We start from the raw sequence: 235000 nt of genomic DNA on the forward strand, positions 1-235000 counted from the left end.
ATTTTGAACAGGCTGAATATTTTGAAGTTCGAACGGTTTGAATCGGATGAAAAATGTGGGAATTGTGGAAATATCCCATTCATTTCAATGGGAATTTCATGGAAATTTCGGGAAAAGCGGGGAATTTATTGGAAAATTTTAAGAGACTTGAATGTTCTGAATGAGTTGAAATGGTTTGTGTTGGAATTTTTCATAATCGGTTTTATAATCTGGTGCGCCCTATGGTCCGGAAAATACGGTACATCGGTTTTCATAATCCATAACTTTCTTAATATTTATAACAGGAAATGATACCTGTGTCACTGGAATCATCTTTATAAGACCTGTCCTGGTTTCATGTAAATAAATACATTTTTTGTGCAATTTTACACACACACACCCAGAGGTGGGTAGAGTAGCCAGAAATTGTACTCAGATAAGAGTACTGTTACTTTAGAGATGTATTACTCAAGTAAAATTAAGGAGTAGTCACCCAAATATTTACTTGAGTAAAAGTAAAAAGTATGTTGTGAAAAAACTACTCAAGTACTGAGTAACTGATGAGTAACATACACACTCATATCATATATATATATATATATATATATATATATATATATATATATATATATATATACATACATTGATATATACAGTATATAATTTATATTTATTTATTTTGCTGTTTTTGTTTACATGTTAAAGGTGTTTTAATGAATATACATGCATGTTTAACATATAGATTCCTTTCTTTCATGATGACTAGAATATAAGTTGGTGTATTACCTGATTCTGATGACTTGCGTTGATTGTAATCAGACAGTAGTGATGATAACGTCCACGTTTTCAAATGGAGGAGAAGAAAAGTTCCTCCTTTCTGTCTAATACCACATGAAAGTGGTGGGTTTTTGGCATCTTATTTGTCCAGCTTCCATATTCGTTTTTATACACTTTACAAGAAATATATTGGCGGCAAACTCCGTAGCTTGCTAGCTTGTTTGCGCTGGCTTTCGGAGACTCTTGTTTTGAAAGCGCAGGCGCGATGGAGCGGCACTTTTATTGTGAAGACAGGAATGTCCTCATGTGCGGTCAGTCTTTAGGCTTTTGACGGGATGTACGGTTGAAATAAAAAAGTATCTTTTTTCCTTCACACTTTTGATTGATTGATTTAAACTTTTATTAGTAGATTGCACAGTACAGTACATATTCCGTACAATTGACCACTAAATGGTAACACCCCAATAAGTTTTTCAACTTGTTTAAGTCGGGTCATGTGACCGCCTGGTTCTGTTTGATTGGTCCAACATCACCAGTGACTGCATCTGATTGGTGGAACGAAGTGAAACGTCACCAGTAAGGCAGGCACTTTGAAGGTCTGTCCGACAGACCAAAACAAACAAAGCGTGCATTAACAGATCGATAAAAATTAGTAGCGAGTAGCGAGCTGAATGTAGATAAAAGTAGCGGAGTAAAAGTAGCGTTCCTTCTCTATAAATATACTTAAGTAAAAGTAAAAGTATGTTGCATTAAAACTACTCTTAGAAGTACAATTTATCCCAAAAGTTACTCAAGTAGATGTAACGGAGTAAATGTAGCGCGTTACTACCCACCTCTGCACACACCTACTCAAAAGGGACAACTACTGATAGCCCCATGACCACGAACACCACCTCTCTCACACACACACTTACATGTGGTAGATCTCCTCCTGAGACAGCACAGAGTTGTGTGTAAAATAAGGCTTGGGCCCGCAACACGCGCACACGCACGCCGAGCCAGGAGGCCCGGCCACGACACCGGGAGGCATCGCTGCTCCTTCGGCCGGGACAGGAGGCTCCAAAAAACCCCAAAATACCTCCTTGTGTGCTGAATTAAAAAAAAAAGATCAATAGACGTAAAAATCAACAGATGGGACGTCCTGGGCTGCACTCGGGGGTGTTCAGTGTCATGTGGCGCAGCTCTAGATGCGTTTGATTTGGCTGGCGGCGTGCTCAGCTAATGTAGGTGCGAGCTCCGAGGGGCGGGGACGGACACACTTTGAGGGTGCATGAGGGGCGGTTAGTGCTGCGCACAGGGGGAGGATGGGGAGGGGCTTCCATAATGACATCCAAAAAATATGACATGCAAAAGTTAGTATTTCAAAACGTCTCAAAATGCCAAACTTGACCAGGTTTCCATGACAACGAGGCCGGCCACCAGTCACAGGGCCGTCACATTTGAGGGTTGTGCAAGAGACACCTGACGCCTGGCCACAACAACAACAGCAGCAGCAGCAGTTAAGTAAAGGTTGAGAAATCTGCGTGAGGAAGAGGACGCCACACTTGGCTGTTGATCCCTGCTAGGTTTCCAATTATGGGATGGAGGGTTAGTGTGTCGTCCTCACATGACAACAATGTCAACAACAACTGTGACGTTTTGCTGCCTGGTAACAGATGTGTGTGGTTTTTTTTTAAGGGTTAGCTCATGGGTGTCAAACTCTGGCCCGCGGGCCAAATTTGGCCCGCCATGTAATTTCACTTGGCCCTTGAGGCGATATCAAATAAACACTAGAGCTGGCCCGCCGATTATATACAGCGGCAGTGCCGCGGTACACCGCATTCACCGCCAATTCTCATACTTGCCAACCCTCCCGGGAGTGTCCCAAATTTCAGTGCCTCTCCCAAAAATCGTCACGTCCCCTTTTACTCCAGTCCAACGAGTGCTGGCCCAGTCATATAATGTGTGCAGCTTTGGCACGCACACACACACGTGAATGCAATGCACACTTGATCTTCAGCGATACAGGTTACAATGAGGGTGCCCGTATAAAAAAACTTTAACACTGTTAGAAATATATACGCCACACTGTGAACCCACACCAAACAAGAATGACAAACACATTTCGGGAGAACATCCGCACCGTAACACAACATAAACACAACAGAACAAATACCCAGAACCCTTTGCAGCACTAACTCTTCCGTGACGCTACAAGGTGTGTGTGTGGGGGGGTTTGGTGGTTGCGGGGGTGTATATTGTAGCCCGGAAGAGTTAGGGCTGCAAGGGATTCTGTGTATTTGTACTGTTGTGTTTATGTTGTGTTACGGTACGGATGTTCTCCCAAAATGTGTTTGTCATTCTTGTTAGGTGTGGATTCACAGTGTGGCGTATATTTCTAACAATGTCAAAGTTGCTTATACGGCCACCCTCAGTGTAAACTGTATCACCGTTGATCAAGTATGCGTTGCATTCGCGTATGTGTTCGTCATACTTGCCAACCCTCCCGGATTTTCCGGGAGACTCCCGAAATTCAGCGCCTCTCCCGAAAACCTCCCGGGACAAATTTTCTCCCGAAAATCTCCCGAAATTCAGGCGGAGCTGGAGGCCACGCCCCCTCCAGCTCCATGCGGACCTGAGTCCGCTTTCCCACAATATAAAGAACGTCTACAGTAAAGCAGTCCGTCTGCCGTAAACAGCAATGTTGTGACACTCTTAAACAGGACAATACTGCCATCTAGTGCATTTGATGAAAGCACTTTTGTGCGTGCCACACAGCAATGCATAATCAGAGAGGGTGTTCAGCATGGTTAGAAAGATAGTAACAGAGAATAGAACAAGGATGGACAATTCAACCATTAACTCAACAATGAGTAGATGAGTGTTATGTGTGTGTATATGTGTAAATAAATGAACACTGAAATTCAAGTACCGTATTTTCCGCACTATAAGGCGCACCTAAAAACCACAATTTTTCTCAAAAGCTGACAGTGCGCCTAATAACCCGGTGCGCTTTATTACGATTCATTTTCATAAAGTTTCGGTCTCGCAACTTCGGTAAACAGCCGCCATCTTTTTTCCCGGTAGAACAGGAAGCGCTTCTTCTTCTACGCAAGCAACCGCCAAGGAAAGCACCCGCCCCCATAGAACAGGAAGCGCTTCACCCGCCCCCATAGAACAGGAAGCGCTTCACCCGCCCCCGGAAGAAGAAGAAAAAACGCGCGGATATCACCGTACGTTTCATTTCCTGTTTACATCTGTAAAGACCACAAAATGGCTCCTACTAAACGATCCGGGTCATAAAAAGACGCAATCTCTCCATCCGCACACGGATTACTACCGTATTTCACAGCAACTGAACCGCACTGTGGAACGGGAGCACGTACGGTGAATATTCGCTCCACAGGGAATGAGAAGTCATCCTTCACTGTGGTTCTAGCTTGCCATGCTAACTTCCACTCATGGTGATATTCAAAAGGAAGACCTTGCCAAAAGAGACCTTTCCAGCCGGCGTCATCATAAAAGCTAACTCGAAGGGATGGATGGATGAAGAAAAGATGAGCGAGTGGTTAAGGGAAGTTTACGCGAAGCGGCCGGGTGGCTTTTTTCACGCTGCTCCGTCCATGTTGATATATGACTCTATGCGCGCCCACATCACAGATGGTGTCAAAAAACAAGTGAAGCACACAAATACAACACTCGCCGTCATTCCGGGTGGATTAACCAAAGAACTCCAACCGCTGGATATTGGTGTCAACAGGGCATTCAAATCACGACTGCGAACTGCGTGGGAAAAATGGATGACCGAAGGCGAACACACCTTCACTAAGACGGGCAGACAACGCCGGACAACATACGCCAACATCTGCCAGTGGATTGTAAATGCCTGGGCAGATATTTCTGTCACAACTGTGGTCCGAGCTTTCCGGAAGGCAGGATTCACAGAACTGCTGCACAACAACAGCGACACTGAATCCGATGATTTCGAAGAGACGGAGCCCGCCATTTTGGAAGCCACGCTAGCGCAACTTTTCAATTCGGACACCGAAGACGAAGAATTCGAAGGATTTACCGGTACGAATGAAGAATAACTTCAGAAAGTGAGCGCTATGTTTATTTTGTGTGTTGTGTGTTGTGACATTAACGTTCGAGCAACATTACCGGTATGTTGCTATTGCTCTACACCATTTTGAATTTTACTATGTTTGTGATTGCACATTTGTACATTTTGGGACAGAGTTGTTAGAACGCTGGTTTTCAATATATTATTAAAGTTTGACTGAACTATCTGACTGTTTTTTTGACATTCACTTTAGCGCAGCGTTTTTTTGACATTCACTTTAGCGCAGCGTAGGCGCGGCTTTTAGTCCGGGGCGGCTTATTGGTGGACAAAATTATGAAATATGTAATTCATAGAAGGTGCGGCTAATAATCCGGTGCGCCTTATAGTGCGGAAAATACGGTATTTCTTTTATTTATATATTTATTTATATATATATATATATATATATATATATATATATATATATATATATATATATATATAGCTAGAATTCACTGAAAGTCAATTATTTCTTATATATCCATCCATCCATCCATTTTCTACCGCTTATTCCCTTCGGGGTCGCAGGGATATATATATATATATATATATATATATATATATATATATATATATGAAATACTTGACTTGGTGAATTCTAGCTGTAAATATACTCTTCCCCTCTTAACCACGCCCCCAACCACGCCCCCGCCCCAACCACGCCCCCCGCACCCACCCCCCACCCCCCAACTTTCGAAATTGGAGGTCTCAAGGTTGGCAAGTATGGTGTTCGTACAGAAGCCGCTCATATCTTGTGACTGGACCGGCACGTTGTTAGAAAGGATGAAAAGCGGACGCGACGACAGCTCGTAGAGGACGTTAAAAGCAGTGCTTGTAAGGCACGCCCCCAAGACTGTGGAATACGAGATATAATGACTGATGAACACCATCGTTCGATAATGAAGGTTGCCTCAGCTCAAAGCCTGAGCCTCGACATTAATGAACTAGCATCCAAGAAAAGATGCCATGTATCTGGCTTGGGCACATCAGATTAGATCAGTGTGTTGCAAACTGAGCAGTTTAAAGTCCAGAATGGTTGGTTTATTCATTATTTTATTTTCAAATTTATGAGCCTGTGGAAAAAGTTCATGTTGACATTTACCTCAGAAGGCTGCAAATAGAAAAGAGGCATTCAATTTTTATTTAAATTGTATTTGATATGCCATTGATATTTTTTAATTATTATTATTATTTAAAACTCGATTTTGCATGTCACTATAAAGTTATATAAGCCTTGCTTGTTCAATATTTAATGCAAAACTTGTTTGGGTCCCTATCAAAAAGGTTAATTTGTTCAACCTTGGCCTGCGGTTTTGTTCAATTTTAAATTTTGGCCCACTCTGTATTTGAGTTTGACACCCCTGGGGTAGCTTGTCTTGCTCACACCATGATTAAATTTATAATAACTACTGTCTTTCCTTCCTCCCGCCTTTGTCTTGAACTTTTATTTGTCTAGGTAAGGCGATTGAGAACAGATTCTCATTAAAGCAAAATAAAAGCCACAGGAAGGTCAAGTTATTTGAATTAGGGATTTTCCCGTCTGGGTTTTATGCTATTGGTTCCAATACCAATCGTCCATGAGTGAGATTGGCCGATGTCTATCACATGTATTAAATATACATTTTTCTATTTATTTATAGTGGGGGCTAGGGCTGGGCGATATATCGATATACTTGATATATTGCAGGTTTGTCTCTGTGCGATTTAGAAAATGACTATTGTCATTGTAGTTTTCAAATTGTGATGACTTTTGTTAACCTTATATTTGACCTATTGTTTCATGTAGTATTTTGGAATGAATTAAAAATAATCCTCATCATTGTTACATAATGAAACGGTTTATTCGAGTATACGTTCTCACGCAGTTGCTTTTAGCTGCGGGCATTACACTACAGGCCTTTCTCACTCTTTGTTGTCTCTACTTCTCACTGAAACATAAAACAAGCGCACCCTTTTTTCTGGCGACTACTCCTTCCACATTTTTCAACCCACTTCAACCGTTCCACCGTCAAATCATCCCTCTTAATCAGAAACTGGAAAAATTCCCGGTTTTCCCGAAATTCCGTAATACCATTTGTCAATTAAAAATGTTACTACTTCAACATTTCTCGACCGATTTGAAAAATTCCAACACCAACCATTTACAACATTCAAATTTTTTAGCATTTTCAAAAAAAAATCTCGCTTTTCCCGAAATTACCTAATACCATTTACTACTTCCACATTTCTTGCCCAATGTAAACAATTCCAACACAACCATTTAGGACATTCATGCTCCTAATCATTTAAAAAAAAATTCCAGGAAGTTTCGATTGAAATGAATGGGACATTTTTCCAAGTTGCACAATTCCCACATTTTTCAACCTATCCAAACCATTCCAACATCAACATATTCCTCTTATCCTAGACCAGGGGTGCTCACACTTTTTCTGCAGGCGAGCTACTTTTCAATTGATCAAGTCGTGGGGATCTACCTCATTCATATATATAATTTATATTTACTTATTTATGAAATATATGTTTTTGTTAACAAGTTAAAGGTGTTTAATGATAATACAAGCATGTTTAACACATAGTTAATATTGTTAAAAAATTAAAGGTGTTTAATGATAATACAAGAATGTTTAATACATATAGTTAATATTGTTAACAAGTTAAAGGTGTTTAATGATAATACAAGCATGTTTAACACATAGTTAATATTGTTAGAAAATTAAAGGTGTTTAATGATAATACAAGAATGTTTAATACATATAGTTAATATTGTTAACAAGTTAAAGGTGTTTAATGATAATGCAAGCATGTTTAACACATATAGTTAATATTGTTAAAAAAATTAAAGGTGTTTAATGATAATACAAGCATGTTTAATACATATAGTTAATATTGTTAACAAGTTAAAGGTGTTTAATGATAATACAAGCATGTTTAACACATAGTTAATATTGTTAAAAAATTAAAGGTGTTTAATGATAATACAAGAATGTTTAATACATATAGTTAATATTGTTAACAACTTAAAGGTGTTTAAAGATAATATAAGCATGTTTAACACATATAGTTAATATTGTTAATAAGTTAAAGGTGTTTAAAGATAATACAAGCATGTTTAACACATATAGATTCCTTTCTTTCATGAAGACAAGAATATAAGTTGGTGTATTACCTGATTCTAATGACTTGCATTGATAGGAATCAGACAGTGGTGCTGATAATGTCCGCATTTTCGAATGGAGGAGAAAAAAAGTCCTCCTTTCTGTCCAATACCACATGAAAGTGGTTGGTTTTTGGCATCTTATTTGTCCAGCTTCCGTACTCCTTTGTATACACTTTACAAGAAATACATTGTCGGCAAACTCCGTAGCTTGCTAGCGTGTGCACGCCAGCTTTCTGAGACTCTTATTTTGTTAGCGCAACTGTGCAACTGTGCAGTCGGTCTTTGGAGTTTTGACGACAGGTACGGCGCCAGTCTGTTGAAATAAAAGTGTTTCTCGCCTTCCAGTCGGTAATTTTAATGAGCTGGCAGCAGCCAGCGTCATCTCAGAAGACCCTCGGGTGCCGTGAATGTCAATCAAGTGACGAAAGTGACGTCATAGTGAAGGTTTATGATCGCTCATTTTTAGGACTATTTTTTTAATGCCTGGCTGGTGATCGACTGACACACCCTCCGAGATCGACTGGTAGCTCGCGATCGACGTAATGAGCACCCCTGTCCTAGACATTCAAACGAACACTTTTCCAAGTTCCAAACCAAATTCCGGCTTTCCTGGAAATTCTAACTCTTCAACATTCAAATCATTCCAGCGTTTAAACAATTTCAACATTCAAACCATTTCTACATTCACCCTACATTCCATCAGAGGTGGGTAGAGTAGCCAGAATTTGTACTCAAGTAAGAGTACTGTTACTTTAGAGATTTAATACTCAAGTAAAAGTAAGGAGTAGTCACCCAAATATTTACTTGAGTAAAAGTAAAAAGTATGCTGTGAAAAAACTACTCAAGTACTGAGTAACTAATGAGTAACATACACACACATATAATATATATATATATATATATATATATATATATATATATATATATATATATGTATACATACATTGATATATACAGTATATAATTAATATTTATTTATTTTGCCGTTTTTGTTTACATGTTAAAGGTGTTTTAATGAATATACATGCATGTTTAACACATATAGATTCCTTTCTTTCATGAAGACAAGAATATAAGTTGGTGTACTACCTGATTCTGATGACTTGCATTGATTGGAATCAGACAGTAGTGATGATAACGTCCACATTTTCGAATGGAAGAGAAAAAAAAGTATTCCTTTCTGTCTAATACCACATGAAAGTGGTTGGTTTTTGGCATCTTATTTGTCCAGCTTCCATATTCGTTTTTATACACTTTACAAGATAATACCACATGAAAGTGGTTGGTTTTTGGCATCTTATTTGTCCAGCTTCCATATTCGTTTTTATACACTTTACAAGAAATACATTGGCGGCAAACTCCGTAGCTTGCTAGCTTGTTTGCGCTGGCTTTCGGAGACTCTTATTTTGAAAGCGCAGGCGCGATGGAGCAGCACTTTTATTGTGAAGACAGGAACTGTGCAGTCAGTCTTTAGGCTTTTGACGGGAAGTACGGTTGAAATAAAAAAAGGGTCTTTTTTCCTTCACATTTTTGATTGATTGATTGGAACTTTTATTAGTAGATTGCACAGTACAGTACATATTCCGTACAATTGACCACTAAATGGTAAGACCCCAATAAGTTTTTCAACTTGTTTAAGTCAGGTCATGTGACCGCCTGGCTCTGTTTGATTGGTCCAACGTCATCAGTGACTGCATCTGATTGGTGGAACGGAGTGAACGTCACCAGTGACTGTATTTGTTGAAACGCAGGCACTATGAAGGTCTGTCTGACAAACCAAAACAAACAAAGCGTGCATTAACAGATCGATAAAAATTAGTAGCGAGTAGCGAGCTGAATGTAGATAAAAGTAGCGGAGTAAAAGTAGCGTTTCTTCTCTATAAATATACTCAAGCAAAAGTATGTTGCATTAAAACTACTCTTAGAAGTACAATTTATCCCAAATGTTACTCAAGTAGATGTAACGGAGTAAGTGTAGCGCGTTACTACCCACCTCTGCATTCCATTAGCATTTCAGTTCAGCGTCAGCCTTTCAACATTCAAACCATTGCAACAATCAAACTATTCTTATATTCATACTACATTCTGTCAGCATTTCAGTTCAACTTCAGCATTGGAGCATTCACACGCAATTCCTTCAGTGATTGCCTCTTCTAGTTTCAGGTTAATAACTGTTTACTTTCTGCTATAACTCTATTCAATATCTACACTTCACTAAACTGTCTATGTTCTCCATCAATCATGATGCATCCACTAATACATTATCTATTCCGCAATCAATTGCCCGTCATTAATACTCATAGACCGCTAAAGTGCTTTCCACTGTCATGTGAAGATATCATTGAGATGTACAGTCTGTTGTAAACATAACGTGTTTACATCTTTAGTGACACGCAATCACTTGAGTGTGTGCACATGCTCGGTGTATGGATTTCACTGCCAGCTGCACAAATACAGACCACCTCTCATTTCCCCACACACACACACTTAGGGAGGGTCTACAAACCTGACCCACATTCCCAGCAGGGACGCTCCCACAGGCCCTGCTGCCCTCTTAAGGACACTCACAGAATGACACGCTTTCTGAACCGCTCACAAAAAGCAAAAGAGTGTAAGTGCAGCTTAGGTGTGTGTGTGTGTGCGTGTGTGAGAAATCAGTAGGAGAGGATTTGTGGACAGCAAACAGCAGTGAATGCGTGTGTAGTGTAACAGGATGAGCAGGATTCAAACTGGGCTGGAGTGCCTGAGGCTGAGAGAAACACAAGCACAGGGACGCTCTTGTCTTTTTTTTTTGTCAGGGAAAAAAAAAAAAGGTACAAGAAGCGTGCCAGGAGACCCTGACCATCAGGCCAGTGTTGATTTTGCGGACTAATAATTCCCATCAACAACAACTTTTTGTGCGTACGCTGTTTTTTTTAGTTGTTTTTTTTAGTAGGAAATCCACGCAACTCTTAATACATAAACCCTGGTCTACCAGAGAATAAGAAGACCCAGCAAGAGGGATCAGTGTTTTTTTTTTTGTGTTTTTTTAAATGGCAATATATCGAGCAACTTTTTCCGGGCACATTGGACTCAGAGTGTGCTGGTACAAACGGCTAATAGAAAAACAAATCTCTTATTTTGATTGCTGTGTCCAATGAATTGCGGTAAAAGGACAGGAAGCCGTTGTTTAGTGTACGGTAGTTTTTGTATTAGTCTTTCTTTAGACCAGGGGTCACCAACCTTTTTGAAACCAAAAGCTACTTCTTGGGTACTGATTAATGCGAAGGGTTACCAGTTTGATACACACTTAAATAAATTGTCAGAAATAGCCAATTTGCTCAATTTACCTTTAACTCTATGTTATTATTAATAATTAATGATATTTATCTTTGTGGAAACACTGATCATCTTAATGATTTCTCACAATAAATATATATAGAAACAGATAAATATCAATATGCAACACTTTATTTTTATATTTTCTCTAAGTGCACATTTTTCAAATTGAACATTTTCAAATGATCACTTCTAAGACAGTCTTTTAACTGGCTAGCCACTAAAATTTAACAAATCATGAATTACTTTGCACCATGTTTGTACAAATAATAACTCATGTAAAATACAAAAGTCAGTCAAAGTTGTTAGAATATATAACAAATTGGACCAAGCTATATTTCTAACAAAGACAAATGATTATTTCTTCTAGATTTTCCAGAACAAAAATTGTAAAATAAATTCAAAAGACTTTGAAATAAGATTTAAATTTGACTCTACAGATTTTCTAGATTTGCCAGAATAGTTTTTTTGAATTTTAATCATAATAAGTTTGAAGAAATATTCTTCGTCGAAAAAAACAGAAGCTAAAATGAAGAATTAAATTAAAATGTATTTATTATTCTTTACAATAAAAAAATTTTTTTTACTTGAACATTGATTTAAATTGTCAGGAAAGAAGAGGAAGGAATTTAAAAGGTAAAAAGGTATATGTGTTTAAAAATCCTAAAATCATTTTTAAGGTTGTAATTTTTCTCTAAAATTGTCTTTCTGAAAGTTATAAGAAACAAAGTAAAAAAATTAATGAATTTATTTAAACAAGTGAAGACCAAGTCTTTAAAATATTTTCTTGGATTTTCAAATTCTATTTGAGTTTTGTCTCTCTTAGAATTAAAAATGTCGAGCAAAGCGAGACCAGCTTGCTAGTAAATAAATACAATTTAAAAAAATAGAGGCAGCTCACTGGTAAGTGCTGCTATTTGAGCTATTTTTAGAACGGGCGACTCATCTGGTCCTTACGGGCGACCTGGTGCCCGCGGGTACCGCGTTGGTGACCCCTGCTTTAGACTATTATTAATCTTCTTGATCATTTTGTTTGTTTTTGTTATCGTCAACGACCTATTGTCCGGGCAGCACGGGAGTTAGTGTATGTCCCTAACGATACGAAAGTCCTGGGTTTCTGTGTGGAGTTTGCATGTTTTGTACCCCGCCTACCACCCGAATGCAGCTGAGATAGGCTCCAGCACCCCCCCGCAACCCCGAAAGGGACAAGCGGTAGAAAATGGATGGATGGAACCTATATTCCCCTGACGAAAATAAGATGATAATGAATAAAAACAAAATGCGTGTAGACTAAAAAGGTGACAAAATGTATGGTCGAGGAATAAAAACGAGACTGAAATGTTGACAGAAACGAAAACAAATCATATTTAATTTTGTCTCGTAAATGGGGTGGACAAGTTGGGAATCACAACTCTTTTACAGCGTACATACAAAAGAGGTGTGGAGTTAGTAATAGTAGTAGTAGGCCCTGACTTATTTGGAGTTTTTGGCTGTTTTCCTGTGTGTAGTGTTTTAGTTCTTGTCTTGTGCTCCTATTTTGGTGGCTTTTTCTCTTTTTTTGGAGTTTTCCTGTAGCAGTTTCATGTCTTCCTTTGACCGATATTTCCCGCATCTACTTTGTTTTAGCAATCAAGGATATTTCAGTTGTTTTTATCCTTCTTTGTGGGGACATTGTTAATTGTCATTTCATGTTCGGATGCACATTGTGGACGCCGTCTTTGCTCCACAGTAAGTCTTTGCTGTCGTCCAGCATTCTGTTTTTGTTGACTTTGTAGCCAGTTCAGTTTTAGTTTCGTTCTACATAGCCTTCCCTAAGCTTCAATGCCTTTTCTTAGGGGCACTCACCTTTTGTTTATTTCTTGTTAAAGCATTAGACACCTTTTTACCTGCATGCTGCCTCCCGCTGTTTCCGACATCTACTAAGCAATTAGCTAGCGGCTGCCACCTACTGATATGGAAGAGTATTACACGGTTACTCTGCCGAGCTCTAGATAGCGCCGACACTCAACAACAACACATCATTTGCAGACTATAATTACTGGTTTGCAAAAAATATTTTTAACCCAAATAGGTGAAATAAGATAATCTCCCACGGCACACCAGACTGTATCTCACAGCACACTAGTGTGCACAGTGGTTGAAAAACACTGGTCTACATGACTTATAAGGATTTTTCTTTGTTGTAAGACAGTGGTTTAATTTATTATTGTGGTACACGTCACTTCTGCTGGAGGTTTTTCCCCCAGTGGAGGTGTCTTGCCTAAAGCTTCCAAAATAACCCACTATTACTTCTCACAACTTTAGTATGGAGTGATAGCCTAGTGGCAATCACTCCCACACGCTCTCACGTTCACACCTTTTACACTCGTTTTACGGAAGTTTCAGTTCTCGTGGACTCAGCCGTCCTTCTGTGGCCTCTTCTGTTTTGGAATTTTCGGTTTTTACGTGGACTCTGCGGTCCTTAATTTGGCTTATTTTCGGTGTTGAATTTTACGGAAGTTTCGGTTTTCGTGGATTCCGCTGTCCTTCTGATTCTTAGGCCTTTTTACCTGTTAGCGCAGTGGTTCTTAACCTTGTTGGAGGTACCGAACCCCACCGGTTTCATATGCGCATTCACTGAACCCTTCTTTAATGAAAAATAAAATGTTTTTTTTTTTCAAATTCAAGAAAAAGTCATATGTTTTTTTACTGGTGCACAAAATGAACCGTGCATGAACATAACCTTGTTTAAAGAACAAAACCAACACAGTGCATGAACTCACAACAAATTACACACCTTACCATGAATTGATTAACGTGGACCCCGACTTAAACAAGTTGAAAAACTTATTCGGGTGTTACCATTTAGTGGTCAATTGTACGGAATATGTACTGTACTGTGTCCTTTGCAGTCTACTTGTAAAAGTTTCAATCTATCAATCAAACAACCTGCAAATCAGATGGAAAATTAGAGGGAACATTGTTTGGGGGTATCCATAATACGCCGATAGGGAGAAGTTTTTATTTACACGATAAGTCGGATGTGTCTTGGCCTCCGTGGCGGAAGCTCCGCCGAACTCCTGAGGCCGACTCACCGAACCCCTAGGGTTCGATCGAACCCAGGTTAAGAACCACTGTGTTAGAGCCTAAGATTCACAGGGATTGTCTATGCGTCGATGTGTATTTGCCTTTTCCGGTTCTCCCGCGCTCACTAACAAATTGTGATGAAGGCATTCATCGTAACGGTTTCACAACACACAAACTTTTTGTGTGTTTGCCAGAGACGTATCATAAAAAAAAATAGAAAAATGCCCGTAAGATACTTATTGGCAATAAAAATGACTAACAACATCATTTCTAACTGTGATCACATGTTACTTTTGCATTATGCTAATGTTTTACAGGTAGCCTAAATAAAGGTCCTTTTTAAATAAACTTAAAACAAGGCCTTATTTTTGTATTATTTTAGTCGACTAAAATTACTGTAGTTTCAGCTGACGAGAATGTGTAATTATGTTAACGACAACTCAATCAATTTAGATGACTAAAAGTAGACTGAAAATAAAATAAATTTTCATAAAAAAAGACAACAAAATTAAAAATTGCCGTCAAAATTAACACTGCACAGTCCGTCTTTGTTTCAGGGCATCAAACGCCAACATTGCGCCACATTACACATTGTTGTATTACATATTTCTGTCAAGTCTTACCTGCGAGGTTGAGAGCGTCGATCCTCCTCCCCACTGCCAGACTCCTGTGGGAGGAAAAGAACGACTTCATTAGTGGACGACACTTTATACATGGACAGTTATTGCCGTTACAGTTCGCTATTTTACGATTAGATTTAGCACAACAAGTAAACATCGTGTACGATACGTTGACATAAATCTTTGTGATTTTTTTTAATTTTTTTAATGTAATTTAACAAGAAATCTGTGAAAAAAAACAATGATTAAAAAAAGCAAAAAGGCAAAGGGTAACATTAATAACTTGAATACCAATTAAGTGCTAACGTCTCCGAAGGTTTTCTCAGCTTGCCGATATACTTGTGGCGGTGGGGGCGTGGTCAATGTGACGGCATCATATAATTTGCATAAATTGGCTAAGGTGCATATATTTTCTTTGAAAAAGGCTAAAAAAAAATGGTGCCTACATTTAAAAACAATTCCGTGTTATTAGTAATAAAATACAACACAGACGGTATACTAGTGGCGGCTGCTGGTCTTTCAAGTAGAGGAAGCTCATTTTTTAGCTACTCTCTAAACACGGATACAATCTCCCAATTGGCCCTAGTGTGTGAATGTTGTATCTGCGATTAGGTGTCGACTTGTCCAGGGTGTACCCGGCCTTCCGCCCGAGTAGAAAAAAAACGGATGGATAACAAAAAATATAAAGATGCTGGATTTTACAAAGAAAACGTCACTTACAGGATTGTAAGATTTTCCATATCAACACAGACCAACGGAATGAAAGTTGAAAAAAATTCGGATTCGCTCGTTTTACTGTCAATCAACAAAGGGATTCGGTCTAAGACAGATCATCCAATCATCACGCGAAAGCCCAACTCAGCCGAGGCCGAGCCCACTTGTCATTCACTTTTAGGGATGCTTGGCGTCCGATGGGCGGGACAAAGCCGAGCATTCATCCAATGACGGTCTAGTTTGGCTGGAGGGGAACAACCCACTCTAAGCTCCGAAAAAACAAGAAGAAAGTTGCGTCAGCTGTCGCTAAAGTCGAGGATTCTGAACAAAAGTTGAACATATTCTAGCACATATTTAGTCAATGAAATGTAAACACAAAAGTATTTTTTTTTATTTTAGGAAAAGCTGAGCTTGCCTTTACCATGAATTGATTAACGTGGACCCCAACTTAAACAAGTTGAAAAACGTATTCGGGTGTTACCATTTAGTGGTCAATTGTACGGAATATGTACTGTACTGTGCAATCGACGAATAAAAGTTTCAATCAATCAAAATGCCTTGCAGTCTTACAGTGACCGCCACTGATCTCAATCAAACAATCAATCAATCAATCAATCAATCAAAGCTTATTAATCTAGCCCTTAATCACAGGCGCCTCGAATTGAAGGTCTGCACAAACCACAATGACATCACTGGTGTGAACCACATCTCCAAGCTAACAGCCTCTGGCATGTTCTATAACAGGGCAATATTTTCACATCGCACAGCTTGCACACAGGTATATTAAAGCACGTCCACATCGCAGACATACTGCCTTCAAAAATTAGAAGTCACAAAAGTGACTTGTTGCGAAGTCCCCAAGGATCCAAAAGGCAAAGAACACAAAACGAGGATACACAAGAGTTCAGAGTTCCTGCAACCAGCAACCGCAACAGTGGCGCAATCTTGAATTTTTTTTTTTACAGTATAACAATATCAACACAACTGTTAAGAAAGTGAATTTTATGCAATTGTTTGATCAATTGGCAGCACGGTGGCAGAGGGGTTAGTGCGTCTGCCTCACAATACAAAGGTCCTGAGTAGTCTTGGGTTCAATCCCGGGCTCGGGATCTTTCTGTGTGGAGTTTGCATGTTCTCCCCGTGACTGCGTGGGTTCCCTCCGGGTACTTCGGCTTCCTCCCACCTCCAAAGACATGCACCTGGGGATAGGTTGATTGGCAACACTAAATTGGCCCTAGTGTGTGAATGTGAGTGTGAATGTTGTCTGTCTATCTGTGTTGGCCCTGCAATAAGGTGGCGACTTGTCCAGGATATACCCTGCCTTCCGCCCGATTGTAGCTGAGATAGGCTCCAGCGCCCCCGCGACCCCAAAAGGGAATAAGCGGTAGAAAATGGATGGATGGATGGATGTTTGATCAAAACAATGTCAGTAGTACACTGGCAGAACTTTACTAAGCACTTATTTCTTCTGTTTCAAGTTAGCTTAGCGGTTAGCTTAGCTATTCGCATGCCTGCTCCTGGCTTGCTCTCTTGTTCAGCCTCCTCTTCCAGTGATAATGTTACATGATAATGATACTTGAAATATTAATAAAGAAATTTAAAAAATGAAATTAAACAATGGATGTCCGCTAACTGTTTGCAACTCAACGCCAAGAAAACGGAAATGCTGATTATCGGTCCTGCTAGACACCGACATCTATTTAATAATACCACCTTAACATTTGACAACCAAACAATTACACAAGGCGACTCGGTAAAGAATCTGGGTATTATCTTCCACCCAACTCTCTCCTTTGAGTCACACATTAAGAGTGTTACTAAAACGGCCTTCTTTCATCTCCGTAATATCGCTAAAATTCGTTCCATTTTGTCCACTTAGCCATGCTGAGATCATTATTCATGCGTTCTTTACGTCTTGTCTCGATTACTTTTTCGGGTCTCCCTATGTCTAGCATTAAAAGATTACAATTGGTACAAAATGCGGCTGCTAGACTTTTGACAAGAACAAGAAAGTTTGATCATATTACGCCTATACTGGCTCACCTGCACTGGCTTCCTGTGCACTTAAGATGTGACTTTAAGGTTTTACTACTTACGTATAAAATACTACACGGTCTAGCTCCGTCCTATCTTGCTGATTGTATTGTACCATATGTCCCGGCAAGAAATCTGCGTTCAAATAACTCCGGCTTATTAGTGATTCCCAGAGCCCCAAAAAAGTCTGCGGGCTATAGAGCGTTTTCTATTCAGGCTCCAGTACTATGGAATGCCCTCCCGGTAACAATTAGAGATGCTACCTCAGTAGAAGCATTTAAGTCCCATCTTAAAACTCATTTGTATACTCTAGCCTTTGAATAGACCCCCTTTTTAGACCAGTTGATCTGCCGTTTCTTTTCTTTTCTCCTCTGCCCCCCTCTCCCTTGTGGAGGGGGAGTAACACAGTACATGTGGCCATGGATGAAGTGCTGGCTGTCCAGATTTGGGACACGGGGTGGACCGCTCGCCTGTGCATCGGTTGGGGACATCTCTGCGCTGCTGACCTGTCCCCGCTCGGGATGGTCTGGCCCCACTATGGACTGGACTCTCACTATTATGTTAGATCCACTATGGACTGGACTTTCACAATATTATACTAGACCCACTCGACGTCCATTGCATCCGGTCTCCCCTAGAGGGGGTGGGGGGGTCACCCACATCTGCGGTCCTCTCCAAGGTTTCTCATAGTCATTCACATCGAAGTCCCACTGGGTTGTGAGTTTTTCCTTGCCCTTATGTGGGCTCTGAACCGAGGATGTCGTTGTGGCTTGTGCAGCCCTTTGAGACATTTGTGATTTAGGGCTATATAAATAAATATTGATTGATAAAGGCAGTTTATTTGCCACAATGCGGGTGGTCATTATTAACTTAATGGAGCGGCTCCACACTGTGTATGGAGATACACATGTCGCTGCTAGACTGTCAACCAGGGGACTAAAAATAATCACAATATTCCCCAGAGGAGATGGCCGTTTGTGATCGGAACTAATTGGCGATGGCAATCACATACATATCGTCCGATACTGATTGGTGGCGAATCAATCGGCACATCCCTAGTTATTGTGTACATTTGATTTTGTTTTGATCATACAATTGTATATAATAATAATAAATAATAATGGATTAGATTTATATAGCGCTTTTCTAGACACTCAAAGCGCTTCACAGAGAAGTGAGAACCCATCATTAATTCACACCTGGTGGTGGTAAGCTACTTTCATAGCCACAGCTGCCCTGGGGTTGACTGACGGAAGCGTGGCTGCCAGTTTGCGCCTACGGCCCCTCCGACCACCACCAATCATTCATCATTCATTCACCGGTGTGAGCGGCACCGGGGGCAAGGGTGAAGTGTCCTGCCCAAGGACACAATGGCAGCAATTTGGATGGTAAGAGGCGGGGAGCGAACCTGCAACCCTCAGGTTTCTGGCACGGCTGCTCTACCCACTACGCCATACCGCCCCAAATAATAAAAGAGAATAAGAAACTAGCGTAAGTATTGTGTTGATGTCGTTACACTGTCAATAGCACTCATTCTAAAAAGTTGTGTGCATCTTACTTATGTCATCACAACTTCCTGTTTCGGCAGTGCTGTTTTGGTATCAAAGTCCTTCGGTGGCCAATGTTGTGGTGCATCACTAGTCAATAGTGCGTAAACAATAGGCCAGGGGTGCTCATTACGTCGATCGCGAGCTACCGGTCGATCGCGGAGGATGTGTCGGTCGATCGCGGAGGATGTGTCAGTCGATCACCAGCCAGGCATTAAAAAAATAGTCCTAAAAATGAGTGATCGTAAATCTTCACTATGACGTCACTTTCGTCACTTGATTGACATTCACGGCACCCGAGGGTCTTCTGAGATGACGCTGGCTGCTGCCAGCTCATTAAAATTACCGACTGGAAGGCGAGAAACACTTTATTTCAACAGACTCTGGCGCCGTACCTGTCGTCAAAACTCCAAAGACCGACTGCACAGTTGCGCTAACAAAATAAGAGTCTCAGAAAGCTGGCGTGCACAAGCTAGCAAGCTACGGAGTTTGCCGACAATGTATTTCTTCTAAAGTGTATACAAAGGAGTACGGAAGCTGGACAGATAAGATGCCAAAAACCAACCACTTTCATGTGGTATTGGACAGAAAGGATGACTTTTTTTCTCCTCCATTCGAAAATGCGGACGTTATCAGCACTACTGTCTGATTACAATCAATGCAAGTCATCAGAATCAGGTAATACACCAACTTATATTCTTGTCTTCATGAAAGAAAGGAATCTATATGTGTCAAACATGCTTGTATTATCTTTAACCACCTTTAAGTTGTTAACAATATTAACTATATGTGTTAAACATGCTTGTATTATCTTTAAACACCTTTAAGTTGTTAACAATATTAACTACATGTGTTAAACATGCTTGCATTATCTTTAAACACCTTTAACTTATTAACAATATTAACTATGTGTTAAACATGCTTGTATTATCATTAAACACCTTTAACTTGTTAACAATATTAACTATACGTGTTAAACATGCTTGCATTATCTTTAAACACCTTTAACTTGTTAACAATATTAACTATATGTATTAAACATGCTTGCATTATCATTAAACACCTTTAACTTGTTAACAAAAACATATATTTCATAAATAAGTAAATATAAATTATATATATGAATGAGGTAGATCCCCACAACTTGATCAATTGAAAAGTAGCTCGCCTGCAGAAAAAGTGTGAGCACCCCTGCAATAGGCCGTATATATCTCCATTCATACAATGTATTACCTACATTTGTTTTTACGCAAGACCCTTATTTGTAAGGCGTGGCGGCTTTTATTTTGCCGTGGCGCCATGCCACGATCAATTACATGTCGGGGAAACCCTGGTCTGAGCGTACCTGTTTGGGTTTGGTTTGGGACCGTTTACAAAACTAAAAAGATCAAAATGGCAAGCTTTTACTTGCCCAGGGTGGGGAAACTGATTATTTATAGTTAAATGACACACATTATACCCCGTGTTATTTCGCAACAGAGCAGATTGTTTACGCTGAACTCCGTGATCATATGACTTTCCGTGAAACTACTTAAGAATTATTACATTAGCTGACCAAAGCTGGTGGTTCAGTAAACTGAGTAGTGAGTTTCTGTCGTTACACAACAACACACGCCACGAGCACAGTTCCACTTGCGTGTACTCGATGTTGTTTTGTAGTCCAGGTGTGTGCGTGTGACAATCAGACACACACACACACACACACGCCAATAACAGCCAATCAGAGAATAGGAACGCCTTGTGATGTAATGTTTACTACTGTAGGCTTGGAGTCCACGTTGCCTTGGCGACAACTGGAAAACAATCACTAGCATAGCGAACAGAGAGTTAATTTTGCATGTATGGAAATGTCAGCAGACTTTGACACACTTTATGAAAATGCGGCACTCGGGCTGAACTCACAGGCTGAGACTTGTGCGTGTTTGTGTGTGCTATGTCTCCAAACAGCCACATAATAGAATCGAAACAACAACAAAATGGGTAGGGCAGGTTCACTGCGAGTTAAAGTAAAGACAGGAGAGGGACAAAAATTAGCCTGCAGACGTCTCAAGAGACATCCTGCACACATCACATCTAGCAGGAAATGAGTGTGTGCGATGCATTTAGTTTGTATGTACGCACACACACACGGGGTAACTTTAGAACATGTCTAACAGGACAAACAATTTCTTGACACAATCTGCGCCCTTTTGTCACCACCGTCACTCATCACTCAGAGCCGACGTTACCACGACGCCTCAGCTCACAGAACCTGTTTGATGTTGACTTCCTCTGCACACGCGTGTCGTTTTGTCACCAAGTCTAGCTGGAAAATAGCCTCAAGGCAACATCAGTTGGCGCCCAGTTGGACTTCTTTAATGTAATTTAAAGCAGATTTAGGGTTGACCATATGGGTGCAACGATTAATCAATGAGAAAAAACTGATAAAAACGGAATAAATCCGAAGCGGATGGAATACGCGGACATATTTTCAGCACATTCGCGGAAACAGAGCGCACATGAGAGCGGTGGCGCATGCCGGCGAACACCGGGGTTTTAGTTTCCTTTATTTATTCAAGTTTCTTATCAAAGCACTAGGAGTGTAACGGTACACAAAAATGTCGGTTCGGTACGTACCTCGGTTTAGAGGTCACGGTTCGGTTCATTTTCGGTACAGTAAGAAAACAACAAAATATACATTTTTTTGGTTATTTATTTACCAAATTTGTAAACAATGGCATAACATACATATACACACAGGGTCCATTGCCAGGGTTAATGTGGTCAACATATATAAAATAAAAACTAAATAAGATAAGGCTCAGAATGGTTTCTTAACAAAACCTTTCTAGAGGGGGGGGGGGGTTACCCACATATGCGGTCCTCTCCAAGGTTTCTCATAGTCATTCACATCGACGTCCCACTGGGGTGAGTTTTTCCTTGCCCTTATGTGGGCTCTGTACCGAGGATGTCGTTGTGGCTTGTGCAGCCCTTTGAGACACTTGTGATTTAGGGCTATATAAATAAACATTGATTGATTGATTGATATATAACGTGCTGTTTTTGATTGATTGATTGAAACTTTTATTAGTAGATTGCACAGTACAGTACATATTCCGTACAATTGACCACTAAACGGTAACACCCCAATAAGTTTTTCAACTTCTTTAAGTCGGGGTCCACGTTAATCAACATTAAACTGCCTCAAGTTGTTGCTCGGATTAAATAAAATGACAAAACTTTTCTTCTACATATAAAAAGTGCAACATTAAACAGTTTCAAGTCAACTCAGCCTCAGATCCCCCCCCCACCCCCCCCCAGCCTGGCTAACTTGGCAGTAAGAGGATATATGGGCTCATTGTTCTTCCACCATAGAAGTGGGTCAAAATCTAGTTTTAAATGCAATATAAAAACATTTGTTATTGCTTTAGCCCTGCCTGACTCGCCGAGGAGAGGCTGCTTGAATTCGGTGGTGACACTTCAAATGGGTTGACATGTTTGACGTGTTGTCAGCAGCATACCTGCTGCTGCGGAACAATGTCGGCAAACCTCCGTCCTCCATTGTTGTATCGCACCAAAGTGTTCCCAAACGGGAGATCTTAACGAGGCAGGAGGGTCTTCCAGCTCTGGCTTTTATATGTTGTCGTAGCCCGGTCGTTGCTAGCATGCCGTGTGTTGTGCCTTGGTGTGCATTGTTTACACAACGTGCGGTACGCTACTTAATATGTCCGTGTGGAAACTTGTTCGGTACACCTCCGAACCGAACCGGAACCCCCGTACCGAAACGGTTCAATACAAATTAGAGATGCGCGGATAGGCAATTATTTCATCCGCAACCGCATAACAAAAGTCGTCAACCATCCGCCATCCACCCGAATTAACATTTAATCAACACCGCACCCGCCCGTTGTTATATATCTAATATAGACGATGCAAGGCATTAGTGAGGTTATAAAGCTTTTGACTGTTAAAGAAAGGCGACTGATCCAATGCAGCAATCATCTGGGAGCCGCGCTGAGCGCACCTCCAAGCGCGTGGAGGTGCGATGTCCCTCGCACCCGGGCTCGCGCCCGAGGCTTCAGCGCGCACCGCGGCGCCCATCCTACTCGTCGCGGCCTAGCCCTAGCGGCTCTCGCTGCCGGCGACGGCCGGGTATGGGCCCGACGCTCCAGCGCCATCCATTTTCAGGGCTAGTTGATTCGGCAGGTGGGTTGTTACACACTCCTTAGCGGGTTCCGACTTCCATGGCCACCGTCCTGCTGTCTATATCAACCAACACCTTTTCTGGGGTCTGATGAGCGTCGGCATCGGGCGCCTTAACCCGGCGTTCGGTTCATCCCGCAGCGCCAGTTCTGCTTGCCCCACCCCTTTCGTGAGCGCACTGCGCGCGGAGTGACCCCTGTTACGCGCCCCCCGGCAACGGGGGTGGCGGGCAGGTAAGCTGCTTACCTGCTGCGCGTGACGCCGGCCGCGGCGTCACCAGCAGATGACATGGCACCCCAAACCATCACTGATGGTGGAAACTTTACACTAGACTTCAGGCAACGTGGATCCTGTGCCTCTCCTGTCTTCCTCCAGACTCTGGGACCTCGATTTCCAAAGGAAATGCAAAATTTGCATGGTTGGGTGATGGTTTGGGGTGCCATGTCATCTGCTGGTGTCGGTCCACTCTGTTTCCTGAGATCCAGGGTCAACGCAGCCGTCTACCAGCAAGTTTTAGAGCACTTCATGCTTCCTGCTGCTGACCTGCTCTATGGAGATGGAGATTTCAAGTTCCAACAGGACTTGGCGCCTGCACACAGCGCAAAATCTACTCCTGCCTGGTTTACGGACCATGGTATTTCTGTTCTAAATTGGCCCGCCAACTCCCCTGACCTTAGCCCCATAGAAAATCTGTGGGGTATTGTGAAAAGGAAGATGCAGAATGCCAGACCCAAAAACGCAGAAGAGTTGAAGGCCACTATCAGAGCAACCTGGGCTCTCATAACACCTGAGCAGTGCCAGAAACTCATCGACTCCATGCCACGCCGCATTAACGCAGTAATTGAGGCAAAAGGAGCTCCAACCAAGTATTGAGTTTTGTACATGCTCATATTTTTCATTTTCATACTTTTCAGTTGGCCAACATTTCTAAAAATCCCTTTTTTGTATTAGCCTTAAGTAATATTCTAATTTTGTGACACACGGAATTTTGGATTTTCATTTGTTGCCACTTCAAATCATCAAAATTAAATGAAATAAACATTTGAATGCATCAGTCTGTGTGCAATGAATAAATATAATGTACAAGTTACACCTTTTGAATGCAATTACTGAAATAAATCAAGTTTTTCAAAATATTCTAATTTACTGGCTTTTACCTGTATATATATTTCCGAATTGGTTTAACTGCCACCCGCCTGAATCTATTTAAAATCTAATTTTTTTTTATTTCAACCGCCCGACCCGACCCGCGGATAAAATCAAAAAATTTTTTATTTCAACCGCCCGAACCGCGGATAATCCGCGGACTCCGCGGTTGTGTCCGCAAACCGCGCATCTCTAATACAAATACACGTACCGTTACACCCCTACAAAGCACGCATGTTACAAGTACAATTCCAATGTTGATGATGTCCATTTATTGAAAAAAAAAAAGAACAGAATGAAGGTTATGGCATTTTTCCTGAAATACGCATTGGGACAATATAGTGTGTTTTATCTGATTACTTGATTAAACAGACACATTAATCAAGTGATTACACGTTTCCTAAAATAATCGATAGCCGCAGCCCTACTTATTACTAAATTTGAAAGGTGCCAAAAGCAATCCAATGTAGGTAAGTAGGTGTCAGGCTATTTAAAGACAGGGTTGACAGCTTAGCTCTGCTGTGTAATTGGTGACAAAGACAATTTTTACAAGTGTAATATCTAATCATTGAGTAATTTCATTTTCGGAACATGCAGAGGGTTGAAGAATGAGGCGTGTGCCGAAACTGGCCCCGAGGGCAGCACTTTGGACACCTGCGGTTTACAGCGAACACGCACGGAGATGCTGACACTCCTCTACTATGAATACAACAGCAATAGCTTGGCGTATTTGAACATGCAAACGTTGACTGAAGTACATCTTTACGGTTACACAATTCAGTCTGGCAGGGATTAGGAAGCAGGAAGAAGAAACGCAACACAATGCCCCCGGGGTTCGGGATTTGAATGCAGTTGAGTTTCCAAACCTGAACAAATCAAAATGATCCACAACTGTCAAAACCCTCAATCATAATGTCCTCACACTAAGTCTCAAGCTTTTATTATGAGTTTATCTCCAGGAAGCTAAAAGACACTGGCGCTAATGCAGATGTAAAGATTGCATGATTATAAATAGAGATGTCCGATAATATCGGACTGCCGATATTATCGGACGATAAATGCTTTAAAATGTAATATCGCCGCTGTGCGGAGTGGTACACGGACTTGGGAGAAGTACAGAGCGCCAATAAACCATAAAGGCACTGCCTTTGAGTGCTGGCTCAATCACATAATATCAGAATCAGAATTGTTTTATTGCCATTGTTTGAGAACAGGTTCACAAACTAGGAATTTTTCTTGGTGCAATCGTGCAACGTAAAACACATATAACACAGATTTGGTAATAACAAGAGCTGTAACTGAGCTATCAGATCTTGTTATCGACTTAGAAGGAATTCAAAGGAGCTACTGTTAGGAGTTATTGTTCATGTGCCTGATGGCCGAGGGGAAAAAACTGTCCACGGCTTTTCACACACACACAAGTGAATGCAAATCATACTTGGTCAACAGCCATACAGGTCACACTGAGGGTGGCCGTATAAACAACTTTAACACTGTTACAAATATGCGCCACACTGTGAACCCACACCAAACAAGAATGACAAACACATATCGGGAGAACATCCGCACCGTAACACAACAGAACAAATACCCAGAACCCCTTGCAGCAGTAACTCTTCCAGGACGCTACAATATACACCCCCCTCTCAGGGAGAGCATGTCCCAAATTCCAAGCTGCTGTTTTGAGGCAGGTTAAAAAAAAGAATGCACTTTGTGACTTCAATAATAAATATGGCAGTGCCATGTTGGCATTTTTTTCCCATAACTTGAGTTGATTTATTTTGGAAAACCTTGTTACATTGTTTAATGCATCTAGCGGGGCATCACAACGAAATTAGGCATCGGTTGATATCGGAATCGGTAATTAAGAGTTGGACAATATCGGCAAAAAAGCCATTATCGGACATCTCTAATTATAAAGTAAGTGTTGAGTTGAGTTGAGTTTGAGTTTATTTGGAACATGCATGCATAAAACATGATACATCACACTTTCCAGTTTCTCTATTCAACATGTTCGAAAAGGAGTAGGAAGAAGCAGAGCTTATTTAATCCTACCCCTTTTCCTTTACGTAGCAGTTGCAAAAACTTTTGTTCACTTCCTGTTCTCAATTTATTCACAATAACCTACTCAGTGGCCTAGTGGTTAGAGTGTCCGCCCTGAGATCGGTAGGTTGTGAGTTCAAACCCCGTCCGAGTCATACCAAAGACTATAAAAATGGGACCCAATACCTCCCTGCTTGGCACTCAGCTTCAAGGGTTGGAATTGGGGGTTAAATCACCAAAAATGATTCCCGGGCGCGGCCACCGCTGCTGCTCACTGCTCCTCTCACCTCCCAGGGGGTGATCAAGGCTGATGGGTCAAATGCAGAGAATAATTTCGCCACACCTAGTGTGTGTGTGACAATCATTGGTACTTTAACTTAATACTCCATAAGTAATAACAATAAAAATGAATGAATAAATAATAATTGGTAAAGTTATATTTCATATGGTGAGATGAGTAAGATTATTTTGAAAATGAATGGATGGATGAGAAAAATTCAGAATGTTTATCATGGTTCTTCTTCTTTGTACTTTGTAAACACTTTAAGTTTGAAAAGTTTCTTGAAGTGGATCATATTAGTACAATGTTTGATTTCTTTGCTTAATCCATTCCATAATTTAATCCCACATACTGATATACTGAAGGTCTTAAGTGTTGCACGTGTGTACAAATGTTTTAAATTACATTTTTCTCTAAGATTATATTTCTCCTCTTTTGTTGAGAAGAATTGTTGTATATTCTTGGGTAGCATGTTATATAGTTTGCTTTGTGTAAAATTTTAGCTGTTTGCAAATTCACTATGTCGTGGAATTGCAGTATTTTTGATTCAATAAATAAAGGGTCCGTATGTTCTCTATATCCAAAATGACGTATTATTCTAACGGATCTTTTTTGTAACACCGTTAATGAACGAAGTGTACTTTTGTAGTTGTTTCCCCATATTTCTGCACACTGGTAACACTGGCGAGCAGTAGAGAATATGGAGCTATTTTTGGTCTAGAACAACGGTTCTTAACCTTGTTGGAGGTACCGAACCCCACCAGTTTCATATGTGCATCCACCGAACCGTTCTTTAGTGCAGTGTTTTTCAACCACTGTGCCGCGGTGAGATACAGTCTGGTGTGCCGTGGGAGATTATCTAATTTCACCGATTTGGGGTAAAAAATATTATTTGCAAACCAGTAATCATAGTCTGTAAATGATGTGTTGTTGTTGAGTGTCGGTGCTGTCTAGAGCTCGGCAGAGTAACCGTGTAATACTCTTCCATATCAGTAGGTGGCAGCAGGTAGCTTATTGCTTTGTAGATGTCGGAAACAGCGGGAGGCAGTGTGCAGGTAAAAGGGTGTCTAATGCTTAAACCAAAAATAAACAAAAGGTGAGTGCCCCTAAGAAAAGGCATTGAAGCTTAGCGAAGGCTATGCAGAATGAAACTAAAACTGAACTGGCTACAAAGTAAACAAAAACAGAATGCTGGACAACAGCAAAGACTTACTGTGGAGCAAAGATGGCGTCCACAATGTACATCCGAACATGACATGACAATCGACAATGTCCCCACAAAGAAGGATAAAAACAAAGTAGATGCGGGAAATATCGCTCAAAGGAAGACTTGAAACTGCTACAGGAAAATACCAAAAAAAAGAGAAAAAGCCACCAAAATTGGAGCGCAAGACAAGAACTAAAACACTACACACAGGAAAACAGCAAAAAAGTCCAAATAAGTCACGGCGTGATGTGACAGGTGGTGACAGTACACCTACTTTGAGACAAGAGCCATATTGATGCATGGTCGGTTATGGTTTGAATTCATATCCAAAAATTGCGACGACTTTTTACTGTCAACTGAGTTTCGTTGTTTAGTGATTTCTGCTGGTGGTGTGCCTCCGGATTTTGTCAACACAAAAAATGTGCCTTCGCTTAAAAAAGGTTGAAAATCACTGCTTTAGTGAAAAATATATATACATATATTTTTTTTTTCAAATTCAAGACAAAGTTACATGTTTTTTTTAGTGGTGCACAAAATGAACCGTGCATGAACATCACCTTGTTCAAAGAACAAAACCAACACAGTGCATGAACTCACAACAAATTACACACCTGCAAATCAGATGGAAAATTAGAGGGAACATTGTTTGGGGGTATCCATAACATGCCGATAGGGAGACGTTTTTATTTACACGATGAGTCGGGTGTGTCGTGGGCTACGCCGAACCCCTGAGGCAGACTAACCGAATCCCTAGGGTTCGATTGAACCCAGGTTAAGAACCACTGGTCTAGAACATGTTTCGCTTTATTCGTTATTGACGTGTTTCTTGCTACTTTATGTTGTATATTTTTTTTACGTGAGGTTTCCAGTTCAAATCATCATCAATCATTATACCTAGAAATTTGGTTTCATTTACTCTTTCAATTTCTATTCCGTCAATTAGTATTTGTGTGTGACTTTCTCTTCTACTGTGGCCAAATAGCACTATTTTAGTTTTACTGAGATTCAAAGATAGTCTGTTTTTGTCAAACCATCTTTTTCTTTCTTTCTTTCTTTAGTTTATTTCGAACATGAACACACTTACAGTATAATACATCACACAATTTCATATCATTTCACTTTACATCATGTCCGAAAAGGAGTAGGAAGAAGCAAAGCTTATTTAATCCTACCCCTTTCCCACTTCAGAGCGTTTACAAATATATAGAATCATTTACTGACCTTTTTATATACGGTAATAAAATAACATCTGTGAATTAGTATACACAACAGTTTTGTAATATGTAATTAATTAATTCAGTCATTATCAACATACTGAGATGGAGAATATCTCATTTTCAATAAGGTTGAAAGTATTTCTCATAATTCTTCTTCTTTGTACTTTGTAAGGACTAGAGATGCGCGGTTTGCGGGCACAACCGCGGAGTCCGCGGATTATCCGCGGATTGGGCGGATGAAATAAAAAAAAATTAGATTTTATCCGCGGGTCGGGTCGGGCGGTTGAAATAAAAAAAAAAAGATTTTAAATAGATTCAGGCGGGTGGCAGTTAAACCAATTCGGAAATATATATACATAGTTAAATGTTGTTACCCACATACACACCTGCTGCATATGCCACAACAGAAGAAAAAAAAAAAAAGAGATGGACACTTTTACGGAGCGGAGAAGGGACGCCTCGCCGGGGTCTGGGACCGAGGCCCCTTCCCCCGAGAGGGCCCCACCGGGAGCCGTAGCTGAGGCGATCCGCGAGAAGGGCCCGACGCACGTCCAGGGTCACCACCGCGCCCACCGCACCGACACCCCGCCTCGTCCGCCTTCGCCGCGGCTGGCGTCACGCGCAGCAGGTAAGCAGCTTACCTGCCCGCCACCCCCGTGGCCGGGGGCTCGTAACAGGGGTCACTCCGCGCGCTCCGCCCGCGCAGCTTACCTGCCCGCCACCCCTGTTGCCGGGGGCGCGTAACAGGGGTCACTCCGCGCGCAGTGCGCTCACGAAAGGGGTGGGGCTCACCCTGGTTGATATAGACAGCAGGACGGTGGCCATGGAAGTCGGAACCCGCTAAGGAGTGTGTAACAACCCACCTGCCGAATCAACTAGCCCTGAAAATGGATGGCGCTGGAGCGTCGGGCCCATACCCGGCCGTCGCCGGCAGCGAGACGCGCTTGGAGGTGCGCTCAGCGCGGCTCCCATATGATTGCGCACTGGTGTGCGTCTGGGTCGTGACAGCGTGGCTCGCGAATGTCTGTGCTGCATTGGATCAGTCTCCTTTCTTTAACAGGCAAAAGCTTTATAACCTCACTAATGCCTTGCATCGTCTATATTAGATATATAACAACGGGCGGGTGCGGTTCTGATCAAATGTTACATCGGGTGGATGGCGGATGGTTGACGACTTTCTGATGCGGTGGCGGATGAAATAATTGCCTATCCGCGCATCTCTAGTAAGCACTATTATTTTGAACAACCTCTTAAACTGGATCATATCAGTACATTGTTTAACTTCTTTACTTAATCCATTCCATAATTTAACATTTTATTTTTGTTGATTTCTTCTGTTGTTATTTGCATTAGCTTGTTTGTTTGTTGTTTTGCAGAAATGAGCAAAGATGAGGAACAAACACCTGACATGCTCCCCCCCCTTTATTTTGCGTGCACGCGCTCTCACGCGCGCTCACGCGCCGAAGAGGAACAGGAAGTGTGTGTCTGACATGCAACAATAAAACAACAAACAGGCGAGAAAACTCCCCAAACACCTACAACAATAAAAGACATGTTTTCTCACATTATAAGACAAAGTAAGTGTAATTTTTTTGGTCCTGTCAAGGCGGTTACATCGACCGGAAGTGCGCGAAAAGTTCCTCCCAGAGCCACAAAAAGCGTATTATCATCAAAACACGCAGCTAATGCCGTGATTTGTCCACGCAAACTTGCAACGGAAGCGCTAAATATTATCCGCTAGGCTAATAAAACACCCAATTGACGATGTACTCGGCGGGGCGCATGCGCAGGAGCACAAAGGCGAGCCAATTTATGACAGTGCAGTCACACAAAACACACGGACAAGAACCGGAAACGAGAAAGAAAGCGGCGAGGCTGACATGTAACGTGTAACATTTAACACGCCGGTAACGAGAGGAGGGAGGCCGGATGGAGGGCTGGCTCTTACCGACACGCAGGGGCTGGAGGTGGTGCTGGGGGTCGGTGAACGCTGTACGGTAACCAGCGCCATTCAGCGACCGGGACTCGGACACGTGAAGAGAGGCGGCGAGACGGGCATAGTGCTGGAGCGGAGGGCGACGGTGTGGGGCTAGGAGCCGGTGTGCGCGCTCTCATTGCCGCCGCGGCTTCTCCATGGTGGACCGCTGCTTCACTACTGCTTCACTACCGACTTCCCCCTGTCCTCCCCCCTCCTCGGCCTCTCCCGCGCATGCGCACGCAAACGGCCATGCAAAAGTGGGTTAACTGTTTGGGTGCCGGGCGTCAACAAAACGACTCATAGTGCACCTGCAAAGTGTAAATAAACAGTAAATATCGCTCTTCTAGATTGTTATTGTCGCATCTGTGACCTTTTCATTAGGTACGCCTGCAAAATGCAGTACTATTTAACCACATGATCAAGAGGTATCGGCTTGTTGACATTAGCAGTGGCTGTTCATCTATTACCAAAAAAGAATAATTTCAGTTATTTAAGTGAAAATAGTTTTTTGTTTAAGCCAGTAGCAGAGCAGGAGATTGTGACACAGTTAATGAGGTTAGGATTAAAAGTCACTCACAGGTCCCCACTGATCTAATGACTTAAAACACAGTTACATCATACATTGTTACTTTTCATTCTGATATTACTACGAGCATTTGACAGTGAAGTAGATATATATATATATATATATATATATATATATATATATATATATATATATATATATATATATATATATATATATATATATATATATATATATATATATATATATAGCTAATGTATATATATATATATATATATATATATATATATATATATATAGCTAATGTATATATATATATATATATATATATATATATATATATAGCTAATGTATATATATATAAGTATATATATATATATATACATATATATGTATAAACACATACATATATATACATACATACATATATATATATATATGTATATATATTTATTATTATTTTTATATATATATATATATATATATATATATATATATATGTATGTATATATATATATATATATAGGGCTTCACGGTGGGAGAGGGGTTAGTGCAACTGCCTCACAATACGAAGGTCCTGAGTAGTCTTGGGTTCAATCCCGGGCTCGGGATCTTTCTGTGTGGAGTTTGCATGTCCTCCCCGTGACTGCGTGGGTTCCCTCCGGGTACTCCGGCTTCCTCCCACCTCCAAAGACATGCACCTGGGGATAAGTTGATTGGCAGCACTAAATTGGCCCTAGTGTGTGGATGTGAGTGTGAATGTTGTCTGTCTATCTGTGTTGGCCCTGCGATGAGGTGGCGACTTGTCCAGGGTGTACCCCGCCTTCCGCCCGATTGTAGCTGAGATAGGCTCCAGCGCCCCCCGCGACCCCAAAGGGAATAAGCGGTAGAAAATGGATGGATGGATGGATGGATGGTATATATATATATATATATATATATATTTGAGGTTTCTGTGGTCGACCGTTTTAAGAAGGGACTAAAAACTCAACTTTTCAGCACAGCTTTTATCTAATTTCTCTGCCTTCTTGTTTTTAAATGCACTGCTTGCCTGTCTGTTTTATCCAGTGCTTTCATGTTTTTATTTCTATTTTATCTACGTTTTATCTAGTGGTTATCTAGTGTTTTTATTTCTATTTTAATTTTCTATTATATATTCTAACTTTTTATTTTAATTTGTTACCCTTTTTATACTTTGTAGAACTTTGAGATTTTAACAAATGTAAAGTGCGTCACAAATGCATTTCATTATTATTTATTATTATTATACAGTGGTTAATACCGGGGTAGAGCAGAATATACGTTAGGTCAGAAAAAACACAGAGGCTATATATATATATATATATATATATATATATATATATATATATATATATATATATATATATATATATATATATATATATATATATATATATGTATATGTATGTATGTATATATATATATATATATATATATATATATATATATATATATATATATATATATATATATATATATATATACATACATACATACATACATACATACATATATATATAGCCTCTGTGTTATATGTATATATATGTATATGTATATATATATATACATGTATATGTATATGTGTGTATATATATATATATATATATATATATATATATATATATATATATATATATATATATATACACATACATACATACATATATATATAGCCTCTGTGTTATATGTATATATATGTATATGTATATATATATACATGTATATGTATATGTATATGTATATATATATATATATATATATATATATATATATATATATATATATATATATATATATATAAATAAATATATGTATATATATGTATGTATATATGTGAGTGTGTGTGTGTGTGTTAAACATATATATATACGTGTGTGTGTGTTTTTTAAACACATATATAGACATAAACACACGTACACACACACACATATATATATATATATATATATATATATATATATATAATATATATATATATATGTATATATGTGTGTATATTTATGTATGTATATATATAAATATATATAAAAGTATGTGTGCTTAAAAACAACACAATTTTGCCAATCAATCCGTCGTCATGGTTGCAGTTTCTGTTGGTGGATAATCAATCGCACTTTCGCTACACTTTAAACAAACCCGTGTCAGAACAACAACTAAAAACATGTCGAATTGTGTTAATGATTATTTATTTTTGTATGTTTTGCCTTAATTCTCCGTCTTAAAGCAGGGATATAACTTTTTTTCGACGTAATCAAATAGTGTGACGAATCTGCCGGGAGCGTTCACTTGTACCACAGGCAAACAAAAATGGCGGTCCCAGGGAAACAGTAAGTGGCTAACACGCTGAAAGCTTTCTGAATCGTTTTTAGAAACATTGACAAATACTTGGCTTAATGCAGGGAGGCTTGTTAGTTATGATGTTATCAAAATAGCAGCGGTGTGACATATTCGAACACTTTGTAAAAGTGGCGGTTTGTTGGTTGCTAGCTAACAAGCTAGCGATGTTCGAGCTAGACTGTTCTCCTTCTGCTCGTTATAAGCTCCAAAATATCTCAACCACATGAAATGTAAAGTCATTTTCACCAACGTGTGGTTATTGGATTTTAAACAAAAACAATGCTTGAACTTTTTTGTTCCCACAATCGTCAGCAAAACAAGTAACGAACCCTTCAACACGTTGCAATGGCGTATAATGAGCGTGGAGTAATGTAACGGTTGCTGTAACGAGTTACTTTTTTTCCACAGGTACGGGCTGATCTTGCCTCAGAAGAAAATACTGATCAAGGCAAAGAGCCTGCAGAAACATTGTGTGTTTGGCGATGACTCCGATGATGAGGTGAATCAAGGACACTTTCAGTAAACCAATGCATGTGTTGATGTGATTATTCTGCAAATAATAACACTTGTATTTATTTAGACGTCTGTCGGTGAGAGTCTGCAAAAAGAAGCAGCCAAGAAAAAGACGATGAGGCAGGTAAGAGGAAAATGTACTCGGTGTCTGCTTTCGTTACAGTAAAGTGTTTGTGATTGACATGAGAGATTACCGATATGTTTTTTTCAGCGCCCATACCGATTATCAGTAGTTAAGGGGGTTCCATCCATCCATTTTCTACCGCGGGGGGTGTGCTGGCGCCTATCTCAGCTGATCTACCGATATTCTTTTGCAGTAAAAGTTAGCTTTATTTATACTCAACATACGCATACTCAACTTTATAGCAGCTTATGGTTTCCTTGTGAGGAACCCTGACATTTTGCGAAAATTTAAATAAAATAATTCTGGGCTCTTTCACGTGGCTTAAAGTTAAGACTTTTTTCAAGCTGGTCGACATAATTTCTTACTGGATGTTACAGAAAGTACGAGAATGTGTGAGCTGCTGCCTGGTCTTCTTTACCTATGTAGCAAGTAGAGATGTCCGATAATATAGAACTGACGATATTATCTGCCGATAAATGCTTTAAAATGTAATATCGGAAATTATCGGTATCCCTTTCAAAAAGTAAAATTGATGACTTGTTAAAACGCCGCTGTACGGAGTGGTACACGGATGTAGGGAGAAGTACAGAGCGCCAATAAGCCTTAAAGGCATTGCCTTCACATAATATCTACAGCTTTTCACACACACAAGTGAATGCCATGCATACTTGGTCAACAGCCATACAGGTCACACTGAGGGTGGCCGTATGAACAACTTTAACACTGTTACAAATATGCGGCACACTGTGAACCCACACCAAACAAGAATGACAAACACATTTCGGGAGAACATCCGCACTGTAACACAACATAAACACAACAGAACAAATACCCAGAACCCCTTGCAGCACTAACTCTTCCGGGACGCTACAATATACATCCCCTGCTAAAACCCCGCGCCCCCCAACCCCACCCACCTCAACCTCCTCATGCTCTCGCTGAGAGCATGTCCCAAATTCCAAGCTGCTGTTTTGAGGCATGTTAAAAAAAATAATGCGCTTTGTGACTTCAATAATAAATATGGCAGTGCCATGTTGGCATTTTTTTTACATAACTTGAGTTGATTTATTTTGGAAAACCTTGTTACATTGTTTAATGCATCCAGCGGGGCATCACAACAAAATTAGGCATAATAATGTGTTAATTCCACGACTGTATATATCGGTATCGGTTGATATCGGAATCGGTAATTAAGAGTTGGACAATATCGGAATATCGGATATGGGCAAAAAAGCCAGTATCGGACTTCTCTAATAATAAGTCTACTATTTGTCAAGATATTTACACTTAAAGTTTGGATTTTTTTCAGAGATATCTTTTCTGTCATCTTCACGTGCATCCGTTTCTGTCGCGTTTTTTGATTGAATCACGGAAATTAAAACTCTGCGCGCTCCTTTTAATGAGCCATCCGAGGCTTGTCGAGCGACTCGATCTCTGCAGTAGCGAAAACAAACAAAACGGGATCGTGAAAACGCCAGGGAAGAAGGACAAAAACTGGATTGACGTTTTGACATGTTTTGACACCCCAGCCAGCACTGCAAGGGGAAGAGTGAGCAGACCTGGGAAGAATTCTGACAAGAACTCAAACTAGATATCAAAACATATTTGGGGATAATTATTGGCGATAAGAGTATTTTTTTCTTAAATTAGTTTTTAAAATATAAACTTTTTTCATGCCAGGCAAACGAGCTGATGCTTTAGCAGTGGTTATTATTATCTACTTCATTCATTTTCTTTTTTGTAATACTAAATACTGATACCATATGTTTATATTTTGCAGGGGTGTCAAAAATATCGATTTTCGAAGGAATCGCAATTATTATTTCTAACAATTATTAATCAATTCAAAAAAATCTAAAATCTATTTTTAATCTTTCCTGTCCAGCCAATCAGGCAACTCATATTGTTAATGTAGATGATCACATCTGCTGTACAGATTTACTTTAGAAAAGAGAAGTGTGGGATACTTCTCTTGTTGCCTTATTTGTATTTGACTTTATTAAATGTTCGGGTAGAATTTTATTAAAGTTAAAGTACCACTGATAGTCAGACACACACGAGGTGTGGTGAAATTACCCTCTGCATTCGACCCATCCCCTTGTTCCACCCCCTTGGAGGTGAGTGGAGCAGTGAGCAGCAGCGGTGACCGCGCTCGGGAATCAAAACAAATAATTAAACAAACCCAGTTTTTTTCAGAGTAATATAGAAACTTATTACAGCTGTTTATTTGTTTTATGGAGGAACGTAGTTAATAGAGGTGGGGGAAATAATCGTTTTGTAGATGGATCGCAATTCGGACATGGACGATTATAAAAATCGATTAGTAAACGTCGATAATCGATTTATTTATTATATATAAAGTTATGCAGACCCATATAAAATTTGGCTGACTGCAGTGAGCCACCTCTCAGAGAGGTCCGACCAGCTCTTTTATTTTAGGGCTCTAGTGTTGCACACATTTCCATTAATTTAATAAGTGTGGGAATTATTTCAACAGTTTCTTATTACAAATGCACTGTTTTTTTAAAGTTGCAAGTGATAAACGCTTTTTAGTGAAACAAAGACAAATGTAAAACTGCATCAATACTGTATTTTCTGGACCATAGGGCGCACCGGATGAGTGAATTATATTTATATAGCACTTTTCTCTAGTGACTCAAAGCGCTTTTACATAGTGAAACCCAATATCTAAGTTACATTCAAACCAGTGTGGGTGGCACTGGGAGCAGGTGGGTAAAGTGTCTTCTTGCCCAAGGACACAACGGCAGTGACTAAGATGGCGGAAGCGGGGATCGAACCTGCAACCCTCAAGTTGCTGGCACGGCCACTCTACCAACCAAGCTATGCTGCCCGTTATAAGGCGCACTGCCGATGAGCTGGTCTATTCAGGTCTTTTTCGTAGAAAAGGCGCACCGGATTATAAGGCACATTAAAGGGGTCATATCATTATTTTTTTTCTAAATTTAAAATATTTCCTTGTGGTCTACATAACATGTAATGGTGGTTATTTGGTCAAAATGTTGCATAGATTATGTTTTACAGACAAGCCGCTTTCTGACAGTCGCTTCAGGATGCGCCGTTTTGTGGGCGGTCTTATTTACGTGGCTCACCTTCGGCAGCTTCTTCTCCCCGTCATCTTTGTTGTAGCGGTGTAGCGTGCAAGGACGGAAGTTGAAAAAGTGTCAAAAGATGGAGCTAACGGTTTTAATGACATTCAGACTTTACTTAAATCAACAACGGAGCAATATCTCCTCATCCGTGGCTCACTATTGCAACAACGCCGGAAATGTGTCCCGTGAAAAACCGCCCGACCGGAACTCTCTAATAACTAAAGTTCCTCGGGTGAATTATGTGAACTCACTACACAGGTGGTTTTTAGAGCTTCCATAGCGAGATATAAATTAGAACTTTACGCTACTTTATATTAGAAATGGCAACAGCAGAGGGTGAATGTCCCATAACAAGAAGATAGTGAAAAAGAAGTAATCGGCACGGACTACAGTGGCGGACGTGCGCACATTTTCAGGACTTATGCAGATCTCAAATACACGTCAGCAGGTACCAGAAGGTAAGAAAAGTTGGTTTTGCATAATATTGTGAAAGAAAACACCAGATAATATGTCTGCTAATGGGTGCCATTTTGCGGTCCTTATAGACACACCATAGTAATACTTGTATCTCTGACTACGGTAGCCGTAATGGGCCGACAATCCATCAAGCGGTGCGGCTTCAAAGTCATACTAAAACATTTTGACAGATTTTTGAGTGCCTTGTGTAATGTTCTTTATTTTCAATGGGACTGTGGAGGTCTTGCTCCTCCGGGTTCTTCGGACCACCAACCACGGACATGACAGCTGCGTTCAGGGTTTTGAACAATGTTTTATTTTTCAATAAATTGTCCTTGGTGTGCTTTTCAGCCACGTTCAAGTCTTTCTCGCTCTCGCTCACGCTCGTGCTCGTTCTCCACCATCAACAACCACCCCTCTCCTTCCCGACTGCTGCCTTTAACAGAGCGACAGGTGATCAGACAAACACTCTCAGCTGGGTCATCTACGCACCTGTCGCTGATCTCGAAGCCGGTCCTGGCACACCCCGCTTCGCTGCAGGTCCGCAGGCCACGCCCCCCTCCACAGGGACATTTCAAGTTTTGGTGTTGTTTACTCGCGTCATATTGCAGTTTACACATATCTCTTATGTGTGACTACCATCTACTAATCACACTTATCGTTACACCATGTACCAAATAAAATTGCTTCGGGGTCGGTAAGCACAACCAGAATTATTCCGTACATTAGGCGCGCCGGGTTATAAGGCGCACCGTCGATTCTTGAGAAAATGAAAGGATTTTAAGTGCGCCTTATACTCCGAAAAATACGGTATGCATAAATTAAAGACGCATCAATAATCGATTTCTAATAGAGTCGTAGCTTAATCGAAAGCGTGAGCTGCCAAAAGATTTCCACCTTTGGTAGTTAATTATAGAACTGGCACCCGATGTTGTTAAAAAGAGGGGAATTTTGAATCAAGAATTGTTTTGATTTGAATTGTTGCCCCCAAGAATTGAATTGTGCAGTGCCCAAAGATTCACAGCCCTAATATATTGTTTCTGCTGGTGTATTTTTTAAAAAGGCCGATATACGTCAACATGCCAATAATCAGTGGCTCTCTAGTTGACTTCCTGGTGACACCCTGTGTGTGTTTTTGCAGACTCAGCTGGAGATGACGAAGGCCCTGGAGCAGGACAGCACGGTGTACGACTACGACGCCGTGTACGATAACATCCAACAGCAGAGGCTGGACAACAGCAAGAAAGTCCTGTCGGGAGTTGAGAAGCGGGTAACGTCCTTGCTGAACCCAAGCCTGTCAGAATGAAGGCCGCCCTTCCTACTCCTGTTTGTTCTGGTGTCCGTGCAGCCAAAGTACATCCACCAGCTCATGAAGGCGGTAGAGAACCGTAAGAAGGAGCAGGAGCGCAGGGACGAGAGAAAGATCCAGAAGGAGCGCGAGGCGGAGGGCGAGCAGTTTGCCGACAAGGAGGCGTACGTGACCACGGCCTACAAGCTGAAGCTGCAGGAGCAGAAGGAGGAGGCGGAGCGCGAGAAGAGACAGGCCGCCATCGAAGGTGAGAAAATGTGACGAGTAGACTAGAAATGTATGCGGTCAGGCATCTGTATGGACACCTGTGAGCTTCTAGCAGGGGGTCCAATATGGCGTCACATTAGTGCCAAAAATCCGAGCGCATAAAAACTGTTATCGCGCGCTGATTCTCCACTTTTTGCGCGCGCGACACCATTTTGCACGCGCGTGGTGCCTTTTTGCGCGCGCGTGGTGCCTTTTTGCGCGCGTGGTGCCTTTTTGCGCGCGTGGTGCCTTTTTGCGCGCGCGGTGCCTTTCTGTGCGCTTTCTGTGTACTCCTGGCATCTCTCCTCGCGCTGTCATGTTTCTTTTTGGCACTTTGGGGGCGGGTATGCTTAGACGGACCCTTTTTTCTGATTGGCTGTGAGCATTTTTCAAATGACCAATGATTCTCCAGCGTAGCAACGTTGTAGCCATCTTACCTCAGACATCTAGCCTCAATCATTACATTGATGTCAATGGTACATGTACTAATTAAATTACCATAACTTGCTCGATTTTCGACCAATTTACAAACGGTTTGCCTTGTTACAAATCTTATTACATGTAGATATGACATAGGATGCTGTACCTGTTGAAATTACCTCTTTCGCTTTAAAAAAAATATGACTTAATTGTGCAACATAGTTGTGTAGGGTCAGTGTTAGTCAGTTCTCTGATTATTTTAAACTGTTTCAGAATACATTATTAAAAGCTATTTTTAACATTTAAAAAACAAAATTCAAAGATTATTTCATTAATTTTATGGCTGAATCAAAAGAAATTCCATAAATTAGAAAACAAATGTTCAAGAAGTGAAAATATAAAATAATGTTATGGTTGGATGTTATTGCTGGTGGACCAGTTCTGGCTGAAAGATGTGATTATGGTGTTTGTTGTCTTATTATTTATTTGGGTCACATTTTGTATTACCCTGTATTGTGTTTATGTGGTATGAAATAACCTTCATCAGCGCGCAACATTTTTTTATCCACGTCTTCCTCCGTAAATCTTGATACATATTGACGATGACCCGCCCTGCTATACTTCTGATTGGCTCTGAGCATTTTTCAGCATTTTTCGCCTGACCAATCAGAAAGAAGGGGCCGTCTAAGCATACCCGCCCCCAAAGTGCCAAAAAGAAACATGACAGCGCGAGGAGAGATGCCAGGAGTACACAGAGAGCGCGCAGAAAGGCGTCGCGTGCGCGCAAAAAGGCACCACGCGCGCGCAAAATGGTGTCGCGCGCGCACAAAGTGGAGAATCAGCGCGCGATAACAGTTTTTATGCGCTCGGATTTTTGGCACTAATGTGACGCCATAGTCCAAACCTTTGCCAACGAGGGCCGTATAAAAAAAATTTATACATTTTGTACTTTAAAGATATTATAACCAGTACAATATAGTAGGGCTGGACAACGAGTTGACTTTTAATTTTGAATATGGCTTCTCACGATTATTAAAATAAAACAATTAATGTGCATGCAAAGTCCGGATCTTGTGACGGTGAAACAGACGAGGAGCGAATGAGTGAAAAAAAGAGCATGTGTACTAGAAGTTTGGGATGTCGCCATAGTTGCTATTTTTTATTTGACACAGCGCTGGTAGGGTCCTTGAGGGTGCATGGGAGTTTGCCCAACCAGTCTACATGTGTTTTGTGGACTTGGAGAAGGCATTCGACCGTGTCCCTCGGGAAGTCCTGTGGGGAGTGCTCAGAGAGTATGGGGTATCGGACTGTCTGATTGTGGCAGTCCGCTCCCTGTATGATCAGTGCTAGAGCTTGGTCCGCATTGCCAGCTGTAAGTCGGACACGTTTCCAGTGAGGGTTGGACTCCGCCAAGGCTGCCCTTTGTCACCGATTCTGTTCATAACCTTTATGGACAGAATTTCTAGGCGCAGTCAAGGCGTTGAGGGGATCCGGTTTGGTGGATGCAGGATTAGGTCTCCGCTTTTTGCAGATGATGTGGTCCTGATGGCTTCATCTGGCCAGGATCTTCAGCTCTCACTGGATCGGTTCGCAGCCGAGTGTGAAGCGACTGGGATGAGAATCAGCACCTCCAAGTCCGAGTCCATGGTCCTCGCCCGGAAAAGGGTGGAGTGCCATCTCCGGGTTGGGGAGGAGATCTTGCCCCAAGTGGAGGAGTTCAAGTACCTCGGAGTCTTGTTCACGAGTGAGGGAAGAGTGGATCGTGAGATCGACAGGCGGATCGGTGCGGCGTCTTCAGTAATGCGGACGCTGTATCGATCCGTTGTGGTGAAGAAGGAGCTGAGCCGGAAGGCAAAGCTCTCAATTTACCGGTCGATCTACAAGGACAAGATCACGGGTACAAGCGGCCGAAATGAGTTTCCTCCGCCGGGTGGCGGGGCTCTCCCTTAGAGATAGGGTGAGAAGCTCTGCCATCCGGGAGGAGCTCAAAGTAAAGCCGCTGCTCCTCCACATCGAGAGGAGCCAGATGGGGTGGTTCGGGCATCTGGTCAGGATGCCACCCGAACGCCTCCCTAGGGAGGTGTTTAGGGCACGTCCGACCGGTAGGAGGCCGCGGGGAAGACCCAGGACACGTTGGGAAGACTATGTCTCCCGGCTGGCCTGCGAACGCCTCGGGGTCCCACAGGAAGAGCTGGACGAAGTGGCTGAGGAGAGGGAAGTCTGGGCTTCCCTGCTTAGGCTGCTGCCCCCGCAACCCGACCTCGGATAAGCGGAAGAAGATGGATGGATGGAACAGCGCTGGTACGGCTAATCAATAATCACTAAACTCAACAAAGAAGTAAGGCATAAGATATGTGCAGTTAACCACGGACGGCGTAACATAATTGCCCAATAAAATGGAATCCGCCAAAAAAAACGCATATTATCGGACATCTCTACTTGATACATGTCGAATTCTGTTAGTATTTAAGTTTGTTTTGCACATTTCAGCAAAATTGCCTATTCTATTTTTTTTGGTTAATGTTGTAATCCCGGATGTCTTTAGAAAGTTTCGACACCCGTGTTGGAGCAAATCAATTACAACTAACATGTTTGTTCTTTAGCTGCTTTGGACGTGAGGAAACAAAAAGACCTGAGCGGCTTCTACCGCCACCTCCTGAACCAGACTGTAGGCGAAGAGGCCATCCCCGATCGCTCGGCCAACAAGTACGTGTTGTTGGGTCACCACAGGTGTGCACCGGGTGTTGTTACTGATGCTTCGTTTGTGTCGGCCATCAGAAGTCAAAGCCCGGCCGATATCAAGGTTGAGGAAGCGTCACAAGCGAGTGGCGATAACACGCCGAGTCCAGGAAGCGGCGGCGAGGACGCCCGCGAAGAGAAACACGGATTCAACAAGCCTTCCAAACGCCATTACAGACACCGCTCGCTTTCGTCGGGCAGCGACGACGAGAGAGAGAGGGACCGGCGCAAGAAGAGAGAGCGCGAGAAGGACGAGCGACGCGGCCGGAGAAGAGATGAGGACAGAGATGGCCGCCGCAGCCACACCAGCAGGCGGGACTCCGAGCGGGAAGAGCGACGTAAGGAAGGGAGCAGCAGAGAGCGAGAGGGGGAGAGGAAGGAGAGGAAGAATTCAGAGAAAGACGAGAGGAAAGAGAAAGGAGAGAGGAAGACGAAGGAGGATGAGAAAGAAAGAAAGGAGAATGAGAAGGAAAGAAAGCAGGATGAGAAGGAAAGAAAGGAGGATGAGAAGGAAAGAAAGGAGAATGAGAAGGAAAGAAAGGAGGATGAGAAGGAAAGAAAGGAGGATGAGAAGGAAAGAAAGGAGAATGAGAAGGAAAGAAAGGAGGATGAGAAGGAAAGAAAGGAGAATGAGAAGGAAATAAAGGAGGATGAGGAGGAAAGAAAGGAGGATGAGGAGGAAAGAAAGGAGGGTGAGGAGGAAAGAAAGGAGGATGCAGACAAGAAAGAAGAGGAGAAGGTGAGCAAGTTTGCCAAACGATCCAATGATCAAACACTGAGCTCGGCCAGAGATCGCTACCTGGCTCGACAGATGGCTCGCTCCGTCTCCAAGAGTTACATCGAGCGCGAGGAAGACTGACGGCCTGAAGGTGTGCACACCCCCCTTAGCTAAATCATGTAAATACCTCCAAATAAACTTGTATTCTCGCTGACTATTTGTAGTCTTTAGTGTGGAGGCTTGGTGTCCAAAGTGCAGGCTGGAGGACATCTTGTCTCACTGACTGAGAATAAGCCAATGGTGTCATTTTGCTTTCAAACATAAGCTGTTTGGTCTAAGTCAGGGGTGCTCATTACGTCGATCGCGAGCTACCGGTCGATCGCGGAGGGTGTGTCAGTCGATCACCAGCCAGGCATTAAAAAAAATAGTCCTAAAAATGAGCGATCATAAATCTTCACTATGACGTCACTTTTGTCACTTGATTGACATTCACGGCACCCGAGGGTCTTCTGAGATGACGCTGGCTGCTGCCAGCTCATTAAAATTACCGACTGGAAGGCGAGAAACACTTTATTTCAACAGACTCTGGCGCCGTACCTGTCGTCAAAACTCCAAAGACTGACTGCACAGTTGCACAGTTGCGTTAACAAAATAGGAGTCTCAGAAAGCTGGCGTGAACAAGCTAGCAAGCTACGGAGTTTGCCGACAATGTATTTCTTGTAAAGTGTATACAAAGGAGTACGGACGCTGGACAAATAAGATGCCAAAAACCAACCACTTTCATGTGGTATTGGACAGAAAGGAGGACTTTTTTTCTCCTCCATTCGAAAATGCGGACCTTATCAGCACCACTGCATAATCAATGCAAGTCATCAGAATCAGGTAATACACCAACTTATATTCTTGTCTTCATGAAAGAAAGGAATCTATGTGTTAAACATGCTTGTATTATCTTTAAACACCTTTTACTTGTTAACAATATTAACTATGTGTTAAACATGCTTGTATTATCTTTAAACACCTTTTACTTGTTAACAATATTAACTATATGTGTTAAACATGCTTGTATTATCTTTAAACACCTTTAACTTGTTAACAATATTAACTATATGTGTTAAACATGCTTGTATTATCTTTAAACACCTTTATTTTTTTTAACAATATTAACTATATGAATTAAACATGCTTTCATTATCTTTAAACACCTTTAACTTGTTAACAAAAACATATATTTCATAAATAAGTAAATATAAATTATATATATGAATGAGGTAGATCCCCACGACTTGATCCATTGAAAAGTAGCTCGCCTGCAGAAAAAGTGTGAGCACCCCTGGTCTAAGTGTATAAAGTGCTGTCCTTCGTTGCAGGTTCAAGCTATGGCTCCATCTAGTGTCATAATTGAGTCAATGCAGGCATCAAAGAGAAACCTTTTGGCCCCCTGGGGGACAAATATGCAATCACCTTTATTTAAATTGCTATTGACAAGTTGACATTTATCTGCACAACACTGAGCCGCTTATTTATTCCAAGATGGTGCCACTGTAGTGGCTGCCTTTGTATTTTTGTTTCCCTCATTTGTGACCGTCGCCTTTTGGTTCGGGACTGCACAAGAGGGTGGCACTTCCGTGACTTCTGCCTCGGGGGTGAGGGACCTTGAGGACATGTTTGCACCAGACTAGCTGCTGGCTCTCCACCACACCAGAGTCCACGCAGAGACTGGAGGAGATGTAGAGTAAGACGATTCTGAGCGCTCATTGACCATGAGTTAGTGGGCAGCCTAAGACATAGTTAGCTCTTGTGGAGAATGCATATATTTTTAAGAGTTCTTTCTTTATTCACAGTCATGTTTAAAGCAGCTAATATTTTCCCATGTGTCCTCTTTTTGCTTGTATCTCCTGTCCGCAAGTAAACTCTCTGCTTTACCTTGAAGGGGTTGGAATGTGGGAGTATAGCATACTCCCTTTTTACCTTATCAGTATTAGAACAAAGAGGCTGTATTTCTTTCTGGGCAGGGTGGGGGCTGTTTTCGTATTCAATAAGTTGTCTCTTCCAGTTTGATTTTCAGACCGCTTCTAGATGCCGCTATTAACAGACTGTAGGACTGGTCTCCTAAAGCTTTAGTAAAACTTGATAATATTCCTATTCTGTCTTGATGGTCCTCCTTACTCTGCATATGTGTCATCTGAAAGAACTCGGGATTGACCAGTGACTTGTATTCCCTGAGAGGAAGACTGGTCAGACGCAACAATTTCTAGGTTGCTTTGTTGGGTCAGATCTGTGCACACTAGCATGAATTGTTTGTACTTTGACAACACTGAAGTGGCAGCTGGTTGCAACAGCTCTGCTTTTCATTTTATGTCCTTTAGTAGTCCGGCTTCCTCCCGCCTCCAAAGACATGCACCTGGGGATAGGTTGATTGGCAACACTAAATTGGCCCTAGTGAGTGTGAATGTTGTCTGTGTTGGCCTTGCGATGAGGTGTCGACTTGTCCAGGATGTACCCCGCCTACTGCCCAAATGCAGCTGAGATAGGCTCCAGCACCCCCCACGACCCCGAAAGGGACAAGCGGTAGAAAATTGATGGATAATATTTCCACATGTACACTTCTAGAATCTACATTGAAACCATGTTTGAGATTGTGGGATTCGGTCCAACCTATTCTTTATTCACGTTGCGTACAAATTTTTATCCCGTGCTGTGGTGCACATCTGTTCTACTTGGTATAAGTGGTTGCTTGTTTCGGCATTTGTTTTTATACGGCCCTCGTTGGCAAAGGTTTGGACCCCCTTGTGCTAGAAGCTCACAGGTGTCAGTACAGATGCCTGACCGCATACATTTCTAGTCTACTCGTCACATTTTCTCACCTTCGATGGCGGCCTGTCTCTTCTCGCGCTCCACCTCAAAAAACGGAATGGAATTTTACAGTTTTTTACTGAATGGGACACCCAAAATCATACTTGCCAACCTTGAGACCTCCGATTTCGGGAGGTGGGGGGCGTGGTCGGGGTGGGGCGGGGGGCGGGGTTGGGGGCGTGGTTAAGATATATATATAAGAAATACTTGACTTTCAGTGAATTCTAGCTATATATATATATATATATATATATATATATATATATATATATATATATATATATATATATATATATTATTACATATATATATATAAATAAATAAAAGAAATACTTGAATTTCAGTGTTCATTTATTTACACCTATACACACACATAACACTCATCTACTCATTGTTGAGTTAAGGGTTGAATTGTCCATCCTTGTTCTATTCTCTGTCACTATTTCAGAACACACACATTATACAAATATACATTATAAAATCAATAAGAAAACGGGAGCTCTAATTTGGGAGTCTAAATTAGGATCAGAAGTTCCTATATAAACATTGCGCACTCACGTCGCCTTTTTGTATTGATTACTGCAGCTGTGCACTGGATTCATTCACAAATACAAACTACAACTCACAAACACTTTAGAGTTAGGCTCCACCATCAGAATGTGTACTTAAACTTATAAAGATCACATGGATATTATTCAGTGAGTTGATTCACCAAAACTAACCTGTTATACAGGAGGAAAAAGCACACAGGACGTTTCAATTGTTCACAGACTGGTCGCGCTCATCAGAATGACAAGACACTTCCGGTTTGCAGGTGATAGCATTCAATTGGGAAGAAACGCCCTACTGACCAATGTGAATACTGATAAATGTGTAATGACAGCTCCAAAAACGAATTCAAACCACAAAATAAAATAAATAAATCAACACAAAAATGTGACACATTATGGGTGGGTCACATATGCATGTACAGTAGATGGCAGTATTGTCCTGTTTAAAAGTGTCACAACATTGCTGTTTACGGCAGATGAACTGCTTTACAGTAGACGAAAACTTGACTGCTGTTGTTGTGTGTTGTTGCCACGCTGGGAGGACGTTAATGAAACTGCCTAACAATAAACCCACATAAGAAACCAAGAACTTGCCCTCCATCATTAGCTGTTTATATTGTGGGAAAGCGGACGTGAGAACAGGCTGTCAACACGTCACTCAGGTCCGCATGGAGCTAGAGGGGGCGTGGCCTCCAGCTCCGCCTGAATTTCGGGAGATTTTCGGGAGAAAATTTGTCCCGGGAGGTTTTCGGGAGAGCCGCTGAATTTCGGGAGTCTCCCGGAAAATCCGGGAGGGTTGGCAAGTATGCCCAAAATGTACATTAAAATAAAGAAAGTGTGATTTACAATATTAACTATGAGCAATAAAACACTGAATATTAACAACATATGAACATTGCTCCTCTTTTACTTCTCAGACCAGCTCCTGGATAGTTGTGTATCTTTTACAATCAAGCAAAACACAACAAAAATGTAACAAACAAACAAATTATAAGTAATAAACACCTACAATATGATATATTATCACTTTAATGCAGAACTTTGTTGTAAAAATCTGCTTCCGCATCTGTTTCTGACATGCGTTTCGGGCTGGCTGCTTTGAAAACAAGCCCCGCCCACTCTGGTTTGTTCCTGGTCTGAGCTGCTGTGACGTAGATTACCGTAATAACTCGTAAAACACCCAAAAGTGCAGATTTCAACCATTGAAATACTTTCTAGAGTTCAAGACTTAGTCATTTAAAAACTGCACTGCACATCATAATGGCGGTGACAGTTTTGATGTTAAAGGTCTGACAAAATGATGAAGAATGTCCGGTAGGCCGGATTTGAAAATCTTAACGGGCCGTATTTTGCCCAGGACTGGACTACTTCATACCAGACCGCTCGCGCCTTACCTGCTGACCAAGCACGTTTTCCCCACAGAGATGTCGCCCACGACGATGACTTTGGCCACGTTGAAGCTGCAAAGCCAGACAAGTTCAGTCCGTGGCGTCCCAGAACCGCGTGACCCCGTTCGACCCCTCGACCTCACCTGACGGCGTCCTCCCTGCGGTGGTGGCAGGCGGCCGTCACGTCGGGGTGGAAGACGTCTTCGGTGTGCAGCGCCGCTCTGGGACTGAAGCACTGCCGTCAGCGCGGGGGAAAGAAGATTGAGCAACACGTCGGTCACCACGGCGCCGGCTGCGGGCCTCACCTTGGGGAGGTGAGTGATGATCCTGTCGCTCTTCGCCGGAGGCACCATGGAGGCACTTGGTGCAGGAGCTTTTTCTTCAACATCAAATAAAGTCACATTCATTCTTCACTTACATCAATGACGTCAAAGTCACATGTTTATAGTATGAAAATATAAACAGGACATTCAAAAGCAGAACACGTGAGCACAACAACATCATTTGCATTAATAAACGTATCAAAAAGCTTACATGAAGGTGCAGGCTGCCTTTAAAAGACGTCAAATTAATCCAGATGAGATGAGTTGCTTCAGTGTCTGTCGACAAGACAAAAGCAGAGCAACTGAGAGAGAAAAAATGAAGACAGCAGACTTTTTTCCCCCCTCGTAATTAACTTTACCTTGTGGGAGGCAGCGAGGAAACAGCGCCCCTCTGTGGCTGCAAGGAGAACAGCGGCACGATAGTGTTTATTTTAACCGCTTGAAATGCTATTACGTTGCCATTTTTTAAATTCAATAATGTCAACTCATTAGTATTATTACGATTATAGTTCATATTTAATACTTAAATAGGATTAAAATTTAAATACTTGTGTTCGAAGTACAAAATACAGTACACGCAAATACATCCCATGTAATCTTTTTATTTACCTCTTTGTAATTATAACTATTTTTTTTATTTTTTTTTATTGTAACTAGTCTTCAAAATTATTTTCTGCGTAAATTTACGTCACAGTTCAATCTTTTTAAAATGACTTCCTTTGTGGTTCGCTCACACGCCGGGACGGTAGGAGGCGACAAAACCCCAAAATGGATGATTTGGTTGGTGACGCCCCCTCTGACGTCATGTTCACGCGACACAAGCTATAAATACCCAACAACCGGCGTTTTTCTTTCTTTCAGCTCCTGCTCTGCTTTCAAGCGGTCGCATTCGAATTCTCTCTTCTAAAAGACCTCGTTTTTTGTTGGTAACTGCTAAACGACATGTTAGTCCCACGCTACAATTCCATGTTGGAGTTAAACGGTCAAGTTTGGTGTCGAAATGTGAACAATATTGTGGCTACAATGGAAGCTTGGCGACCAGCAGCCACGTGGACTCAAGCAAGGCGCACGTGCCAGAATTGTAAGTTACACTTCTCGTAATATTATGTTTACTAATATACTTCTTATTATCGTACATGTACATCTAAAAAATAAATCTTAAAAATAGAATTCACGAATTTAGACTAAATATTTACTATTGAGAGCGTGAAACAGTTAACGAAATAGCAGTCGATAATTTGCAGGTCATGATGTATTCGAGATTACTTGAATCTGAATCGCGATTCTAAACCATTCAGAATTTGCAAAAACATCTTATAAAGTAAGATTTTTTTTTAAATATAGTTTTAGGATATAACTAAGCAACAAGAAGGGTATTTTCAAATTGGTTTTGGACGTGTTGTAGTTATATCAAATACATTGCGAGAATAGTGTTTAATCGATCGAGTCGAATTGTTTGATCGAGACTTTTATTAGTAGTTTGCACAGTACATTATCCGTACAATTGACCACTAAATGGCAACACCCGAATAAGCTTTTCAACTTAAAGTCGGGGTCCACGTTAATTCATAGTAACCCTAAGAATGGATCAAATCGTCCAGTGCCTAGAGCAGACCCGGGCGCCACATCCGGCCCGTAAAGCTTTTCGATCCGGCCCGCCGGACATTCCCAAATACTTTTAGATCTTTTAAGCTGGAAACTGTAGCTACCATTATGATGTGCAGTGATGTTTCCTAATGACCGTAAGTCTTGAACTATACTAAGTATTTCAATGGTTGGAATCTGCGCTTTTGGATGATATACCAGTTACTATGGTAATCTAATTACTATGGTAATCTACGTCACAGTAGCTCAGGCGAGGCACCAACCAGTGTGGGCGGGGAGCGTTTCCACAGCCGCGGAAGGAGATTTTTGCAACAAAGTTCTAAAGCTTAGTGATATATCAGATTGTAGGTGTTTTTTTTTTTTTACCCTTCACGTTCATATTTCACTGTTTGTTGCGTTTCACTTGATTGTAAAATATGTCGATCGAAAGGGGGTGTGACGTTCATATTTTGTCAATATTCAATGTTTTATCGTTCATAGAAAAAAAATATTCTATTACGTTTTTTAAGGCGGTCTGTCATAACGTTTTTAGCACTCAATCAGACATTATTGTGAAGTTTTGTATTAGTGTTCCTAAAAATAGATATACCGGCCCCCAGACACATTTTTTTTCTCTAAATGTGGCCCCCGAATCAAAAATAATTGCCCTGGCCTAAAGTCACACCCCTAAAATCTATAAAACTGTTCAATAGTTGAATCAAAGTTGGTCAAAAATATTGGGATGTAAATCAAACTTAAGTTAAAACATTTTATTCAAAGCTGTAGGGTCAGGGGCTGTGGCTCCTCCTCTTCTATGAAGATTAACTCGTTTTAATCGCTCATTTTGTCACTTGTGCGTCTTTAAAGGTCAAATGTGAATGTTCTGTTGAGCTAGCTTAATTGCTTTCCATAGTTAATGCTCAAAAGTCGCATCCTGAATAAAGTAATTTTGTGTGCAGCACTCGGCCAGGACGCCATTGAAGCTGAAGATTGGAGGTCATGAGACACGGCGTTTGGGACGTGACATAAATGGTGAGTTGTGATTTATTAGAAGTGAAAGTGTGAAAGATGTCAAGGATGAAAAGTGTGAATAGGAAGTGCCGTCTGATGCGACAACTGACGAGGTTTCTTGATCACGTGTCTGAGTCGCCGTGGCAACCGTTCTCTTCGCCGCTCTCGCACGCTTTCTCCTGAGGTGTCCCGCCTTGTGTTCCTCACAGGTTTGGAGGTGTGCTGCTCAAGTTTCCAGAGCCTGGTCCATGATGGTGAGGTTCTGACCCAGCTGGGAGCACACTGAGGTAACTTGAGAGCTCTTCAAACCGGAAAATTTTATTTTTATTGTGCTGATGAAATCTAAACTGAAATAGCTGGAATTACCGTCAGATTGTTCAGTGGTGATCTTTGGTTTTCTGAACTTTGACCATGTAACGTTTAAAACTATGTACGTCTGAGTGGAATATTCACTTTTTATTTTATTTGAAGGTTTCATGAAGACCTGTCATCTTCTACATGTTCATTGAAATGCTGCATGTAAGTTTTTCAACATTTAATTTACTCTTTGAGCAATGACTGCTTCAAATAAATAAAACGGCCCACATGGCAGCTTGATATTCAAGTCAACTTTGCAACTGTTAATTCACCTGTGTGCTCTTTTTATTTGATTTAAAATGGCATTGTGCTGTTAAAGTTAGCTTTTAGAAAACCCTGACTTAAAGCTTCTGTCTTGACCAGGTTTAAGATTGTCCACTGAGGGCTTCAGAGGTGGAACGTGACCAAAGTCTGGGCTTCCCTACAGAAAGGATGGATGGCTTCAGGATGACCTTTCATGTTAGTCAGGTGAATGTCAGCAGAGATGTCACTGTCTCTTTTGTGTGCTGATGAAATCTAAACTGAAAAAGCTGGAATTACCGTCAGATTGTTCAGTGGTGATCTTTGGTTTTCTGAACTTTGACCATGTAACGTTTAAAACTATGCACATCTGAGTGGAATATTCACTTTTTTATTTCATTTTAAGGTTTCCTAAAGACCTGCCATCTTCTACACGTTCATTGAAATGATGCATGTAAGTTTTTTTTAACATTTAATGTTTGCATTTGTACCAAATATGTCAAAATTGGTCATTTTTAGGGCCCGCATGGCCCATTGCATAAGGACTCCCACAGGGAGTCCTTATGCAATGGGACATAAGGACCTATTGAATTTGTAAGGTTTTATTATTCTTTATTATTCTTCCGCACCCACAAAAAACTGTAATTTGACCCACTTAACATGCTTCAAAACTCACCATATTTTACCCACACATCAGGACCTGCGAAAATTGCCTTTTAAAAAAAAACCGAACCACAAAACTCAAAATTGCGCTCTAGTGCCCCCTAGGGAAAAAAAAAAACTAGACTGCCTGTAACTCCCACTAGGAAGGTCGGAGAGACAAGAAAAAAAAACCTATGTAGGTCTGACTTACACCTACCTTTCATAATTGTACATCCTCGGGCAAAAATCAACAGAAGTTGGCAATTCCCCCTTCAAGACAAAAAAGTACTAAACAGTCACTTTTGCCTCTTTGAGTTGTAATTTGACCCCCTTAACATGCTTCAAAACTCACCAAACTGAACGCACACATCAGGACTGGCAAAAATTGCGATCTAATAAAAAAACCTAACCCCAAATTTAAAAATTGCGCTCTAGAGCAATTTTTGAATAAAACTGAGAAAAAACTGCTCCTCGGAAGAAAAAAAATGACAAAACTGCCTGTAACTCCCACTGGGAATGTCGGAGAGACATGAAACAAAAACCTCTATGTAGGTCTCACTTAGACCTAAATTTCATAAATTGACAACCCCCAGCAAAAATCAACAGGAAGTTTGCTATTCCCCCTTCAAAACAAATTTTTTGTAAAAACCGGTCACCTTCCTTCAAAAACTATCTCCTCTGAGCGCGTTTGTCGTTTCGGCTTCAAACTAACACAGGAGAGAGATTAAACCCTTGTGTATAAAATAACAGAACAGAGTTTTAATACCTGCTCCGGTTTTGATTTTATGACCCTTCAAAGACCCGCTGCGCTGATGCTGCTGCGCTGCTGTTTTTTTAAGATGGCTGCTTAAAAGCAGGAAGCACCAACGTGCCCACACAATGCAGACAAGGTAGGTACACTAGACAAAAGTCTTGGGACACTTCTGACTAAAAGTAGACAAAAGTATTGGGACACTTAGGACTAGCACCTGCCAAATACGCGGGCCCGACCAATGCTGCTTGCAGCTTTAATTATTCATGTTCCTGTGATTAAATTAAGTCGTGATATCTTATAAATCTTATCTTTTTGTGTCCGGTTCAAGTACTGATGACATCTATTAAAGCATGGAATCATGCAGAGACAGAGTTAATTGAGGAAATGAGCAATGACTACTTGAAATAAAAAAAAAACCAGCCTACATGGCAGCTTCGTTATTAAAGTCATCTTAGTGGCGGTTAGTCGTTCTATTCACCTGTATGCTCTTGTTTCTTTAAATAGTATTGGTATGTGCTGACTTAAAGCTTCTGTCTTGACCAGGTCTAAGATTGTCCACTGAGGGCTTCAGAGGTGGAACGTGACCAAAGTCTGGGCTTCCCTACCGAAAGGATGGATGGCTTCAGGATGACCTTTCATGTTAGTCAGGTGAATGTCAGCAGAGATGTCACTGTCTCTTTTGTGTGCTGATGAAATCTAAACTGAAAAAGCTGGAATTACCGTCAGATTGTTCAGTGGTGATCTTTGGTTTTCTGAACTTTGACCATGTAACGTTTAAAACTATGCACATCTGAGTGGAATATTCACTTTTTTATTTCATTTTAAGGTTTCCTAAAGACCTGCCATCTTCTACATGTTCATTGAAATGATGCATGTAAGTTTTTTTTAACATTTAATGTTTGCATTTGTACCAAATATGTCAAAATTGGTCATTTTTAGGGCCCGCATGGCCCATTGCATAAGGACTCCCACAGGGAGTCCTTATGCAATGGGACATAAGGACCTATTGAATTTGTAAGGTTTTATTCTTTATTATTCTTCCGCACCCACAAAAAACTGTAATTTGACCCACTTACCATGCTTCAAAACTCACCATATTTTACCCACACATCAGGACCTGCGAAAATTGCCTTTTTAAAAAAAACCGAACCACAAAACTCAAAATTGCGCTCTAGCGCCCCCTAGGGGAAAAAAAACTAGACTGCCTGTAACTCCCACTAGGAAGGTTGGAGAGACATGAAACAAAAACCTCTATGTAGGTCTGACTTACACCTACCTTTCATAATTGTATATCCTCGGGCAAAAATCAACAGGAAGTTGGCAATTCCCCCTTCAAGACAAAAAAGTACTAACAACAGTCACTTTTGCCTCTTTGAGTTGTAATTTGACCCCCTTAACATGCTTCAAAACTCACCAAACTGAACGCACACATCAGGACTGGCAAAAATTGCGATCTAATAAAAAAACCTAACCCCAAATTTAAAAATTGTGCTCTAGAGCAATTTTTGAATAAAACGGAGAAAAAACTGCTCCTCGGAAGAAAAAAATGACAAAACTGCCTGTAACTCCCACCGGGAAGGTCAGAGAGACATGAAACAAAAACCTCTATGTAGGTCTCACTTAGACCTACATTTCATAAATTGACAACCCCCAGCAAAAATCAACAGGAAGTTTGCTATTCCCCCTTCAAAACAAATTTTTTGTAAAAACCGGTCATCTTTCTTCAAACATTATCTCCTCTGAGCGCGTTTGTCGTTTCGGCTTCAAACTAACACAGGAGAGAGATTAAACCCTTGTGTATAAAATAACAGAACAGAGTTTTAATACCTGCTCCGGTTTTGATTTTATGACCCTTCAAAGACCCGCTGCGCTGCTGTTTTTTTAAGATGGCTGCTTAAAAGCAGGAAGCACCAACGTGCCCACACAATGCAGACAAGGTAGGTACACTAGACAAAAGTCTTAAGACACTTCCGACTAAAAGTAGACAAAAGTATTGGGACACTTAGGACTAGCACCTGCCAAATACGCGGGCCCGACCAATGCTGTTTGCAGCTTTAATTATTCATGTTCCTGTGATTAAATTAAGTCGTGATATCTTATAAATCTTATCTTTTTGTGTCCGGTTCAAATACTGATGACATCTATTAAAGCATGGAATCATGCAGAGACAGAGTTAATTGAGGAAAGACGTTATTTGGGCTGTACTCTAGTTACAGATCCAAACTTCCCTCTAAAGTCTAGCCCGCGTGCTTCCTCTATTTATTTGGGAGGTCCCTGGTTACATCACTGAAGCTGTCGCTGAGGGAAAGGGGTTCATCTCGACAGCTCCAGTTAGACACAATATGTGATTATACAAGAAATGCAAATGTGTTGACGCTGGTGATATCGCCTTGTCTCTGCTCTGTCTGCGTCACGGCGGTGTTCGGCCTTGGCAGTTCTTATTTTTATTCAGTTTTAGTCTCTTGATTAACTTAGTTTTTGTTTAAATCTGTTTATGGCAAAACATTAAACATGCATGCGGTGTTTTTCCCCGCAAACTTGAATATTTCAAAGGGTCAATTAATAATTTATTAACACTTTTTTTGCAGTATAGCTTTATTTAAAAAAAAAAAACAGTATACTAAAATTATTGGATTTTAAAGCATCCCACTCCTAAAAATGTTATGTCACCGTTTAAGATAAACTTCAGACCTATTCTCTATTAAGCTTTTGTTATGTCATTTGTCAGGCTTTTTTTTTTGTGCCAAACACACAAAACATGTAATATTTTCCCAAAGATGTATTTCAATGTTTAAATAGGTCAATAATTCACAACAATTGATTTGAATTGCCTTTTTTGAGCAATGACTACTTGAAATAAAAAAACATGGCAGCTTCGTTATTAAAGTCATCTTAGTGGCGGTTAGTCGTTCTATTCACCTGTATGCTCTTGTTTCTTTAAATAGTATTGGTATGTGCTGACTTAAAGCTTCTGTCTTGACCAGGTCTAAGATTTTCCACTGAGGGCTTCAGAGGTGGAACGTGACCAAAGTCTGGGCTTCCCTACAGAAAGGATGGATGGCTTCAGGATGACCTTTCATGTTAGTCAGGTGAATGTCAGCAGAGATGTCACTGTCTCTTTTGTGTGCTGATGAAATCTAAACTGAAAAAGCTGGAATTACCGTCAGATTGTTCAGTGGTGATCTTTGGTTTTCTGAACACCAACTAAATGTGCTGAAAGTATCTTTGGATCGGGAGATGACTTTAACCTGGAATGTTTTCTTGCAGGATGTGGAACATGGTCGACCTTTTGATGAGGAAGGAAATGATTCAAGGAGCAGCTTTTTTGTGTATAAATGTTTCAAATGAATTAAACAACTTTTAATTTACCACTGCCCTTTGTAACTTGCCTGTGTATCATAACATCTTAAAGGGGAACATTATCACCAGACCTATGTAAGCGTCAATATATACCTTGATGTTGCAGAAAAAAGACCATATATTTTTTTTAACCGATTTCCGAACTCTAAATGGGTGAATTTTGGCAAATAAAACTCCTTTCTATTTGCTCTCGGAGCGATGACGTCATGTTGTGAAGCAATCCGCCATTTTCTCACTTTTGTCGGAGGGTGTAACAACACGAACAGGGACGGATTCAAGTTGCACCAGTGGCCCAAAGATGCCAAAGTGGCAAGAAATTGGACGAAATTTGTTCAAAATACGAGGGTGTGGGGAAAGCCGACGAAATGGTCAGTCGTTTGTTCCGCACACTTTACTGACGAAAGCTATGCTACGACAGAGACGGCAAGAATGTGTGGATATCCTGCGACACTCAAAGCAGATGCATTTCCAACGATAAAGTCAAAGAAATCTGCCGCCAGACCCCCATTGAATCTGCCGGAGTGTGTGAGCTATTCAGGGACAAAGGACCTCGGTAGCACGGCAAGCAATGGCGGCAGTTTGTTCCCGCAGATGAGCGAGCTAAACCCCTGGATGTCTTGGCTCACACCGTCCCTTATGCCACCGAAGATGATCAAGAGAAGAATATCGACCCTAGCTTCCCTGGCCTGCTGACAACAACTCCAAAACTGGACAGATCAGCTTTCAGGAAAAGAGAGTGGATGAGGGTATGTCTACAGAATATATTAATTGATGAAAACTTTATTCATTACTCGCGGTTTTACACAAATTATTATACATAAACTGTTCACCAATAATTTAGCTTAAAAACATTTGTTTTCAATCATTCGAGTTAGGGTTAGGTATTATTATACCGGCCGCCTCTTTGAGCTGCAATTTGACCCAGTTAACATGCTTCAAAACTCACCATATTTGACGCACACGTCAGGACCTGCGAAAATTGCCTTCTGATAAAAAAACCAAACTCCAAAAATAAAAATTGCGCTCTAGCGCCCCCTAGGGAAAAAAAAAACTAGACTGCCTGTAACTCCCACTAGGAAGGTCGGAGAGACATGAAACAAAAACCTCTATGTAGGTCTGACTTACACCTACCTTTCATAAATTGACAACCCCCAGCAAAAATCAACAGGAAGTTTGCTATTCCCCCTTCAAAACAAATTTAGTCCAAAGTGTCCCAATACTTTTGTCCAGTTTTAGTGCTAAGTGTCCCAATACTTTTGTCCAGTGTAGGTGTCCCAATACTTTTGTCCAGTGGTAGTCCTAAGTGTCCCAATACTTTTGTCCAGTCTTAGTCCTAATTGTCCCAATACTTTTGTCCCGTGGTAGTCCGAAGTTTCCCAATACTATTGTCCAGTTGTAGTCCTAAGTGTCCCAATACATTTGTCAAGTTGTAGTCGTAAGTGTCCTCACATTCCTATTTTCAAATATGAGTAAACAATACTAAACATGTTTAATTATTTTCATAAATTTATATCCTATTTTGGCGAAAAGAATGAAATGTTTACATTTGGTATTTTGTTATATTTATAACTAAACTTGTAGGCAATTAGGCATACACATTAAAACTGTGAATTGTTATTAGTGGTTATGCGTTTTACAATTAATGCTACTTTCTGATAGCATATATCATGTAATAGTCTTAACTTTTAAATATATGTTGTATAATAATACATCTTGGCCAACCTGTTACACCACTGATAATTTTTTTTACCCCATATATACAATATCTGACTAATAGTAATGATAGAATGATTTCAAATATGAAAGGAAATTTTATTTTAGAGCAATCTGCTTATTACCAAAACCTAGGCAAATTTTGAGAATGACCCGTATTGTGTAAGAAGCTACAAAAGGAAAATGCATGCTGCTGAAGTAATGTGGTAATACTGTAAATAAAGTGTAGATAATAACACTGATCAATGTGAGATGAACACAAGATGTAAATATTAGTGACTAAATACTGTTGGGACTGAACCATATACAGTAGAGATGCGCGGATAGGCAATTATTTCATCCGCAACCGCATCAGAAAGTCGTCAACCATCCGCCATCCACCCGATGTAACATTTGATCAGAACCGCATCCGCCCGCACCCGCCCGTTGTTATATATCTAATATAGACGATGCAAGGCATTAGTGAGGCATACCTGCCAACTACTCCGGTTTTCCTGTAATTCGTACGGTTTTCATCAACCTATACCGGGTTACGGTTGCAGTGATAAAAAATACGGTTTTTCATTAATTAAAAAAAAAAAAAGGGTGAAAACTACGTGAATTGCACCTTGTGCAGACAAGATTTTTCGATCGGACACGGAGGAATTAGCGATGTAAAAGACCACGTTGGGACAAAAAAACACAAGTCTAATGCCGTTGCTAGCGATACAAGTGGAATACTTTCAACGTTTTTCGTCGCCCAAACAGATTCTTTGGATGTGATAAGTGCCGAAGTTTTATTTACGGAGGCAATAATTGAGCATGGACTTCCAATCGCACTGGCTGATCACATGGGACAGTTAAATGTTTGTAATGCAACCTTTAAAAATCATTACGCGGTGATCGCGGTCCCAAAAATAAACTTTTCTTGCATGATAATGTCCAGAAAAATTCGCTTTATATTACTATAGAGTCCTTTTAACGAATGAGTTTGATGGTTTATCACAAACCTTAAATGAAATAAGTCCTTTGTTCTCCTGCACCATGCATGCACTTTGGCCTTGCTTCGTGTTTGGTGCGCAATCCTGTCGGCTGTATTTCACAGCACGTCTTTGACAACTTGAAGTGGCATAAAACATTTAAAACAAAGGGGTTATAGGAACAATCACTTTCAGTGTTTTATGCCACTTCAAGTTGTCAAAGACGGTATGCTGGTGCCCGACTGCCACAAGTGGAACAAACATTTGAAACAAAGGGGTTATAGGAACAATCACTTTCAGGGTTTTATGCCACTTCAAGTAAACTTATCATAAAGTTACCATATCATTTTTGCAGTATGATCAATCTGATAGAATAAATTTGGATTTTAGCCACAAAAAGGTAATGACACCAATGTTATCTATTGGAATTGTTGAGTACTGTTATACTGTTAAAAGTGTTTATACTATTTATGCTTTCAAGTCCAAGTTGAAGAAATCTTGTTAAATGTTGACAGCATAACTACCAAAATACAGAAGTATGTCCTTAATATTTTTGCAGTGCTATTTCTGTTGAAAAGTTCAAATGATTACATTAGAGATGTGATGTGCCACTTTTCAAGTGTCTGATGGCTTAAATTAATTTTCATTAATTTTTCATATTTTGAATTCTTTTGAAAGGCTTACAAAAAAACTACATTTGAATTGTAATTCCATGCTATTGACAGGACTATTAATTTTAATGAAGTTAGCTTACCATGTTTACAGTATGATCATTGTGATAGAAATGTGAATTTTAGGGAAAATCACCGATACTGTTGGGAGAGAAAAACTAGCTAATTTGAATCTTTTTGAAAAAATTAGCTAGTTTTTCTCTTCTTTTTGTCGTTGAATTTTGAATTTTAAAGAGTGTTATTTTTTAAAATGTTATTTTAATTTTTTTCGTGTTTTCTCCTCTTTTAAACCGTTCAATTAAGTGTTTTTTTTCATCATTTATTCTCTACAAAAAACCTTCCGTAAAAGGAAAAAAAAATGTACGACGGAATGACAGCCAGAAATACCCATTTTTTTATATATATAAATGTATTTATTTAGCTATTCTTGACGCCTCATCAACCCATCACTACATAGTCGTAAAAAGTGATGAGGAAGCAGACACGGTGGACAAGGTGACGGAGAAATGGACGACGCTGAAGATGAAGAGGTCTTAACTGATGGATCTCCACAGGATGTAGTTCAAGTACCGTAGTAGATGTCCATCAAGGTGCAGTAACGTTGACAGGAACATTTTCAGTTTGTTCAAGTTCAAATTATATTTTCTCTCTGGCCTCACGGATGTTTACATTGATTGATAATGTTTGTTGTTACAATCGTAGTTAAGAATTAAAGTAGCATGTTTTATTATCAATTTGTTTTTCATGCGTACGTAATTGTTGAATGACCCCCCTTGTAAAAATAGTGTCATGTTATAATTGCCTTTAGTAAGTGTGCCACACGCTCACTATGACAGTAATCCCATGTAACTTCTTTCAGTGATAAACTTCTGGGAGAGACTGGATATGTTTAGCCAGACGGGGCTGCGGAGCAAATTTTGAGCACTGGGGACAAACTTCATGATGTCCTGGCTGGATCAACATATCTGCAAGGACTGAACTGGAGTTAGTGGGCAGCCTAAGACGCAGTTAGCTCTTTGCTGGGTCAGGATCCGTGCACAATATTGACATGTACTTTTGACACCGCTGGTTGCATCAGCTCTTTTAAGTGCATGTCCTTTGATATTTCCACATGTAGAATTAAAGTGTACCTTAATTATTCAAAGCATGTAATATGTACATTTTTGTATTATGCAAATTTTAATGGATAAACAAAGCACCTTCCATAAAATGTAAATTAACTTAAACAGCATTTAGGCTCCTACACCCACTCTTGGAGAAACTGAGCATGCAATGAAGGCTTTGAGATGTCAATTAAAAGTTGTTTAATTCATTTGAAACATTTATACACAAAAAAGCAGCTCCTTGAATCATTTCCTTCCTCATCAAAAGGCCGACCATGTTCCACATCCTGCAAGAAAACATTCCATGTTAAAGTCATCTCCCGATCCAAAGATACTTTCAGCACATTTAGTTGGTGTTCAGAAAACCAAAGATCACCACTGAACAATCTGACGGTAATTCCAGCTTTTTCAGTTTAGATTTCATCAGCACACAAAAGAGACAGTGACATCTCTGCTGACATTCACCTGACTAACATGAAAGGTCATCCTGAAGCCATCCATCCTTTCTGGAGGGAAGCCCAGACTTTGGTCACGTTCCACCTCTGAAGCCCTCAGTGGACAATCTTAGACCTGGTCAAGACAGAAGCTTTAAGTCAGCACATACCAATACTATTTAAAGAAACAAGAGCATACAGGTGAATAGAACGACTAACCGCCACTAAGATGACTTTAATAACGAAGCTGCCATGTTTTTTTTATTTCAAGTAGTCATTGCTCAAAAAGGTAATTCAAATCAATGTTGTGAATTATTGACCTATTTAAACTTTGAAATACATATTTGGGAAAATATTACATGTTTTGTGTGTTTGGCACAAAAAAAAATGCCGGACAAATGACATAACAAAAGCTTAATAGACAATAGGTCTGAAGTTTATCTTAAACGGTGACATAACATTTTTAGGAGTGGGACGCTTTAAAATCCAATAATTTTAGTATACGGTTTTTTTTTTTTTAAATAAAGCTTTACTGCAAAAAAAGTGTTAATAAATTATTAATTGACCCTTTGAAATATTCAAGTTTGCGGGGAAAAACACCGCATGCATGTTTAATGTTTTGCCATAAACAGATTTAAAGTTTAAGTTAATCAAGAGACTAAAACTGAATAAAAATAAGAATGTTTATTTAAAATACAAAAGGTAAGTGGTTAAGTCTTACTTGGGTGTCCTTACTTTTTCCCAGCCCACAATAGTAAAGTATGCGGCCACCATTTTGATATTTTTCAAAACCGATAATTGTTTACCTTTTGTATTTTATACATGAAAATGTAAATAAACATTCTTATTTTTGTTCAGTTTTAGTCTCTTGATTAACTTAGTTTTTGTTTAAATCTGTTTATGGCAAAACATTAAACATGCATGCGGTGTTTTTCCCCGCAAACTTGAATATTTCAAAGGGTCAATTAATAATTTATTAACACTTTTTTTGCAGTATAGCTTTATTTAAAAAAAAAAACGTATACTAAAATTATTGGATTTTAAAGCGTCCCACTCCTAAAAATGTTATCACCGTTTAAGAAACTTCAGACCTATAGTCTATTAAGCTTTTGTTATGTCATTTGTCAGGCTTTTTTTTTTGTGCCAAACACACAAAACATGTAATATTTTCCCAAAGATGTATTTCAATGTTTAAATAGGTCAATAATTCACAACAATTGATTTGAATTACCTTTTTGAGCAAGGACTACCGTATTTTCCGCACTATAAGGCGCACCGGATTATTAGCCGCACCTTCAATGAATTACATATTTCATAACTTTGTCCACCAATAAGCCGCCCCGGATTATAAGCCGCGCCTACGCTGCGCTAAAGGGAATGTCAAAAAAACAGTCAGATAGTTCAGTCAAACTTTAATAATATATTGAAAACCAGCGTTCTAACAACTCTGTCCCAAAATGTACGCAAATGTGCAATCACAAACATAGTAAAATTCAAAATGGTGTAGAGCAATAGCAACATAATGTTGCTCGAACGTTAATGTCACAACACACAAAATAAACATAGCGCTCACCTTCTGAAGTTATTCTTCATTCGTAAATCCTTCGAATTCTTCGTCTTCGGTGTCCGAATTGAAAAGTTGCGCAAGCGTGGGATCCAAAATGGCCGGTTCCGTCTCGTCGAAGTCATTGGAGTCAGTGTCGCTGTTGTTGTCCAGTAGTTCTGTGAATCCTGCCTTCCGGAAAGCTCGGACCACAGTTGTGACCGAAATATCTGCCCAGGCATTTACGATCCACTGGCAAATGTTGGCGTATGTCGTCCGGCGCTATCTGCCCGTCTTAGTGAAGGTGTGTTCGCCTTCGGAGCTGTGTGAAAAAAGCCACCCGGCCTCTTCGCGTAAACTTCCCTTAACCACTCGCTCATCTTTTCTTCATCCATCCATCCCTTCGAGTTAGCTTTTATGATGACGCCGGCTGGAAAGGTCTCTTTTGGCAAGGTCTTCCTTTTGAATATCACCATGGGTGGAAGTTTCTGGCCATTAGCATGGCAAGCTAGAACCACAGTGAAGGATGACTTCTCATTCCCTGTGGTGCGAATATTCACCGTACGTGCTCCCGTTGTATCCACAGTGCGGTTCACAGGAATATCAGTTGCTGAGAAATAGTAATCCGTGTGCGGATGGAGAGATTGCGTCTTTTCATGAACCGGATCCCGGTCGCTTAGTAGGAGCCATTTTGTGGTCTTTACAGATGTAAACACACAAAGGAAATGAAACGTACGGTGATATCCGCGCGCTTTTTCTTCTTCTACGCGGGCGGGTGGTTGCTTACAGTAGAAGAAGAAACGCTTCCTGTTCTATGGGGGCGGGTGCTTACCTTGGCGGTTGCTTGCGTAGAAGAAGCGCTTCCTGTTCTACCGGGAAAAAAGATGGCGGCTGTTTACCGAAGTTGCGAGATCGAAACTATGAAAATGAATCGTAATATTAATCCATATATAAAGCGCACCGGGTTAAAAGCCGCACTGTCAGCTTTTGAGTAAATTTGTGGTTTTTAGGTGCGGCTAATAGTGCGGAAAATACGGCATATATTTTTTTAACCGATTTCCGAACTCTAAATGGGTGAATTTTGGCGAATAAAACTCCTTTCTATTTGCTCTCGGAGCGATGACGTCACGTTGTGAAGCAATCCGCCATTTTCTCACTTTTGTCGGAGGGTGTAACAACACGAACAGGGACGGATTCAAGTTGCACCAGTGGCCCAAAGATGCGAAAGTGGCAAGAAATTGGACGAAATTTGTTCAAAATACGAGGCTGTGGGGAAAGCCGACGAAATGGTCAGTCGTTTGTTCCGCACACTTTACCGACGAAAGCTATGCTACGACAGAGATGGCAAGAATGTGTGGATATCCTGCGACACTCAAAGCAGATGCATTTCCAACGATAGTCAAAGAAATCTGCCGCCAGACCCCCATTGAATCTGCCGGAGTGTGTGCGCTATTCAGGGACAAAGGACCTCTGTAGCACGGCAAGCAATGGCGGCAGTTTGTTCCCGCAGACGAGCGAGCTAAACCCCCTGGATGTCTTGGCTCACACCGTCCCTTATGCCACTGAAGATGATCGAGAAGAATATCGACCCTAGCTTCCCTGGCCTGCTGACATTAACTCCAAAACTGGACAGATCAGCTTTCAGGAAAAGAGTGGATGAGGGTATGTCTACAGAATATATTAATTGATGAAAACTGTATTCATTACTCGCGGTTTTACACAAATTATTATACATAAACTGTTCACCAATAATTTAGCTTAAAAACATTTGTTTTCTATCATTCGAGTTAGGGTTAGGTATTATACCGGCCGCCTCTTTGAGCTGCAATTTGACCCACTTAACATGCTTCAAAACTCACCATATTTGACGCACACGTCAGGACCTGCGAAAATTGCCTTCTGATAAAAAAAACCAAACCCCAAAAATAAAAATTGCGCTCTAGCGCCCCCTAGGGGAAAAAAAAAACTAGCCTGCCTGTAACTCCCACTAGGAAGGTCGGAGAGACATGAAACAAAAACCTCTATGTAGGTCTGACTTACACCTACCTTTCATAATTGTACATTCTCGGGCTAAAATCAACAGGAAGTTGGCAATTCCCCCTTCAAGACAAAAAAGTACTAAAAACAGACACTTTTGCCTCTTTGAGCTGTAATTTGACCCCTTTAACATGCTTCAAAACTCACCAAACTGAACGCACACATCAGGACTGCCAAAAAGTGTGATCTAATAAAAAAAACCTAACCCCAAATCTCAAAATTGTGCTCTAGCGCAACTTTTTAATAAAACGCACAAAAAACTGCTCCTCGGATGAAAAAACTGACAACTGCCTGTAACTCCCACTGGGAAGGTCGGAGAGACATGAAACAAAAACCTCTATGTAGGTCTCACTAAGACCTACATTTCATAAATTGACAACCCCCAGCAAAAATCAACAGGAAGTTTGCTATTCCCCCTTCAAAACACATTTTTTGTAAAAACCGGTCACCTTCCTTCAAAAACTATCTCCTCTGAGCGCGTTTGTCGTTTCGGCTTCAAACTAACACAGGAGAGAGATTAAACCCTTGTGTATAAAATAACAGAACAGCTTTTTAATACCTGCTCCGGTTTTGATTTTATGACCCTTCAAAGACCTGCTGCGCTGCTGTTTTTTTAAGATGGCTGCTTAAAAGTTCATAGTTGTTAGTAATTATCTTATCAGACAGTGTTAAGCCGCTGAAATCCGAGTCTGAATCCGAGCTAATGTCGCTATACCTTGCTGTTTGTTTGTATTGGCATCACTATGTGACGTCACAGGAAAATGGACGGGTGTATATAACGATGGTTAAAATCAGGCACTTTGAAGCTTTTTTTAGGGATATTGCGTGATGGGTACATTTTTGAAAAAAACTTTGAAAAATAAAATAAGCCACTGGGAACTGATTTTTAATGGTTTTAACCATTCTGAAATTGTGATAATGTTCCCTTTAACATTCTCAAAGTCTTCATTTCATGCTCAGTTTCTCCAAGAGTTGGGTGTAGGAGTGAGGAAGGAAATGATTCAAGAAGCAGCTTTTTTTGTGCATACTGTATTTCCTTGAAATGCCGCCGGGCAGGGCCGGCCCGTGGTATAGGCCGTATAGGCAAATGCTAAGGGCGCCGTCCATCAGGGGGCGCCACGCCAGTGCCACAAATGTTGGAGAAAAAAAAGAAAAAAAAAAGTTGGTACTATTATTTCTAAATACAAAAAATAATCCCACGTTTATTAAAATGCAAAGTAAAGCCTATTTAATAGAAATATTATTTGTTACAACATTACGCGCCCCCCTCCTCCCCCCGCACGGTGCGCCCCCTCCCTTCCTGTATCATGACTCTTTTTGGACGTCACCACATCAAAAAATCAACACAAGATGTCAAAACGGCCAAAACTGTCAGGTGCCCAGGGAAGAAAAAAGAGAAAAGAAGAGGAGGAGAAACGAGAAAAAGACAGAGGTAGCAGGTAGGTAACGTTAGCCTACATGAAATTATTTGTCTGTTACAGAATGTGATAGTAACCTGGCTTTTTAGCATTAAGCTAATGTTACATGATTCGGCAATTGCTAATCAATAAATAGCTAGTTCTGTTTTAACGTTGGGTTAATATTGTGGAGGGGGCTAAATTGTTATGGAAAATAATAATGTAACGTTAGGTAATTACAGTACTCCCACCTTACATTCCTCAGGGACATTTGTATTAGATCTTTTAAGCAGGTGTTTTTTGTTTACATTGTTATTGCCTTCTGGTTAGCTAATGTTTGCCCTGCAGGTAATAGTCACTTTTCCACCCCTTTATATATTAGGTAAGTAAAAAAAAAAAAAAAAAGGTCAAAGACAAAGCTATTCGGTTTCTTGTGAGTATATACACTTCACTGCCGATGTGGCGGGGCGCCACCTAAAATCTTGCCTAGGGCGCCAGATTGGTTAGGGCCTGGCCTGCCGCCGGGTATATAGGGCAGGGCCGACATCCGGGCAACTGAGCTACATACGGGTTCTTCGAGCCATAGCAACCTGACTGGCGTTGAAAACAAACCGTCGCCATTACTCTTTAACCTGTCGACCTGCGCTGATTAAACCCGTCATTCTGCCTCCAAAATGCCAAAAAACTGTGTTTTTGGTTGTGCAAACCACAACTGGAAACAGGGAAAACAAAGGTCGTGGCGCAGTGGGAGAGTGGCCGTGCGCGACCTGAGGGTCCCTGGTTCAATCCCCACCTAGTACCAACCTCGTCATGTCCGTTGTGTCCTGAGCAAGACACTTCACCCTTGCTCCTGATGGGTGGTGGTTAGCGCCTTGCATGGCAGCTCCCTCCATCAGTGTGTGAATGTGTGTGTGAATGGGTAAATGTGGAAGTAGTGTCAAAGCGCTTTGAGTACCTTGAAGGTAGAAAAGCGCTATACAAGTACAACCCATTTATTTATTTATTTATTTTGTTCTGCCAAAGCGTGCTAAAAGCCCACAGAGACGAGACGAATGGCTCGCAGCTTTACACCGGGAAAACGAGGACGGTTCTCACTGGAGTCCCCCAAAATCCCGGGTCGTGTGTTCGGATCACTTCGTTTCTGGTAAATATAAGGAACAAAAATCCACCTTCTTAACCACAACTTGGCTATACCGTCCATGCTAATGTTGAACCCGTTGAATTTTTACTGAATAACGTTCGACAGCTGAAGTTGTTGTTGTTGCACAACAATAACATACGGTATAAAGGCTATTTTCGAAAACCGGTTGGGTTTTTAAAAACCAATAAACCCTATAATTTTCATGTTGCCATTTAAACAACTTTTCAAGACAGTCGTAAAATGCTGTCTGCAAGTCTCCTTTGTTGTAATCAAACATTACTTGCAGTTGTAGCCCTCAAATCTCTCAATATTTTTTCTGCCAAAGCGTGCTAAAAGCCCCACAGAGACGAGACAAATGGCTCGCAGCTTTACACCGGGAAAACGAGGACGGTTCTCACTGGAGTCCCCCAAAATCCCGGGTCGTGTGTTCGGATCACTTCGTTTCTGGTAAATATAAGGAACAAAAATCCACCTTCTTAACCACAACTTGGCTATACCATCTGACGGAAGGCGGTAAGGGCAGTCGTTTAATCCAACTACAGAACATTTTAACTCGTATCTTAACCTAGCCTCACTGGAAAGACTATTTACATAATCATACGCCATTTAGAACAGTTTAAAATGCCGTGAAACCTCGTTAAATGCCTTTTCTGTCAATGCTGTGTTCGCTGTGAGCTGGTTTGTTTTCAACGAATTCAATATGGCGACCGATTGCTAGGGGATTGGCAGGCGGAAGTGACGTAGGTCCGCCCTCGCCTATAGTATGCGCATGCCTCGATTTACGTGCCTACTACGTTTTTAGCATTACCCGGCAGCTCGCGGTTATGCAAATGTTCGTTCAGCGTATTTTTTGCACTGGTATACAGTACAAAACGAGTGACACTTCACCTTTTCAAAATGGAGGACGCTAATTTCAATCATATAAAATCGCATAAAGGGAAGAAGATGCTAAAAAGAACACCAAGGAGGGAACTGCTCGAAAGTTTGGAGTAGATGCTTGCAGAATAAGAGATTGGTGTACAGGCATGTGATTTTTCCGTCTAAAGTCGGAATTCCGTCTTTTTTAATCTCGGGGAAAAAAATATTATCTCCCGTTTTTCCGTTTTTTTCCCCCGACCCTAAATCAAGATTCGAGACGTAGTTTATATTACGCCGTAGTTGATTGGTCGATATGTTCCTTGTGACCAATCAGGACATCTGTTATGAATGATGACGTTAATAACGGTTATTACCGCCATTTTCCATATGTAAACGATGTCGGTTCACGAGAGAAGGGACGCTTTACGAGTAAAAGAAACTGATAAACATGTCAAAAATAAGTTTCGATGGGACTGGATGGAAAGGGAAATCACTGATACTGTTGGGAAGAAGGAAGTTACGAATTTGTTCGGCGATTTTATTCGGAAAATCGATCGTCCCGGTGTTGTACCGAAATCTGCTACCCATCGGAATTTGTAACTCCAGGGGGCGATGTTCCCATGATGTTTGTTTGATGGTTAAACGGCAAGCCCAAAGAGGAGGAGAAGAAGAACGCTTGCGTAAATGGCCTAAACTATCCTGCTGAAACGTCAGTTGTCAGAATTTCAGCATTAATAATAACAATGGACTCATACTATAATGAAAGTAAGTCATTGATTTCCAGAATATGTGTAATTTATTAATACTGAAATTCTGACAACTGACGTTTCAGCATTAAGGATAGTTTACGCCATTTACGCAAGCGTTCTTCTTCTCCTCCTCTTTGGGCTTGCCGTTTAACCATCAAACAAACGCCGTGGGAACATCGCCCCCCGGAGTTACAAATTCCGATGGGTAACAGATTTCGGTACAACACCTGTAAGGTTTTGTGCACGTGGTGTCATGATAATATTGACTATGGATCACGAGGTTTCAAGGCTTTGGAAGTACATGCGAAACGCCAAAAACATATGAAACAACTTGAAGCAAGGAAAACGAACTTTTCACTAGCTGGTACTTTTGGATGTCAACCAAAAGTGAGCAAACCTTACGGACTTCGTCCTTTGTTTACATCGACAACTGCCGTAGACGTCGAGAGGAAAGATCCACCCAAACAACCCACTTCAGTTGCAGACAGGGTTGTTAATAATGAGGTAAGCTAAAAAAATATTTGCTTTGCGAAATACGCATGTTTGTTTTAAATATTAACCAATTATTGCTTTGCGAAATGTAAATGGGTTTTTCTAAAACTAAAAAGCCACGTGAAAATATATTATGAAATGACAGAAAGCTGCAAGCAGCGTTGGTCGGGCCCGCGTATTTGGCAGGTGCTAGTCCAAAGTGTCCCAATACTTTTGTCCAGTTTTAGTGCTAAGTGTCCCAATACTTTTGTCAAGTTGTAGTCCTAAGTGTCCCAATACTTTTGTCCAGTGTAGGTGTCCCAATACTTTTGTCCAGTGATAGTCCGAAGTGTCCCAATACTTTTGTCAAGTTGTAGTCCTAAGTGTCCCAATACTTTTGTCCAGTGTAAGTGTCCCAATACTTTTGTCCAGTGGTAGTCCTAAGTGTCCCAATACTTTTGTCCAGTCTTAGTCCTAATTGTCCCAATACTTTTGTCCCGTGGTAGTCCGAAGTTTCCCAATACTTACGTCATGTTTTAGTCCTAAGTGTCCCAATACTTTTGTCAAGTTGTAATCCTAAGTGTCCCAATACTTTTGTCCAGTTGTAGTCCTAAGTGTCCCAATACATTTGTTTAGTGGTAGTCCGAAGTGTCCCAATACTTTTGTCAAGTTGTAGTCCTAAGTGTCCCAATACTTTTGTCCAGTGTAGGTGTCCCAATACTTTTGTCCAGTGGTAGTCCTAAGTGTCCCAATACTTTTGTCAAGTTGTAGTCCTAAGTGTCCCAATACATTTGTTTAGTGGTAGTCCGAAGTGTCCCAATACTTTTGTCCAGTTTTAGTGCCAAGTGTCCCAACACTTTTGTCAAGTTGTAGTCCTAAGTGTCCCAATACTTTTGTCCAGTGTAGGTGTCCCAATACTTTTGTTTAGTGGTAGTCCGAAGTGTCCCAATACTTTTGTCCAGTTTTAGTGCCAAGTGTCCCAACACTTTTGTCAAGTTGTAGTCCTAAGTGTCCCAATACTTTTGTCCAGTGTAGGTGTCCCAATACTTTTGTCCAGTGGTAGTCCTAAGTGTCCCAATACTTTTGTCCAGTTGTAGTCCTAAGTGTCCCAATACATTTGTTTAGTGGTAGTCCGAAGTGTCCCAATACTTTTGTCCAGTGGTAGTACTAAGTGTCCCAATACTTTTGTCCAGTTGTAGTCCTAAGTGTCCCAATACATTTGTTTAGTGGTAGTCCGAAGTGTCCCAATACTTTTGTCCAGTGGTAGTACTAAGTGTCCCAATACTTTTGTCCAGTGGTAGTACTAAGTGTCCCAATACTTTTGTCCAGTTGTAGTCCTAAGTGTCCCAATACATTTGTTTAGTGGTAGTCCGAAGTGTCCCAATACTTTTGTCAAGTTGTAGTCCTAAGTGTCCCAATACTTTTGTCCAGTGTAAGTGTCCCAATACTTTTGTCCAGTGGTAGTACTAAGTGTCCCAATACTTTTGTCCAGTGGTAGTACTAAGTGTCCCAATACTTTTGTCCAGTTGTAGTCCTAAGTGTCCCAATACATTTGTTTAGTGGTAGTCCGAAGTGTCCCAATACTTTTGTCAAGTTGTAGTCCTAAGTGTCCCAATACTTTTGTCCAGTGTAAGTGTCCCAATACTTTTGTCCAGTCTTAGTCTTAAGTGTCCCAATACTTTTGTCCCGTGGTAGTCCGAAGTTTCCCAATACTTATGTCAAGTTTTAGTCCTAAGTGTCCCAATACTTTTGTCAAGTTGTAATCCTAAGTGCCCAATACTTTTGTCCAGTTGTAGTCCTAAGTGTCCCAATACATTTGTTTAGTGGTAGTCCGAAGTGTCCCAATACTTTTGTCAAGTTGTAGTCCTAAGTGTCCCAATACTTTTGTCCAGTGTAAGTGTCCCAATACTTTTGTCCAGTGGTAGTCCTAAGTTTCCCAATACTTTTGTCCAGTCTTAGTCCTAATTGTCCCAATACTTTTGTCCCGTGGTAGTCCGAAGTTTCCCAATACTTATGTCAAGTTTTAGTCCTAAGTGTCCCAATACTTTTGTCCAGTGGTAGTACTAAGTGTCCCAATACTTTTGTCCAGTGGTAGTACTAAGTGTCCCAATACTTTTGTCCAGTTGTAGTCCTAAGTGTCCCAATACATTTGTTTAGTGGTAGTCCGAAGTGTCCCAATACTTTTGTCAAGTTGTAGTCCTAAGTGTCCCAATACTTTTGTCCAGTGTAAGTGTCCCAATACTTTTGTCCAGTGGTAGTACTAAGTGTCCCAATACTTTTGTCCAGTGGTAGTACTAAGTGTCCCAATACTTTTGTCCAGTTGTAGTCCTAAGTGTCCTAATACATTTGTTTAGTGGTAGTCCGAAGTGTCCCAATACTTTTGTCAAGTTGTAGTCCTAAGTGTCCCAATACTTTTGTCCAGTGTAAGTGTCCCAATACTTTTGTCCAGTCTTAGTCTTAAGTGTCCCAATACTTTTGTCCCGTGGTAGTCCGAAGTTTCCCAATACTTATGTCAAGTTTTAGTCCTAAGTGTCCCAATACTTTTGTCAAGTTGTAATCCTAAGTGCCCAATACTTTTGTCCAGTTGTAGTCCTAAGTGTCCCAATACATTTGTTTAGTGGTAGTCCGAAGTGTCCCAATATTCACTGTTGAGAGCGTGAACCAGTTAACGAAGTAGGAGTCGATAATGTTCAGGTCATGTATTTGGGATACATGACATACATTACAAGCGAAATCGAGATTACTTGATTCTGAATCGCGATTCTAAACCATTCAGAATTTGCAAAAACCTATTTTAAAGTAAGATTTAAATTCTAAATAGAATTTTAGGACATAAGGGTATTTTCAAACTGGTTTTGGACGTGTTGTAGTTATATTAGATACATTGCGAGAATAGTGTTGAATCGATTCTGAGTCGAATCGTCACCCCAAGAATGGATCAAATTGTCGAGTACCTAGAGCAGGGGTCTGCAACCCAAAATGGTGAAAGAGCCATATTGGACCAAAAATACTAAAGCAAATCCGTCTGGAGCCGCAAAAAACTAAAAGCCTTATTACATACAGATAGTGTGTCATGAGATATAAATTGAATTAAGAGGACTTAAAAGAAACTAAATGCCCTCAAATATACCTAAAAAATGAGGCATAATGATGCAATATGTACATAGAGCTAGTCTAAATACCGTATTTTCCGCACCATAAGGCGCCCTGGGTTAAAAGCCGCGCCTTCAATGAACGGCATATTTCAAAACTTTGTCCACCTATAAGCCGCCCCGTGTTGTAAGCCGCATCTAACTGCGCTAAAGGAATGTCAAAAAAACAGTCAGGTCAGTCAAACTTTAATAATATATTAAAAACCAGCGTTCTAACAACTCTGTTCACTCCCAAAATGTACGCAAATGTGCAATCACAAACATACGTATATCAACATGGACAGAGCTGCGTGAAAAAAGCCACCCGGCCTCTTCGCGTAAACTTAAACTTACCTTAACCACTTGCTCATCTTTTCTTCATCCATCCATCCCTTCGAGTTAGCTTTTATGATGACGCCGGCTGGAAAGGTCTCTTTTGGCAAGGTCTTCCTTTTGAATATCACCATGGGTGGAAGTTAGCATGGCAAGCTAGAACCACAGTGAAGGATGACTTCTCATTCCCTGTGGTGCGAATATTCACCGTACGTGCTCCCGTTCCACAGTGCAGTTCACAGGAATATCAGTTGCTGTGAAATACGGTAGTAATCCGTGTGCGGATGGAGAGATTGCGTCTTTTCATGAACCGGATCCTTGTCGCTTAGTAGGAGCCATTTTGTGGTCTTTACAGATGTAAACAGGAAATGAAACGTACGGTGATATCCGCGCGTTTTTTCTTCTTCTTCCGGGGGCGGGTGGTTGCTTACAGTAGAAGAAGAAGCGCTTCCTGTTCTATGGGGGCGGGTGCTTACCTTGGCGGTTGCTTGCGTAGAAGAAGAAGCGCTTCCTGTTCTACCGGGAAAAAAGATGGCGGCTGTTTACCTAAGTTGCGAGATCGAAACTTTATGAAAATTAATCTTATTTATCCATATATAAAGCGCACCGGGTTAAAAGCCGCACTGTCAGCTTTTGAGTAAATTTGTGGTTTTTAGGTGCGGCTAATGGTGCGGAAAATACGGTAACTCGATTTTACATGTCACTATAAAGTTATATAAGCCTTGCTTGTTCAATACTTGATGCAAAACTTGTTTGGGTCCCTATCAAAAAGCTTAATTTGTTCAACCTTGGCCCGTGGCTTTGTTCAGTTTTAAATTTTGGCCCACTCTGTATTTGAGTGTGACACCCCTGGCCTAGAGTCACACCCCTAAAATCTATTAAACTGTTCAGTAGATGAATCAAAGCTGGTCAAAAATATTGGGATGTAAATCAAACTTAAGTTAACATTTTATTCAAAGCTGTAGGGTCAGGGGCTGTGGCTCCTCCTCTTCTATGACAATTATCAATCAATGTTTATTTATATAGCCCTAAATCACAAGTGTCTCAAAGGGCTGCACAAGCCACGACATCCTCGGTACAAAGCCCACATAAGGGCAAGGAAAAACTCACCCCAGTGGGACGTCGATGTGAATGACTATGAGAAACCTTGGAGAGGACCGCATATGTGGGTAACCCCCCTCTAGGGGAGACTGAATGCAATGGATGTCGAGTGGGTCTGACATAATATTGTGAGAGTCCAGTCCATAGTGGATCCAACATAATAGTAAGAGTCCAGTCCATAGTGGGGCTTTAAATTAACTCGTTTTAATCCCTCATTTTGTCACTTGTGCGTCTTTAAAGGTCAAATGTGAATGTTCTGTTGAGCTAGCTTAGCACATAATTGCTTTCCATAGTTAATGCTCAAAAGTCGCATCCTGAATAAAGTAATTTTGTGTGCAGCACTCGGCCAGGACGCCATTGAAGCTGAAGATTGGAGGTCATGAGACACGGCGTTTGGGACGTGACATAAATGGTGAGTTGTGATTTATTAGAAGTGAGTGTGAAAGATGTCAAGGATGAAAAGTGTGAATAGGAAGTGCCGTCTGATGCGACAACTGACGAGGTTTCTTGATCACGTATCTGAGTCGCCGTGGCAACCGTTCTCTTCGCTGCTCTCGCACGCTTTCTCCTGAGGTGTCCCGCCTTGTGTTCCTCACAGGTTTGGAGGTGTGCTGCTCAAGTTTCCAGAGCCTGGTCCATGATGGTGAGGTTCTGACCCAGCTGGGAGCACACTGAGGTAACTTGAGAGCTCTTCAAACCGGAGAATTTAATTTTTTATTGTGCTGATGAAATCTAAACTGAAAAAGCTGGAATTACCGTCAGATTGTTCAGTGGTGATCTTTGGTTTTCTGAACTTTGACCATGTAACGTTTAAAACTATGCACGCCTGAGTGGAATATTCACTTTTTATTTTATTTGAAGGTTTCATGAAGACCTGCCATCTTCTACACGTTCATTGAAATGCTGCATGTAAGTTTTTCAACATTTAATTTACTCTTTGAGCAATGACTGCTTCAAATAAATAAAACGGCCCACATGGCAGCTTGATATTCAAGTCAACTTTGCAACTGTTAATTCACCTGTGTGCTCTTTTTATTTGATTTAAAATGGCATTGTGCTGTTAAAGTTAGCTTTTAGAAAACCCTGACTTAAAGCTTCTGTCTTGACCAGGTCTAAGATTGTCCACTGAGGGCTTCGGAGGTGGAACGTGACCAAAGTCTGGGCTTCCCTACAGAAAGGATGGATGGCTTCAGGATGACCTTTCATGTTAGTCAGGTGAATGTCAGCAGAGATGTCACTGTCTCTTTTGTGTGCTGATGAAATCTAAACTGAAAAAGCTGGAATTACCGTCAGATTGTTCAGTGGTGATCTTTGGTTTTCTGAACTTTGACCATGTAACGTTTAAAACTATGTACGTCTGAGTGGAATATTCACTTTTTATTTTATTTGAAGGTTTCATGAAGACCTGCCATCTTCTACACGTTCATTGAAATGATGCATGTAAGTTTTTCAACATTTAATTTACTCTTTGAGCTAGTGGTGGGTTGATGAGGCGTCATGAAGCGTCTCGACACATTGATAAACTGTATTGATACTGTGTCACTAAATACTGACATCTGCTGGACATTAAAAATCCCTACAGGCAACCTATGGACCGACTCAACTGACACTGATTTTATGACCTAGTACCGTATTTTCCGCACTATAAGGCGCACCGGATTATTAGCCGCACCTTCTATGAATTACATATTTCATAATTTTGTCCACCAATAAGCCGCCCCGGACTATAAGCCGCGCCTACGCTGCGCTAAAGTGAATGTCAAAAAAACAGTCAGATAGTTCAGTCAAACTTTAATAATATATTGAAAACCAGCGTTCTAACAACTCTGTCCCAAAATGTACGCAAATGTGCAATCACAAACATAGTAAAATTCAAAATGGTGTAGAGCAATAAATAGCAACATAATGTTGCTCGAACGTTAATGTCACAACACACAAAATAAACATAGCGCTCACCTTCTGAAGTTATTCTTCATTCGTAAATCCTTCGAATTCTTCGTCTTCGGTGTCCGAATTGAAAAGTTGCGCAAGCGTGGGATCCAAAAATGGCCGGCTCCGCCTCGTCGAAGTCATCGGATTCAGTGTCGCTGTTGTTGTGCAGCAGTTCTGTGAATCCTGCCTTCTGGAAAGCTCGGACCACAGTTGTGACCGAAATATCTGCCCAGGCATTTACGATCCACTGGCAGATGTTGGCGTATGTCGACCGGCGCTATCTGCCCGTCTTAGTGAAGGTGTGTTCGCCTTCGGAGCTGTGTGAAAAAAGCCACCCGGCCTCTTCGCGTAAACTTCCCTTAACCACTCGCTCATCTTTTCTTCATCCATCCATCCCTTCGAGTTAGCTTTTATGATGACGCCGGCTGGAAAGGTCTCTTTTGGCAAGGTCTTCCTTTTGAATATCACCATGAGTGGAAGTTAGCATGGCAAGCTAGAACCACAGTGAAGGATGACTTCATTCCCTGTGGTGCGAATATTCACCGTACGTGCTCCCGTTCCACAGTGCAGTTCACAGGAATATCAGTTGCTGTGAAATACGGTAGTAATCCGTGTGCGGATGGAGAGATTGCGTCTTTTTATGAACCGGATCCTTGTCGCGTAGTAGGAGCCATTTTGTGGTCTTTACAGATGTAAACAGGAAATGAAACGTACGGTGATATCCGCGCGTTTTTTCTTCTTCTTCCGGGGGCGGGTGAAGCGCTTCCTGTTCTATGGGGGCGGGTGCTTTCCTTGGCGGTTGCTTGCGTAGAAGAAGAAGCGCTTCCTGTTCTACCGGGAAAAAAGATGGCGGCTGTTTACCGAAGTTGCGAGACCGAAACTTTATGAAAATGAATCGTAATAAAGCGCACCGGGTTATTAGGCGCACTGTCAGCTTTTGAGAAAAATTGTGGTTTTTAGGTGCGCCTTATAGTGCGGAAAATACGGTACAGTGGTTCTCAACCTTTTTCCAGTGATGTAACCCCTGTGAACATTTTTTTAATTCAAGTACCCCATAATCAGAGCAAAGCATTTTTGGTTGATAAAGAAGCACTAGGTCATCAGTTTCTGATTTATTCAATTGTATAACAGTGCAAAATATTGCTCATATGTAGTAGTCTTTCTTGAACTATTTGGAAAAAAAGATATACAAATAACTAAAAATTTGTTGAAAAATAAACAAGTGATTCAATTATAAATAAATTAAACATCAATATTTATGGAACATGTCCACAAAAAAATCTAGCTGTGAACACTGAATATTGCATTGTTGCATTTCTTTTCAGTTCTTTTTGACAGACATTTTAGTGAGAAATCTGAGCTTGTGCTTCACTGAGTTTATGAACTTACATTCATATTTTGTTGAAGTATTATTCAATAAATATATTTATAAAAGGTTTTTGAATTGTTGCTATTTTTAAAACATTTAAAAAAAAAAATCACGTACCCCCATTTGAGAACCACTAAATTCATTTAGGATTATTTCATAACTTCATTTAAATAAAAATATCTATCTTTTTTAGATAGTCAATAAATAATGTGAACATGTATCAAATTTAAGAGAACGTGTTGTGAATGAGGATGCTTGTGGACTTGGAAATTTTTATTATATTTTTTACACATTTTTATTAAAAAAAGTTTTTCCAACGTATTCAATTTTAGACGCTTTCTCTTAGTTATTATTTGTCCGGCTGTAGAAAAGAGCCGCTCACAGGGCACAGAGGAGGCGTCAGTGTGACACAGTTCGCGTATCGGTCACGTGACTTTCTAAAAGCGGTACGCGCACCGACACAGGGTTTTGCTCTATGAGCTCGATGCATCGGTGTTGCCAGACCCATCACTACTTTGAACAATGACTGCTTCAAATAAATAAAACGGCCTACATGGCAGCTTGATATTCAAGTCAACTTTGCAACTGTTAATTCACCTGTATGCTCTTTATTTATTTATTTTAAATAGAATTGTGCTGTTAAAGTTAGCTTTTAGAAAACCCTGACTTAAAGCTTCTGTCTTGACCAGGTTTAAGATTGTCCACTGAGGGCTTCAGAGGTGGAACGTGACCAAAGTCTGGGCTTCCCTACAGAAAGGATGGATGGCTTCAGGATGACCTTTCATGTTAGTCAGGTGAATGTCAGCAGAGATGTCACTGTCTCTTTTGTGTGCTGATGAAATCTAAACTGAAAAAGCTGGAATTACCGTCAGATTGTTCAGTGGTGATCTTTGGTTTTCTGAACTTTGACCATGTAACGTTTAAAACTATGTACGTCTGAGTGGAATATTCACTTTTTATTTTATTTGAAGGTTTCATGAAGACCTGCCATCTTCTACACGTTCATTGAAATGATGCATGTAAGTTTTTTTCAACATTTAATGTTTGCATTTGTACCAAATATGTCAAAATTGGTCATTTTTATTCATGTTCCTGTGATTAAATTAAGTCGTGATATCTTATAAATCTTATCTTTTTGTGTCCGGTTCAAGTACTGATGACATCTATTAAATAAAGCATGGAATCATGCAGACAGAGTTAATTGAGGAAAGACGTTATTTGGGCTGTACTCTAGTTACAGATCCAAACTTCCCTCTAAAGTCCAGCCCGCGTGCTTCCTCTATTTATTTGGGAGGTCCCTGGTTACATCACTGAAGCTGTCGCTGAGGGAAAGGGGTTAATCTCGACAGCTCCAGTTAGACACAATATGTGATTATACAAGAAATGCAAATGTGTTGACGCTGGTGATATCGCCTTGTCTCTGCTCTGTCTGCGTCACGGCGGTGTTCGGATTTGGCAGTGAGCAGGTCATTCCTGGACACAAACACTGATACCAGACTGGCTTGCAAGCTTTGCACAGACAAAGAAAAATACCACTTCAGCACAATTGACAATAATTATAGCAACGTGATAATATATACATAATTATTCTAACATTTTGTTAAAGTGGTTAAGTCTTACTTGGGTGTCCTTACTTTTTCCCAGCCCACAATAGTAAAGTATGCGGCCACCATTTTGATATTTTTCAAAACCGATAAATGTTTACCTTTTGTATTTTATACATGAAAATGTAAATAAACATTCTTATTTTTGTTCAGTTTTAGTCTCTTGGTTAACTTAGTTTTTGTTTAAATCTGTTTATGGCAAAACATTAAACATGCATGCGGTGTTTTTCCCCGCAAACTTGAATATTTCAAAGGGTCAATTAATAATTTATTAACACTTTTTTTGCAGTATAGCTTTATTTAAAAAAAAAAAAACGTATACTAAAATTATTGGATTTTAAAGCGTCCCACTCCTAAAAAATGTTATCACCGTTTAAGATAAACTTCAGACCTATAGTCTATTAAGCTTTTGTTATGTCATTTGTCAGGCTTTTTTTTTTGTGCCAAACACACAAAATATGTAATATTTTCCCAAAGATGTATTTCAATGTTTAAATAGGTCAATAATTCACAACAATTGATTTGAATTACCTTTTTGAGCAATGACTACTTGAAATAAAAAAACATGGCAGCTTTGTTATTAAAGTCATCTTAGTGGCGGTTAGTCGTTATATTCACATGTATGCTCTTGTTTCTTTAAATAGTATTGGTATGTGCTGACTTAAAGCTTCTGTCTTGACCAGGTCTAAGATTGTCCACTGAGGGCTTCAGAGGTGGAACGTGACCAAAGTCTGGGCTTCCCTACAGAAAGGATGGATGGCTTCAGGATGACCTTTCGTGTTAGTCAGGTGAATGTCAGCAGAGATGTCACTGTCTCTTTTGTGTGCTGATGAAATCTAAACTGAAAAAGCTGGAATTACCGTCAGATTGTTCAGTGGTGATCTTTGGTTTTCTGAACACCAACTAAATGTGCTGAAAGTCTCTTTGGATCGGGAGATGACTTTAACCTGGAATGTTTTCTTGCAGGATGTGGAACATGGTCGGCCTTTTGATGAGGAAGGAAATGATTCAAGGAGCAGCTTTTTTGTGTATAAATGTTTCAAATAAATTAAACAACTTTTAATTTACCACTGCCCTTTGTAACTTGCCTGTGTATCATAACATCTTAAAGGGGAACATTATCACCAGACCTATGTAAGCGTCAATATATACCTTGATGTTGCAGAAAAAAGACCACCGTATTTTCCGCACCATAAGGCGCCCTGGGTTAAAAGCCGCGCCTTCAATGAACGGCATATTTCAAAATTTTGTCCACCTATAAGCCGCCCGGTGTTGTAAGCCGCATCTAACTGCGCTAAAGGAATGTCAAAAAAACAGTCAGGTCAGTCAAACTTTAATAATAATAAAAAACCAGCGTTCTAACAACTCTGTTCACTCCCAAAATGTACGCAAATGTGCAATCACAAACATACGTATATCAACATGGACAGAGCTGCGTGAAAAAAGCCACCCGGCCTCTTTGCGTAAACTTAAACTTACCTTAACCACTCGCTCATCTTTTCTTCATCCATCCCTTCGAGTTAGCTTTTATGATGACGCCGGCTGGAAAGGTCTCTTTTGGCAAGGTCTTCCTTTTGAATATCACCATGGGTGGAAGTTTCTGGCCATTAGCATGGCAAGCTAGAACCACAGTGAAGGATGACTTCTCATTCCCTGTGGTGCGAATATTCACCGTACGTGCTCCCGTTGTATCCACAGTGCGGTTCACAGGAATATCAGTTGCTGTGAAATAGTAATCCGTGTGCGGATGGAGAGATTGCGTCTTTTCATGAACCGGATCCCGGTCGCTTAGTAGGAGCCATTTTGTGGTCTTTACAGATGTAAACACACAAAGGAAATGAAACGTACGGTGATATCCGCGCGCTTTTTCTTCTACGCGGGCGGGTGGTTGCTTACAGTAGAAGAAGCGCTTCCTGTTCTATGGGGGCGGGTGCTTACCTTGGCGGTTGCTTGCGTAGAAGAAGCGCTTCCTGTTCTACCGGGAAAAAAGATGGCGGCTGTTTACCGAAGTTGCGAGATCGAAACTTTATGAAAATGAATCGTAATATTAATCCATATATAAAGCGCACCGGGTTAAAAGCCGCACTGTCAGCTTTTGAGTAAATTTGTGGTTTTTAGGTGCGGCTAATAGTGCGGAAAATACGGCATATATTTTTTTAACCGATTTCCGAACTCTAAATGGGTGAATTTTGGCGAATAAAACTCCTTTCTATTTGCTCTCATAGCTATGACGTCACGTGAAGCAATCCGCCATTTTCTCACTTTTGTCGGAGGGTGTAACAACACGAACAGGGACGGATTCAAGTTGCACCAGTGGCCCAAAGATGCGAAAGTGGCAAGAAATTGGACGAAATTTGTTCAAAATACGAGGCTGTGGGGAAAGCCGACGAAATGGTCAGTCGTTTGTTCCGCACACTTTACCGACGAAAGCTATGCTACGACAGAGATGGCAAGAATGTGTGGATATCCTGCGACACTCAAAGCAGATGCATTTCCAACGATAAAGTCAAAGAAATCTGCCGCCAGACCCCCATTGAATCCGCCGGAGTGTGTGAGCTATTCAGGGACAAAGGACCTCTGTAGCACGGCAAGCAATGGCGGCAGTTTGTTCCCGCAGACGAGCGAGCTAAACCCCCTGGATGTCTTGGCTCACACCGTCCCTTATGCCACCGAAGATGATCAAGAGAAGAATATCGACCCTAGCTTCCCTGGCCTGCTGACATTAACTCCAAAACTGGACAGATCAGCTTTCAGGAAAAGAGTGGATGAGGGTATGTCTACAGAATATATTAATTGATGGAAACTGTATTCATTACTCGCGGTTTTACGCAAATTATTATACATAAACTGTTCACCAATAATTTAGCTTAAAAACATTTGTTTTCTATCATTCGAGTTAGGGTTAGGTATTATACCGGCCGCCTCTTTGAGCTGCAATTTGACCCACTTAACATGCTTCAAAACTCACCATATTTGACGCACACGTCAGGACCTGCGAAAATTGCCTTCTGATAAAAAAAAAAACCAAACCCCAAAAATAAAAATTGCGCTCTAGCGCCCCCTAGAAAAAAAAAAAATAACTAGACTGCCTGTAACTCCCACTAGGAAGGTCGGAGAGACATGAAACAAAAACCTCTATGTAGGTCTGACTTACACCTACCTTTCATAATTGTACATTCTCGGGCTAAAATCAACAGGAAGTTGGCAATTCCCCCTTCAAGACAAAAAAGTACTAAAAACAGACACTTTTGCCTCTGGGCTGTAATTTGACCCCTTTAACATGCTTAAAAACTCACCAAACTGAACAAACACATCAGGACTGCCAAAAAGTGTGATCTAATAAAAAAACCTAACCCCAAATCTCAAAATTGTGCTCTAGCGCAATTTTTTAATAAAACGCACAAAAAACTGCTCCTCGGATGAAAAAACTGACAAAACTGCCTGTAACTCCCACTGGGAAGGTCGGAGAGACATGAAACAAAAACCTCTATGTAGGTCTCACTTAGACCGACATTTCATAAATTGACAACCCCCAGCAAAAATCAACAGGGAGTTTGCTATTCCCCCTTCAAAACAAATTTTTTGTAAAAACCGGTCACCTTCCTTCAAAAACTGTCTCCTCTGAGCGCGTTTGTCGTTTCGGCTTCAAACTAACACAGGAGAGAGATTAAACCCTTGTGTATAAAATACCAGAACAGATTTTTAATACCTGCTCCGGTTTTGATTTTATGACCCTTCAAAGACCTGCTGCGCTGCTGTTTTTTTAAGATGGCTGCTTAAAAGTTCATAGTTGTTAGTAATTATCTTATCAGTGTTAAACCGCTGAAATCCGAGTCTGAATCCGAGCTAATGTCGCTATACCTTGCTGTTTGTTTGTATTGGCATCACTGTGTGACGTCACAGGAAAATGGACGGGTGTATATAACGATGGTTAAAATCAGGCACTTTGAAGCTTTTTTTTAGGGATATTGCGTGATGGGTAAATTTTTGAAAAAAACTTTGAAAAATAAAATAAGCCACTGGGAACTGATTTTTAATGGTTTTAACCCTTCTGAAATTCCCCTTTAACATTCTCAAAGTCTTCATTTCATGCTCAGTTTCTCCAAGAGTTGGGTGTAGGAGTGAGGAAGGAAATGATTCAAGAAGCAGCTTTTTTTGTGCATACTGTATTTCCTTGAAATGCCGCCGGGTATATAGTAGTGATGGGTCCGGCAACACCGATGCGTCGAGCTCATAGAGCAAAACCCTGTGTCGGTGCGCGTACCGCTTTTAGAAAGTCACGTGACCGATCATGAGCTGTTTTGGTCACGTGACCGATACGCCAACTGTGTCGCACTGATGCCTCCTCTGTGCCCTGTGAGCGTGTCTTTTCTACAGCCGGAGAAATAATAACTAAGAAGAGAAATCGTCTGAAATGTAATACGTCGGAAAAACTTTTTTTTTTATTTTTTAATAAAAATGTGTAAAAAAATAAAATTAAAAAGATTCCCAGTCCACAATCATCCACAACACGTTCTCTTAGATTTCCATGTTATGATACATGTTCACATTATTTATTGACTGTATCTAAAAAAGATAAAAGTATATTTTTTATTTAAATGAAGATATGAAATAATCCTAAATGAAATACAATGACTTGGTTTATATTATTGTATATACTAGGGCAGGGGTCACCAACGCGGTGCCCGCGGGCACCAGAACGCCCGTAAGCACCAGATGAGTTGCCCGCTTGCCTGTTCTAAAAATAGCTCAAATAGCAGCACTTACCAGTGAGCTGCCTTTATTTTTTAAATTTTATTTATTTACTGGCAAGCTGGTCTCGCTTTGCTCGACATTTTTAATTCTAAAAGAGACAAAACTCAAATAGAATTTGAAAATCCAAGAAAATATTTTAAAGACTTGGTCTTCACTTGGAATAAGCGGTAGAAAATGGATGGATGGATGGATGGATGGGTCTTCACTTGTTTAAATAAATTCATTTATTTTTTACTTTGCTTCTTATTACTTTTAGAAATACAATTTTAGAGAAAAAATACAACCTTAAAAATGATTTTAGGATTTTTAAACAAATATACCTTTTTACCTTTTAAATTTCTTCCTCTTCTTTCCTGACAATTTAAATCAATGTTCAAGTAATTTTTTAAATTTTTTTATTGTAAAGAATAATAAATATTTTAGCTTCTGTTTTTTCGACGAAGAATATTTGTGAAATATTTCTTCAAACTTACTATGATTAAAATTCAAAAAAATTATCCTGGCAAATCTAGAAAATCTGTAGAATCCAATTTAAATCTTATTTCAAAGTATTTTGAATTTCTTTTAAAATTTTTGTTCTGGAAAATCTAGAAGAAATACTGATTTGTCTTTGTTAGAAATATAGCTTGGTCAAATTTGTTATATATTCTAACAAAGTGCAGATTGGATTTTAACCAATTTAAAACATGTCATCAAAATTCTCAAATGTATCTTAATCAGGTCAAATTACTAATGATGTTCCATAAATTCTTTTTTTAATTTTTTCAAAAAGATTCAAATTAGCTAGTTTTTCTCTTCTTTTTGTCGGTTGAATTTTGAATTTTAAAGAGTCGAAATTGAAGATAAACTATGTTTCAAAATGTTATTTTAATTTTTTTCGTGTTTTCTCCTCTTTTAAACCGTTCAATTAAGTGTTTTTTTTCATCATTTATTCTCTACAAAAAACCTTCCGTAAAAGGAAAAAAAAATGTACGACGGAATGACAGCCAGAAATACCCATTTTTTTTATATATATAAATTTATTTATTTAGCTATTCTTGTTTAAATCACACTTACGTGTAACTTACAAATGACAATATATTTATTTATTTAAGTGTGTATCAAACTGGTAGCCCTTCGCATTAATCAGTACCCAAGAAGTAGTTTTTGGTTTCAAAAAGGTTGGTGACCCCTGTACTAGGTCATAAAATCAGTGTCAGTTGAGTCGGTCCATAGGTTGCCTGTAGGGATTTTTAATGTCCAGCAGATGTCAGTATTTAGTGACACAGTATCGACACAGTATCAATACAGTTTTGCAATGTGTCGAAACGCTTCATGACGCCTCATCAACCCATCACTACATAGTCGTAAAAAGTGATGAGGAAGCAGACACGATGGACAAGGTGACGGAGAAATGGACGACGCTGAAGATGAAGAGGTCTTAACTGATGGATCTCCACAGGATGTAGTACAAGTACCGTAGTAGATGTCCATCAAGGTGCAGTAACGTTGACAGGAACATTTTCAGTTTGTTCAAGTTCAAATGATATTTTCTCTCTGGCCTCACGGATGTTTACATTGATTGATAATGTTTGTTGTTACAATCGTAGTTAAGAATTAAAGTAGCATGTTTTATTATCAATTTGTTTTTCATGCGTACGTAATTGTTGAATGACCCCCCCTTGTAAAAATAGTGTCATGTTATAATTGCCTTTAGTAAGTGTGCCACACGCTCACTATGACAGTAATCCCATGTAACTTCTTTCAGTGATAAACTTCTGGGAGAGACTGGATATGTTTAGCCAGACGGGGCTGCGGAGCAAATTTTGAGCACTGGGGACAAACTTCATGATGTCCTGGCTGGATCAACATATCTGCAAGGACTGAACCGGAGTTAGTGGGCAGCCTAAGACGCAGTTAGCTCTTTGCTGGGTCAGGATCCGTGCACAATATTGACATGTACTTTTGACACCGCTGGTTGCATCAGCTCTTTTAAGTGCATGTCCTTTGATATTTCCACATGTAGAATTAAAGTGTACCTTAATTATTCAAAGCATGTAATATGTACATTTTTGTATTATGCAAATAGTCCCATTTTAATGGATAAACAAAGCACCTTCCATAAAATGTAAATTAACTTAAACAGCATTTAGGCTCCTACACCCACTCTTGGAGAAACTGAGCATGCAATGAAGGCTTTAAGATGTCAATTAAAAGTTGTTTAATTCATTTGAAACATTTATACACAAAAAAGCAGCTCCTTGAATCATTTCCTTCCTCATCATGTTCCACATCCTGCAAGAAAACATTCCAGGTTAAAGTCATCTCCCGATCCAAAGATACTTTCAGCACATTTAGTTGGTGTTCAGAAAACCAAAGATCACCACTGAACAATCTGACGGTAATTCCAGCTTTTTCAGTTTAGATTTCATCAGCACACAAAAGAGACGGAGATAATGTTTGAAGAAAGGTGACCGGTTTTTACAAAAAATTTGTTTTGAAGGGGGAATAGCAAACTTCCTGTTGATTTTTGCTGGGGGTTGTCAATTTATGAAATGTAGGTCTAAGTGAGACCTACATAGAGGTTTTTGTTTCATGTCTCTCCGACATTCCCGGTGGGAGTTACAGGCAGTTTTGTCATTTTTTTTCTTCCGAGGAGCAGTTTTTTCTCAGTTTTATTAAAAAATTGCTCTAGAGCGCAATTTTTAAATTTGGGGTTAGTTTTTTTTATTAGATCGCAATTTTTGCCAGTCCTGATGTGTGCGTTCAGTTTGGTGAGTTTTGAAGCATGTTAAGGGGGTCAAATTACAACTCAAAGAGGCAAAAGTGACTGTTTTTAGTACTTTTTTGTCTTGAAGGGGGAATTGCCAACTTCCTGTTGATTTTTGCCCGAGGATGTACAATTATGAAAGGTAGGTGTAAGTCAGACCTACATAGGTTTTTTTTTCTTGTCTCTCCGACCTTCCTAGTGGGAGTTACAGGCAGTCTAGTTTTTTTTTTTTCCCTAGGGGGCGCTAGAGCGCAATTTTGAGTTTTGTGGTTCGGTTTTTTTTTAAAAGGCAATTTTCGCAGGTCCTGATGTGTGGGTAAAATATGGTGAGTTTTGAAGCATGTTAAGTGGGTCAAATTACAGTTTTTTGTGGGTGCGGAAGAATAATAAAGAATAATAAAACCTTACAAATTCAATAGGTCCTTATGTCCCATTGCATAAGGACTCCCAGAGGGAGTCCTTATGCAATGGGCCATGCGGGCCTTAAAAATGACCAATTTTGACATATTTGGTACAAATGCAAACATTAAATGTTGAAAAAAACTTACATGCATCATTTCAATGAACGTGTAGAAGATGGCAGGTCTTTAGGAAACCTTAAAATGAAATAAAAAAAGTTAATATTCCACTCAGATGTGCATAGTTTTAAACGTTACATGGTCAAAGTTCAGAAAACCAAAGATCACCACTGAACAATCTGACGGTAATTCCAGCTTTTTCAGTTTAGATTTCATCAGCACACAAAAGAGACAGTGACATCTCTGCTGACATTCACCTGACTAACATGAAAGGTCATCCTGAAGCCATCCATCCTTTCTGTAGGGAAGCCCAGACTTTGGTCACGTTCCACCCCTTAGACCTGGTCAAGACAGAAGCTTTAAGTCAGGGTTTTCTAAAAGCTAACTTTAACAGCACAATTCTATTTAAAAAAAATAAATAAAGAGCATACAGGTGAATTAACAGTTGCAAAGTTGACTTGAATATCAAGCTGCCATGTGGGCCGTTTTATTTATTTGAAGCAGTCATTGCTCAAAGTAGTGATGGGTCTGGCAACACCGATGTCGAGCTCATAGAGCAAAACCCTGTGTCGGTGCGCGTACCGCTTTTAGAAAGTCACGTGACCGATACGCGAACTGTGTCACACTGACGCCTCCTCTGTGCCCTGTGAGCGGCTCTTTTCTACAGCCGGAGAAATAATAACTAAGAAGAGAAAGCGTCTACAATTGAATACGTTGGAAAAACTTTTAATAAAAATGTGTAAAAAATATAATAAAATTTTCCAAGTCCACAAGCATCCTCATTGACAACACGTTCTCTTAAATTTGATACATGTTCACATTATTTATTGACTATCTAAAAAAGATAAAGATATTTTTATTTAAATGAAGTTATGAAATAATCCTAAATGAATTTATATTATTGTATATACTAGGTCAGTGGTTCTCAAATGGGGGTACGTGATTTTTTTTTTTTTAAATGTTTTAAAAATAGCAACAATTCAAAAACCTTTTATAAATATATTTATTGAATAATACTTCAACAAAATATGAATGTAAGTTCATAAACTCAGTGAAGCACAAGCTCAGATTTCTCACTAAAATGTCTGTCAAAAAGAACTGAAAAGAAATGCAACAATGCAATATTCAGTGTTCACAGCTAGATTTTTTTTGTGGACATGTTCCATAAATATTGATGTTAATTTATTTATAATTGAATCACTTGTTTATTTTTCAACAAGTTTTTAGTTATTTGTATATCTTTTTTTCCAAATAATTCAAGAAAGACCACTACATATGAGCAATATTTTGCACTGTTATACAATTGAATAAATCAAACTGATGACATAGTGCTTCTTTATCAACCAAAAATGCTTTGCTCTGATTATGGGGTACTTGAATTAAAAAAAATGTTCACAGGGGTTACATCACTGGAAAAAGGTTGAGAACCACTGTACTAGGTCATAAAATCAGTGTCAGTTGAGTCGGTCCATAGGTTGCCTGTAGGGATTTTTAATGTCCAGCAGATGTCAGTATTTATCGACACAGTATCAATACAGTTTATCAATGTGTCGAGACGCTTCATGACGCCTCATCAACCCACCACTAGCTCAAAGAGTAAATTAAATGTTGAAAAACTTACATGCATCATTTCAATGAACGTGTAGAAGATGGCAGGTCTTCATGAAACCTTCAAATCAAATAAAAAGTGAATATTCCACTCAGATGTACATAGTTTTAAACGTTACATGGTCAAAGTTCAGAAAACCAAAGATCACCACTGAACAATCTGACGGTAATTCCAGCTTTTTCAGTTTAGATTTCATCAGCACACAAAAGAGACAGTGACATCTCTGCTGACATTCACCTGACTAACATGAAAGGTCATCCTGAAGCCATCCATCCTTTCGGTAGGGAAGCCCAGACTTTGGTCACGTTCCACCTCTGAAGCCCTCAGTGGACAATCTTAAACCTGGTCAAGACAGAAGCTTTAAGTCAGGGTTTTCTAAAAGCTAACTTTAACAGCACAATGCCATTTTAAATCAAATAAAAAGAGCACACAGGTGAATTAACAGTTGCAAAGTTGACTTGAATATCAAGCTGCCATGTGGGCCGTTTTATTTTATTTATTTGAAGCAGTCATTGCTCAAAGAGTAAATTAAATGTTGAAAAACTTACATGCATCATTTCAATGAACGTGTAGAAGATGGCAGGTCTTCATGAAACCTTCAAATGAAATAAAAAGTGAATATTCCACTCAGACGTACATAGTTTTAAACGTTACATGGTCAAAGTTCAGAAAACCAAAGATCACCACTGAACAATCTGACGGTAATTCCAGCTATTTCAGTTTAGATTTCATCAGCACAATAAAAATAACATTCTCAGGTTTGAAGAGCTCTCAAGTTACCTCAGTCTGCTCCCAGCTGGGTCAGAACCTCACCATCATGGACCAGGCTCTGGAAACTTGAGCAGCACACCTCCAAACCTGTGAGGAACACAAGGCGGGACACCTCAGGAGAAAGCGTGCGAGAGCGGCGAAGAGAACGGTTGCCATGGCGACTCAGACACGTGACCAAGAAACCTCGTCAGTTGTCGCATCAGACGGCACTTCCTATTCACACTTTTCATCCTTGACATCTTTCACACTTTCACTTCTAATAAATCACAACTCACCATTTATGTCACGTCCCAAACGCCGTGTCTCATGACCTCCAATCTTCAGCTGCAATGGCGTCCTGGCCGAGTGCTGCACACAAAATTACTTTATTCAGGATGCGACTTTTGAGCATTAACTATGGAAAGCAATTATGTGCTAAGCTAGCTCAACAGAACATTCACATTTGACCTTTAAAGACGCACAAGTGACAAAATGAGGGATTAAAACGAGTTACCGTATTTTCCGCACTATTAGCCGCACCTAAAAACCACAAATTTACTCAAAAGCTGACAGTGCGGCTTTTAACCCGGTGCGCTTTATATATGGATAAATATTAAGATTCATTTTCATAAAGTTTCGATCTCGCAACTTCGGTAAACAGCCGCCATCTTTTTTCCCGGTAGAACAGGAAGCGCTTCTTCTTCTACGCAAGCAACCGCCAAGGTAAGCACCCGCCCCCATAGAACAGGAAGCGCTTCTTCTTCTACTGTAAGCAACCACCCGCCCGCGTAGAAGAAGAAAAGGAGCGCGTATTTCACCGTACGTTTCATTTCCTTTGTGTGTTTACATCTGTAAAGACCACAAAATGGCTCCTACTAAGCGTCAGGGATCCGGTTCATGAAAAGACGCAATCTCTCCATCCACACACGGATTACTATTTCACAGCAACTGATATTCCTGTGAACCGCACTGTGGATACAACGGGAGCACGTACGGTGAATATTCGCACCACAGGGAATGAGAAGTCATCCTTCACTGTGGTTCTAGCTTGCCATGCTAATGGCCAGAAACTTCCGCCCATGGTGATATTCAAAAGGAAGACCTTGCCAAAAGAGACCTTTCCAGCCGGCGTCATCATAAAAGCTAACTCGAAGGGATGGATGAAGAAAAGATGAGCGAGTGGTTAAGGTAAGTTTAAGTTTACGCGAAGAGGCCGGGTGGCTTTTTTCACGCAGCTCTGTCCATGTTGATATACGTATGTTTGTGATTGCACATTTGCGTACATTTTGGGAGTGAACAGAGTTGTTAGAACGCTGGTTTTTAATATATTGTTAAAGTTTGACTGACCTATCTGACTGTTTTTTTGACATTCCTTTAGCGCAGTTAGATGCGGCTTACAACACCGGGCGGCTTATAGGTGGACAAAGTTTTGAAATATGCCGCTCATTGAAGGCGCGGCTTTTAACCCAGGGCGCCTTATGGTGCGGAAAATATGGTAATTTAAAGCCCCAGTATGGACTGGACTCTTACTATTATGTTGGATCCACTATGGACTGGACTCTCACAATATTATGTCAGACCCACTCGACATCCATTGCATTCGGTCTCCCCTAGAGGGGGGTTACCCACATATTCGGTCCTCTCCAAGGTTTCTCATAGTCATTCACATCGACGTCCCACTGGGGTGAGTTTTTCCTTGCCCTTATGTGGGCTTTGTACCGAGGATGTCGTTGTGGCTTGTGCAGCCCTTTGAGACACTTGTGATTTAGGGCTATATAAATAAACATTGATTGATAATTGTCATAGAAGAGGAGCCACAGCCTCTGACCCTACAGCTTTGAATAAAATGTTATAACTTAAGTTTGATTTACATCCCAATATTTTTGACCAGCTTTGATTCAACTACTGAACAGTTAATAGATTTTAGGGGTGTCACACTCAAATACAGAGTGGGCCAAAATTTAAAACTGAACAAAGCCGCGGGCCAAGGTTGAACAAATTAAGCTTTTTGATAGGGACCCAAACAAGTTTTGCATTAAATATTGAACAAGCAAGGCTTATATAACTTTATAGTGACATACAAAATAGTTACCGTATTTTCCGCACTATTAGCCGCACCTAAAAACCACAAATTTACTCAAAAGCTGACAGTGCGGCTTATAACCCGGTGCGCTTTATATATGGATTAATATTAAGATTCATTTTCATAAAGTTTCGGTCTCGCAACTACGGTAAACAGCCGCCATCTTTTTTCCCCGTAGAAGAGGAAGTGCTTCTTCTACGCAAGCAACCGCCAAGGTAAGCACCCGCCCCCATAGAACAGGAAGCGCTTCTTCTACTGTAAGCAACCACCCGCCCGCGTAGAAGAAGAAGAAGCGCGCGGATATTACGTTTCATTTCCTTTGTGTGTTTACATCTGTAAAGACCACAAAATGGCTCCTACTAAGCGACAGGTTTCTGGTTCATGAAAAGACGCAATCTCTCCATCCGCGCACACGGACTACTATTTCACAGCAACTGCCTAAAGACTTTCAAGAAAAGCTGGCTACTTTCCGTGCATATTGTAAAAACAAGATAGCTGAAAAAAAGATCCGGCCAGAGAACATTATCAACATGGACGAGGTTCCACCGACTTTTGATATTCCTGTGACCCGCACTGTGGATACAACGGGAGCACGTACGGTGAATATTCGCACCACAGGGAATGAGAAGTCATCCTTCACTGTGGTTCTAGCTTGCCATGCTAATGGCCAGAAACTTCCACCCATGGTGATATTCAAAAGGAAGACCTTGCCAAAAGAGACCTTTCCAGCCGGCGTCATCATAAAAGCTAACTCGAAGGGATGGATGGATGAAGAAAAGATGAGCGAGTGGTTAAGGGAAGTTTACGCGAAGAGGCCGGGTGGCTTTTTTCACGCAGCTCCGTCCATGTTGATATACGACTCCATGCGCGCCCACATCACGCTGGTTTTTAATATATTATTAAAGTTTGACTGACCTATCTGACTGTTTTTTTGACATTCCTTTAGCGTAGTTAGATGCGGCTTATAACACGGGGCGGCTTATAGGTGGACAAAGTTTTGAAATATGCCGTTCATTGAAGGCGCGGCTTATAACCCAGGGTGGCTTATGGTGCGGAAAATACGGTAAGTTTGATTTACATCCCAATATTTTTGACCAGCTTTGAAAAGTTTGATTCAACTATTGAAGAGTGTTATAGATTTTAGGGGTGTGACTCTCGGCACTCGACGATTTGATACATTCTTGGGGTGACGATTCGACACTGTTCTCGCAATGTATCTAATATAACTACAACACGTCCAAAACCAGTTTGAAAATACCCTTATGTCCTAAAATTCTATTTAGAAATTAAATATTACTTTAAAATAGGTTTTTGCAAATTCTGAATGGTTTAGAATCGCGATTCAGAATCAAGTAATCTCGATTTCGCTTGTAATACATGACCTGAACAATATCGACTCCTACTTCGTTAACTGGTTCACGCTCTCAACAGTGAATATTTAGTCTAAATTCATGAAATCTATATTTTAGATGTACATGTACGATAATAAGAAGTATATTAGTAAACATAATATTACGAGAAGTGTAACTTACAATTCTGGCACGTGCGCCTTGCTTGAGTCCACGTGGCTGCTGGTCGCCAAGCTTCCATTGTAGCCACAATATTGTTCACATTTCGACACCAAACTTGACCGTTTAACTCCAACATGGAATTGTAGCGTGGGACTAACATGTCGTTTAGCAGTTACCAACAAAAAAATGAGGTCTTTTAGAAGAGAGAATTCGAGTGAGACCGCTTGAAAGCAGAGCAGGAGCTGAAAGAAAGAAAAACGCCGGATGTTGGGTATTTATAGCTTGTGTCGCGTGAACATGACGTCAGAGGGGGCGTCACCAACCAAATCATCCATTTTGGGGTTTTGTCGCCTCCTACCGTCCCGGCGTGTGAGCGAACCACAAAGGAAGTCATTTTAAAAGATTGAACTGTGACGTAAATTTTTGAAGAGTAGTTACAATAAAAAAAAAAAAAAAAAAAAAGAGTAGTTATAATTACGAAGAGGTAAATCAAAAGATTACATGGGATGTATTTGTGTGTACTGTATTTTGTACTTCGAACACAAGTATTTAAATTGTAATCCTATTTAAGCATACTTGCCAACCTTGAGACCTCCGATTTCGGACGGTGGGGGGTGGGGGGAGGGGGCGTGTTTGGGGGTGGGGCGGGGCGTGGTTGATATATATATATATATATATATATATATATATATATATATATATGTCTTAATAAGGTTATCCAAAAAATAGTGCTCGATACCGTAGTAGAGCGCAATATATGTATGTGTGGGGAAAAAAATCACAAGACTATTTCATCAGAGATGAAATAGTCTTGTGATTTTTTTTCCCACACATACATATATATATATATATATATATATATATATATATATATATAGCTAGAATTCACTGAAAGTCAAGTATTTCTTATATATATATATATATATATATATATATATATATATATATATATATACTGAAAGTCAAGTATTTCTTATATATATATATATATATATATATATATATATATATATATATATATATATATATATATATATATATATATATATATATATATATATAAGAAATACTTGACTTTCAGTGAATTCTAGCTATATATATATATATATATATATATATATATATATATATATATATATGTATGTGTGGGAAAAAAAATCACAAGACTATTTCATCTCTGATGAAATAGTCTTGTGATTTTTTTTTCCCCACACATACATATATTGCGCTCTACTACGGTATCGAGCACTATTTTTTGGATAACCTTATTAAGACATATATATATATATATATATATATATATATATATATATATATATATATATATATATATATATATATATATATATATATAAACACCTCCCTAGGGAGGTGTTTAGGGCACGTCCGACCGGTAGGAGGCCGCGGGGAAGACCAAGGACACGTTGGGAAGACTATGTCTCCCGGCTGGCCTGGGAACGCCTCGGGGTTCCACAGGAAGAGCTGGACGAAGTGGCTGGGGAGAGGGAAGTCTGGGCTTCCCTGCTTAGGTTGCTGCCCCCGCAACCCGACCTCGGATAAGCGGAAGAAGATGGATGGATGGATGGATGGATGGATATATATATATATATATATATATATATATATATATATATATAAAAGAAATACTTGAATTTCAGTGTTCATTTATTTATATATACATATACATATACACACACATAACACTCATCTACTCATTGTTGAGTTAAGGGTTGAATTGTCCATCCTTGTTCTATTCTCTGTCACTATTTCAGAACACACACATTATACAAATATACATTATAAAATCAATAAGAAAACGGGAGCTCTAATTTGGGAGTCTGAATTAGGATCAGAAGTTCCTATATAAACATTGCGCACTCACGTCGCCTTTTTGTATTGATTACTGCAGCTGTGCACTGGATTCATTCACAAATACAAACTACAACTCACAAACACTTTAGAGTTAGGCTCCACCATCAGAATGTGTACTTACCGTAAACCTATAAAGATAACATGGATATTATTCAGTGAGTTGATTCACCAAAACTAACCTGTTATACAGGAGGAAAAAGCACACAGGACGTTTCAATTGTTCACAGACTGGTCGCGCTCATCAGAATGACAAGAGACTTCCGGTCTGCAGGTGATAGCATTCAATTGGGAAGAAACGCCCTACTGCCCCCTACTGACCAATGTGAATACTGATAAATGTGTAATGACAGCTCCAAAAACGAATTCAAACCACAATATAAAATAAATAAATCAACACAAAAATGTGACACATTATGGGTGGGTCACATATGCATGTACAGTAGATGGCAGTATTGTCCTGTTTAAAAGTGTCACAACATCGCTGTTTACGGCAGACGAACTGCTTTACGGTAGACGAAAACTTGACTGCTGTTGTTGTGTGTTGTTACCGCGCTGGGAGGACGTTAATGAAACTGCCTAACAATAAACCCACATAAGAAACCAAGAACTCGCCCTCCATCATTAGCTGTTTATATTGTGGGAAAGCGGACGTGTGAACAGGCTGTCAACACGTCACTCAGGTCCGCATGGAGCTGGAGGGGGCGTGGCCTCCAGCTCCGCTTGAATTTCGGGAGAAAATTTGTCCCGGGAGGTTTTCGGGAGAGGCGCTGAATTTCGGGAGTCTCCCGGAAAATCCGGGAGGGTTGGCAAGTATGTATTTAAGTATTAAATATGAACTATAATCGTAATAATACTAATGAGTTGACATGATTGAATTTAAAAAATGGCATCGTAATAGCATTTCAAGCGGTTAAAATAAACACTATCGTGCTGCTGTTCTCTTTGCAGCCACAGAGGGGCGCTGTTTCCTCGCTGCCTCCCACAAGGTAAAGTTAATTATGAGGGGGGGAAAAAAGTCTGCTGACTTCATTTTTTCTCTCTCAGTTGCTCTGCTTTTGTCTTGTCGACAGACACTGAAGCAACTCATCTCATCTGGATTAATTTGACGTCTTTTAAAGGCAGCCTGCACCTTCATGTAAGCTTTTTGATACGTTTATTAATGCAAATTATGTTGTTCTGCTTTTGAATGTCCTGTTTATATTTTCATACTATAAACATGTGACTTTGACGTCATTGAAGTAAGTGAAGAATGAATGTGACTTTATTTGATGTTGAAGAAAAAGCTCCTGCACCAAGTGCCTCCATGGTGCCTCCGGCGAAGAGCGACAGGATCATCACTCACCTCCCCAAGGTGAGGCCCGCAGCCGGCGCCGTGGTGACCGACGTGTTGCTCAATCTTCTTTTTTCCCCCGCGCTGACGGCAGTGCTTCAGTCCCAGAGCGGCGCTGCACACCGAAGACGTCTTCCACCCCGACGTGACGGCCGCCTGCCACCACCGCAGGGAGGATGCCGTCAGGTGAGGTCGAGAGGTCGAACGGGGTCAGGCGGTTCTGGAACGCCACGGACTGAACTTGTCTGGCTTTGCAGCTTCAACGTGGCCAAAGTCATCGTCGTGGGCGACGTCTCTGTGGGGAAAACGTGCTTGGTCAGCAGGTAAGGTGCGAGCGGTCTGGTATGAAGTAGTCCAGTCCTGGGCAAAATGCAATCCATTAAGATTTTCAAATCCGGCCCACCGGACATTCTACATCATTTTGTCAGACCTTTAACATCAAAACTGTCACCGCCATTATGATGTGCAGTGCAGTTTTTAAATGACTGTAAGTCTTGAACTATAGAAAGTATTTCAATGGTTGAAATCTGCACTTTTGGGTGTTTTACAAGTTATGACGGTAATCTACGTCACAGCAGCTCAGACCAGGAACAAACCAGAGTGGGCGGGGCTTGTTTTCAGAGTAGCCAGCCCGAAACGCGTGTGTCAGAAACAGATGCGGAAGCAGATTTTTACAACAAAGTTCTGCATTAAAGGGGAACATTATCACAATTTCAGAAGGGTTAAAGCCATTAAAAATCAGTTCCCAGTGGCTTATTTTATTTTTCGAAGTTTTTTTTCAAAATTTTACCCATCACGCAATATCCCTAAAAAAAGCTTCAAAGTGCCTGATTTTAACCATCGTTATATACACCCGTCCATTTTCTTGTGACGTCACATAGTGAAGCCAACACAAGCAAACATGGCGCATACACTCTTAGAAATAAAAGTGCTAAGTAGAACCATATAAGGTTCTTCGGCTCGTCCTCATAGGAGAACCCTTTTTGGCTCCAGGTAGAACCTTTTTATAAAGGTTCCACCTGGAACCCTTTTGGAGGGTTCTACCTATAACTGTGTGTGTAAGGTTCCACCAAGAACCCCCCATGAGAGGTTCTACAAAGAACCCACGCAGGGAGTTCCACTAAGAACCCTTTCATGTTTCAAGGGTTTCATCTAGAACCCACACAGGGAGTTCCACTAAGAACCCTTTCGTATTTCAAGGGTTTCATTTAGAACCCACACAGGGAGTTCCACTAAGAACCCTTTTGTATTTCAAGACTTTCATCTAGAACCCACGCAGGGAGTTCCACTAAGAACCCTTTCGTATTTCAAGGGTTTCATCTAGAACCCACACAGGGAGTTCCACTAAGAACCCTTTCGTTTGTCAAGGGTTTCATCTAGAACCCATGCAGGGAGTTCCACTAAGAACCCTTTCATGTTTCAAGGGTTTCACCTAGAACCCACACGGGAGTTCCACAAAGAACTCTTTCATGTTTCAAGGGTTTCATCTAGACCTGACACAGGGGGTTCTAAAAACATCCCTTTTCAAAGGTTTTCACCGATAACCGTCTTGTCTTCTGAGGGTTCTATAAAGAACCATATTGTATTCTACAGATCAGTTTAGTTCATATTATATTGTGGTCATTTATCATGTTGACATTGAACAAACATTCAAAACATTTTAATGAGAAAAACATTTATTTAAAGATAGGCACCATTATTGGCAAATGTTATCAGGAAGTATGTCCCTGGTGACACAGGATCTTACCCATGCTTTCAACAATCCCTGAAGAACTCTTTCTTCCAAAAACGGTTCTCTGGATCAAAATAGTTCTTACTGGAACCCTTAGTGTTAGTGAGAACCCTTTTAAAACCAATTATTCAGAAAAGGGGTTTTAAAGGGTTCTCTGGATCAAAATGGTTCTTACTGGAACCATTAGCGTTACCAAGAACCCTTGAAAAACCCTTTCTTCGGGAAAGGGTTTTTCAGAAGCAAATGGTTCCAGTTAGAACCTCAGCCCTTGTAGAAGAACCCTTTTAGAACCCTTATTTCTAAGAGTGTAGAACAGCAAGCTATAGCGACATTAGCTCGGATTCAGACTCGGATTTCAGCGGCTTAAGCGATTCAACAGATTACGCATGTATTGAAACGGATGGTTGTAGTGTGGAGGCAGGTAGCGAAAACGAAATTGAAGAAGAAACTGAAGCTATTGAGCCATATCGGTTTGAACCGTATGCAAGCGAAACCGACGAAAACGACACGACAGCCAGCGACACGGGAGAAAGCGAGGACGAATTCGGCGATCGCCTTCTAACCAACGATTGGTATGTGTTTGTTTGGCATTAAAGGAAACTAACAACTATGAACTAGGTTTACAGCATATGAAATACATTTGGCAACAACATGCACTTTGAGAGTGCAGACAGCCCAATTTTCATTAATTAATATATTCTGTAGACATACCCTCATCCGCTCTCTTTTCCTGAAAGCTGATCTGTCCAGTTGATGTCAGCAGGCCAGGGAAGCTAGGGTCGATATTCTTCTCTTGATCATCTTCGGTGGCATAAGGGACGGTGTGAGCCAAGACATCCAGGGGGTTTAGCTCGCTCGTCTGCGGGAACAAACTGCCGCCATCCCTTGCCGTGCTACCGAGGTCCTTTGTCCCTGAATTGCTCACACACTCCGGCAGATTCAATGGGGGTCTGGCGGCAGATTTCTTTGACTTTATCGTTGGAAATGCATCTGCTTTGAGTGTCGCAGGATATCCACACATTCTTGCCATCTCTGTCGTAGCATAGCTTTCGTCGGCAAAGTGTGCGGAACAAACGTCCAATTTCTTGCCACTTTCGCATCTTTGGGCCACTGTTGCAACTTGAATCCGTCGCTGTTCGTGTTGTTACACCCTCCGACAACACACCGACGAGGCATGATGTCTCCAAGGTACGGAAAACAGTCGAAAAAACGGAAAATAACAGCTGATTTGACTCTGTGTTTGAGAAAATGGCGGATTGCTTCCCGATGTGACGTCATCGCTCCGAGAGCGAATACTAGAAAGGCGTTTAATTCGCCAAAATTCACCCATTTAGAGTTCGGAAATCGGTTAAAAAAATATATGGTCTTTTTTCTGCAACATCAAGGTATATATTGACGCTTACATAGGTCTGGTGATAATGTTCACCTTTAAAGTGATAATATATCATATTGTAGGTGTTTATTACTTATAATTTGTTTGTTTGTTACATTTTTGTTGTGTTACGCTTGATTGTAAAAGATACACAACCATCCAGGAGCGGGTCTGAGAAGTAAAAGAGGAGCAATGTTCATATGTTGTTAATATTCAGTGTTTTATTGCTCATAGATAATATTGTAAATCCCACTTTCTTGGGTGTCCCATTCAGTAAAAAAGTGTAAAATCCCATTCCGTTTTTGAAATGGTCTGTCATATTGTTTTTAGAATTCTATCGGACATTGTGACTTTTTCTATTACCGTATTTTTCGGAGTATAAGTCGCACCGGCCGAAAATGTATAATAAAGAAAGAAAAAAAAAACATATATAAGTCGCATTTTTGGGGAAATTTATTTGATAAAAGCCAACACCAAGAATAGACATTTGAAAGGCAATTTAAAATAAATAAAGAATAGTGAACAACAGGCTGAATAAGTGTACGTTATATGAGGCATAAATAACCAACTGGTATGTTAACGTAACATATTATGGTAAGAGTCATTCAAATAACTATAACATATAGAACATTCTAAACGTTTACCAAACAATCTGTCACTCCTAATCGCTAAATCCCATGAAATCTTATACGTCTAGTCTCTTACGTGAATGAGCTAAATAATATTATTTGATATTTTACGATAATGTGTTAATAATTTCACACATAAGTCGCTCCTGAGTATAAGTTGAGTATAAGGAAACTATGAAAAAAACTGCGACTTATAGTCCGAAAAATACGTTAAAAAAAAGGGGACACAAACCCACAGCAAATTTTTACAGCTAAATGTGTATACATCATTTATACATTGGCCCCTCCCAGAAACGTTTTTCTCTCTCTCAATGTGCAAGACTGCAAAGACAAGATATTTAATGTTCCAACTGAGAAACTTAATTTTTTTGGCAAATAATCATTAACTTAGAATTTAATGTCAGCAACACATTGCAAAAAACATGGCAGAGGGGCATTCTTACCACTGTGTTACATGGCCTTTCCTTTTAACAACACTCAGTAAACGTTTGGGAACTGAGGAGACACATTTTTGAAGCTTCTCAGGTGGAATTCTTTCCCATTCTTGCTTGATGTACAGCTTAAGTTGTTCAACAGTCCGGGGGTCTCCGTTGTGGTATTTTAGGCTTCATAATGCGCCACACATTTTCAATGGGAGACAGGTCTGGACTACAGGCAGGCCAGTCTAGTACCCGCACTCTTTTACTATGAAGCCACGCTGTTGTAACACGTGGCTTGGCGTAACTTGTTGAAATAAGCAGGGGCGTCCATGATATCGTTGCTTGGATGGCAACACATGTTGCTCCAAAACCTGTATGTACCTTTCAGCATTAATGGCGCCTCCACAGATGTGTAAGTTACCCATGTCTTGGGCACTAATACACCCCCATACCATCACAGATGCTGGCTTCTCAACTTTGCGCCTATAACAATCCGGATGGTTCTTTTCCTCTTTGGTCCGGAGGACACGACGTCCACAGTTTTCAAAAACAATTTGAAATGTGGACTCGTCAGACCACAGAACACTTTTCCACTTTGCATCAGTCCATCTTAGATGAGCTCGGGCCCAGCGAAGCCGGCGGCGTTTCTGGGTGTTGTTGATAAATGGCTTTGGCTTTGCATAGGAGAGTTTTAACTTGCACTTACAGATGTAGCGACCAACTGTAGTTACTGACAGTGGTTTTCTGAAGTGTTCCTGAGCCCATGTGGTGATATCCTTTACACACTGATGTCGCTTTTTGATGCAGTACCACCTGAGGGATCGAAGGTCCGTAATATCATCACTTACGTGCAGTGATTTTTCCAGATTCTCTGAACCTTTTGATGATATTACGGACCGTAGATGGTGAAATCCCTAAATTCCTTGCAATAGCTTGTTGAGAAATGTTGTTCTTAATCAATTTGCTCACACATTTGTTGACAAAGTGGTGACCCTCGCCCCATCCTTGTTTGTGAATGAATGACTGAGCATTTCATGGAAGCTGCTTTTATACCCAATGATGGCACCCACCTGTTTCCAATTAGCTTGTTCATCTGTGGGATGTTCCAAATAAGTGTTTGATGAGCATTCCTCAGCGTTCTCAGTCTTTTTTGCCACTTGTGACAGCTTTTTTGAAACTCCAAATGAGCTAATATTTGCAAAAAATAAAGTTTTCCAGTGTGAACATTAAATATCTTGTCTTTGCAGTCCATTCAATTAAATATAAGTTGAAAAAGATTTGCAAATCATTGTATTCTGTTTTTATTTACCATTTACACAACGTGCCGACTTCACTGGTGTTGGGGTTTGTAAGAAAATACACATGTTGTGTTAATCAAGCACTGAAAGCAATGTTTTTAAATATGAAACCCTGCGAGTAAGAACTGCAGAGTGTTTCTACGTTTGTGTCAAACACACCAAAAGTCTGCAGATGGAAATGATCAGACATGTTGCCGTGACGATGTGCATCATCCATGTTCCTGGCAGGTTCTGCAGCGGTGCCTTCAGCAGGGACTACAAGGCCACCATCGGCGTGGACTTCCAGATGGAACGCTTCCAGGTGCTCGGCGTCCCCTTCAATCTGCAGCTGTGAGTATGACGTCGTCGTCTCCACAGAGAGGCGGTGCTGAGGGACGCCTCAGATTGTGTCACCTGTCACATGATGGATTGGAAAGTGTTGCAGGTGGGACACAGCAGGTCAGGAGCGCTTCAAGTGCATCGCCTCCACCTACTACAGAGGAGCTCAGGGTGACATTGTGTCTCTTCTTTGTGTTGTCTCTCTTCTTTGTGTTGTCTCTCTTCTTTGTGTTGTGTCTCTTCTTTGAGTTGTGTTTCTTCTTTGTGTTGTCTCTCTTCTTTGTGTTGTCTCTCTCTTCTTTGTGTTGTGTCTCTTCTTTGTGTTGTCGCTCTTCTTTGTGTTGTCTCTCTTCTTTGTGTTGTGTCTCTTCTTTGTGTTGTCTCTCTTCTTTGTGTTGTCTCTCTTCTTTGTGTTGTCTCTCTCTTCTTTGTGTTGTTTCTCTTCTTTGTGTTGTGTCTCTTCTTTGTGTTGTCTCTCTTCTTTGTGTTGTCTCTCTTCTTTGTGTTGTCTCTCTTCTTTGTGTTGTGTCTCTTCTTTGTGTTGTGTCTCTTCTTTGTGTTGTCTCTCTTCTTTGTGTTGTCTCTCTCTTCTTTGTGTTGTCTCTCTTCTTTGTGTTGTCTCTCTTCTTTGTGTTGTGTCTCTTCTTTGTGTTGTCTCTCTTCTTTGTGTTGTCTCTCTGTGTTGTGTCTCTTCTTTGTGTTGTCTCTCTTCTTTGTGTTGTCGCTCTCTTCTTTGTGTTGTCTCTCTTCTTTGTGTTGTCTCTCTTCTCTGTGTTGTGTTTCTTCTTTGTGTTGTGTCTCTTCTTTGTGTTGTGTCTCTTCTTTGTGTTGTGTCCTCAATTGTGTCTTCTTTGTGTTGTGTCCTTAAATGTGTGTCTTCTTTGTGTTGTGTCCTTAAATGTCTCTACTTTGTGTTGTGTCCTTAAATGTCTCTTCTTTGTGTTGTGTCCTTAAATGTCTCTTCTTTGTGTTGTGTCCTTAAATGGGTCTCTTCTTTGTGTTGTGTTCTTAAATGTGTCTTCTTTTTGTTGTGTCCTTAAATGGGTCTCTTCTTTGTGTTGTGTTCTTAAATGTGTCTTCTTTGTGTTGTGTCCTTAAATGGGTCTCTTCTTTGTGTTGTGTTCTTAAATGTGTCTTCTTTGTGTTGTGTCCTTAAATGTCTCTTCTTTGTGTTGTGCCCTTAAATGGGTCTTTTCTTTGTGTTGTGTTCTTTAAATGTGTCTTCTTTGTGTTGTGTCCTTAAATGGGCCTCTTCTTTGTGTTGTGTCCTTAAATGGGCCTCTTCTTTGTGTTGTGTCCTTAAATGTGTCTTCTTTGTGTTGTGTCCTTAAATGTGTCTTCTTTGTGTTGTGTCCTTAAATGGGTCTCTTCTTTGTGTTGTGTTCTTAAAAGTCTCTTCTTTGTGTTGTGTTCTTAAATGTCTCTTCTTTGTGTTGTGTCCTTAAATGTGTCTTCTTTGTGTTGTGTCCTTAAATGTGTCTTCTTTGTGTTGTGTCCTTAAATAGGTCTCTTCTTTCTGTTGTGTTCTTAAATGTGTCTTCTTTGTGTTGTGTCCTTAAATGTCTCTTCTTTGTGTTGTGTCCTTAAATGTGTCTTCTTTGTGTTGTGTCCTTAAATGGGTCTCTTCTCTGTGTTGTGTTCTTAAATGTGTCTTCTTTGTGTTGTGTTCTTAATTGTCTCTTCTATGTGTTGTGTTCTTAATTGTCTCTTCTTTGTGTTGTGTTTTTCATTGTCTCTTCTTTGTGTTGTGTCCTTAAAAGTGTCTCTTCTTTGTTTTGTGTCCTTAAATGTGTGTCTTTTTTGTGTTGTGTTCTTAAATGTCTCTTCTTTGTGTTGTGTTCTTAATTGTCTCTTCTTTGTGTTGTGTTCTTAATTGTCTCTTCTTTGTGTTGTGTTCTTAATTGAATCTTCTTTGTGTTGTTTTTCATTGTCTTCTTTGTGTTGTGTTCCTAAAAGTGTCTCTTCTTTATGTTGTGTCCTCAATTGTCTCCTCTTTGTGTTGTGTCCTTAAAAGTGTCTCTTCTTTATGTTGTGTCCTCAATTGTCTCCTCTTTGTGTTGCGTCCTAAAAGTGCCTCTTCTTTGTGTTGTGTCCTTAAATGTCTCTTCTTTGTGTTGTGTCCTTAAATGTGTCTTCTTTGTGTTGTGTCCTTAAATGGGTCTCTTCTCTGTGTTGTGTTCTTAAATGTGTCTTCTTTGTGTTGTGTTCTTAATTGTCTCTTCTATGTGTTGTGTTCTTAATTGTCTCTTCTTTGTGTTGTGTTTTTCATTGTCTCTTCTTTGTGTTGTGTCCTTAAAAGTGTCTCTTCTTTGTTTTGTGTCCTTAAATGTGTGTCTTTTTTGTGTTGTGTTCTTAAATGTCTCTTCTTTGTGTTGTGTTCTTAATTGTCTCTTCTTTGTGTTGTGTTCTTAATTGTCTCTTCTTTGTGTTGTGTTCTTAATTGAATCTTCTTTGTGTTGTTTTTCATTGTCTTCTTTGTGTTGTGTTCCTAAAAGTGTCTCTTCTTTATGTTGTGTCCTCAATTGTCTCCTCTTTGTGTTGTGTCCTTAAAAGTGTCTCTTCTTTATGTTGTGTCCTCAATTGTCTCCTCTTTGTGTTGCGTCCTAAAAGTGCCTCTTCTTTGTGTTGTGTCCTCAAAGTGTCTCTTCTTTGTGTTGTGTCCCGCAGCCATCATTGTGGTGTTCGACCTGGGCAGGGCCAGCTCATTAATCCACGCCAGGTAAGATTCATTTTGTCCTTTGTTGTCTCAGCACTTTAGTTCACAACAGGGACGTCTTTTGACAACCTTGCCCATCAACATGTTACAATGGTTGACCCTGTGCTTCAGGGGTGTCCAAAGTGCGGCCCGTACCTCATTTTTTAATTGTTAGCATCCTTATTATAGTATATAAAGCTATATTTAGTATATACATTTTTTTAAGTTAATACTGTCGGTATACACCTCAGTCATGTTTTGGTACTTGATGCAAGCTAACATTAGCACGCTAGCATTTTAAACACATTTTTCAGGTACAGGCCTTTAAGAGTTATATATTTTGGTACTTAACGCACGTTACAGTTAGCATTTTAACAAAAGCATGCTGGCATTAAAAAAACCAACTAATTTAGCAGCTATACACCTGAGTGTCATACCGTATTTTACTAATGCTAACTGTAAGCATGCTATTGTCAGAATGCTAGCATAGTTCTGTCAGCATGCTAGCTTTTATTTTTTATTTTAGCTCATTTTGCTAATTGACGCTATCTGGCCAGTGTGCTAACTGTCAGCATTTCTGTTCGGTTTTGGCTCTTCAACATTCTACGGAGCCCCTAAAGGGACATGGGGGAGAAAAAAAAATTTATATTTATTTTTATTTTTTTAGACATGTATCTCGTGCACACGAGAAACTTTTTATAAAATTATACAAAAAAAAAATAATTTTATAATTTTTTTTTAGACATGTATCTCGTGCGCACAAGAAACATGTCTAAAAAAAAAAAATCTAAATTTTTTTTATTTTGTTTTATTACTTTATATAAAGTTTCTCGTGCGCACGAGATACATGTCTAAAAAAAAAAAAATTATACAATTTTTTTATTTTATTTTTATAACTTTATAAAGTTTCTCGTGCGCACGAGATACATGTCTAAAAAAAAATAATTATACCATTTTTTAATTTTTTTTTTATAACTTTATAAAAAGTTTCTCGTGCGCACGAGATACATGTGTAAAAAAAAAATTATACAATTTTTTTATTTTTTTTTATAACTTTATAAAAAGTTTCTCGTGCGCACGAGATACATGTCTAAAAAAAATAAAATTATACCATTTTTTTATTTTCTTTTTATAACTTTATAAAAAGTTTCTCATGCGCACGAGATACATGTCTAAAAAAAAAAAATTATGAATTTTTTTTTATAACTTTATAAAATGTCTATTAAAAAAAAAAAAAAAAAAAAAAAAAAAAGATTAGAAATGTTTTTTCTCCCCCCATGTCCTTTTAGGGGCTCTGTAGCATTCACACCAAATTTCTAGCAATATTTCATTTTAGAGTTATTTGAAAAAAAAAAAAAATTTTGTACAGTTTTGAATGTAAAAACTACCAAAATGGCCCCATATCCTTTGATTTGTCAGCCCGTGGCCCTCAGTGGAAATTGTTTGATGCAATATTAGAATAGTGAAAAGAGTTAACGACCACATGTTGTTGGCGTAGGCAGTGGCTGGAAGACGCCATGAAGGAGAACGACCCGTCCAGCGTACTCCTCTTCCTCGTGGGCACCAAGAAGGACCTCGGCGTGGGTGAAAATGATGCAAAAAAAAACAAACACAAAATACATTATTTCACCTTTGGAGTTTGACTGATTCTGTGACACAACTTGGAAAAAGTCGTATTGTGAAATTAATTATTCTCAGTTGAATCCATGCCTGTCCACCAAAACTTCACAATTTAAAGCCCCACTTAATATCTTTTCAGTTTTGGTTGATTTTGGCGGCGCCAGTGGTCAAGAGCGGTAGTGTTTTTCTTGAAGGATGACCACATTTCCGCGTATAGCGTCGTAAAATCGTCAGAAACTACGACATATAATACGTACGTACAAGCAGATACGACAGTACTTTTAAATGTTGTCGTGTCGGTGTGGAGCTGTCAAGCTGGTGCCTATTTATTGCTACTGTACAAATTTCCAATAGCGAACATTAGCATTTGATCTGAGCATTGAAAAGTACTTACTAGTCCAGCATGAACAGAGCCCAGGCAGCATCATCTGAAAATCCCTCCCCATCTTTAAGATCACGCCAGCGAGTGTAAGCCAAGGCAATGTTGATCCTTGACTGTCCTTTTATCCGGGTAGCCTCCCTTTTTCTTATTTTTGTATCCTCAGACAAAACTTTTCGGATTTTGTTTTGTTGTTTTGCAGCTTTTGCCACGATAGCAGTGACGTATGCCGTAAAGCACTTTTGTAGTTTTTTTTTGTGTGTGGCGGGGTTCCTGCCACCCTCCTCAAAGTCGCTAAGTGCCAGTGAAAGCGATACAGACCCCCTCGGGCCATGTATCGTCCCAAAAGTTATGAAAATATTTTATGATGGTAGTGCTGCTTTAACATGTAACATGCCTTTTAAAAAGAAAAACTAACTTTTAGATATGAAATATTTTATGAAAAATACACTACAATGTGATACAAACAACTACAGAAGTTTTATGAAGTAAAGTTAAAGTACCAATGATTGTCACACACACACTAGGTGTGGTGAAATTTTGTCCTCTGCATTTAACCCATCCCCTTGTTCACCCCCTGGGAGGTGAAGGGAGTAGTGGGCAGCAGCGAGGGCCGCGCCCGGGAATCATTTTTGGTGATTTAACCCCCAATTCCAACCCTTGATGCTGAGTGCTAAGCAGGGAGGTAATGGGTCCCATTTTTATAGTCTTTGGTATGACTCGGCCGGGGTTGGAACTCACAACCTACCGATCTCAGGGCGGACACTCTAACCACTAAGCAGGCTAGTGTATTAATAATATGCAGCATTTAATAGATTGACTTACTTTTTATTTATTCAGATTTTCTAAATTGATTCTTAATTTTCGAGAATCAATTTAAAATAATATATATATATATATATATATGTTAGGATATCATTTTAACGTCAGCAGTGCTTCACTCGAACTGCTTCACCAAGTTAAAAACCACATGCTCATTACCTATCAGCTAAAGCTAAAGTTTAGCAAATGCTAACGTGTGAGAACGGATGTTTCGGTCGGCTCTTACGGGTCTGGACTACAGGCAGGCCAGTCTAGTACCCGCACTCTTTTACTATGAAGCCACGTTGATGTAACACGTGGCTTGGCATTGTCTTGCTGAAATAAGCAGGGGCGTCCATGGTAACGTTGCTTGGATGACAACATATGTTGCTCCAAAACCTGTATGTACCTTTCAGCATTAATCGTGCCTTCACAGATGTGTAAGTTACCCATGTCTTGGGCACTAATACACCCCCATACCATCACAGATGCTGGCTTTTCAACTTTGCGCCTATAACCATCCGGATGGTTCTTTTCCTCTTTGGTCCCGAGGACACAACGTCCACAGTTTCCAAAAACAATTTGAAATGTGGACTCGTCAGACTACAGAACACTTTTCCACTTTGTATCAGTCCATCCTAGATGAGCTCAGGCCCAGCGAAGCCGACAGCGTTTCTGGGTGTTGTTGATAAACGGTTTTCGCCTTGCATAGGAGAATTTTAACTTGCACTTACAGATGTAGCGACCAACTGTAGTTACTGACAGTGGGTTTCTGAAGTGTTCCTGAGCCCATGTGGTGATATCCTTTACACACTGAAGTCGCTTGTTGATGCAGTACAGCCTGAGGGATCGAAGGTCAAGGGCTTAGCTGCTTACGTGCAGTGATTTCTCCAGATTCTCTGAAGCCTTTGATGATATTACGGACCGTAGATGGTGAAATCCCTAAATTGCTGGTTGAGAAAGTTTTTTCCTAAACTGTTCAACAATTTGTTCACGCATTTGTTGACAAAGTGGTGACCCTCGCCCCATCCTTGTTTGTGAATGACTGAGCATTTCATGGAATCTACTTTTATACCCAATCATGGCACCCACCTGTTCCCAATTAGCCTGCACACCTGTGGGATGTTCCAAATAAGTGTTTGATGAGCATTCTTAAACTTTATCAGTATTTATTACCACCTTTCCCAACTTCTTTGTCACGTGTTGCTGGCATCAAATTCTAAAGTTAATGATTATTTGCAAAAAAAAAAAAGTTTATCAGTTTGAACATCAAATATGTTGTCTTTGTAGCATATTCAACTGAATATGGGTTGAAAATGATTTGCAAATCATTGTATTCCGTTTATATTTACATCTAACACAATTTCCCAACTCATGGAAACGGGGTTTATATTATTTGGTTTAATAATTATAATACAACTTTTTCAAAACAAGTTACAGGTTAGAAAACCTCCTTCGGGTTGCATGGAGATAGATGTTTTTAGGCTATGTAAAAATTGACTCGTAAAAAAAAAAAAAAGAAAATTGTAAATCGATTTTTGAAAATTAGGAATCGATTTAGAATTGAAGTGAATATAATTCAGACGATAAAGAATCGCGATACGGATGTAATTTGATTTTTTGGTGCCCTTCTATGTCGTGCCCGTCTGCTGCCTTGATACGATCCAATTTTCCTGGGGTGAAGATTCGATTCAGAATCAATTCAACACGATTTTCGCAATGTATTATTTGGTATAATAATTATAATAAAACATTTTCAAAACAAGTTACAGGTTAGGAAAAAAATATTCTGGTTGCATGGAGAACATCTTTATAAAATTTGACTTGCAAAAAATTTAAAAAATTTAAATTTGTGAATCGATTTTTGAAAATTAGGAATAGATTCAGAATCAGGATGAATAAGAATAGCAATTCAGCTGTGAATCGATATTTTGGTGCCCTTCTAGGTCGTGCCCGTCTCCTGCCTTGATACGATCCAATTTCGACTCCTGGCATGACGATTCGAGTCAGAATCGCTTCAAATCAATTCTCGTAATGTAGCATTTCTTAAAAACAGGTTACAGCTTAGAAAAGCGCCTTCTGGATCAATGAAAGTGACCTAAAAACGTATTTTCAAAAACTGAATCAAAATTGTGAATACATTTTTTGAAAATTATGAATCCATTTTAGAATCAAGATAAATAAGAATCGCGATTCGGATGAGAATTGATTCTCGCAATGTATAATTTGGTGTAATAGTTATATTGAAACAGGTGGGAAAAGAGCCTTCCGGTTGCTTGGAGATGGCCTAAAAACATCTTTATAAAAATTGACTTAGGTATATCGATTTTTGAAAGTTAGGAATCGATTCAGGATCGAGATGACTAAGAATAATAATATTTTTTGGTGCACCTCTATGTCGTGCCCGTCTGCTGCCTTGATTCCATCCGGTTTCGATTCCTGGTGTGACGATTCGATTCAGAGTCGATTCTCGCATTGTAGTATTTCTTCAAAACATGTTACTGCATAGAAAAGCGCATTCTGGATCAATAAGTGACCTAAAAACTTATTTTTCAAAATAGACTCAAGATTGTAAATCAATTTTTGAAAATTATGAATCCATTTAAAATCAAGATAAATAAGAATCGCGATTCAGATGAGAATTGATTCTTGCAATGTGTAATTTGGTGAAATGAGTTATATTGAAACGTTTTCAAAGCAGGTTGGAAAAGATGCTTCTGGTTGCTTGGAGATGGCCTAAAAACATCTTTATAAAAATGTACTTGTAAAAAAAAATAAAAAATTGTAAATCCATCCATCCATCCATTTTCTACCGCTTGTCCCGTTCGGGGTCGCGGGGGTACTGGAGCCTATCTCAGCTGCATTCGGGCGGAAGGCGGGGAAATCGATTTTTGAAAGTTAGGAATCGATTCAGGATCGAGATGACTAAGAATAGTAATAATATTTTTTTGGTGCACCTCTATGTCGTGTCCGTTTGCTGCCTTGATTCCATCCCATTTCGATTCATGGTGTGATGATTCGATTCAGAATCGATTCTCGCAGTGTAGTATTTCTTCAAAACATGCACCTTCTAGATCAATGAAAGTGACTTAAAAACGTTTTTTTTCAAAATGGACTCAAAATTGTAAAACGATTTTTAAAATTATGAATCCATTTAGAATCAAGATGAATAAGAATTGCGATTCAGATGAGAATTGATTCTCGCAATGTGTAATTTGGTGTAATAGTTATATTGAAACGTTTTCAAAGCAGGTTGGAAAAGATGCTTCTGGTTGCTTGGAGATGGCCTAAAAACATCTTTATAAAAATGTACTTGTAAAAAAAAATAAAAAATTGTAAATCCATCCATCCATTCATTTTCTACCGCTTGTCCCGTTTGGGGTCGCGGGGGTGCTGGAGCCCATCTCAGCTGCGTTCGGGCGGAAGGCGGGGAAATATATTTTTGAAAGTTAGGAATCGATTCAGGATCGAGATGAATAAGAATAGTAATAATATTTTTTTGGTGCACCTCTATGTCGTGCCCGTCTGCTGCCTTGATTCCATCCCATTTCGATTCATGGTGTGACGATTCCATTCAGAATCGATTCTCGCAGTGTAGTATTTCTTCAAAACATGCGCCTTCTGGATCAATGAAAGTGACTTAAAAAAGTTTTTTTTTCAAAATGGACTCAAAATTGTAAAACGATTTTTAAAATTATGAATCCATTTAGAATCAAGATAAATAAAAATCGCGATTCGGATGAGAATTGATTCTCGCAATGTGTAATTTGGTGTAATAGTCATATTGAAACACTTTCAAAGCAAGTTGGAAAAGATCCTTTTGGTTGCTTGGAGATGGCCTAAAAACATCTTTTAAAAAATTGACTTGTAAAAAAAAAAAAAGTGTAAATCAATTTTTGAAAGTTAGGAATCGATTCAGGATCGAGATGACTAAGAATAGTAATAATATTTTTTTGGTGCACCTCTATGTCGTGCCCGTCTGCTGCCTTGATTCCATCCCATTTCGATTCCTGGTGTGACGATTCCATTCAGAGTCGATTCTCGCAGTGTAGTATTTCTTCAAAACATGTTACAGCTTAGAAAAGCGCCTTCTGGATCAATAAAAGTGACCTAAAAACTTATTTTTCAAAATAGACTCAAGATTGTAAATCGATTTTTGAAAATTATGAATCCATTTAAAATCAAGACAAATAAGAATCGCGATTCGGCTGAGAATTGATTCTAGCAATGTGTAATTTGGTGTAATAGTTATATTGAAACGTTTTCAAAACAGGTGGGAGAATATCCTTCTGGATGCTTGGAGATGGCCTAAAAACATCTTTATAAAATTTGACTTGTAAAAAAAAAAAAAAATTGTAAATCCATCCATCCATTTTCTACCGCTTGTCCCGTTTGGGGTCGCGGGGGTGCTGGAGCCTATCTCAGCTGCATTCGGGCGGAAGGCGGGGAAATATATTTTTGAAAGTTAGGAATCGATTCAGGATCGAGATGACTAAGAATAGTAATAATATTTTTTTGGTGCACCTCTATGTCGTGCCCGTTTGCTGCCTTGATTCCATCCCATTTCGATTCCTGGTGTGACGATTCCATTCAGAATCCATTCTCGCAGTGTAGTATTTCTTCAAAACATGCGCCTTCTGGATCAATGAAAGTGACTTAAAAACGTTTTTTTTTCAAAATAGACTCAAAATTGTAAAACGATTTTTTAAATTATGAATCCATTTAGAATCAAGATGAATAAGAATCGCGATTCGGATGAGAATTGATTCTCGCAATGTGTAATTTGGTGTAATAGTCATATTGAAACACTTTCAAAGCAAGTTGGAAAAGATCCTTCTGGTTGCTTGGAGATGGCCTAAAAACATCTTTTAAAAAATTGACTTGTAAAAAAAAAAAAAGTGTAAATCGATTTTTGAACGTTAGGAATCGATTCAGGATCGAGATGACTAAGAATAGTAATAATATTTTTTTGGTGCACCTCTATGTCGTGCCCGTCTGCTGCCTTGATTCCATCCCATTTCGATTCCTGGTGTGACGATTCCATTCAGAATCCATTCTCGCAGTGTAGTATTTCTTCAAAACATGCGCCTTCTGGATCAATGAAAGTGACTTAAAAACGTTTTTTTTTCAAAATAGACTCAAAATTGTAAAACGATTTTTTAAATTATGAATCCATTTAGAATCAAGATGAATAAGAATCGCGATTCGGATGAGAATTGATTCTCGCAATGTGTAATTTGGTGTAATAGTCATATTGAAACACTTTCAAAGCAAGTTGGAAAAGATCCTTCTGGTTGCTTGGAGATGGCCTAAAAACATCTTTTAAAAAATTGACTTGTAAAAAAAAAAAAGTGTAAATCGATTTTTGAAAGTTAGGAATCGATTCAGGATCGAGATGACTAAGAATAGTAATAATATTTTTTTGGTGCACCTCTATGTCGTGCCCGTCTGCTGCCTTGATTCCATCCCATTTCGATTCCTGGTGTGACGATTCCATTCAGAGTCGATTCTCGCAGTGTAGTATTTCTTCAAAACATGTTACAGCTTAGAAAAGCGCCTTCTGGATCAATAAAAGTGACCTAAAAACTTATTTTTCAAAATAGACTCAAGATTGTAAATCGATTTTTGAAAATTATGAATCCATTTAAAATCAAGACAAATAAGAATCGCGATTCGGCTGAGAATTGATTCTAGCAATGTGTAATTTGGTGTAATAATTATATTGAAACGTTTTCAAAACAGGTGGGAGAATATCCTTCTGGTTGCTTGGAGATGGCCTAAAAACATCTTTATAAAATTTGACTTGTAAAAAAAAAAAAAAATTGTAAATCCATCCATCCATTTTCTACCGCTTGTCCCGTTTGGGGTCGCGGGGGTGCTGGAGCCCATCTCAGCTGCGTTCGGGCGGAAGGCGGGGAAATATATTTTTGAAAGTTAGGAATCGATTCAGGATCGAGATGAATAAGAATAGTAATAATATTTTTTTGGTGCACCTCTATGTCGTGCCGTTTGCTGCCTTGAATCCATCCGATTTCGATTCATGGTGTGACGATTCCATTCAGAATCGATTCTCGCAGTGTAGTATTTCTTCAAAACATGCGCCTTCTGGATCAATGAAAGTGACTTAAAAAAATTGACTCAAAATTGTAAAACAATTTTTAAAATTATGAATCCATTTAGAATCAAAATAAATAAGAATCGCGATTCGGATGAGAATTGATTCTCGCGATGTGTAATTTGGTGTAATAGTCATATTGAAACATTTTCAAAGCAGGTTGGAAAAGATGCTTCTGGTTGCTTGGAGATGGCCTAAAAACATCTTTAAAAAAATTGACTTGTAAAAAAAAAAAAAAAAAAATGTAAATCCATCCATCCATCCATTTTCTACTGCTTGTCCCGTTCGGGGTCGCGGGGGTACTGGAGCCTATCTCAACTGCATTCGGGCGGAAGGCGGGGAAATAGATTTTTGAAAGTTAGGAATCGATTCAGGATCGAGATGACTAAGAATAGTAATAATATTTTTTTGGTGCACCTCTATGTCGTGCCCGTCTGCTGCCTTGATTCCATCCGATTTCGATTCATGGTGTGACGATTCGATTCAGAATCGATTCTCGCAGTGTAGTATTTCTTAAAAACATGTTACAGCATAGAAAAGCGCATTCTGGATCAATAAAAGTGACCTAAAAACGTATTTTTCAAAATAGACTCAAGATTGTAAATGGATTTTTTTTAAATTATGAATCCATTTTAGAATCAAGATAAATAATCGCGATTCAGATGAGAATTGATTCTCGCAATGTATAATTTGGTGTAATAGTTATATTGAAACGCTTTCAAAACAGGTGGGAAAAGATCCTTCTGGTTGCTTGGAGATGGCCTAAAAACATCTTTATAAAAATTGACTCGTAAAAAAACAAATTGTAAATTCATCCATCCATTTTCTACCGCTTGTCCCGTTCGGGGTCGCGGGGGTACTGGAGCCTATCTCAGCTGCGTTCGGGCGGAAGGCGGGGAAATATATTTTTGAAAGTTAGGAATCGATTCAGGATCGAGATGACTAAGAATAGTAATAATATTTTTTTGGTGCACCTCTATGTCGTGCCCGTTTGCTGCCTTGATTCCATCCCATTTCGATTCCTGGTGTGACGATTACATTCAGAATCCATTCTCGCAGTGTAGTATTTCTTCAAAACATGCGCCTTCTGGATCAATGAAAGTGACTTAAAAACGTTTTTTTTCAAAATGGACTCAAAATTGTAAAACGATTTTTAAAATTATGAATCCATTTAGAATCAAGATGAATAAGAATTGCGATTCAGATGAGAATTGATTCTCGCAATGTGTAATTTGGTCTAATAGTTATATTGAAACGTTTTCAAAGCAGGTTGGAAAAGATGCTTCTGGTTGCTTGGAGATGGCCTAAAAACATCTTTATAAAAATGTACTTGTAAAAAAAAATAAAAAATTGTAAATCCATCCATCCATTCATTTTCTACCGCTTGTCCCGTTTGGGGTCGCGGGGGTGCTGGAGCGTATCTCAGCTGCATTCGGGCGGAAGGCGGGGAAATATATTTTTGAAAGTTAGGAATCGATTCAGGATCGAGATGAATAAGAATAGTAATAATATTTTTTTGGTGCACCTCTATGTCGTGCCCGTCTGCTGCCTTGATTCCATCCCATTTCGATTCATGGTGTGACGATTCCATTCAGAATCGATTCTCGCAGTGTAGTATTTCTTCAAAACATGCGCCTTCTGGATCAATGAAAGTGACTTAAAAACGTTTTTTTTCAAAATGGACTCAAAATTGTAAAACGATTTTTAAAATTATGAATCCATTTAGAATCAAGATAAATAAGAATCGCGATTCGGATGAGAATTGATTCTCGCAATGTGTAATTTGGTGTAATAGTCATATTGAAACATTTTCAAAGCAGGTTGGAAAAGACGCTTCTGGTTGCTTGGAGATGGCCTAGAAACATCTCTATAAAAATTGACTGGTAAAAAAACAACAACTGTAAATCGATTTTTGAAAGTTAGAAATCGATTCAGGATCGAGATGACTAAGAATAGTAATAATATTTTTTTGGTGCACCTCTATGTCGTGCCCGTTTGCTGCCTTGATTCCATCCCATTTCGATTCCTGGTGTGACGATTCCATTCAGAATCGATTCTCGCAGTGTAGTATTTCTTAAAAACATGTTACAGCATAGAAAAGCGTATTCTGGATCAATAAAAGTGACCTAAAAACGTATTTTTCAAAATAGACTCAAGATTGTAAATTGATTTTTTTTACATTATGAATCCATTTTAGAATCAAGATAAATAATTGCGATTCGGATGAGAATTGATTGTCGCAATGTGTAATTTGGTGTAATAATTATATTGAAACGCTTTCAAAACAGGTGGGAAAAGATCCTTCTGGTTGCTTGGAGATGGCCTAAAAAAACTATTTTTTAAATCAAATTTGACTCTTAAAAAAAAAAAAAAACATATATATATACTGTATATATATATATATATATATATATACAGTACAGGCCAAAAGTTTGGACACCGTCTCATTTCAATGCGTTTTCTGTATTTTCATGACTATTTACATTGTCGATTGTCACTGAAGGCATCCAAACTATGATACCTGTGAAGTGAAAACCATATCAGGTGACTACCTCTTGAAGCTCATCGAGAGAATGCCAAGAGTGTGCAAAGCAGTAATCAGAGCAAAGGGTGGCTATTTTGAAGAAACTAGAATATAAAACGTGTTTTCCGTTATTTCCCCTGTTTTTGTTAAGTACATAACTCCACATGTGTTCATTCATAGTTTTGATGCCTTCAGTGACAATCTACAATGTAAATAGTCATGAAAATAAAGAAAACGCATTGAATGAGAAGGTGTGTCCAAACTTTTGGCCTGTACTGTATATTCTATTTGGAATCGGGATGAATTACCCATTGTAGCGCTGACAAAAGGTCTTGTTTTGTGGTCAGTCTCCTGAGCAGCTGGCTGACGTGGAAGAAGAAGCCATCAGACTCTCAGAGGAAATCAGGGCGGAGTTCTGGGCGGTTTCTGCAAAGTCAGGTGTGACATTAACAGGACAGCAAAAAAAAAAAAGAAGCTGTTAATTGATCATTTTGTTATGTCAGGTGACGGCGTGAGAGACTTCTTCCTGCGCGTGGCCGCTTTGACCTTTGAGGCCGACATGCTGTCGGAGCTGGAGAGACGCGGCTCACAGAACGCAGACGACATCATCAGTGAGTCTCCGGTGGCGCTCGTCGGCACTGTTACTGCGTCAGACTGACAGGCGTGTTTGTCCTGTTAGGGATCAGCGGCGGCAAAGACGAGGAGCGCCGGTCTGCCGGGAGGAAGGCCAACTGCTGCTGACCACAGAGGAAAGGGGACGAGCGTCATGGCCGCCGACAATTTGTGTGTAAATTAGACGACAATAAACCCAAAATGGAAGTTTTCTGCCCCGACTGGATTGTTGACTTCCTGCCGCCGAGTCATGTGTCTCGGCGCGACTAATCCCGTGACCTCATGACTGCCGCGTCATGTGGGGACGGGGGAAAAAAAGGAGGAATTGTTTGAGCGCCGAGGACAAAAGAGTCTCTTGTCGTCGAATGAAAGGGAAATGAACCTCGACAAATTCAACACTTTTATTAAAGAGGCGGTCCAACCTTGTCCCGTTGTGACGGCGAGCGTTGCTATGGCGACGGTAATATACAGCTCACACGCGCGGGGGTGGGGGGGGGGGCGCCTTGTCACGTGGCGTCGATACACGAACTGGCAATCGGAGGTTCAAACAGGAAGTCATGCGTGACACTACAGCGGCGGAGACGAGACCGTCCAGCATGTCGGTGAGCGTGCACGGCGGGCGCTTTGAGACAAACAAAAAAAAACAAACGTGTCTTTGATTGGTTCCGTAAAAAAGTCCAGGTGTGGCCCCGCCCCCTCGCACAGCAAATTAAAAAGGGATTGACAGCTCGCCTGACATGCAGGTCCATATTTAGACGTCCCACTTCCTGTTTGAGAATACTGCTGTGACCGGATGATAAAATGTTTGGGCGGGGAGGTGGAGGTGGTGTCCTATCGATCCATCTCGTCGAGGAGGGGCGTGGCGTCTCCGGCGATGGACATGGGCGTGCTCTCGATCATGGGGCTCGGCGACGGGCGCGGCGTCATCCTCTGACTTTTCTTACGCCCCTCGGCCTCCTTCTCTTTCAGCCACTGCTCGGCCATCTTGCCCCAATCCACCGCCGTGGAGCTGCTGCCGCTGCTGCTGGGCCTGAGGGGAGGACAGAGAGCGGGGTGTTGGTGCCATCTGGTGGACAGAAGAGGAGGTCGTCATGTCGGCTTGCACTTACTTAGGCGGCGGCGTGGGCTGCTGCTGCGGCGTCCGCCCTCGGGAGGACACGGTGGACGAGGGCGTGCTGGAGGCGTGGCCGTGCTGGCTGCTGTGGGCGTGGTGGTTGTGGTGCGACGTGTGGCCGGCGTGGGCGTGCGTCGACTGCGGCGTGGAGCCCGGGTACTGCGGCGTGCCGAGGGCCTGCTGGCTGGGCGTGGTGTACGAGTAGCTGGGCGTCATCATGGGCGTGGCAATCGGCTGCTGGGGCGTGGCGAACACCTGCGAGGGAGGAAATAGTTGACAGCAGGTGTGACTAAACCAGTGTTTTTCAACCACTGTGCCGCGACACACTAGTGTGCCGTGAGATACAGTCTGGTGTGCCGTGGGAGATTGTCTGACTTCAGGGGCGTCACAAGCTTTTAAGGACAGGGGGGCTTAGCCCCCAGGAGAGCGAACGTAGCGCACGAGCACAAAACTTCACAAACGACTAACAAAGAATTAGAAATTATTAATTGTTATTATTATTATTTAAAAAATGCACGGGACGAAATTAAATGCTCCCCGGGACGATGGCTTTTAACCAGAGGTGGGTAGAGTAGCCAGAAATTGTACTCAAGTAAGAGTACTGTTACTTTAAAGATGTATTACTCAAGTAAAAGTAAGGAGTAGTCACCCAAATATTTACTTGAGTAAAAGTAAAAAGTATGTTGTGAAAAAACTACTCAAGTACTGAGTAACTGATGAGTAACATACACACTCATATTATATATATATATATATATATATATATATATATATATATATATATATATATATATATATATATATATATATACTGTATATATATATATATATATATATACATACATACATACATATACATTGATATATACAGTATATCATTTATATGTATTTATTTTGCTGTTTTTGTTTACATGTTAAAGGTGTTTTAATGAATATACATGCATGTTTAACATATAGATTCCTTTCTTTCATGAAGACAAGAATATAAATTGATGTATTACCTGATTCTGATGACTTGCGTTGATTGTAATCAGACAGTAGTGATGGTAACGTCCACGTTTTCAAATGGAGGAGAAGAGAAGTTCCTCCTTTCTGTCTAATACCACATGAAAGTGGTGGGTTTTTGGCATCTTATTTGTCCAGCTTCCATATTCGTTTTTATACACTTTACAAGAAATATATTGGCGTCAAACTCCGTAGCTTGCTGGCTTGTTTACGCTGGCTTTCGGAGACTCTTATTTTGAAAGCGCAGGCGCGATGGAGCGGCACTTTTATTGTGAAGACAGGAACGTCCTCATGTGCGATCAGTCTTTAGGCTTTTGACGGCATGTACGGTTGAAATAAAGTATCTTTTTTCCTTCACACTTTTGATTGATTGATTGGAACATTTATTAGTCGATTGCACAGTGAAGTACACATTCCGTACAATTGACTACTAAATGGTAACACCCCAATAAGTTTTTCCACTTGTTTAAGTCAGGTCATGTGACCACCTGGCTCTGTTTGATTGGTCCAACGTCACCAGTGACTGCATCTGATTGGTGGAACGAAGTGAAACGTCACCAGTAAGGCAGGCACTTTGAAGGTCTGTCTGACAGACCAAAACAAACAAAGCGTGCATTAACAGATCGATAAAAATTAGTAGCGAGTAGCGAGCTGAATGTAGATAAAAGTAGCGGAGTAAAAGTAGCGGAGTAAAAGTAGCGTTCCTTCTCTATAAATATACTTAAGTAAAAGTAAAAGTATGTTGCATTAAAACTACTCTTAGAAGTACAATTTATCCCAAAAGTTACTCAAGTAGATGTAACGGAGTAAATGTAGCGCGTTACTACCCACCTCTGCTTTTAACCATTTTTTTTCTTCTTCTTTTTATGTATTTATTCATTTTACATGTTATATTAAATGTCTTGGTTTTTCCTCCCTCTGAAAATCGTATGAAATGTTTAACAAGCCATCCTATAATAATACAACAGCTATTAATGTAAAAATACAATAAAACAAATATATTTAATGATGTTTTTTTCATTATTTTAACATTAGGCTAGTGTATATTACTTTATATAGATTCTACAAGAGTGATGTGGGCATTTTCTATATGAACAAGTCCAAGGACCGCAAACAAGGTCGCAGAGAAATTGCGGACTGGATTTTGAGTGATGTGGGCATTTTCTATATGAACAAGTGGAATGGATTGGATACCGACACACTAAAGGGGCTCTCTACCTTAAAGTACCAATGATTGTCACACACACACACTAGGAGTGGTGAAATTTGTCCTCTGCATTTGACCCATCCCCTTGTTCACCCCCTGGGAGCAGTGGGCAGCAGCGGTGCCGCGCCCGGGAATAATTTTTGGTGATTTACGCTATGAAGTGAGGGGAAACTGAGTGAATAATGACAGGTTATATGATTAATTTATTTAAACTCATATTCGGGCCACTTTATAATGAATATGTCGGCATGTATTTGTAAAAAAATAATAATAATAAAAAAAAATATATATATATATACCGTATTTTCCGCACTATTAGCCGCACCTAAAAACCACAAATTTACTCAAAAGCTGACAGTGCGGCTTTTAACCCGGTGCGCTTTATATATGGATTAATATTACGATTCATTTTCATAAAGTTTCGATCTCGCAACTACGGTAAACAGCCGCCATCTTTTTTCCCGGTAGAACAGGAAGCGCTTCTTCTTCTACGCAAGCAACCGCCAAGGTAAGCACCCGCCCCCATAGAACAGGAAGCGCTTCTTCTTCTACTGTAAGCAACCACCCGCCCGCGTAGAAGAAGAAAAAGCGCGCGGATATTACCGTACCGGTACGTTTCATTTCCTTTGTGTGTTTACATCTGTAAAGACCACAAAATGGCTCCTACTAAGCGTCAGGGATCCGGTTCATGAAAAGACGCAATCTCTCCATCCGCACACGGATTACTATTTCACAGCAACTGATATTCCTGTGAACCGCACTGTGGATACAACGGGAGCACGTACGGTGAATATTCGCACCACAGGGAATGAGAAGTCATCCTTCACTGTGGTTCTAGCTTGCCATGCTAATGGCCAGAAACTTCCACCCATGGTGATATTCAAAAGGAAGACCTTGCCAAAAGAGACCTTTCCAGCCGGCGTCATCATAAAAGCTAACTCGAAGGGATGGATGAAGAAAAGATGAGGGAGTGGTTAAGGTAAGTTTAAGTTTAAGTTTACGCGAAGAGGCCGGGTGGCTTTTTTCACGCAGCTCTGTCCATGTTGATATACGACTCTGTGCGCGCCCACATCACGCTGGTTTTAATATATTATTAAAGTTTGACTGACCTATTTGACTGTTTTTTTGACATTCCTTTAGCGCAGTTAGATGCGGCTTACAACACAGGGCGGCTTATAGGTGGACAAAGTTTTGAAATATGCCGTTCATTGAAGGCGCGGCTTATAACCCAGGGCGCCTTATGGTGCGGAAAATACGGTATATATATATATATATATATATAAAACACCAAATTATTTAGGGGGGCTTAATAATATTTTAGGGGGGCTTGAGCCCCCCTAATATAGGCCTAACAAGGCCAATGTCTGACTTCACCAATTTGGGTGAAAAATATTTTTTGCAAACCAGTAATTGTAGTCTGCAAATGATGTGTTGCTGTTGAGTGTCGGTGTTGTCTAGATCTCGGCAGAGTAAGCGTGTAATACTCTTCCATATCAGTAGGTGGCAACCGGTGCTAATTGCTTTGTAGATGTCGGAAACAGCGGGAGGCATAGTGCAGGTAAAATTGTGTCTAATGCTTAAACCAAAAATAAACAAAAGGTGAGTGCCCCTAAGAAAAGGCATAGAAGCTTAGGGAAGGCTATGTAGAATGAAACTAAAACTGAACTGGTTACAAAGTAAACAAAAACAGAATGCTGGACGACAGCAAAGACTTACGGCGGAGCAAAGACGGCGTCCAGAATGTGCATCCGAACGAGACGTGACAATTAGAATTCATAACTTGATACTTGAAAAATGCTAACTGTTAGCATGTTAACAATAGCATTCTAGCAAACTAACTTTCTTTTTTTTGCCGATTTTGCATCTTAACACCCAAGAGTTATATAATTTGGTACTTTTTTAGCCAATTTTACAGCCGACCCCTTCAGACTCATAACTTGATACTTGATAAATGCTAACTGTTAGCATGTTAAAAGTAGCATTCTAGCAAGCTAATTTTCTTTTTTTGTTGCTGATTTTGCATCTTAACACCTAAGAGTCATATAAATTGTCACTTTTTAGCCAATTTTACAGCCGACCCCCTCAGAATTCATAACTTGATACTTGACAAAAGCTAACTGTTAGCATGTTAACAATAGCATTCTAGCAAGCTAACTTTCCTTTTTTTTTGCCGATTTTGCATCTTAACACCTAAGAGTCATATAATTTGGTACTTTTTAGCCAATTTTACATCTGACCCCCTCAGAATTCACAACTTGATACTTGATACATGTTAACTGTTAGCATGCTAACTTTAGCATTTTAGCAAACTAACTTTAGCATGCTAACCTTTTTTTGTGTGCCTATTTTGCATCATATAATTTTGTACTTCTTAGCCCATTTTACAGCCGACCCCTTCAGACTCATAACTTGATACTTGACAAATGCTAACTGTTAGCATGTTAAAAATAGCATTCTAGCAAGCTAACTTTCTTTTTTGTTTTTGCCGATTTTGCATCTTAACACCGAAGAGTCATATAAATTGTCACTTTTTAGCCAATTTTACAGCCGACCCCCTCAGAATTCATAACTTGATACTTGACAAATGCTAACTGTTAGCATGTTAACAATAGCATTCTAGCAAGCTAACTTTCCTTTTTTTTTTGCCGATTTTGCATCTTAACACCTAAGAGTCATATAATTTGGTACTTTTTAGCCAATTTTACATCTGACCCCCTCAGAATTCACAACATGATACTTGATACATGTTAACCGTTAGCATGCTAACTTTAGCATTTTAGCAAACTAACTTTAGCATGCTAACCTTTTTTTGTGTGCCTATTTTGCATCATATAATTTTGTACTTCTTAGCCCATTTTACAGCCGACCCCTTCAGACTCATAACTTGATACTTGACAAATGCTAACTGTTTGCATGTTAACAATAGCATTCGAGCAAACTAACTTTCTTTTTTTTGCCAATTTTGCATCTTAACACCTAAGAGTCATATTATTTGGTACTTTTTTAGCCAATTTTACAGCCGACCCCTTCAGACTCATAACTTGATACTTGACAAATGCTAACTATTAGCATGTTAAAAATAGCATTCTAGCAAGCTAACTTTCTTTTCTGTTTTTGCCGATTTTGCATCTTAACACCTAAGAGTCATATAATTTGGTACTTTTTAGCCAATTTTACAGCCGACCCTCTCAGAATTCATAACTTGATACTTGACACATGCTAACTGTTAGCATGCTAACGTTAGCATTCTAGCAAGCTAACTTTTTTTTTTTTTTTTGCTGATTTTGCATCCAAACACCTAAAAGTCATATACTTTGGTACTTGACACATGCTAACTGTTAACATGCTAACTTTTTAAACTGATTTTACATGTGTATACTTTATAGTCACGTGACTTCTGTTAGCAATGGCAAATGGCCACATTTTGGACTAAACCAACCGCGTTCAAGTGCACTCACGTGATAGGCCGAGGAGCTCCCGCCGCCGCCCGTGCTGCCGCCGCTGTAGCCGTACTGGCTGGAGCCCCACTGCGCCGGCGTGGCGTTGGGGTTCTGACCCTGGCCGGTGACGGCGGCGATGGCGTTGAACATCTGCGAGGTCATGTTGCGGGGGAGGGCGTTGACGGCTCGTGTCAGGTCTGAGGGGAGGAGAGAGACGCCGCCGGTCAGACGGGGCAGTTCGCCCAAAAGAAAGACAAGGACGGCGGCACCTGACCTGCGATGTTGATGTTGGCGGGCGTCGCGTTCAGAGATGCGGGCGTACGCGTACGGGTGCTGCTGCTGTTGGTGGGCGTAATGCCTGTGGACGGTGGAGACCAGCGTCAACACGTTTAAAGTCATCGGCGCAAACAAATCAACACAAAGTGCGCCCTCTGCTGGTTGCTGCCAACTATCATTTGCTCGACATACCCTCGTGGTTACAAAGTCAAAGAAACTTGAATAATAGACGGCGAAGATGATGGTATATGATGGGTTGGGGGTCCTACCGGGCACAGGCTCCTGGTAGTGGTCCTTGAACCAGCGGAACAAGCCGTTGACTGTGGGAAAGACCTGTGAGCGATACCTGAAGCCATCAGGTGTGATGGTCACGTACTCCACCCTGTCATCATGCAAGAAAACACCATCACCATGTGTGAGGTGTACATCAAATAAAGGTTGCTCCCATTTTTCTTCTTCTTCTAATACATTGAATCTTATTTCATCTGCTCACCATTATTTGTATTTTTGTTTTTCAAATGTATGCTATATTTATGATTAAGATGTTAATCATATATAAAAATATATGGTACCGTATTTTCCGCACTATTAGCCGCACCTAAAAACCACAAATTTACTCAAAAGCTGACAGTGCGGCTTATAACCCGGTGCGCTTTATATATGGATTAATATTAAGATTAATTTTCATAAAGTTTCGGTCTCGCAACTACGGTAAACAGCCGCCATCTTTTTTCCCCGTAGAAGAGGAAGTGCTTCTTCTTCTACGCAAGCAACCGCCAAGGTAAGCACCCGCCCCCATAGAACAGGAAGCGCTTCTTCTTCTACTGTAAGCAACCACCCGCCCGCGTAGAAGAAGAAGAAGCGCGCGGATATTACGTTTCATTTCCTTTGTGTGTTTACATCTGTAAAGACCACAAAATGGCTCCTACTAAGCGACAGGTTTCCGGTTCATGAAAAGACGCAATCTCTCCATCCGCACACGGACTACTATTTCACAGCAACTGCCTAAAGACTTTCAAGAAAAGCTGGCTACTTTCCGTGCATATTGTAAAAACAAGATAGCTGAAAAAAAGATCCGGCCAGAGAACATTATCAACATGGACGAGGTTCCACTGACTTTTGATATTCCTGTGAACCGCACTGTGGATACAACGGGAGCACGTACGGTGAATATTCGCACCACAGGGAATGAGAAGTCATCCTTCACTGTGGTTCTAGCTTGCCATGCTAATGGCCAGAAACTTCCACCCATGGTGATATTCAAAAGGAAGACCTTGCCAAAAGAGACCTTTCCAGCCGGCGTCATCATAAAAGCTAACTCGAAGGGATGGATGGATGAAGAAAAGATGAGCGAGTGGTTAAGGTAAGTTTACGCGAAGAGGCCGGGTGGCTTTTTTCACGCAGCTCCGTCCATGTTGATATACGACTCCATGCGCGCCCACATCACGCTGGTTTTTAATATATTATTAAAGTTTGACTGACCTATCTGACTGTTTTTTTGACATTCCTTTAGCGCAGTTAGATGCGGCTTATAACACGGGGCGGCTTATAGGTGGACAAAGTTTTGAAATATGCCGTTCATTGAAGGCGCGGCTTATAACCCAGGGCGCCTTATGGTGCGGAAAATACGGTAATACAATATATGCAGTACACACCTTCTCATTTCAATGCGTTTTCTTCATTTTCATGACTGTTTTCATTGTAGATTGTGACTAAAGGCATCAAAACTATGACACCTGTGAAGTGGAAACCATTTCAGGGGACTACCTCTTGAAGCTCATCGAGAGAATGCCAAGAGTGCGCAAAACAGTAATCAGAGCAAAGGGTGGCTATTTTGAAGAAACTAGAATACAAAACATGTTTTCAGTTATTTCACTTTTTCTTCGTAAGTACATAAAACTCCACATGTTCCATTCATAGTTTTGATGCCTTCAGTGACAATCTACAATGTAAATAGTCATGAAAATAAAGAAAACGCATTGAATGAGAAGGTGTGTTCAAACTTTTGGCCTGTACTGTATATGTGACACACTCTAATGTGTGGTCACATTTAGTAATGTTTTTGATATTTGTATGCAAATGTCCATCCATCCATCCATTTTCTACCGCTTGTCCCTTTTGCGGTCGCGGGGGGTTGCTGGAGCCTATCTCAGCTGCATTTGGGCAGAAGGGTGTATAATTTTTCAAAACAGTCATGGTGGAAGTTCTATCTCCATTTCGCCACTAGGGGAGCATTTTTTTAATTAAGACCAGAATCGCGATTATTTTAAATTCCTTTTCTAAATGTATTCATAATATTCAAAATCAATAAAAAAAAAATCTATTTTTAAAAATAGGCTCTCTGTGCACCTATACTTCACTTTTGTAACCTGTTTTATCATCATTTTTATACTAAAATGGTGGAACGTCACCTGCAAAGAGAAAGACATGTTCTTCTTGAGACCACTGGTGTACAAGATGAATAAAACATGTTTACTGCCTCACAAGAAACATAATATTGCTTCCTTTGTGCTGTAAATCGTATTTTATGGAGGTTAGTGTCTTTATTATGAAAACATTTTTTTGACATTGAATTTATGTACCGTGATGAGATGGCGACCTGTCCAGGGTGTACCCCGCCTTCCGCCCGAATGCAGCTGAGATAGGTTCCAGCACCCCCCGCGACCCCAAAAGGGACAAGCGGTAGAAAATGGATGGATGGGTGGAATTTATGTACCGGTAACGGAATTTTTTGGATTAAAATTTTGTGAACTGAATTTTGTTTACATTAAATTATGCTGACATTTTCATTTAAAAAATCAGTGTATAAAAATTCAGTGTTTTAAAAATAAGTGTAAAATAATAGTGTATAAAAAAATCAGTGTAAAAAAATTCAGTGTATAAACATTGACTGTAAAAAAAAAATCAGTGTATAAAAATTCAGCGTAAAAACATTGTGAAAAAAATTCAGTACAAACATTGAATGTAAAACAATTCAGTGTAAAAATTCAGTGTATAAAAATTCGAAGTAAAAACATTGTGTAAAAAAAATTCAGTGTATAAGAATTGACTGTAAAAAAAAATTCAGAGTGTAAAAATTCAGTGTAAAAATAATAGTGTAAAAAAATTCAGTGTATAAACAGTAAGTGGAAAAAAAAATTCAGAGTGTAGAAATTCAGTGTATAAAAATTGTGTAAAACAATTCAGTGTAAAAACGTGTAAAAAAAATCAGTGTATAAACATTGACTGTAAAAAAAATTCAAAGTGTAAAAATTCAGCGTAAAAACATTGTGAAAAAATTCAGTGTATAAACATTGACTGTAAAAAAAATTCAGTGTATAAAAATTCAGCGTAAAAACATTGTGAAAAAAATTCAGTGTATAAACATTAACTGTAAAACAATTCAGTGTAAAAACATTGAGTGTAAAAAAAATTCAGTGTATAAACATTGACTGTAAAAAAAATTCTGAGTGTAAAAATTCAGTGTAAAAATAATAGTGTAAAAAAATTCAGTGTACGTATAAACATTAAGTGAAAAAAATTCAGAGTGTAAAAACATTGTGTAAACATATTCAGTGTAAAAACAATGTGAAAAAAATTCAGTGTAAAAACATTGTGTAAAAAAATTCAGTGTAAAAACATTATGAAAAAAATTCACTGTATAAACATTGACTGTAAAAAAAATTCAGAGTGTAAAAAATCATTGTATAAAAATTCTGCGTAAAAATAATTCAGTGTATAAAAATTCAGGGTAAAAAAATTCAGCATATAAACATTGAGTGTAAAAAAAATTCAGAGTGAAAAAATATAGTGTATACAAATTCAGCATAAGAACATTGAGTGTAAAAAAAATTCTGTGTGTAAAAATTCAGTGTAAAAAAACTGTAGTGTATAAAATTTCACTGTTCACAAAATTCAGTTACATAAATTCAGTGTCAAAAAAAAAGCTTTCGTAATAAAGACACAAATTAACCTCCATAGTATTTTGACAAATCTGTTTCTCCGTTGGCGCAACCAGAAGTACTCTTGCCTTCTGGGTCTTGTAGTTCTTTTCTCTCACATTACAATGTGGGCTTACTGTAATAAAACTACAAAATATCGGCACCTGTCCTGACGTCTATATCTTACTGGTTGATTCCGGCTCCCTTATTAGTAAAGATGACTCCCATCTCATAGGATTCCATAAAAAAATGCCAGCCTGTGCCGTGAATGCTAAGAAGCTCACCGTGGTTTTCCACGAGGCTGATAGCCCAGCAGGAACTTTCCAGGTAGAGCTTTGCAAGCAGACACAAAGTAAGGAATGAAGGCTGGCTTCTCCCTCTTGGTTCTGGTCAGCAGCTCCTCCATTTTCTGTCAGAAGAACAACAAATAGAAACTTAGATCTAGGGCCAAGCGATATGGCAAAACAAATGTTTTATTTTATTTTTTTAATTAAAGTCGGATTGTCCCGTGCAGAATTATATCGAGTAATTGCATCCCTGCTGTTCACTACTGCGGCATCTTGTCACAGACATTTCCACCATGCTCGATCGAGGCAATAATAAATGCTAACAGCTGACAACTTTCATTTTGTTCATATGATTGTGTTTATGAGAGGTGCAACATTACAAGTAACCCACGCTATGGTCTGTACCTCGGTTTTAATTCTTTTTCTGCACATTTTGTGTGTAAAGAGAACAACTTTTAATGGTCTCAAAGGTCTTGTTTTTATTTTGCTTGTCATCACAAACTTCATTCTGTAGTAAACAAAGTATCAGTGATGTGATCTTATATTTAATTAAAATACATTAAAATGCAGCTTGAATTTGAGGTACTGTAAAAGAACGTGTAGCAACACATAAAACAGATTATTTCAAGAACAACATTTTTTCATTCACAAACTAAAAAATTATTTGAACAAAAAGTGCCTGCAGAATTTTTTAGTACATGTTATATCGGAGGAGTTTCATTAGAGCAATCACGTAAACAAAAAGTCTGATTAAAAAATATTTAAATATAAAAATGTATTTGATTAAATTAGTGGTTGTGTTTATTCTCCCAGTCGGGACTATTACAGTAGTTCAGTCACAAAGACATTCTGTAAGTGCCTGCGAGTCCGCATTCAAGGCAGGATTACTGCACACGCCGCAAGGTGAACTCAAGCAGTCAGTGAGAATAAAGCAGTGGTGCCAAAGGTAAGGCCCGAGGGCCGGATCAGGCCCGCGAACAGATTTTATCCGGCCCGTGGGATGAGTTTACTAAGTATAAAAATTAACCTGAAATTTTTTAATGAAAGAAACAGCTGATCTAAATGGGTCCACTGGATGTCGCAATAGCAATTCTTTGTATCCTTGTAGATGATGCTACATACAGTATTTTTCGGACTATAAGTCGCAGTTTTTTTTTCATAGTTTGGTGCGACTTATACTCAGGAGCGTCTTATGTGTGAAATTATTAACACATTACCGTAAAATATCAAATAATATTATTTAGCTCATTCACGTAAGAGACTAGACGTATAAGATTTCATGGGATTTAGCGATTAGGAGTGACAGATTGTTTGGTAAACGTATAGCATGTTCTATATGTTATAGTTATTTGAATGACTCTTACCATAATATGTTACGTTAACATACCAGGCACGTTCTCAGTTGGTTATTTATGCGTCATATAACGTACACTTATTCAGCCTGTTCACTATTCTTTATTTATTTTAAATTGCCTTTCAAATGTCTGTTCTTGGTGTTGGGTTTTATTAAATAAATTTCCCCAAAAAATGCGACTTATACTCCAGTGCGACTTATATATGTTTTTTTCCTTCTTTATTATGCATTTTCGGCCGGTGCGACTTATACTCCGGTGCGACTTATACTCCGAAAAATACAGTAAGTGTAAAAAGCCCCAACATTATGATTTGTACCATTTAAGAATGTGCTTGTTCTATTTTTAAACAAAGAAAATAATCTGAAGTTGTCTTTATTTTTACATTATCGTGCCATGATTTTACCAGTCCGGCCGACTTGGGAGTAGATTTTTTTCTATGTGGCACCCCTGGACTAAAGTCTGTCACTAAAGTTGCTGCTCCTTCTAAATGTTATGTTTCAACTTCTATGCTAATGTTGGCCATATTTCTTTATTTTGTTTTTCTGGCCTGCACTTACGGCTGTGTAAGGGAGAAAAGGTACAACGCTAATTGGACATTAACTACGTCGTGACGAGCCAGACTTTCGCGACGGTGGACAGGGATTGTTCGAATGCACTCACACGAACACAAACACACTCACATGCACAGACACACGGAGGATCACGGCTAATAAAGGCAGATTTTTCCATGCATGTTTGAGCAGGGTAATACTGCATATGCCAACAGTTGATTACCGGTACCTTGATCAAACTCAAAATGATCGCGATCAACGATCACGATCATATAATGACCCAACCCTACTTAGATCTTTCTTTGTTTTCCTTTCTAGCTTTTTATAAGGAGAATAAACAAGAATTGGAAAGGGAGAACTTACATCCTTGGCTCCTGCGTTGCAGTCTTGAAAGTACTTGTGGCCCAGCAGGTCGCGAGCGAAGGCGGCCATTGGCTGGATGAAGCGAGCTGTGATCTCATCCAGGTCTTCAAACTCCTGCACCATGGAGTTAGTTATCAATAACATTCTATGGAAGTGTAATTGTAGCAAAATTATTTGCAAACGTGTATTTCAATGTGTGGGTGTACGAATGTGTGTGTCTGTATATCAATGTGTGTAATCAGATCTGTGTGTGTGCGCGCGTATTTTGATCAGCGTGTGTGTAAAAAAAATGTGTGTGTGTGTGAAGCAGGGACTCCCTATAGGCTTGTCTTTTTACACGTGACTTTTGCGACACTTTTGCCGTGTCCGTGTTGTCTGCACAGCGATTTGAACGTGAAAACCAATAAACGCGATCATTTCGGCCTCTTTGTCATTACATGATCACTTATTTGAATACAAAAATACTTCTGACCACTAAATTACTGCTAAAACATGAACTTTTATTTACAGCAAGTGATGAAAAGTCCATTGGGCCCCATTCAGCAATAAGTTCCTAACTTTTCCTCTTATCTTTCTTCCTCAGTGATTTCCTAAGAGGAGTCCATTCAAATTCATGACGTATTCTTAAACGACCAAATTGTTCCCACCTGCTGTTCTTAAGTTGCTGAATGCCAAATGGTTAGCGCGTGCGTGTCTATCATAATTTGCATATAAACACGCCCTTATTTCCCCAATATGCATATGTTGACACTAGAGATGCGCGGATAGGCAATTATTTCATCCGCAACCGCATCAGAAAGTCGTCAACCATCCGCCATCCACCCGATGTAACATTTGATCAGAACCGCACCCGCCCGCACCCGCCCGTTGTTATATATCTAATATAGACGATGCAAGGCATTAGTGAGGTTATAAAGCTTTTGCCTGTTAAAGAAAGGAGACTGATCCAATGCAGCACAGACATTCGCGTGCCACGCTGTCACGACTCAAACGCACACCAGTGCGCAATCATATGGGAGCCGCGCTGAGCGCGCCTCCAAGCGCATCTCGCTGCCGGCGACGGCCGGGTATGGGCCCGACGCTCCAGCGCCATCCATTTTCAGGGCTAGTTGATTCGGCAGGTGGGTTGTTACACACTCCTTAGCGGGTTCCGACTTCCATGGCCACCGTCCTGCTGTCTATATCAACCAGGGTGAGCCCCACCCCTTTCGTGAGCGCACTGCGCGCGGAGTGACCCCTGTTCCGCGCCCCCGGCAACAGGGGTGGCGGGCAGGTAAGCTGCGCGGGCGGAGCGCGCGGAGTGACCCCTGTTACAAGCCCCCGGCCACGGGGATGGCGGGCAGGTAAGCTGCTTACCTGCTGCGCGTGACGCCGGCCGCGGCGAAGGCGGACGAGGCGGGGTGTCGGTGCGGTGGGCGCGGTGGTGACCCTGGACGTGCGTCGGGCCCTTCTCGCGGATCGCCTCAGCTACGGCTCCCGGTGGGGCCCTCTCGGGGGAAGGGGCCTCGGCCCCGGACCCCGGCGAGGCGTCCCTTCTCCGCTCCGTAAAAGTGTCCATCTCTTTTTTTTTTTTTCTTCTGTTGTGGCATATGCAGCAGGTGCCTGCTCGTTTGTATATATATTTCCGAATTGGTTTAACTGCCACCTGCCTGAATCTATTTAAAATCTAATTTTTTTTTATTTCAACCGCCCGACCCGACCCGACCCGCGGATAAAATTTTTTTTTTTTTAATTTCATCCGCCCGATCTGCGGATAATCTGCGGACTCTGCGGTTGTGCCCGCAAACCGTGCATCTCTAGTTGACACCCTTAATTCCGTAATTTGCATAGGTAAACGCCCTTAATTCCCCATATAAGCGCACAATTCCAGCGGAAAAGCCGAACATCAAACACACGGAGAAAACACAAACACATTACAGAAGACAAATTCGTATTATCCCGCGGGGGAAATACATAATGTCAAAACGTAAGTTTAAGAAAGGGGGGAATGCTGAGGTAGCCTAAAGCGTTCAAAAAAAATATTCGTCACTTCGGGCAAATAGGTCTACATGGTCGTGAAATATGCGCTCCCTCCCCAGAGCACGATCTGCGGCATCTTGCAGTAGCAGCAAAAGCATTGCCATTGTGTGAGTTGAGCTTTGGGTTATGACCGAAAGGACAAGATCACGGGTACAAGCGGCCGAAATGAGTTTCCTCCGCCGGGTGGCGGGGCTCTCCCTTAGAGATAGGGTGAGAAGCTCTGTCATCCGGGGGGAGCTCAAAGTAAAGCCGCTGCTCCTCCACATCGAGAGGAGCCAGATGAGGTGGTTCGGGCATCTGGTCAGGATGCCACCCGAACGCCTCCCTAGGGAGGTGTTTAGGGCACGTCCGACTGGTAGGAGGCCGCGGGGAAGACCCAGGACACGTTGGGAAGACTATGTCTCCCGGCTGGCCTGGGAACGCCTCGGGGTCCCACAGGAAGAGCTGGACGAAGTGGCTGGGGAGAGGGAAGTCTGGGCTTCCCTGCTTAGGCTGCTGCCCCCGCGACCCGGCCTCGGATAAGCGGAAGAAGATGGATGGATGGAGTTGCAACAGGGTGTGAGAGGCCTGTTGGTCTTTTAAAGAGAATCACTAAATCAACACTCCGGTAATTGATGATTGTGTGTGTGTGTGCGCGCGTTAGGGATGCCCCGATCCAAAATTTGGATCGGATCGGCCGCCGATATTTGCCAAAAAATGCGTATCGGCAAGGCATGGGAAAATGCCGATCCAGATTCAGTTTAAAAAAAAAACTCCGGTCCGTGTTTTCCAACGCACCGATTTAAATAATACATTCCACTTTTCTGCTGCTCCCTAATTTCCGTTCCGCATTTTCCAGCACACCTTCAACACAGCCACAGGTCTGTGGATTCTCACGCAGTTGCTTTTAGCTGCTGGCATTACACGACAGGCTCTTCTCACTCTTTCCTGTGTCTCCCTCTCACAGACAGCAAGCGCACCTTCTTACACACGTCACATACTGTCACGTCATACGTCACATACGTATACGCCCTCTCCCAGCAGAGAGGTAGCAGCATGGCTAACGTTAGCTGTGATGCTAGCGCAGCCGTGTGACCAACGTTCCCTCTAAGGTGCGCGCATGTGCAATTACGCACTGCTCAAGTGTCCTCTGCGCATAGCAATTATATGCCACGCACAAAATCTAATAAAAAAATAAACGCATAACAATTTTCGACACACGGACACGACAGAGAAAACAGTTTTCGTCATCATTGTTCAAATATTGTGACGTCTGTCGAGACGCTTATCTCCATTCGGTGCCACACGTCCACACCATCAAAATGCCGAGGCAAACATTTCCACATCAACACCGTATGAAAAAATTAGTGATTTTTTTAGTTGTGATTTCCTTCTCTGCATGAAAGTTTAAAAGTAGCATATATTAATGCAGTATGAAGAAGAATGTTTTAATGTAGACATGCAAGCCTTGAAAGAAAATTTTGAAAATCAAGACTACATTTCCTGCAAATGGGTGCATTTCTACCCTATATTTTAAATTTAGATTTATTCTCATATCAAACTCTTTTGGCTGTCTTTTTGACACTTACATCCGGTGCCCCCCTCCACACCCTGGATTATAAATAATGTAAATAATTCAATGTGATTATCTTGTGTGATGACTGTATTATGATGATAGTATATATCTGTATCATGAATCAATTTAAGTGGACCCCGACTTAAACAAGTTGAAAAACTTATTTGGGTGTTACCATTTAGTGGTCAATTGTACGGAATATGTACTTCACTGTGCAACCTACTAATAAAAGTCTCAATCAATCAATCAAAACACATAGAATCATCATACTGCTGTGATTATATGCATCAAGTGTTCATTCAAGGCTAAGGCAAAATATCGAGATATATATCGTGTATCGCAATATGACCTTAAAATATCGCAATATTAAAAAAAGGCCATATCGCCCAGCCCTAGTTCAATGATGCCATTTCTGTTTGTCATGTATAATTTTGTCTATTTTGTGTTTATCTTTGAATAAACAGGTCAGTTTCTTGTTACCAACCATTGTGTATTATTCAAACTCCCCTAATTCAGATGGCTAGTTGTTATCAAGAGTACTAAAACCCTTTTCAACATGATTCTGACAACTAAGTAGGCTAAATAACTTTAAACTTTAATACATGCTCGGATAGGCCAGTATCGGTATCGGTCGGTATCGGATCGGAAGTGCAAAAACAATATCGGTATCGGATCCGAAGTGCAAAAACCTGGATCGGGACATCCCTAGGGCGCGTGCACGCACATAGTATTTTGAAATGTCTATATATTGCTCATTTTGCTATATGTCTGTCTGTCTGTCTATCTATCTCTATATATATCTATAGCTATCTATCTATGTATCTATATCTATCTATCTATCTATCTTTGATCTTAATTTACCATTAGACAATAGAAGTAAGGGAACTTGTCACACTTAAGGACAAATAGGCCACCCTAAAAGTGCTGTGGAGTACTGGAATACAAAAATCTCCTTAAAAACTACGTAAGCGGGCCTAAGAACAAAATGTGTTCTTAAGAACGGTTGTTGAATGGGGCCCATTGTTCTTGGCTTCAACAGCAATACGAGGGTGAGTGGCTGCAAATTGCAGACTAGTGGTGAGTATAAGGAAAGACAAGGGAGACAACTCTTTTTACACGTTCAAATCGCTGTACAGACAACTTGTACACGGTAGAAGTGTGGCAAAGTCACATGTAGAAAGGCAGCTATAGGGAGTTCCTGCTTCACACGTCTAAATACACACGCTGATCGAAATACGGACAGACAGTTATTTTTTACACACAGACAAATCATAATACAGACAAACAAAACACACACACACACACACACACACACACACACACACACACACACATCTGATTACACACAGAGTGGTATACTGACACACATTAGTACACACACCGTGAATTGGATTACACACAAACAGATTGAGATACATGTTTGCAAATAATTTTGCTACAGTAATACTTCCAAAACATTCAGTAAATGATGGAATCATGAAAGCGAGCAGCGTACCTCATTGCTGATCCACAGCGTGTGTCCCAAGCTGAAGGCGTTCTCTTTGCCTTCTTCTCTCACATCCACGTGCTGGTAGATGCCATCAGCCACCTGGCAGACATCACACGCCATGGAAAGTGTCAAACACAGCTTTTGAGACCACCAGCGGGCGTCCTTCTTACCTTCCACGTGACGGTGAGGTGATTCTCTCCCTTGCTGCTGGGTCTGATGATCAGGTCCCCCTGGTCCAAGGTCTCCATCATCTTCTCAGCCTGGTTGAAGCTGATGTTGTGGAAGTTGGGGTGGGCGATGACACGCTTGATGTACGCTGCAGAGAGAAGGCACAGAGCCGCGTCAGCAAAAATAAAAAGTAAAAAAAGGAGGCGTCTTTGCGGGACTGACGTGTCCGCTGCTGCTTCTTCTTCAGCTCCTCCTCCTGTTTGTGGTCTTCGGACTCGGCGTCAAAGTCGTAGTAGGTGTCTTTGGGCAGTTTCCACTCGTTGGCCTTGTCCGACAGGTCCGAGGTGCGACACGTGAGGTCCACGCTGAACTTCTCGATGTCGATCTTCATGATGCGGCAGTGAACCGTCATGCCCACCTGAGGGAGGAGACGCGGTGAAGCCGAGCGGGAGGAGCGGCAAAGCAGGCAGACAGCAAAGAGGACAACACCTCACCTTCACCCTCTCCTCAGGATGTTTCACCACTTTGTCACTCAGGAACTTGGTGGGAATGAAACCCTGCACGCCGTTGTCCAACCTACTCCGCACGCCGATGGCCTGGCCGGGACAGGAGCCGCTGTCAAAGTGGTTCCACACCTGTAGGTGGCAAAGATGGGAGGAGACGTCAGACCGCTGGTGATGTCATAAAGACAGGTGAGACGCGGGAGAGAGGCCGCCTGGTACCTCGCTGAGCTCGGGGAAATTGTCCTGCTGGCAGAAGGGACATTGCCACAGGCCCGTAGTGTCGTTACGGATGGCCTGGTCGTAGCTCTCCCCCTGGGGGCGGCGGTGAGCGATGCCGGTCACCACGCTGGTTATCAGCTTGCCTGGACGTGGAAGGAGGGAAAAAACATGACGTCACATGACAATACGCGACGTCATGTAACATTACGCGACATCGTCTGACGTCATTTGACACCATGTAGAATGATGACATTCCATGATGTCACATGAGATCAGGTGATGTCACGTGACATCACATGATGCCATATGTGACATCATGTGAGGCCACGTGATGTCATTTAATGTCACGTGACGCCACTTGGTGTCATATGATGACATTACGTGGTGTCATTTGATGACATTACGTGGTGTCATATGATGACGCCACCTCGTGTCATATGATGCCGCCACCTGGTGTCATGATGACGCCACCTGGTGTCATATGACGACGCCAACTGGTGTCATCATATGACGACGCCACCTGGTGTCATATGACGACGCCAACTGGTGTCATCATAGGACGACGCCACCTGGTGTCATATGACGACGCCACCTGGTGTCATATGACGACGCCACATGGTGTCATATGACGACGCCACATGGTGTCATATGACGACGCCACCTGGTGTCATCATAGGACGACGCCACCTGGTGTCATATGACGACGCCACCTGGTGTCATATGACGACGCCACCTGGTGTCATATGACGCCGCCACATGGTGTCATATGACGCCGCCACATGGTGTCATATGACGATGCCACATGGTGTCATATGATGACGCCACATGGCGTCATATGACGACGCCACCTGGTGTCATATGACGACGCCACCTGGTGTCATATGACGACGCCACCTGGTGTCATATGACAACGCCACCTGGTGTCATATGATGACGCCACCTGGTGTCATATGATGACATTACGTGGTGTCATATGATGACGCCACCTGGTGTCATATGACGACGCCACCTGGTGTCATATGACGACGCCACCTGGTGTCGTATGATGACGCCACCTGGTGTCATATGATGACATTACGTGGTGTCATATGATGACGCCACCTGGTGTCATATGACGACGCCACCTGGTGTCATATGACGACGCCACCTGGTGTCATATGACGACGCCACCTGGTGTCATATGACGACGCCACCTGGTGTCATATGACGACGCCACCTGGTGTCATATGACGACGCCACCTGGTGTCATATGACGACGCCACCTGGTGTCATATGATGACATTACATGGTGTCATATGATGACGCCACCTGGTGTCATATGACGACGCCACCTGGTGTCATATGACGACGCCACCTGGTGTCATATGATGACGCCACCTGGTGTCATATGATGACATTACGTGGTGTCATATGATGACGCCACCTGGTGTCATATGACGACGCCACCTGGTGTCATATGACGACGCCACCTGGTGTCATATGACGACGCCACCTGGTGTCATATGATGACGCCACCTGGTGTCATATGATGACATTACGTGGTGTCATATGATGACGCCACCTGGTGTCATATGACGACGCCACCTGGTGTCATATGACGACGCCACCTGGTGTCATATGACGACGCCACCTGGTGTCATATGACGACGCCACCTGGTGTCATATGACGACGCCACCTGGTGTCATATGATGACGCCACCTGGTGTCATATGATGACATTACGTGGTGTCATATGACGACGCCACCTGGTGTCATATGACGACGCCACCTGGTGTCATATGACGACGCCACCTGGCGTCATATGACGACGCCACCTGGCGTCATATGACGACGCCACCTGGTGTCATATGACGACGCCACCTGGTGTCATATGACGACGCCACCTGGTGTCATATGACGACGCCACCTGGTGTCATATGACGACGCCACTTGGCGTCATATGACGACGCCACTTGGCGTCATATGACGACGCCACATGGCGTCATATGACGACGCCACCTGGTGTCATATGACGACGCCACCTGGTGTCATATGACGACGCCGCCTGGTGTCATATGACGACGCCACCTGGTGTCATATGATGACGCCACCTGGTGTCATATGACGACGCCGCCTGGTGTCATATGATGACGCCGCCTGGTGTCATATGACGACGCCGCCTGGTGTCATATGACGACGCCACCTGGTGTCATATGACGACGCCGCCTGGTGTCATATGACGACGCCACCTGGTGTCATATGACGACGCCACCTGGTGTCATATGACGACGCCACCTGGTGTCATATGACGACGCCACCTGGTGTCATATGACGACGCCACCTGGTGTCATATGACGACGCCACCTGGTGTCATATGACGACGCCACCTGGTGTCATATGATGACGCCGCCTGGTGTCATATGACGACGCCGCCTGGTGTCATATGATGACGCCGCCTGGTGTCATATGACGACGCCGCCTGGTGTCATATGACGACGCCACCTGGTGTCATATGACGACGCCACCTGGTGTCATATGATGACGCCGCCTGGTGTCATATGACGACGCCGCCTGGTGTCATATGATGACGCCGCCTGGTGTCATATGACGACGCCGCCTGGTGTCATATGACGACGCCACCTGGTGTCATATGACGACGCCACCTGGTGTCATATGACGACGCCACCTGGTGTCATATGACGACGCCACCTGGTGTCATATGCCGACGCCACCTGGTGTCATATGACGACGCCACCTGGTGTCATATGACGACGCCACCTGGTGTCATATGACGACGCCACCTGGTGTCATATGATGACGCCACCTGGTGTCATATGACGACGCCGCCTGGTGTCATATGATGACGCCGCCTGGTGTCATATGACGACGCCGCCTGGTGTCATATGACGACGCCACCTGGTGTCATATGACGCCGCCACCTGGTGTCATATGACGACGCCACCTGGTGTCATATGACGACGCCACCTGGTGTCATATGACGACGCCACCTGGTGTCATATGACGACGCCACCTGGTGTCATATGATGACGCATCCTGGTGTCACATGATGACGCATCCTGGTGTCATATGATGACGCATCCTGGTGTCATATGACGCCGCCGCCTGGTGTCATATGACGACGCCGCACGGTGTCATATGACGACGCCACACGGTGTCATATGACGATGCCACATGGTGTCATATGACGACGCCACATGGTGTCATATGACGACGCCACCTGGTGTCATATGACGACGCCACCTGGTGTCATATGACGACGCCACCTGGTGTCATATGACGACGCCACCTGGTGTCATATGACGACGCCACATGGTGTCATATGATGACGCCACATGGTGTCATATGATGACGCCACATGGTGTCATATGATGACGCCACATGGTGTCATATGATGACACCACATGGTGTCATATGATGACACCACTTGGTGTCATGTAATGACACCACATGGTGTCATATGATGACATTAGGTGACGTCACATGACATCACGTGACGACATGTCACATCACGTCAAACCACACACACTTGGGTGTCATACGATATTACGCGACTCATGTGATACCACCTGGTGTCATTTGATGACATTACGTGACATCACATGACAACCTGTCACATCACGTCAGACCACATGAAGTCAGGCGACATCATGTGACATTAGGTGAAGCATTGCGACATTATGTGACGTCATGTTAGGTTACGTGATGTCACATCACCAGACCTCAAATGACATTACGTGACATTACATGACATCAAATTACATTACGTGACGTCACCTGACATTACGTGATGCCATATAACATTACGGGACTTCATACGACACCGCGGGACATCACATGACACGTGATGACAATACCGGACGTCACATGATGCCACATGACAACATGTCCCATCATGCAAGGGCACATGCCATCACATGGGGCCACCTGACATCACATGACTTCACATGAGACAAAGTGACATCAGAAAGCCAAAGCATCTATTTGACACTTTGACCGCAGGTACAGATCCTAATATGACTGTGAGGCATCTTACCGATATAGAAGGTCTCTGGAGTCTCTTTGGTGAGCAGGTTGAAGACCTCCTCAGTGTTGGGGACCCTGTAGGGGACTCGCAGGTCTTTGTACCTGCAGCTCAGCTCAGCTCTGATGTCATAGAGTGTGATGCCCTTGTTGCCGTAGCCCTATAGACAAGACAACTGTGAGGGTGCGACCCACAATGCCTCTGGGCCAGGATGAGAACATCCCGCTGACCTGTCTCTCCAGCTCCTCCGCGAAGGCGTCCAGGTCCAGATCTTTGAGGCGCTCGGGGTTCTCCAAGATCTCCTCCAGGGCGCCAGACGGGTTGGCGTCCTCGGCGGACTCGTCGTACTCCAGCGCGTCCACGGCCATCTTGCGAGCCCAGTCGTACGTCTCGGGGTGCACGCGAGAGCCGTCCAGAACCTCAATGTAGGAGTCGGTGCTGGAGTGAAAGCATCAACGATGGCGGTGAGAACCGGCCGAGTGACGCAAACATCCCAAGGGAGCCAAGAGGACATGCAGACCTGTCTCCAAGCGACGCCGTGTCAATCTTGATGAAACCAGCACAGTTGATGAACACTTTGGGGCCCATGTGGCACATGGTGACCAGCTGCGTTCTGTTCTCCAGACGGGTGTTGTTCTGCTTCAGAATCTGGAGGAGACAACCTGTTAGGCTTGAGAGCACCATGGGACATCACCAACACACGGACACCGACCTTGAGCAGGTGCGAGCCCTTCCTCGGTCCCAGGCCACAAACATACTGGACCAGACTCTGGGTGTGGGGGTGGGCGATGGCTCGGTTCACATCCACACCCACCTCGTTGACCCGATTGATGAATTCACAGTAAAGAGCGGAGAGTAGATCCTCCTTCACCACGTGTTCCTGACAAGAAAGCAGACATTCGACTCTTGCGGTCTGGGTCTTGTTGGACCTTGCGGACACAAAACTGGACCACACCTTTTTGTACCGCAACCAAAACCTGGTCTACGCGCCCTCAATGTCTCACCTGCAGTGGGTGCAGTTTGAGGCAGATGATGTCGTCGTCTGAGCTGCAGACCTGAGCGTACTCCACCAGAGGATCTTGGATCTTCCTGGCGATGGACACCGCTTGCCGCAGCAAGGGTGGGTAGTCCCTGTAATCAGTCTGTGCAGAGAGACGGCAGCTCATCAGGAAAGACCGGTTCACCCATATTGGACTAGGGCTGGGCGTATATCGATATACTCGATATATCGCGGGTTTGCTTTTAGTTGCGGGCATTACACTACATGCGTTTCCCACTCTTTCTTGTCTCTCCTTCTCACAGAGACTTAAAACAAGCGCACCTTCTCACATACGTCACGTGTGCAAAGTCACACGCTCCCGCGGAGCAGACAGGTAGCGACACGGTAACGCTAGCTGTGATGCTAAAGGTGCGGTGCGAGTGGTAATACGAGAGAGAGAAGGTGCGAATCTGGTAACAAATGGAGGAAGAATTAATTCCCATGAAAAACAGCACGGGATCCATCGTCTGGCGGTGGTTTGGCTTCAAGCGGGAATATGTTGAACTTTTATGCGGCAAAAGCGTTGCTACAAAAAGTAGCACCACTGCTAATTTAGCATCATTTGAAAAGTCACAAGCTAGAGAATGAAGAGTGTTTGAAACTCTGCATGTCAACATCTCCGGCTGGTGCCACACCAACAAAATGCTTAAGTAACTATTTCCAGATCAACACCGTACATACTTGCCAACCCTCCCAAGACTCCCGAAATTCAGCGCCTCTCCCGAAAACCTCCCGGGACAAATTTTCTCCCGAAAATCTCCCGAAATTCAAGCGGAGCTGGAGGCCACGCCCCCTCCAGCTCCATGCGGACCTGAGTGACGTGTTGACAGCCTGTTCACACGTCCGCTTTCCCACAACATAAACAGCTAATGATGGAGGGCGAGTTCTTGGTTTCTTATGTGGGTTTATTGTTAGGCAGTTTCATTAACGTCCTCCCAGCGTGGTAACAACACACAACAACAGCAGTCAAGTATTCGTCTACCGTAAAGCAGTTTGTCTGCCGTAAACAGCGATGTTGTGACACTTTTAAACAGGACAATACTGCCATCTACTGTACATGCATATGTGACCCACCCATAATGTGTCACATTTTTGTGTTGATTTATTTATTTTATTTTGTGGTTTGAATTCGTTTTTGGAGCTGTCATTACACATTTATCAGTATTCACATTGGTCAGTAGGGCGTTTCTTCCCAATTGAATGCTATCACCTGCAGACCGGAAGTGTCTTGTCATTCTGATGAGCGCGACCAGTCTGTGAACAATTGAAACGTCCTGTGTGCTTTTTCCTCCTGTATAACAGGTTAGTTTTGGTGAATCAACTCACTGAATAATATCCATGTGATCTTTATAAGTTTAAGTACACATTCTGATGGTGGAGCCTAACTCTAAAGTGTTTGTGAGTTGTAGTTTGTATTTGTGAATGAATCCAGTGCACAGCTGCAGTAATCAATACAAAAAGGCAACGTGAGTGCGCAATGTTTATATAGGAACTTCTGATCCTAATTCAGACTCCCGAATTAGAGCTCCTGTTTTCTTCTTGATTTTATAATGTATATTTGTATAATGTGTGTGTTCTGAAATAGTGACAGAGAATAGAACAAGGATGGACAATTCAACCCTTAACTCAACAATGAGTAGATGAGTGTTATGTGTGTGTAAATAAATGAACACTGAAATTCAAGTATTTCTTTTATTTATTTATATGTATATATATATATATATATATTTTTTTTTTTTTTCATTTTATTATTATTACATATATATATATACATATATACATAATGTAATAATATATATATATATATATAGCTAGAATTCATTGAAAGTCAAGTATTTCTTATATATATATATATATCTTAACCACACCCCCCGCCCCACCACCGACCGCGCCCCCCGCCCCCCACCTCCCGAAATCGGAGGTCTCAAGGTTGGCAAGTATGACACCGTATGAAAAAAAAAATCAACAACAGAAGGAGATAACGTCCGCAGGAACCTACCACATAGCGAAGGACATACACTATTTGATTTCCTATTATGCAGCTCATTTTTATTTGACAGTTATTGAAATATCTTGTGTGACATCATGCACAAAAGTGCACTCATAGCTTGTTTTAAAATGTCTCTGACAATCTTGCACTTTCTGTTTTGAGATGACATGAATGTTTGTGCCACTGCTTAACAACTGTTTAATAAATACAGTTTTGGTCAATTGACTTAGTTTTGATTTCCTTCTCTGCATGAAAGTTTAAAATGAGCATATATTAATGCAGTATGAACAAGAATGTTTTAATGTAGACACATAGAATCATCATACTGCTGTGATAATATGCATCAAGTTAGGGCTGGGCGATATGGCCTTTTTTTAATATCTCGATATTTTTAGGCAATATCGCGATTCTCAATATATATCTCTATATTTTGCCTTAGCCTTGAATGAACACTTGATGCATATAATCACAGCAGTATGATGATTCTATGTGTCTACATTAAAACATTCTTGTTTATACTGCATTAATATATGCTCATTTTAAACTTTCATGCAGAGAGGGAAATCACAACTAAGTCAACTGTATTTATTAAACAGTTATTAAGCAGTGGCACAAACATTCATGTCATTTCCAAAACAGAAAGTGCAAGATTGTCAGAGACATTTTCAAACAAGTTATTAGTGCACTTTTGTGCATGGCGTCACTAATATGACTTATCAAAACAACACTAAATTAAAGTGCACTTTTTGTACAGAACGCCACTACAATAGTTTAAAACATGATGACACACAAGATATTTCAATAAGTGTCACATAAAAATGAGCTGCATATCAAATAGTATATGTCCTACGGTGTTGATGTGGAAATAGTTGCTTCGGCATTTAGTTGGTGTGGCACCGAACGGAGTCCCGCTTGAAGCCAAACCACCGTCAGACGATGGACCCCGCGCTGTTTTTCTTGGGAATTAATTATTCCTCCATTTGTTACCAGATTCGCACCTTCTTTCTCTCGCATTACCACTCAAACCACACCGTTAGCTGTTAGCATCACAGCTAACGTTACCATGTCGCTACCTCTGCTCCGCGGGAGCATGTGACGTTGCTCACGTGACAGTATGTGACGTATGTGAGAAGGTGCGCTTGTTTTAATGTCTCTGTGAGAAGGAGAGACAGGAAAGAGTGAGAAATACATGCAGTTTAATGCCCCGCAGCTAAAAGCAACTGCGTGAGAACATTTACTCGAATATCACCATATAGTAGGGCTGGGCAATATGGCCTTTTTTAAATATCGCGATATTTTAAGGCCATATCGCGATACACGATATATATCTCGATATTTTGCCTTAGCCTTGAATGAACACTTGATGCATATAATCACAGCAGTATGATGATTCTATGTGTCTACATTAAAACATTCTTCTTCATACTGCATTAAAATATGCTCGTTTTAAACTTTCATGCAGAGAAGGAATTCACAACTAAAAAAAAAATCACTATTTTTTTCATACGGTGTTGATCTGGAAATGTTTGCCTCGGCATTTTGATGGTGTGGGCGTGTGGCACCAAACGGAGATGTTGACGTGCGGAGTACGTAAATATTGTTTTTAATATTGTTGTGCAGCACTTTGGAAACATGTTTGTTGTTTAAATGCGCAATTAAATAAAGTGGATTGGATTGGAGTGAGCACTCTTCATTCACTAGCAGGGGACTTTTCAAATGATGCTACATATTAGCAGTAGGCTACTGCTACTTTTTATAGCAACGCTTTCGCCCCACACTTGACAATATACGGTTGTCTGTTCGACATCGTCCCACTTGAAGCCAAGCCACCGCCAGACGATGGACCCCCTGCTGTTTTTCTTGGGAATGAATTATTCCTTCATTTGTTACCAGATTCGCACCTTCTTTCGCTCGTATTACCGCTAGCATCACAACTAACGTTAGCCATGCTGCTACCTCTCTGCTCAAGGAGGGCGTACACGTATGTGACGTATGACGTGACGTATGTAAGAAGGTGCGCTTGCTGTCTGTGAGAAGGAGAGACAGGAAAGAGCGAGTAGAGCCTGAAGTGTAATGCCCGCTGCTAAAAGCAACTGTGTGAGAACGTATACTTGATATCACGATATAATCATTTTGTATATCGCACAGAGACAAACCCGCGATATATCGCCCAGCCCTACCATATAGCATACCTGCCAACTTTTGAAATCAGAAAAACCTAGTAGCCAGGGTCCAAGGGCCGCAGGCCCCGGTAGGTCCAGGACAAAGTCCTGGTGGAGGGTTCAGGGCTTCGCCCCCCGACGCAAAATGATTATTAGCATTCAGACAGGTTAAAATGTTGCTAAAACCATCACTTTTCTATCAGTCACAGTGACTTTTAAAAACAAAAATATTACAGCAAAAATCATATGGGTTGATTGACATGTTTATTCTGTAAACTAACTTCAATAGTTTGAAATTATTTTGACAGTTAATGCCAGTTATCCTGTCAACCTTTCACAAGACTTCAATTTGTTAATTGAAAGTATAAACAGTATAAACACTTTTTACAGTAAACAAATGGTAAAACATTACTAAACAATTCCATTAAAAAAAAAATTGGTGTCATTATTAACTTTCTGTCCAAGCTTGTATAATCTACTGCCTTGTTCAATTGTAAAAAATATTCTGTGCCTAAAATTCACATTTCTATCACAATTATCATACTGTAAACATGGTAAGCTAACTTCATTAAAATTAATAGTCCTGTCAATAGCATGGAATTACAATTCAAATGTAGTTTTTTTGTAAGCCTTTCAAAAGAATTCAAAATATGAAAAATTAATGAAAATTAATTGAAGCCATCAGACACTTGAAAAGTGGCACATCACATCTCTAATGTAATCATTTGAACTTTTCAACAGAAATAGCACTGCAAAAATATTAAGGACATACTTCTGTATTTTGGTAGTTATGCTGTCAACATTTAACAAGATTTCTTCAACTTGGACTTGAAAGCATAAATAGTATAAACACTTTTAACAGTATAACAGTACTAAACAATTCCAATAGATAACATTGGTGTCATTACCTTTTTGTGGCTAAAATCCAAATGTATTCTATCAGATTGATCATACTGCAAAAATGATATGGTAACTTTATGATAAGTTTACTTGAAGTGGCATAAAACACTGAAAGTGATTGTTCCTATAACCCCTTTGTTTCAAATGTTTGTTCCACTTGTGGCAGTCGGGCACCAGCATACCGTCTTTGACAACTTGAAGTGGCATAAAACACTGAAAGTGATTGTTCCTATAACCCCTTTGTTTTAAATGTTTTATGCCACTTCAAGTTGTCAAAGACGTGCTGTGAAATACAGCCGACAGGATTGCGCACCAAACACGAAGCAAGGCCAAAGCGCATGCATGGTGCAGGAGAACAAAGGACTTCTTTCATTTAAGGTTTGTGATAAACCATCAAACTCATTCGTTAAAAGGACTCTATAGTAATATAAAGTGAGTTTTTCTGGACATTATCATGCAAGAAAAGTTTATTTTTGGGACCGCGATCACCGCGTAATGATTTTTAAAGGTTGCATTACAAACATTTAACTGTCCCATGTGATCAGCCAGTGCGATTGGAGGTCCATGCTCAATTATTGCCTCCGTAAATAAAACTTCGGCACTTATCACATCCAAAGAATCTGTTTGGGCGACGAAAAACGTTGAAAGTTTTCCACTTGTATCGCTAGCAACGGCATTAGACTTGTGTTTTTTTGTCCCAACGTGGTCTTTTACATCGCTAATTCCTCCGTGTCCGATCGAAAAATCTTGTCTGCACAAGGTGCAATTCGCGTAGTTTTCACCCTTTTTTTTTAATTAATGAAAAACCGTATTTTTTATCACTGCAACCGTAACCCGGAATAGGTTGATGAAAACCGTACTAATTACGGGTAAACCGGAGTAGTTGGCAGGTATGATATAGTCATTTTCAATGTCGCACAGAGACAAACCCGCGATATATCGAGTATATCGATATATCGCCCATCCCTACATCAAGTGTTAATTCAAGGCTAAGGCAAAATATCCAGATATATATCGTGTATCGTGACATGACCTAAAAATATTGAGATATTATTAAAAGGCCGTATCGCCCAGCCCTATATTGGACTCAGTTTGGTTGCGTGACGCCATGTCAGGAACGCACCTCCGACTTCTTGCTGTTCATGTAGAGCGTGGCCAGCTCATTGTCCACCAGTTCCACACCAACAGTGGGCAAGGAGGACTCCTGCTCCAGCTCAGCAATAGTTCTCTTGATGTCCTCCATGATCATCTGGGCATCTCTGCACACACACACACACACACACACACACACACACACACACACACTAAGGTGTTCAGGTGCACGCTAAAGCAACATTTTTAACCGTGTAATTACGACATGTTTGAAAGTGCAGTCCGATGATACCAAGACACAGTCTCACCTGCTTTCCCCCGCTACGGCGACCACGTGAGGTTTCTTGCGGGACAAAAACGTCTTGAGATCTTCGAGGTCATTGGCCTAAGAACGACACAAATGAGTGAGTGAATCCTCTCAAAAATCCCTTGCCCTGCGTGACGCCCTGTCCACTTGCTCCGCCTGTCACACCTTCCTCTCGCGCTCGTCTTCCCTGAAGGCGTTCCTCCTCTTCAAGAAGTAGGGCAAGCGCAGGAAGTCCACCACCTCGCCTTCGCCGTTGATCAGCGCACAGAAGACGGGTGTGTCTCTGCCATGCGGAAAAACATGTACAGCTTTGGGGGTGGCGCTAGGGATGGGTACCATTCACATTTGAACCGATACGGTACCGATTTCCAACACCGGTACTCGACGGTATCAATTTTTGGTATTTTTGTTTCGTTAATAAATATAAAATGTTTTTGATAATGCAATATAATTCTTTATTGCAACATTTAAAAATGAGCTCATTATGATTACTGCTGTCACATTCCTGAATATCATTTGCAGGTTTGACATTTAATTGCGGTTGTATATACTTTATGGTGTGTTGGCGAGTCATTTCAGTCGTTGCTTAATCTAGTCTTTTGTGGTGCCCTAAAAGTGTTAATACTGTAAGTAAAATACTTATTACTGTTTGATTGTAACATGCATCTTAGCTGAAGTTTTCATGACCAAATTTGGAGGTGTTGAAATCGCTATGTAAAATTGGGGTGGCGCTAGGGATGGGTACCATTCACATTTGAACCGATACGGTACCGATTCCCAATACCGGTAGTCAACGGTATCAATTTTCAGTATTTTTGTGTGTTAATAAATATTAACTGTTTTTGATAATATAATGTAATTTTTTATTACAACATTTAAAAATGAGCTCATTGTGATTACTGCTGTCACATTCCTGAGTATCATTTGCAGGTTTGACATTAAGTTGCGGTTGCAAGTCCAAGATGTTAGATGCCAGTTGTATATACTTCATGGTGTGTTGGCAAGTCATTTCAGTCGTTGCTTAATCTAGTCTTTTGTGGTGCCCTAAAAGTGTTAATACTGTAAGTAATGTACTTATTACGCACCAGCTGTTTGATTGTAAGATGCATCTTAGTTGAAGTTTCATTACCAAATTTGGAAGTGTTTAAATCGGCATGTAAAATTGCTAATGCTAATCAGTAGCATGTTAATAGCAAAACCATTGTATATTAGCATCAAGCTAGCGCATTTGTAGAAGAGTGGAGCCTTACTTAACATAAGTTGCAGTTGGGGGGGGGGGGGGGGGGGTGTATATTGTAGCGTCCCGGAAGAGTTAGTGCTGCAAGGGGTTCTGGGTATTTGTTCTGTTGTGTTTATGTTGTGTTACGGTGTGGATGTTCTCCCGAAATGTGTTTGTCATTCTTGTTTGGTGTGGGTTCACAGTGTGGCGCATGTTTGTAACAGTGTTAAAGTTGTTTATACGGCCACCCTCAGTGTGACCTGTATGGCTGTTGACCAAGTATGCTTTGTATTCACCTGTGTGTGTGAAAAGCCGTAGATACTATGTGATTGGGCCGGCACGCAAAGGCAGTGACTTTAAGGTTTATGGGGCTCTGTACTTCTCCCTATGTCCGTGTACACAGCGGCGTTTTAAAAAGTCATACATTTTACTTTTTGAAGCCGATACCGATAATTTCCGATATTACATTTTAAAGCATTTTTCGGCCGTCCGATATTATCGGACATCTCTCGTTTACATCACGTAATAGTTTCACATTTGAAGTTGATTTACGGATATGAATGGACTTCGCAATATTCTATTTTTTGAGTTTCACCTGTACAAATGTTACAATATGGGAGCTTTTATTTTGACAAGACCACAACAATCATACTTGCCAACCTTGAGACCTCCGATTTCGGGAGGTGTGTGTGGGGGGGGGGGGCGTGGTTGAGTGAGGGCGGGGGCGTGGTTAAGAGGGGAGGAGTATATTGACAGCTAGAATTCACCAAGTCAAGTATTTCATACACATACACATATACATATATATATATATATATATATATATATATATATATATATATATATATATATATATATACATACATATACATATATACATATATAACAAAACTGTGTTAGATAATTGATACTTCAAACTTGCATAAATAAATCTTAAGGAATATAACATAACTTGGCTTCTGAGAGCTTCAAAATGTAATGAATAAAATGCTAAAGTTGTTGATAAACAAGCAATTATTTTAATAATTAAATATGGTCATTTTAAATGAATTATTATGATCATTTAAAATTAATCATTTCAAATATGTTTATTTTAATATATAATTCTATGGCTGGATGTAATAAGGAGTCAGAAAAAATACAAATAAAAATACAATTCATGTTGATGTTTTTAGCAAAATATAGTAAACATGTATTTAGTTTTTTTTTTTAATTAATAAATATATTTATTTTTAGGTAAGATAAACATAATAATACAATTTATCTCTAGTCTGGATGATTTAGTTCTTGTCACCCTGTTGTCCTCCCGTCATGAATAAAAGGCTGTCCTCACTCAGGTCCGCATGGAGCTGGAGGGGGCGTGGCCTCCAGCTCTGCCTGAAAATCGGGAGATTTTCGGGAGAATATTTGTCCCGGGAGGTTTTCGGGAGAGGCGCTGAATTTCGGGAGTCTCCCGGAAAATTCGGGAGGGTTGGCAAGTATGACAACAATATCGTATCGTGGCCTTAACACCGTGACGATGTCGTACTGTGGGATTTTGATAAGGTTATATCCCTAATCCCTGTAATGGTTCTCAATTGACAAAATAATTCGAAATTGTAGGCTACATTTGTAGACAACTGCCAACTACAGCAAAACTATTTTTTTTATGGCCACTTCTTGTTTTTTGGGTTGTGTGTGTGTGTGTTACCTGCTAGGTGCAAACGCCACGCCAAGCACACGAATGCCTTTGCCCTGACTCTCATCCATCAGGTCGTCATCTTCCTCCAGCTGCTGGTCTGGTCTGTAAGGAGCCACCTTCAACCAGTTGTACAGTCGCCGACAGCACGACTGACGGAAACACAACAACAGTTTTTATGAGTTCACAAGACGACAAAACATTTTAACGTGTTTGTATTAGACATAGTTAGCCTGTAAATTGTTGCCCCAAGGTGGTTCTTGTTTTTTCATGGCCACAGAGCGTTAATTTAAGGTACCCGTATGATGCTCTCTTTGGCCTCAGCGATGAGTTTGCTCTTGAGCTCCTTGGCCATCTGAGGGTAGAGGAACTGGTTGAGCGCTCTCTCGATGGCCAACGTGCGCTGCCTGTTCCACTCCTGCACTTGGTGGCTGAACTCGTCCCGGTAGTAGAACTGCTTGATCTCGTCAAAGTACGTCTGGTCCCCCGCGTACCTGAGAGAAGGCGGAAGAGGGTTGAGCGTCCATTCCGAGGATCATTCCAAAGAGCAGAAGGGACATTTGTCTCACCCTTTGACTCCAATGAGGTCGATGCAGATGTCGATGGACAGCAGGCCCTCGTCCTCAGCCAGATACATCTTTAAGAACTGATCTCCATTCAGCTCTTTGACAGCCTTGTTCTTCAGGTACTTGAAGGAGTAGGCAAAGTGGGCCTCGTCTATTTCCTGCAGGAGTCCAACAAACATAGTTTCAAGACATCCTTGTCAGAGCATCGGGGTGTTTGCCAGTAGGGACCAGAGGTGGGTAGAGTAGCCAGAATTTGTACTCAAGTAAGAGTACTGTTACTTTAGAGATTTAATACTCAAGTAAAAGTAAGGAGTAGTCACCCAAATATTTACTTGAGTAAAAGTAAAAAGTATGTTGTGAAAAAACTACTCAAGTACTGAGTAACTAATGAGTAACATACACACACATATCATGTATATATATATATATATATATATATATATATATACATACATTGATATATACAGTATATAATTTATATTTATTTATTTTGCCGTTTTTTTTTTACATGTTAAAGGTGTTTTAATGAATATACATGCATGTTTAACACATATAGATTCCTTTCTTTCATGAAGACAAGAATATAAGTTGGTGTATTACCTGATTGTGATGACTTGCATTGATTGGAATCAGACAGTAGTGATGATAACGTCCACATTTTCGAATGGAAGAGAAAAAAAAGTCTTCCTTTCTGTCTAATACCACATGAAAGTGGTTGGTTTTTGGCATCTTATTTGTCCAGCTTCCATATTCGTTTTCATACACTTTACAAGAAATACATTGGCGGCAAACTCCGTAGCTTGCTAGCTTGTTTGCGCTGGCTTTCGGAGACTCTTATTTTGAAAGCGCAGGCGCGATGGAGCGGCACTTTTATTGTGAAGACAGGAACTGTGCAGTCAGTCTTTAGGCTTTTGACGGGAAGTACGGTTGAAATAAAAAAAGGGTCTTTTTTCCTTCACATTTTTGATTGATTGATTGGAACTATTATTAGTAGATTGCACAGTACAGTACATATTCCGTACAATTTACCACTAAATGGTAAGACCCGTATAAGTTTTTCAACTTGTTTAAGTCAGGTCATGTGACCCCTGGCTCTGTTTGATTGGTCCAACGTCACCAGGAGTGAACGTCACCAGTGACTGTATTTGTTGAAACGCAGGCACTATGAAGGTCTGTCTGACAGACCAAAACAAACAAAGCGTGCATTATCAGATCGATAAAAATTAGTAGCGAGTAGCGAGCTGAATGTAGATAAAAGTAGCGGAGTAAAAGTAGCGTTTCTTCTCTATAAATATACTCAAGTAAAAGTAAAAGTATGTTGCATTAAAACTACTCTTAGAAGTACAATTTATCCCAAAAGTTACTCAAGTAGATGTAACGGAGTAAATGTAGCGCGTTACTACCCACCTCTGGTAGGGACATAATTATAAATGGTATTGATAATAACCACATTAAAAGTATTGACGGTTAAAATTAACGTTTTAATGAAAATTATGGAAAAACCGAGATTGATAAAACTGCACTTTGATAAACTCACGGACTGACTGGCGCCAGCTCGCTAGTTAAAAATGCTAACATGAAAACAGCTGACTAACGTATTTCCCCGTTAAGAAACAACATACCCCAATCTAAACTTATATAAACTCATTAGAGTTTGAGCAACTAAGCTATTCAAATGTGCACATTGAATCTACAAGCTGTGCTCTCTTAATACAGAGTGATCGTTCTATTTAAAAACCAGGTTCAAAAGTAAAAAGATTTGTGATCACACAAACAAACACGATGATAAAAGGTAATTTAATCAATGAGCACTTAAACATCATTTACACATTTACACTTTTACATTTGACACTTTATCCGGGCTGTGTGCAATATGTCATGGCACTTTATTCGGGATATGTGCGATGCTTACACATTCCTCCTTTTTATTTGATTTTTTATTTACATTTTTTTTTTTTAAGTAACTACCGGTACCTGTTTTTGAACTCTTCTTTAAATTAGCTGATTGTTACAGAGTATGTGGTGGTAATCCTGACCTTTCTCTGTTTTGTGTGAATGTTATTGTCACTTGATCCTATGGATACACCAACCTGCCTGGAGACTACAGGTGGAAATGAGCTTTTGGCTAAAACCTGACATATTCACATATTACATGTATGTTCAATAATGTTTGCGGTCCCTATTTTAAATAAATAATTGAAATTATAATTTGGACAGAACTGTTTTTACGGTGCGTTCAGGGGACCGCTCAACAGAGTAGGAAGCCACAACACCCAGCAGAAATAATACATAATAATAATAATAGATGTTTGCTATAGGGATGTCCCGATGCGATATTTGGATCGGATCGGCTGCCGATATTTGCCAAAAATTGCGTATCGGCAAGGCATGGGAAAATGCAGATCCAGATCCAGTTTAAAAAAAAACTCCGGTCCGTGTTTTCCAACGCACCGATTTAAATAATACATTCCACTTTTCTGCTGCTCCGTAATTTTCGTTCCGCATTTTCCAGCACACCTTCAACACATTTACATGTCTGTGAATTCTCACGCAGTTGCTTTTAGCTGCTGGCATTACACGACAGGCTCTTCTCACTCTTTCCTGTGTCTCCCTCTCACAGACAGCAGCGCACCTTCTTACACACGTCACATACTGTCACGTCATACGTCACACACGTATACGTCCTCCCCAAGCAGAGAGGTAGCAGCATGGCTAACGTTAGCTGTGATGCTAGCGCAGCCGTGCGAGCAACGCTCCCTCTAAGGTGCTCGCCTGTAAAATTGCGCACTGTTTAAGCGTCCTCTGCGCATAGCAAATCTACGCCACGCACAAAATCTAATAAAAAAATAAGCGCATAACAATTTTCAACACACCGACACGACAGAGAAAACAGTTTTCGTCATCATTGTTCAAATATTGTGACGTCTGTCGAGACGCTTATCTCCATTCGGTTCCACACGCCCACACCATCAAAATGCTGAGGCAAAAATTTCCACATCAACACCGTATGAAAGAATTAGTGATTTTTTTAGTTGTGATTTCCTTCTCTGCATGAAAGTTTAAAAGTAGCATATATTAATGCAGTATGAAGAATAATGTTTTAATGTAGACATGCAAGCCTTGAAAGAAAATTTTGAAAATCAAGACTACATTTCCTGCAAATGGGTGCATTTCTACCCTATATTTTAACTTTAGATTTATTCTCATATCAAACTCTTTTGGCTGTCTTTTTGACACTTACATCAGGCGCCCCCCTCCACACCCTGGATTATAAATAATGTAAATAATTCAATGTGATTATCTTGTGTGATGACTGTATTATGATGATAGTATATATCTGTGTCATGAATCAATTTAAGTGGACCCCGACTTAAACAAGTTGAAAAACTTATTGGGGTGTTACCATTTAGTGGTCAATTGTACGTAATATGTACTTCACTGTGCAACCTACTAATAAAAGTCTCAATCAATCAATCAAAACACATAGAATCATCATACTGCTGTGATTATATGCATCAAGTGCTCATTCAAGGCTAAGGCAAAATATCGAGATATATATTGTGTATCGCAATATGGCCTTAAAATATCGCAATATTAAAAAAAGGCCATATCGCCCAGCCCTAGTTCAATGATGCCATTTCTGTTTGTCATGTATAATTTTCTCTATTTTGTGTTTATCCTTGAATAAACAGGTCAGTTTCTTGTTACCAACCATTGTGTATTATTCAAACTCCCCTAATTCAGCTGGCTAGTTGTTATCAAGAGTACTAAAACCCTTTTCAACATGATTCTGACAACTAAGTAGGCTAAATAACTTTAAACTTTAATACATGCTCGGATAGGCCAGTATCGGTCAGTATCGGTATCGGATCGGAAATGCAAAAACAATATCGGTATCGGATCGGAAGTGCAAAAACCTGGATCGGGACATCCCTAGTTTGCTATGCACTTTTCATTTAAATACATCATAAACTTCTATAGTACAAACCAATTTGTACCATAATAAAAGCTTAGCGATTAATACAAATAAAATACTAAGACTAAAACACCAGCAAAGCATAAGAAACAGAAACCATGCAAAATAGTGGCTTTTTTAACGTGTCTATTTATTTTGGTTATAGTCAAAATATTTTAGCGTGTTTAAACTAGGGCTGCGTGATTATGACCAAAATAATAATCATGATTATTTTCATCAATAATGAAATGACAACTATTAATCATGATTATTTACTGTTAATTAGAACATTTTGTTGCACTTTCTATTTTTAACAAACAATATGTGAACTTGGCTTTCATTTCAAAATGAAACTATAAAAATTATTAATTCATAATAAAATTAAATGTGTATAAGACAAACGGCTAACTAAAATAAATATGCCATTGCAAAGTGCGATCATAAAGTGCAAACAAGTGAAAAAATAAACACATGAAAGGCACATAGAAAGAAACACATTCATTTTACTGCTCACAGTATATTTGGGACATATGTCTTCGGCCAAATAAAACCTTATTACATCCATTATTTTGCCGTGTTTTTGCGAGGTGGATTAATCCCTCGGTGCACGGTTGATGTTACGGTTGTTTGTATTTTGAGAACCCCCGCTTGTGTAGCTTTTTGTCAGGGCTTTGTGTCAGTTGTGGGCGGCCGGCTCCGTCAGCGCGGACAAACGATGGCGGTTGACAAAAGAAGGGAAGTGTCGTTTATGCTTAACGTGTCTCCGCAACTCGATCATTTGTTTGGATGTGCACACCAACGCAGCGTTTCAGTGCAACTTGTCCTGGCGTTTGTTGCGAGGGGGGCGTTTTGGGGTTTCGGGAAATGAGCGGGAGTGCCTACAGAACGGCAAAACGTGCAGTTGTGTTTAAAAAGCGTGCCTGTTGGTACACTGTGGGTAACTCTGCGGGAGGGGAAGGCACCGATGCAATCATGCATTTATGTTTCCTACAATATTCGGAAACTACTGGCTGATCTACCTTCAACTAGAGATGTCCGTTAATATCGGACTGCCGATATTATCGGCCGATAAATGCTTTAAAATGTAATATCGGAAATTATCGGTATCGGTTTCAAAAAGTAAAATGTATGACTTTTTAAAACACCGCTGTACGGCGTGGTAAACGGACGTAGGGAGAAGTACAGAGCAGTTGCGTCTCCCAATCATAATGGCCAACCCTCCCGATTTTCCCGGGAGACTCCCGAATTTCAGTGCCCCTCCCGAAAATCTCCCGGGGCAACCATTCTCCCGAATTTTTCCCAGACAACAATATTGGAGGCGTGCCGGCCCAATCACATAATATCTACGGCTTTTCACACACACAAGTGAATGCATAGCATACTTGGTCAACAGCCATACAGGTCACACTGAGGGTGGCCGTATAAACAAATTTAACACTGTTACAAATATGCACCACACTGTGAACCCACACCAAACAAGAATGACAAACACATTTCGGGAGAACATCCGCACCGTAACACAACATAAACACGACAGAACAAATACCCAGAACCCCTTGCAGCACTAACTCTTCCGGGACACTACAATATACACCCCACCTACCCCCCATCCCCTCCCACCTCAACCTCCTCATGCTCTCTCAGGGAGAACATGTCCCAAATTCCACGCTGCTGTTTTGAGGCATGTTAAAAAAAATAATGCACTTTGTGACTTCAATAATAAATATGGCAGTGCCATGTTGGCATTTTTTTCCATAACTTGAGTTGATTTATTTTGGAAAACCTTGTTACATTGTTTAATGCATCCAGCGGGGCATCACAACAAAATTAAGCATAATAACGCGTTAATTCCACGACTGTATATATCGGCATCGGATGATATCGGAATCGGTAATTAAGAGTTGGACAATATCGGAATATCGGCAAAAAAGCCATTATCGGACATCTCTACCTTCAACCTCTGTTGTCACTCACTCTCACATGAGTCCACGTCTATCGTTCGGTGCTCAGTTTGAAATGCAGAGGAGCCTGCTTTTTAAATGCTAATATCGCCGACGATACCACTCATTTAATCGTAGCAACCAAAATCGTGACCAAAATTAAAATGCGATTAATTGTGCAGCCTGAGTTTAAAGGGGAACATTATCACCAGACCTATGTAAACGTCAATATATACCTTGATGTTGCAGAAAAAAGACCATACATTTTTTTAACCGATTTTCGAACTCTAAATGGGTGAATTTTGGCGATTTAAACGCCTTTCTATTATTCGCTCTCGGAGTGATGACGTCACAACGTGACGTCACATCGGAAAGCAATCCGCCATTTTCTCAAACACATTACAAACACCGAGTGAAATCAGCTCTGTTATTTTCCGTTTTTTCAACTGTTTTCTGTACCTTGGAGACATCATGCCTCGTCGGTGTGTTGTCGGAGGGTGTAACAACACGAACAGGGACGGGATTCAAGTTGCACCAGTGGCCCAAAGGTGCGAAAGTGGCAAGAAATTGGACGTTTGTTCCGCACACTTTACCGACGAAAGCTATGCTACGACAGAGACGGCAAGAATGCGTGGATATCCTGCGACACTCAAAGCAGATGCATTTCCAACTGGACTGGACAGATCAGCTTTCAGGAAAAGAGAGCGGATGAGGGTATGTCTACAGAATATATTAATTGATGAAAACTGGGCTGTCTGCACTCTCAAAGTGCATGTTGTTGCCAAATGTATTTCATATGCTGTAAACCTAGTTCATAGTTGTTAGTTTCCTTTAATGCCAAACAAACACATACCAATCGTTGGTTAGAAGGCGATCGCCGAATTCGTCCTCGCTTTCTCTCGTGTCGCTGGCTGTCGTGTCGTTTTCGTCGGTTTCGCTTGCATACGGCTCAAACCGATATGGCTCAATAGCTTCAGTTTCTTCTTCAATTTCGTTTTCGCTACCTGCATCCACACTACAACCATCTGTTTCAATACATGCATAATCTGTTGAATCGCTTAAGCCGCTGAAATCCGAGTCTGAATCCGAGCTAATGTCGCTATAGCTTGCTGTTCTAACCGCCATGTTTGTTTGTATTGGCATCACTGTGTGACGTCACAGGAAAATGGACGGGTGTATATAACGATGGTTAAAATCAGGCACTTTGAAGCTTTTTTTAGGGATATTGCGTGATGAGTAACATTTTGAAAAAAACTTCGAAAAATAAAATATATAATAATATTTTTAATGGTTTTAACCCTTCTGAAATTGTGATAATGTTCCCCTTTAAGGTACTTTTTGAGCACACAACAAACCTTTTTGCCCTTTTTGGTGGGCTTGATGTTGATCTTGGCCCTCTCCTGGAAGGTCTGCCGCAGCACGTGCCTGACCAGAGGTTCCCGAGCAATCTGCATGGCCACCATGTAGCGAGTCCCCTCCAGGACCGTCTCCGTGTTGGGGAACTGGCTGCACACGTAGTCCTTGGCCAGCTCCACCGGCTCGGCCGGGAACTGCTCGGTCTCGTGGCGCTGGTAGCTGTCTCGCAGGTTCTCTCCAAACTGCTCGGGGGTCAAGCCGAACTTTTTGGCCAGGCCGTCTGCGGTGAGGGGAGATGACGATGAGAATGATAAAGGTGCTGCAGATGAATTATTTCAAAATGATATACATACCGAGTCCTACACTCTGACAGATGCTGTACATGTCTCTGCGGGACGCCAGCTTGAGGTCAGGACCTTTCTGCTCCTCTTCCTCTTCTACCTCCACCTCCTCCTCCTCACCTTGAAGGACAATTTCCACATGACGTATTTGACACAGCAGACCATGCAACGTGACAAGACTTTAGGATGGTGTGCGAAGAGCTCCAGGTGCCTTCTTCAACCCTCTCACCATCTTCTGTGACTTCCTTGATCTTCCTGAGCCTCTTCTTCCTGGTCTTGGCAGCATTCTGCATTTTGGGAATGTCTCGGCCGTAGTAAAGCAGGAAGTGGTTGTAGATGTCGCCGAGCTCCTCCAGAGTCTGAACGTCTTTCAGCCTACAAACGATATTTGCTTGTTACAGACGGGTTTTCGCACAGCAAGAGGATGACAATGTCACATGAAGAAGAAGGTGTATATATGTATGTTTGTATGTAGTGCAGTACGAGCTGGAAGTACCTTTCCATGTCGGAAGTGTCCAGCGGACGGATTCCGTCAGCTAAAGGTTTGTCCGGGTCGGCTGAAATTTGCTCAAACTGGTAGGATTGCATCTTCTGAAAGAGGCGGGTCAGGTTCTGCTTGCGGGTCTTGAGCTGAGTCCACTAATGGAGGGAAATAACACCATGAAGGTTACATTAAAGAGCTTTTATTTCATTTATTGTCATATAGCTTCAGATTACCAGTCATTTTAGGAAAAGCAAGTCCATACATTGTTCTTTTCTTTTTCTTTTTTTATAAACATGCCATCCATCCATCTTCTTCCGCTTATCCGAGGTCGGGTCGCGGGGGCAGCAGCCTAAGCAGGGAAGCCCAGACTTCCCTCTCCCCAGCCACTTCGTTCAGCTCCTCCCGGGGGATCCCGAAGCATTCCCAGAACAGCTGGGAGACATAGTCTTCCCAACGTGTCCTGGGTCTTCCCCGTGGCCTCCTACCGGTCGGAAGTGCCCTAAACAACTACCGAGGGAGGCGATCGGGTGGCATCCTGACCAGATGCCCGAACCACCTCATCTGGCTCCTCTCGATGTGGAGGAGCAGCGGCTTTACTTTGAGCTCCCCCCGGATGGCAGAGCTTCTCACCCTATCTCTAAGGGAGAGCCCCGCCACCCGGCGGAGGAAACTCATTTCGGCCGCTTGTACCCGTGATCTTGTCCTTTCGGTCAAAACCCAAAGCTCATGACCATAGGTGAGGATGGGAACGTAGATCGACCGGTAAATCGAGAGCTTTGCCTTCCGGCTCAGCTCCTTCTTCACCACAACGGATCGATACAGCGTCCGCATTACTGAAGATGCCGCACCGATCCGCCTGTCGATCTCACGATCCACTCTTCCCTCACTCGTGAACAAGACTCCGAGGTACTTGAACTCCTCCACTTGGGGCAGGGTCTCCTCCCCAACCCGGAGATGGCACTCCACCCTTTTCCGGGCGAGAACCATGGACTCGGACTTGGAGGTGCTGATTCTCATCCCAGTCTCTTCATAAACATGCCAAATATTCCTATCCCATTTAAACGACAGAATGTAATTTATGTCCCTAAGTGCTCCAAAGTACAACCCAGAGGACCTTTTCAGTCCAGGTCTTGTTTTTTATTGGCCCTTGTTGTAAAAAATAATTAAATAATTGATTAATATTGAGATCAATTACCCAGGGGTTCCTTACATTAGTCGACTATTTGATTGATGGTAGGGATGTGTACATTTCACATTTGAATCGATACCGGTACTCAACGGTACCGATTTTGGGTAATTTTGTGTGTTAAGGAATATTAATATTTTTAATGATGAAATAAAAAAAATAAAAAAAGATTTGAACATTTCAAAATGAGCTGATTATGATAACTGATGTCCAGTTGTTACATCTTGTTTTACTACAACATTTTTTTTTTCAATAAAAAAAATATCAGGCATCAAACTATGAATGAACACATGTGGAGTTATGTACTTAAAGGGGAACATTATCACCAGACCTATGTAAGCGTCAATATATACCTTGATGTTGCAGAAAAAAGACCATATATTTTTCTAACCGATTTCCGAACTCTAAATGGGTGAATTTTGGCGAATTAAACGCCTTTCTATTATTCGCTCTCGGAGCGATGACGTCACAACGTGACGTCACATCGGGAAGCAATCCGGCATTTTCTCAAACACAGAGTCAAATCAGCTCTGTTATGTTCCGTTTTTTCGACTGTTTTCCGTACCTTGGAGACATCATGCCTCGTCGGTGTGTTGTCGGAGGGTGTAACAACACGAACAGGGACGGATTCAAGTTGCACCAGTGGCCCAAAGATGCGAAAGTGGCAAGAAATTGGACGTTTGTTCCGCACACTTTACCGACGAAAGCTATGCTACGACAGAGATGGCAAGAATGTGTGGATATCCTGCGACACTCAAAGCAGATGCATTTCCAACGATAAAGTCAAAGAAATCTGCCGCCAGCCCCCCATTGAATCTGCCGGAGTGTGTGAGCAATTCAGGGACAAAGGACCTCGGTAGCACGGCAAGCAATGGCGGCAGTTTGTTCCCGCAGACGAGCGAGCTAAACCCCCTGGATGTCTTGGCTCACACCGTCCCTTATGCCACCCAAGATGATCAAGAGAAGAATATCGACCCTAGCTTCCCTGACATCAAGTCCAAAACTGGACAGATCAGCTTTCAGGAAAAGAGAGCGGATGAGGGTATGTCTACAGAATATATTAATTGATGAAAACTTTATTCATTACCGGGTACTCGCTGTTTTACGTAAATTATTATACATACCGTATTTTCCGCACTATAAGGCGCACCTAAAAAACACTAATTTTCTCAAAAGCTGACAGTGCGCCTTATAACCCGGTGCGCTTTATATATGGATAAATATTAAGATTCATTTTCATAAAGTTTAGGTCTCGCAACTACGGTAAACAGCCGCCATCTTTTTTCCCCGTAGAAGAAGCGCGCGGTGCATGCTGGGATATGTGACGTTTCATTTCCATTTGTGTGTTTATGTAAAGACCCCAAAATGGCTCCTATTAAGTGTGTTGTCTGTCTAATTATAAATAATGCAGACGAGGCGTGTTAACTGAGTTCTCAACGTTTTCTCACAGCGTGCTCATAACCACATTCGAACTCCCAGCATACAACAACGCTTCTCAGGGCTACCGCGCATGCTCGTAACTATCGTTGCATGCTGGGTAGTGTAGTTGTTATATTTGCTAGCTCATAACAGCACATTGAGAGACACGCTTACGCGCTTAATTCAATACTCGCCGTCATTCCGGGTGGATTGACAAAAGACCTCCAGCCGCTAGATATTGGTGTCAACAGGGCATTCGAAGCTAGACTGCTAACTGCGTGGGAACTTCTCAGGGCTACCGCGCATGCTCGTAACTATCGTTGCATGCTGGGTAGTGTAGTTGTTATATTTGCTAGCTCATAACAGCACATTGAGAGACACGCTTACGCGCTTAATTCAATACTCGCCGTCATTCCGGGTGGATTGACAAAAGACCTCCAGCCGCTAGATATTGGTGTCAACAGGGCATTCGAAGCTAGACTGCTAACTGCGTGGGAACAATGGAAGACAGAAGGCGAACACACCTTCACTAAGACGAGGAGGCAGCGCCAGACGACGCCAACATCTGCCAGTGGATCGTAAATTTGCCCAACTTTTCACTTCGGACACCGAAGACGAAGGATTTACGAATGAAGAATAACTTCAGAAAGTGAGCGCTATGTTTATTTTGTGTGTTGTGACATTAACGTTCGAGCAACATTATGTTGCTATTGCTCTGCACTATTTTGAATTTTACTATGTTTGTGATTGCACATTTGCGTACATTTTGGGAGTGAACAGAGTTGTTAGAACGCTGGTTTTTAATATATTATTAAAGTTTGACTGACCTATCTGACTGTTTTTTTGACATTCCCTTTAGCGCAGCGTAGGCGCGGCTTATAGTCCGGGGCGGCTTATTGGTGGACAAAGTTATGAAATATGCCATTCATTGAAGGTGCGGCTAATAATCCGGTGCGCCTTATAGTGCGGAAAATACGGTAAACTGTGTTTACCAATAATGTAGCTTAAAAACATTTATTTTTTTCAATCATTCGAGTACATTCGGGTAGTCTTGTGTAATGCAGTATTTTGTGTCTATAGGTATGGTTAACCTGAGTGCTGAAATCGTGGAAAAATATATGTTCTTAGCGCGCCTGAAATGGGCTGTCTGCACTCTCAAAGTGCATGTTGTTGCCAAATGTATTTCATATGCTGTAAACCTAGTTCATAGTTGTTAGTAATTATCTTATCAGACAGTGTTTAGCCGCTGAAATCCGAGTCTGAATCCGAGCTAATGTCGCTATACCTTGCTGTTATTTCCGCCATGTTTGTTTGTATTGGCATCACTGTGTGACGTCACAGGAAAATGGACGGGTGTATATAACGATGGTTAAAATCAGACACTTTGAAGCTTTTTTAGGGATATTCCGTGATGGGTAAAATTTAGAAAAAAAACTTCGAAAAATAAAATAAGCCACTGGGAACTGATTTTTACTGGTTTTAACCCTTCTGAAATTGTGATAATGTTCCCCTTTAAGGAATATTAATATTTTTAATGATGAAATAAAAAAAAATAAAAAAGATTTGAACATTTCAAAATGATTATGATAACTGATGTCCAGTTGTTACATCTTGTTTTACTACATTTATTTTTCATTAAAAAAATATCAGGCATCAAAACTATGAATGAACACATGTGGAGTTATGTACTTAACAGAAAAAGGTGAAATAACATAACATGTTTTATATTCTAGTTTCTTCAAAATAGCCACCCTTTGCTCTGATTACGGTACTGCTTTACACTCTTGGCATTCTCTTGATCAGCTTCAAGAGGTAGTCACCTGAAATGGTTTTATCTTCACAGGTGAGCTTGAAGCTCATCAAGAGAATGACAAGAGTGTGCAAAGCAGTAATCAGAGCTATTTTGAAGAAACTAGAAATATAAATCATGCTTTCAGTTATTTGTTTGTTAAGTACATAATTACACATGTGTTCATTCATAGTTTTGATGCCTTCAGTGACAATCTACAATGTAAATTGTCATGAAAATTAAGACAACGCATTGAATGAGGAGAAGGTGTGTCCAGACTTTTGGCCTGTACTGTATATTGACCTACATTTGGTTGCTTTTAGCATCTTTAGTACTTAAATGTAAAACATGTGTCATACCTTTTCATCCCACTGCCACACTTTCCACAGGTCATTAATGTTCAGTTCAGGCTCCACGTATTCTTTTCTGTAGAAAGCGATAAAGGGCACCTGGACAAAAGCACACAAGACAAGCCCAGCGGTTACTTTCATTTTCACACATACGCAGAAAAAGCCTCCAAACAAACCTCAAATTGTTGATTCCTCATGAAGTTGAGCGCCTCTTTGATTTTGGCGATGGTGCTGGGGCCTTTCCGGCTGAAGTTGGTTGTCGTGCCTCGGTCCAAATAATCCGTGCTCTCCTGTTCACAGAGAAGAGAGGAAGTGGAACCCCTTTCTTCACAAGTCTAACCTGGCCGGGAGGGAAGCAGTTGCGACCTGAATGGAGATGGTGAGCGTGGAGAAGCAGTGTCTGAAGATCCACTCTGCCTCCTCTTCCAGCTCGTCATCCTCTGCCGGTTTGACTGGGATGGATCGCAGCTGAGGAACATACATAGAATGTCAGCGTGCAGAAGGTCTGCATTCCGGGAAAAGTGTGACTCTCCATTGTCGGGCGTAGAATTGAGATCATAATTATTATGGGGCGGCATGGCGTAGTGGGTAGAGCAACCGTGCCAGAAACCTGAGGGTTGCAGGTTCGCTCCCCGCCTCTTACCATCCAAAAATCGCTGCCGTTGTGTCCTTGGGCGGGACACTTCACCCTTTGTCCCCGGTGCCACTCACACCGGTGAATTGAATGATGAATGATAGGTGGTGGTCGGAGGGGCCGTTGGCGCAAATTGCAGCCACGCTTCCGTCAGTCTACCCCAGGGCAGCTGTGGCTATGAAAGTAGCTTACCACCACCAGGTGTGAATGATTGATGGGTTCTACATGTAAAGCGACTTTGGGTACTTAGAAAAGCGCTATATAAATCCCAGTTATTATTATTATTATTATTATTATAATTCATGGTGCAAACTATGTACTCATATAGGGCTGCAATTAAGGATGATTTTGATAGTCGATTAGTCAACGATTATCTTAACGATTAGTCGGCTAATCGGATAATAAAGCGTACACAATTAATGGCTCTAACTTTTCCATCGATTACTAAATGCAGCTTAAGTTATTTTAGGCATGTGCTTACTAACAACAAAGATTACTAATTCATTCATAAATATTTATTCATACTGTAACTGTGCTACTCATCCAGCTGTTACAAAGTGGAAATGGCTAATAAAATGTTGTCCATTTAAAAGAAAAGAAAGACAAAGTGCTTAAAAAAAACAATGAACCTTGTTTATGTATTAAAAACACTGTTAAAGGGGAACATTATCACCAGACCTATGTAAGCGTCAATATATACCTTGATGTTGCAGAAAAAAGACCATATATTTTTTTAACCGATTTTCGAACTCTAAATGGGTGAATTTTGGCGAATTAAACGCCTTTCTATTATTCGCTCTCGGAGCGATGACGTCACGATGTGACGTCACATCGGGAAGCAATCCACCATTTTCTCAAACACATTACAAACACCGAGTCAAATCAGCTCTGTTATTTTCCGTTTTTTCGACTGTTTTCCGTACCTTGGAGACATCATGCCTCGTCGGTGTGTTGTCGGAGGGTGTAACAACACGAACAGGGACGGATTCAAGTTGCACCAGTGGCCCAAAGATGCGAAAGTGGCAAGAAATTGGACGTTCGTTCCGCACACTTTACCGACGAAAGCTATGCTACGACAGAGATGGCAAGAATGTGTGGATATCCTGGGACACTCAAAGCAGATGCATTTCCAACTGGACTGGACAGATCAGCTTTCAGGAAAAGAGAGCGGATGAGGGTATGTCTACAGAATATATTAATTGATGAAAACTGGGCTGTCTGCACTCTCAAAGTGCATGTTGTTGCCAAATGTATTTCATATGCTGTAAACCTAGTTCAGAGTTGTTAGTTTCCTTTAATGCCAAACAAACACATACCAATCGTTGGTTAGAAGGCGATCGCCGAATTCGTCCTCGCTTTCTCCCGTGTCGCTGGCTGTCGTGTCGGTTTCGCTTGCATACGGTTCAAACCGATATGGCTCAATAGCTTCAGTTTCTTCTTCAATTTCGTTTCCGCTACCTGCCTCCACACTACAACCATCCGTTTCAATACATGCGTAATCTGTTGAATCGCTTAAGGCACTGAAATCCGAGTGTGAATCCGAGCTAATGTCGCTATAGCTTGCTGTTCTAACCGCCATGTTTGTTTGTATTGGCATCACTGTGTGACGTCACATGAAAATGGACGGGTGTATATAACGATGGTTAAAATCAGGCACTTTGAAGCTTTTTTTTAGGGATATTGCGCGATGAGTAAAATTTTGAAAAAAACTTCGAAAAATAAAATAAGCCACTGGGAACTGATTTTTAATGGTTTTAACCCTTCTGAAATTGTGATAATGTTCCCCTTTAAAATAGCAGCAATTGAAATAAACAACAAAACACTAAATTTAACTTCCTCAAAAAAGAAAAGCATTTTGTGATGTTTAAAAAGCTGCACACTGGTATAGACAGCTCAGATAAATTTCCATAAAACGCCTCACATCGCGCAACAGAGCAGCAGACGACAAGTAGGGACGGCGTGGCGAAGTTGGTAGAGTGGCCGTGCCAGCAATCGGAGTGTTGCTGGTTACTGGGGTGCAATCTCCACCTTCTACCATCCTAGTCACGTCCGTTGTGTCCTTGGGCAAGACACTTCACCCCTTGCTCCTGATGGCTACTGGTTAGCTAGCGCCTTGCATGGCAGCTCCCGCCATCAGTGTGTGAATGTGTGTGTGAATGGGTGAATGTGGTAATACTGTCAAAGCGCTTTGAGTACCTTGAAGGTAGAAAAGCGCTATACAAGTATAACCCATTTATCATTTAAGTAAACATGCTAATGCTAAGCCAGCTTGAAATAACAAAAGAGTAAGTGCTTAGTTCGCTTAAACAGACATGTATTGAACCATGTTACAGCAAAAAGTTAGCAGATATTACCAAGAAATTAACAGGTAGATTAATACGAGTCTAGAGAGAGGATAATATTACAGAAAGTGTGTGTGCATTGCTTTGTCTGTCGTGTACCACAGTGGTCTCCAACCACCGGTCCGTGACGCATTTTCTACTAGGCCTCAGAGAAACATTAAATAATTTATAAACGACCGCATTTTCTTAAACTTGAATTTCGCCTGTCCTGCTAAACACACCAATAAGCTTGTTCATAGACGTATAGTAAAACTCCTAATAGGAAGTTACCATTTGGTATTATATTTATACAACTTTTTTTTACATGCAACAATTAATGCACATTATTGAACATATAAAATGTAAATGTGCCCGATTGTAGCCAAAAACTATTTTCCATCTGCAGTCCCCGGCAGGTTGTTGGTATATACCAGGGGTCGGCAACCTTTACCAGTCAAAGAGCCATTTTGACCAGTTTCACAAATTATAGAAAACAATGGGAGCCGCAAAATTTTTTGAAACTTTAAATGAAATAACACTGTATATAACTTTTTTTTTTTGCTTTGTGCTATGTTTAAACCAGGGGTCTCAGACACGCTGCCCACACCTTTATATGGATTTTTTAAGCTAGTGCGGCACGCGGGTTTTGAATGAATAGCGCTTGTCAGCGTCATGCGTGCCGTGATGGTACAGCATATAGCGCCCACTACAACCAGCGTGCCTGATCAGCCACATGTTGTATGGTGCTTCCGCTTGCTCACGTAGGTGACAGCAAGGCATACTTGGTCAACAACCACACAGGTTACACTGACGGTGGCGGTATAGAAACAACTTTAACACTCTTACTAATAATGCGCCACACTGTGAACCCACACCAAACAAGAATGACAAACACATTTCGGGAGAACATCTGCACCGTAACACAACATAAACACAACAGGACAAATACCCAGAATCCCATGCAGCCCTAACTCTTCCGGGATACATTATACACCCCCGCTACCAAACCCCGCCCACCTCAACCGACGCACAGAGGGGGGGGTTGATGTGTGAGGGAGCAGGCTTGGGGTAGGGGCGGGTTTTGGTGGTAGCAGGGGTGTATAATGTAGCCCGGAAGAGTTAGGGCTGCATGGGATTTTGGGTGTTTGTTCTGTTGTGTTTATGTTGTGTTAAGGTGCAGATGTTCTCCTGAAATGTGTTTGTCATTCTTGTTTGGTTTTGGTTCAAAGTGTGGCGCATTATTAGTAAGAGTGTTAAAGTTGTTTTATATGATCACCGTCAGTGTAACCTGTGTGGCTGTTGACCAAGTATGCCTTGCTGTCAAGTACGTGTGCAAGCAGTAGATGTATTTTGTATAACAAATGTTGGGCTGGCACGCTGTCAATACAGATTGTAGAGGGCGCCAAATGTTGTACCATCACGGCACGCCCTTAATATAGCTTTAAGGGTGAAAATCGGTGAATATTTATCCCGGGAGTTTTCTGCGAGGGCACTGAATTCCGGAAGTCTCACGGGACAATTGGGGGGTTCAGCAAGTAAGCTGCTGAGCCGCATCAGAGCGATCAAAGAGCCGCATGCGGCTCCGGAGCCGCGGGTTGCCGACCCCTGGTATATACTGTTGTATATACCACATTTGATGATATGTAGTATACGATCAACCTTCTAGGGACCATCTCATCACAAAGAAACGAGCCCAGAGCTCCCACTAATTCAGAGTTTAGTGTCTATTGTATTTTTCATGCATTTAATTTTGCTGCATTTGTCTGCCACATGTAAGAGCCTTGTCCATAAAAAAATGCCTTCAATAAACCGGTCCCTGGTACAAATAATGTTGGGGACCCCTGGTGTACCAGACTGCCAGCCATCACATAGATGGGTGGAAAGATCCATAAGTCAATGATGTTGATAGTAAGATTAGTACAGTATATGTGTGATACCAGTAATTAGATCATACTTGCCAACCTTGAGACCTCCAATTTCGGGAGGTGGGGGGTGGGTGCGGGGGGCGTGGTTGGGGCGGGGCGTGGTTGGGGGCGTGGTTAAGAGGGGAGGAGTATATTTACAGCTAGAATTCACCAAGTCAAGTATTTCATATATATATATATATATATATATATATATATATATATATATATATATATATATAAAAGAAATACTTGAATTTCAGTGTTCATTTATTTACACATATACACACACATAACACTCATCTACTCATTGTTGAGTTAAGGGTTGAATTGTCCATCCTTGTTCTATTCTCTGTCACTATCTTTCTAACCATGCTGAACACCCTCTCTGATTATGCATTGCTGTGTGGCACGCACAAAAGTGCTTTCATCAAATGCACTAGATGGCAGTATTGTCCTGTTTAAGAGTGTCACAACATTGCTGTTTACGGCAGACGGACTGCTTTACTGTAGACGTTCTTTATATTGTGGGAAAGCGGACTCAGGTCCGCCTGAATTTCGGGAGATTTTCGGGAGAAAATTTGTCCCGGGAGGTTTTCGGGAGAGGCGCTGAATTTCGGGAGTCTCCCGGAAAATCCGGGAGGGTTGGCAAGTACCGTATTTTCCGCACTATTAGCCGCACCTAAAAACCACAAATTTACTCAAAAGCTGACAGTGCGGCTTTTAACCCGGTGCGCTTTATATATGGATTAATATTACGATTCATTTTCATAAAGTTTCGATCTCGCAACTTCGGTAAACAGCCGCCATCTTTTTTCCCGGTAGAACAGGAAGCGCTTCTTCTTCTACGCAAGCAACCGCCAAGGTAAGCACCCGCCCCCATAGAACAGGAAGCGCTTCTTCTTCTACTGTAAGCAACCACCCGCCCGCGTAGAAGAAGAAAAAGCGCGCGGATATCACCGTACGTTTCATTTCCTTTGTGTGTTTACATCTGTAAAGACCACAAAATGGCTCCTACTAAGCGTCAGGGATCCGGTTCATGAAAAGACGCAATCTCTCCATCCGCACACGGATTACTATTTCACAGCAACTGATATTCCTGTGAAACGCACTGTGGATACAACGGGAGCAGGTACGGTGAATATTCGCACCACAGGGAATGAGAAGTCATCCTTCACTGTGGTTCTAGCTTGCCATGCTAATGGCCAGAAACTTCCACCCATGGTGATATTCAAAAGGAAGACCTTGCCAAAAGAGACCTTTCCAGCCGGCGTCATCATAAAAAGCTAACTCGAAGGGATGGATGAAGAAAAGATGAGCGAGTGGTTAAGGTAAGTTTAAGTTTACGCGGGTGGCTTTTTTCACGCAGCTCTGTCCATGTTGATATACGTATGTTTGTGATTGCACATTTGCGTACATTTTGGGAGTGAACAGAGTTGTTAGAACGCTGGTTTTTAATATATTATTAAAGTTTGACTGACCTATCTGACTGTTTTTTTGACATTCCTTTAGCGCAGTTAGATGCGGCTTACAACACCGGGCGGCTTATAGGTGGACAAAGTTTTGAAATATGCCGTTCATTGAAGGCGCGGCTTTTAACCCAGGGCGCCTTATGGTGCGGAAAATACGGTGTGAATTGGATCGATATTGGTTTTTCACAAAATCAGTTTTGTTGTTTTTGGTATTGTTTAAGAAATCTGGGGAAAAGTCCCTGGACACAGAAGGATTCTGACTTTGTATTGGTTAAACAATTGCCATATTTTTCGGAGTATAAGTCGCTCCGGAGTATAAGTCGCACCGGCCGAAAATGCACAATAAAGAAGGGAAAAAACAAATATAAGTCGCACTGGAGTATAAGTCGCATTTTTTGGGGAAATGTATTTGATAAAACCCACCACCAAGAATAGACATTTGAAAGGCAATTTAAAATAAATTAAGAATAGTGAACAACAGGCTGAATAAGTGTACGTTATATGAGGCATAAATAACCAACTGAGAAGGTGCCTGGTATGTTAACGTAACATATTATGGTAAGAGTCATTCAAATAACTATAACATATAGAACATGCTATACGTTTACCAAACAATCTGTCACTCCTAATCACTAAATCCCATGAAATCTTATACGTCTAGTCTCTTACGTGAATGAGCTAAATAATATTATTTGATATTTTACGGTAATGTGTTAATAATTTCACACATAAGTCGCTCCTGAGTATAAGTCGCACCCTCGGCCAAACTATGAAAAAAAACTGCGACTTATAGTCCGAAAAATACGGTGTATGAAATAATTGGTTGAGATCGTTACAATGATTAAAAGTGTTTTTCTGCCGATTATAATTATGCTTAAAAAATAAAAAATCTAAATCATTTAGCGATCTTAAACATTTTAAAGTAAATGTATTAGTGTTAATCTTACTGCTAGTTCACTTCCCAAAAAGTAAGGCGCTTTTATGGTTCCTTATTTTTTTTTAATCATATAGTCAATAACTTTCACCATACATACATACTACAATTTACAGTTAACACATAAGATGGTATCAGCTGATCTCACTTTCTTTTGTATCGTCGAACCAAGAAAGTTTCTACATTCAAAATGTAGGAGCCTAAATGCTGTTTAAGTTCATTTACATTTTATGGAAGGTGCTTTTTGTTTATTCAGTCAAAATGGGACTATTTACTTTATTTGCATGCTTAGAATAATTATAAGGTACACTTTATTTGTAATTATTACATTTGTCTAAATTTGATGACGTAACTGTTTGATTGCATATATGGCGGAAGGATCTGTGTGGTAGGTTGATTTTTGGACACAAGGTATTGTGGGTAATGGCAGTCAGGTGCGGGGGAATTGAGCCACACAGCTTTTTGACCTCACTCTTACTTTTTCTTACTCTTAACTTTTTCTAACTCGTTCTTGCCTTAACAAACTCGCTTTATTTTGCCATTCATTTGTTTCCACATCGTTATTGTTTTACGTTTTTGAATTATTAAGTAAACGATACAAAACGAAGAGGAGCGTCTGGAGTTTGTTTGTTGTTGCCGAAGCAAGCGGAGCCAGGAGAAAGTAGAGGAGCGTCAAGCTAAAGGCTTCATTAGGAATCTACACAAAATATAGGTAGTGTATGTTTGGGAAATTCATTTTGAAAAAAATGTTGCACCACTACTAGAGATGCGCGGTTTGCGGGCACAACCGCGGAGTCTGCAGATTATCCGCGGATCGGGCGGATGAAATTTTAAAAAATTAGATTTTATCCGCGGGTCGGGTCGGGTCGGGCGGTTGAAATAAAAAAAAATTAGATTTTAAATAGATTCAGGCGGGTGGCAGTTAAACCAATTCGTAAATATATATACATAGTTAAATGTTGTTACCCACATACGAAAAACGAGCAGGCACCTGCTGCATATGCCACAACAGAAGAAAGAAAAAAAAAGAGATGGACACTTTTACGGAGCGGAGAAGGCCCCCGACGCCTCGCCGGGGTCCGGGACCGAGGCCCCTTCCCCCGAGAGGGCCCCACCGGGAGCCGTAGCTGAGGCGATCCGCGAGAAGGGCCCGACGCACGTCCAGGGTCACCACCGCACCGACACCCCGCCTTGTCCGCCTTTGCCCCGGCCGGCGTCACGCGCAGCAGGTAAGCAGCTTACCTGCCCGCCACCCCCGTGGCCGGGGGCTCATAACAGGGGTCACTCCGCGCGCTCCGCCCGCGCAGCTTACCTGCCCGCCACCCCTGTTGCCGGGGGCGCGTAACAGGGGTCACTCCGCGCGCAGTGCGCTCACGAAAGGGGTGGGGCTCACCCTGGTTGATATAGACAGCAGGACGGTGGCCATGGACGTCGGAACCCGCTAAGGAGTGTGTAACAACCCACCTGCCGAATCAACTAGCCCTGAAAATGAATGGCGCTGGAGCGTTGGGCCCATACCCGGCCGTCGCCGGCAGCGAGACGCGCTTGGAGGTGCGCTCAGCGCGGCTCCCATATGATTGCGCACTGGTGTGCGTCTGGGTCGTGACAGCGTGGCACGCGAATGTCTGTGATGCATTGGATCAGTCTCCTTTCTTTAACAGGCAAAAGCTTTATAACCTCACTAATGCCTTGCATCGTCTATATTAGATATATAACAACGGGCGGGTGCGGGCGGATGGCGGGCGGGTGCGGTTCTGATCAAATGTTACATCGGGTGGATGGCGGATGGTTGACGACTTTCTGATGCGGTTGCGGATGAAATAATTGCCTATCCGCGCATCTCTAACCACTATAGTATTTGTTAGAAAAAGAAATTGAATCTACAAAGTAATCGATCAATCGAAAAAGTAATCGATAGATTAATCGATCCAAGAAAATGTGTTTGATGCTGAAGAAATCAAAGACATTGTTTGCTTCTATGTCACAGAGCTGCTAAAGGTTATAGATAACAAAATATGGTTAGATGGTGTTTTACGCAGACCACATTATGACAAACACACAAAGAAATAAAAAAAACAAGCGTCCACCTGGAACCTCTCGGGCATGTCCGTGGTACGGATCTCGTTGTCCTGGTCGGTCATGTGACTGCTCTCCAGCTCGCTGGGCTCGTAGATCTCAAAGATGCTCTTGCGGCCCAGCCTCCTCTTGGTCTGCTTCTTGGGCCGGTCCCAGCCCTCTTCGTCCTGGTCCTCCTCCTCCTCCTCGCCCTGGTCGTAGGTGTCGGCGTCAAAGTCGGCAAAGTCAAAGTCGCCGCCAAAGATCTCCTGCGCCTCCTGCAGGGCTCTGCGGGAAGACACGGAGCGCGGGTTAGGCTTGGCCGCTCTAGAGGGCACAGACGCGTGCAAAGAAGACAGAGGACTCACGCGTCCGTGTATCCTGAGAATTTCTTGCCCCTTTTCTTGGTGATGGGTTGTCCGTCATCATCCACAATAAAGTCGTCTATGTCTGTGGGATGCAAGCACAAAACGCCGCCATGTTTAGACACGATAAACCAAAACGACTGCAAATACAGTAAAGAAGGTTGTAGTTTTGCCTCATTCCTGTGAGAATCCTGCATGGAACCGATTAGGGCTGGGCGATATATCGATATACTCGATATATCGCGGGTTTGTCTCTGTGCGATATAGAAAATGACTATATCGTGATATTCAAGTATACGTTCTCACGCAGTTGCTTTTAGCTACGGGAATTACACTGCATTCGTTTCCCACTCTTTCTTGTCTCTCCTTCTCACAGAGACTTAAAACAAGCGCACCTTCTTATATACGTCACGTGTGCAACGTCACACGCTCCCGCGGAGCAGACAGGTAGCGACATGGTAACGTTAGCTGCGATGCTAACGGTGCGGTGCGAGTGGTAATACGAGAGAAAGAAGGTGCGAATCTGGTAACAAATGAAGGAAGAATTAATTCCCCAGAAAAACAGCACGGGGTCCATCGTGTGCCGGTGGTTTGGCTTCAAGCGGGAAGATGTTGAACAATTATGCGGCAAAAGCGTTACTACAAAAAGTAGCACTGCTAATGTAGCATCATTTGAAAAGTCACCCGCTAGAGCAGGGGTCGGCAACCTTTACCAGTCAAAGAGCCATTTTGACCAGTTTCACAAATTATAGATAACAATGGGAGCCGCAAAATCTTTTTGAAATTTTAAATGAAATAACACTGTATACAAAGCTTTTTATTTGCTTTGTATAAATCAGGGGTCTCAGACACGCTGCCCACACCTTTATGTGGAATTTGAAAGCTGGTGCGGCACGCGGGTTTTAAATGAATGGCTCGGCGTCATGCGCGCCGTGATGGTACAACATATAGCACCCACTACAGCCAGCGTGCCTGATCAACTACCACTACAACTATATGGGGCTTCCGCTTGCTCACGTAGGTGACAGCAAGGCATACTTAGTCAACAACCACACAGGTCACACTGACGGTGGCGGTATAAAAAAAAAAAAAACTTTAACACTCTTACTAATAATGCGCCACACTGTGAACCCACACCAAACAAGAATGACAAACAAATTTCGGGAGAACATCTGCACCGTAACACAACATAAACACAACAGGACAAATACCCAGAATCCCATGCAGCCCTAACTCTTCCGGGATACATTATACACCCCCACCCACCTCAACCGACGCACAGAGAGGGGGTGGGGGGTTTGATGTGTGAGGGAGCAGGGTTGGGGTGGGGGCGGGGTTTGGTGGTAGCAGGGGTGTATAATGTAGCCCGGAAGAGTCAGGGCTGCATGGGATTCTGGGTGTTTGTTCTGTTGTGTTTATGTTGTGTTAAGGTGCAGATGTTCTCCCGAAATGTGTTTGTCATTCTTGTTTGGTTTTGGTTCAAAGTGTGGCGCATTATTAGTAAGAGTGTTAAAGGTGTTTTATATGACCACCGTCAGTGTAACCTGTGTGGCTGTTGAACAAGTATGCCTTGCTGTCACGTACGTGTGCAAGCTGAAGATGTAAATTGTATTGCAAGTGTTCGTCTGGCACGCTGTTAATACAGATTGTAGAGGGCGTCAAATGTTGTACCATCATGGCACGCCCTTATTATAGCCGTAAGGGTGAAAATCGGTGAATATTAATCCCGGGAGTTTTCTGCGAGAGGCACTAAAATCTGGAAGTCCCACGGGAAAATTGGGGGGTTCAGCAAGTGAGCTGCTGAGCCGCATCAGAGTGATCAAAGAGCCGCATGCGGCTCCGGAGCCGCGGGTTGCCGACCCCTGCGCTAGAGAATAAGGAGTGCTTGAAACTCCGCATGTCAACATCTCTGTTCGGTGCCACACCCACAAACTGCCGAAGCAACCATTTCCACATCAACACCGTATGAAAAAAATAGTCAACAGAAGGAGATAACGTCCACAGGAACCTACCACATAGCGAAGGACGTACACTATTTGATTTCCTATTATGCAGCTCATTTTTATTTGACACTTATTGAAATATCTTGTGTGACATCATGCACAAAAGTGCACTTTATTTGTTTTAAACTATTGTAGTGGCGTTCTGTACAAAAAGTGCACTTGAATTTAGTGTTGTTTTGATATGTCATCTTAGTGACATCATGCACAAAAGTGCACTCATAGCTTGTTTTAAAATGTCTCTGACAATCTTGCACTTTCTGTTTTGGAAATGACATGAATGTTTATACCACTGCTTAATAACTGTTTAATAAATACACTTTTGGTCAATTGACTTAGTTGTGATTTCCCTCTCTGCATCAAAGTTTAAAATGAGCATATATTAATGCAGTATGAACAAGAATGTTTTAAATGTAGACACATAGAATCATCATACTGCTGTGATTATATGCATCAAGTAGAGATGCGCAATTGGGCAATTATTTCATCCCCAACCGCATCACAAAAGTCGTCAACCATCCGCATCCACCCGAACTAACATTTAATCAATACCGCACCCGCCCGTTGTTATATATCTAATATAGACGATGCAAGGCATTAGTGAGGTTATAAAGCTTTTCCCTGTTAAAGAAAGGAGACTGATCCAATGCAGCAGAGACATTCAATGCGTGCCACGCTGTCACGGCCCAGACGCACACCAGTGCGCTATCACCTGGGAGCCGCGCTGAGCGCACCTCCAAGCGCGTTGAGGTGCGATGTCCCTCGCACCCGCGGCGGCTCCACCCGGGCTCGCGCCCGAGGCTTCAGCGCGCACCGCGGCGGCCATCCTACTCGTCGCGACCTAGCCCTCGCGGCTCTCGCTGCCGGCGACGGCCGGGTATGGGCCCGACGCTCCAGCGCCATCCATTTTCAGGGCTAGTTACACCCTCCTTAGCGGGTTCCGACTTCCATGGCCACCGTCCTGCTGTCTATATCAACCAACACCTTTTCTGGGGTCTGATGAGCGTCGGCATCGGGCGCCTTAACCCGGCGTTCGGTTCATCCCGCAGCGCCAGTTCTGCTTACCAAAAGTGGCCCACTCGGCTCACCAGGGTGAGCCCCACCCCTTTCGTGAGCGCACTGCGCGCGGAGTGACCCCTGTTACGCGCCCCCGGCAACGGGGGTGGCCGGCAGGTAAGCTGCGCGGGCGGAGCGCGCGGAGTGACCCCTGTTACGAGCCCCCGGCCACGGGGGTGGCGGGCAGGTAAGCTGCTTACCTGCTGCGCGTGACGCCGGCCGCGGCGAAGGCGGACGAGGCGGGGTGTCGGTGCGGTGGGCGCAGTGGTGACCCTGGACGTGCGTCGGGCCCTTCTCGCGGATCACCTCAGCTACGGCTCCCGGTGGGGCCCTCTCGGGGGAAGGGGCCTATGTATATATATTTCCGAATTGGTTTAACTGCCACCCGCCTGAATCTATTTAAAATCTAATTTTTTAAAATTCAAACCGCCCGACCCGACGATAAAATCTAATTTTTTTTTATTTCAACCGCCCGACCCGCGGATAATCCGCGGACTCCGCGGTTGTGTCCGCAAACCGCGCATCTCTAGCATCAAGTGTTCATTCAAGGCTAAGGCAAAATATCGAGATATATATATCGTGTATGGCCTAAAAATATCGAGATATTAGTAAAAGGCCATATCGCCCAGCCCTAAAACCAATGCATTAAGACAAGTTGCATTGTGCTCAAACAACCACCAGGTAGCATCTGTGAGCAAATAATACTGTATCATGTCTTTTGTACTTATGAGGTCGGTAGGGCATTCTTCACTCAGGCTTTCAGTGAGGAATGAGGCAAAAACACACCCAGACCCACTAACTCGTCACTCTTCATACCCGACTCCTCATCCTCTCCCTCCTCCTCGTCCTCGACTTGAGGAAGGGTCTCGTGCACAGCCTCTCCCTCGTCCAGCTCGCCGTCCGCGTCGCCGTGAAAGATCTCGTCTGCGATCTGGTCCTTCTCGTCGTCGTCGTCTTCCTCGTCGTCGTCCATCGTCTTCACGCGGTCGTACTTCTTCTTCTGCGGGAGAACAGCGTCGCATCGTCACCACCGGGAACTGACTGGAGGAAAGGTAAAGGATACATACCCTCCTCTTGACTTTAACGCCCAGGTTTTCCTCAATTAGGGCAAGATCGTCGTCGTCCAGGTAGTCATCGTAATCTTTAAGAAGGAGAACGGTCAGAGGGACTTCAGTACATGAAAAATGTTAAAGGGGAACATTATCACCAGACCTATGTAAGCGTCAATATACACCTTGATGTTGCAGAAAAAAAAACATATATTTTTTAACCGGTTTCCGAACTCTAAATGGGTGAATTTTGGCGAATTAAACGCCTTTCTAATAAGAAGAGGGAAAAAAATAAATAAAATTTGACCTCTTATTCCAGAAAATAAGGTAAATTCCTCTATGTATTGTCATTTTATTCAGAAAATTAGGGAAATTCTTGCTTTTTTTATTTAGATTTTTTCCAGGAAGTAAGGGAGATTGCCCCTTTTTAAAAATGTTTTTTAATGAAAGTTTGATATTTGGAAACAGCCTTTAAAAATAACTGACATTTTACAGAAAATTTGAGAAATTCTGCCATTTTTATTTATTTTTATTTCAGAAAATAGAAGAACCCCCCCCCCACCCCTCCAAATTAAGGGATTTTTTTCTCTCAGAAAATAAGGGAAAAAAATAAATAAAATTTGACTTCTTATTCCAGAAAATAAGGGAAATTCCTCTATGTATTGTCATTTTATTCAGAAAATTAGGGAAAGTCTTGCTTTTTTTTTAATTAAATTTTTTTCCAGGAAGTAAGGGAGATTGCCCCTTTTTAAAAATGTTTTTAATGAAAGTTTGATATTTGGAAACAGCCTTTAAAAATAACGGACATTTTACAGAAAATGACAGAAATTCTGCCATTTTTTATTTATTTTTATTTCCTGGAGGTCAACTGCTGCCAGCCGTCCATCACCCCAAATGGGAATCAAGCGGTGGTGAAGGCGCCTTTCTAATATTCGCTCTCGGAGCGATGACGTCACAACGTGGCGTCACATCGGGAAGCAATCCGCCATTTTCTCAAACACAGAGTCAAATCAGCTCTGTTATTTTCCGTTTTTTCGACTGTTTTCCGTACCTTGGAGACATCATGCCTCGTCTAAAGGGCATGTCGCGATTCAATACACGCACAGAGCACTTGCAAGCAGAAACAGTGCAGAGACAGAAGAGGGGAACCTGATCGTATTTTGGCTTCAAAACTATTGATAAAGGTGAAGCTATAAACACTAAAGCAGTGCTTTAAAACAGAGCTAACTAGCGGCTAGGGTCTCGCCCCCCATGGCGACTAATAAAGTACATTTCTTACAAATGACATCCCTGCAGGACGGGGAATAGCTAAACATGCTTCACTACACACTGTACGATGATACAACAGCTTTTTTTATCATCACAAAATCTTTTGTCATTTTTGTTATTGTTTACAAACTCAGGAAATGTGTCCCTGGACACAGGAGCTCTTTATTTTATGACTAATGTACAACCCTGTAACTACCGTACTTGGTAATGAATCAATACCCTAATTTGTAGTATCACCCAAAACCAGAGGTGGGTAGTAACGCGCTACATTTACTCCGTTACATCTACTTGAGTAACCTTTGGGATAAATTGTACTTCTAAGAGTAGTTTTAATGCAACATACTTTTACTTTTACTTGAGTATATTTATAGAGAAGAAACGCTACTTTTACTCCGCTACTTTTATCTACATTCAGCTCGCTACTCGCTACTAATTTTTATCGATCTGTTAATGCACGCTTTGTTTGTTTTGGTCTGTCAGACAGACCTTCATAGTGCCTGCGTTTCAACAAATACAGTCACTGGTGACGTTCACTCCGTTCCACCAATCAGATGCAGTCACTGGTGACGTTGGACCAATCAAACAGAGCCAGGGGTCACATGACCTGACTTAAACAAGTTGAAAAACGTATTCGGGTGTTACCATTTAGTGGTCAATTGTACGGAATATGTACTGTACTGTGCAATCTACTAATAAAAGTTCCAATCAATCAATCAAAAGTGTGAAGGAAAAAAGACCCTTTTTTTATTTCAACCGTCCATCCCGTCAAAAGCCTAAAGACTGACTGCACAGTTCCTGTCTTCACAATAAAAGTGCCGCTCCATCGCGCCTGCGCTTTCAAAATAAGAGTCTCCGAAAGCCAGCGCAAACAAGCTAGCAAGCTACGGAGTTTGCCGCCAATGTATTTCTTGTAAAGTGTATAAAAACGAATATGGAAGCTGGACAAATAAGATGCCAAAAACCAACCACTTTCATGTGGTATTAGACAGAAAGGAGGAACTTTTTTTCTCCTCCATTTGAAAACGAGGACGTTATCAGCACTACTGTCTGATTACAATCAATGCAAGTCATCAGAATCAGGTAATACACCAACTTATATTCTTGTCTTCATGAAAGAAAGGAATCTATATGTGTTAAACATGCATGTATATTCATTAAAACACCTTTAACATGTAAACAAAAACGGCAAAATAAATAAATATAAATTATATACTGTATATATCAATGTATGTATGTATATATATGTATATATATATATATACATTATGTATATGTGTATATATATATACATTATGTATGTGTATATATATATATATATATATATATATATATATATATATATATATATACATATATATATATATATATATATATATATATATATATATATATATATATATGATATGTGTGTGTATGTTACTCATCAGTTACTCAGTACTTGAGTAGTTTTTTCACAACATACTTTTTACTTTTACTCAAGTAAATATTTGGGTGACTACTCCTTACTTTTACTTGAGTAATACATCTCTAAAGTAACAGTACTCTTACTTGAGTACAATTTCTGGCTACTCTACCCACCTCTGCCCAAAACTTATGTATCCAAACAGCAGAACAATAGGTGCTTATTACATTTGAACAGAAATATAGATACAAACAGAAAGTAACCAGATATTAACAGTAAATTAACAAGTTGGTTAATATTCCATTTTCTACCGCCTGTCCCTCATAATTTTCAATCGGAAATGACCCAACATGTTACTGCATACGTCGACCTGTAGGATGCTACAGCAGGGTTTCCCCTTAATGTGTTGGATTGTGGCGGTGCAACGCGGCAAAATATTAGCCGCCACACCTTAAAAAAAATGTTTTTTCTGTGACAACAAATTAAAGAAATATAATGTATTGTAGCGTCCAGAAGAAGACACAAAGTCTGACGCTCATTTTAGCTTTTATTGCCAATCTTATGGTAACAATGGGCCCAATTCCAACAGATATTTCTTATTTTCCTATATTCCTATTTCTCCGTGCTTCACTTTTCCTATTTTCCTATTTCTCCGTGCTTCACTCCGAGACACACAACACTTTCTCATACTACGCCAACATGGTATGTTCATAGACCATGGGAAAAATTAACACGACACAATAACATGCTCTATAACACCAGTAGGTAGTTACAGTATGAATATATATATATATATATATATATATATATATATATATATATATATATATATATATACATATACATATATATATATATATATATATTGTTGCGTTTTGGACCAGTTGTTCCTCCCAGGGAATTCAAGTCACAATTCGCTCCCAAGTTCTTTCCGACACTTAAAGCTGAGTTGAAAAACCACCAGAGACAGAATAGGTATTTTGTTGTATATTCTCAAAGCTTTGCCAATATACATTTTGATTGAGACCAGTCTAACCCTAGAACCTTCTATCGCGCATACCCAAAATGGTCTGTCTTCCCAACGCCAAAAACCTCTCTTTCCTTCCCCCTCCCTAGCCAAAACAAAATGCTAGTCAAAACACATTCCAAAGAACTCAAGGGCAACACACACAGTATACTTGCTGACAGAGCATCAAGAGAAGAAATGGAAAAAGTACAACTTAAATTCAGATATATGTAAATATCTGCCTCCGACAATTCCCCCTTCAGATCTTCTAAAAAGATCTTTATCACTAGTACAACACTTCTAAAATATGCCCCTCTTTGAGCAAGCTAGTAAAAATTAAAAGCATAGTTACATGGGAGATAAACGGATGGAATCTATGTCAATGTCGTCACTCATACAGGGAAGGAAACTAGCATTTCTCGAAAGTCACCACTTTGCCTGACCCCCTTCAGTGACATAGCAAACCCAGGTTGTTCAGCAAGCCCCTCAACAGCATCACGAGTCAGGTTGGTCAGTCTCAACAGATTATAAAAAACATAGTTAATGCGTTCTACATTTTTAGTAGCAGTCACAGGGAAAATAGCACCAATTATAGGAAGGTTCTCGAAACCTGCACAGGATTCACACCACAATTTATGTTGTGGTGGGACCCTCCTTGGTTGTCCAATTGCATCAAAGTAAACACCCTCAGGGTTTCTCATCAAATCAAAGGAGCCCGTTACACTCCTCCGAGTGTAACGGGCTCTGATTTTCGCACTATTGACTAGTGATGCACAAAAAATTTGGCCGCCGAAAAAAAGACAGATTTAGATCACCGGAACACCACTGCTGAAACTGGACGTTGTGATGATGTAAGCTATACGCACGGGGTTGTCTGGACTAAAGGTAGCATGTCCGTGCTGAGGACCTAATTTTAATGTATCCGAGATAAACCCGAGATATACAAAATCTAAGATGACACTGGCGGTTTTTAAGGAGTGACGCCAGGCTCTGTGCAGCTCGCTTTTTGTCGCGGATATGGCGGTACAGAAGGAAAGAGTCTCTAAACACGAGTACAGTCTCCAATAACACCAGAAATAGATGCTCGATTTGTCACTAGTCGTTTTAATAAAGAGTGACTAAAAAAATTGGAGAAATCGCTAGAAAAAAAATTCTCAACAAAGTATGTTGTACAATAAGCAGCAACAATTAAAAAAAATAGAGCAAAACGGTATTATGAAAGAAAAATACTATAATAATAATAACAGATTTTTTTTTTATGTATTGATAAATTTGGTTTGCCTTTTTAAAGAAAATATATGCACCATAGCACATATGATGACGTCATATCTTGGCAATGTAGGAGAAACCCTGTACTGTCATGTTATCAACTTACGTCGCTTCTTACGACGATGCCTCACTTCCTCCTCCGAGTCGCTCCCTCCCCCGCTGGCGCTCTTTTTCTCTGCCGCCTCCTCCTCCTCCTCCGGTTCCTCGTCTCCGTCGTCGATGAGACCACGCAAATTGCCCTGCTCGTCCTGGTCCTCCGTGTTCTCCTCTTCCTCCTCATCTGCGTGAGAAGTGACAGAATGAGCGTTCCGCGCGGCACCCGCCGCCATGGCAACACGTCGAAATCTCACCCTCGTCCTCCATGAACCGCTGTGCCTTTTTGGGCTTCAGGTCCTTCTCTTCAAACTCCTCCTCGGACTCCTCGGCCTCGCTCTCGATGAAGTCCATGGCCGCTGCTCCTGTCGACATGTGCACAACTGGACTGAGCAACGTTGCAATCGATAGGACTCTCACTAAGGCTGAAACGACGCGTCGACGTAGTCGACGTCATCGGTTACGTAAATACGTCGACGCCGTTTTTGTGCGTCGGCGCGTCGTATATTTACGTCACACTACTGTCATGGCGGAGCGCAAAGCAGACGATGCGAGCGAGGGGAAAAAAGCACGCCAAAAGTCGTCAAAAGTGTGGGAGTATTTCAATAAACGGCCTAATAATGTTGTATGCACACTGTGTCGAGCGGAAATGGCCTATCATAGGAGCACAACGGCTATGAACGAACATTTGAAAAGAAAACAACCGACAGCGTTCTTGCCATCACCATCAACTAGTCAATCGTCCGCGTGCGTATACGTTGTCATCATTACACAAAAACATGAATGTGTCATTTGTATCTGCGTTGTAAATTCATAAACTAAAGCACCGTTTCGCTCTGAGAGGCGCGTTTGGCGTGCCTGTTCAGTGTTTACAAAGACGCGCTCCTCTTTAACGCTGTGGAGAGGCGGGGCCGGCGAGCGAGCGGCGAGGTGGGGCGCGCCGGGAGCGACGCCGCAATCGTGCCCAGGTGCGCGGAAGAAAAGGGGAGCAGCAGAGAGAGAGGGAAGAGAGACTGGAAGGAGCCAGAGTGAAGCTGACGTGGAGCGAGAGAGGAGGAGAGACAGAGACAGGGGACGACGAGCGAGCGAGGAAGAGGAGCCGAAAAGCGAGGAAAGAAAGAGAAAAGAGTTGGAAGAGAAAAGACTTTGTGTAAAATTAAAAGATTGTAAACCTGACAAAGCCGTCTGGCGTTCAGTCTGTCGGTCCTGAAAGAACCCCACGGCACAAAGACGTGTCACAAACGCTAACGTTAATTAGTTGTGCAAATACCTTTTACAACATTAACAGTTACATATACTATGTACAAACGAACAATTAACTTTCACTTTAATCATACTATCATTGTTGTGTTATTAAGCAAAATAAGCAATACTTTTACTTTTGTTGAAATGTTTACACTGTACACTTTTTTTGTATTGGATGTTTAGCTTTATTTTTGCACATTTTAGCAAATAAGCAATACTTTTACTTTTGTTGAAATGTTTACAATGTTACAGAATATTTCCGTTTTGCACTTTTTTGTATTGGATGTTTATCTTTATTTTTGCACATTTTAAAGCAAAATAAGCAATACTTTTACTTTTGAAATGCTTATACTACTGCAGAATATTAAGATTTGCACTGGATGTTTACTTTTATATTTGCACATTAAAAAGCAAATAAGCTACTTTTAATTTTGTTAAATGTTAAAAGTTTTAAATGTTTACATTGTTACAGAATATTTTGTCATGTTGTTGTCAATGTTGACTGAGTGGCCATACTTTTTTTTTTGTAAATAAAAGCCGTGCCTTTTGAAAAAACTGGCCTACATTTATTTTTTCCTCTTCATTTTAAATTAAAAAACTAATCGGTAAAAGGAAAAATAATCTATAGATTAATCGAAAAAAATAATCTATAGATTAACCGATTAATCGAAAAAATAATCTAGAAAAATAATCGTTAGCTGCAGCCTTACTATAGATTAATCGAAAAAATAATCTATAGATTAACCGATTAATCGAAAAAAATAATCTATAGATTAATCGATAGAAAAATAATCGTTAGCTGCAGCCCTAACTCTCACACTATTAACTAGATCCACTCGACGTCCCCGGGGGTGCAATTGCGTCCCCACGAGGTCGCAATTGCATCCCACCAAGGTTTCTCATTGTAGCCCATTGGGTTGAGTTTTTCCTTGCCCTGATGTGGGATCTGAGCCGAGGATGTCGTCGTGGCTTGTGCAGCCCTTTGAGACACTCGTGATTTAGGGCTATATAAATAAACTCCCCCGCGACCCCAAAAGGAACAAGCGGTAGAAAATGAATGGATGATTGATTGAAGACTGGTATTGAGAAGAAACAGCAACACGTAATGCCGCAATGCGCACACACTATATATAAACAACCACCCAACACATGCACTTTGACTACTTCTTAAAATTACGTAAAACGTCTCTTTTGAATATTAATGGCAGATTCAAACACATTTTTTAAACATAAAGTAAAGCGACCACGACCTTATTTACCAATGCATTAGCTAGCTAGCGCATTAGCAGACGTACGTTAGCATGCATCCTCAGCCGCGTAAAGGCGGTTAACATTTCGAATGTTTTCGTTTCTTTATCTGAATGTTACGTTTAGTAACGAAGCAATATGAACAAAAACATGTTAGGAGAAGCAAGGGGCCTCAGAGATAAATATTGCCGTTTTTGCGCTGTTGATGCGCGGACATAGCATAGCATTTTTAGCTTAGCATTAGCTCAAACGACAACAACAAGCCATCGGACTCGTTAAAAGCTCGTTTTGTTCAAAGTACGGCCACGGTGAAGCAGCAACAAGGTGGGACTTACACGTCTCGCCGGCGGGACAATATTCCGTGAGTGTGTACAGTAATCTGGTGGTTGTGGAGGGTTTTAGGTACTTGGAAAAGATGGCCGAGCGGCGTGATGACAATTCCGGGGCGCACACTACACTTTGCAGCTATTTGATCCGCGCGACAACGCCCCCTGCTGGTTACTTTACACTAAACAAAATATGATATATATTGTATATATTCTTTGTAGAAAAAGATACAAATAAAAGGACTTCAAATTTATGTTTACGTTTAACTTTGAATTTACTTTTAAATGTATGTTTAAATACCAGACAGGACCGCAGATTCACACCGGCCTGCGTGCACTGTCTCCTCCGCGCCACGAGGGGCGCTGTGAGACTCACTTCAACCCTCAGCGCGCTGCGATGACGTAGTGCAGGGAGGCCAAATCACTGCATAATACAGCAATTATAGCTTCATCCTGGACAATATTCATGACTAATGTGTGCTTTGTTTTAAAGATGTGCTATTTGGATTCACACAGTATGAAATTTTTTTACTTTTGCAACCTCATTATACTATTGGCTAAGTTTTATATTCATAAATGCAGAGGTGGGTAGTAACGCGCTACATTTACTCCGTTACATCTACTTGAGTAACTTTTGTGATAAATTGTACTTCTAAGAGTAGTTTTAATGCAACATACTTTTACTTTTACTTGAGTATATTTATAGAGAAGGAACGCTACTTTTACTCCGCTACTTTTATCTACATTCAGCTCGCTACTCGCTACTAATTTTTATCGATCTGTTAATGCACGCTTTGTTTGTTTTGGTCTGTCAGACAGACCTTCATAGTGCCTGCCTTACTGGTGACGTTTCACTTCGTTCCACCAATCAGATGTAGTCACTGGTGACGTTGGACCAATCAAACAGAGCCAGGTGGTCACATGACCTGACTTAAACAAGTTGAAAAACTTATTGGGGTGTTACCATTTAGTGGTCAATTGTACGGAATATATACTGTACTGTGCAATCTACTAATAAAAGTTCCAATCAATCAATCAAAAGTGTGAAGGAAAAAAGATACTTCTTTATTTCAACCGTACATCCCGTCAAAAGCCTAAAGACTGACTGCACAGTTCCTGTCTTCACAATAAAAGTGCCGCTCCATCGCGCCTGCGCTTTCAAAACAAGAGTCTCCGAAAGCCAGCGCAAACAAGCTAGCAAGCTACGGAGTTTGACGCCAATATATTTCTTGTAAAGGGTATAAAAACGAATATGGAAGCTGGACAAATAAGATGCCAAAAACCCACCACTTTCATGTGGTATTAGACAGAAAGGAGGAACTTTTCTTCTCCTCCATTTGAAAACGTGGACGTTATCATCACTACTGTCTGATTACAATCAACGCAAGTCATCAGAATCAGGTAATACACCAACTTATATTCTTGTCTTCATGAAAGAACGGAATCTATATGTTAAACATGCTTGTATTATCATTAAAACACCTTTAACATGTAAACAAAAACAGCAAAATAAATACATATAAATGATATACTGTATATATCAATGTATATGTATGTATATATATACATATATATATATATATATATATATATATATATATATATATATATATATATATATATATATATATATATATATATATATGTATGTGTGGGAAAAAAAATCACAAGACTACTTCATCTCTACAGGCCTGTTTCATGAGGGGTTCCCTCAATCATCAAAAAAAAATAAAAATAATAATCTCCTGATGATTGAGGGAACCCCTCATGAAACAGGCCTGTAGAGATGAAGTAGTCTTGTGATTTTTTTCCCACACATACATATATTGCGCTCTACTACGGTATCGAGCACTATTTTTTGGATAACCTTATTAAGACATATATATATATATATATATATATACATATATATATATATATATATATATTTATATATATATATATATATATATATATATATATATATATATATATACAGTATATATCAATCAATCAATCAATCTTTATTTATATAGCCCTAAATCACAAGTGTCTCAAAGGGCTGCACAAGCCACAACGACATCCTCGGTACAAAGCCCACATACGGGCAAGGAAAAACTCACCCCAGTGGGACGTCGATGTGAATGACTATGAGAAACCTTGGAGAGGACCGCATATGTGGGTAACCCCCCCCCCTCTAGGGGAGACCGAAAGCAATGGATGTCGAGTGGGTCTGACATAATATTGTGAGAGTCCAGTCCATAGTGGATCCAACATAATAGTAAGAGTCCAGTCCATAGTGGGGCCAGCAGGACACCATCCCGAGCGGAGACGGGTCAGCAGCGCAGAGATGTTCCCAGCCGATGCACAGGCGAGCGGTCCACCCCGGGTCCCGACTCTGGACAGCCAGCACTTCATCCATGGCCACCGGACCTGTGCCCCCCCCCCCCCTCAAGGAAAAGGGGAGCAGAGGAGAAAAGAAAAGAAACGGCAGATCAACTGGTCTAACAGGGGGGCTATTTAAAGGCTAGAGTATACAAATGAGTTTTAAGATGGGACTTAAATGCTTCTACTGAGGTAGCATCTCTAATTGTTACCGGGAGGGCATTCCATAGTACTGGAGCCCGAATAGAAAACGCTCTATAGCCCGCAGACTTTTTTTGGGCTCTGGGAATCACTAATAAGCCGGAGTTCTTTGAACGCAGATTTCTTGCCGGGACATATGGTACAATGCAATCGACAAGATAGGACGGAGCTAGACCGTGTAGTATTTTATACGTAAGTAGTAAAACCTTAAAGTCACTTCTTAAGTGCACAGGAAGCCAGTGCAGGTGAGCCAGTATAGGCGTAATATGATCAAACTTTCTTGTTCTTGTCAAAAGTCTAGCAGCCGCATTTTGTACCAACTGTAATTTTTTAATGCTAGACATAGGGAGACCCGAAAATAATACGTTACAGTAGTCGAGACGAGACGTAACGAACGCATGAATAATGATCTCAGCGTCGCTAGTGGATAAAATAGAACGAATTTTAGCGATATTACGGAGATGAAAGAAGGCCGTTTTAGTAACACTCTTAATGTGTGATTCAAACGAGAGAGTTGGGTCGAAGATAATACCCAGATTCTTTACTGATTCGCCTTGTGTAATTGTTTGGTTGTCAAATGTTAAGGTGGTATTATTAAATAAATGTCGGTGTTTAGCAGGACCGATAATCAGCATTTCCGTTTTCTTGGCGTTGAGTTGCAAGAAGTTAGCGGACATCCATTGTTTAATTTAATTAAGACACGCCTCCAGCTGACTACAATCCGGCGTGTTGGTCAGCTTTAGGGGCATGTAGAGTTGGGTGTCATCAGCATAACAATGAAAGCTAACACCGTATTTGCGTATGATGTCGCCTAGCGGCAGCATGTAAATACTAAAGAGTGCAGGGCCAAGAACCGAACCCTGAGGAACTCCGCACGTTACCTTAACATAGTCCGAGGTCACATTATTATGGGAGACGCATTGCATCCTGTCAGTAAGATAAGAGTTAAACCACGACAAAGCTAAGTCTGACATACCAATACGTGTTTTGATACGCTCTAATAAAATATTATGATCGACGGTATCGAAAGCAGCGCTAAGATCAAGAAGCAGCAACATAGATGACGCATCAGAATCCATCGTTAGCAGTAGATCATTAGTCATTTTTGCGAGGGCTGTCTCCGTAGAGTGATTTGCCCTGAAACCGGATTGAAAAGGTTCACAGAGATTGTTAGACACTAAGTGTTCATTTAGCTGCTGTGCGACAATTTTTTCGAGGATTTTCGAAATAAAGGGAAGGTGGGACACCGGTCGGTAGTTTACCATGAGGTCAGGATCAAGGTTAGGTCTTTTGAGCAGAGGATGAATAACCGCTTTCTTGAATGCTAGGGGAACAGTGCCAGAGGAAAGTGATAAGTTTATAATATTTAGCACTGATGGACCTAATAATACAAAAAGCTCCTTGATAAGTTTCCCAGGAAGTGGGTCAAGTAAACATGTTGTTTGTTTTATCCCACTTACACGCTGTAATAGTTCCTCTAATGTTATTTCATCAAAAAGAGAGAGACTATTTTGTATTGCAGTATCCGTCGTAGATACAGTTGTATCTGTGTTCATAGAACCCAGTTGTAGCTGGGATGCGTTGTCTTTAATCTCCTTTCTAATGAGTTCAATTTTCTTATTAAAGAAATTCGTAAAGTCATCTGCCGAGTGGGTGGAGCTATTGGGAGGAGTCCCTTGTTGGGTTAGCGATGCTACTGTACTAAACAAAAATTTAGGGTCGTTTTTGTTGAGGCGGATGAGATTTGAGTAATATTTAGCTTTAGCTAAGGTAAGCATGCGTTTATACGATATTAAACTATCACTCCATGCTTGATGGAAAACCTCAAGCTTGGTCGCGCGCCATTTGCGTTCCAACTTTCTACATGATAATTTATGAGCTCTGGTTTCCTCTGTAAACCATGGGGTGCGCCTTTTAGGGGCCCTTTTTTGTTTTAGCGGTGCTATACTATCAATGGTTTTGCGCAGGGCATTGTCAAAGTTGTTAGTGAGGTTATCAATAGAGCCGACATAATTTGGGAATGGTGCCATTACCGAAGGCAGTAGGTCAGCAAGAGTCATCGTTGTGGCGGCATTAATGTTGCGGCTGCTATAGCAGTTATTATTATTATTAGTTTGTTGACAATGAGTCAGAACTTCGAATTTTATAAGGTAATGATCGGACATTACTTTAGTATACGGGAGTACCATAACTTTGGAGGTGGTGACACCCCTGACCAGCACTAGATCTATCGTATTGCCGTTGCGATGCGTAGGTTCATTTATTATTTGTGTAAGACCACAGCTATCAATTATAGTCTGGAGCGCCACGCACTGAGGGTCCGATGGGGTATTCATATGGATATTAAAGTCCCCCATTATGATTATATTGTCTGCGTGCGTCACTAGATCAGCAACGAACTCTGAGAATTCATTAATAAAGTCCGAGTAGGACTTATTATAAGAATAATGAATTATAAGAATAATGTACCAGTGTTGTGACTGCCCATACAAAGTGTCCTCTTCACTTGCCGCCTCTCAGACTCCGAGTAGGAGTATATATATATATATATATATATATATATATATATATATGATAAGAGTGTGTATGTTACTCATCAGTTACTCAGTACTTGAGTAGTTTTTTCACAACATACTTTTTACTTTTACTCAAGTAAATATTTGGGTGACTACTCCTTACTTTTACTTGAGTAATAAATCTCTAAAGTAACAGTACTCTTACTTGAGTACAATTTCTGGCTACTCTACCCACCTCTGCATAAATGTAAGTTTCTCAATACCCGACCTGTTTTTTGTGCCTTTAAAAAAGATTTAGAACTCTACATTAAAACACTCTCTACCTCTAACAACCAAAAAGCTGTGAAAACGATGATGCTGTGTTCCAAATTTAAGTTATTTACTGAGATTGAGTGAGTCTATGGCAGGGCTCGGCAACCCGCGGCTCTAGAGCCGCATGCAGCTCTTTAGCGCCGCCCTAGTGGCTCTCTGGAGCTTTTTAAAAAATGTATGAAAAAAGGAAAAAGATGAGAGGAAAAAAATATATTTTTTGTTTTAATATGGTTTCTGTAGGAGGACAAACATGACACAAACCTCGCTAATTGTTATAAAGCACACTGTCAGCTTCACTGATTCGAGTATTTGGCGAGCGCCGTTTTGTCCTACTAATTTTGGCGGTCCTTGAACTCACCTTAGTTTGTTTACATGTATAACTTTCTCCGACGTTCTAGGACGTGTTTTATGCCACTTCTTTTTCTGTCTCATTTTGTCCATCAAACTTTTAAGGTTGTGCGTGAATGCACAAAGGTGAGTTTTGTTGATGTTATTGACTTGTGTGGAGTGCTAATCGGACATATTTGGTCACTGCAAGCTAATCGATGCTAACATGCTATTTAGGCTAGCTATATGTACATATTGCATCATTATGCCTCATTTGTAGCTATATTTGAGCTCATTTAATTTCCTTTAAGTCCTCTTAATTCAATTTATATCTCATGACACACTATCTGTATGTAATATGGCTTTTAATTTTTTGCGGCTCCAGACAGATTTGTTTTTGTATTTGTTGCCGACCCCTGGCCTATGGCTTTGCACATTGTTTATTATATATATATATATATATATATATATATATATATATATATATATATATATATATATATATATATATATATATATATATATATATATTGCATTCTATTTTACTTACTTTGAATTTACAACCCCCTGGCGCTGTTTTGTACTGTTTTTGTACTTACTTTGATTATTATTTTCAACTGTTTGTAAATGTTGACATTTATAAATAAAGGTTTATAAAAAATAAATAAAAATAAAATAAAGATAATAATAATACAGCAATTAGCAAAATTAAATTGAATTAAAGTAAAATTAAATTAAATCAGCAAAACATTTAAATTATTTACGGAGCTTGTGTGAGCCTATGGATTTACATTTTGTTACATATATATATATATATATATATATTAGTTACTTTATTGAGTACCATGAATTGATTAACTTATTCGGGTGTCACCGTTTAGTGATCAATTGTACGGAATATGTACTGTACTGTGCAATCTACTAATAAAAGTTTCAATCAATCAGTTTACAACCCCCTGCTGTTTTTGTACTGTTTCTGTACTTGTTTTGATTATTATTATTTCTTGATTGTTTTTAAATGCTGCATATTATAAATAAAGGTTTATAAAAAAATAATAAAAAAATTAATTAATTAATTAAAAAAAATATTAATAATAATAATACAACAATTAGGGAATCCTGGCAAACTCTGTGGGATTCTGGGAGGAAAGGCAGATATTTATACAGCATTCAACAGTCTATTAAAGGGGAAGAATATAGAGGAAAGTGTAGGAGAGAGGAGGTGGTATATACTCGACTTAGGTTAGGACATACTGGACTGAGGGCAACATTATATTTATTAGGCAAAGGAAAACAGATCAATCAGATAAATGTGAGCTATGTGGGGTGGTTGAAAATGTGCAGCATGTGCTGATGGAGTGTAGGAAATACAGGTCACAGAGGAAGACACTCAGGGACAAATTGTACAGTCTAGGTCGGGGATGGAGTTTAAAGGCAATTTTAGGGAAGAGGGAAAACAATAAAAAATGTAGCAAAGCTCCAATGGGATATCTTAATATATTTTTTTATTTGTATAATTAGGTTTAAAAGTGGCGAAGAATTGAGAGAATATAGGGCTTGTAGAACCACGAATACGTCCATTCATTTGAATGGGAATTTCCTGGAAATTTGGGAAAACCGGGAATTTTGAAAAATATACTCACAGAATTGTCCGAGATCAGGGGTGTCAAACTTGTTTTGATTGAGGGCCACACCGCAGTTATGGCTGCCATTAGAGGGTCGCTTGTAACAGTAAATAATTAATGAATTCACCAATAATTTAAATATTAAAATGTTTTTTTTACAGAAAGAGTAAAAATTTTTTGTTTTTTACCACTGTTTTTCAACAGAAAAAAACTGTCAGCTTAGTTGCCAGACTTTTACTGCAAAATATTGGCAACACTAAATCATACTTGCCAACCCTCCCGAATTTTCCGGGAGATGCCCGAAATTCAGCGCCTCTCCCGAAAACCTCCCGGGACAAATATTGTCCCGAAAATCTCCCGATTTTTCAGCCGGAGCTGGAGGCTACGCCCCCTCCAGCTCCATGCGGACCTGAGTGAGGACAGCCTTTTTTCACTACGGGAGGACAACAGGGTGACAAGAACTAAATCATCCAGACTAGAGATAAATTGTATTATTATGTTTATCTTACCTAAAAATAAATATATTTATTAATTTAAAAAAAAACAACTAAATAAATGTTTACTATATTTTGCTAAAAACATCAAAATTAATTGTATTTTTATTTGTATTTTTTCTGACATTATACATTAAAATAAACATATTTGAAATAATTAATTTTAAATGATCATAATAATTCATTTAAAATGACCATATTTAATTATTAAAATAATTGCTTGTTTATCTACAACTCTAGCATTTTATTCATTACATTTTGAAGCTCTCAGAAGCCAAGTTATGTTATATTCCTTAAGATTTATTTATGCAAGTTTGAAGTATCAATTATCTAAACACAGTTTTGTTTGCATATTTTCAGGATGTAGATATATATATATATATTCTAGCTGTCAATATACTCCTCCCCTCTTAACCACGCCCCCCAACCCCCGAAATCGGAGGTCTCAAGGTTGGCAAATATGCACTAAATGGTCCCTAGTGTGTGAACGTGAGTGTGAATGTTGTCTGTCTACATCAGTGTTGGCCCTGTGATGAGGTGGCGACTTGTCCAAGGTGTACCCCCCTTCCGCCCAAATGCAGCTGAGATAGGCTCCAGCACCCCCCGCCACCCCGAAAGGGACAAGCGTTAGAAAATGGATGGATGATATGTGGTGTTTAAAAAAATATATATATTATTTTTACAACATCCATCCATCCATTTTCTACCGCTTGTCCCTTTTTTGGGGTGGCGGGGGGTGCTGGAGCCTATCTCAGCTGCATTCGGGCGGAAGGCGGTGTACACCCTGGACAAGTCGCCACCTCATCACAGGGCCAACACAGATAGACAGACAACATTCACACACTAGGGCCAATTTAGTGTTGCCAATCAACTTATCCCCAGGTGCATGTCTTTGGAGGTGGGAGGAGGCCGGAGTACCCGGAGGGAACCCACGCAGTCACAGGGAGAACATGCAAACTCCACACAGAAAGATCCCGAGCCCGGGATTGAACCCAGGACTACTCAGGACCTTTGTATTGTGAGGCACATGCACTAACCCCTGTTCCACCGTACAACATATTACTATAAATATTACTGTAAATAGAAATACAGTACCGCTTTTTAATTTAATTTTATGCAACTCAGCTGCCATTTTTTTTTTACCATAATAAAATGTGGTACCATAAAAACATCAACTGTGGATTTTACAGTAAAAAAAAAACAAACAAAAAAAAAAAACTACTGACAGCCCAGTCGACAGAATTTTAATTTTCAATTTTTCTGTAAAAAAACCTCCCTAAATTTTACAGTAAAATCTATTGGTCATTTTTATAGTGTACAATTTGATGGATAACTTGCTTCGAAATCACAAATTATTCTCCCCTCTCCCCTCAGGCAGGAGACTATACGGTCCATCTGGACCCACACCTCCCGCCACCTGAACAGTTTTTCCCCCTCGGCCATTAGGCACATGAACAATAACAAGATCTGATAGCTCAGTTACAGCTCATTTTATGATCTATTCTGTGTTAGATGTGTTTTATGTTGCACGATTTCACCAAGAAAAATCCCTAGTTTGTGAAACCGTTCTCAAACAATGGCAATAAAAAACTATTCTGATTCTGATTCTGATTCTGAAATAAGTTAAGCAGATATTTAAGTGTTTATTTATTTTATTTTTATTTATTTTTCTCTCTCCCTTTTTGTTATGTGTGGTTTTGTGTACAGACATATTTGATATGTACTGTATATACCAACATATCTGTAACATAAGTACTCACGCTGAGCATGCACACTCCAGTACAGTAGGTGGCGGTATGCACTTATAATAACGTTGGTTGCGACCCGCCATAAAAACGAAGAAGAAGAGGAAGAAGCGGAAGAAGAAGACGAAGCTCAGTGTGACGTCAGCACAGCGGTGGGAATGGATGCTTTCAACGTTGCCCTTATTTCGCGCACTTTAACCTGTTTTTTCGTGTCCCTCGCGTATTTTTCGCGGGCCTCCCTCGGCACGGAGCTGAGTTTCGTGACATGCGGCTCCGTCGTCAAACTTTTAAACGTGAAACACAACGTGAGGCTGCATTCTCATGACGTGCGCTACGGCTCCGGTGAGTTGCTCTCTTTTTCATTTTCTCGCCATTATTTATTAAAGATGAAGGAAGCCTCCGCCAAGTAACATCAGGCGTGATAAGAAAATATTTTACTTCGAGGGAGACGGTTTTTAAGTCGACTTCATTCTACGTTGCCAATCAAACATTCCTTTTGTCTTTCGTAAAGAAAGGAAATATGGCTTCAAGGAGGGACAAGCGGTAGGAAATGGATGGCTGAGATGGATGGACCAAAGTGTGTGTTTTAGAAATGTTGAGCCGACATTTTACCTTTTAAGGCTCTGCAAAAAAGACATTCACAATAACATGTAATATATACATTATGTTAGTATATATGTCATGTAGTAACATTCATAATAACATGTAATATATACATGATGTAAGTATATATGTCATGTAGTAACATTCATAATAACATGTAATATATAAATGTTAGTATATATGTCATGTAGTAACATTCATAATAACATGTAATATATACATCATGTCATGTAGTAACATTCATAATATGTACTATATACATGATGTAAGTATATATGTCATGTAGTAACATTCATAATAACATGTAATATATACATCATGTCATGTAATAACATTCATAATAACATGTAATATATACATGATGTAAGTATATATGTCATGTAGTAACATTCATAATAACATGTAATATATACATGATGTTAGTATATATGTCATGTAGTAACATTCATAATAACATGTAATATATACATCATGTCATGTAGTAACATTCATAATAACATGTACTATATACATGATGTTAGTATATATGTCATGTAGTAACATTCATAATAACATGTAATATATACATCATGTCATGTAGTAACATTCATAATAACATGTACTATATACATGATGTAAGTATATATGTCATGTAGTAACATTTTATAATAACATGTAATATATACATGATGTAAGTATATATGTCATGTAGTAACATTCATAATAACATGTAATATATACATCATGTCATGTAATAACATTCATAATAACATGTAATATATACATGATGTAAGTATATATGTCATGTAGTAACATTCATAATAACATGTAATATATACATGATGTAAGTATATATGTCATGTAGTAACATTCATAATAACATGTAATATATACATCATGTCATGTAGTAACATTCATAATAACATGTACTATATACATGCTGTAAGTATATATGTCATGTAGTAACATTCATAATAACATGTAATATATACATGATGTAAGTATACATGTCATGTAGTAACATTCATAATAACATGTAATATATACATAATATAAGTATATATGTCATGTAGTAACATTCATAATAACATATAATATATACATCATGCAAGTATATATGTCATGTAGTAACATTCATAATAACATGTAATATATACATGATGTAAGTATATATGTCATGTAGTAAAAGGCACATTTCATTCATTGTCCTCGCCAAGAGGTGCGACCGAGCGTCTTTTTGTGTCGTTCTCGCCATTTCCGGGGTCTAAATCGGCTGTCAAAGTGTACCAACTTGTCGGAATACGTCCTCATCCTTCTTCTATCCAGGCAAGGGGGCGTGATTTATCATTGTTATCCCATTGGGTTGAGTTTTTTCTTTCCCTGATGTGGCATCTGAGTCGAGGATGTCGTTGTGGCTTGTGCAGCCCTTTGAGACACTCGTGATTAGAGATGTCCGATAATGGCATTTTTGCCGATATCCGATATTCCGATATTGTCCAACTCTTAATTACTGATTCCGATACCTACCGATATATACAGTCGTGGAATTAACACATTATTATGCCTAATTTTGTTGTGATGCCCCGCTGGATGCATTAAACAATGTAACAAGGTTTTCCAAAATAAATCAACTCAAGTTATGGGAAAAAAATGCCAACATGGCACTGCCATATTTATTATTGAAGTCACAAAGTGCATTATTTTTTTTAACATGCCTCAAAACAGCAGCTTGGAATTTGGGACATGCTCTCCCTGAGGCATGAGTTTGAGGTGGGCGGGGTTTTGTATATGTGGCGTCCCGGAAGAGTTAGTACTGCAAGGGGTTCTGGGTATTTGTTCTGTTGTGTTACAGTGCGGATGTTCTCCCGAAATGTGTTTGTCATTCTTGTTTGGTGTGGGTTCACAGTGTGGCACATATTTGTAACAGTGTTAAGGTTGTTTATACGGCCACCCTCAGTGTGACCTGTATGGCTGTTGTGTGTGTGAAAAGCCGTAGATATTATGTGATTGGGCCGGCACGCAAAGGCAGTGCCTTTAAGGTTTATTGGCACTCTGTACTTCTCCCTAAGTCCGTGTACACAGCGGCGTTTGTTTTAAAAAGTCATACATTTTACTTTTTGAAACAGATACCGATCATTTCAGATATCACATTTTAACGCATTTATCGGCCGATTATATCGGCAGTCCGATATTATCGGACATCTCTAATTGATATATATTGTAAGAATATTAATAACAGAAAGAAACAACCCTTGTGTGTGAATGAGTGGGGGAGGGAGGTTTTTTGGGTTGGTGCACTAATTGTAAGTGTATCCTGTGTTTTTTATGTTGATATAATAATAATAAAAACAAAACAGCTCACCGGTCGATCGTGTCGAAATAACACACCAGCTCTTGGTCGCTATAAATAGTTCATAACAACAATATCATGAATACTTGGTTAATGTTCAAAATCTACAATTTGACTCCCTCGAATGGCCTTGACGCTGTGAACAACAGGAACAGGCTTTTCTGGAAACACCCCCGAGGACACAATGATGGACGCTTTTGACCTCCCTCCCTCCCTCAACGACACCTGGACTCGAACTTTTGCTTGCATGCAGGACGTCCCCAGCCTATTGTCGGAGGCAGATATTTACATATATCCGTATTTAAGTGTTACTTCTTTAATTTCATAATCATATTACATAACAGCTAGTGTTTTTCTTCCAATTGTGGTCTTTTGGTTGTCTGCAAATACTGTGTGCTAACCTTGACTGTGGAATGTAAGGAAGAGAGATACTCCTTCTTTTATCTCTTATGTCCAGGTGCGGAGGACAATGGCCATGTGTTTGGGCTGGAAAGACAAGACAGCGAGGGTGGGAGGGAGAGAGACTTTATAGAATAGAAGGTTTCCATTTTTTAGGGCAGACCATCTTAGCTGCGCGATTGAATGTTCTATGCTGGACTGGTCTCATTATATTTACAAAGTTTTGCAAATATATTACAAAATACCTATTCTGTCTCTGGTGGTTCTTTTACTCAGCTTTAAGTGTCGTAAAGAGCTTGGGAGCGACGACCAGAAACTTGAATTGCCTGGGAGGAACAACTGGTCCAACGCAACACTATGAACATTACATCATCACACCCAAGACAATGGGCACATACACACACACCCAACTCCCCCACCCCACGCCTTCACCACCGCTTGTTTCCCCTCGGGGTGATGGACGGCTGGCAGCGCTTCATAGCAGCAGTCGACCTCCAGGGGCCCCAACTCCCCGTCCCTCTGTTGCGAGTTGTCGTGATTAAATGTAACGTGTTTATGTGTGCTTGGCATGGAGGTTTTTTCCCACGCCAGACTAGGCCCCCTTAGGAGCCCAGTCTAGATTGTATTTTTTTACTCATCTTCTTCCCCAGCGTTTGACCTTTTTCTTATCTTTCTTATCTTTAACCCATCAGCCTTCCTGTTCTGTAACCCTGTACACTGTTTGTTTGTCTAATCTTGAACGGGTTTGTGCTGAAAACATAGTTTCGTTGTACTTGTGCAATGACAATAAAGTCCTATCCTATCCTATCCTAAGTCACGGAATGTAAATGGAGTATTATTGGCTGTTTTCAGGTGTTTTCTTATTGGATTTTATGGGCCCATTGGCCATACTTGCCAACCCTCCCGGATTTTCCGGGAGACTCCCGAAATTCAGCGCCTCTCCCGAAAACCTCCCGGGACAAATTTTCTCCCGAAAATCTCCCGAAATTCAGGCGGAGCTGGAGGCCACACCCCCTCCAGCTCCATGCGGACCTGAGTCCGCTTTCCCACGATATAAACAGTGTGCCTGCCCAAACACACTATAACTGTAGAATGATCGAGGGCGAGTTCTTGGTTTATTATGTGGGTTTATTGTTAGGCAGTTATCATTAACGTCCTCCCAGCGCGGTAACAACACACAACAACAGCAGTCATGTTTTTGTCTACCGTAAAGCAGTTCGTCTGCCGTAAACAGCAATGTTGTGACACTCTTAAACAGGACAATACTGCCATCTATAACATCAATAACATATACGGCTTTTAGAGAGTGCAGTACACAACTGCGCACACAACAAGGAGACGAAGCAGAAGAACGAGGTAGATACAGCCATGGCGACTCCGACGACGAGTAAGATGAAGAAATACGCTTTGTTGCACCTTTCCTGCCTGAGTCCAGCGAATAGTTGCAAATCTTGCTTTATTGATTGCTTGCACACAGCCAATCCAACACAAAACAAACTAGTCCCCGCCCGCACTCACGCTACCGCTCCCTCTCTTCTCTCGCCCACACACTCACTGACGTCACTCACCTCACATGCTCACCTATTAAAGGGCCACACACACACATACGCTACTCTCATAACAGCTTGTAAGTTCCAAGCCGCAGCTGCGATTGGACCCGGATAGCCTCCGGGAAGAAGTAGTGGACTACCAAGTGCTTGGCACTGAAGATCTTCCTCAGGAAGCAAAGATTGACCGGTTTTGGGCCATGCTAGAGAGAGATGGAAGATTCCAGACTCTAATGCATTTGATGAAAGCACTTTTGTGCGTGCCACACATCAATGCATCATCAGAGAGGGTGTTCAGCATGGTTAGAAAAATAGTGACAGAGAATAGAACAAGGATGGACAATTCAACCCTTAACTCAACAATGAGTAGATGAGTGTTATGTGTGTGTATATGTGTAAATAAATGAACACTGAAATTCAAGTATTTCTTTTATTTATGCATACATATATATATATATATATATATAATAAAATAAATAAATATAATATATTTATATTTTATATAAAGTAAATATACTCCTCCCCTCTTAACCACGCCCGCCCCAACCACGCACCCTGCCCCACCCCCGACCACGCCCACCCCACCCCCTCCCCCCACCTCCCGAAATCGGAGGTCTCAAGGTTGGCAAGTATGCCATTGGCGCCGCTGTAAGCGGACTTTTATTTACGTTTATTTACGAGTTAGAATGCGAAAAAGAAATCCATCCGTCATGTCTTTCATAATGATTGTGAAACAGAGGCAAAACAATGCGGTTCCCCTTTAAATATAGATATTTCAATATTTCAAGGGGCTGGAAGATCATAGGACTTACCAAGTGTCATTTGTGTGTGTGGCACAGGAAGTGGACAGCAGTCGGTGACTGGTGTCACCGGCGTGGAGGACGCTAACAGCTACTGGAGCGTGCGCGGGACCCGCGAGGCGGCGTGCCGACGAGGCGACGCGGTCAAGTGCGGTCAGACCATCCGACTGACGCACGTCAACACGGGCCGGAACCTGCACAGTCACCACTTCAGCTCGCCGCTCTCCTCCAACCAGGTGGGTTTTCCTCCGCCTCGTCGGTTCGCGCCTCGTCCTTTTGGACCGTTCTTTCAATCTAAGGCTGTCTAAGTCAGGGGTCGGCAACCCAAAATGTTGAAAGAGCCATATTGGACCAAAAATACACAAAAAAATCTGTCTGGAGCCGCAAAAAATTAAAAGCCATATTACATACAGATAGTGTGTCATGAGATATAAATTGAATTAAGAGGACTTAAAGGAAACTAAATGACCTCAAATATAGCTACAAATGAGGCATTATGATGCAATATGTACATATAGGTAGCCTAAATAGCATGTTAGCATCGATTAGCTTGCAGTCATGCAGTGACCAAATATGTCTGATTAGCACTCCACACAAGTCAATAACATCAACAAAACTCACCTTTCATGCACAACCTTAAAAGTTTGGTGGACAAAATGAGACAGAAAAAGAAGTGGCATAAAACACGTCCTAGAAAGTTATACATGTAAACAAACTACGGTGAGTTCAAGGACCGCCAAAATTAGTAGGACAAAACGGCGCTCGCCAAATACTCGAATCAGTGAAGCATGTTTAATATAAACAGTGTGCTTTATAACAATTAGGGAGGTTTGTGTCATGTTTGTCCTCCTACAGAAACCATATTAAAACAAAAAATAGATTGTTTTCCCCTCATCTTTTTCCATTTTTCATACATTTCTGAAAAAGCTCCAGACAGCCACTAGGGCGGCGCTAAAGAGCCGCGGGTTGCCGACCCCTGGTCTAAATTAACGAGAGGTGTATAGAATTGAAATTTACGGTATTTTCCGGACCATAGGGCGCACCGGATTACAAGGCGCACTGCCGATGAATGGTCTATTTTTGAATTTTTTTTCATAAGGTGCACCGGATTATAGGGCGCATTAAAGGGGAACATTATCACAATTTCAGAAGGGTTAAAACCATTAAAAATCAGTTCATTATTTTATTTTTCAAAGTTTTTTTTCAAAATTTTACCCATCACGCAATATCCCTAAAAAAAGCTTCAAAGTGCCTGATTTTAACCATCGTTATATACACCCGTCCATTTTTCTGTGACTTCACACAGTGATGCCAATATCAATCAATCAATCAATCAATGTTTATTTATGTAGCCCTAAATCACAAGTGTCTCAAAGGGCTGCACAAGCCACAACGACATCCTCGGTACAAAGCCCACATAAGGGCAAGGAAAAACTCACCCCAGTGGGATGTCGATGTGAATGACTATGAGAAACCTTGGAGAGGACCGCATATGTGGGTAACCCCCCCCCCCTAGGGGAGACCGAATGCAATGGATGTCGAGTGGGTCTAACATAATATTGTACAAATACAAACAAACATGGCGGATAGAACAGCAAGATATAGCGACATTAGCTCGGATTCAGACTCGGATTTCAGCGGCTTAAGCGATTCAACAGATTACGCATGTATTGAAACGGATGGTTGTAGTGTGGAGGCAGGTAGCGAAAACGAAATTGAAGAAGAAACTGAAGCTATTGAGCCATATCGGTTTGAACCGTATGCAAGCGAAACCGACGAAAACGACACGACAGCCAGCGACACGGGAGAAAGCGAGGACGAATTCTGCGATCGCCTTCTAACCAACGATTGGTATGTGTTTGTTTGGCATTAAAGGAAACTAACAACTATGAACTAGGTTTACAGCATATGAAATACATTTGGCAACAACATGCACTTTGAGAGTGCAGACAGCCCATTTCAGGCGCGCTAAGAACATATATTTTTCCACGATTTCAGCACTCAGGTTAACCATACCTAAATAGACACAAAATACTGCATTACACAAGACTACCCGAATGTACTCGAATGATTGAAAAAAATAAATGTTTTTAAGCTAAATTATTGGTAAACACAGTTTATGTATAATAATTTACGTAAAACCGCGAGTAATGAATAAAGTTTTCATCAATTAATATATTCTGTAGACATACCCTCATCCACTCTCTTTTCCTGAAAGCTGATCTGTCGTGGAACTAACACATTATTATGCCTAATTTGGACAACCAGGTATGGTGAAGATAAGGTCCTTTAAAAAAATATTAATAAAATAAGATAAATAAATTAAAAACATTTTCTTGAATAAAAAAGAAAGTAAAACAATATAAAAACAGTTACATAGAAACTAGTAATGAATGAAAATGAGTAAAATTAACTGTTAAAGGTTAGTACTATTAGTGGACCAGCAGCACGCACAATCATGTGTGCTTACGGACTGTATCCCTTGCAGACTGTATTGATATATATTGATATATAATGTAGGAACCAGAATATTAATAACAGAAAGAAACAACCCTTTTGTGTGAATGAGTGTGAATGAGTGTAAATGGGAGAGGGAGGTTTTTTGGGTTGGTGCACTAATTGTAAGTGTATCTTGTGTTTTTTTTATGTTGATTTAAAAAAACAACAAAAAAAACCCGATACCGATAAGAAAAAACCCGATAACAATAATTTCCAATATTACATTTTAAAGCATTTATCGGCCGATAATATCGGTAGGCTGATATTATTGGACATCTCTAATTTGTTCAATTAGTTTACAATAGAGAGTCTTCTGGTATATTTAGTTAGTTGAACCATTTTGTTTTCCAATGTAAAAGAGCAGTGAACGAATGAATATACTTACAATTCATTCTGGCCCTCTGATTTTTCTTTGTCTTGTTTGTCCATATGGATGTGAAATGGTCTTAAATTATTTTCAATATGGTCTTAAAAAGTCTTAAATGTGACTTGTTGAAACCTGCAGAGACCCTGTAGTGCAGGGGTGCTCACACTTTTTCTGCAGGCGAGCTACTTTTCAATTGATCAAGTCGTGGGGATCTACCTCATTCATATATATAATGTATATTTACTTATTTATGAAATATATGTTTTTGTTAACAAGTTAAAGGTATTTAATGATAATGCAAGCATGTTTAACACATATAGTTAATAAATTAAAGGTGTTTAATGATAATACAAGTATGTTTAATACATATAGTTAATATTGTTAACAAGTTAAAGGTGTTTAAAGATAATACAAGCATGTTTAACACATATAGTTAATATTATTAACAAGTTAAAGGTGTTTAATGATAATACAAGCATGTTTAACACATAGTTAATATTGTTAATGAATTAAAGGTGTTTAATGATAATACAAGAATGTTTAATACATATAGTTAATATTGTTAACAACTTAAAGGTGTTTAAAGATAATACAAGCATGTTTAACACATATAGTTAATATTGTTAACAAGTTAAAGGTGTTTAATGATAATACAAGCATGTTTAACACATATAGATTCCTTTCTTTCATGAAGACAAGAATATAAGTTGGTGTATTACCTGATTCTGATGACTTGCATTGATTGGAATCAGACAGTGGTGCTGATAACGTCCACATTTTCGAATGGAGTAGAAAAAAAGTCCTCCTTTCTGTCCAATACCACATGAAAGTGGTTGGTTTTTGGCATCTTATTTGTCCAGCTTCCGTACTCCTTTGTATACACTTGACAAGAAATACATTGTCGGCAAACTCCGTAGCTTGCTAGCTTGTGCACGCCAGCTTTCTGAGACTCTTATTTTGTTAGCGCAACTGTGCAGTCGGTCTTTGGAGTTTTTACGACAGGTACGGCGCCAGAGTCTGTTGAAATAAAGTGTTTCTCGCCTTCCAGTCGGTAATTTTAATGAGCTGGCAGCAGCCAGCGTCATCTCAGAAGACCCTCGGGTGCCGTGAATGTCAATCAAGTGACGAAAGTGACGTCATAGTGAAGATTTATGATCGCTCATTTTTAGGACTATTTTTTTAATGCCTGGCTGGTGATCGACTGACACACCCTCCGCGATCGACCGGTAGCTCGCGATCGACGTAATGAGCACCCCTGCTGTAGTGCTTTCTGAGGCGTTCTATTTTGCTCAGTGTTCCTCTAATGGTGGCGGTGCCTCCGTCCGCAGGAGGTGAGCGCGTTCGGCGAGGAGGGCGAAGGCGACCACCTGGACGAATGGAGCGTGGAGTGCGGCGGGTCGGTGTGGAAGCGGCAGGAGGCGGTCCGCTTCCGCCACAAGTCCACCGATGCGCTGCTGTCGGTGACGGGGGAGCAGTACGGCCGGCCCATCCACGGCCAGAGGGAAGTGCACGCCATGCCCGGCAGCACGCCGCACAGCTTGTGGATGGCCATGGAGGGCGTCTTCATCAAGCCCACCGAGGCCATGGCGGGCCAGGACCACCACTACCAGCACACCGAGTTCTGAATGCCCCTTTCTTCTCCCCCCGCGTCGTCTTGGGAGGAGGTTTGTCCACTCACTTCCTGTTTCCTCTCAAACATCACACATGCGGACTTTCTCTCACCGCACGACTACTTCCTGCTGAAGGAGACACGCGCTCTTTGTAGTAAACACAGGAATATTTATACAACAACAACAAGCATTTGTCAATTTCTATTCTATTGACTGAATCATGGTGTCCAAAGTGCGGCCCACAGCTGATTTTTTTTTTTTTTAAGGGACAGTCGCACATTTTAAAAATACTATTCCCAAAAAAAAATGAATACAAATTGGAAAAAAGAGCCTATGTGTTTAAGGTAGCAGGAAAAAAATAAATGTTGTCGTTAAAACACGGGTTGTATTTTTTTTATAAACTCAATACCATACAGTTAAATAACCCATGTAATTTTTTTTTTTTAATCTAGCTTGTGCACATATTTATTTGCGGCTGGCTTCCTCATAGGGTTTCAAAACCCTAGTTTTAGGTGGCTGATAAGGTTTGATGTGTGGAAGCGCGATGTTTTTTTTTTTACATTTGTTTGTTGTTTTTTCCGACACATAATTGAAACAAATTGTCAAACATACGTCAAATGTGCTGTTTTTCCCCCAACAAGTAAAATAATAATTACAATTAAATGGTTTTCAGACACTGGTATAGCTCGGTTGATAGAGTGGCCGTGCCAGCAACTTTGAAGGTTCCAGGTTTGATCCCCGCTTCTGCCATCCTCGTCACTGCCGTTGTGTCCTTGGGCAAGACACTTTACCCACCTGCTCCCAGTGCCACCCACACTGGTTTAAATGTAACGTAGATATTGGGTTTCACTATGTAAAAGCGATTTGAGTCACTAGAGAAAAGCGCTATATAAATATAATTCACCACCTCACCTCACACCATAATTGAAACAAGTTGTCAAACATACGTCAAAAGCGCTGTTTTTCCCCCAACAAGTAAAATAATTAAAATAAAGTAAAATGATTTTCAGACACATAATTGAAACATGTTGTCAAACATACGTCAAATGTGCTGTTTTCCCCTCAACAAGTAAAATAATAATTAAAATAATAATAAATAAAATGGTTTTCGGACACGTAATTGAAACAAGTTGTCAAACATATTTCAAATGTGCTGTTTTCACCCCCAACAAGTAAAATAATGATTAAAATAATAAAGTAAAATGGTTTTCGCACACTTAATTGAAACAAGTTGTCAAACATACGTCAAATGTGCTGTTTTTCCCCCAACAAGTAAAATAATAATCAAAATATTAAAGAAAATAATAATCAAAATAATAAAGTAAAATGGTTTTAGTTCAAATGTGCTGTTTTTCCCCCAACAAGTAAAATAACAATAATTAAATAAAATGGTTTTCAGACTCATAACTGAAACAAGTTGTCAAACATACGTCAAATGTGCTGTTTTTCCCCCAACAAGTAAAATAATAATTAAAATAATAATAAATAAAATGGTTTTCGGACACTTAATTGAAACTAGTTGTCAAACATACGTCAAATGTGCTGTTTTTTTCCCCAACAAGTAAAATAATAATCAAAATATTAAAGAAAATAATAATCAAAATAATAAAGTAAAATGGTTTTAGTTCACATAATTGAAACAAGTTGTCAAACATACGTCAAATGTGCTGTTTTTCCCCCAACAAGTAAAATAATAATTAAAATAATAATAAATAAAATGGTTTTCGGACACTTAATTGAAACAAGTTGTCAAACATATGTCAAATGTGCTGTTTTTCCCACCCTGGCTCTGACCTGTTCCACCTGCTGCCCTCTGGGAAGCGCTACAGGTGCATTAAAACCAAAACAAACAGGCTAAAGAACAGCTTCTTCCCCAGGGCCATAACCATCCTGAACGGACTGCCCCATTGTCCCTCATAACTGCCTTCTCTTCGGTGCAATAACCCATTCCACCAACCACCCTGTTTTTTTTTTCCGTTTTTTTTTTCATGTATATATTCATTTCACACCATATTCATTGCACTTCTACATTTTTTTTTTAATATTTTTATATATTTGCACATTGTTTTCCTAGCATGCACACATCGCACTGTATGGAATGGCCTCAATCTCGTTACCTTGCGTAATGACAATAAAGCTGATTCTGATTCTGATTCTGAACAAGTAAAATAATAATCAAAATATTAAAGAAAATAATAATCAAAATAATAAAGTAAAATGGTTTTAGTTCAAATGTGCTGTTTTTCCCCCAACAAGTGAAATAATTAAATTAAAATGGTTTTCAGACTCATAATTGAAACAAGTTGTCAAACATACATCAAATGTGCTGTTTTTCCCCCAACAAGTAAAATAACAATAATTAAATAAAATGGTTTTCAGACTGATAACTGAAACAAGTTGTCAAACATACGTCAAATGTGCTGTTTTTCCCCCAACAAGTAAAATAACAATAATTAAATAAAATGGTTTTCAGACTCATAATTGAAACAAGTTGTCAAACATACGTCAAATGTGCTGTTTTCCCCCCAACAAGTAAAATAATAATTAAAATAATAATAAATAAAATGGTTTTCGGACACTTAATTCAAACTAGTTGTCAAACATACGTCAAATGTGCTGTTTTTTCCCCAACAAGTAAAATAATAATCAAAATATTAAAGAAAATAATAATCAAAATAATAAAGTAAAATGGTTTTAGTTCACATAATTGAAACAAGTTGTCAAACATACGTCAAATGTGCTGTTTTTCCCCCAACAAGTAAAATAATAATTAAAATAATAATAAATAAAATGGTTTTCGGACACTTAATTGAAACAAGTTGTCAAACATATGTCAAATGTGCTGTTTTTTTCCCCAACAAGTGAAATAATAATCAAAATAATAAAGTAAAATGGTTTTAGCTCACATAATTGAAACAAGTTGTCAAACATACGTCAAATGTGCTGTTTTCCCCCCAACAAGTAAAATAATTAAAATAAAGTAAAATGATTTTCAGATACATAATTGAATTAAGTTGTCAAACATACATCTAAAGTGCTGTTTCTCCCCCACCCCAACAAGTAAAATAATAATTTAAAATAATAAAGTAACATGGTTTTCAGACACATAATTGAAACAAGTTGTCAAACATACGTCAAATGTGCTGTTTTTCCCCCAACAAGTGAAATAATTAAAATAAAATGGTTTTCAGACTCATAATTGAAACAAGTTGTCAAACACACATCAAAAGTGCTGTTTTTCCCCCAACAAGTAAAATTACAATAATTAAATAAAATGGTTTTCAGACTCATAATTGAAACAAGTTGTCAAACATACGTCAAATGTGCTGTTTTCCCCCCAACAAGTAAAATAATAATTAAAATAATAATAAATAAAATGGTTTTAGTTCACATAATTGAAACAAGTTGTCAAACATACGTCAAAAGCGCTGTTTTTCCCCCAACAAGTAAAATAATTCAAATAAAGTAAAATGATTTTCAGACATATAATTGAAGCAAGTTGTCCAACATACATCAGAAGTGCTGTTTCTCCCCCAACAAGTAAAATAATAATTTAAAATAATAAAATGGTTTTCAGACACATAATTGAAACAAGTTGTCAAACATACGTCAAATGTGCTGTTTTCCCCAACAAGTAAAATAATAATTAAAATAATAATAAATAAAATGGTTTTCAGACTCATAATTGAAACAAGTTGTCAAACATACGTCAAATGTGCTGTTTCCCCTCCAACAAGTAAAATAATAATCAAAATAATAAAGTAAAATGGTTTTAGCTCACATAATTGAAACAAGTTGTCAAACATACGTCAAATGTGCTGTTTTCCCCCCAACAAGTAAAATTATTAAAATAAAGCAAAATGATTTTCAGATACATAATTGAATTAAGTTGTCAAAGTGCTGTTTCTTCCCCACCCCAACAAGTAAAGGTAATAATTTAAAATAATAAAGTAACATGGTTTTCAGACACATAATTGAAACAAGTTGTCAAACATACGTCAAATGTGCTGTTTTCACCCAACAAGTAAAATAACAATAATTAAATAAAATGGTTTTCAGACTCATAATTGAAACAAGTTGTCAAACATACATCAAATGTGCTGTTTTTCCCCCAACAAGTAAAATAATAATTCAAATAATAATAAATAAAATGGTTTTCAGACACATAATTGAAACAAGTTGTCAAACATACGTCAAATATGCTGTTTTCCCCCAACAAGTAAAATAATAAAGTAAAATGGTTTTCCGACACATAATTGAAACAAGTTGTCAAACATACGTCAAATGTGCTGTTTTTTCCCCCTAAGTTAATGATCATTTGCAAAAAAAAAAAAAAAAGTTTCTCAGTTGGAACATTAAATATCTTGTCTTTGCAGTCTATTCAATTGAACATAAATTGAAAAGGATTCGCAAATCATTGTATTCTGTTTTTATTTAGGAATTTCACAACATGTCAACTTCACTGGTTTTGGGGTTTTTGTAAAATAATATTGACTTCAGTTTATGATTTTGGTCTTCAATTTGTTGATCATGATTAATATATATGTATATAAAAATAAAAAAACGGGACAAAGATTTTAGGCAAACCCATTTTTTTTAATCAAACTTATTTGTGAACAATTTTTTTTATTTTTTGTACAACATTTAATAGGTTAAATGTAATAATAGCAACAAAACAGTACAATGATTCCCTTTTGTTACGTCAACTTGTTTGAACAAAAATAAGTAAACAAAGGCAATTCTAATTCAAATCCTTTGGTTTTCTCCTCCTGCGTCCAAGAACTTATTCCCTGAGTTGGTAAACAACATCAACAACTAAACAAAATAACAGATTTGTGGGGAAAAAGTAGAAGACATCTGAAAAATATTGATATAATCCAAAATTGACAGCATTTATGTATTAATCTCATTAACTCTTGTGTACCTAATAATGTGGCCACTGACACTCCAAATGTAAACAGAAGCGAGAAGACATTTCTTATCAAAACAACGATTTATTGCATCAACACGTGTGTACATATCGATAATATCGATGATTGGGTAAATATTGCTCTCTTCCGTCTCCGCTTCAAAGCGGCATGACGCGACCGGTGTGGTCACGTGATCGGAAACCGCGCATGCTCCTGGTTGACGCGAGGAGGGCGGGGCCGATGACGTGACTTTGCATATTTAAGCACAATGCGATGACGTCATGCTTTTTATGAAGTACACTACAGTAATGTGGACTCATTCATTCCCCTTTGTTGTTACTGACGCTATAAATCATGGGTGTCAAACTCTGGCCCGCGGGCCAAATCTGGCCCGCCGTGTAATTTCACTTGGCCCTTGAGGCGATATCAAATTAACAACAGAGCTGGCCCGCCGATTATATACAGCGGTGTGGATTCACAGTGTGGCGTATATTTCTAACGGTGTTAAAGTTGTTTATACGGCCACCCTCGGTGTAACCTGTATCGCTGTTGATCAAGTATGCGTTGCATTCACTTGTGTGTTGTGACTGGGCCGGCACGTTGTTAGAATGGACGAAAAGCGGACGTGAGGACAGCTCGTAGAGGACGTTAAAGGCAGTGCCTTTAATGCAAGCCCCCAAGACTGTGGTCCGGGTGGACTACGAGATATAATGACTGATGAACACCTTCGTTCGATAATGAAGGTTGCCTCAGCTCAAAGCCTGAGCCCCGACATTAATGAACTAGCATCCAAGAAAAGAGGCCAGGTATCTGGCTTGGGCACATCAGATTAGATCAGTGTGTTGCAAACTGAGCAGTTCAAAGTCCTGAATGTTATTTTATTTTCAAATTTATTAGCCTGTGGAAAAAGTTAATGTTGATATTTACCTCAGAAGGCTGCAAATAGAAAAGAGGCATTCAATTTTGCTTTAAATTGTATTTGATATGCCATTCATATTTTTTATTATTATTATTTGAAACTCGATTTTGCATGTCACTATAAAGTTATATAAGCCTTGCTTGTTCAATATTCAATGCAAAACTTGTTTGGGTCCCTATTAAAAGGTTAATTTGTTCAACCTTAGCCCGCGGCTTTGTTCAGTTTTAAATTTTGGTCCACTCTGTATTTGAGTTTGACACCCCTGCTATAAATCGTGAAAATAAAATTCATGTGTAACACAGTGGAACCTCCGAAGTGGAACACTCCTAAAGTGGTACAATGTTTGTTTTGTTTTGTAAAACTAATTGGAGTTCAACCGGGGAAAAAAAAGGTCTAAAACTAAAAAAAAGTTATTTATTAATGATGATAAGATGACAATGATACCAAATATAAAAATGTGATAACCATAGAATCAGACATTTTGTCATTCTTTGTTTAGTTTTGGGGTGTTTTTGATTCACTTCCTTTCCTGTGCTCTTATTTTGTGCCACTTCCTGTTCTGGTTGTATTTCCCCTAAACTAGCGCTGTCTTTATCACCTGTGGGTGATTAATATGGTGTTTTTTTCACTCGCTGTAAAGCTACCAGCACTAGGAGGCAGCGTTGAAGCTGGTGCAGGGAAAGTACAACCCGAACAGGAAGTGGAACAAAATAAGAGCACGAGAAAGGAAGTGAACCAAAAACACAGGAAAATCACCCCAAAACTAAACAAAGAATGGCCTGGCGTAACAGATCGTTCTTAATTGACTATTTTTTTAGATTCCGCCCCAGAAGGGTAACAATGAAACCAAAAATGAAACGTGATGATAACCATAGAATCAGGCATTTCTTAATTTACTGTTTTTGTAAGACAATTTGGAGTTCAACCAAAATAATCCGGGGGACTCATGAAGCTGCAAAAAAAAAAAATTATGAACAATTGCTGCATAAACATAAAAAATAATACCATTGAAACTTGGAATGTGCTTAATACTATGATTAAAAAAAATCTAGCAAAAAGGATTTTACAGCATATCTGGTAAAAAGATGACAACTCAATTAGTGAAAATATAGAAGAAATAGCTGAGGAATTCAATAAGTTTTTTGTGAATTGTCAGAATAATTGTATATAAGTTATCACACAACTTTGTGTTCCATTGAGTTCAGGTCCCCTGCGAGAAGACAAAAGCAGTCTTTCATCTTATCAAGCAAAAGGCTTGTAAAACTCTACTGTGTGCGATGGGATGCGACATGGAGGTGTCGGTTTCTTTGATCTATTGACAGCCACAGCAAGACCTTGTCCTGACCCGAGATCTACAAAGCGGAGAGGAAGCAGGACCTGACACCGCTCCAGGCACCTTTTCTTTGAACTGTTTTATGACCGAGTGCAACAGCTATTTATGACCACCTTCCCTTAGGAGCAGCTGCGTAATGTAATGTAATGCTATGTAACCAGAAAAGGCCCAAATAAAAGTAGAGGCGTGGAACCCCCTCGTCAGAGCGTGGTGGGAGACTGTTCGAAGTTACAGCTCAGACGTTTCTCCTCATGATCTAAATTGAATCCCGTCTCTGTTTGATTTCTTTGCTTCTTGTCTTGTCTAATAGATGTCATCGGTGTTTGAACCTGACATGAATGTTGGCCCAAGTTTGGCTAAAAATATTAATTTTAATATGAATGACGGCAAAAAGTTAATGCGTGTATCTGACATTAAAAATTCAAAGTTTGTGAAAGTGATGTTAGACGTGGTCAGAAAGTTTAAAAACAAAAACATCTGTCGATGGTAACAACGTGGATATGTCACTTGGATTGTGTCCTGAAGTCGTTTACTTATATATGTAATACATCTTTATCAACTGGAACTTTTGCTGACAAAATGAAAATCGCTACAGTTATTTCAATTTATAAAAATGGTGATAAACATATGGTCTCAAATTATAGACTTGATAAGTTCATTGACAAACATGAGCTACTGAATGATCATCAGTATGGGTTTCAGGAGTAATCCATCGACATCCCTAGCAGTGATGCAACAGCTATTTATGACCACCTTCCCTTAGGAGCAGCTGCGTAATGTAATGTAATGCTATGTAACCAGAAAAGGCCCAAATAAAAGTGGAGGCGTGGAACTCCCTCGTCAGAGCGTGGTGGGAGACTGTACGAAGTTGCAGCCCAAACGTTTCTCCTCATGATCTAAATTGAATCCCGTCTCTGTTTGATTTCTTTGCTTCTTGTATTGTCTAATAGATGTCATCGATGTTTGAACCTGACATGAATGTTGGCCCAAGTTTGGCTGAAAATATTAATTTTAATATGAATGACGGCAAAAAGTTAATGCGTGTATCTGACATTAAAAATTCAAAGTTTGTGAAAGTGATGTTAGACGTGGTCAGAAAGTTTAAAAACAAAAACATCTGTCGATGGTAACAACGTGGATATGTCACTTGGATTGTGTCCTGAAGTCGTTTACTTATATATGTAATACATCTTTATCAACTGGAACTTTTCCTGACAAAATTAAAATTGCTACAGTTATTCCGATTTATAAAAATGGTGATAACATATGGTCTCAAATTATAGACCTGTGTCTCTACTAACTCAATTTACAAAAATTCTTGAGAAATTATTTGTAAATAGACTTGATAAGTTCATTGACAAACATGAGCTACTGAATGCTCATCAGTATGGGTTTCAGGAGTAATCCATCGACATCCCTAGCAGTGATGCAACAGCTATTTATGACCACCTTCCCTTAGGAGCAGCTGCGTAATGTAATGTAATGCTATGTAACCAGAAAAGGCCCAAATAAAAGTGGAGGCGTGGAACCCCCTCGTCAGAGCGTGGTGGGAGACTGTTCGAAGTTACAGCCCAGACGTTTCTCTTCATGAGCTAAATTGAATCCCGTCTCTGTTTGATTTCTTTGCTTCTTGTCTTGTCTAATAGATGTCATCGGTGTTTGAACCTGACATGAATGTTGGTCCAAATTTGGCTAAAAATATTAATTTTAATATGAATGACGGCAAAAAGTTAATGCGTGTATCTGGCATTAAAAATTATATGTTTCTTGGTGCAGTTTGTGAAAGTGATGTGTTAAAAAAACTCAGAAAGTTTAAAAACAAAAAAATCTGTCGATGGTAACAACGTGGATATGTCACTTGGATTGTGTCCTGAGGTCGTTTACTTATATATGTAACACATCTTTATCAACTGGAACTTTTCCTGACAAAATGAAAATCGCTACAGTTATTCCAATTTATAAAAATGGTGATAAACATATGGTCTCACATTATAGACCTGTGTCTCTACTAACTCAATTTACAAAAATTCTTGAGAAATTATTTGTAAATAGACTTGATAAGTTCATTGACAAACATGAGCTACTGAATGATCATCTGAATGGGTTCAGGAGTAATCCATCGACATCCCTAGCAGTGATGCAACAGCTATTTATGACCACCTCCCCTTAGGAGCAGCTGCGTAATGTAATGTAATGCTATGTAACCAGAAAAGGCCCAAATAAAAGTGGAAGCGTGGAACTCCCTCGTCAGAGCGTGGTGGGAGACTTTACGAAGTTGCAGCCCACACGTTTTTCCTCATGAGCTAAATTGAATCTCGTGTCTGTTTGAAAAAAAACCCAACACACCGTTGGAGTATTTATTGACTTATGTAAAGCTTTTGACACAATCCATCATTCCTTCTGCAAAAATTGGAAAACTATGGCATAAGAAGTGTTTCAGAACAGTTATTTAAGTAATAGATCTCAATATGTGTAAATTAATAAGACTAAATCACAGCCAAGAAGAGTAACTTGCTGGGTTCCACAAGGCTCGGTATTGGGACCTAAGTTATTTATACTTTATTTAAATGATATTTGTTCAGTATCTAATAAATTGAAATGTATTATGTTTGCAGATGATACAAAATGTATATTGTTCAGGAGAAGACTTGAAGGAAGTAGTTAGAATAATTGTTTCTAAAGTTGAGGGTCTGGTGAGAAGACAAAAGCTGTCTTTGAAACCTACCAAGAGTAAGGCTCGTAAAATTCCAGTGTGTAGGGGTGGGGGAAGCAAAATGAAGGTGTTCTATTTTCTTTCATGTATGGTAATCAACAGAAAGATATTGTTCTAACCCAAGGACTTCAAAGCGGAGAGGAAGCAGGACCAGACTCCCCTCCAGGCGACCCCTTTTTGAACTGGTTTACGAACGTCTTTTTGAACTATTTTATGGACCTCTTTTGGAACTGTCAGGTTCAAACACTGATGACATCTATTAAACAAGACAAGAAACAAAGAATCAAACAGACAGAATTAAATTTGGACTCAATATTGAGGAGAGACGCGGCGACTGTACTCTCTGTACAGTCTTTCACCACGCTCTGACGAAAAGGTTTACGTCTCCTCCTTTATTTAGATATTCAATATTTACACAACAAATGTCTCACCAGGAATGGGGGGTATGTAAACAGCTCTTGTTTTTGGTCACATTGAAGACAAAAAAGACGCCTCGGGCTTGGGCTCGTCCTGGTGTCGGCTTGAGCAGGTTCTTGATGACAATAGATAACCTAGTTAACGTACACAGGGGAATTTTCCAAGCCTTTGATTTGGTGGAACAAAAGACAGCTCTCATCTGTTCACTGGAACTCAGAACGGAAAGTTTTTTGATAATTTACATACAGGAACTATTTTACGAACTCTTTTTGAACTGACCTTTTCTGTGAATTGTGTACGACCTTTTCTGTGAACTTTTTGCGACCTTTGTCCTTTGGAAACAGCGGTGGCCAGGTGGTCGGGGAAGGGTCCAAAATAAAAGGAGGCGTGCAATCTTTTGGCAGAGCGTGCTGAGATACTGTACAAGGGTAGGGTGTACAGACGACTCTCCTCAATATTGAGTCCAAATTGAATTCAGTCTCTGTTTAATTCTTTGCCTCTTGTCTTGTTTAATAGATGTCATCAGTGTTTGAACCTGACAGAAGTGTTGAGGATAATAGAGGTTGAATTGTATCAGCTAAAAAAAAAAGGTTTGATACTAATAAGTTATCATTTGTCAGGACTAGGACTATGGCTTGGTTTGTTCTCCCGAGGTGCAAGTGATTTGGACCAGATGTGGCGTGAAGGTGAATACATGATTTATTTAAACACTGTAACTACAAAAAAAAGTACAAACGAAAAGCGCGCACAGTGGCGGAGAAACGACTTGGCTATGAAAACAAATACTTGCACAAAGGCAGAAACTATGAACAACAAAAAACACTAACTGTGGCTTAATAAACAAAAACTTACTTGGTATGGAACCGGCATGAAAAAAGAGCAGCAAGGGTCTTAAGGGTGTGTGGAGAGTGTGCAGAAGCATAAATGTGGGATGTCGTCAGAACGACAAACTGAAAACAATGAACTTAAATACTATAGACATGATTAACGAAAACAGGTGCGTGACTCAAAACGTGAAACAGGTGCGTGACGTGACAGGTGAAAACTAATGGTTGCTATGGTGACAAAACAAAAGTGCACAAAAAGTCCAAAAACAAAACCGAACATGACCAAAACAAAAACATGATCACACAGACATGACATCATTAAATGATAAGAAAACTAAATTTATGGTGTTTAGTGGTGCAAGGACAAATTGTGAAGCAAAATTACAATGAAATAAAGCGGACATTGATAGAGTATATGAAACTAAATTCTTGGGAATAATAATTGATCATAAATTATGTTGGAAACCGCATATTGAATATATAAAGGGACAAATATCCAAATCCATTGCTATTTTTTATAAAGTAAGACACATGCTGAATAAGAAATGTCTGCATATGTTATATTATTCTTTTATTTTTCCATATTTAACATATTGTGTTGAAGTTTGGGGATTTTTTTATAAAACAAACATAGACCCAATAATTAAACTTAAAAGAAGGGTCATTAGAATAATACAGAAAGCGTGCTACTATGAACCTACCAATCCATTATTTATAAGTTCTAATGTGTTAAAATCTTCAGATATTGTGTTTTTAAAAACAATGGAAATTAAAGCTGCAAGCAGCATTGGTCGGGCCCGCGTATTTGGCAGGTGCTAGTCCTAACTGTCCCAATACTTTTGTCCAGTGATAGTCAAAAGTGTCCCAATACTTTTGTCTACTTTTAGTCTGAAGTGTCCCAAGACTTTTGTCTAGTGTACCTACCTTGTCTGCATTGTGTGGGCACGTTGGTGCTTCCTGCTTTTAAGCAGCCATCTTAAAAAAACAGCAGCGCAGCGGGTCTTTGAAGGGTCATAAAATCAAAACCGGAGCAGTTAGAAAAAAGTGCTTCTGTCATTGTAATCACAAGGGTTCAATCTCTCTCCTGTGTTAGTTTGAAGGCGAAACGACAAACGCGCTCAGAGGAGTTCGTTTTTGAAGGAAGGTGACCGGTTTTTACAAAAAATTTGTTTTGAAGTGGGAATAGCAAACTTCCTGTTGATTTTTGCTGGGGGTTGTCAATTTATGAAATGTATGTCTAAGTGAGACCTACATAGAGGTTTTTGTTTCATGTCTCTCCGACCTTCCCGGTGGGAGTTACAGGCAGTTATGTCATTTTTTTCTTCCGAGGAGCAGTTTTTTCTGCGTTTTATTCAAAAATTGCGGTAGAGCGCAATTTTTAGTTTTGGGGTTAGGTTTTTTCATTAGATCACAATTTTAGGCAGTCCTGATGTGTGTGTTCAGTTTGGTGAGTTTTGAAGCATGTTAAGGGGGTCAAAATACAGCTCAAAGAGGCAAAAGTTACTGTTTTTAGTACTTTTTTGTCTTGAAGGGGGAATTGCCAACTTCCTGTTGATTTTTGCCCGAGGATGTACAGTTATGAAAGGTAGGTGTAAGTCACACCTACATAAAGGTTTTTGTTTCATGTCTCTCCGACCTTCCTAGTGGGAATTACAGGCAGTCTAGTTTTTTTTTTTTCCCTAGGGGGCGCTAGAGCGCAATTTTGAGTTTTGCTGTTCGTTTTTTTTATCAAAAGGCAATTTTCGCAGGTCCTGACGTGTGTGTCAAATATGGTGAGTTTTGAAGCATGTTAAGTGGGTCAAATTGCAGCTCAAAGAGGCGGCCGGTATAATAATAATAATAAAACCTTAGAAATTCAATAGGTCCTTATGTCCCATTGTATAAGGACTCCCTTTGGGAGTCCTTATACAATGGGCCATGCGGGCCCTAATTATGTTTCGAGTAAAGAACAACAGCCTTGCAAATTGTATTCTTAGGTTATTTAATTTGAGAGGAGAAAACTATAATTTACGGGGAATATTGATTTTTGAAATAGGTAAAGTAAGAAGGAATATAAAATACAAATGTGTTTCAGTTTTAGGAGTTAAATGGTGGAACAAGCTCAGGGATGAGTTGAAGACGTGTAGTTCTTTGTTAAGGTTTAAGAAAGCCTTGAAAAGGTGAAATAACTGAAAATTATAAAATATAGTAACAATTACTTTCATCCCATTGATTTTTTTTTTTTTAACGTTGATGTTCCAGGTAATCTAATTTTCAGTGAAGGTATAGGATAGGCAAATATAAGCTTTGGCTTCAGCCTATTCCTTTTTTGGTCATTGTTTTTATTTTATTTTTGTGTGTAAATGTGTATAATCTGTAGTGTTAAACTGATCACACAAAAATGGTTGATTGACCGAAATAAACGTATTTCCTTGACTTCAAAAGTCAAACAAAACTCCATTATGTCTGATTTGGTTTTAGAGATTCCCCCTCAGAAGGGTAACAACGATACCAAACATATGATGTGATGATAACCATAGAATCTGTAACGTTCTTGGAAAACATCGGAGTTCAAAGGAGAAAAACAACAACTTCAAAAGCCAAACAAGACTTCTTTATGTCTGATTCGTTTTTGTTTGAGTAGCAATGATATGGAATGTGATGATAACCATAGAATCTGAAATATTTTAATTTACTGTTCTAGTAAAACAATTTGGGAGTACAACCGAAATATTCCAGGCAGAACAAAAAAATTCTAAAGTCGAACAAAACCTATTCATGTCTGAGGATGTGTTTTTTTTAATTCCCCTCAGAAGGGTAACAACAATATGAAATGTGATGGTAACCCTAGAAAGTGTAATAATATTAAAATAATAAATATTTCGTAACTTACTGATTTTTTTTTTAACGTTTTGGTTGAACTCCAAATTTGCTTCTAAAGTCAGACATCATTTTTTTGTAACGTACAAAACACCACCAGGGGGCAGTATCACTCCCCTGTCTCCTCTCTGTTACCTTCTTTTTACACTTGAATGACATTTAAAATGTGGGTGCATGTGTGTTTTATTCATATTTACATTATTTCCAGAACTCAGAAGTTGTGTTCCACTTGGGAGGTTTCACAAAAAGGATTTTTTCTTCTGCAGTTCTCCCACAGGCCATAAGGGGGCAGCCTCCTCCCGGGGAAGTGTCTACTTGACGCCTGGCCTTCTTCATACATTCAGTGTGGCTACATAGGATGACGTCATAGATAGGTGTGTAAATATCATGTATAAATATCATATTTACAGTACAGAAGTGTTAGTGACCTACATACAGCACGCTGCTGGAATGACAATCTCAGCTTTTCCCAGCATGCAACAGCGCCTTTGTCCTCCTTTTACTGTCACACACTCCTTCTCCTCCATCTTCTTCTCCTCCATTTTCTTCTCCTCAGTCACCTTCTTCTTCCTCTCCTTTTTCTCCTTCTTTACTCCATTTTCTTTTCCTTCTTCTTTCTACTCCATCTTCTTCTCCTCAGTCAACTCTTCCTTCTTTTCCTTCTTCTGCTCGTCACCTTTCTTGTCTTTCGTCTTCTTATCCTTCTCCTCCTTCTCCTTCTCCATCTTCTTCTCCTTCTTTCTACTCCATCTTCTTCTCCTCAGTCACCTCCTTCTACATCATCTTCTCCTCCTCCTCCTTGTCCTTTTTCTTCTTCAATATTCCATCTTCTTCTCATTTTATTTTTCTCCTCCTCCTCCCCTTTCTTCTTGTCCTTTGTCTTCTTCTCCTTGTTCTCCATCTTCTTCTCCTCCGTCTTTTACTCCATCTTATTCTCCCTCCTTCCTCTCCTTTTTCTTCTATACTGTACATTCTTCTCATTTTCTTTCTTCTTCTTCTCCTTTTCCTCCTCTCTTTTCTTATTGTCCTTCTCCTCCTCCTCATTCTTATTCTTCTACTCCATCTTCTTCTCCTCCTCCTCAACCCTTTTCTTCTTGACCTTCTTCTTCTACTCCTTCTCTTTTCTTCATCTCCTCCTCCTCATTCTTCATCTTCTTTTTCTTCTCCTCTTCCTTCTTTTACTCCATCTTCTTCCTTTTTACTCCATCTTCTTTTTCTTTATCTCTTCCTTCTCCTTCCTTTTCTCCTCCTCCTTCTCCTCCTCTTCCTTCTTTTACTCCATCTTCTTCTCCTTCTTCTTGTTCTCCTCCTTCTTGTTCTTTTCCTTCTTCTCCTCTTTCTTTTCCTTGTTTTACTCAATCTTCTTCTCCTCCTTCACCTTATTCTCCTTCTCCATCTTATTTTCCTCCTACCTCTCGTTCTTCTTTTTCTTCTCCTCTTCCTTTTCCTTCTTTTACTCCATCTTCTTCTTCCTTCTTTTACTCCATCTTCTTTTCCTTTATCTCCTCCTTCTTCTTTTTCTTCTCCTCTTCCTTTTCCTTCTTTTACTCCATCTTCTTCTCCTTCTTCTTTTCCTCCTCATTCTTTTCCTTCTTCTCTTTATTTTCCTTCTTTTACTCAATCTTCTTCTCCTCCTTCATCTTATTCTCCTTCTCCATCTTATTTTCCTCCTCCCTCTTGTTCTTCTTTTTCTTCTCCTCTTCCTTTTCCTTCTTTTACTCCATCTTCTTCTTCCTTCTTTTACTCCATTTTCTTTTCCTTTATCTCCTCCTTCTCCTTCCTTTTCTCCTCCTCCTCCTTCTTCTTCTTCTTCTTCTTCTTCTTCTCCTCTTCCTTTTCCTTCTTTTACTCCACCCTCTTCTCCTTCTTCCTTTCCTCCTCTTTCTTTTCCTGCTTTTACTCCACCTTCTCCTCCTTCTCTATATTCTTCTCCTCCTTCATTTTATTCTCCTTCTCCATCTTCTTCTCCTCCTTCACCTTATTCTCCTTCTCCATCTTATTTCCCTCCTTCCTCTCGTTCTTCTTTTTCTTCTCCTCTTCCTTTTCCTTCTTTTACTCCATCTTCTTCTTCCTTCTTTTACTCCATCTTCTTTTCCTTTATCTTCTCGTTCTCCTTCCTTTTCTCCTTCTTCTCTTCTCCCTTTTCTTTCTTTTACTCCATCTTCTTCTCCTTCTTCTTTTTCTCCTTCTTGTTCTTTTTCTTCTCCTCTTCCTTTTCCTTCTTTTACTCCATCTTCTTCTTCCTTCTTTTACTCCATTTTCTTTTCCTTTATCTCCTCCTTCTCCTTCCTTTTCTCCTCCTCCTTCTTCTTCTTCTTCTTCTTCTCTTCCTTTTCCTTCTTTTACTCCACCCTCTTCTCCTTCTTCTTTTCCTCCTCTTTCTTTTCCTTCTTTTACTCCACCTTCTCCTCCTTCTCTATATTCTTCTCCTCCTTCATTTTATTCTCCTTTTCCATTTTCTTCTCCTCCTTCACCTTATTCTCCTTCTCCATCTTATTTCTCTCCTTCCTCTCGTTCTTTTTCTTCTCCTCTTCCTTTTCCTTCTTTTACTCCATCTTCTTCTTTCTTCTTTTACTCCATCTTCTTTTCCTTTATCTTCTCGTTCTCCTTCCTTTTCTCCTTCTTCTCTTCTCCCTTTTCTTTCTTTTACTCCATCTTCTTCTCCTTCTTCTTTTCCTCCTTCTTGTTCTTTTCCTTCTCCTGCTCTTTCTATTCCTTCTTTTACTCCATCTTCTTCTCCTTCACCTTATTCTCCTTCTCCATCTTAGTTTCCTCCTTCCTCTCATTCTTCTTTTTCTGCTCCTCTTCCTTTTCCTTCTTTTACTCCATCTTCTTCTTCCTTCTTTTACTCAATCTTCTTTTCCTTTATCTCCTCCTTCTTCTTCTACTTCTTCTCCTCTTCCTTTTCCTTCTTTTACTCCATCTTCTACTCCTTCTTCTTTTCCTCCTTCTCGTTCTTTTCCTTCTTCTCTTTCTTTTCCTCCATCTTCTTCTCCTCCTTCACCTTATTCTCCTTCTCAATCTTATTTTCCTCCTTCCTCTCTTTCTTCTCCTCTTCCTTTTCTTCCTTTTCCTCCATCTTCTCCTTCTTTTCTTCCTTCTTCCTCTCCTTTCCCTTCTTCCCCTTCTCCATCTTCTTCTTTTCCTCCTTCGCCTTCTTCTCCTTCTCCTACTCCATCTTCTTTTCCTCCTTCTTCTCGTTCTTCTTATTCACCTCTTCCTTTTTCTTCTTTTACTCCATCTTCTTCTCCTTCTCCTCCTTCACCTTGTTCTTCTCCTCTTTCTTTTCCTTCTTCCTCTCCTTCCCCTGCTGCATCTCCTCCCACAGTGCAGGAGGTGTTGTGCTCCTGGTAGGAGGAGTGAGTGTGTTCACAGACAAGAAGATGAGGAATGGCTCCAAGCACCTGATCAGTGTTGTCAATAAATAGAAAAGTAATTTAAAGGGTCGTCAGCAAAATAAAAATCCAAGTATTTTAGTTTAGAAAGTTCTCAGAGAGTCCAGTTAGTTGAAATGTGACATCTTCAGAAAAACATCTCTTCTTCTGCTCCTCAAACTGAACTTCATAGCAGCACAAAGGTTGTTCACAGACGTGCTTGGATCCATCGTGGTCTATTAAGGTCCATCATGGTCTGTTAGGGTCCATCATGGTCTATTAAGGTCCATCATGGTCTGTTAGGGTCCATCATGGTCTATTAAGGTCCATCATGGTCTGTTAGGGTCCATCATGGTCTATTAGGGTCCATCATGGTCTATTAAGGTCCATCATGGTCTGTTAGGGTCCATCATGGTCTATTAAGGTCCATCATGGTCTATTAGGGTCCATCATGGTCTATTAGGGTCCATCATGGTCTATTAGGGTCCATCATGGTCTGTTAGGGTCCATCATGGTCCTTTATTAACCTTCACGGCCTTTCATGGTCCTTCATTATCCATCACAGTCGATCATGCTCCATCATGGTCCTTCATTATCCATCATGGTTCTTCATGGTTTATGATGGTCCATCAAGGTCCCTCAGGATTCATCAAGGTCCATCATGGTCCCTTATGGTACATCACGGTCCATCATGCTCCTTCATGGTCCTTCGTAGTCCATCATGGTCCATCATGGTCCTTCATGGTCCTTCATTATCCAACACAGTCGATCATGCTCCATCATGGCCCTTCATGATCCATCATAGTCCATCATGGTCCATCATGGTCCTTCATGGTCCTTCATTATCCAACACAGTCGATCATGCTCCATTATGGTCCTTCATGATCCATCATGGTTTATCATGGTCCATCAAGGTCCCTCAGCATTCATCAAGGTCCATCCTGGTCCCTTATGGTCCATCATGGTACATCAAGGTCCATCATGGTCCTTTATAATCTAGCATAGTGCATAATGGTCCTTCATGGTCTATCATGGTTTATCATGGTCCATCATGGTCCTTTATAAACCTTCACGGCCTTCCATGGTCCTTCATTATCCATCGAGCTTGATCATGGTCTTTCATGGTCTTTCATGGTCCATCATGGTGCATCATAGTCCTTCATGGTCCATCATAGTCCTTCATGGTCCATCATGGTTTATCACGGTCCATCATGGTGCATCGTAGTCCTTCATGGTCCATCATGGTCCATCATGGTGTATCATGGTCCATCTTAATTGATCATTGTGCATCATGGTGCATCATGGTCCTTCATGGTTTATCATGGTCCATCATGGTGCATCAAGGTCCATCACGGTCTCTCAGGGTTCATCATGGTCCATCAACGTCCATCGTGGTCAATCACGGCCCATCACGATCCAACAAGGTCCATATTGGTCTATCATGGTCCATCACTGTCTATGAAAGTCTATCAAGGTCCATCACGGTCTCTCAGGGTTCATCATGGTCCATCAACGTCCATCGTGGTCAATCACGGTCCATCACGATCCAACAAGGTCCATATTGGTCTATCATGGTCCATCACTGTCTATGAAAGTCTATCAAGGTCCATCACGGTCCATCAAGGTCCATCATGGACCATCATGATCCATTACAGTCCATTAAGGTCAATCATGGTGCATCAAGGTCCATCACGGTCCATCATGGTCTATTACAGTCTAAGGTGGTTCAACAGTCTCCATCGTGGTCCATCTCGGTTCTTCACGGTCCCATCCAGGTCCATCAGTGAGGTCCACGTGTCTCAGTGCTCGCAAGTTTACTCCATGCCGTTGCGCAGCATCTGATTGGCTGCAATCAGCATGACGCTGATGATGAACGCCATGGCGAAGGCGCAGATGAGACTTTTCCTGACGCACGTCTGACGATTCTTCTTCTTGGGATGCACTGTGGGACACCAGGACAGTTAGTACAGGACCCCTAGCAAGATGATGTCATTGAAACACCAGGACAGTTAGCACAGGACTCCTAGCAAGATGATGTCATTGAAACACCAGGACAGTTAGCAGAGGACTCCTAGCAAGATGATGTCATTGAAACACCAGGACAATTAACACAGGACTCCTAGCAAGATGATGTCATTGAAACACCAGGACAATTAACACAGGACTCCTAGCAAGATGATGTCATTGAAACACCAGGACAGTTAGCACAGGACTCCGAGCAAGATGATGTCATTGAAACACCAGGACAATTAACACAGGACTCCTAGCAAGATGATGTCATTGAAACACCAGGACAGTTAACACAGGACTCCTAGCAAGATGATGTCATTGAAACACCAGGACAATTAGCACAGGACTCCGAGCAAGATGATGTCATTGAAACACCAGGACAGTTAACACAGGACTCCTAGCAAGATGATGTCATTGAAACACCAGGACAATTAACACAGGACTCCTAGCAAGATGATGTCATTGAAACACCAGGACAATTAACACAGGACTCCTAGCAAGATGATGTCATTGAAACACCAGGAGAGTTAGCACAGGACCCCTAGCAAGATGATGTCATTGAAACACCAGGACAGTTAGCAGAGGACTCCTAGCAAGATGATGTCATTGAAACACCAGGACAGTTAGCACAGGACTCCTAGCAAGATGATGTCATTGAAACACCAGGACAGTTAGCACAGGACTCCTAGCAAGATGATGTCATTGAAACACCAGGACAATTAACACAGGACTCCTAGCAAGATGATGTCATCGAAACACCAGGACAATTAACACAGGACTCCTAGCAAGATGATGTCATCGAAACACCAGGACAGTTAGCACAGGACTCCTAGCAAGATGATGTCATTGAAACACCAGGACAATTAACACAGGACTCCTAGCAAGATGATGTCATTGAAACACCAGGACAATTAACACAGGACTCCTAGCAAGATGATGTCATTGAAACACCAGGACAGTTAACACAGGACTCCTAGCAAGATGATGTCATTGAAACACCAGGACAATTAGCACAGGACTCCTAGCAAGATGATGTCATTGAAACACCAGGACAGTTAGCACAGGACTCCTAGCAAGATGATGTCATTGAAACACCAGGACAATTAACACAGGACTCCTAGCAAGATGATGTCATTGAAACACCAGGACAATTAACACAGGACTCCTAGCAAGATGATGTCATTGAAACACCAGGACAATTAACACAGGACTCCTAGCAAGATGATGTCATTGAAACACCAGGACAGTTAACACAGGACTCCTAGCAAGATGATGTCATTGAAACACCAGGACAATTAGCACAGGACTCCTAGCAAGATGATGTCATTGAAACACCAGGACAGTTAGCACAGGACTCCTAGCAAGATGATGTCATTGAAACACCAGGACAATTAACACAGGACTCCTAGCAAGATGATGTCATTGAAACACCAGGACAATTAGCACAGGACTCCTAGCAAGATGATGTCATTGAAACACCAGGACAGTTAGCACAGGACTCCTAGCAAGATGATGTCATTGAAACACCAGGACAGTTAACACAGGACTCCTAGCAAGATGATGTCATTGAAACACCAGGACAATTAGCACAGGACTCCTAGCAAGATGATGTCATTGAAACACCAGGACAATTAACACAGGACTCCTAGCAAGATGATGTCATTGAAACACCAGGACAATTAACACAGGACTCCTAGCAAGATGATGTCATTGAAACACCAGGACAATTAGCACAGGACTCCTCGCAAGATGATGTCATTGAAACACCAGGACAGTTAGCACAGGACTCCTAGCAAGATGATGTCATTGAAACACCAGGACAGTTAACACAGGACTCCTAGCAAGATGATGTCATTGAAACACCAGGACAATTAACACAGGACTCCTAGCAAGATGATGTCATTGAAACACCAGGACAATTAACACAGGACTCCTAGCAAGATGATGTCATTGAAACACCAGGACAATTAACACAGGACTCCTCGCAAGATGATGTCATTGAAACACCAGGACAGTTAGCACAGGACTCCTAGCAAGATGATGTCATTGAAACACCAGGACAATTAACACAGGACTCCTAGCAAGATGATGTCATTGAAACACCAGGACAATTAACACAGGACTCCTAGCAAGATGATGTCATTGAAACACCAGGACAATTAACACAGGACTCCTAGCAAGATGATGTCATTGAAACACCAGGACAATTAACACAGGACTCCTAGCAAGATGATGTCATTGAAACACCAGGACAGTTAACACAGGACTCCTAGCAAGATGATGTCATTGAAACACCAGGACAATTAATACAGGACTCCTAGCAAGATGATGTCATTGAAACACCAGGACAATTAACACAGGACTCCTAGCAAGATGATGTCATTGAAACACCAGGACAATTAGCACAGGACTCCTAGCAAGATGATGTCATTGAAACACCAGGACAGTTAGCACAGGACTCCTAGCAAGATGATGTCATTGAAACACCAGGACAATTAACACAGGACTCCTAGCAAGATGATGTCATTGAAACACCAGGACAATTAGCACAGGACTCCTAGCAAGATGATGTCATTGAAACACCAGGACAATTAGCACAGGACTCCTAGCAAGATGATGTCATTGAAACACCAGGACAGTTAGCACAGGACTCCTAGCAAGATGATGTCATTGAAACACCAGGACAATTAACACAGGACTCCTAGCAAGATGATGTCATTGAAACACCAGGACAATTAACACAGGACTCCTAGCAAGATGATGTCATTGAAACACCAGGACAATTAACACAGGACTCCTAGCAAGATGATGTCATTGAAACACCAGGACAATTAACACAGGACTCCTAGCAAGATGATGTCATTGAAACACCAGGACAATTAACACAGGACTCCTAGCAAGATGATGTCATTGAAACACCAGGACAATTAACACAGGACTCCTAGCAAGATGATGTCATTGAAACACCAGGACAATTAACACAGGACTCCTAGCAAGATGATGTCATTGAAACACCAGGACAGTTAGCACAGGACTCCTAGCAAGATGATGTCATTGAAACACCAGGACAATTAACACAGGACTCCTAGCAAGATGATGTCATTGAAACACCAGGACAATTAGCACAGGACTCCTAGCAAGATGATGTCATTGAAACACCAGGACAATTAGCACAGGACTCCTAGCAAGATGATGTCATTGAAACACCAGGACAGTTAGCACAGGACTCCTAGCAAGATGATGTCATTGAAACACCAGGACAATTAACACAGGACTCCTAGCAAGATGATGTCATTGAAACACCAGGACAATTAACACAGGACTCCTAGCAAGATGATGTCATTGAAACACCAGGACAATTAACACAGGACTCCTAGCAAGATGATGTCATTGAAACACCAGGACAATTAACACAGGACTCCTAGCAAGATGATGTCATTGAAACACCAGGACAATTAACACAGGACTCCTAGCAAGATGATGTCATTGAAACACCAGGACAGTTAGCACAGGACTCCTAGCAAGATGATGTCATTGAAACACCAGGACAATTAACACAGGACTCCTAGCAAGATGATGTCATTGAAACACCAGGACAATTAGCACAGGACTCCTAGCAAGATGATGTCATTGAAACACCAGGACAATTAGCACAGGACTCCTAGCAAGATGATGTCATTGAAACACCAGGACAGTTAGCACAGGACTCCTAGCAAGATGATGTCATTGAAACACCAGGACAATTAACACAGGACTCCTAGCAAGATGATGTCATTGAAACACCAGGACAATTAACACAGGACTCCTAGCAAGATGATGTCATTGAAACACCAGGACAATTAACACAGGACTCCTAGCAAGATGATGTCATTGAAACACCAGGACAATTAACACAGGACTCCTAGCAAGATGATGTCATTGAAACACCAGGACAATTAGCACAGGACTCCTAGCAAGATGATGTCATTGAAACACCAGGACAATTAACAGGACTCCTAGCAAGATGATGTCATTGAAACACCAGGACAATTAACACAGGACTCCTAGCAAGATGATGTCATTGAAACACCAGGACAATTAACACAGGACTCCTAGCAAGATGATGTCATTGAAACACCAGGACAGTTAACACAGGACCCCTAGCAAGATGGTGTCATTGAAACACCAGGACAGTTAGCACAGGAATCCTAGCAAGATGATGTCATTGAAACACCAGGACAGTTAACACAGGACTCCTAGCAAGATGATGTCATTGAAACACCAGGACAATTAACACAGGACTCCTCGCAAGATGATGTCATTGAAACACCAGGACAATTAGCACAGGATTCCTAGCAAGATGATGTCATTGAAACACCAGGACAATTAACACAGGACTCCTAGCAAGATGATGTCATTGAAACACCAGGACAATTAACACAGGACTCCTAGCAAGATGATGTCATTGAAACACCAGGACAATTAACACAGGACTCCTAGCAAGATGATGTCATTGAAACACCAGGACAATTAACACAGGACTCCTAGCAAGATGATGTCATTGAAACACCAGGACAATTAACACAGGACTCCTAGCAAGATGATGTCATTGAAACACCAGGACAGTTAGTACAGGACTCCTAGCTAGATGATGTCATTGAAACACCAGGACAATTAACACAGGACTCCTAGCAAGATGATGTCATTGAAACACCAGGACAATTAACACAGGACTCCTAGCAAGATGATGTCATTGAAACACCAGGACAATTAACACAGGACTCCTAGCTAGATGATGTCATTGAAACACCAGGACAGTTAGCACAGGACTCCTAGCAAGATGATGTCATTGAAACACCAGGACAATTAACACAGGACTCCTAGCAAGATGATGTCATTGAAACACCAGGACAGTTAACACAGGACTCCTAGCAAGATGATGTCATTGAAACACCAGGACAGTTAGCACAGGACTCCTAGCAAGATGATGTCATTGAAACACCAGGACAATTAACACAGGACTCCTAGCAAGATGATGTCATTGAAACACCAGGACAATTAACACAGGACTCCTAGCAAGATGATGTCATTGAAACACCAGGACAATTAGCACAGGACTCCTAGCAAGATGATGTCATTGAAACACCAGGACAATTAGCACAGGACTCCTAGCAAGATGATGTCATTGAAACACCAGGACAATTAGCACAGGACTCCTAGCAAGATGATGTCATTGAAACACCAGGACAATTAACACAGGACTCCTAGCAAGATGATGTCATTGAAACACCAGGACAATTAACACAGGACTCCTAGCAAGATGATGTCATTGAACCACCAGGACAGTTAGCACAGGACTCCTAGCAAGATGAAACAGAGAATGGTCATGTGATGTGATAAGCCCCGCCCCTCGCTAGAGAAGACACTGGCGTGTCCTTCCGGTCTGTGACATCATCAATAAGTCAAACTGCTCCTGACTTGGGAATCGAAGGAGACAGACAAAGTGAAAGTGAAAGTGAAAGTGAAAGACGCATTATGAAGACTTCTCAGACTTTTGACTCACAACAAGAACCTGATCCAGAACATGACAATCACTTTCATCATCCCTCATGTGTCTCATTCATTGTGTGTCATTCATTGTGTGTGTCTCATTCATTGTGTGTCATTCATTGTGTGTGTCTCATTCATTGTGTGTCTCACTCATTGTGTGTCATTCATTGTGTGTCATTCATTGTGTGTGTCTCATTCATTGTGTGTCTCACTCATTGTGTGTCATTCATTGTGTGTCATTCATTGTGTGTGTCTCATTCATTGTGTGTCTCACTCATTGTGTGTCATTCATTGTGTGTGTCTCATTCATTGTGTGTCTCACTCATTGTGTGTCATTCATTGTGTGTGTCTCATTCATTGTGTGTCTCATTCATTGTGTGTGTCTCATTCATTGTGTGTCTCATTCATTGTGTGTGTCTCATTCATTATGTGTGTCTTATTGTGTTTCATTCATTGTGTGTCTCATTCATAGTGTGTGTCTCATTCATTATGTGTGTCTTATTGTGTTTCATTCATTGTGTGTCTCATTCATTGTGTGTGTCTCATTCATAATGTGTGTCTTATTGTGTTTCATTCATTGTGTGTCTCATTTATTGTGTCTCATTCATTGTGTTTGTCTTATTGTGCCTCATTCATTGTATGTCTCATTGTGTGTGTCTTATTGTGTCTCATTCATTGTGTGTCTCATTCATTGTGTGTCATATTGTGTCTCATTCATTGTGTGTCTCATTCATTGTGTGTGTCTTATTGTGTCTCATTCATTGTGTGTCTCATTCATTGTGTGTCATATTGTGTCTCATTCATTGTGTGTCTCATTCATTGTGTGTCATATTGTGTCTCATTCATTGTGTGTCTCATTCATTGTGTGTGTCTTATTGTGTCTCATTCATTGTGTGTCTCATTCATTGTGTGTCATATTGTGTCTCATTCATTGTGTGTCTCATTCATTGTGTGTGTCTTATTGTGTCTCATTCATTGTGTGTCATATTGTGTCTCATTCATTGTGTGTGTCTTATTGTGTCTCATTCATTGTGTGTCTCATTCATTGTGTGTCTCATTCATTGTGTGTGTCTTATCATGTCTCATTCATTGTGTGTGTCTTATTGTGTTTCATTCATGGTGTGTCTCATTGTGTGTGTCTTATTGTGTCTCATTTATTGTGTGTCTCTTATTGTGTTTCATTCATTGTATGTGTCATTGTATGTGTCTTATTGTGTCTCATTCATTGAATGTGTCATCGTGTGTGTCCTATTGTGTCTCATTCATTGTGTGTCCTTGTCTGTCTCATTCATTGTGTGTGTCTTATTGTGTTTCATTCATGGTGTGTCTCATTGTGTGTGTCTTATTGTGTCTCATTCATTGTGTGTCCTTGTCTGTCTCATTCATTGTGTGTCCTTGTCTGTCTCATTCATTGTGTGTGTCTTACTGTGTCTCATTCATTGTGTGTGTCTTATTGTGTCTCATTCATTGTGTGTGTCTTATTGTGTCTCATTCATTGTGTGTGTCTTAATGCGTCTCATTCATTGTGTGTCCTCGTCTGTCTCATTCATTGTGTGTGTCTTATTGTGCCTCATTCATTGTGTGTGTCTTATTGTGTCTCATTCATTGTGTGTGTCTTCTTGTGTCTCATTAATTGTGTGTCCTTGTGTGTGCCTTATTGTGAGTCAAATTGTGTCTCATTCATTGTGTGTGTCTTAATGCGTCTCATCCATTGTGTCTTAATCTGTCTCATTCATTGTGTGTGTCTTATTGTGTGTCATTCATTGTGTGCGTCTTAATGTGTTTAATTTATTGTGTCTCATTATGTGTGTCTTATTGTATCTCATTCATTGTGGGTCCTTGTGTGTCTCATTCATTGTGTGTGTCCTATGGTGTCTCATTCGTTGTGTGTCCTTGTGTGTCTCATTCACTGTGTGTCTTTGTGTGTCTCATTGTGTGTGTCTTATTGTGTCTCATTTATTGTGTGTCTTAATGTGTCTCATTGTGTGTGTTATTGTGTCTCTTATTCATTGTGTGTCCTTTTGTGTCTCAATTCACTGTCTGTGTCTTATTGTGTCTCATTCATTAAGTGTCCTTGTGTGTCTGATTCTTTGTGTGTCTCATTGTGTGTCTCACTCATTGTGCGTCTAAATGTGTCTCACTCATTGTGTGAGTCCTCGTGTGTCTACATTTGTGTATCCTTGTGTGTGTCATTCATTATGTGTTCTTATTGTGTCTCATTCATTGTGTGTGTCTTCATGCAGCTTGTTCATTGTTTGTCCTTGTGTGTCTCATTCATTGTGTGTGTCTTAATGGGTCTCATTAATTGTGTGTCCTTGTGTGTCTCATTCTTTGTGTGTCTCATTGTGTGTGACTTAATGCGTCCCATTCATTGTGTGTCTAAATGTGTCTCATTCATTGTGTGTGTCTTATTGTGCCTCATTCATTGTGTGTGTCTTATCGTGTCTCATTCAGTGTGTGTGTCTCATTCATTGTGTGTGTCTTATTGTGTTTCATTCATCGCGTGTCTCTTATTGTGTTTCATTCATTGTATGTGTCATTGTGTGTCTTATTGTTTCTCATTCATTGTGTGTGCTTGTCTGTCTCATTCATAGTGTGTGTCTTACTGTGTCTCATTCATTGTGTGTGTCTTATTGTGTCTCTTATTGTGTCTCATTCTTTGTGTGTCCTTGTGTGTGCCTTATTGTGTCTCATTGTGTGTCAAATTGTGTCTCATTCATTGTGTGTCTTAATATGTCTCATTCATTGTGTGTGTCTTATTGTGTCATTCATTGTGTGTGTCATTCATTGTGTGTGTCATTCATTGTGTGCGTCTTAATGCGTCTCATTCATTGTGTGCGTCTTAATGCATCTCATTTATTGTGTCTCATTATGTGTGTCTTATTGTGTCTCATTAATTGTGGGTCCTTGTGTGTCTCATTCATTGTGTGTGTCTTATTGTGGCTCATTCATTGTGTGTGTCTTATTGTGTCTCTTATTGTGTCTCATTCTTTGTGTGTCCTTGTGTGTGCCTTATTGTGTCTCATTGTGTGTCAAATTGTGTCTCATTCATTGTGTGTCTTAATATGTCTCATTCATTGTGTGTGTCTTATTGTGTCATTCATTGTGTGTGTCATTCATTGTGTGTGTCATTCATTGTGTGCGTCTTAATGCGTCTCATTCATTGTGTGCGTCTTAATGCATCTCATTTATTGTGTCTCATTATGTGTGTCTTATTGTGTCTCATTAATTGTGGGTCCTTGTGTGTCTCATTCATTGTGTGTGTCTTATTGTGGCTCATTCATTGTGTGTCTTAATGTGTCTCATTCATTGTGTGTCCTTGTGTGTCTCATTCACTGTGTGTCTTAGTGTGTCTCATTGTGTGTGTCTTATTGTGTCTCATTCATTGTGTGTCTTAATATTGTGTCTCATTTATTGTGTGTCTTATTCATTGTGTGTTCTTGTGTGTCTTTGTGTGTCCGTGTGTGTCCTTTTGTGTCTCATTCACTGTCTGTGTTTTATTGTGTCTCATTCATTAAGTGTCCTTGTGTGTCTGATTCTTTGTGTGTCTCATTGTGTGTCTCACTCATTGTGCGTCTAAATGTGTCTCACTCATTGTGTGAGTCCTTGTGTGTCTACATTTGTGTATCCTCGTGTGTGTCATTCATTATGTGTTCTTATTGTGTCTCATTCATTGTGTGTGTCTTCATGCAGCTTGTTCATTGTTTGTCCTTGTGTGTCTCATTCATTGTGTGTCTTAATGGGTCTTATTAATTGTGTGTCTCATTCTTTGTGTGTTTCATTGTGTGTGACTTAATACGTCCCATTCATTGTGTGTCTAAATGTGTCTCAGTGCTTGTGTGAGTTCTCGCGTGTCTACTTTTGAGTGTCATTCATTGTGCGTCCTTGTGTGTCTCATTTATTGCGTGCCTTTGTGCGTCCTCATGTGTCTTGTTCATTGTGTTTCCATGTTTCTCCTTGTGTGTGTCCTCACGTGTGTGTCCTGTGCTGCTTGACAGGTCTTTGCCACTTTGACTACATGAATATTTCAGACAAGTTGTGAGCAACACAACATTTGACGTCCTCCTCCTCCCTGACGTGATGAGAGCAACAAACACAAGCAGAGACGCACAATCAGGAGCAAGATTGTCTTCAGTGACTAATTGTCTGAGGTTGAAAGGATTGTGTGTAACTCTTCTGCTTGATTCCCTACACAAAGACGCACCAGACGTCTGAACATTCATAATTCACTTGGAAGGCAATGCTTTGACAATTTCGGGACATTACACTTGCACGACATCTCATCCTCAC

At 40.5% G+C, this 235000-nt stretch overlaps 6 protein-coding genes, 3 long non-coding RNA genes and 16 other non-coding genes across 29 annotated transcripts in view; 14 read left to right on the top strand and 11 right to left on the bottom strand.

The window, feature by feature from the left end:
• Positions 1–31551, bottom strand: part of ssh2b (slingshot protein phosphatase 2b) — a 69709-nt gene extending 38158 nt beyond the window's left edge. Inside the window, exons 1-2 of one of the 2 annotated variants that reach the window (XM_061962989.2) lie at positions 31317–31551; positions 15002–15045 (exon numbers count right to left, since the gene is read on the bottom strand). In XM_061962989.2, coding sequence (XP_061818973.1) covers positions 15002–15045; positions 31317–31379 — 107 coding nt within the window. In that variant the 5' untranslated portion in view covers positions 31380–31551. Of the gene's footprint in view, positions 1–1670; positions 1812–15001; positions 15046–31316 lie in introns of those variants that run through there. The other variant, XM_061962988.2, reaches the window with a different exon arrangement.
• A 2559-nt stretch (positions 31552–34110) lies between these two features.
• Positions 34111–44079, top strand: nsrp1 (nuclear speckle splicing regulatory protein 1). The gene is made up of 7 exons (XM_061962987.2): positions 34111–34220; positions 34639–34729; positions 34811–34867; positions 39575–39703; positions 39782–39989; positions 43012–43114; positions 43187–44079. Exons 1-7 carry the CDS (start codon positions 34201–34203, stop codon positions 44004–44006), a joined length of 1428 nt encoding a protein of 475 aa, XP_061818971.1. The 5' UTR covers positions 34111–34200; the 3' UTR covers positions 44007–44079.
• A 4724-nt stretch (positions 44080–48803) lies between these two features.
• On the bottom strand, positions 48804–49287 carry LOC133607204 (uncharacterized). The gene is made up of 3 exons (XR_009815392.1): positions 49195–49287; positions 48966–49039; positions 48804–48895 (listed from the first exon to the last, which is right to left on the bottom strand). It is a non-coding gene; the product is annotated as an uncharacterized lncRNA (long non-coding RNA).
• Positions 49288–49838: 551 nt separating this feature from the next.
• LOC133607928 (uncharacterized) lies at positions 49839–80544 on the top strand. Its single transcript, XR_009815466.1, has 16 exons — positions 49839–50064; positions 51527–51599; positions 51788–51865; positions 52050–52097; positions 52299–52403; positions 52582–52629; positions 54115–54219; positions 54398–54445; positions 56556–56660; positions 75434–75481; positions 75683–75787; positions 75965–76012; positions 78563–78667; positions 78845–78892; positions 80161–80265; positions 80444–80544. It is a non-coding gene; the product is annotated as an uncharacterized lncRNA (long non-coding RNA).
• Positions 51638–51714, top strand: LOC133608169 (small nucleolar RNA SNORD49). Its single transcript, XR_009815519.1, has one exon. It is a non-coding gene; the product is annotated as a small nucleolar RNA SNORD49 (small nucleolar RNA).
• LOC133608153 (small nucleolar RNA SNORD65) lies at positions 51909–51982 on the top strand. The gene has a single exon (XR_009815503.1). It is a non-coding gene; the product is annotated as a small nucleolar RNA SNORD65 (small nucleolar RNA).
• LOC133608166 (small nucleolar RNA SNORD65) lies at positions 52440–52513 on the top strand. Its single transcript, XR_009815516.1, has one exon. It is a non-coding gene; the product is annotated as a small nucleolar RNA SNORD65 (small nucleolar RNA).
• Positions 54256–54329, top strand: LOC133608165 (small nucleolar RNA SNORD65). The gene has a single exon (XR_009815515.1). It is a non-coding gene; the product is annotated as a small nucleolar RNA SNORD65 (small nucleolar RNA).
• On the top strand, positions 56697–56770 carry LOC133608164 (small nucleolar RNA SNORD65). Its single transcript, XR_009815513.1, has one exon. It is a non-coding gene; the product is annotated as a small nucleolar RNA SNORD65 (small nucleolar RNA).
• Positions 61566–93683, bottom strand: LOC133607929 (uncharacterized). 3 transcript variants are annotated; one of them, XR_009815468.1, is made up of 10 exons: positions 93474–93683; positions 90155–90227; positions 89889–89966; positions 89657–89704; positions 89346–89450; positions 89121–89168; positions 87757–87840; positions 87530–87577; positions 61843–61947; positions 61566–61664 (listed from the first exon to the last, which is right to left on the bottom strand). It is a non-coding gene; the product is annotated as an uncharacterized lncRNA (long non-coding RNA). The 3 variants fall into 3 exon arrangements; XR_009815470.1 differs by lacking the exons at positions 87530–87577; positions 87757–87840; XR_009815469.1 differs by lacking the exons at positions 61843–61947; positions 87530–87577.
• Positions 61733–61806, bottom strand: LOC133608163 (small nucleolar RNA SNORD65). Its single transcript, XR_009815512.1, has one exon. It is a non-coding gene; the product is annotated as a small nucleolar RNA SNORD65 (small nucleolar RNA).
• On the top strand, positions 75021–75097 carry LOC133608151 (small nucleolar RNA SNORD49). The gene has a single exon (XR_009815501.1). It is a non-coding gene; the product is annotated as a small nucleolar RNA SNORD49 (small nucleolar RNA).
• LOC133608154 (small nucleolar RNA SNORD65) lies at positions 75293–75366 on the top strand. The gene has a single exon (XR_009815504.1). It is a non-coding gene; the product is annotated as a small nucleolar RNA SNORD65 (small nucleolar RNA).
• Positions 75824–75897, top strand: LOC133608161 (small nucleolar RNA SNORD65). The gene has a single exon (XR_009815510.1). It is a non-coding gene; the product is annotated as a small nucleolar RNA SNORD65 (small nucleolar RNA).
• LOC133608159 (small nucleolar RNA SNORD65) lies at positions 78704–78777 on the top strand. Its single transcript, XR_009815509.1, has one exon. It is a non-coding gene; the product is annotated as a small nucleolar RNA SNORD65 (small nucleolar RNA).
• Positions 80302–80375, top strand: LOC133608158 (small nucleolar RNA SNORD65). Its single transcript, XR_009815508.1, has one exon. It is a non-coding gene; the product is annotated as a small nucleolar RNA SNORD65 (small nucleolar RNA).
• On the bottom strand, positions 86575–86648 carry LOC133608157 (small nucleolar RNA SNORD65). The gene has a single exon (XR_009815507.1). It is a non-coding gene; the product is annotated as a small nucleolar RNA SNORD65 (small nucleolar RNA).
• Positions 87647–87720, bottom strand: LOC133608156 (small nucleolar RNA SNORD65). Its single transcript, XR_009815506.1, has one exon. It is a non-coding gene; the product is annotated as a small nucleolar RNA SNORD65 (small nucleolar RNA).
• Positions 89236–89309, bottom strand: LOC133608155 (small nucleolar RNA SNORD65). The gene has a single exon (XR_009815505.1). It is a non-coding gene; the product is annotated as a small nucleolar RNA SNORD65 (small nucleolar RNA).
• Positions 89772–89845, bottom strand: LOC133608152 (small nucleolar RNA SNORD65). Its single transcript, XR_009815502.1, has one exon. It is a non-coding gene; the product is annotated as a small nucleolar RNA SNORD65 (small nucleolar RNA).
• On the bottom strand, positions 90040–90116 carry LOC133608170 (small nucleolar RNA SNORD49). The gene has a single exon (XR_009815520.1). It is a non-coding gene; the product is annotated as a small nucleolar RNA SNORD49 (small nucleolar RNA).
• A 2708-nt stretch (positions 93684–96391) lies between the features above and the next one.
• Positions 96392–117455, top strand: rab34b (RAB34, member RAS oncogene family b). Its single transcript, XM_061962985.1, has 11 exons — positions 96392–96459; positions 96602–96675; positions 96749–96840; positions 96912–96977; positions 102333–102434; positions 102529–102593; positions 105090–105141; positions 106616–106697; positions 116904–116994; positions 117060–117167; positions 117236–117455. The coding sequence occupies exons 2-11, from the start codon at positions 96628–96630 to the stop codon at positions 117295–117297; spliced, it is 768 nt and encodes a 255-aa protein (XP_061818969.1). The 5' UTR covers positions 96392–96459; positions 96602–96627; the 3' UTR covers positions 117298–117455.
• A 100-nt stretch (positions 117456–117555) lies between these two features.
• supt6h (SPT6 homolog, histone chaperone and transcription elongation factor) lies at positions 117556–186231 on the bottom strand. Of its 2 annotated transcripts, none has more exons than XM_061962984.1 (37): positions 186091–186231; positions 183520–183621; positions 183276–183449; positions 178242–178315; positions 177991–178174; positions 174122–174203; positions 173786–174041; positions 164800–164901; positions 164610–164723; positions 164443–164532; positions 159702–159844; positions 159435–159580; positions 159218–159325; positions 158864–159144; positions 151617–151771; positions 151346–151541; positions 151060–151199; positions 148316–148433; positions 148152–148228; positions 147875–148010; positions 141665–141802; positions 141373–141540; positions 141181–141308; positions 140891–141098; positions 140673–140820; positions 136640–136782; positions 136412–136552; positions 136140–136335; positions 135920–136065; positions 135756–135848; positions 130687–130800; positions 128415–128539; positions 124480–124592; positions 124209–124292; positions 123953–124131; positions 118278–118537; positions 117556–118198 (listed from the first exon to the last, which is right to left on the bottom strand). In XM_061962984.1, exons 2-37 carry the CDS (start codon positions 183614–183616, stop codon positions 118000–118002), a joined length of 5256 nt encoding a protein of 1751 aa, XP_061818968.1. In that variant the 5' UTR covers positions 183617–183621; positions 186091–186231; the 3' UTR covers positions 117556–117999. The 2 variants fall into 2 exon arrangements, with proteins under 2 accessions (XP_061818968.1, XP_061818967.1); XM_061962983.1 differs by having other exon boundaries at positions 183520–183627; positions 186091–186224.
• A 9541-nt stretch (positions 186232–195772) lies between these two features.
• On the top strand, positions 195773–206198 carry sdf2 (stromal cell-derived factor 2). Its single transcript, XM_061961676.2, has 3 exons — positions 195773–196007; positions 201383–201579; positions 205538–206198. Exons 1-3 carry the CDS (start codon positions 195824–195826, stop codon positions 205832–205834), a joined length of 678 nt encoding a protein of 225 aa, XP_061817660.1. The 5' UTR covers positions 195773–195823; the 3' UTR covers positions 205835–206198.
• Positions 206199–221921: 15723 nt separating this feature from the next.
• caln2 (calneuron 2) overlaps positions 221922–235000 on the bottom strand; it is a 70915-nt gene continuing 57836 nt past the window's right edge. The window contains exon 6 of the mRNA XM_061962982.1: positions 221922–225113. Within this exon, the coding sequence (XP_061818966.1) occupies positions 224986–225113 (128 nt within the window). The 3' untranslated portion in view covers positions 221922–224985. The remainder of the gene's footprint in view (positions 225114–235000) is intronic.

This window comes from Nerophis lumbriciformis, linkage group LG09 (genome assembly GCF_033978685.3).
Source record: "Nerophis lumbriciformis linkage group LG09, RoL_Nlum_v2.1, whole genome shotgun sequence".
In the NCBI taxonomy this organism is placed as follows: domain Eukaryota; kingdom Metazoa; phylum Chordata; class Actinopteri; order Syngnathiformes; family Syngnathidae; genus Nerophis; species Nerophis lumbriciformis.

Excerpts from the sequence above, each read along its gene's own strand:
- nsrp1 (XM_061962987.2), top strand. The coding sequence starts at position 34,201 with ATGGCGGTCCCAGGGAAACA. Across the intron at positions 34,730-34,810 it reads GCGATGACTCCGATGATGAG|ACGTCTGTCGGTGAGAGTCT; the intron begins GTGAATCAAGGA and ends GTATTTATTTAG. Across the intron at positions 39,704-39,781 it reads TGTCGGGAGTTGAGAAGCGG|CCAAAGTACATCCACCAGCT; the intron begins GTAACGTCCTTG and ends GTGTCCGTGCAG.
- rab34b (XM_061962985.1), top strand. The coding sequence starts at position 96,628 with ATGGTGCCTCCGGCGAAGAGCGACAGGATCATCACTCACCTCCCCAAG. Across the intron at positions 96,676-96,748 it reads TCATCACTCACCTCCCCAAG|TGCTTCAGTCCCAGAGCGGC; the intron begins GTGAGGCCCGCA and ends CGCTGACGGCAG. Across the intron at positions 102,435-102,528 it reads GTCCCCTTCAATCTGCAGCT|GTGGGACACAGCAGGTCAGG; the intron begins GTGAGTATGACG and ends AAAGTGTTGCAG.
- supt6h (XM_061962984.1), bottom strand. The coding sequence starts at position 183,616 with ATGGACTTCATCGAGAGCGAGGCCGAGGAGTCCGAGGAGGAGTTTGAA. Across the intron at positions 164,902-173,785 it reads ACATGCCCGAGAGGTTCCAG|CTGCGATCCATCCCAGTCAA; the intron begins GTGGACGCTTGT and ends TATGTTCCTCAG. Across the intron at positions 135,849-135,919 it reads ACCTCACCGTCACGTGGAAG|GTGGCTGATGGCATCTACCA; the intron begins GTAAGAAGGACG and ends GATGTCTGCCAG.
- sdf2 (XM_061961676.2), top strand. The coding sequence starts at position 195,824 with ATGGATGCTTTCAACGTTGCCCTTATTTCGCGCACTTTAACCTGTTTT. Across the intron at positions 196,008-201,382 it reads TGACGTGCGCTACGGCTCCG|GAAGTGGACAGCAGTCGGTG; the intron begins GTGAGTTGCTCT and ends TGTGTGGCACAG. Across the intron at positions 201,580-205,537 it reads CGCCGCTCTCCTCCAACCAG|GAGGTGAGCGCGTTCGGCGA; the intron begins GTGGGTTTTCCT and ends CTCCGTCCGCAG.